Below are 265,165 nucleotides of genomic sequence, written 5' to 3'. Positions count from 1 at the left end.
GTGGATCCGTCATCATCTTCCTCGGCCAATCTGCTCTCCAGTCCACCGACCAATTCAGACGAGAACTTTGCTTCGTTGTGGCGGGAATGAAATTTAGAAGTGCCGTAGCTCCTAATAGTCGAGCGCACAGAGAAAAGCCTCCTCCCTATCCTCCCTGTCTCCGTCCTCGGGGATACTTGGGGCCTCGCCTCCATTTAAACTGGGACTACGAAGGCACACCTCAGTATTTGGTGGGGGTGCTTTGATAGAGAGGAGCCGCCTTGCCTTTCTTAAGGAAATACAAAAATGAGGGGGAGGGGTTGTACTTCAAGAGGCTGATGGAGGCTACTAGCGTCCAGTAAACTCATGCCATAATTTGTAAAATTGTAAAATGCCACGAGATTTTTGTGTGGCTTTCCCATGGACTGAGAGCTAATTTGGTTAGTAGTTTAAGACATTAGGTTAGAAACTGGGAAACTGAGGTCTCAGTCTTGCCTTGGGCTTAAAACTTAAAAGCTATTCAAGCAGCTTTGAGCTAGTCACTCACTCAGCCCTAGGAAGAAAGAAGTTCATGGCAAACCACTTCCGAAAATACTGCCAAGAAAACTAGACTGGTCTGGTCAGTTGCCAAAAGTCAAGACTGACTTGAAGATACATGCATACATTTACTTTAATATAGTTTATAAGAGGGTGAGGTACACAGAAATTAAATATGTGCATATATGTTAAGAGAAATGACACAACTGGAGTTAGTCATCGATAGACATGGGACATGTTTAGACCAAACAATGGTCGTATTATGACCGTATTCTTTAAAGTTATATTTCCATTAAAATGTTTTAACAATTTTCAAGGATACAGATAGCATGGCAGAGATCATTTCCTGACCAGTAACTGATTCTACCTTATATTGCCTTCCCGATACCTTAGCTGAAGTGCTCGTCACTTTTTTTTAGATAGCATAATAATATACAAGCATGAAATTTGTTGATCTCTATTCTGTCTCTTTCTTCTGACTTGGTGCCTCATGATGTGGTTCTCATCTAGGAAAGCAGTTGGGCAGTGATCCCACATAAAAAATGAAAGGGTTGTTCAAGGAAGATATGGAAATTGCATATCAACAAATAATTCTTTGCATCGGTCTCTGCTACAGAAGATATAGGACAGACACTTGAGCCTAATGACATAGAGAGGGAATTGGAACCAGTAAAACACACTAAGGAAACAATAGAAGATATTGTAGGACATCATTACAAGCTCAGGTATCTATTATATAACAGGTGGCATTCACTTGAGAATTGTTAACAATGGGAAATGGGTGATTTAATGCGTGTGTGTACCTTAAACTAATAAAAATATACAGAAATATACAAAAATATAAAAGATGAATAAAGCCCATTAATCTCCAGATTAAAAGAGGAAATATAGGTAATCCTTGATTTATGATCACAATTGAACCCAAAATTTTTGTTGCTAAGCAAAAAATATTTAGTAAAACTTAAGCTTTGCCCCATTTTACGACCTTACTTGCCACAGTTGTTAAGTGAATCTTTGCAGTTGTTAGTACAATAATACAGTTATTATAATAACATAGTTGTTGAATCAGGCTTCCCCATTGACTTTGCTTGTCAGAAGATCGAAAAAAGTGATCATATGACCCTGGCACACTACAACTGTCATAAATATGAATTAGTTGTCAAGCATCTGAATTCTGGTCATGTGACCATGGAGATGCTGCAAGAGTCGTGTGAAAAACTGTCAAAAGTTACTTTTTTCAGTGTTGTAACTTCGAACAATCACTAAATGAAGGGTAAATTGAGGACTACCTGGTTTTCACAACATCCCCATCAGGGGTGGTATTCACTTACTTTCCCTACCGGTTCGCAAATGTGAGCACACACGTTCTTGGGAGCCAACTGGTAACTGGTTTGTTCCCAAAATAGCACAACAGTGTCATATGAAGCATTCATGACTATTTCAACCACTGCATTCTACCCAACTGTAGCTTCAAAGTGGTTTTCAAATATAGCCCTATGTACAGTGCCTCATGTAGAATACATTGCAATAGTCTAAACACAATATGACTAAGACATGAGTGATCGAGCCTGCTGTTCTAGGAAAGGTCATGACTGTCACAGAAAACTGAGTTGTGCCATCGGAGGCTTTGCTAAGTGTCAAGCAGGAAATGAGACTCAAGAAAGATCCCCAGATTATGAACCAGATCAATGTGGATAGGTCTAATCCCATCCAGGAAATATTCCTAGAACCAGATGACTTCTTCACCCAAAGCCATGCCATGTTCCAGGGATTTAACCAAAACCTTTTCTTTCTTTTTTATTCAAGTTCTAAGTGCATCCAGACACCAATCACAACAGTGCCAGTTCACCAAGAAGTCCCTTTGGATCAGCAAGTAGGGAGAGACTGATAACTGCAAATATATCCAAGGCTGCAGCTTCATTTTTGTTCCAGAAAGCAACTAAAGTTTCAGAAGGACTGCCCATCAGTGTCTCATAAAGTTCCCCAAGTAATTTCTTTAAGAAGTCATATTTTTAAAAATAGTTTTATTGATTCTTTAAAAAAATAATGACAACATAAACTCTGAAAGAAAAAGGAAGAAAAGCATGTGCAAAGAAAGAGAAGAAGAAAAGAAAAAAATATTTAAAGAAATGATTTCCAATCTTCATCACAAGTACAAGCAAACTTAGTAATTCTTTACTCCCCTTCCTTTTATTTCTTACAGTCTAATTCATTCAGATGTTGTCATAGAATTTGATCTCTCTTAAATTTCCTTTTTTCCGTTTCAAAGGCTTCTTCAAGTCTTCAGTAAACCTCTTTTATAAATTCAATGTCAATTATACAGGTTGTTCTCTTGGTTTTAATTGGCATTTTCAGTTAAATTGTCATCTCTTTTATAATTTACATTAGTTTTTATTTTCCAGTATTTCAGTATTTTTTTTATATATTCTAATAGTTCTGCATCAAGAGAAATTTGTTTCAGCTTTTTATCCCGTAGACCAGGGCTGTCAAACTCAAGGCCTGCAGGGCTGGATACATCATGCACTGGCCATGCCCACACCCGTGTTAGCGAAGGGGAGAAAAGTCCTGATATGTCACGTGGCGCCAATATGTAGAGTTTGATTGGCATGAAAACAACATTGAATTATTGAACAAGATAATAATGAAAGATTATAATTCAACAAAACATATATTATTATTAGAATTATATAACTTGTCAAACATAACTAAGATGAACATTGTTTTATTTCTTTTAAAATGTGATTAGAAAGGGGATATCTTTTAAATATAACAGTGGCATAATTAAAAATTAGAAAGGGGAACAATGGGAGATTATAATTCAAAACAAAGCTGTATATTACTATTAGAATTATATAAGTCTTAGACACAACAAATATGATTATTGGTATTTTATTTGTAGTAAAAGTGATATTAATATGGAGATTGGCATAAAAATAATATATTGAAATGTTGAATAATTAAGGAAAGATTATAACTCAGCAAAATATGTGTATTATTATTAAAAGTTTATAAGATTGTTAACTGTATTAAATATGAAGAATATTGTTTTATTTGCACTAAAATTTAAGATACTCTGGTCCCATACTGTTCACACAATGATGTTTGTAGAAAAATAAAAAAACCTTTTTTAAAAAAAGTCACGGCCCCGGGGCTGGATGCGTCACATGCTGGCCCTGGCCACACCCAGTTTAGTGAAGGGGAGAAAAGTCCCGATATGTCATGTGACGCTGTGATGACGTGAATTTGACACCCCTGTTGTAGACCTTATAAAGGTATATAAAGGTTATAAAGGTATTATTTCACATTGTCTTTCACATTGTCATTTCTTCTTGAACAACTTTGGGAAATTATCTATCCATAGAAGCAGACATGTTACATTGCAGCTCCTATTTTCTGACCCTATTCTTCAAAGATCTGAAGTATTTAACATGTAATCCTATTTTATGTTATTTTGTCTGTAATGCTTACCAAACATAAAAGGCAAATCTTTTCCCCTTTTCTGCCTGAAATCCTTAGTCCCCTCTAGTGTCCTATTTCTGAAATCACAAAAGCTCAAATTTCTCTTATAACTGAAGACAGACTAAACAATTTAGTTTCCACAAAGATACTATTTATTTATATACCAAGCCCTAATATTCCAATTTTTTCTGATCGTTTAATTTGTTTATAACTGTAACTCTTATATAGTTTTTTACTTCTGTTCTGTTTCAAAGTTGTTGACACAAACATACAAACAATACTTTAAAAGCAAGAATATTTACCACAATTTAGGCATATAACAGAAAACAGAAATAGTAAATAATGCTTGCCTGAAAGGAGCCAAATACAGTTCAGGAAGCAATGCGTAGTCCAGAGATGTTCCAAAAGTCACAAGATGCCAAACTGGGTAATCAGCCTGTTCAAGGGTCAAGAGTTAAAAACAAGAAGCAGGAACACAATTGAAGAGCTGAACAGTTGTCTCCAACAAGCACAGGAGATACCTAAATCTGCCTGTAGTCAACTGGCTGCAATTATTCATGCTTTGGCTTTGCTTTTGAGAACCCTCTTTGAAGAACATTGGTCTGCTCACTTCTGTATGCTCCTAGACCTGAGGCTTGGGAATTGTGCCTTGTCATCTGATTGCTCCAGATGAACAGGAGATGCTTATGGCTGATCAGCCTCAATTGAATCTTGGCTTACTGATTCCTGAAGCTGACAATTCTGAAGCACAGGCTCAGCTGGAGCAACATTGTAAGATTCAAGATCAGGCTTTGAATTGTAGTTCACACCAATTTCAAATTCTACAAATTCTTAAGCTTGTAGGTTTTCTTTTATTCTGCAATGAAGATAAACTCACCATTTGGTTTTGCAACTTTGTGATTCTGAAGATCTCTATTCACCTTCAGATAATTCAAAAATTTCCAAAAGTGATTAGAAAGTGGGATTAATGGACCCAATATCCTTAAAAGGGCTCTGCTGTCCTTGAGAGATTGATGGTTTATCTTTTACTACCAGTTCTCCGAACTACTCAAAATTTCCACTACCGGTTCTCCAGAACTGGTCAAAACCTGCTGAAACCCACCTCTGTTGATCTTCCATCTTTTCCTCTTCTGGAAAGATTTCAAAGAAATTATTTATTCACTGGTCTTTTGATCATGACTGTGACATCATCTCTGCTCATTTGGAGATGTGTTAGTTCAGCGGTCTCCAACCTTTCCAGCTTTGAGGACCAACGGGATAGGGGATGATTCTGCATGAGTGGTTGGTGAATGCACAGGGGCAGCTCCATTTACACAAGTGGCAGGCAGATGTGCCCACCACTTTTTTTTTTAAATTTGATTTATATGCTGCCCTTCTCCGGAGACTCAGGGCGGCTTACAATGTGTTAAGCAATAGCCTTCATACTTTTGTATATTTATTCAAAGTCAGCTTATTGCCCCCACAAACTGGGTCCTTAATTTACCTACCTTAGAAAGGATGGAAGGCTGAATCAACCTTGAGCCTGGGGAGATTCAAACTTGCAGTAATTGCAGACAGCTGAAAGTTAATAACAGGCTATTAGTCTGCTGTGCCACCAAATGGAGCTATGCGTGCACTCTCACTCACCTGCTGCACATTTAAGTGGAACTGCATGTGTGCGGATGCTCTCCTGCTGCTACCATATCCTGGTTCTGAATTGACCACAGCCCAGTAGTGGGCTGGAGCCTGGGGGTATATGGATGGAAGTAAGGATTGGATCCTCTCCCAAGGATCTATATGGGGAATGGTGCTTTTTAACTTGCTTCATAAATGATCTTGACTTAAAAAGTAGCAGTAAGTTGGCTACATTTGTGAAAGATGCTACATAGGTGGGCAGCCATACAATTCCTTTAAATAAATAAACTGCGAGATGTGGCTCCATGTGCAGAAGTTCTATATGGTTTAAAGAGGGGTGGGGGTCTCCATCAGTATTTAGCTGATATATACAGAGGTTTCCCCATTGTATTATCAAAGTTCCAAATGTAAAGGTAGAAATTGACTCTGATGTGATCAGTGCCACATTAGGAATAAATTTGTTCTGACCTAGGCTTCCTGAGTAAACACCTCACAGACATTATTGTAGTTATTAGTAATAATGCCTGATTGAGGAACAAAAGAAAAAAAAAGATCTGTCATATCTGCAATTGGCTCATTGTAGCAACTGCTCAAACCCTTTTGCAAACAGTTGCCGAAATATATGCACATTTTAGTGTGTGTGTGTGTGTATTCAGAGTATTTATTTATTGGTGAGATGAGCTTTTGCATGCAATGTGAAGCAATTGAGAGAATTTTAATTGCTTCAGAGCCTACAGTAGCTTTTCCAAGCATTGAGGACAGGATGGTTTTCACACTGTTGGTCAGCTGGCAGGAAAGCACTGACTGTCTCATGACATTCACTTTTATTCTCTGCATTTCAAGGTTATCTTATTTGCTAATAATTGCCATAGGTAGATAGGGAGGTAAGTAGGTGGATAGATTCAGAAGTGCCTTACCATTGCCTTCTCCTTCCTAAGGCTGAGAAAGAGTAACTGACAAGGTCACTTAGCTGATTTTTTTCCCAAGGCAGGACTAAAATTCACAATCTCTCAGTCCACTATATCATCAATTGGTATTTACCCCCAATAACTGCTGAAGGGAATACTTCAAATCTAACCAGAGCAAATGCTCGGTGATATCTATTGTTAATTAAGGATCAGCAACAATCAGTTGGCTTGGGGGTAAAGACAGCCTCCAAATTTTTTGTTACTGAGCTAATACCTTGTTGATATCTTGTGTGAAGGAGCCTCTCATTCAATGTTCATTTTGCCTGATCATATCACATCCTTTTTATTGCTTTATTAGAGAAGCCGTAGGCTGCCAGTTTTTCTCTGATGGATATTTTCCAGGTAGATTGGAAGTTACACTTGTAAACCAGGAATGTCAGACCTATTGGGTTAAATAGTAGTTTTAGCCAGTAATTGAAGATAACCATCTAGATACTGGCTTCTACCTTTGTAATTCCTAGTTCTAATCTTAAAGCTGCATTAAATATGCATCTCGGGACCTGCATGATCATTCTTAGATACTTGGATTATACCCTCTGGACTGCAGTTCGGTTAACATAACAACCCAGTAGAATTCTATGTAGTTGTGCCATAACTTTTGCCTCAAATAGTTTTAGTTCAGCTGTAACATAATGTCAACCTCTAGTCTAGAGAAACCAAAGGATAATGGCTCTTCTTTGGGCATCCTATGATTTGTGGGTGAATGTGAGTCCCTGCATTCCATCCTGAGGAATGAAAGATAATTCCCAAGAAGCTAAAACATTTAACTCGCTCAGTATTATTGCCGTTAATATACTGATTATAAATTTTAGGTCTTTTGTTAAAGGTCAGAAGTTATGCTTTTTGGTAATTTATCATCAATTTTTCTTTTTCAGAATATTAAGCAAGCCGTCTAGGGGTTCTTTACATCCCTATCATAGGCACAGGCAGAATAAGCACGTTGTCATCATACAGGAGAACTGAAAGTCGTCTTTTGGTTAGTTCTGATGGGTGAAAATTGCTTTATTGAAGTTTGGGTAACTGAATTTATATACAAATTAAAACGTAATGGAGCAAGAATACAACCTTGTTTTATTATTATTTTTTGAATTTTTTTTAGTTTTTATTTCTTATACACATAATGTTAATGTACATTCTCTTATACATAATTGATCATACATATACATATTTTTCTTAAAGCATAAAAATAAGGCATTTCAATTACATTCGGGGTTGCTCTTCTACCCTTTCTTTTCCCTTATTTCACAACAAACCTTCTTCTCCTTCTTCTTCCTTTCCCTTCTTTCCCTCCTCTCCTCTCCTACTTTCTCCCTCTTCCTCTCCTTCCTCTTTCCTACTTTCCCTTCCTTTCCCCCACTCCTACCCTCTTTTCCCCCTTTCTTACCTTCTCTCCTAGACCTGTCCCCTGTCCTTTCTTCCTCTTTCCCCTTTCTTAAATTCCTTTCTCTCCCTCTCCTCTTCTTACCCTCTACTTCTCTCTCCTTTCTTTCTCCTTTGTTGTGGAATATTTTCCTTGTTTGGTATTCGAGCAATTCCAATATTCTATTAATATATACTTTCTTTTCGATTTCTTTTCAATTTTACTCAATCTGTCACTTTTATCATCCTAATTGTACATTTATCCTTATAATCTTCTTTCTTCCCCCCCCCCAGCTTTATTATTTCTGTTGTTATAATTAACTGCCCTTGGGGACTATATTTTACTTCAGATTGGTATTGCCGTAAAGTTTATATATTAATGAAAGTAATAATTTATCTATGTTGGTAGATATCAGCTGCTTCCACAATAGTTCTCTTGATATGGAGCCAAATGCAGATTTGAAATTTACAAAACTGCATAAAGATAACTTTTGGATTCTTATATGTATTTCTCTGCTAGGTGTTATAGATTATTGCTTGGTCGATTTCAAATCTTCCTGATCTAAAACCAGCCTTTTCTTCAGCTAGGATATTATCTTCAATCCAGTCATAGAACTTCTATTTAGGTGTTTAGCATAGATTTTGTTAATTATATTTTAAAAACTGCTTGAATGGTAGTTGACCAGAATTTTCTTTTGACCTTTTTTATAGATTGGAATTATAATGGCTATACCCCAGTCTTCTAGGATATGAGTGGTGTTGCCAATAAAAGTGAAAAATGCGATAAGAATGGAGGTCCCACCAGTCGGTGTTATTTCTGAGAACTTCACTGGGAATAAAGTCATTATCTAAGGCTTTATTAGGCTTCAATTGCTCAATTAGTTATTTTATATATCTGTTGGATACAAATGGCCGGCATTGTAGCACTTCAAGAGTTATTATGCACTCCTGGGCAGGGTTAGCATCTATGCCAGCTTGTGTAGAGTATAGACACAGGAAAAGGCCTCCTGGGTAGAGATTGGAATTAGCATTCAATCCTTATGCTTGAGGTTGTGAACTATTATGCCACAATGTATGTGAATCACTCAACCTCATGGCTTCACAGAGCTGAGACAACCTTGCTGTGTTCACTGTTCTTTTTTATCTATGATTAAATGCTTCTACTGGCATTTGTTTTGCAAGAGAATCTGGAGGTTCATACCTAATTTTATTCCTGAATTAGTTGTAACTGTAGACAAGATCTATTTTTTACTTTAAGCAGTCTTTATAAAATCATAGTTTTGAGCTATGTATCCTAAGGGGTCTACTTTTGCTACTTGGTTAATTAGAACTCCCTTCAGTTTGATGGTATGCTTTTCAAGGTCCAGCAATTTATTACTCTCATTGCCATTGGTCTCATCAGTCATCATTTTACATGTAATTTATTGCATCACTTTGTTATCATGAAGGTAATAATTGGATAACAGCATAGTTTATCTTATCAGCCTATTTTAGTTTCCTGTTACATCTGTCACCTTCTAAGTCAGCTTGGTGGAATGTGTCAGTGTGTATGTAAAATACAAATAGTTTTAAGTGTAAAATTACTGGGGGGTAGTCACTTTCTAGCCTGCCCATTGTGACCTGCAATGAAATTAACAAATCAACCATATTATTTGAGATGATGATATAATCTAGCCCACCCCTTAGATATGAAAATCAACTGGGTGACCTTGGGCCATTCACTCTCTCTCAGCCCTATTCACCTTATAGGGTTACTGTTGTGGGGAAAATAGGAGGAGGAAGGTGTGTTGGATATATACGCTGCCTTGGGTTATTTGTAAGAATAATAAAAGTGGGATACAAAAACAAACAATAAAATAAAATAATCTGTAGTGCTCATTTCACTCCCCCCCACCCATATGTATATTTTCCTAGACAGTCATTCAACATTGCCATATTTAGGATATTCAGATTTAAACAGTAAGTTAAATGAACTAGACAGTAGCCAATATATTGACTTTAAATAGATGCTGCAGCAGGTATCATCACAGGGGTCAGGATAGCATCAACAGTAATGTATATATGGCATTAAAATCCCATCTAATTAGTACATAAGCAGTAAAGAAAATTAACATTACATCTCCAAGGCAGTTTTTCAATTTGTCATTGTTACCTTTATATGAACATTTGGACAATTGAGGTTGATGATAAATGTAAATTACTAAGACTCTGTGATGCCCAGTGTGATACCGATGACCATTCCCAGGGGTTGGATGGCAACAAATAAAGAGATGGATACTGTGATATCTAAACCATCTCTGGCTCTCCCTCCCTTTTGACTCATTAGTTCACTCAAGATGCAAAAAGTTAAGTTTCAAAATCTATGAAATCAGAATCAGTTCTCTTATTAGGCCAACTTGTTGTGTTTCAGGAAACAAGGGAGAGAACATGCATTCAGGCAGAATGTCATTCTAATGGCTGTGAGAAGGCCTGGGAACTTTCTTGATCATCCTGGTCATTGGTTATTATTTGTGTTCCTGGAAGTGACATAATTGGGGCACCACAGGTTAGCTTTAAATTGCTAAACGAGGCACTTCGAAGTAGAGAAAAATTCCATGTGGAGGTTAAATTACTCTTCACCGTAGCTTATTACTCAGGAATTAGAGAAACACAAAGTCAGCATTTAACTTCATTCTAAATTAAATCTTTACATTGTTAATCTTTTAATCCAAATATTAACCTTTGTGATTCAGGTGCTGACTTCTGGTGCTTTTCCAAGAGGAACAGCTTGCCTTCAGAAGTTGTAGGTACTTCATCATTGGTGGTTTTTAAGAAGAGACTGGCAGAGACTTGTCTCAAATGAAGCTACGGCACGTGTGCCTCAGGTGGCACGTGGAACCATATCTGTGGGCACGCGAGCTTTGCCCTAGCTCAGCTCCAGTGCGCTTGCGCGCGCCAGCCAGCTGATTTTCTAGCCTTCCGGGCCCACTGGAAGTCAGGAAATGGGCTGTTTTCAGCCTCCGGAGGGCCTCCGGCGGGGTGGGGAAGGCTGTTTCACCCTTCCCAGGATCCAAGAAAGCCTGGGGAGCTTGGGGAGGGTGAAAAACAGGCCTACTGGGCCCACTATGCCATTGTGCGCCAAAAGTGGGGGGAGTGCAGGGGGGGTCGTGCGTGCATTGTGTGCCAAAAGTGGGGGGAGTGCAGGGGGGGTCATGCATGCATGCACGGGGGGTGCATTGAATTATGGGTGTGGGCCCATGCGTGCGTGACCCCTGCACTTCCCTCACTTTTGGCATGCGACGGTCAAAAGTTTAGTCATCACTGATATAAGGTGTCCTGCTTGAGCAGGGGGTTGGAGTGGAAGACCTCCAAGATCCCTTCCAGCTCTATTCTGATTGAAGTTGAAGCTTTGTGTTTCAGAACTTAGTTTTAGGACTTCTCTCATTCCACCATCTCCATCATATTCCCCTACTGAATATTAATCCTGTAAACTTCAAATGTCCAGCATTCCTTTACATGGTCAAAACTGTTTCACTGGTGCTAAAATAATAGTTTTATATCTGCTTATCGTTTCCTGTAAACTTATGCATTCTTTTTCCCTGTGTGTAAATATTTTGCCTTGGGAAATGCTTTTTGTTGTCTTGGATATAACATACCTCTGGAGTGATGGCAAAATATAAGTAGCAGGATGTTTCCTCTCTGATGAATATCAGTGCTTCAGGCTGAGGAGATTCACGAGAGGTAAACATTTAAGGCAAGGTTGTTTTATTATCTTTCTACAAAGGATGAATGCAATTGAATGTTTGCCACTATTTTTCTTTGCTGGAGAAGCTAACAGCCCACTCCAGCTTTCTTACTTTTTTCATTATTAAAGGAAATAATAAATCTTAGGCATCACTCCAGTGGTGAAAGCCAAAACTCCTGCCAATTTTTTTCACTACCTTTGACAAGAACCATATACTTTCATCACAAAAGATGGCTGAGACATCTTCCCAATTCACAACCTTCATGACTAACAATAGAAAAATAATAAAATTTGCTTGACAGTGCAATTTGATACGCAGTGCAACAACTACCAAATGCTCTGTGCAAGAGTTTCATTTTGACCAGTCTTCTAAAAACTATCAGGGCAGGATCTGTCTGCCTTTCTGGGGATAAGGACAGAGAAATAGAGCATTGATTAAAAGAAACTTGTTTTGTTGCTCCCTTCTTCACTGTATTTCAGCAGGGCTGGGGATGATGAATGAAGAACACATTGGATGGATTGATTCTTCTTGAGGTAGGCAATCCTGCTGATATCTGGATGTCAAGCCTTGCATGGCACGGAATTGAAGTTGTTCAGCATCAACAGCTGAACACCAAATCCAGCTCTCAATCAAGTCTGGAAGGCATCTGCTTTTTAACAAAGTAAGCAGTGTAAGAACAGGATCTCTAAACTGGTCTGACCTTTTAGACTCAAATTCATAGCCTATTGCAACAAAAAAGTAGCTCCCTGGTAACTATTGTGGGGCTTGAAGGCTCAGCAGTTAAAAACACTGAATTTGTCAGGTGGAGAGCTTACAGTCCAGGTTACAGACCTGGGCTCTGTACAACTTTGATACCCATGGTGTAGAATAGATGCCCAGTTCTATCAAGTTTAACCAAATTTTTGCCTTTTAGTAGTATTTCACAACTACTAAATGTTGTGAAACACTACTAAATATAGTAGATATCTCAATGCACATTGTTAGGTTCAATCAGCAGTTCTTTTAGTCAAGCGTCTATTTTCAATCTTCAAATGTTGAACATTTCTATGTCCAAAGTCCAAAGTCAGCCTGATTTAGCCCAGTGATTCTTAGCACCCTCTGCCTTTCAGCAGGTCTTCCCGCTGCTGTGGCTAGTTGCCTTAGGACCTCGGGGGAATGAGGGCCATTTTTGGGTTGTATTGACATGTTGAAAGAATAGACTATAATCTGTCACATTAGTCCATTGCAGGTTGGCAGATACGATCGATGTTAGTCTGGTCTATTCATCATGGCCTGTTTGATTTGGGTGACCCTTCTGGACCTGTACATGTCCAACAACCTAATCCACAAATTCATTTAACCACATAACCCCCTTCACCTCATTAAGACCCTGATCATAGAAGGAGATTCAGGAGCGTATTTGATAGAGAATATTCATGATACAGGTGGTCATCATGTTAGGACTGTCAGGGTTCCAAGTAACACCCCCAACGAAAGAAGACTCCAAGGCTAGAAATTCCAGGCCAGACACCCTGTTGGCATTCCGCTTCGGCAGCCTCCGCTGCCTTCATCACAGATTCAGAAGGGGAGTAGATGGTTTTGACGTGAACCATTGAACCAGTCTCAGTGGTTCCCTCTGTGGTCGCCATTCTCTCCTCCATCTTCCCTGAGTCTTTATGCTGCCCGGTGTCAGATTGGTGCTAAGGGCTCTCCCGGAGGTCAGGGAGCTGTTTGAGGTTTTAATGGAGATTTGGGTTAATGTCAGGGTTCCAAGTAACCCCCCAATGAAAGAAGACTCCGAGGCTAGAAATTCCTCAAAGTTCCACTTTATTAGAGATGTCATATTGGCACATCTGGGAAAACCTGAATCTGAAAGCTTCCGGGCTTTCCCCGCCCAAAAGAAAGTCAAAGTCCTTTCCCCTGCACCCACATGTCTATCACATGGTCCAATCAATCCACCATCCCAACTGGAGATACCTCTCAGTCACGCAACTCCAATTGCAGGCTGAACGTCCTTGATGTCCAGGGAAAAGAATGTTGTTATGGCTAGATTCCATTCAATTCCCCCTCCCAATTTCCCACAGCACCAAGTGTGGCAGCCCTGAAGATCCAAAGAAAACTTCTCCAGGGCTGACAATGACATCAATTGGGACCAAATTGGGTCTGATTGTCATTGATATTGTTAAGTGAAGAGGTATAATGTGCAATGTCACATGACTGCATTTCTTAGCCACAGCAATCCAGCCAGTTCTGGTTGTCTCTGATTGGGTAAAGCAAGAAGTGGACGGAGTCCAAAAAAAGGATTGCAGGTATTTTGGAAGTTGAAATATTCACTGAAATATATTAAAAACAAGTAGGTTAGAACAGAATCATATTAATTCAATCCTATATTTGAAGACTCTATTTGAAGAGAAACTATATGTTATTTTTTTTAAAAAAAAAAACTAACACATTAAATTATTTATCAAATAGCATTTTTGTCCAATCAAAACTAGCCACATTGAAATGGACAATATTTGAAGCTGATGAATAACATTTTGGCGGAATCTAGCAGTTAGACAAGTTTTAAATTAGACAAGTTTTAAATTATGGGCCAAATTTATAAATTATTTTAACTTTATTTTTAACTGTGATGTTTTGTATAGATGTTTTTATCTTGGCTGTTCACCGCCCTGAGTCCGAAAGGAGAAGGGCGGTATAGAAATTTGAATAAAGTAAAGTAAAGTAAAGTAGAATATTAGTAAGATTTTTCATCACATTTGCTTTTGGAACAATTCAGCCAAGCATATCAAGACAAGCAATCTAAATTCTATTTCTAATACATGAGAGAATGCATTTTGTCTAAAATCTCTTATTTCATGGCTGAATGATATAGCTTAATTATGGGACATCTGTGGCTCTTCTGGTATGGGATTCTGCAAAATTTGAAAATCTCAGATTTTCTTGAAAAATTTATAATTTTTTTCTTTTTTTTCATGACATTTATATGAATTTCCTATGAAACAATGTCCTCTCAGTATGATAATTTCACTTTTTATATGTGAAATTATATTTTACATAATTTTACATTTGTCCAAGAAACATGGCATTTCATCTTTGACAATATCATATTCGGTTAAATGTTTTTGAAAAGGTATACCTGGGAAGTCCTGGGAATAACCTTGGAATTGGTTCAAAAAGTATCTTCACGCTGTGTTGCATTTTGATGATGGATGATTTCACTGTGGTAGCAAAAATATATATAACAAAATGTAAGCTAACCATGAATTGCTCTCACTATCTGGATTTAGATCTCTTTTGCAAAGGCCATTATCTTTGTTTTCTTATAATTTATGTCCAGTTTATTGTAATTACAGTACTGGAGAAGGGCTCGCAAGGCTCTTTTAAGACCTACTGGTGTCCTGGAGAGGATCAGAGTGTCATCTGCATAAGAGCAGGAGGGCGATGCTTTGGTTACCTACTTGGGTGTGTGTGTGTGATTTGGTTTGTTTAGCCATTTTACCATGTCATTTATATAAAATTGATGAAGATATTGAGGAGCCTAAGACAGAACCTTGAGGTACCTCACTGCATGCTTCCATCCAGATAGATGTAGTTTCACTGAGGCCTTACCTGCTGAGTGTGGTTGGTCGGCCAAGTTCAAAGCCATCTGGTGGTGGTACTGTGTATCCCACACTATTCTAGCTTAGGAAGACTTAGGCTGAGGTCTACTTTGTCAAATGCCTTACTGAATTCTACATATGCTACATCCACAGCATTTCCACTAATTATTCCACTAATTAAGTTACTAATACAATCCCATGTCCTTATTTATATAACATACTTCTATTTTCCTTGGTCTTTTTCCAGTTGGCTGTTTCTCACTTGGAAGGTCTTCTTCCTCTTAGGCAGGCCCTGGCAAAAAATAACAAAATAACTAGTACTTGTAAAGCTAAACTGAAGAAGAAATACATCACTTTCATTTTTAAAGTGAAAATAATTAAAATGTTCTTAAGTTAAAATTATACACACTTCCTTTACTTTGAAGGAGTTTTTCATTCAAGTACTTGTTTTGGTGCAAGGCTTGCAACTTCACTTGCCAATAACTCATTTTCTTCTTCCAGCTAAAATGCAGAAATTACAAGAAACATTCAGCAATCATAGAATACAAATAATCAAACAAAAAGAGAAAATTAAAACAGGATTGTAAGGGAAGTGAATTATTTACATCTATCATGGCATTTTTCTTAGCCATCTTCTCCTGGTGTTTTCTTCTTGTTTCTTTTGTGTCCTTTTGTTCTGTATTTTATAGAAAAAAACTTCTGCTATTAAACAATATTCATAAAAGACATTACATATTAAGGCACGAATGACACACCAAATTAAGACTGGTCATTACAAATGGCCCTGTCCATTTAAAATGCAATTTTGAGGTGTGTTATTAGTGCAAAGAAACAGATCTTTTTGCACCTGTTTCGCATTAGCTCAAAAAGAGTTCAGAGCATCTACCAAAAACAGTAGTTTTGAAAGAAGGTTTTTTTCCCTCTGGGGTGCAGAGGAAGGACTGCCCTTCTATCCCCACTCCTACTACAGGTACCCACACAAACAATATGTTTCATTGCTCACCTTTGTCTCTGATGTTTCTTGTAGCTCTGGAGACAGTACTGCCAAAAAAAGACATTATGAACATTGAGGGCAAACCAACTGGATGAAGGTAATCTAATTATCATAGTTTTCAAAATGATTTATATACTGTAGGCCTTCTCAAACCAAAATATTGATATTTGTAGTTGGGACAAAGTATGATAAATTTAGATTTTTAGCATTTTAGCATTTTAGATTAGATTTTAGATTTTAGCAGCAATCCTCAAACAGGCTGATCACAAATGAAGCTGCTGACAATTATTATTTTGCTCTATTTGTAAAAGTCTGTCAGGAATAAACATTTTATCCTTTAACTCTAAATAAATTTTTAAAACAATATTAATCTTGCATATAATCCATATAATCCTTCTAAGAAATTATTTTATCTCAAAACTGGGATCTGGAAGGAACTATATTAAAATTTGATTTGAATTCTTAATACATATTAGAAATATTTCTGCTTTAAAATAATCATAGTTTTTTGGGCAGAGGAGGCCTTTGTGCACAAATGATGATGTAAACAAATGGATTGTTTGTCATGGGTGCAGGTGTATGGTGGAGGGGACAGCATACCCTCCACAATATTGTTTTTACCTCTACAGCCAAAAACAGTAGGAAGGGGGGCTCTTTCCCCTCTCTCACTAATTTGAGCCATCCACCTGGTGAATTGAAAAAAGGGTGAACCTTCTCCAGTGCTATCTGTCACGTTACGTCTTTGAATCCTAAATCCTAGATTCAGACATGTAAATTGACAAGTAAATGAATAAAACCGAAGATCTCTTACCTCAAAGAGAGCTTTCCCTGCATAATAGAGGAAAGTCTCCATGATGGAGCTAAACTAAACCCTAACAAATTCACATGCATGGCAGGTGCTAGCATGGCCAGTGATTTTTGTTCCTTCCCAATTGCACTGAACAACATGAATGAACAACACCAGTTCAATTGGGAAGGAACAAAAATCATTGGCCATGCTAACACCCACCATGAATTTATACACTGCAAAAAGATTTGGACCTCTCAACTCAACCAGATTAAAGCAATAGATGCAATCTACATACACTTCTGCAAAGCTTTGATTCAGTGGTACATGACAAACTTCTGTTAAAACTAAGTTCTTATGGCATTTCTGGATCTTTGCACAAGTGGATAGCTACATTCCTATCAAACAGGCAACAAGTAGTTAAAATTGGAAACACTATATCAAACCCTGCACCAGTTAACAGTGGTGTTCCCCAAGGCAGCGTTCTAGGACCAACACTCTTTCTGCTCTATATAAATGACCTTTGTGATCATATTACAAGCAGCTACATCCTCTTTGCCGATGATGTAAAACTATTTTACAACACAGATAATTCTACTACCCTATAAAATGATCTAGATTATGTATCTGAATGGTCAAAAAATTGGCAACTCCAAATTTCTGCTAACAAATGCTCAGTCCTGCACATTGACAATAAAAATCAACATCAAGTACAAGCTGGGCAGAAACGATCTAAAACATGACCCACATTCTGTCAAGGACCTAGGAGTACTCATTTCAAAAGATCTAAGCCCCAGAGCTCACTGTAACATTGCTAAAAAGGCACTAAGAGTTGTCAACCTTATTTTATGAAGTTTTCTCTCTGGTAATGCTATACTTCTAACTAGGGCATACAAAACCTTTGCCAGACCTATCCTTGAATACTACTCACCTGCCTAGAACCCACACTGTATTTCAGACATTAATACATTAGAGAGGGTCCAGAGGTATTTTACAAGAAAAGTACTCCACTCCTCTGCTCGCAATAAAATTCCTTATACCACCAGGCTTGAAATTTTAGGCCTGGATAACCTTGAACTACACCATCTACATTCCGACCTAAACTTAGTACACAAGATTATCTACCATAATGTCCTACCTGTTAATGACTACTTTAACTTCAACTGCAATAATATAAGGGCTATCAATAGATACAAATTAAATGTAATCTGCTCTAATCTTGATTGCCGAAAATATGACTTCAGCAATAGAGTAGTAAATGTCTGGAACACTCTACCTGATCCTGTTGTTAGTTTCTCTAACCCACATACCTTTTGCCTTAAACTGTCTACCATGGACTTTACACGTTTTTTAAGAGGTTCCTAAGGGGGCATGCATAAGTGCACCAGTGTGCCTATCATCCCTGTCCTACTGTCCCCATTTACAGTATATGTACTCATTTTATGTGTTTATGGTTATGTTTTGCCTATTTATATCCATTTATTTGTGCCAATTTTCATGTGTCCATGTCTATGTCTATACTGATACTTGTTCCCTTGTACTTGTTGACAAATAAATAAATAAATAAATAAATAAATAAATAAATAAATAAATAAATAAATAAATAAATAAATACATAAATTTGTTAAGGCCTAGTATTCTACAAAAGGAGCAATTAACAAACATATTGACCTACATCCAGCATGTGACTATATAAGAAACCAGACCATTCGAACTACCAATCAACAAAAGAACCAATCAGCTGCTCAGAATTTAAATATAGTTCCAAACGAACAACCAACCGAACGACCAACTGATCCAACTGCCACACAAGGCATTTATAAGCTAAGGAGAATAGGACAAGACAATCCTGCTGCTGATGTTACCTAGTCTGGTAACAAAACATTCAGAAACTAAATTGAAATGAGCTTGGAGAGCAAACCACTGACAAAATCCTTTGATTCCTATTTTACTTCATTATCAAATGTTAATATAGTTCCTTCCAGATCCCATTACTTATGTCACAATATCTGTTGTGTTACCTCTTTGAATCCTAAATCCTAGAGTCAGACATGTAAGTTGACAAGTAAATAAATAAAACTGAAGATATTTTACATCAAAGAAGGCTTTCCCTGCATAATAAAGGGAAGTCTCCATGATGGCACTAAACTGAACCCTAACTAAACTAAACTAAACCCTAACAAATTAACATGGATGGCAGGTGCTAGCATGGCCAGTGATTTTTGTTCCTTCCTAATTGAACATGAACGAACACCACCAGATTGATTGGGAAGGAACAAAAATCATTGGCCATACTAGCACCTGCCATGAATTTGTTGAGGCCTAGTATTCTACCAAAGGAGCAATTAACAAACATATTGACTTACATAAAGGCATATAAATATATAAGAAACCAGACCATTCGAACTACCAATCAACAAAAGAACCAATCAGCTGCTCAGAATTTAAATATAGTTCTAAACGAACAACCAACCAAACGACCAACTGATCCAACTGCCACACATGGTATTTATAAGCTAAGAAGAATAGGACAAGACAGTCCTGCTGCTGATGTTACCTAGTCTAGTAACGAAACATTCAGAAACTAAACTGAAATGAGCTTGGAGAGCAAACCACTGACAAAATCCTTTGATTTCTATTTTACTTCATTATCAAATGTTAATATAGTTCCTTCCAGATCTCATTACTTATGTCATATTAACTGTTGTTTTACCTCTTTGAATCCTAAATCCTAGAGTCAGACATGCAAGCTGACAAGTAAATAAATAAAACTAAAGATCCTTTACCTCAAAGAGGACTTTTCGTGCATAATAAAGGAAAGTTTCCATGATGGAGTTAAACTAAACCCTAAGTGAGCTAAACTACACTAATCCTAACTAAATAAACAAATATATTAAATATGATATGATAAATACATAAATAGTGTGATAAATAAACAAACAGGTATGATATTAAGCAAACAAATGAATAAACAAACTAATACTGTAAAGTAAAGTAAACCTAAGGTATGTAAAAACAAAAGCAAATTAATCAGCCAATTCTGACTAAGTAAACCACCCACACAGAGATAAAAGTTCTGGTGAATAGCTTTCATTCAGCTGATCAAAAAGTTGTATTTACTTCACCTTTGTAAGCTCATCTACCTGTCAGCAGTATTATGAGGCTTGACCTCAGAAAGGAAAAGCAAAGTCAACTGATGGCTGAATGAATGCTACTCAGGAATTCATTTATTTTTCAATATTTGCAGAAATGTAAATACAAAATCCTGCTGATGCGTTTGGTGGAATTAGAGGATGAACTAACAAGAAAAAAGCCATAGAAAAGTAGTGCCACTGAAGAAAGCAGGGAGATCTCTGGAGAAATATGTACAATTTAGGGTGGAAAAATGGTGCAGAGTTGAATGAGCAGAATTGGAGAGATGTCTGTGTAAATTACAGTATGGCTCTTGCTCCATCACACTGTACTTGCCCATTCCTCTTGAATGAGCTTCAGGGAGGCTATGGATTTACATTTGGTGGGTCTCGAGACACATGTCTTCTCAATTGTGATGCCCTCCGTACTGAATATTCTTCCCTAGATTAAGTCAATCCCATCTCTTTCGATTTTTGAAAAAGGCTTAAGAATACAGTGATATACAATATATATATACAGTGGGCAGAGTCAGAAAGGTAAGGAGGAGTCAGGGGGGAGGAATGTGGCACACTTCATATTTTGACATATATATATATATATATATATACAAGTTTAATTACACAAATGTATATAGTTAGGTATTGTTCTTTGTAACATTATTGGGCCAGGACTGAGTGTGATGGCATATGCACCTGAAGGAGCAGTGAGGGAGAGTTTGGGCAGCACAGAGTTTTCCCAGAAAGAGACCTAGATCAAGAGACTTCACAGCCCTGAGCTAGATGGGGAAGCAGGGAAGAGGTTCAGAGTAAGGTAGCTTCACTCTTAGACTTTCCCAGGGTTTATTTCATAATTAGAAGGTAAAGCTCAGCTTTGGCAGGATGCTATCCATTAGTTGTAGCAAATAAAAGATTGAATCCAATTGGATTTCCCTGTGTCCTTTGAGGGTTTAGGCCTGATACTGGGGTTTTCTTGGAACCAAAGACCTATCTAGATGGTTTCATTATTGGAAACATTTTTATTTCCTTCAACGACAAGATTTCCAGTTTTATCTGTATTTGCTATTTTTATATTCTTATTTTTTTTTAATCTTTTGCATGTTGCCTAGCATCACTTTGGGCAATATAGACAGCTATATAAATTTGTTAAATAAGCAAATAGGTAAATAAATAAAGTGTTTATATGGGACTATATAAAACTTATAATAGCTTACATAGGACTTCACTTGAAGTCCATATAAGTTAGGATTTTTTCCTTTCCTTTTCCTTTTCCACGTCATTCTTTTTTTATCTCATTATAGTATATTGTGAGCCCTGCTTTTTGGGTTGATTTTGTTCTTTGCTTATTTTTGCTATTGACCTTGAATAGCTCAGGAACAGTTACTCTGAATATTAAGGCTTCTACTTACAACTGATTACACATGCACATGATGCCAGTAGATGACCATATATGTTGCTCAAAGATGATCTGTCGAGTCCTTGGTGCTCTCTGAACATGGTTCCTTACATGACCAGCTAACATCTTCCTTGCTAGAAGGGAGTGGAGTTGGCTCCCTGTTTATATACAGTAGCTTACCCTGCCAGTGTTGGTGGAGCTGTAGTTTTGTCTTCAATAGTTCCTTGATTAGGGCATTGTTTTCCACTTGGATATTGGTCAACTGAGGTTGCATGGCTAATAAACACTACTAATTGGAAACTCTGTTCTCCCATAAAAAGCATTTCTTTTAGGGGATAAAAAAACACTACGAAATAATTCCTCTCTTTTACAAATCCTGTCAGGGAATCAATAGGACAGTTTCAAAAAAGGACAATATAAATCCTCTTTTGATGTCACAGATCAGTAAAGAATTGGGGTGTGGGTCATGATGCGTAACCACATGACATCCTTCAAGTCCAGCAGTCCCACTGACCTCTGCCAATGGCCCAGTGGAGATCAGTTTGGATGCTTTCCCCCAAAATATATCATAGAAGTCTGTCATGCAAGTGTGCATGTGCAAAATTTCCCAGGCCTAACAAATATAATCCTCAGGCACCAGCTAGCTGTGGTTATTACAGGCAACAGATGGCTGTGTCCATTGAGGGGCATTCCTGGGCTCTCAACTTCATCCCAAATTTCTGCCATGTTTTACCAGGGACTTCAGTGATTTACCCGTCCTTCACCTACACTCGGATGTTGTGCTTCGATCATGGCTGGTGCTGCCTCGTGATACTAGCAATCATTGGGGTGCAGTTGCAGCCTGTGTGGAACAGCGGGAGTGTGGGGATACTGTTAGAGTTTGCAGCAATCCAACCAGCACACAAGTAAACAATTCAGCACGATTCATTTATATAAGAAACTTCTTTATATACAATACCATACATACAGCAGAAGCCAGAACCAGAACTCAGAATCCAGAAGTACAGAATAAATAATCACAGAAGCTATATTCACAGAAGCAATATAATACAGGGCAGGGGTGAAATCCAGCAGGTTCTATCAGGTTCTGGAGAACCGGTAGCGGAAATTTTGTGTAGTTCTGAGAACTGGCAAATACCACCTCTGGCTAGCCCCAGATTAGGGTGGGAATGGAGATTTTGCAGTATCCGTCCCATGGAGTGGGGTGGGAATGGAGATTTTGCAATATCCTTCCCCTGTCACACCCAGCAAGCCATGCCCACAGAACCGGTAGGGAAAAATTTTGGATTTCACCCGCTACAGGGGCAATAATGCAAGGACAAACCAAGTCTTACATAACAGTCAAGCTAAGCCATGCCCACGCTCCAAACTGAGTCACCAAACAGTCCCCATTGGCTGACCTGTTATCATGTCTATTCCAGTTCATGATACATCTTATACACTGACAGATATGAAGTTTGGCACTTTGAAATATGATGCCATTGTCATCAGTGGCAGGTGAAGTTAACACAACAGACTATTCTCCCATGCTTAAAGTGGACATTTATAAATATATACCATACATTTTATATGAAACATGTATTTCCTGAAAACAGTTTGGTGTCCATATTACTAGTTGTATTCTATTATAAGCTGAGTCATGATGATGCCATTATTTAATTCATACCACACACTGATGGGTTTATGCAACAATCTAAAATTGAGTTTTTAGCTGGTTTGTTGTATCTAGTACACAATGTTCATTGTGGCGAGACCTCACAATAAAAATGCTGCCCAACCTATACCAAATTAGGGAAGTCTGGATAAACAATGATAGCCTGAATAGATTTTTAAAAACTAACTGAATGCAAAAACAAACAAAAATTAAAGGGAGAAAAAAGTAAAAGAGGAGAAACAAAAACCTACAAGACGCACATTTACAGGCATATATATTTCAATAAATGGATGACATAATTCATAGCAGACATCCATAGCTGATCTATAATAATCAATTCTATGAATGGTTTGGAGCCATATGTTTGACTTTCTGGTGCTTAATAGTAAGTCTTTTGACCTGAAGTCTATTTTTTTGTGTGCAAAAGGCTGTAATCCAACATCTCTTGATTTTCTAAAATATATATATATTATTGATTAAGACATGCGAGCAAAGGAAAAACAAAAAAGAATTGTATATACATACTTAAAGAACTTTTTAAAAAATAGTAAAAAGTAAAAGAAACAAATTTAAAAAAAATCATAAAAAGTGCAGTCAATAAGCAATTCTCTCCCCCCCCCCCCCCAACTGCTTCAGCTACTGATTTAGCTCAGTGATTCTTAGCACCTCTGCCTTTGGGTAGATTTTCCCGCTGCTGTGGCTAGTTGCACTAAGGCCACTGGGAAATGTTTTTGATATTGTATTTGATGATGCTTTTGATGATGTATTGACATGTTGAAAGAATAGACTATAATCTGCTGCACTAGTCCAATGTGGGTTGGTGGATGGAATAAGTGTTAGTCTGGGCTAACGCATGGCCTATTTGACTTAGGTGACCCTTCTGGAGATATACATATCCAACAACATAGTCCATGATTTAATTTACCCTCATGAGCCCCTTCAACTCATCAAGGCTCCGATCATAGACTGCATTTGTTAGCCACAGCAATCCAGCCCGTTCTGGTTGTCCCTGATTGGGTAAAGTAAGGAGCAGAGGGAGTCCCAAAAAACGACTGCAGGTGTCTTTGAAGTTGAAATATTCACTGAACTAGATTAAAAACAAGTAGGTTAAAAGAGAATCACATTAGTTCAATCCTGTATTTAAAGACTGCATTTGAAGACAAACAACATGTTCCTTTTTTGAACAAAAATAAGCATTTCAATAAAAAAACTAACACATTAAATTATTTATGAAATAGCATTTTTGTCCAATCAAAACTAGCCACATTAAAATAAACAATAATTGAAGCTGGTGAATAATTTTTTGGTGGAAATTAGCAGGCAGAAAATTAGCAAGATTTTTCATCACATTTGCTTTTGGAATCATTCAGCCCAGCATATCAAGTCAAGCCATCTAAATTCTATTTCTAATGCACGAGAGACTGCATGATGTCTAAAATCTCGTATTTCATGGCTGAATGACGTACCCCAATTATTGGTCATCTGTGGCTCTTTTTTGATCTTGGTATAGAATTCTGCAGAATTTGAAAATCTCAGAAAAACACCTTGAAAAATTTACAGAGAATTTTTTTTCATTTTTTTTTCATGACACCTATGTGAATTTTCTATGAAATAATGTCCTCTCAGTAATTTCAATTTTTATATGTGAAATTATATTTTACGTAATTTCACATTTGTCCAAGAAACATGGCATTTCATCTTTGACAATATCATATTTGGTTAAATGTTTTTGAATAGGTATACCTGGGAAGTCCTGGGAATAATCTTGGAATTGGTTCAAGGGTATCTTCTTGCTGTGTTGCGTTTTGATGATGGATGATTTCACTGTGGTAGCAAAAATGCAGATATGTAACAAAATGTAAGCTAACCATGAAATACTCAAACATGATAAATTTATTAAAAAGAGTGAAACAAAAAACTATCCTAATACTTATCTTCTATTTCTATCCTTTGGCGGGATTGCTCATCTCTTTCATCAGTGATGTAATAGGCCACTTTGTGGCTCCTGATCCCAAGGTGCTGTAAAACAGTAAACATTGTGTTACAAAATTGATTTTATTTTAACTACTGAATTTTGTATGATATCTTTTCTACTGAATAAAAATACACAATATCTTAAAATGTATTATTTACCTTTTCAAAACATTCATAAGTCTTATATGAGGATCCAGCAGAATCTGAAAAGAGTTAAACAAATATTTTAGAACAGAATTATCTGGATTTTTCATGGTTTTTATGCTATGTCACCTTAGGAAAAATGCATTTTATTAACCTTGCATTTACTTACAACTGCTTATTTTGCCATGAAAAATATTATTGTATCGAATAATACAAAGGAGCTGGATTTTTATAAGAACTATTTTTGATCTATTCAAAGAAAGCATGCTGCTAAAATGTTATAAAATTCTAGTGAGGGAGGATGAAGAGATGACATTCCCAATTGTGACTTTCCAAAGTAGAGAGTCATCAAATGAAACATGTTTATTTCTCTCCCACAAACGGAAGGACAAATCTTACCATTGTCTTTGGGTTTTCTATTTCTTCTGAGGCATATGGAATTGAATATTTTACACATTTTTTAATATATTTTTCTCAATAGCCTCTTGGAGTATTTTATGTTTTTGGGTCTCCTTTGCTATTTCCTGTAAAATAAAATTGATGAAGCACGATCAGAATTTAACTTTTAATCCATTTTATAATTTTACTTAGTGAGATTGTTCTAATTTCTTACTACTATGTAAAATACTTACAATTTTCAGTTGATCCATTTCTTGATGGAAACACTGAATTTCCGCTTTTAGTTTTTCACACTACTCTTAATCACTGCCAGCTCCTTCTTCATTTGCAGCCTGGGGGAAAGGAGTGTAAAAGAAGAATAATTGGCTATAAAGGTGTACTGCTGATGTTACTAAGTTGCGCAATGAAACATCTGCAAAAAAACCACCAAGCTCAGAGAGCACCAAGGACCCCACAGTGTAGCTTCTCTGTCTGATTAAAACTGAATGCATTTCCTTCACCTAGAATCATATGGCTGGAAAGGACCTTGGAGGTCTTTTAGTTAAATCTCCTGCCTAAAGCAGGAATTGTTATACCATCCTGAATAAATGGACTTTTCTTAAAAACCTCCGGTAATGGAGAACCCACCACTCCGGCAGGCAAGCTATTCCATTGATTAATTGCTCTCACTATCTGGAAATTTCTTAGTTCCAGATAGGAATTCACTTTAAAGAGCTTCCACACATTGCTTCTTGTCGAGCTCTTAGGTGCTTTTGAGAATATGTCAACCCCCTCATATGTATGACTGCCCCTCAAATATTGGAAGACAGCTATCATGCCACTCCTAACCTTTTCTTTGATAGGCTCCCTTAACCGATCACCGTAGAATTTAGCCTCCAGACCTCTTATCATCTTAGTTGCTCTTTTCTGCACTCTTTCTAGACTCTCAGCATCTTTTTTGTATTGTGGTGACCAGAACTGGATGCAGCATTCCAGGTGTGGCCTCACTAGTGTGGTATAGAGCGGTACTATCACTTGTGAATTTGATGCAATCCTTTTCTTGAGGTGGCCTAGAACTGCATTGGCTTTTTTTGGCAGCTGCAGCACATTGCTGGCTCATAGTTAAGTGTTAGTCCATTAGGACACCTAGATCCCTCCCATAGTTGCTACTATTGAGCCAGTAACTGCCTATAGTGTGCATTTGTTTTTTTCCTGCAAATGTGATCAGGTCCCCTTCTATCCCTTCATTTAGCTCATTGATGAAGATATTGAGGAGCCCAAGACAGAACCTTGAGGTACCTCACTGCATGCTTCCCTCCAGGGAGATGTAGTTTCACTGAGGCCTTACATGCTGAGTGTGGTTGGTCGGCCAAGTGCAAAGCCATCTGGTGGTGGCACTGTCTATCCCACACTATTATCCCACTATCTTAGGAAGACATAGGCTGTGGTCTACTTTGTCAAATGCCTTACTGAATTCTACATATGCTACATTCACAGCATTTCCACTTATTTATTCCACTAATTAAGTTACTAATACAATTCCATGTCCTTATTTATATATCATACATGTATTTTCCTTGGTCTTTTTCCAGTCGGTTGTTTCTCACTTGGAAGGTCTTCTTCCTCTTAGGCAGGCCCTGGCAAAAAATAACAAAATAACTAGTACTTGTAAAGCTAAACTTAATAAGAAATAAATCACTTTCTTTTTAAAAGGAAAGTAATTAAAATGTTGTTAAGTTGAAATTATACTCACTTCCTTGACTTTGAAGGAGTTTCTCCTTCAAGTATTTGTTTTGTTTCACAAGGCTTTCAATTTCGCTTGTCAAGAACTTGTTCTTCTCCTCCAGCTAAGATGCAGAAATTATAAGAAACATTCAGTAAGCATAGAATACAAATAAACAAACAAAAAGAGAAAGCTAAAACAGGATTGTAAGGGAAGTGAATTACTTACATCTCTTATCATAGCATTTTTTTTTAGCCAACTAATATATTTTTTCTAAGTTGGTCTTTAACAGTACTTAACAGTACTGTACTTAAAATGGTGTAGCTCAGGGTATACTTTTTACAGGAATAATCCATATTTCTCTCACCTCTTGTTCTGTATTTTATGGAAAAACACTTGTACTATTACACAATATTCATGAAAGACATTGCATATTAAATCACCAATGACACACCAAATTAAAACTGGTCATTACAAATGGCACAGTCCATTTAAAATGCAATGCAGGGAAACAGATTTTTTGCATCTTTCCTCCCAATAACTTAAAGGGAGTTCAGAGCCTCTCCCTAAAATAGTACTTCTGAAAGAAGGGTCCCCCCCCCTGTGGTTTAGAGGAAGGAGTGCCCTTCTATCCCCACTCCTGCTACAGGTACCCATACAAACAACATAGTTGGTTATTCACCTTTGTCTCTCTGATTTTTCCTGTATTTCTGGAGACAGGACTGCCAAAGGAAGACAAAGGGGTGAATTAAGCTCATTCTTTATCAAAGTGCTATTAAAGAAAGAACTACAAGACCCAGAAAGCTGTCCTGTCTTCCCTCTATCCTTTTCCAAGCTACGCTTCCCCGACTTTTAATGCTTCTTCATTCAACTTTCCAGAGCTTGATAATGATGGAGAGAGCTTTATTTCTGGCTGGAGTCATATCCAGTTGCAATGCGGTTTGGCTGCTTTCTTACTGTTCATCCTAAAGCACTTTGCAGTAGGCAAATTGCTTGGGCTATAAAGCAGTAGTGGGTTGCAAATCCCGTTGCTACCAGTTTGCTCATGGCCACTTGTACACTCGTGCGCATGATGCTTCTGCGCATGCACAGAAGCGTTCAGGTGGGTAGGTGGAGCCTCCCACCACCACCGCTACCTGTTTTCCCGATCCGGGGTGAACCGGTAGCAACCCACCACTGCTATAAAGCCACATTTTGAAAAGGAAGGTAACTACATCGATCTATTGTCAATCTTACATTGTAGCATCTTCATATCCTAGTTTTCAAAGTAATTTATATATGCTTTGTCTAAGCAAAATGTTGATTTTTGTAATTGGGACAAAATATGGTGAATTTGGATTTTTAGCAGCAAACAGGCTTACAACAAATGCAGCTGCTGAAAATAATTATTTTGCTGTCCTTCCCTCTGTTTGTAAGTCTGTAAGAATAAAAATGCAATTCTCTAGTTTCAAATAGATTTTTGAAAACAATATTATTCTTGCAAATAATCCATATAATTCTTCTAAGAAACTATTATATTTTTCAAAACTAGGATCTGAAAGGAACTATATTAAAATTTGATTTGAGTTCATATATATATATGTGTGTGTGTACAGTTAATATCTCGGGTTTCTTCCCGTGTAATTGTAAACATATCCTTAAAAGGGTAGTAGCGACGTTTCGACGAAATCGCATTCATCATCTTCTGGCTGATGTTCTCGGTTTGGTGCTTATGGGCAAACTGTGTGATCGTAACTGACGTTTTTCTATGAAAAGAGGCAAAGGTGTATTCTGATTGGTCGACAGTGTTGTTGTATTCTGATTGGCTGATGACGTAGCTGTATTTTGATTGGGTGGAAGCGCTGTTGTTTGGTTGTGGGTCAATGGATAAATTATGCTGGAACTGGTGGCAACACAGGCATTTTGATGAACCTTTGATCTATGTTTTATATTTTCTGTTAAGATTTGTCTGTCTATGAGAGCAGGTTTCCAAATAGTAGGCAGTCGGGAAGTGTCATCACATTTATTCATACAATATGGCATTTTCTCTATTTCAATGTCCTCTCTGATTATTCTGCCATTGAGATGTTCTATTTTTGCAACTGTTTTTGTGTTATTAAAATTAATATTATGTCCTGTGGCATTTATGTGTTGTACTAATGATGATGTGTGTTCTTTCTTTTGTACTGAGTTTTTAAGTTCCTCAATGCGCACACTCATTCTTCTGTTGGTCTGTCCAATATATGTTGAGGGCAGGAAGCACACGGGATTTCGTATATTCCTTGATCTTCTAATTCTATTTTGTCTTTAGGGTTTCTCAGAATAGACGATATCTTTCTATCTGTGCAAAATATGGTTTTGATGTTGTGTCTATGCAATATTTTGCTAATTTTATCCATTGTTCCTTTTATATAGGGCAAGATGGCTTTCCCATTGTTTTGTTCCTCTTGTTGATTTCTCTTCTGTCTGGGTGTTGCATGCTGGATCATACTGATATTATTTATATATATATATATATATATATATATATAGGTCTTTGGTTATTCGGGTCTTCTCCCACGTAAAATTGGAAGTGTCTTGGCGACGTTTCGACGAAGTCTCATTCATCATCTTCAGGCTGGTGTTCTCGGCTTCGTGCTTCCAGCCTGAAGATGACGAATGAGACTTCGTCGAAACGTCGCCAAGACACTTCCAATTTTACGTGGGAGAAGACCCGAATAACCAAAGACCTACATACAAACACCCGCGAAAACCTGAGAAAACAAATATATATATATATATATATATATATATATATATATATATATATATATATAACTTATACATTCATACATTTCTGGAAATGTTAGCAGCACATAATAGATAGTTTTCTGTAAAGTTAGATTAGGATGATGTGATATCAGCTAAAACCAAATTTGCTTGGGAATTTATTTGTTTATTTGTTCATTTGGGGAGGGGATGTCTTTGTGAAAGTTGGTGTGATTTTCATAGGCTACAAAATTTGCCAGATTGTATCGTAACTGTTCTCTGCTTCTTGATTATTCTTCCAATGTTAATCTTGGTGTTTATGCTCATCTGAGTGTTGATTCTCGTGGGGAGGTATTTTGGTCTTGGCTGGCTGGGCATGGCCATGGTGGATGTGGCCAGGGGTGTGACAGGCAGCACTCGGCCTCCTGTGCCCTCCTGGGAGCAAAAACAGATCACGGGGGGCCCCCCCTGCACCAGTTTTGGGCCTAGTAGACCTCCCTCCAGCCTCCTGGGAGCAAAAACGGGTCGCAGGGGGCCACACCGCATCCCCCTACACCCCATTTTGGGCCTAGTAGGCCTCCTTGCACTTACCTGGCAGTCAAAATGAGGCACGTGGGGACTTCTGGAAGGGGTGGGGCGGGGCCAGCCAGCAATTTAACAACTGGTTCGGCCAAAGTGGTGTGAACCGGTTGAATCCCACCACTGGTCTTTTCATTCTTTTTTGTTTGTTGATTGTCTCTTTTGTTCAGTGTGTAGATGTTTATGTTTGTGTGTCTATTGATCGCCAATTTGTTAGTGTGCCCGGCTTCCAGGAATTCTGTAACATTTTTGGGCTTGGTCTAAGATGGCCAATGAGATAAATGCATAATATGCCCGATAAGATTGTACAATGCACAGATTGCAAATTGCATAGATATTCTCCACTATTGCAAAGATTGCACAATGTTTTTAGGGCAGAAAACCAAGCATTGCCGCATAATCTTTCTTTTTCTTATAAAAACCTATCTCAGTGGCCAACTTTAGTGCCATTAGTTCAGTATTTCTCAGCCTTGTTCATCTGAAGAGATGTGGAGTTCAACTCTCAGAATTCATGCTGAGAGAGAATTCTGGGATTTGAAATTCACATATATTCAAGTGGCCAAGGTTGAGAAACACTATCCTTGTTAATGGAGAGAGAGAGAGAGAGAGAGAGAGAGAGAGAGAGAGAGAGAGAGAGAGAGAGAGAGAGAGATGGACGGAGACATCCCACCCCCCTGACTTCTGAGAGGGAAATGGGCAGTTCTTAAATATGAAAACAAACAAATAGCCTGTGTTCTATTCTCATGACACACTAAGCTGCATTGGCCATTAGTCGTGGTTACGGGCCATAAGGATGAAGCACCCAGCAGACAACAGTTGGTGAATATTGTCACTCCACTATCCTATACCCCTTTTTAGCACTAGAGAAGGTTCAGCTTGTTCCTAGATTCCTTTGATTCCTATTTTACTTCATTATCCAATTTTAATATAGTTCGTTCCAGATCCCATTACTTATGTCATGTTATCTGTCGTGTTACCTTTTTGAACTCTAAATCCTAGAGTCAGACATGGAAGTTGAGAAGTAAACATATAAATAAAACTGAAGATCTCTTACCTCAAAGAGGGCTTCCCCTGCATAATAGAGGAAAGTGTCCATGAAATAAGGTAAATCCTAAGTAAGCTAAAATAAACTACTACTAAATAAACAAATTTATTAAATATGATATTTATTAAATAAATAAATAAATAGTATATGTAAATAAGTGTGATATAAGTAAATAGATGAATAAATAAACAAATATTATAAAATAAAACAAACCTAAACTATGTAAATAAAGTTAAATAAAACAAAAGCAAATTAACCAACCAATCCTCAGTATGTCAGGTTTCGGTTCTGTCTTAAATAAGTTCCATTATCAAGCGCAGAGTCTCTAATAAATCACTTTTTATTAAGAACAGAAATAGCCGACATTCCTGATTCTAATTGCAGCCCAACTGGCCCCTCCTTCCAACCCCCTCCTCTTCTGCTCTCCAACCCCAATGTCCCATTGGCCATCATGCAGATCCATCTCTACCTCCCGGCACGTTCTTTTCACAGGAATGTAACCCCCACCCTCGTCTCCCAGGAAACACTATCTGTGCATACAAAACTAGGTAAAAGTTCATCTTGTTATGTCAGCACTGGAAGAGAGCCTAATTTGGAACGCTGACACAGTAACTAAGTAAAGCATCCACACAGACATAAAAGATCAGGTGAATAGCTATCATTCAGCCCACCAAAAAGTTGTAAGTTTACTTCTCCTTTATGGGCTCATGCACTTGTAAGCAGTGTTATGAGGTGTGACCTCAGAAAGGAAAAGCAAAGCAAGCTGATTAGCTGAATGAAAGCTACTCAGAGTTTTATCTATTTTTCAATACTGGTAGAAAAGTAAATACAAAATCCTGCTGATGCGTTTGGTGGAATCAGAGGATGAAGTAACAAGAAAAATTGAAAAATTAGTGTCCCTGAAGAAAGCAAGGAGATGTCTGGAGAAATACGCACAATTGAGAGTGAAAAAGTGGTGCAGTGGTGAATGAGCAGAACTGGAGAGATTTCTGTGTTTGGAAAGTAAATTACACTGTGGGTGTTGCTCCACCAAACTTCAACAAATACTTCTTACTGGAACTTGGTAGAACAATAAGGAGAGCTGAAGATTTAGAGATGAGTTTATAGAAAACTGGGTGAGGTGTGAAATGAAGATGTTTTGGGTTGCAATTTAAGTAGACAGTGATAAATCGTTAACGTTGAATATGTTTGCTGGAGATGAAGTGGAAGGTTTCCTTTGGACAGATCTTTGGACATCTTCTTTGGACAGATTGTTTTTCCTTTTTTCTCATTTGTCTTTATACATATATTGTGATATTAGGTAATTCTTAGTAAAATTATGAAAACAGGACATTATGTTCCTCTCAGTCCTGCCCTTAATAGCCACTAATCTGAAAGTCTCCCAATTTGTAGACCAACGAAGGAGACCTCATGTGATGATAAAGTGTTAGACTGGCACCAAGGGATCTTTTCTACTATCTTTTCCTATTAGTATCTTATGGTTATATACTTTGTTGTTTGTATGTACACTGAGAGCTTATGCATTGGAGACTAATTCCTTGTGTTTCCAATCACACTTAGCCAATAAATAATCTTCTCCCCTCCCCTCTCCTCTTCTCCCCTCTCCTCTCCTCTCCTCTCCTCTCCTCTCCTCCACTCCATTCCATTTCATTTCACTTCTCTGGTTGGAGAAAGCTGCTTATACTTTCCTAAAGCAGATATCACATTTTCTAAGTGCATAGCCTAATTCATTCACATTAGAAAGCACTCTATTGAGTGGATTATATTTTTTTCATTCTCCCCTTCCTTGTTTATGGTAAAAACTCTCCAAAAAGTTAAAATGAACACAAAAAGTAGTAACAGCTTTAGCTTTTCTACCCTGCAATGCTAGCTTTCTATTTACTGGAAGGTTTTTTTAAAAAAACATAAGAAAGTAGTAAAATGCTTTCTCTGGTATTTTGGACCCCTTATTCCAATCCAATATATTTGGTAGCTCTTATTGTAGAATGACACTACTTCAGTCATAGAATTTTATATCAGGTTCAAATGCCATTGACCTCCATTATTGTAACACTTCCGTCTTTTTGTCTTTTTCTTTTCTTATTTGCACTCACATTGCATGCTTCTTACATTCTAGTAGATATTTCATTCTGGGCTGATGGGCTGCTACATTTAAAAAATAATAATCCTGCATTTTCTGAATTTTTGACACGGTGAGCTCAAAAAATTCACAACATTGGTCTAGTGAGAAGAAACAATCCCTGAAGGAAAGGCAGCTGCTGGTAGACTGGCCCACCCAGGAGCCGGAAAGGAAGAATTCCCTTCCCTGGATGGAGAGGAAAGACAAGAGGCAGAGGAATTGCCCATCAAGTCTTGCAATGGCCGAGCTCAAGATTTTGAGTAAATTATAATACTTTCACAAGACACTGTCTCTACTAGCACTGATGATGTTACCTACATTGGCAATGAAACGTCTGGAAGAAAACCATCAAACTCAGAGAGCACCAAAGATCCTCACATACACTGTGTAGTTATGACATTTTTCTGTCTTTGATTGGTTTTCTCTGGAAAGAAAAATTATAAAAATGGGAAAAGACTGGAGTGTTACAGCAATGAAGGTGAATGGCATTTGGACCCGCCATAAAATCCAATGAATAAATTGGTGTCATTGTATAATACCTATCTGGTATATAATTGGGATGGAAACAAGGGTCCAGAATACCAGTGAAGAAACAAATTTTCAGACATAAATGGATGACTAGGAGCTGAACTAGAAGACAGGAAAATAAGTCAGGGAGTGTACTACTGTTGCATTTGCATTTTCTCACTATCTGTCTTGCTGTACTGATTCTTCAGAAGAATACATTAGGATATTACAGGACTCTCCAATTTCCCTCAAATAATTGCTTTCAGATTTGTCTGCTTCTAACATTCATGTGAAAGAGGCCCATAGCAAAACAAATGCACCTGGTCCTAAATTCATGGCAGAGGCATCCACAGGAAGGATGTAAAAAATCAAAGTTGTACACAAGCTGATGCAATTGAAACCACTCATTTTGTATATGTGTCAAGCTCACCATCATGTCAAAAGGTATGGGACTTTGACTGTATGCTCATGACTGCCCCTTTGATTGCACCCCTCTGCTGTTATTGCTTTTTCAACTTTTTTATTCTTATCCAGCTCTTTTAACCAAGCTGTGTCCTTGTTGTGTTTCGTTGGTTCATCCCATATCTATGTCCAGAATTGTACTGTTTCTGTTTCTACCATCCTGACTGTTTTCTTATCAACAATTCTTAAATCTGGGGTCTTATGTAGTAGGTGTAACTAGTGATTGTTCATGAGATAGAGTTACATGATCTCATTTTAATGAACTCATTTATTTCTGCTTTAGCAATCTGTAAAATAAAGATAAACAGCTGCAGAGATGGTTACAACTCAAGCATGAAAACTTTTTAAGAGTAGTTCCTAATGCTAAAAGTAGCACAGCATTTCATTTACAAAGAAACAGGGAAATAGAGGGAAATTATTTTAACATTAGAAATATATTGTCAGAATTCATAGACTATCTTTCTTTTGCAAGAGGCCTCACAGACAACAACTATTGTTATATTTTAAAAGAATTATCAGGGATCTAATCATAGATGCTTTATTTGTCATCTAGTTTGACTCTCTCCTCTAGCAACTAATACATGCTAGGAATATCTGTCCTTATATGCATCTAAAGTGCATAACTAAATATATATGGCAGATGCAGATAGTAGAGTGCTTCAGTTTGGCAAGAGTCTGTCTCCAGGTGTGGAACAATGAACTCTGTGTGGAAGAATCACCATGTGTCTTTCTTGTTTTGTTGGGCCTGACATGGAACTAATTATTGTTCATGGGCTAGAATGACATGATCTCATTTTAATGAATTCATTGAATGTTTAATTTCATGTAGATTGGATATTTATTTAATCACTCCCAAATGATTCATATTTTAGCAATTTGGAGTTGAGTTAATTAAAAACCAGTTCAACTGAAAAATTATTGTCAACCAAACTAAAGAAATCACAGACACATTTTGAAAGGAAGTGAGGAAAGGAATATGGAAAGTCAGTGAAAGAAGCATCAAGAATGAACTGGAGTTGGAATTGAAAAAAAGAATTGAGGAATTGAAAAAAATAAATCAACTAGGAATTTACAAGAAAGAACAGGGTCACACACAGAACTACTTCTCAAATGCCCAGTCAGTTTGGGTCAAAAGCTCATGTTAATTAAATTCCTGCCCTTTGTACACCCCAGTCATCACTACTACTACTACCAATTGTATAGTGAGATTTTTCTGATCAGCTTTACTGGCATTGGCTTTGGCAGAGTGCTAAGAAGATGATTGAACTTGACTATCTGGAGGAAATAAACATCAAACTACTTCAATTAGGGCAACTACTTGTGAGGATTATTCAGATTTCAGGGCAGATTGTTGGTTTCCAGAAGTCCTACCTCTCCTTTTTGTCATTTTTTAAAAATCAGCTTTTTTCTTTTAAAGAAGTTCTTTCTACCACACTGCCAAGCATATTAAATCCTCAAATGACCTGTAGGAAGTAAAGCTCTTTGCCCTATGTATTTATGTATGTATTTAGACATCCTTCCCTTCCTTTAAAAATGCCCTGAAATTTATTATGAGCCCTTCTGCATGGCATTTAGAATAACAATACTGAAGCATAAAAAAATGGCTTCATTTCCAAATTAAAACTATTATTAATTGCCATCTGAGATACGTAGAAGAGATAAAAGTATGTTGCAAAACCAGGACCTGTATTTTCTTCTTAGAAATGCATAGATAGCAATGTTGTAATTTATAGAGGGAAAATATCCGATTTCAAAGCGATAGTATTTTTCTGTACAGCAAAATGGTGGTTGTTTGAAGTTTTACTTCAAGTACACGGATGAAGTATGCAGAAGATACAACAGTAGTGGGCCTTATTCAAGATGATGATTAAGGTTCTTATCACAAGGAAGTAGAGGGTTTGGTGAACTGGTGTAACACCAGTCTCGTTTTAAACATAGGAAAACCTAAAACAGAGGTGTCAAACTCGCGATGACATATTGTTGTCATGTGATGTATCACAACTTTTTCCCCCTTTGCTAAAACAGGGGTGGGTGTGACCATCGCATGGTGCATCTGGTCTGTGGACCATGAGTTTGACACCCTGGAACTAAAGAGATCATTGTTGATTTCAGAAAAGGCAGCCACGGCCACACACCTCTGTATAGTAATGATTAATGTGGAGGTAGTTAGCAGAATCAAGTGTCTGGGTGTGCAGCTAACGAGTAGGTTAGCTTGGTCGCTCAACAGTGAGACACTGATGAAGTGGGCACAGCAGCACCTGCATTTCCTGTGTCGCATGTGAAAAGTACATCTTTCTTTGTCCTTATCACTTTCTATAGAGGGATGATTGAGAGATGATCCTGTCATATGGCATTACTGTCTGGTTTGGAAGCATTATTGCTTCAGACAGGAAGGCAGTGCAGAAAGTGGTGAGGATGGCAGAAAAGATTATTGGTCGTTCACTTCCTTCTATTCAGGACATAGCATATAAAAGATGCTTGAGGGGGGTCCGCAGTATTGTCTGGGATGCTATGCATCCTCTTCATGACCTGTTTTCCTTGTTACCTTCTGAGAGGAGGCTTCATGGTATCCAAATTCAGTCACAGTTTTGTTCCATACAATAGCAAACTCTCAAGTTTCCTCTTTCCACCATGTATTCAAAATGGACAGTGATTAATATTTATATGTATATATAAAATGTATGTGTGTGAATTTGTATATTATATTCACACTTTCTTTTGAGAAGAGGTAACAGAATTTCATTTTTAATGTGAGTCAGTGTGCTCACAGTAAAAAAATGACAAACATTTATCTTATATTCATATACATATACATATATATGTATATGTATATATACACACACTGTATACACACACACGTGTGTGTGTGTGTGTGTGTGTGTGTGTGTGTGTGTGTGTGTGTGTGTGTGTGACAAACTCAGGACAATTCAGTTTCTGATTACTTTTATAATCCCCGATGCGGTCTGCAATGAAAATAGGACTTTGTCAGAACCCTGCCATTCTGACAAGAGTGGTGGGGGAGGCATCACGGGCCTCATAATTTGCATGCTTTCACTTTTGCTGTAGCTGTAACTGCTTGGGAGCTTAAGGGAGGGAGAGATCTCACCATCTGCATCAACTCCTTCTTGATTGGTCTGGGCCGAGTATCCAAGATCGCAGTGTCCTGAGGACAACTCTTCTCACCATCTATCCTTGAAGATTTCCTAAACATCTTTGCAGCACATTATTGGTTGATGATGGACATAGGGTATCCGGGTGCGGGGTGAAAGGGAAAAATAGCCTAGCGCTTTGTGTCTGAATTTCAGATTCCTCCTGACTTCTCTGCAATCACTATCTCTCAGTAAAAGTTCCTTTTGAAATGTAAATTGTTTCAAGAGTTTTACTTTCTTGGGAAGATCATTGAAGTAGGTCCTTACAGATTCTCAGAGCTGAGATTTAAATAAATATGAATATTGCCAAAGCTTTAATGCAGGAGCCCTTCTGGGATTCTGAATGAGTTACAAATTTAATGAGTAAAAACCACTTCTCATTGTTAGAAGAAAAGACAACTTAGTTATTTCTCTTTAAAAGATTTCTTATATCTGCGGGAAAGCAGAAAGAATAGGTTACAAAATAAAATACTTATTAAAGTAATAAACTGTAGCACATGGGATTAGCACAAAATGATAAAATCTTATCATTTTTATCAATATCTGACACAGAGTTTTTGCTTTTGGGTAGAAGATGCTTGGTCTAAAAAATAGAATTCACATGGAATATTGAGAACCTTGAAAGTATCATTCAGTGTAATTTGCCAAAAGCCAACAATTGTAGTTAAAATTGGCGTGCTCTTTAGAGTCATGATGCTTTCACCCCTTCCTGAAAATCTTTACAGCTGGTAAATCATCCTCTTATCTTCCAGCTACAGATTCAACTATAAATTCTCTGCTCCAAATTGCTTTCTTTTGGGGAGGGTGGGTTGGAGGGTTTCATCCTGGGTGATATTCCATTTTTTAACTTGTGTTAAGATATATAATTTAAAGCAAAGGTTCTTGCGCTGCTTTTCCTGAAAGACAAACATAAATAGCAACACCACTAGTAATTACTAAGCCTGTAAACAAGAAATACACTCCAAGAATGGAGTGTCAGCTCACAAATATTTTGCCTAGTGAACTTTTGTAACGAAGACATCTGCTAGCCAAAGTCAATGTCCAATACACAGTATCTATGCTAATATACATTTTGCATCTATACACACACACACACACAAAACCCTTAAATTCTATGTTTTAACTCTCAAGATGTGCTGAAAGTAATCCTTGTCTTTTGGGAAGATTATTAGCAGAGCTAAAAAAAAAAAAGTGTGGAAAATGGTTCTATTGAATCTAGTCACTTGTCATTTTTATTTTTCCAATTATATGATAATACACACATAATGAAGTTTATCAGAATTGGGGAGCCCATGGTCTAGAGGTTACTACAGCTGCCTAATATGCAAGCGGCCTGGGTTTGAATTCCACAAGGGTATGGCTAGCTGATGAGAGCTAAACTGCTTGAAATAGCTATTCTAGTCTCCCTTTATTTCTTTGTCCGTAAATTTAAATTTAACACAAAAATAGTTTGTCGCAGAATCGACTGCCTGCAAAGGCTCCTGGATTGGGGCTGAAAGATGAAAGCGGAAACAGTATGCTCCGTCCCATATTTGGGTAGACCAGGTTGTCCTGATAAACAAGTCTCACCGGAAAAATCATTTTAGCAGAAAAGCTACTTTTATGACAACAGAGGATTTTAACATGTGATAGCATTCTAAAGTTACATGAAAACATATAATAGTATTTAAAGTTTGATTTCCCCCCCCCCCTTGTCTCAGGACAAACTGCTTCACAGATAATTCAAATGATTCCAATAGAATTTTAGAAGAGTGTACATATCCAGTTTTTCAATCTTTGTTATACATAAGAAATATTATCTATCTGGTAAACAACCTCAGTCTCTAGTTACAATGAAGTATCCAATTAAACAATGCTTATACAGCATTTATGCAAAAAACATAGATGGTCCCAATTTTTAAGACAAAGTCTTAAAATATTTCCAAAATATTATTTTGTGGCAGAAGTTTCACTTCTTCCATAATTATATTTTTTATTAAAAGCAAAAATCTTCAGCACAGAATGCTTGGAAAAGTTCTATGTAGGTTTCCCAGCCTGCCTTGTGCAAAGTAACTTTATACTGATTTGCTATTATGCAATTAATAATTTTGGTTCAAGGATTTGCTTTCTGAACGAAAAAAAACCACTCTTATATTATTTCTGCCAGTATAGCATGAGTGACATCTACTTAACTTCCCAACCAGTTTGGAAGTGCACACATGCACTTGGACCCTCTGCGCATGCGCAAATCTGTCTGTGCATGCACAGAGGGTAAAAAACAGGTTACATCCTGGTTAAAACCAGGAAGTAACAACGAACGGATGGGTGGGTGGAGCCTCATGCCACCATCACCATCAGTTCTCCGAACCACCGGCCGCCATGCTACCGGTTCTCTGAATCACCGGCTGCCATCGCTACCAGTTTGGCCAAACCTGGAGCATTTCACCCTTGCAGCATAGTCAATTGGTTCCAAAGGTCTAGAAATATGTCAAGACTTCTTCTTGTCAGGCACGGAAAACCAAAAATGATACAATGAATTGCTCAAAGTAGAATTGTATTGCTCTCTGCCTGTAGACAGGAATCTTCCCAAACTAAAGCACACTCTGCATAACTATCACATAAATGCTGTAAAGATTTAAGGAGACTTTTAAAAGTCTCCTTAAGGGACTTTTAAGGGACTCTTCCTTCATACCAACAGCTAAATGCTGATTTCTCTCTTCATTCCTCTCCCCTGCAACTCAGCACCAGTTTCTATCCCATTTCTTTCCAAAACCCCTTTCTGTTGTCGGTCGTGTGTTCCCCCATCGTGTCATGCAGCTGCTCTAGTTGCACTTATTTTTGTATCTGCAATAACTGCTAGCCTTTCTATGGGGTCAAACATCTTGTCCAAAAGGAAATGGAAAAGGAACCTCTCCAATTCTAGAAACAAAGCTGACATATTACATTGCACTGGAGCTAGTGAAGGATCCCAAGATCCAGGATGCCCTTTAACTGGGCAATCTACTCTCTGCTGCAAAACAACGAATGATGATAAAATGTGTAGTGCTGTGATGTATTCTATCACTTTGCCTGCCATAATAGCCACATTAGAATTCCGGCTGCAGAAAAGCTGGGGAAAAATACTAGATGCGGAAAACATGTTGGAGTAATATAGTGTTTCATCAAAAGGCTCTAACCATTTATGAGAGCATAAATTTGAGTGTATTTGTATTTGGGTTTACAAATTTTAACACTATGCCCCACAACCTCTTTTCTTGCACTGGTTCAGCATCTAATTTTGTGAATTTGCTTTATGCAAGGTTTTGAAGGAATGTAATTGTAGCATGAAATAAGGGAAGTCAATACTTCAATAAACTAACACCAATCCAAGATGCTAATAGCTGTGCATGCTTGTAACAAAAGTAATCAAAGAAGCAATAATGGGTGTTATATTACCAGATCTATGGTTAAGATATCAAGTTCCAACCAATGGAACAAATGGCTGACTAGCTAAAAGTAGGAGCAAAGACATATGGAGAGATAAAACATAGAAATAGTTCAACTTGGTATTGCAGGTAAGAGGGGGAGAGGGAAGGAAGGAAGGGAAAGAAAGAAGAAAGAGAGAGGGGGTGGGAGAGAGAAAGAAAGAGAAAGAAAGAAAAAAGGAAGGAAGGAAGGAAAGAAAGAAAGAAAACATAGTTTGATGTTTTTAGCTTTCAAAAATGTAGTTGTTTTCTATCCCCTATTGTCAAGAGTAAAGAATTCTGAGCTGATCGGAGTTGCTTCTTTATTGTTGCTCACCTATTTACAAGAATCTTGCCAAACTGATTGCAGTGTCTTGGGGACAGCCAAATAAGAGTTTCAGGGACTCCAGTGAAAGTCAAGCCTTCATCACTTCCTGCTACGCAAGGACTATAAGCTAGCTAGTCTCTTTACAACTCCTTTTACACTCTAGCTGGAGATTCCACCACACCTGTACCCCATTCATTAATGTAACCAACATAGCTATGGTTAACCCAACATAGGTTAGCATCAAAGCACAAAAAACATAAAGCACAAAGCACAAAAAACATAAAGGTGCCCATAAAAAGAATAAGTAGGGAATATTCAGTGAAAAAAACAAATAGTATAAAATCAGATGGGGGATGGGCAAGAAACATACCAACAGCAAGGTAACGAAAGAGAAATGAGAGAGATTTCCTCAAAACCACCAGTAGTGCATCTTGTTATATGAATCTAAATGAGAAGCCAAATGATCAACTAGGTCAGTGATGGCGAACCTTTTAGGCACAGAGTGCCCAAACTGGAAGGCGCTCACGCCAGAGCGCCAGAAACCCGACAACCAGCTGTCCGGCATGCATGGCCCTCGGAAACCTGACAACCAGCTGGGTGAGCTGGGGCGATGGTGCATGTGCCCACAGAGAGGGCTCTGGGTACCAGCTCTGGCATGCATTCCATGGGTTCGCCATCACAGAACTACGTCATTTTGTTATTTTCAAAACCTTGCACAAAATTTACTGGAAAAGGACTACTTCTACATGAGGACTAGAGAACTCATTATTCCTTTAGCTAAAAGTATAGTTTATAATGCAGAGAGACATCATCTTTGAGTAAATATATTTTCTGTTTTGATTATAATTTTGTAGACACTTGAAATGTGCTACATATCACTTTGTGGATCAATTCAATATAATTAACACAACTGAGTTGTTTTTCTTTTTTTTTAACCTTTGTGGTCTAGATCCCTATTCCATAGTTTACTGAATCTTGGTGAATGTTTGTTCTACTGATTAGCACCAGCTTTTCAATACCTAAGTTCATTTCCAAAGTGAAACAAAAAACATCAATAACACTTTACACTAAGTAGTTTGTTACTAATTAGCTTTTTACACATTCAGAAATATTTTGTGGGGGGATAAAGTTACTTGAGAAGAGAATAACTAACTAGAACACATAAAGTATAACAACTTAATGTTGTTAATTCTGAATTTATTTAGTCCACGGTCAGCCATTTTAAAGAGAAGACAATACTTTTCATAAAACACCATACAGCATTTTGATTTTAGATAGAATGACACTCACTGTGTGTATGTGTTCCTTCTAATATTTATCTGAGAATCCAGGAATAAGATAGTATCATTAACTCTGAAATAATTAAGGGCCTTTAACTAAATACCCTGGAAAGGTATCACTTGTCACTGATGAAAATAACACTAGCTATAAATAACTGATGAAAATTAATAAATTATTAGGATACCTGAAGTCATAATTTTCAACAAGGAAAACCATTCTTGGAACATGGCTCTGGTTCCCTTAGTGTATTTGTTGTTGATGGTTACTTCATTAAGTTTGATTTTTTCCCCCTCCCACACCCACCTACACCTTGCAGCTTATTGCTTTGCTCTGTCAACTATTTCAATGCATAGTTTATACTTAAATGTATGGAAAATTTTGTTTTTCCTTTCTTCAGAAGTCGAATCCTATAGGTCAGAGGTCCCCAATTCCCCCGGGCCATGGATGAATACCAGTCCATAGGCCATTGGGAACTGGGTGAACAGCAAGTAGCGGGTGAGCACATAAAGCTCACTTTGTCAAGAAGTGTTGTGGCCAGCCAGTTACCAGTGGAGCTGGAGGTAGAATTGGACAATGAGGAGGTTGGGGAGGAATTTGGGCCAGTTCTGGAGTCTGGGGAAGGCTCTGATGGATGCTCTGGGTCAGATGCAAAGATAGAGCCAGGGCCGTCTGACATTTCTCAGCCACCGGAGAGGCAGCTGCCTTTGGAGGTTGATATGAGTGAGGAGGAAGAACAGCTGGGGCCTGTTCCAGACGCACGTATGTGCAGAGCTGTTAGGAGAGGGGAACAATGGAGGACAAAGAGTCGACTCGGGAAGCAAAGCACACATGGACTTTGAATGGCCCCTCCCTGGCTGCGGAATAAATAGAAGGAAAGGGGAGTGGTTGTCATAGGAGACAACAGTTCATATTTCTGAAGATTTTGCTCATCATGTTTCGTGCCACAGAGACTGTTTGCCAGAACTTAATTTGCAGCCTTTTGGCTGGGAGCTCACGGCCTTGCAACTATCGCAAGGAAATGATAAGTTCTGTTGCTGCCGTTAACTCTTTGAAGGACTATTGCCTGGACTTTTTGGTGGGTGAATGCAATTAATTAACAAGTGGTAAATAAAGAGGGGTTTTTTTGTGACAAGGAGTCTGTTTCTTGCTTCTGCTAAGGCTGGGTCAGAACAAGAGGCATGTGTGCACCAGGGGTGGGTTCTATTTATCTTTACTACCGGCTCACAGCGGAGCCACGTCCTTGATTCCCAGGAGAAAGAATTTTATTTTGGCTACAAGTCCCCAGCTATCTCTATCTCCCCTCTCCCATTCCCACAGCTCTAGCCAGCCCTACTGTGGCAGCCCTGAAGATGCTCCAAAATGGCTTCAGAGTTGACACTAAGACTTGGCCCATTCAAAAAAATGGTTATTTAAAAGAAGAGATTCAAGTGGATTTCACCACTTTAATGAAATGTCATAAGTATTTTGGCAGCTGCGAACATGGATGTACATTGCCCTGATGTTACACTTGTAGCGTGCTAATGAAGGTTGCAAAATTCGCAGACATAAGCTACCTGCACCAAGTTCAGCCCACTGTGTTCCTGAAATACATGACTCTGATTTTATTTTCAATGGAAATCCTGGTCCTGGGGCAGGATAAAAGGAAGTAGTCCATTATAGTTCAGCACTGAATCCCCTATTCATTTAAACCTTTCTAAAAGTTTGGACATTTTAAAATAAAGCATTTCCTGCATTTTTAAAATAAAAGCCTTTACTGGCAGGATGAGCTGCAATCTGCTTGGCTAATATTGGAAGAAATTGGAAATTGGCTAATATTGGAGGAAGTTTGTTTTAGTTTAGTTTTTTAATTAAACAAAGTTCTGCTTGAATTTGAATCATTTCCTTCTTTATAATGGAGAGTAGTCCTGGTGAGCTTCTTATATATGTTTGATTTTAAAGGGCTTCTCTTGTTTTAGTATAATTGCACTGAACAGAGTGGTTGTTTTTTTCAGTCCATTCCAGCTCCGCAAAACTATACTGAACAAAAGGAAATGTTCTGATGTTTTCCTTGACTTTGATATCATGGCCTGGAGATCTCACGAGGTTCCTAGATTGCACAGCAAATTAACTGCATCAAAAAAAACAGCAGACAACATGGTCTCTGTATTAAGCATTTGTTTTTATATAATCAGCTCTCATACAGTATGTATTATTGGGAACACAAAGCACTGTGAACAAAACAAAATTTCTGCAGAATTATTGGATGACCTCAGAACAAAATAGCTATGTATCTCTTTATTACAAAAAAATTAATTCATCTCATCAAGTCTTCAAAGTCTTAGTGAGATAACCTTGAGGAATTTCCTATTGATCCTATTGATGTATATTGAAACAGTTAAGTATCACATTTAAGACAAAAGTTTTACTTTGCATTGGTATATTTATTAATTTATTAAATTTATATGTGGCCCATCTCACTGTCAAGTGACACTGGATGGCTTACAAGATCATAAAAACAAAAATACAAAAACATCAAACATTAAATCAGTTGGCGCCATCACTGACTATTGGGGGCGAGTCATTGGCCCCCACGGAGAGGGTTCGCAACTTGGGTGTCCTCCTGGACTCACGGCTGTCTTTAGAAGAGCACATGACGGCCGTGGCCAGGGGGACTTTTTATCAGGTCCGCCTGATTCGCCAGTTGCGTCCCTTTCTGGATCGGGACTCGTTAAATACGGTCACTCATGCTCTTGTTACTTCCCGCTTGGACTACTGCAATGCTCTCTACATGGGGCTCCCCTTGAGGAGCATCCGAAGGCTCCAGCTGGTCCAGAATGCGGCCGCGTGGGTGGTTATGGGAGCGACGTGGCGCTCCCATGTGACCCCCCTCCTGCGTGAGCTGCACTGGCTCCCGGTGGTCTTCCGGGTGCGCTTCAAGGTTTTGGTTACCACCTTTAGAGCGCTCCATGGCATCGGACCGGGGTATCTACAAGACCGCCTTCTGCTACCAATAGCCTCCCACCGACCAGTACGCTCCCATAGAGAGGGGCTCCTCAGGGTGCCGTCGGCCAAACAGTGTCGACTGGCGGCCCCCAGGGGGAGAGCCTTCTCTGTGGGGGCACCTACCATCTGGAACGAGCTCCCCCCAGAGATACGGAAGATCCCGGACCTGCGCACGTTTCGCTGTGCTCTCAAAACTTTTCTATTTCAGCAAGCTGGCCTGGCCTAACTCCCCTCTTTTAAATTCTTAAATTTTAAATTTTTTAATTCGTGATTTATAAATTGGGTGTTTTAATCTGTGTTTCGGCCGAAATATTTAATAATTTTAAGGGATTTTTAATATTTGTATTGTCTGTATTTTATCTTGGCTGTTCACCGCCCTGAGTCCTTCGGGAGTAGGGCGGTATAGAAATCTGATTAATAAATAAATAAATAAATAAATAAATCTGAACAAGGAACCAATATACAAGTAGAGTGGCTACTCTACTCTACTCTACTCTACTCTACTCTACTCTACTCTACTCTACCCTACCCTACCCTACCCTACCCTACCCCACTCCACTCCCCATTCTAATTCCATTGCCCATTCCAATATTGATTCTTATGCTTGATCTTTCTCCCCTTAATCTTAATACTCAGAAAAAAGACTGAATGGGTAAAATAGAGTTGAAGATTAGCAAGGTTTGAGAAGGGCTGGATGGGGCTGCTGAAGAAACTCATGCTAACTCACTTAAGGAGTGACAACAATTTATAATTATTATAAAAGAATTATTACAAACGTTTAGACACAATCAGAGACATAGCTTACAAAGAAGTACCTCATCCTCCTTTTCGATGCACCATACTTGAATCCTAACAAAGAAAATAGTTGTTTTCTACTTAAAATTTACAGCCTGATTTCTAAGGGAACAAACAACTGTTGGGAAAATTGCTTGATACCTTCATCCAATGAGTTGCCCATTCCTGATGCATGAAGTGATGTAAACAAAAATGTCTTAAGAGTTCTTAATTGCAAATATTACTTTTATGCATTTCCACTGGTTTCATATATTGTTTTGAAATGTCTTCTTACCAACTGTTTTCCTAATAGAAAGAAAGAAGGTAATTCATTTTAAATGAATGTGATGGTATGGGATAAAAATAGACCCTCCATTTGTGCCACATGCAGAGCATCCTTTTTATTTTCACACAAAAATATGAGTGCTTTAATGTCTGCCAGTGAAGAAAGTTAAAAAAAAACACACACTTCTGGTGAAGAAATGGTGAATTGATGATGAAGAAATGGTATAGCTTTTAGCAGAGATGACAACTGTAGTGGAATAAAGAGGTGCTGAGTAGCTCTTCATAATTTCTCTCCAAACTAGGAGAAAACTTGAGATTACCCACAAATGCTCCAGACAGTTGCTCCTTGAGAGGAGACTGCAAGACAGTGGTCTCTTTATTTATTTATTTATATTTATAATTAGACTTCTATACCGCCCTTCTCCCGAAGGACTCAGGGCGGTGTACAGCCATATTAAAACACATAGATTTACAAAATTTAAAACCAATTAAAATCAAATATATAAAATTTGGCTCAAAAATTAAAACATACATACACCCCTTATAAAATTCGTATTAGGCCAATCCGGCTTGCTGGAACAGAAGGGTCTTCAGGGCGCGGCGAAAGGTACACAGGTCAGGGCTAAGATGAAGCTCTAGGGGGAGCTCATTCCAGAGGGCTGGTGCCCCTGCAGAGAAGGCTCTCCCCCTGGGTGTCGCCAGTCGACATTGTTTAGCTGACGGCACCCTGAGGAGCCCCTCTCTGTGGGAGCATATTGGGCGGTGGGAGGCTGTTGGTGGCAGAAGGCAGTCTCGTATATATACTCCGGTCCTAAGCCATAGAGCGCTTTAAAGGTGGTCACCAACTACTCACCAGATAGTCTCTGGTGGGTTTAGAACTCTGGGAGATGAGGGTCTTGCTCAAACCATAATTGGTATCTTCAAAAGGACAATGGGTTCTCCTCATTCCTTTTCTAAACATTTTCTGAAATTCCTTGCTAACTGCTTTTCAGCTATTACTAATCTTTGGATTGACAAGTCTAAAACCACCTGGTGAGTTTATAGAATCATAGGGCTGGAAGGATCTAGATGGTCTTCCTGTCCAACCCCATGCTCAAGGCAGGAGACTTATATCATCATAGTCAAATTGTTGTCTAGTCTATTCTTGAAAATCTCCAATGATGGAGCACCCACAACCCTGGAGGCAAGCTATTACATTGATAACTGCTCTCAGTGTCAGAAAATTTCTCCTTACTTCTAGGTTGGATCTCTCTTTGACAAGCTTTCACTCATTACTTCTTGTCCTGCCCTCTAGTCCCCTAGAGAATAAGTCAATACCCTCTTCTTTGTGACAGCCCCTCAAGTATGTCATATGATTTAACCCCCAGACCCTTACTTCAATCCTTATGAAAGAAGTTTTAAGTAAATGTTTAAGGACTTAATTTTTTTAAAAAAAATCTCTTCTTCCCATAACCCATCCCTTATTCATATGCAAGTCCATGAATCATTAACCTTTCAGAACCAGCCCTAATTCTAATAAAAAGCTAGAATAAAAACTAACTACAGATACAAGGATTTTTGATGGTCACAAATAACGAGATGAAGAAGGTCTGTATATTCAGAAGCACAGGAATCAGCTAAATACATCCATACTCTTTTGAATGGGGCAGGTAGCACAGAACTTCACGTAACAGGAGAATGTAGGATAAATGATTGATGGCGATTTCAATCTCCTTTCAGGATAATGCATGATAGAGTCCAACTGTTTGTGTAGATGTCAGCTATTAAACAAATTGGTTGACTTCAGGAAAATACATTGCAGTATTTTCATGTGTCTATTTGTGTGTTTATCGAATAAAGCAAAAATGAAGAGGAATTGTTGCAAAATTGAAATTCTCAAGATAATTATGCTTATTTTTAACTACTGAGTTTCACAATATAATCACATGGTTTAGCACATAGCATTCAATTATTTGAATGATGTTTAATAATATAATTACACTATAAAGTGCAAGGTACATATCACTCTGTTATTTCTGCCAGCACCTTCTGATAAATCTCTGCAGCAATTTACTAAAGGAGGGAAAGGAAGGGCTGCTGGGCGAGCTAGTTTGTTCTCATTCTCATAAAGCTACTGCTTATTCTAAGTGAAATTCTGTAATAAAATCTGTCTTACTGCTGATGTACAGCATGCATTTATGGCAATTATTATTATTATTTAACATATGGTAACATGACAGAAGGGAAGTAAACATATACACACAATCCATGTAATTATATATAAAACTTCTACAGGGGAATGGCATTGACCTCATAGAAGAATACGATAAAATAATTGAAAAATCAGTACATTTAAAAAATACTTTTGTGAGTCACTATTATTATCCTCTTTGGAAAATATATGAATGTGTTAATCAACAGACTGAGATTAAGGACAAATAACCCAACTGTAGCCTAGAATGGATATAATTGCAAACTACTTCCATACTTGTTCCAAGAAAATTGAATGGATTTAACCAAGAAATTGCCAACGCTGAGCAAGTGCTTCTTCTCCTTTCTCCTTTCCGCTTTCTCCTTCCCCTTCCCTTTTCTCCTCCTGCTCCTGCTCCTCCTAAATCTTACGATATTAAATATGCCACTGACTGTTTTGTTGCGTGATGATCATCAATTATCATCCCATACTCTGCTATTCATTGGCTGTGGAGTCCAGTACTGCTACAGGGCAGCCTAAGCTGGTAAAGATTGATTTAGACCTTCTTGTCTGCCTGAGAAATTTTTTTCAAGAGGACACTAGGTTAGGAAATGCAGAATTGATACAGTGACATTTAAACATGGCCTAACTAACTCTGAGAGTATGATCCAAGGAGAAATGACTGCTTTTTTCTAAACCCTATAAACATTATTCTAATCTGTTTTGATTTTCTAATTATTTTCTTCTCTTTCTATGAATCCAGTACAAGTGATTTCATATTTCCAAACAAGTGGCACACCAGATCTCCGGTATTATGACTATTTTATAATGCACATATTACTTCAACATAAATTCATTGCAAGAACTGTTATGCACAGCATTATTATTAAGCAACCTCAATTGCTGGTTCGGGGGAATAATAGGATTGGACACACATTTTATTGCCTTGGGAGCAAAATGTCTTAGTCTGACTTTTTCATGAAATCATGAAATCACAATGAGAAGGCCAAATCCTCCTCTTCCTCTTCCTCCTCCTCCTCCCCCATTCCTTACTACTAGAATCCTTCTAATCCTTCCTTATCACTAAAGTTATTATGAATCAAGGTGAAATTGTTCAGTAAAAATAAAGTATAATCAGTAAATATACTGGAGCTGGATTAAGGATTTTACGAGTGGAAAAGCAGGTATGCTGAAATTAACCTAGGACAATTTAGCAAAAACACTTTTGACAAGTTCTAATGTTTTCCCATACAGGTAGTTGTTTAGCCATTTATTTAGTGACTGTTCAGAGTTACCACAGAACTGAAAAAAACGACTTATGACCATTTTTCACACTCATGACCGTTGCAGCATCTCCATGGTCATGTGATCAAAATTTGGACACTTGGTAACTGGCATGTATTTCTGATAGTTGCAGTGTCCCAGGGTCATGTGATCACCTTTTGCGATCTTCTGACAAGCAGAGTCAATGGGCAAGCCAGATTCACTTAACAACCACATTGCTAACTTAACAGCTGCAATGATTCACTTAACAACAGTGGCAAGAAAAGTTGTAGGCAAAACTCGCTTAACAATGGTCTTGCTTAGCAATGGAAATTTTGGGCATAATTGTGCTTGTAAATCAAGGACTACCTCTACAAGTGAGGGTAGTCATTCATCAGATCAAAGGGTTTAGAAATCACCGAACAAAAATGACTGAAACAAAGCTGTTCCTGCCAATTCTGTGTGGCTTCCTTCCACTGAGGCAACCATAGAAGGCAAACAGTGGAAGGTGTGACCGAAACGTAACAAGCAAGTCACATATGATGCATAAAGAAACAAAATTGCTGCTAAATTTGAGTTTGAAAAATTCCTCCATATTCCTCTGCTATGGTGACTATTTGATCTATGAGCACAATCCAAATTTCCCAAGGGGCATTTAATGCAGGGGTGGGGAAACTATGGCCCTTTTATGACTTGTGGACTTCAACTCCCAGAATTCCCATGGGTGGCTCAGGAATTCTGGGAGTTGAAGTCCACAAGTCATAAAGGGGCCATAATTCCCCACTTCTGATTTAATGGAACGAATCACCTTTTTTTGAAAGAAGAAACCAAGCAGCCCCAAACTTTATGTGCTGGTTTCCTTTCTGTGTAAGGCTTGCTTTTTCTCTCAGCTGCTGTAAAATTACATGGGAAAGAATTCACTGGGCAAAAGTCCTGCCTTTCATTTGCTGCTGCAGCTTCTGACAATCAACACAAATGCAGAATGTGATTCATAACAAAATCTGCTATCTACAGAACAATGAAAATCTGAGCAGGTTGCCAAGGATATGCTTACATACTTTTAACATTTTGGCTGAACTAGTTTAGAAATATAAATTCACTCCACTCAAATTTATACAGATTTAAACCTGCTCATTTTGTGGGGGTCAGACCTTACAAGTAAGTAAATGTTTCATAAGTAGAATGAAGTAGAGTTGGAAGGGACCTTGGAGGTCTTTTAGTCCAAACCGCTGCTTAGGCAGGAAATCCTACACTACTTCAGACAAATGGTTATCTAATCTCTTCTTAAAAACTTCCAGTGCTGGAGCATTTACAACTTCTGGTGGCAAGTTGTTCCACTGATTAATTGTTCTAACTGTCAGGAAATTTCTTCTTAGCTCTAAGTTGCTTCTCTCCTTGATTAGTTCCCACCCATTGCTTCTTGTTCTACCCTCAGGTGCTTTGGAGAATAGTTTGACTCCCTCTTCTTTGTGGCAACCCCTGAGATATTGGAACACTGCTATCATGTCACCCCTAGTCCTTCTTTTCATAAGACTAGACATATCCAGTTCCAGCATGTTATAACGTTCTTTATATGTTCCTCGAGTCCCCTAATCATCTTTGTTGCTCTTCTCTGAACTCTTTCTAGAATCTCAACATCTTTTTTATATCATGGTGACCAAAATTGGATGCAGTATTCCAAGTGTGGCCTTACCAAAGCATTATAAAGTGGTATTAACACTTCACGTGATCTTGATTCTATTCCTCTGTTTATCCAGCCTAGAACTGTGTTGGCTTTTTTGGCAGCTGCTGCACACTGCTGGCTCATATTTAAGTGATTGTCCACTAGGACTCCAAGATTCCTCTCACAGTCACCACTATTGAGCAAGGTACCACATATACTGTATCTGTGCATTTTGTTTTTCTTGCCTAAATGTTGAACCTTACTTTTTTCACCATTGAATTTAATTTTGTTAGATAGTGCCCAATGTTCAAGTCTCTCAAGATCCTTCTGTATCTTAAGCCTATCTTCTGGAGTGTTGGCTATTGATGAGTTCCCCATCATCCAAATCATTGATGAATATGTTGAAGAGTACTGGGCCTAAAACAGAGCCCTGGAGTACCTCACTGCAATACCTCCCTCCATGTAGATGCAGTTCCATTGAGGACTACATGTTGAGTGCCGTTGGTCAGCCAATTACGAATCCATCTCGTGGTGATTCTGTCTAACCCACCTTTTTCTATTTTCTCAAGTAGTAGGTTATGGTCTACTTTGTCAAATGCCTTACTGAAGTCCAAGTAAATTATATCTACAGCATTCCTCTGGTCCACTAGTTTTGTCACTTTGTCAAATAATGCAATAAAATTAATCTGACATAATCTGTTTTTGACAAACCCATATTGGCTTTTGATTATTACTTTGCTTCTAGGTGTTCGCTAATTCGTTGCTTGATTATCTTTTCCAGAATATTCCCTGATATTGAGGTCAGGCTGATAGATCTGTAGTTTTCTGGCTCTATTTTTTTTCCCTTTTTTGAAGATGGGAACTACATCAGTTCTTTTCCAGTCCTCTGGCAGTTCCCCAGTGCTCCAGGATCTTTGAAAGAATTCAGTGGTTCTGAGATCATGTCTGCCAGTTCCTTCAGAACCTTGGGGTGTAATCCATCTGGTCCTGGTCTCACTGAGAAATAGATAGTGTTTTCTTCTCTCTGATACAGTATTTCTATCTCCACGTTGAGAGGATGTAAAACTTGGCATGCATCTGAAAAAAAATTCCTTTAATGGTTTAAGTGTCCGTATTCTTTGTTATACAGTCTGCTTTGCAAAGTCCAAGAATTTTTTTATATAAAAGTTTTTTTTTATTTTTTTAAAACAAACAAACACATAATACATCAATCCTTCTGTGTGTTTTCTCGGTGTTTCTTCCATGACTTCTTTTTATTATTCCTTCTATCTTCATTTCTCCTTGATAATTTCCATTTCTCTCTTGCAATATTTCCTCCAAATTACAGTACATTTAATATAACATTCTCTTTGTTTAATTATCACAATCTTTATCTATATCTCTTTTTTAACCAATCATAAAATTTCCCCCATATCTTATAATAGTCCATATCAGGGGTGAAATGTAAAATCTGTTACTACTGGTTCTGTGGGCATGGATTGGTGGTGGGGGGTAATGAGACTGGGTGGGCGTGGCCAACTTTTTTAAAAAAAAAACTTTTCAAAGCATTTTTTCTAATGCTTTGAAAAGCCTGTCTGCCGATCAGGAACTCAGCTGGGATCGTCAGAGACTTTTCAAAGCATTTTTTTTTACCACCTCTTCAGCCAAGAGGTTGCAGAAAAAAATGCTTTGAAAAGCCTCTGATGATTCCAGCTGAGCCCGCGATCATCAGAGGCTTTTTTTTTTTTTACTTTTAAAAGCATTTTTTCATCGGAAGAGGTTGTAGAAAAAATGCTTTTAAAAGAAAAAAAAAGCCTCTGATGATCGTGCGGCTCAGCTGGCCATGGGTGGGGGTGTGGGCACAGGGATTTTTACTACCGATTCTCCGAACCACCCACTGCCATTGCTACCAGATCGGGCGATCCGGTCCGAACCGGGAACATTTCACCCCTGGTCCATATCCTCTCTAATCATCAAAATTAATCTGTTCATTTCTGCACAATCTAAGATTTTTTTAATTACTTCCCCTTCCAAAGGGATTTTCTCTGCTTTCCATCTTTGCACAAATACTGTCCTCGCTGCAGTTATTTTATATATATAATCAAGTATATATTTTCTTTACTAATTTTCTCTGGTAGTATACCCAATAGGAACAGCTCAGGTTTTAAATCAATGTATTGTTGGATCATTTCTTCTAACCATGTCTTAATTCTGCTCCAATAGTCCCTAGCTTCTGGGCATGTCCACCACATATGATAATAAGATCTTGGTATTTGATGGCATTTCCAACATTTAGCTGATTTGTCTTTAAACATTTTTGCCAATTTTTCCAGAGGCATATGCCATCTATAAAACATTTTATATTGATTCTCTTTATATGCAGTGGACATTGTTAGTTTATAGTTCCTTTCCCATAACTGTTGCCATCTATCGAGCTCAATTGAATATCCACAATTTTTTGCCCAAGCAATCATTGTTTCCTTTACTTGTTCTTCCCCTAATTCTAAACTAAGCAGAAAGCTATAGATTTTTAAAATTATTTTATCCTCTGTTTCCATGAGTATTTTATCCAAATCTGTCATTTCTAAATAAAACCATATAATTTTGCATCTTTTTCGTACCTTGCTTGTATTTGCATATGTGCACAGCCCAAGAATTTATGGTTCTTCTTTTTTTTTTCATCTTTCAAGGATACTCACTGTTCATTTATTTATGTAGTATAGCATCCCTATTATTGGACGAGAAAGTAGATTTGGGTGCAGAATTTTTGGCCTTTTATTGGGTTACATTTCTATTAATGTTGATAGTTATATATTTAATTCACCATTTGTCCCTCTCTGTGCCTAGTTCAGTAGCAAAATGAAACACACACATACACACACACTAATTCTCTCTGAATAATTTTAGATCTTTATTGTGGGGTCTACAGTAGAACTTCAGCTGAGGGGAAAACCTTGAAACATTCTCTGCGCTTTATCTGAAAATCAGCAAGAGCTGAAGCCTTCTGGTGCTTTGGAAAAGAGGGGGTCAACCTAGCTTCCAAAGCACCAGAAGGCAAAGCAAGAAACAATGGATGGAAACTAATCAAGGAGAGAAGCAACCTGGAACTAAGCAGAAATTTCCTTACAGTGAGAACAATTAACTAGTGGAATAGGTTGCCTTCCGAAATTGTGGGTGCCCTATCACTGGAGGCTTTTAAGAAGAGATTGGACAACCATTTGTCCGAAATTGTATACGGACTGTGACACCAGTGAACAAAGGTTAATGGACCAATGACGTGTAATCCTAAACCACAAATTTTTCAATAATAATAATAATAATAATAATAATAATAATAATAATAATAATAATAATAATAATAATAATAATAATAATATTTATATACCGCCTTCCTCCCAAAGGACTCGGGGCGGTGTACAGCCAAAATTAAAAACATAAATATACAATATCATAGTTAAAATTAATTAAAATCATTAAATAGTTTTGGCCGAATTTTAAAACCCAAAGAGCTTGAGCAGGTGGTTGGACTAGAAGACCTCCAAGGTTCCTTCCAACTCTATTATTCTGTTACTTCTTCTGTTACAACTCTATTAATCTGTTACTTCTTCTCTGTTGCTACCTTCTTTTTAGAAGAACAGCGTTTTCAGAATAAAAGCAAGAGGGGAAGGCTAGCTACCTGCTTGTCTTCTCCAAATGATTTCACCCTGCCTGCCAGTCCCAAAAGTGTAGAAAATTCCCTTTCTCACTTTCATGATCCACAAACGATTGTGCAGAAAGTGGAAGGATATTTTCTGCAAAGAACTAAATTAAACTTCATACATTTTCTGTGTTTTGCTTTGAAACGTAATGGGTATCTCTAAATACAGCATAGACAATTTAATTCTGAAGCCAACTTTAGCTCCAGCATATGGAGCATAACTGTAAGATTTAAAAAGGGAAGGGAAAAAGATTATTTTAGAAGATCTGCTCATACCAGCTTGACATTTCCTAAGAATCAAAACAGAGACATATCTGCACTTTCAATAAATGTATTGATTGAGTGACAGGTTTACCAGATGCTAAATCATCTGCTAAGTTATGAATATTGTAAAGAACTCCAAAAACAACTTCCAAAACTTCTACTGTTGCTGTTCAATCATTTAGTCATTTCCAATTCTACCTGGCACAATGCTTAGCATTTTGCTAGAACTGTGTGTCAAAAATTGCTTCTCTGTGTTCTTACGTGCATGCTTGTATCATTCACTAACCACCTTGCCTTACGGTATATGAAATTGCCTTTAATCAGGGCATCAGGCATCAGAGTTTTTCTCCAATGATTCTTGTTTGTGTACAAGAAATTTAACCTTAGCTTCATTATTAGTACTTCCAGTGAGCAATCTACATTTGTTTCCTTGCTTATGTATGGTTTTGTTTCATTTATGAATTGGATTATTTGTTCTTCTTATGTTCTGGGGTATTTTCCACAGTTTTATCCAAGACTACAAATCAGGTTGTCTTCACTCATCCTTCCCTATGGGCCACAAAAATAAAATAGAATTTATGACATGAAAACATATTTCACTTTTATTGTTTGGTAGACTAGCAGCAGTTGAAATGATGGTTCAACCCAAAACACAAACAGTTCAAATTTCATTGCTGTTATTTGATTTCATATAGGACAAAAATATATATTTTTTAATTTTTAAATTTCAGAAAGTATTCAGAAATTGTGCACTGTATGGCAAAATCAACTATATCACAGTGTAAGAATCTATTAATTTTCTTTTGCTTTTTTATTGATTCCTATGAAATTTTATTTCAGTGATAGATTATTCAGGAACTTCTATGTGAATCACCATCCATTTTCCTTCTGTGAAGAATTCCTTTGTGATTGTGTAATTGCCTGTAGGAGACAACCAGGCTGAGCCCGAGGGAGCTTCAAACATGTCATAAATCACGAGTCCCTTCGCGCCCACGAGAGATCTAAGTCCAGCCCACCTTGAATTCCTTTCTATTCTTAACTCCCACTAATTTCCATTGATCATTAGTAGTTCAGATTCTTGTAGAGAACTTAAACTTGCAATAAATCTTTATAGTCATTTGAACTGCCTGAATCACCTGATTTGCCTGGTGCTTGACATAGCCTATTTTAATTAATTCAACAGAAAAATCCTTGCAGGTCAGGAAATCCTGGAATGTTTATGGTAACGATAAGGAACTAATGGAGTCAGGATCCAAGGTGCCAAGTAGGGTCAAGACTTCTTGTTTATCTATTTTGCATCCTGCCCTGAGATTTGGAACAGGATTTTGAATTATTTATTTACTTAACTATGATGCTAAATTGCATGCTTCTTATTTTTCTTATTAATCAGACTCCTAGAAATGAATCATATAGGAACACCCAAATGTAATGTTGGCAAAAACCCATTGCATAGAAAGAGGAGAAAATAAATGCAAGAGGCATTTCTTTTATACGAAGGCCAAGCTTATCTGCTGCATATGTGTGGATGTTTTAAAAGGGAATCTCATGAGAGGTAATGGGAAGCAAATTAAAATTATTGTTTGTTCAGAAGCAATACCATCAATGTTCTGAGTAACATCAGCTTCTTTTCTTCCAGGAAAAAGAGACACTGCTTGTATTGTAAAATAATGAGTATTTTGCTACTTGTTTTATCTAGTGCTTATGTTGGAGTTCTCTACTTCAAAATAAAGCATCAGGTGCACCGATTATGGCTTCCTGGAAACTTTATGCAAGGAAGTGTCTCTAATTCCTCTGTTTAGAATAGCTCATCTCCATAAAAATGAGCACCTTAGTAACTTAGACAGGATGTATGAAATTCCATTGAGTAGGTGGTATCTTTGAATCATTCATGAACTTTGGTTTGTAGCACAGAGACCTTTTCAAAAATAAGGAGACTCCAGAATGACTGTGAACTACCATCATCAGAAACTGGATAGCAAATAAAGAGATTTGTAAGGGCAGTAATATAATTTCGATGGAAAAAAAATCATTATAAGATTGGTTCTTAAAATAGAATTTATACCAGGGATGGGATCCTACTGGTTTAACAACTGGTTCGCTGAGCGTGCGCTTCGTGTGCGTGCACAGTTTGCAGAAAATTGAACTTCCTCATTGCTGAGAGCAAGGAAAACATCTGAGGAGCGGCAATCCACTCTGCCGCCCCGATTAGCTGGGCTTCAGAAGCAGAAATATAGGTGAGTTTAATGCGGGGCGGGCAAGCCCAGGCGGGCCGACTTCAAAGACAGAGAGAAATGGTTCACTCAAGTCTGAAAGTCGGAGCTAATGGTTCTCCCGAACCGGTCTGAACCAGTAGAATCCCACCACTGAATATACCCTCCTGAATAAGATTCATACAAATATAATATGTGTACTTTTTATATTAATGATCCTATAGGCTAGACAAATGCAAGATCCATGTCATTAGAAATGAATGTCCTGTATTCTTTGTTATTTTAATTTTTGCTATATCTATATAAATAGTATTTCTAAACTTTCTAAAAGAGGAGCTTTGGGTAGTGTACAATATAATATAACAGATAAATTAAAAAATGTATAAATTTAACATTAGAATTAGAAATTAAATTAGGGCTTAATTTTTTTAAAATTATAGAATAATGTTAATTAAACATCAAAAGCAAAGGGAAGTCCTAATATGGACATTTATTTATCAGATGTATAAAAGGTAAAGATTCTCCCGCACATGTGTGTTAGTCGTTTGCGGTGTCCGAAGATGTCTCCCTGGTCATGTGGCCGGCATGATTAAATGCCAAAGGCGCATAGAGTGCTTTACCTTCTCACCAAAGTGGTCCCTATTTTTCTACTTGCATTTTTTATGTGCTTTCGAACTGGCAGAAGCTGGGACAAGTAACAGGAGCTAACTCTGTTACATGGCACTAGGGATTCGAACTACTGAACCGCCGACTATCTGAATGACAAGCCCAGCATCTTAGCCACTGAGCCACCACATCCCTCATATATCAAATGTATATAGCTGCCCATCTCACCTGTGTCATTCTGGGCCATGTACAGTAAACAACCTGTTAAAACATTTAAAACAACAGTTAACTGTAGCTTAACACAAATGCAAATGCAAACAAAGCCCAGGAGAATGGACCAGTATCTTACATACAATATAACCATTTTGGGAGCTTCCCATTTCTCTGGGCTCCTTTTCTAAACACTTGTGATTCTCTCCTTCCCCCATGGGCAATGCAGTGATAATTAGGAGAAGCACCAAGGAATGTGTTCCAATTTCCTGGTACCAACATTAATGCGGCAACTGATGAGCTGATGGCTCCCTGTTTCACTTTGGTTGGTTTGAATTCCTGAACTTAATAGAAAGGTATCAGTTAGCATTTACTGTATGTGATGGAGTGGGTATCTTGGACCTAGTGGCTTTATATTTCTTCAAAGGTAATTCAATTGATGGTCCTTCAAAAGAGGTTAGAACCATTCTTCTTCAATGAGGCTTTTTTTCCCCATCTTGGATCCAACTAACAATTACCCTTTCTGGTCCAGGTTTCTGTATGTGTTTAGAATCACCTAAAAATGAGCAATCTCAGCTACTTGGGTAACTAAAAACTGAATTAATAAAACCTCACCTGTCTTTTTTTAAAAAAAAATTAATAGTATTTTATTATGACACAATATGACAATCACATAACATACAACATATAAATATCTCCTCTTTTTTCATCAGTATTTCTTTGTGGTCTTCTTTCCATTTTGTATCTATCCTCCCATATCTCTACTACTATTTCATTTTCTACATTGTTCCTTTTTCTTTGGTTACATTGTATTTTCTAACACTAATAATCTTAATTTTTAACATTTCTATACATTTGTTATATATATATTTTATACTTTTAAATTCTTCCCTGTATTTATTATTCTTTATTTCTAGACTCAAGCCATTCATACCATTTGTTCCAAATTATATAGTAATCTGTTTCTTCTTTTTCTTTAATTTCTTTTGTTAATTTGTCCATCTCGGCACATTCTAAAACTTTTTCTATCACTTCTTTGTCTGTTGGTATCTTTTCCTGTTTCCAGTTTTGTACATATGATATTCGTGCAGCAGTTATGATATGTAAAATCAGATATTTTATTTCTTTGGTGTATGTTCTTGTGAATATTCCTAACAAGAATATTTCCAGCTTTCTTTCAATTGGTTGATGTATTTTTTTTTTAGCCATTTCTTTATATTTGTCCAAAATTTTTTTGCTGCCGGGCACATCCACCATAAATGGTAATATGTTCCATGAGTTTTCTTACATTTCCAACAGGTTGAGGTATTCTTTGGGAACATCTTTGCAAGTCTTGCCGGTGGAAGGTGCCATCTTTAAAACATCTTCATCTAGTTTTCCTTGTATGCCGCGGATAATGTTAATTTTGAATTTACTTGCCACATTTAAACCTCACCTGTCTTTTGATTTGAATGCTTTCACTAATGTTGATGCTATAATTGAAATGTTCAAGTCTTATTATAGATAAATAATTTTGTTCTTGTCGTGACAAATGTGTCACTTCTAATTCCATTCAGTTTTTGGCTGGTACACCAAACACCTTGATAACTTGGTACAGTTTCACTAGACAATAAAGGGGGAAGGAGGGAAAAACCCATCACTGTCTTCATAATAAAGAAAACTCACTTCACGATTTATTTTCTCCTTCCTAGCTGTCAGGGATGGACACTTACTTCACTGACTTTAGTTCAAGAGAATACTAAAGAATCACATAAATTATAGGTTACAGAGAGAGTACAGTGGGAATGGTGATGGCTGCATGAGTAATTTGCCCACACTAAACTATAACTTTGACTTGAGTAACATTCATACAAATCAAAATCCATTTATACCTGAGTACAAACTATTTCAATAAAAGGAAATGGAATAAGGTTCACTATTATCTGATTGTCATCCTCTTATGGATGAAAAAATCCCATTAACAGTATAATACATGAGAAATTATGGCTGATGCATAATCATCATAAGAATTAGATACCAGATTGTATGATCTCAATTTAGATGCTGACATTTCCCAGGAAAAGTACCCAGGGTCCTTAACATTGGCTCAAAGACTATCTCTATCAGGGGCACAGTAGTTAGAATACAGTATTGCAAGCTAACTCTGTCCACAGCCAGGAGTTCGATCCTGATCGGCTCAAGGTTGACTCAGGCTTCCATCTTTCCGAGATTGGTACAATGAGGACCCAGATTGTTGGGGGCAATAGGCTGACACCGTAAATCACTGGGAGAGTACTGTAAGCACTATGGAGTGGTATATAAGTAAGTGCTATTGCTATTAAGTAGCTCAGATTGGTCTGGGTTTTTTGTTGTTATTAACCACATACAATGGCAGAATAATTCTGGCTTGCATCTTTGTGTGAATATAATCAGAGTCAGCAGTCTATTTCACATGACCTATAAAGCCAAAACATAATTTGTTTGATTTGCATATTGTATGAATCTGGTTATTATGAACTGCAAAATACAAAATCAGCTATGCCTTATTTGTTATAACAAGGTTAAACAAGTTGATCCATCACGTGTGAAACAAAGGTCTAAAATTAGGCAACATCTTTGCTTCTTTAAATATTGTTTTTGGTCTTATTTTTTTTCCTAGAAAACTGAATTTGAAGGAAGGCAGGGCTAATCCTTGCACCTGATTTCTGCTTGGACGGCTACCATAAAAATAATGACTATAGCAGATAAAACTAATTAAAGCTAGAAATTATGACCTCTATCAAAATTGAAAGAAAGTACTTGCCAGTAATTGTAGACAAATCAGACCAATTTAGACTGATCATCTAATTTTACTGTAAGACCAGCTTCCTAAGAAGAATGACTGAATTGGGTTCTAGCTTTGCTTATTCTTCAGTCCCATGCAACTGAAGGAAAGATATGGAATAGTAATAAAATATGAGATTCTTGATTCTTTCTTAAGAGTACAGTAATGTTAGCCCTTTATTATAAAATGTGTTTGAAAACATGAATATATCTTGGAATCTTATAAGCCTGGGGGATTTCTAGATTTATTTATTTTTAGTAAAGAGGGACTGTCTTCAAGAAAAAAAAACAATGCTGCAGAGGACTGTATGTTGATGTTGCAGCATCAATTTTATGAAAGGAAAATAATTATGCATTTGCTTCTCATATATAAACTACAGCATTTCTACTTTGCTTAACACAAAATCTTCAGTTATTGTAGCCCAAAACTGCATTTCCTGATTTGCTTGCTTTTTAGCATAATAAAAATAAATCTGCTTCTTTACCAGATTTGGGATTACAACATTTATTTATTTATTTATTTATTTATTTATTTATTTATTTATTTATTTGTCATATTTCTATGCTGCCCACTCTCCGAAGACTCTGGGCGGCTTACACCAAAGACAGTATACTAAATAGCATATTGCCCCCAACAATCTGGGTCCTCATTTTACCCACCTTGGAAGGATGGAAGGCTGAGTCAACCTTGAGCCGGTGACATTTGATCCGCTGATCTGCTGAACTAGCAGTCAGCTGAAGTAGCTGCAGTACTGCACTCTAACCACTGTGCCACCTCGGCTCAGTCTAACTCCCAGACAATATGCCAATGATTTTAGAAGTCAGGATCCTTTTTCGCAATGTCTGCCACAAGTCTGCTGAATTAGAGTCAAATGTCTCTGAGTATTATTGGATTAAAAGTCAATTTTTTTAAAAAAGGAGGGGAAAATCTCTTGGGAAAGACCAAAGACCAAGGTAATGTTTTTAATTAATGAGTAAATTAAAAAAGCAAAGAATCTGTGCTTGTTCAATGAGAGGTATTTTTGGAGAAATATCTGCTGCAGCTCCAATAAGGAAACAAAAGGGCCTTTTGTTTGGACTGGCACCAGACTAGGATTACAATTGTGACAGTCTTCTTCTCACCTCTTCATTAGCCATCACCTTTAATATGAGGGCCAAATGCTCTTGAGTCTTGACCTTGGATTGAGCAAGCTTGCCTTCTTTGTTCGAATTGATAACCCTAACTTGAACCTGGTAGTATGTAGCTGCTTTTAGCACTAATGCCCAATGGATTATCTCTGCATTATTCCCCTAAGGAGGTCTAATTGTCCCTATTCCTGTCACTGCTTTCATTTGAATAAGCAGACATCCAGCTGCAACCCTGTATCTCACAATCTACCAGAACAATATATATTCCTCCCCCTATTTCATACAATTGCTCTAGTTTTGACATCTGTGTTGAATGTGAGTCAGAAGCAAAGATTCAGCTGTGTGTTCAAATTGCATGAGATAATACAGCATTCACCTTTGAAGGAGGAAGCACATGTTCAAGTACAAACAGTTGTGAGGAATGCATAGGGAATGCCAAGTGTTAAAATTTGTTTAAACCACTACTATAGGTCATTCCAAATTCCCCTTTTGGGTCCATCTTCCTCTAATTGTGTGTGCCATAAACACAGAGAGATTGATATCACATCATACCATTGATAAATTTAATGAATACATAGAAATTTATTTTATTTATTTATTTATTTATTTTTATATGCCGCCCTTCTCCAGAGACTCAGGGCGGCTTACAATGCGTTAAGCAATAGCCTTCATACTTTTGTATATTTTATACAAAGTCAGCTTATTGCCCCCACAAACCGGGTCCTCATTTTACCCCCCTTAGAAAGGATGGAAGGCTGAGTCGGCCTTGAGCCTGGTGAGAATTGAACTCGCAGTAATTGCAGGCAGCTGGATGTTAAATGCTGCCTTAGTAGGAGGCATTAGCCTCCTACGCCACTCAGGCTCCTCAGGACATGGGGGAAAATCTAAAGAATATGAACAGGTTTGTAAGGTAGATATTCATTATTGAACAGCCTAACTAACTTATTTGGCCTGCAAAATGCAATACACTGAAGCAGAGTTAATTCAGGGTTTTGTGATTTAAACATGGTAGCTCTATTATAGAAAGATTTTTAAAAAGTATTGTCAGTTCAAAGTATTCAGACCAGTGTGGGTTGATTGGTACTACTTTGAAGTATAATTAATTTTGATGAGGCTGTCAAATGTTTTTTCTGTTTTCCTTTTCCTTTTTTATTGTTATTCAAATTAAAATCAATTCAGTATAGCTGAACCAGATGAATGAAACTAATAAAATAGGAAATTCTGTTCAAATTATAAAATAATACATTTGGGAAATTTCTTTAGATGTAAGATTGAAATAAGTTGTGATTACATAATTGATATACAGTTTAGTTGGTAGAGTTCTCCATCTGTGCTAAGTTGTAGTATTCTATTTCTCTGTAACTTTTTAAATTAATAATTTAAATCAATATTGTTTCTGAAAGTCTAATATTTTTTACTATTTTTATTTTGCTCTGCTTTTATCATTTATTGTTTTGACAGCATTATTGCTCTAAGTTACACAGTTTTTCCTGTTTTTAAGAAAAATAAGATATTAATTCTTCAAAATAAACTAAATATAAATATAAATCCACACAAATATAAAAACCACATGACAATCATAAAAAAAACCTTTTTGGGGGTGGGGAGAGATGCTCTGTCTTATAATAATACAGGCAGTCTTCCAAAGTCTATATAATTTTGGCTTCTTTGTGGTACCAGTAAGATGCTTGTAACAATCCCATTGAGGGATTAGATAACACACATTCTATTAATTCTGAAGCAATTACAGCCAGGTGCCAAGTCTTAAAAAGGAAATCAGTAGAACAACTTGTGCCAATCCTAATTAAAATCCTGTTCCTTTTTAGGATGTCCAATTAAACACTCATCCTAAGGTTACCAGATTTCAGCTGCAAAATTCCTCTTGATTGTCATCTGGCAGCAAGGAAGGGCAGGACTACTGTATCAAAATCAAATTCTATCTTAGAAGTTGCAGTAAATATTTGTAGACTTTTTTTTCTGGTGGTTAGAATATGAGTCTTGTTAAAATGTCATTTGATTAAGCTAAATTTTAGCTTGCTTTGGTGGGTGATTCCATTTTCTGAGCGATATTTATGAGAAGAAGAGAAAGGCATACTCTTTTTCTTTATTTTTAAAACTATTGTTTTGTTTCTTCTTTCTATTCTGCTCCTTAGCTTGTCACCCCTCAGTCCATAAAATTAGAAAATGGTGCAGATTCACAATAGGAAACAAAGAGCTATAAAAACCTTCGACTCCTAAAAGGTAAAGTATTTCAATAATTGGATGGAAGCAATAAACCTAAGGCAGTCCAAAGGACAATGCAAATGAAATTTTCACAAGTCATACTCTGATTCTTCAATGGTGATGCGAAACATCTTAAGCTTCGAAGATAATATTTTCCTAAAGCAGAGGTTCTCAATCAGTCATTTCAGAGACCGTGCAAGAAAGTTGGAAAAGAGCGATGCCAGCAAAATGCAGCCTGTTCCAGAGGTTATGAATTATGAGAGCATTTACAACAGTAACATTCATTCCCAGTGACTAATAAATATCAGCCTTTCAGTCTTTTCTAACCTCAATACAACACAACTTCAACACAGCTTCAGATCATTTGCAGGGTCATGTTCTTTGTCACGAGAGAGAATGCACCATGCATATAAATCATAGAATTTATCAAAAGGGAGATTATTATGCCCCTATTATATATTCTACCAAATTGTTCCCATTTTAGGTTAAACTATCTGATTAAATAAAGAACCTCTAATCTTCCATTCAAGTAAATGCAATATTTGGCTTTTTGGACAATCAAGAAATAAATGTACCGGCCATTTGCTCTATACATTACCACTGTAAAACAATTTGTCCTGAACTCAGCAGAGCTTTCTATGGAAGTGACAAAGCCCTGGAACAGAGCTGCCTCTAGACGAGATGGGCAGCACACAAATAAATAAATAAATCTCCTGTACTAGAACGCCAATAAATGTGCAAACTTTGTGCCCATCTAAATATATCTCTGGGAAATATCAACATGTTCAGTTAATTGTTTCAAACCTCCCAAGCATGGAGCAGCAAGACTTGTACTTTGTGTTAAATTATTGATGCTTTGCCAAGGTTATGTAAGCTAAATAACATAAGTTAAAAGGAAGAGGGTATATCAAGTAGTTCTAGCTCAAATTAGACCAGAAGTAAAACACAGAGACCTTCCCATTAAATTTAATTATGTATTTAACAAATTTATACAGCCATCTATCTTACTGGATGGGACTCTAGATGGTGTACAACCAACAATTAAAAATAATGTCCCAACTATTAAAATACAAAAAAAAAAAAAAAGCAGAATTGCTGGAGAAAAGCATTCATAAACACAGTATAATCATATCGTAGGCTCCTCATGGGATTCTCCAATGTTACTGGAAGAACCACGTTCTCAGGGCCTTCCGAAGGCTAACCTCAACTTAAGGGGGAATGATGTTCCAGAGAGTGAGAGGCAAAGCAGAAGAAACATGTAATTTGGGTCCTATCAGATGGAACTCCTTAGCAGATGGGACCTACAAGATGGTTAGATGTGATCAGGTAGTCCATCCAATTTAGAGAGATTTAGGTTTCATTTCTAAAGATCTTAGGTAATATTGTAATCCTCTATGTGAGCAATGTGCTGGCACGATGGTTAGAATAAAGTATTGCAGGCTACTTCAGCCTAATTCAGCTCACTGCCAGGAGTTTGATCCTCACTGGCTCAAGGTTGACTCCGCCTTCAATTCTTCTGAGATTGGTAAAATGAGGACCCAGATTGTTGGAGGTAATAGGCTGTAAACTGCTTAGTGAGGGCTGTAAAAACACTATGAAGCAGTTTATAAGTCTGAGTGTCATTGTTATTGTTAACTGCCCCATGTGGTGAAAACTGTATGTGCACAGAATGGAATCAGCAAACTGGGGATAACGAGGCACATTTATTGGGCAGTGGGAGTAAATGCAGTTACCCATCTGCTCATTTACTGTTACAACATTGGGTAAAATACATTTATTCTAATCAGGAGACTAAAGTCTATGTGCATAGGGTGACACTATGGAAATCACGCTGTTTGGAACTGAAACATCCTCTATCATTCTGCTTATTTGGCGCAGTGGCTAGAATGCAGTATTACAGGCTAATTCTGCCCACAGCCTGGTGTTCGATCCTGACAGATTCAAGGTTGACTTAGCCTTCCATCCTTCTGAGGTTGGTAAATGAGAACCCAGATTGTTGGGGGCAATATGCTGTCTCTGTAAATCGCTTAGAGAGGGCTGTAAAGCACTGTGAAGCAGTATATAAGTTTAAGTGTTATTGCTAAGTGGAGCTCGGAGGCAAAGGTTTCATCCTGGCCCACATCCACAAGGCATATCCTTTGCTTGCATGGGATTGTCCCATATCTGTTCTTCATTCCATGACTTGTTCTTTATGGGCAGTAGAAGTAGTCCTCATTTAGCGACTGACCATTTGCTTTGTGACAATGATGAGAAGGTAACTTTGCAACCAGTCCTCACATTTATGAACTTCACAGGTCAGTAAAGCAAAGGACACCTAAGTAAGAGCATAAGTGCCATTGTGGTTTCACTTAGCAGCTGCTTCACTTAAAGACCAAGTTGCCAGTCCTAATTATGATTACTAAACAAGGTTATGGTATAAAGTACAGTATAAGAGCCCATGTTTGGAGAAATATGCATACAGTTGCTGTCATGTCAGAGCAGTTTTTCTCCACCTTGGTAGCTTGAAGATGTGTGGACTTCAACTCCCATGATGGCTGGCTGGGGAATTCTGGGAGTTGAAGTCCACACATCTTCAAGATGCCAAGGTTGAAAAACAGTGTTAGAGCATTTAGATCTGGGCCTAACTGGGCTGATTTTGAGGATACAAATTGTGCTTCCATCTCTGTACGTCCCTTGCCAGAATCAGAATAATTTTAAAGCTATAATCATAAACAATGTTGTTAATCAGTATCCTTAGCACATTTAATTATTCACCTTTCATGCTGCAGTCAAAATATCAGACCTATTTTGTAATTAGAAACTTTCTCCCAAAGGATTAGAACTTTAACAAAGTGAAACAAATGCACATTCACACAAGTCAACCTGCCGTGTGATGAAATATTGCTTTTATTGCCTCTGAGGCTTGGAAGCAGATGAAGTGCAGGATCTGCTTCACCTACAGAAAATGTGTCTCTCTTCTAAATAAGAAATTACATTTCATGACTTTTTCAATCTTCACTTTTGCACCACTAAAATAAGCCCCAACACAAGGTAAGATCTGATCATCCTAATGCCAGGATGCAGGAGACAAAGTAAGGAATTCAAATTATAATAGTTATATAAGTTACAAAAGAAGGGAGATCCTGCTTGAATTTTAGCAAAAATCTCCTAACAAAATTCCATAGTAGAGCCAATGACCCAGAGAAATTATGGATTTCAATGGAGGTGTTCAAATGGAAACCAAAAAGCTGTTTGTCGGAAATGCTTGCATTTGGATTCCGGCACTAAATAGGGGCTGGACATTGGCCTAAATGACCTCTGAAATTCTGAATCCAATCCAAAAACAGTGTACATTTGTTTAAGGAATAATAACAATCTGTCTCATATAACAAGATGTATTATTTTCCATTGTAAAGCATTCCAATATCGCCAGAGGATTCATTTAAAGTTTGCTAACTTCCCTGAGAATGAAGAATGAATAAAGGATTATTTGGCAAGGAATTAAACATGATAAAATGTGGGCTTGGGTGGGGAATTAAATTTAATGCATTAGATAATTTTCTTGAGAAGAATCTCTTAAAAACCAATTTTCTAATTTCTCTAACTCCTCACAATTGTTCTCAAACGTGGCGGAAAAAAATACAGCAGGTTGTAATGTCAAATCTATTTATGATTTATAATAATGCATTAGGCAATTCTGTTTTTTTTTTTAAAGAAAGACAGAGGTGTACAATGACCCACAGTGGTTAAACATAAATACTGTTTACAAAGGAAATGATTTGTACCATTAACAAAGAAAGTACAACAATGATGAGTACAAAAAAAATCATGTTTTTTTTTTAAAAAATTTACAATGAACCAATCTTTGCACAGGGTATCTGGTTGCTATCCTGCTTTGTTTCATATTGTAGTAAATGGGATGCATAGAAAGAGCTACTCAGTTTCTCATTGATACAAGATTCAAGATTCATTGACCATAACATAACCGGAGGTATGTTATGACCATAACATTGACCATAACATTGACTGAAGGTTGGGTCTGCAGATTACCTCAAAGTGATAGTTATCCATCTAATATGTTGCTCTCCTTCTTCTAAAGTAGTAACCTGAAACTAAATCATCATACAACTTTCAGTTACAGTTATCCCCAAATAAATTCAGTCTCATCTTCCACATATCTGTTTGTGTCCATGGAAGACCGTTTTTGTAGGGTAACAGGCTGGATGGTCACCTGTTAGAGATACACTCATGGATCCTGAAGACATGATGGGCTGTGAGAATAACCTTGGGGGACAGGAGGAAGAGCCACAGCCTAGACAGCAATCTGATAAGAGAAATCTCAGTCCAAAGGAGGAATGGGCATGAAGAAAGCATCTCAGAAGGGACTCTCCCTAGTTCTCTAGAAAGTAAAAGCAGGGGAGGAAGAAGTACTTTCAGAATTGCAAGGTTTACAAAAGACTTATAATAAAGGTAGTGCTATTACAAAACCAAGTATTTTGATTTCCTGTCTGTATAAGTTCAAAGGGTAACAGAAGAGGGTGGACTAGATCAGGGGTCCCCAAACCCAGGTCCATAGACCAGCACCGTCCGCGGCATGCCAGAAACCGGGCCACTCAAACAAGCGAAGCCCCATCCACTGCATGCAGGCAACACATGAAACCACGCCCCCTCCGATCCACAGAAAAACCTCTCTCCACGGAACCAGTCTCTGGTGCCCAAAAGGTTGGGGGCCCCTGGACTAGATGACTTCTAAGGCTTGGTCAACCCTATGATTTCAGCTGTCACAAAATGATGTAGCACTGGACTTTGTGTCTGAGAACTATTATCTATATGACTACAGAACAGAGAGGTTGTCAAAAGCACTAAGCACTAACTTATATCCCTGCCATACATGCCCAAAACACAGCACAGAACCAACCATCCATTTGCATAGAACTGCCTGTTAATATATGGTTTATCTTTTGCACAGAGTGTTACACATGCATCCACCCATTTCACTTTCCTCTGGCATTTGAGGTCCAGGCATTCAGCTGAGATGGTGGTGCCAAATCATGGCAATCAGTTCGTGTGCGAAGGGGAAGGGGAAAGGCATTCTTATTTTTCTTCAGACTTTCAGTTGCTCCCCTTTTGTCCTGTTAATCTTTCTGCCCAAAATGATTTGGTAGGATAATAACAAAGCAGTTCTACTTGGCAATCTGTCTGTCTGCTCTAGCTCAGATTTTAACTGATCTGTGTATATACAGATATCTTTCTGCGTGTATTAAGCTCAGCAAAAAGAAATCCATCACTTGTCCTGGGGAATCCATCTTGCCATAAAATGCAATGCTTCCCTCCCTCCTTCTTCTAGCTCTTCTTCTTTTGTTAGTTTGTTTTCCGGAGGGGGGAGATAATTGAGGTTCTTCTTCCACCTTTCAAGAAATATTGCGGAATACAAATTGAGAGGATTTGTATTCACAGCAGAGGATGACACTCTCTGCACACCTTTCTGCCAGTGGAGTTATCTCTGAAAGTGACAGTGAAAATCAATGGGTGCTGCTCAGGCTTAGCTCTTTGGCTTGAGATCCAAAATCTGATTAAAAATCCACAGGTTTCCTCTTCTTCTGAGCCAGCTGCATTAAGCTGTAGGTAGAGATGCTGGTCCCAAACAAACCCAAGAACAGGGCCGCCTGATGGATCAGTGTATCCATGGGGTTGATGGCTAACTTCCCAGCTGCTTGGGTCTGCAAGAAGGCAAAGCAAATTCCCCGTTGAAGCATTCAGATGTGAGAAGATGAAGCTAACAGATTAGTATCTGGAATACCAAAGAGCCCTTGTGTGAAAACAATCCAGCTGCCTAGTCTTGGTGTTCCCTGAGGTTAGTTGTTTTCTTGTAGACATTTCACTACCACTGATGATGTTACCTAGCTTGGGTAATGAGACGTCTACAAGAAAACAACCAAGCTCAGAGAGCACAAAGGACCCCTCATTTCCATCCTGAGCTATACATATTCTCCTTTATTGGAGTCTCCTAACCATCTGCATGGGAATTCCTGCCACAAAGCCTTGCAATATCCACTTTTTCCCTTTGGTTTTCCATTTATCTTTTCTAATTAAGATGGCATATTCTCTGGCTACTGAGCATGCTCAGTCCTACCTCAGTTCCCAGTTGAGAGGCTTTGCTTCACCGGTTTTCTCAAACCCCATCTTCCCAAATTGTTCCCTTTTTGGTTTTCAGAGGTCCTGGTCTATTTACTATATAATCCTTTGTTTTGGGATCTGATTATTTCTACATATACCGCATCCGATCTGTCTTCAGTGGTTGGAGCAGAATGGCTGCCTTGCGTCTTGAGTCTAATTTAAAGTGTGGCCTTAGAGCACTGAACAAGAGTGCCCTGCCACAGATTAGGGTCAGCATCCTTTTTTTTAAAGAAAAAAAGAAAATCCCAATCCCATATGTGGTAGTCATGTAAATGTTATGGAATATGGGCTTTATTCTGATTTTCCAAATGAGAAGCTGGAATGAATTGCTAGTGTCACCAAGAGTTATTGCTGTATTTACTTATTAGATTTTTATCCTCCTTTTATTATTTTATAAGTAACTCAAGGCGACAAACACACCTAATACTCCTTCCTCCTCCTATTTTCCCCACAATAATAACCCTGTGAGGTAGGTGGACCGAGACAGAAAGATTGGCCTAAAGTCCCCCAGCCAGCTTTCATGCGAGTAGATCTCCCAGTCTCCTGATCTCTAGGCCAGCACCTTCACCACTGGACCAAACTAGATGTCCCCATTTCTGATGGGAAAGGTTTTTTATAAAGAGTTTTTACTCCAGTTCATTCTGACTATTGTGAGTAAGCATAAGGGAGTGGAGTTTATGGCTGTAGCCTTGGTGAATGTCACTGATGCTTTAATGTATTATGAACAGAAATTCATACAGACATGCAGAACAGAGACTACAATGTGAGAATTCCAGTTAATAAGAGGTGGAGGCGTGCAAGGTGACCAGAAAGTCATTCTATATTAAATTGCCATAGAAACCAGCGCACTGCCATTTTGAGCATATGATCCCCTCTCCCACTGGCACCTCTGGGACTTCCTGATTAAGAAGATGGTAGGTGCTCTAAAGGCCATGAAATGTGATGAATCACAGTAAAAGCTGCTTCATTCAAATTGTCCTTGCATCTATTGTATTCTTTTGCATTGTTGTAGAATCCTATCTGTGGGAAAGCTAGAAAAATTAAAGGTTTTCCACAAGTCTGATTTCTGCATTGATATTTTAAATATTCAAATCATACTCCATTAAGGCAGAAATATTTTACTACTCAACTGTGTTAATGTTTTAGGAACCTCACTATAATTAGAATTATTTACATTTCCTTCACTTTCTAATAGTGTGGCATTGTGTTCCAGAATGTCTGCGAATAGATAATTTTAAAAGTTCTTGTACTCAGAAGTAATTCCTGTTAAATATAATGGGGGTTTATTTGGGGCTAAGTAGGTATTGAATTCAGCCTAAATAAATGTTTGTAATTAAAAACCTAGAAGAAAGAAGAAAATTCTGAAAACACAATAACAAAATACACACATTTTGCTCTGGGCAATGTAGAATAATGCCAGTTATCCAGATTGATAACCAAGGCATCCCCCTAGAAATTTAATTAGATGCCCATTGATGGCTGGAAAATCGGCTGTACCAAATTTAATATTCTTTTGCTATGTGACCCAAAACAGTAGCCCTGAAGAAGTGTAAGTAAAAAGTGAAAGATGGTATGGAGAGAAAGAAAAAATATCTTACCTGCAATAATCTTATATAACCCGGTGTGATTTTCCGCAGGTAGATAAACATTTTTATCCAAGTTTTTCAGAGACTTTCAATTTCCAATTTCCTTTTTTAAAAAAGAGGAGCTGGTGGACAGCCACGACTTAATGAAAATAAGAACTTGCCATAGAGGCTTATATGAACTCACTTTGCCTAGACTGTTCTATAAAAGAAATTTGTTCAGATTGGAGCATGTTGTTCCCATTAAGATTTTTACATGCCACTGTCCTACAGATACAGTATATAAAGCCCAAGCCTATTATATAAGCTGCCACGTGTGATTTATCGGCAGAGCTTAAGTGTTGGCAGAAGTCCCTAACTCTTCTGCCGAGAGCAAGTTATGTCTCCAATATCCGAAAACTCTTTTGGTATGTTCGAATCTTATTAAGAAAGCAAATCAAAAGCAGCTTGCTTTACAACAAAGCAATCTAAATCTTGGCTACTCTGGACACAGAAAAAAAACACATGGATTCTACTGAAAAAATACAGACCATTCAATGGGTCAATGAAATCAGATTATTGGGAGGCTGGGATCACATTTTACTTCCATAAAATAAAATCACAATCTGTTTTATTGATTTCATGTGAGGACATTTGAAGAGAAGGAGCTAAGATTGGCAATAGAAATAAGAACATCAAATATTTGCTGGCTGGAAAAGATCTAAAAGTTGACCCACACTCTGTCAAGGACCTAGGAGTACTCATTTCAAAAGATCTAAGTCCCAGAGCTCACTATAACATCATTGCAAAAAAGGCATTAAGACTTGTCAATCTTATTTTGTGAAGTTTTCTCTCTGGTAATGCTATACTTCAAACTAGGGCATATAAAACCTTTGCCAGACCTATACTTGAATACTGCTCACCTGCTTGGAACTCTCACTGTATTTCAGACATCAATACATTAGAGAGGTCCAAAGATAGTGTACCAGAAGAGTACTCAAATCTTCTGCTCGAAATAAAATTCCCTATCCCACCAGGCTTGAAATTTTAGGTTTGGATAGCCTCGAAGTACGCCGTCTACGTTTCGACTTATGCTTAGTTCATAAGATTATTTACCAAAACGTTCTACCTGTAAATGAATACTTTAATTTCAACTGTAATAACACAAGGGTTATCAATAGATTCAAACTCAATGTAATTTGCTCTAATCTTGATTGTAGGAAATATGACTTCTGCAATAGAGTAGTAAATGTCTGGGACACTCTACCTGAATCCTGTTATTAGTCTCTCTAATCCCCATATCTTTCACCGTAAACTGTCTACCATGGACTTTACATATTTCTTAAGAGGGAGCGCGCATAAGCGCACCAGCGTGCCTACCGTCCCTGTCCTACTGTAGCTAAAAACTAATTGCCTATGCGCTCTTATCAGAAGTAACAAAACAAGGAAAAAGCCATAAATCAACCGTCCTCGTGCTATCAGTATACTGTTACTTGTTTCCTTATACTTGTTGACAAATAAATAAAATAAAATAAAATAAAATAAAATAAAATAAAATTAAATTAAATTAAATTAAATAAAAAGATAAATAAATAAATAAATAAATAAATAAATAAATAAATAAATAAATAAATAAATAAATAAATAAGAGTGCTGGACACGCATGGCTCGGTCTAGAAAGTTAAATGTTTTCTTTTTTTCTTTTTTCTTTTGATTGGCTACACATATAGAAGATGTCAGTTGTCCTGAAGTGTTAATGTCCTCTTGTAGGCAGAGTGCTCCCTTGTGTTATCATTTCACCATCTCTTTTTCTGAAAAGGGAAGTAGAGTAATAGCAATAGAATTTAGACTTATATACTGGTCCATAGTGCTTTACAGAACACTCTGAATGATTTACAATGTCAGCGCATTAGTGACTCCTTCTCCCTTGAATAACAGCAGGATTAATAATAAATAAACAAAATAAAGAAATAAATTGAGAATAATAATAATAAAGGCAGGATTAAATTAATAAATTAAATACATAAATAAATTGAGAAGTTCCCTGAGGATGGGCTTCAGCAAGAGTCCAAAAGCTTGGAAGAATAAACCTGTGGTCCTGATGACTGACTCAGATTGGACCTTCAAATATTCTTGTATCTCATGGACAACTCAGGGAGATATAGGATTCTGGTAGGAACAGAGCCAAGAGTTTTGTTCTTTTGATGCTTCAGTAGCATTTTCTGATAGATATAAGCCTAAAATTATGTTTGGCTTCCAGAAGGGAGAATAGAGCTCATCAGAATGGAAATAACAAGAGCCAGCCTCACCAAGGATCAATAGGGGAAGTCATGTCTGCATGTTCAGACAGGCTAGAGAACAAATGTTGTACAAAAAGTAACAGGATTTATTTTAGATGGACCAATGATCTGGATTTCTTCCTATACTGAACTCCTGCATTGTGATAAGATCCCTTCTCTTGGGCTACAAGGAAAATCAGCGGTGAGTTCCAATTACCAACTCTTGTTCAGCAAGCTGAGGTTTGTTTGTTTTTTGAATAAATGCAATCTCTGCAATTCAGACATCAATTTATTAGATTTCTATTCCTATGTATGTATGTACATATACAAATTCAAGGTGGTGTTTCCCCTTATTTTCTTCATAATACCTACCCTGTGAGGTAAATCGGATTGTGAATGGCTGGCCCAAGGCAAATCCAGTTAAATTGTTTTTCCTCTGGAATCTTAACCACTTCACCAAACTAGTCCTCCCTCATAAAACATATATGCTAAATTAAACCATGCTGGTTAGTTTCATTTTACTAAAAAAAAAATTTAAAAAAAATCTGTCAAGCCAAATTTTGAATGTTGACTTAGTCAGAAAGCATCACAACAATGACCCGTGTATGGAAGACATTTTTGTTGGAACGTTACAGAAATAAAATAGAATATGCATTTAATTCTAAGTGATGAGATTTTTTAAGACGGTGTTCATTTTTTATTCATTCATTCTGTTTTTAAACCTTCCCCTTCAAAAAAAAAAAAAAAAAGACACTGTCATACTTAAATGCTAACTATGCAAACTACAAATTGTTTCTACATAAAGAAATGATGCACATAAACGAAAACAATAATACCTGGAAGGCATTGCCTAGTCTGATACTTGGCAGGGTCATAGGCAGCATATTTATTTGTTTATGCATACATATGTAGAAATATTTATGTCACCGCCACCCTTTATCCTACAAGGACTCTGGGCGGCATATAGGAAATGCACATTTATTTTGGAAGCAAGCGCCCCAGATTTTAATGGGAACGATTCCAAGATATTATTTCATCATCCATGGGGAGACTACATTATTTCCCTTCAAGGTAGATGACAGCAAGGCTTTCATTTTCTAATTCCAAAAGTAATATAACAGTCAAGTTCTCTGAATTAACTATTAATTTAGCAGTACTGTGCCTGTGGCAGGCAGAACACAAAGCTGTGATGCATGGCTGTTTATCATCAGAGGGTAGAGTGGCACAACACAGAGCCGGCATAATTCAGCACCATCCGGTAAAAACAGGAGGACTTAGAAATATTTACAGATTATGCCCTTGTTACAGAACTCTTTTTTTTTTCCTTTTCAAAAGATGGTAGAAAGAACATTTTGTTCTCTTAGCTTCAGGGCGACAACTTCACTTTCTTTGCTTTTTTTTTTCTGAGACAACTTTCCTGATGCGTTTTTAAAGATTTACAGCACAAAAAGGTAGCCTAGGTGATTCATTTTCCTTAAATGTTCAGTGATATAATGGATACCTGGCTGAAGTCCAAATACCATCCCAGGTAGGGACACCAGCTTAATGTAGGTCATTTGTTAAGTGCCTTCTGGAACCTGAGTTTAAAGACATCATGTGAATAGCAATCAAAATTGCCGGCGACTGTGGTGGGATGGCTAAAAATTAATAAGTTGATAGATTTTCTTTTGGCTGACTTACCTGAGCTATTCTGAAGACCATGATGAAACAGGCATGGGGCCTATGATGATAGTATTGGGTCTTTATTTTAAAGTGCCTTGACAACTTCAAGACATCATCCAGAAAAGAGAGAACATTTTTAAAAATAATATTGATTTGGAAGAAACATGTTTTTCAATTTATGAGACCAAAATTAATTGGACTGTAAGGTACTTAACTTCATCAAATAAAGTATTCTATATTGATATCATCATCATCATCATCATCCAAGTTATTTCCTTGGCAACACTAGAGCAACAGCTTGCCATTGCCTTCTACTTGGATTTGTTCCCCCAAATTCTCAGTCTGGCCTACCTGTAATGGAATGTGTGGATGATCTTGGGGGACAAGAGGAAGTGATGCTGCCTAGGAAACAATCAGAGAAGAGAGGCAGGAGCCCCCATTGGCTTAATGGTCAAAGAAAGAAACTTGGGAAAGACCCACCCTAATGGATCAAGCACTAAAAAGTGGCCATGGGAAGCTTGTTCCTTCAAGTTAATGTAGCCATACAGTAAAGTAGAGTTAGATCAACTAGTTGTCTGTTGAGATTCTGAGTCATCCAGGTCATGGTTGTCCCACAGGTGCTTTTCCAGGAGGCAACTGGACTTTCTTGTTTTGTCTTTTGCAGATGTTTCACTTCTCATCCAAGAAGCTTCTTCAGCTCTGTCAGGATAGTGGGGAATGGAAGGATTGATATTGCTTGCTACCCTCTAAAAGGATGCAAATGACCAGCTGTCTGCAAGGAATATAAATCCTTCCATTCCCCACTATCCTGTCAGAGCTGAAGAAGCTTCTTGGATGAGAAGCGAAACATCTGCAAAAGAAAAAACAAGAAAGTCCAGTTGCCTCCTGGAAAAGCACCTTTGGGACATCAACTAGTCGTGTTTCCTGTCTGGTTTACCCAGGAGGGCTAACACCCCAGTTCTGTGATTTCTTGTCTCTCATCTAGAGAGGCTCCAAACTGTTCAGCTTTTCAGTATCAGTCAAGATCAGTTTGCCACCCCACCCCTCCACCCCAAGATAGGGTTGAATAAGGTAACAAGCAATGCAGACCACTAGAAATAAAAAGAATACTTGTATTATTTTTATTATTATTGTTTTTTTTAAATGAGCCTACAGTATATCCAGCCTAAAGGCCAATTACTGATAATGGGGAAAGAAAAGTCAAGTGAGAATGATCTTGTCTGCCTTTTCCTGTTTTGAACTTTTCCAGGATCTCTTTCATAAAACAATTAGTAGTAATGGCTGGAAGGTTGGGAAGGTGGTGGGAGGGGGGGAGCAGGAGGGGGGGAGGCGAGGAAATAACATCCATTTTATTTCTGTTCAGTTTTGTAGCCTTATCCATTAGCATGTTTCATGATATTCATCTTGGAGATGACAGGCTACATATCCTGGCCTATTCTCAGTTGAGAATCATTCTGTTTCAAAGGAATGATTGTTCTAAGTGCCTTACCTCACGCAAGTTCCTTTTGTGTGTGTGTGTGTATATCACCTCTGAAAGTGATAGTTTTGCAAGATGCAGTTGGTGCTTAATAAGTACATGAAAAAAAGAATCTGAGGCAAAGTCCATTAATTGTAAAGTGTGAGCATTTTGCAGCTGCAGGAGAAATAGGAGTGGCTAGAAGGCTCTAATTGCAGCTGGGTTTATTTTAGTCAGTTTTCCGACTAAAGCATATGTTTAGCATAGATTGTAGCATAGATTGCATTGTAGTTGGTTTTTGTACAATTGTTCTTTTCTCATCTACCCGGTTCTTTGGGGAAACAGAGTTTATAAGTGACCCTTCATGTCATCATCCCTTGGTACCTGGTCTATTCTTGTGTCAATATTTATGTGAAGCTGCTGGGCGAGATTATCCGTGGCTTTGGGGTGAGATACCACCAGTACGCTGATGACACCCAGCTGTACATCTCCACCCCAGGCCACCCCAACAATGCCCTTGAAGTGATGTCCCAGTGCCTGGAGGCTGTGCGGATCTGGATGGGGAGGAACAGGCTCAGGCTCAACCCTTCCAAGACTGAGTGGCTGTGGCTCCCGGCATCCCGATATAGTCAGTTGACTCCATCGCTGACTATTGGGGGCGAGTCTTTGGCCCCCACTGAAAGGGCTCGCAATCTGGGAGTCCTCCTGGATAGGCAGCTGTCTTTGGAGGAACATCTGACGGCTGCTACCAGGGGGACCTTTTATCAGGTTCGCCTGATTCGCCAGTTGCGGCCCTTTCTTGATCGGGATTCCTTGTGCACAGTCACTCACGCCCTCGTCACCTCTCGCCTTGACTCCTGCAACGCTCTCTACATGGGGCTCCCCTTGAAGAGCACCTGGAGGCTCCAGCTGGTCCAGAATGCAGCAGCGCGGGTAGTGATGGGAGCAACATGGCGCTCCCATGTAACACCGCTCCTGCATGAGCTGCACTGGCTCCCGGTGGTCTTCCGGGTGCGCTTCAAGGTGTTGGTTATCACCTTTAAAGCGCTCCATGGCATAGGGCCTAGCTATCTCCGAGACCGCCTGCTGCTACCGACGACCTCCCATCGACCCGTGCGCTCCCACAGAGAGGGCCTCCTCAGGGTGCCATCAGCCAAACAATGTAGGCTGGTGGCCCCCAGGGGGAGGGCCTTCTCTGTGGGGGCTCCCACCCTCTGGAATCAGTTGCCCCCGGAGATAAGAAGAATCCATGACCTCAATGCCTTCCGTCGTTCCCTGAAAACCTATCTTTTTCAGCAAGCGGGTTGGCTTAGAAGAAATTTTTAAATTCTTTTAATTAGTTTGTGATTCTTAACTTTCGGGCCAAAATTTATATATATTTTTAAATGTTTTAATATTTGTATTCTATGTTTTTTATCTTGGCTGTACACCGCCCTGAGTCCTCAGGGAGAAGGGCGGTATATAAATTGGAAATTAAATTAAATTAAATTAAATTTCAGAATTTATAGTCTATATTTTATATAGAATATAGAATATTTTATTACAGAGTCAACTCTCGTTTCTCAGGATTTTTCATTCTTCTGGATCTGTGATGGCGAACCTATGGCACACGTGCCAGAGGTGGCACGCAGAGCCCTCTCTGTGGGCACATGTACCATCACCAGCTGCTCTTCTGGTCCAGCCTGTGAATGTATGCCGGTCAGCTGGTCTCCAGGCGGAAACCCAAAGACCAGCTGGCTGGCACGCATGCGCATGCTGGAAACCCGAAGACCAAGTGGCTGGCATGAGCATGCACACCAGCCAGCTGGTTTTTGGGTTTCCTGCACTCTGGCACACGCACATGCACACTCGCATGCATGTTCCGGTTTGGGCACTCGGTGCCGAAAAAGTTGGCCATCACTGTTATAGATGAAACTTGTATTTTCCCTGAAGAGCATCCCTGTGTGAAATTTATAGAACTATACCTTGTATTTAATTGAGGATTAAAACCATGGCTGTCAAAAATATTATTCTAAATGCATTTAGAAAAACAGAATTAGACAACCCCCTGCCGCATTGGGGCATCATTTCAAGTTATTTCCTTACTGAAATAGAGAAACAGAATGGCCACAGGTGTGCAAAAAAGCAGTGGGAGTAGGTGTGACTTTTTGCTGGCTTCCCATTGAGATTGCCTGTGGCAAGGGCCGGGAAGGGTGTGCGGGGGTTCCTCCCTCCTTTCCTTTCCTTCCTTCCCTCCCTCCCTTCCTTCCCCTTCCCTTTTCTTTCCAGCAGGCAGGTTACTGACTGCTGCTGGGTCAGGGAGGAAGAAAGGGATTGTGAGACTGGCTGGGAAACTGTCACAGAACGTTGAAAAGGAAGATCTCATGAGTGCAGCAGCAAACAGAAACATAACATTTCCAAATCTCATTCCCTTGGGAATAACGAGTCTTGGATTTTGGACACATTCTGTAACTTAGTACATTTGAGGAACCTTGGGTTCAAAATTGTTGCCCTATTATGCACTGTTTTATCCAGTTAAAGATTGTGAAAAGAGAATTTCAATAGTATATAGATAGAGTCAGGAAAACAGACTAGGGCATGTGTCATATGTTCTGTGATTTAGGTACATTCACAATAAGAAGATATTGCTGTGAGAATTTAATGCTTGAAAATGGAATATTATGTATGGACTTTTCAACATGCATCCAAGATTAAAAATACTTTTAATGGGTAGAAATGACTTTCATTAGATTTTTTATTTCCAAAGAACGTCAGCCATCTGTATTCAAAGTATGCTACCACTGAGTCACTAAATGAGGGGCAAGACCCTGCAAAGTTGCTGACCAGTTCATGGGCCAGGCAATGCCCCTTTCCACATTTCTGACAGTCAAAAACCAGCCTCTCATTTCTGCTGCACAGTAAGGAAAAGAACATTGTATTTCTGTAGTTCTCTTTCTTCTAGCTCCTCCCAACTGCCATTGTTTAGCTCTTATTTATCATACAACAGGAAAGTAGTGGAGGGGGGGGCAGCTCTTAAATGATACAACAATTGGGCTGAGGTACAATTAGGCTGTCCTGCTATTTGGCCATCCTCTCCCTGAATGCCACTAATGCTATGAATCCCAAGTTTCCGAATTTTTTAAAATTTATTTTATTTTTCTAAATCTCTCTCTCTGTGTCTGTGCGTGTGTGTATGTGTATTTACAATTAACAAAACAAGATTTAAACTTAGGGTTGCCAGGTGTCCACTATTTGAGCAGACAGTCCACTTTTTCACATTATGTTCACTATTTTTTTTCACAAAATAGTGGACATTTTTTTTATTCAAAAGCTTTATGATGAAACGGTACATACTCTAAAGCTGTACAGTCTAAGAGAATAAGGATAGGAGAATCGCGTTTTGTCTTTTTTTTCATAAGTTAGAATGAGACAAAGATCGAATGCTCATTGCAATAATCACATTTTACATAACAGCGCAAAAAATGCATTAAAGCAGTTATCTTTTGATATCGAAAATGTAGTGCTGAAGGTTTTTGCCGAATTTTCGAATTCTGCGAAGAAATGAGAAGAGTTGAAATCATTTTTTGAGTTTTGCGAGTCAGAATTCCATGAAGTTTTGCGCCATGTTCCAACACGTTGGTTAAGTTTGTTTAAAGCGGTCGAAAGACTTCTTTTAAACTGGATACCTCTAAAATCGTATTTTATTTCTCTTGGATCTGATGAGTGCCATAAGGTTATCTGGAACCTTATTTCGGATCAGGAAAATGAACTCGCAAAGGACGATGATCCAACAATTTCAGAATTGTATTTATATTTCACGCACTTCTTCATGTCAATAATGCAAGACACCCTACTGAAGCTGGAAAGCAAGAAAATTCTTGCATGTGATCTTCACATTATCATGTGTAAGCTGCGTGATTCTTTGTAAAAAAAATACAATGAGCAGTTTTTTGGAATGAAAGTTTTATTTGCCTTACGTAAAAAACATTTTCCTGAGAGTGCCATGCAAAAGTTCAAGAAAGAAGCCATCAACGTGTATCAAAGAGCCATTGTGTACCTAGAAAAGTGGTATAATTTCACCAATTCAGTACATGAGATGCTAAATTGTTTCAATCTAATTGATCGCAATAATTCTCCAACTTTAGAAGAAATGACGAACATCTGGTTATTATCACCATGGCGAGAAGAACTTCCACCCAACTCTCTCTTCGATGAAATTTCTGCCTTAGAAGAAGTTTATGTTCATCTGCAGGGCGATTCATCCCTTGATAAGTGGACGTACTTTTTCAAGAAAGAGCCAGCTCCGAGTTTACTGAAACTGTTCCAGTATTGTGCATCAATTCCGGTATCAAATGCAAACGTTGAACGAATTTTCAGCATCATGGGAAATTTGTGGACTGATGAATATAACCGACTGCTTGTATCAGTTCGAAGTGAACTTTGTATATTTTTTAATATTTCTCAACGTTGTACTGAAATTAAAGAATTATTCCTTAAACACAAAGAATTGATCAAAGCTGCGCAGTCAAATAAAAAATACACACGACAGCAAAGTAAAATGTAATTTAATATTTTACATATTATTATAATATATTTGATGTTTTGAATTTTAAATAAAGTTTTGAAGTGATTATTTTAATACGTGTTAAAATGTTTGTAAGAAAATATATAATTTAATTGTAATTTTTTTTTATTTTTTTACTACTTAACCCCCCCCCCCCGCTTGTCCGCTATTTTTGGGAAGCAGACCTGGCAACCCTATTTAAACTTTGAAAACGTCTTAAAACAATGAGAAAAAGGATAATTCCAAACGAATTAAAAATACAAACTAATCATGAAAAGAAAATGAGAGGGGAAAAAAAATCAACCTTATAGTTTATACTTATGAACCTAAGTCTCTTGATGCAGCAACCATCAACAATCCCATCTTCACTGATTTATTTTTGAAAGCATCCAAACATGGTTTACTCATTTCTAAACCATGTTGAAGCAAATTCCAGAAGTTACATATGAGCAGAATTAAGGACTGGCCTCTTTTAGAGGATTTTCTTCCATTCTTGCCCTGCAAGAACCTTACAACATCATTATTTGCTTGCTTGCTTGCAGGTTGTTCTTGACTTACAAAAGTTCGTTTAGTGACTGTTCAAAGTTACGTCCCTGAAAAAAGTGACTTATGATCGTTTTTCACACTTACGACTGTTGCAGCATCCCCGTGGTCACGTGATCAAAATTGAGCTGCTTGGGCAACTGACTCATGACGGTTGCAGTGTCCCGGAGAATCATGCGATCTATTTTTGCAACCTTCTGACAAGCGAAGTCAATGGGGAATCCAGATTCACTTAATTAACTGAACAAATGCAATGATTCACTTAACAACGGTGGCAAGAAAAGTTGTAGAATGGGGCAAACTCACTTAACAAATGTTTCGCTTAGAAACATAAATTTTGGGCCCAATTGTGGTCGTAACTCAAGGACTACATGTACTTATGTATATTTTTTTCATTTTTGAACCATTAATCTCCTTCAAAGAGAGAATCTGGGCGGTGTACAGTAAAATGTCAAAATACAAAACTAGTATATATAAAAGTTAAACATTTAGAAAGAGGCAAGAATGATTTAAACACTATTAAAATCAGTTCAACATTGTAGGGAGGGCTCTCAGGGCACTAGACAGCCCCACTGTTCCTTGGGGCTCCTGATGCGAGGCTGCAAAGCCATGTTGTCACACCTTTCCAGAAGGCCAGGAGAGTAGGGGCTGCCTCATTTCTGGGGGGCAAAATATTCCTCAGGGTGGGGGCAATTGCAGAGCAGGGTCTCTCCCTGGTACCTGCCACTTAGAGTTCCTTAACCGACGGGATCTGCAACATGCCTCTCCTGCCTGATTGAGTGGGATGGTCTGATGTAATGGAATTTATGTACAGTATAGTGCCATGATGGTGAACCTATGGCACGCGTGCCACAGGTGGCACGCAGAGCCCTCTCTGTGGGTATGTCAGCCGTCGTCCCAGGCCAGCTCCATTGTGCATGAGCGCGCATCTCCTGCCAGCCAGCTGGTCTTCAGGTCCGAATGCATGGAGGGCGGGGTGCATGAGGGGACGTGCATGCACATGCACAGGCGACGTGGCAATGCACGGAGGGGGTGCAGGTTGGTGCAGGAGGCTTTCCAGGCCCAAAACAAGGCATGGGGAGGCCTCACGTTGCGCCCCCGCACCCCGTTTTGGCTTCCAGGTTGGTGCAGGTGGCTTTCCAGGCCCAAAATGTGGCGCAGGGGGTCTAGGGTGCTCACATTGCATTTTGGGAGTTCGGGCACACGTGTGTGCATTTGCGTATGCACGTGCACGCTTTGGGAACCTGGGACCAAAAGGTTAACCATATAGTGTAATATGGTGCTGAGCAAAAGGCCCTGCCTAGTTATTACATAATATTTCTATCTTTTAAATGACCAGGGGCTTTCAAATGAGAACACTCCCACCTCTCTTCCCCGAGCTAAACGCAACTATCTGCTCAAAACCATACCCAAGAAAAATTTCCCATATGGAGCAAAGGGCAGGCATTTCCAAGGCTGCAGCATTCAGAGTAAGATCTTCAGCTTTCAAAAGCTTTTGAAGTCTAACTTGAATCTGTAGGCTAAGGCTGGAAAGGATGGGAGGCTGATAGTCATCCTTTATTAACTTGGCCGGAACCTGACTTGCCAGAGAATACCTTTCAAGCTGTTTTCGTTCTTTAGTCCTTTCAGGAGATTTGTGTACTTATCTATTCATTTCTAACTGCAAAGGCCCTTCCTGTACAGATTCTACTCAATTTGCTGAGCAGAAGGCAAAACAATTTACAACGCACTTATCTAAACATTTAAGAGTTTGCTTTGCTGTGCTGCAGAATGAAACACTGCAGCCTGGAAAACTGCAATTAATTGGAAAGATGGTTTTCTGCGTTTGCCGGTTTAAAAAAAATACACAAAAAAGGAAACCTTAAACAAGCATACATGTGAGCAATACAGTAGGTTCTTTTCTTACTACGTGTTACCCAGTTGTTAGAAAGAGAAACAGGCCAGAGAAGAGAATCCAAATGCTGTTAAGAGCAGTACAATGGATATGTCGTAAGAAGATGTTATGATGCCAGAGCTGTTTTATGGAACAGAGTTGAAATGAAGAAAGTAAGTGACAGCTTGTGTTTATGTTTGCTGGTTTAACCATCCCACGGTTCTGATAAACTAATATGAAGAACCTTCTGAAAAGCTCATAAGGATAGCCTGGCTGGACCAGACCAAGGCCATATTTGCACTTAGCATTTAAGCTACACCTGACTCTATACTGATTTGGGAGAATCCTGTTTGGGAACACTGCTTGCAAGTAATTCAGTCCAAGCGACTGAGTCGTGGTGGTGCAGTGGTTAAAGTGTAGTATTGCAGGCTAATTCTGCCAACTGCCAGCAGTTTGATCCTGACCAACTCAAAGTTGACTCAGCCTTCCGAGGTCAGTAAAATGAGGACCCAAATTGTTGGCGTCAATATGCTGACTCTGTAAACTGCTTAGAGAGGGCTGTGAAGCACAGTGAAGCAGTACATAAATCTAAGTGCTAGTGCTATCTATCATTGGATGGTTCCTACTGGCTTTTAAAACTTTTGTTTTCACAAAAATATATCTGGGTACTCTTTTGTAGTATTTCCTTGATTCTTCTGCAACCTATTTTGTGCCCCTTAAATATACTTTGGGAAATGGCTGTTTTTGAGCAAGAGTAAGGACATGCATTAGGAAAAGTTAGCTCAGGTAATAGTGGTTGGAACTCCTGAAGCAGCATTGATTTTGTTTGACCTGCAAAAAAATTTTTCCCGTTCTTCTCATCAGAAAGGAATGAGCAGATATGGCAAATAGTTTAATCTTCATCTGAATATTGGATGGGATTCCTAGTGTTGAGAGCGAGTGCTGGATCATCCAACTAGCTTTGTGACTATTAGACATCTAAAGGATAATACTATGTGCTTAATTTATTAATATTAAATGAGTCTTTATTTAATAGTGATTTAAAGAAAATGTATTCTGTTGTTTTGCATTATTGAATGTTTGGGCTATTTCATTCATGTAAATGGAAGAGGCTTTTTAAAAATCTGAATAATATTTTGAAAAGCTGTTCATGCCTCTACCCTCTAAAATTAAAAGTTCTGGATATAGGCGTGTGACTCAAAAATACATAATTTCTATTGACCTGTGTTTTTATTTGAAAAATAGTAAAAAAAAAAAAGTCTTTAAAGCCAACCTCAACTTCTAGTGAATTTATTTTGATGTAGCTTTCTTGGCAGTAATAGAAAAATGGTTCCTCTTTCTGTTTCTCTGAAAATTCTTCCATTGTTTAGTCTAGCCAACTAGATTTCCTGGTGTTATCCCATCCAAATACTAAGGAGACCCTATCTGGCTCAACTTCTTGATATCAGTCAGAATCAGCTAGCTCACAGTTTCTGTTAAGGATATTCTTGGCTCACAATCGATGTTGTGGGTTATTGAGCAGAGTACCCTTTGAGGTTACGCACGAAAGCAACTGAGAATGATTGTGGATAATAACAGTTAACATACAAACAAACTGGGTTTTGATAATATTTTACTTTTAGGGAAAAAGCAAAATCATAGTCCAAAACCATTCCAAGTCATACACATATAAAGTGACATAAAGATCAGTCCAGGGATATTTTCCAATATAAAGTCTTCTTATAGTTGTAGAAAAATACAATAAAACAGATCTTCTTCAGTTTCATTCAGGAACAAAGTTCAATATAAAGACAGTCAATAAATAATAGAAAAGCAATAAATAGCCATGATCAAGCAATGATCATGCAGAGAGATCAAATATAGTGTTACAGCATATCAGCAGGTAAAATGGTGTTGTGTCCACACAAACCATAATTCAGCTTTCCTTAAATACATTGGCTACAGAGCTCAGCCAATCAGGATGCATGATGATGCAACACTGTTTTTAAAGCTACATAATACTTTTAGCTACAAACACACAATGTTGGTTTATATATTTCCTGATCAACCAGGTGGGCAATAACAATTTCCTAACAGTTTCTCAATTTCAGCAACTTTTAAGATACATTCAAACTTCAATTCTCAGAATTGCTGGCTGGGGAATTCTGAGAGTTGATGTCCACATTAGTTCAAGTTGCCAATATTTAAAAACTGAGTTTGATGATGACATGTAGTTCCAAGGAAGAATTTGTGCTTTTACTTGGTTAGAATAATTTAGGTAATCAAATATTACAATTGTTGTTATGAATATAACTTTATTTCTTTTGTTAGCAAAATATGAAAGGGCTAAGCAGCAAAATTAGTGGACCAGAGGAATGCTGTCAATATAATTTACTTGGACTTCAGTAAAGCATTTGATAAAGTAGACCATAACCTACTACTAGATAAAGTAGAAAAATGTGGGTTAGACAGCATCACCACCAGATGGATTTGTAACTGGCTGACCAACCACACTCAACGGAACTGCATCTACATGAAGGGAAGTATGCAGTGGAGTACCTCAAGGCTCTGTTTTAGGCCCCAGTACTCTTCAACATCTTCATCAATGACCTGGACGAAGAGATAGATGGGGAACTCATCAAATTTGCAGATGACACCAAGCTGGCAGGAATAGCCAACACTCCAGAAGATAGGCTCAAGATACAGAAGAATTTTGACAGACTTGAACATTGGGTGCTATCTAACAAAATGAAATTCAACAGTGAAAAAATGTGGTACTTTGCTCAATAGTGGTAACTGTGAGAGGGATCTTGGAGTCCTAGTGGACAACCATTTGGATATGAGCCAGCAATGTGCAGCAGCTGCCAAAAAAGCCAACACAGTTCTGGGCTGCATAAACAGAGGGATAGAATCAAGATCACGTGAAGTGTTAATACCACTTTATAATGCCTTGGTAAGGCCACACTTGGAATATTGCATTCAGTTTTGGTCTCCATGATGTAAAAAAGATGTTGAGACTCTAGAAAGAGTGCAGAGAAGAGCAACAAAGATGATTAGGGGACTCAAGGCTAAAACATATGAAGAACGGTTGCAGGAACTGGGTATGTCTAGTTTAATGAAAAGAAGGATTAGGGGAGACATGATAGCAGTGTTCCAATAACTCAGGGGTTGCCACAAAGAAGAGGGAGTCAAACTATTCTCCAAAGCACCTGAGGGTAGAACAAGAAGCAATGGATGGAAACTAATCAAGGACAGAAGCAACTTAGAACTAAGAAGAAATTTCCTGACAGTTAGAACAATTAATAAGTGGAATAACTTGCCTGCAGAAGTGGTAAATGCTCCAACACTGGAAATTTTTAAGATGATGTTGGATAACCATTTGTCTGAAGTGGTGTAGGGTTTCCTGCCTGGGCAGGGGGTTGGACTAGAAGACCTCCAAGGTCCCTTCCATTCTATTCTATTCTAAAATAAATGAAAACTCTTGCAACATGCTTAGCTTAATGCAATTGAAAAAAAAATTAATATATAGCTGTCAATTTGCAATCTTGCATTTAATTGAATAGCGTCCCAAATTTTTAAAAGCTATTTACTAGTAAAATGGAATAATGGTTTTCCTTATAATGTGTAGGATTCAGATATGAACCTGGTTTCAGTTTTCTACCGTATATTAAAACAAAACAACTACAATCTGTATGTCTGTCAGCCAACCTTGTGTGGCTTTTGTCTTATTATTTAGTAAGCTATCAAAGTATTTTTATAGAATTTATCTAGGTTTCCATATTCCCACTCATATCAATGCTATTTTTGTATTTTACTATGGATATCAGTAAATATATTTATCAATCTGTAATCTAAAGCACATTTACAATTTAATCCATATCACTGGATCTATAAAAAAACCTGGCTGAGGTTTTAAAATTTAAAAGGGAAACAAACACAAATGACAAACCAAAAGAGAGACCTAAATATTTTACTCCTATTGATTTTACAAAAGAGGCTTATTGGGGCCTTGAAGAACTTTGTGCAATGGGCTGAAGAAAAAATGATCAGAAATCAAATCCTACAACAATATTTGAATGAACTAAAAATTAAGACTGTTAGAAGTAAAAGGAAGTAAAGTTGGTTTATTTGATCAAGGCTAAAACAGGAGGTGTTGTTATTTCTGACAACCCTTCATGGAATTTCTGGTGACACAAGGACTAAAAAGATGCTTTCTTATGGATTTGTTTATAGATAAGAGACATTATATGAAATGAAGAGATAAATGTTGGTAATCTTAGAAGGGGTGAAGTCACTAAATTTGCTTATACTTGTGAAGGTTGGAAGTCTCTTAAACACACACACATACACACACACATATCTTTATTGTATTGCATTTCCCTCTTCTTTTTTCTTGCACTTCTTTCTCTTCTCTTTTTCTTGGTTTGTATTAAATTTTACTACTATAATCACAATTCTTTTATACTCACATACATAAACATCTTTCTGCATGTCTCTTCCATGTACTGGATGTCTCCTTCATGTACTTTATCCTTTATCCTTCAGGTACTGCAGCCTAACATTGCTGCTTATACTCCAGTTAACTCTGCATTTCTTTAATTTTCTTCCTTTCAAAAACTGCCCTATTTTTAAAGCCAAACACAAACCAGTTGGCATTTTTATTCCGCAGAGTGTTTTCATTTCTTCTTGTCTAGAGGCGCCCAACTTTGATTGGTGAACAAGTTTATTTCATGTTACAGGTAATTTATAAAGCTATCAGGCAACACTGACCTCAACTGGCTTCTCTTTCTCATTTTTTCCAATATGTTGGTTGATTAAAAGTCTGTGATAAACAAAATTCAAATACTTAAACGAGCCGATTGCACAATCATGTTTTTTTCATAGTATTTTTTTTTGCTAGGAATGCTGCAAAGATTTATTTTGTTCATTTTTCAAATTAACCTATTTCACTTCTCTGACAACTTTGTGGAATGGAGTAATATCTTCTGGATAACACACTTCTTAAATTTAGTAAAGCAGTTCTCAGTTAAAAGAAATACATAAATACGGCTCATTTTAAAGGAATGTTTAAAGGAAAGTCTATCTTTTGGGGTAAATGCATATAGCATAAAGGTATGTTTAAAAATAATACAAAACAGAATGATTTAATCTGCCCATCCCTAATTTTATTATGTGATATGAAAAAATAGATTAGAGAAAAGAGTCCAGCTTTTCCCACATAAAGAATCCTGTTTATGGAAGACCCTTCTGTTGCCAGGTATGGAGAGATAACCAATAGCAATAGTAGTTAAGCTTATATACCACCCCATAGCATTTTTCAGCAGTTTCAAGGTAATTTACAATGCAGAAGCATTATTTGCCTATTGCCCCCAACAATCTGAGTCCTCGTTTTACCAAACCTGGAAGATTGGAAGGCTGAGAAAACCTTGAGCGCCATCAGGAATAAATTCCAGGCGGTGGGCAGAGTTAGCCTGCAAAACTGAACTTTAACCGCTGTACCAAAGATAAACGGCTCCTGAAGATGTGAGTTCTCATGAGCTCTTATGGCCAGGAGCAAGATTTCAGGTGAACATCAAGAAGAATTTCCCAATGGTCAGAGCTGGCAACAGTGGAACAGGCTGACTTGGGAAGTAATTAAACTAAGAGGCTGGATGCTTTAGCAGTCTAGTACTATGCTGGAGAAGAGGTTGGAATAATCCATCTCTAAATTTCGCTTCAATCCTTAGTTCCTATGATAACTTTACTCATAATTTTTTTAAAATCATGCCTTTATTATTGTTATAAATAACTCAAGGCGGCAAACATATATAATCCTCCTATTTACCCCACAATAACAATAACCCTGTGAGTTGGCTGGGAGCGAGTGACTGCCTCAAGGTGATCCAGCGAGTGACTGCCTCAAGGTGATCCATGCTTAAAACAGGACTAGAACTCACGGTCTCCCAGTTTCTAGCCTGGTGCTTAACTGCCAGATCAAAGTAGTTTTGTTTTTTTTATTGCTCATCTTTTAAAGACTGGAAATATAAAATGGTACAGAAGTCTATAACAATAGAGCATTGATTGCATTATAGGACAGAATAGTATAGTTCCTGTGCAGTTTTACAAACCAACCCCTTTATATCTGTATGAGAACTAGACTTCCTGGGGATGACGCTAACTGAATAGTCAGCAAATGAGACTGAGCAAGTGGATTAAGCATATTTGCAAGTTTGTTGAAGTAGATCATCTAGTTTAACCTGCGGCTCAATATTTATTTATTAAATTTATTTATGGGTGGTGTATAAATATATTAAATTGATATACCACCCATCTCATCTCATATATATAAATTTATATACCACCCATCTTACATCAGAGGAAAAATAGAAAAATAAAGCTTTAAAATGTTACGATCGTAAATATTAAAACGAATGAAGATGGCAAGGAAGGGAGCAAAGTACAAGCAGCCCATTATCCACCTCCAGAATGATATGCCCCCCCCCCATAGGGGTCCCAGGCCAATTGGCAGAGCCAGGTTTAGAGGCTCTTATGGAAGGTCAAGAGGGTGGGAACCAGTGGTTGGTTCATCCCGGTTCCTCCCAGTTCCGCTGAGCCGGTAGCGGTGATGATATGACGTCACCGAACCGGTTCTACCCCCCCGCATTATTCTTACCTTTTATTTGGCCCCACCCTCAATCTATTGCTGCCTCCTGAGTCCCAGCTGATGGCTAGAGGGAAAAAAACTGTTTAAACTCTTGCTGCAGGGCTTCAAAGGGCTGCCTACAGCTGATCAGTGTTAAAAGAAAACAAATGAGTAGACTGATGCCTGCAAAAATAAATAGATAGACTAGTGCCTGCAAAAATACATGAGTAGACCAGTGCCTGAAAAAATAATGGGTAGACCAATGCCTGCAAAAATACATGAGTAGATCAGTGCCTGCAAAAATACATGAGTAGACCGGTGCCTGAAAAAATAATGGGTAGACCAATGCCTGCAAAAATACACTAGTAGATCAGTGCCTGCAAAAATACATGTGTAGACTGGTGCCTGAAAAAATAAATGGGTAGATAGGTACAGCTCTGCAAGCAGTTAAAAGCCTGGTAGATCAGTACCTCTGCTAAATCCTAAAGAATTGTCACATGACCATCAAGCCACACCCACAAAATAAGCCACCCCCACAGAACCGGTAGTAAAAAAATTTAGAACCCACCCCTGGTGGGAATGGATCTTATCTTCAGTGGCACCACATTCCAGAGGATGGGTGCATAAATAAGAGTGAGTTTTTCTTTTCTTTTTCATCCCATTAGGATTCTTTTAGGACATGAAAATGAGCAAAGGTACTGGAGTGAATGACATAATTGTGCATGGTTCATGGGAGTAACATCCATTGCATCTGCATATTCAGCTGAAGATACATTATGCAAGGAGACTGGTTAACAAGCCTAAATTCCTTTCATAAATATAGTCTGGGTAATGTTGGTTTGATGGAAGTCTTAAGCTGGCTACACTACAGAAGTGGCTTTTCTCGCTTTCGCTTGCTGACTGAAGTGCATGCAGCAATGGCTTATTTTAGGCAGGGAGAATTCTCTCAGTATTCTTCATCTAATACACGGCTGTCAAACTCGCCATGTCACATTGATGCCCCGTGATATATCACGACATCTTTTGCCTTCGCGGAGCTGGGGTGGGCGTGGCCTGCACGTGATGCATCCGGCCTGCGGGCCGCCAGTTTGACACCCCTGATCTAATATGTATCTCGCGGTCTTGACAATGATCAAGGCCAAATCCTGTCACTTTTCCTCCATGACCTCCTTTCCTTTGTAGCGCAATATGCTTCCACTCTGACGCTGTCACTAATACTCAACTAAACTAAATATTCCCAATCCACACTCTGCATTCCTTATTCCTCTGGTTTCAGAAAATCTTCCTGCAAAAAAACAAAACAAAACCAGAATGCTAAAATCAGGGGCAACATTGCTTTACTTACCAGGAATCTCAAATCTCACTTGATTTCTTTTAAATAAGATTATTCTTTATTAAATGACATTTGTTGCTAATGCCAATGATGCAAAATGAAGATGTTATGATCCTTCCAAAAAAGAAAAGAAAAGAAAAGAAAAGAAAAGAAAAGAAAAGAAAAGAAAAGAAAAGAAAAATCTATCCTCACAAGCACAAAAGAGTTTCCTGTTTTCTAATGGTTGCCTTATTTTGAAATTTTAGTACAATGAAATAGAGCTGATAACCACTTCTACTTATGAATATAATCATCTGAGAATCTTTTGCATTAGGTATCATGGAACATGACAGACATGCCATGTACGTAGTCTGTTTTTCTGTTCTTCATCAACTCATTTTCAAAGTTGGTTGAATGGAAATATAATATCCTGACTGCCATTATCTGTTACCTGAATCTTTGAATGTGTCAATGTCTGAATAAGACAACTGCAAAGAGAGACAATTATTGAGTTTTGTCCTACTTTACAACCTTTGTTGCCACAGTTGTTAAGTGAATCACTTCAGTGGTTAAGTTAGTAACACTAACTTGTTGTTAAGTGAATCTGGCTTCCCCATTGACTTTGCTTGTCAGAAGATCGGAAAAGATGATCACATGACTCTGGGACACTGCAACCGTCATAAATATGAGTCAGTTGTCAAATGTCTGCATTTTGATCATATGACCATGTGGATCCTACAACGGCTGTTAAGTGTGAAAAATGGTCATAATCCACTTTTTTTTCCAGTTTCGTTGTACCTTTGAATAGTCACTAAATGAATGGTTGTAAATGGAGGACTTCCTGTATTAACAAAACAGTTTCAGAGAATGAATTGCATTCTTAAAAAAAGAAGAGGAGCTGATCATAACAAGCTAGGTTATACTGAAGATGCAGAAGAGAAAGGAGAAATAGCATACATTTTGCAGGCGTAATGTGAATGCATAATAAAAACATACAACTTACAGAAGCCACTGTATTTAGAGTATTAAGAGATAGGTGGGTATTTCTGAGGATAGTAGAATTAAATAGTAAACAGTCAGATACGCAGTGTCAAAGATAAGAGTTCCTCTGCAGTCCTTCAGAAACTATTGAAATAAGCATTATGTATGCTTCTTAGGGGGCCGAGACTCAGCAACTTTGGGAGAACATTCTCCATTTTTGCTACGCAGGCAAGCCAAATAGAAGACAGGCGTGCTAGTATGGGATTTATTATATGTTAAAAATACATATTTTGGTCAAAAATTAATGACCTCACACTGTACTCAGGAGCAGATTTTCTTCTGTACAGACTGCAGAGGCAGAAACACAAGGAAGCTGGGTTTGGAGTCTATGCTTACAAATGGAGCTTAAGGAATAATATTTATTCTGCATAGTTTCTCTGAATAATTTATTTTGATGTCCCTTAGGGATCCTGTTCTCTCTAGTATCTTTAAAATTTATATAAAGGGCACATTTTGGCAAGAGAAGCTGCTCTTGTGCAGGTATTAGAAAAGCTGTTCCCTCTAGATTTCTCTCTTGGAAACCATAATAAACATTTGAGTTAATAATTTGAGTTGTTCGGTGAAGGCTGCAGTTCTAAGAACTAATGGAGATACCCATCTAGAATACCCCAAATATTTCCATGACATAAAAAAAAAACGTCTGCCAAAAACTGACTATGCCGTAACTCAAAACGAAGCCTATACAGTTTATCATCCCATCATCCCAACTCAAATAAAGAATACAAGAAAAAAGATTCACCTTTTATTCTGCTCCTACAGTGAGTATTTTAAAAAACAACAGCAGAGATATGATGAGGAAAGCCAATCTTCTCAAGTTTTCCTGTCTTTGCACACCAGACAGTATGTTTCTCTCTGCTGCCTGTAAATTGGTCTCCGAAGTTTCTCAGCTTGCCCGTGGACCGATCAATCAAAAGAGTTTCTGAGCTTTGTTCAAAGTGAATTAAGCTGAGAAAAAGAACATCAGGCTTCTCTAGTCCAAGTCACAGCTCTTGCGGTCCATGTTGTTAGCCAACATCTTAAATCAATGCTGGAACTTGCTGGCTTGTAAGGTGGCCACTCCAAATTTCTTGAAAGAAAAAGTGAGATGGACTTCCCTGAGGCCATTGTCTGAGATCTCTGGGTGCACTAAACATGAAAGGCCCTTGCAGATTCAGCCAGTCACAAACAAACAAACAAACAAACAAACAAACAAAACCCCAGCCAAAAAATAAAATAAAAGAATTAATAGTGTCTCTGTGAACCTGTATTCTGTTCAAAGACATATTTCTCCCCAAATATTTTCAGATTTAATTCAGAGGTTTAGATTTTAGCTCTGTACAGATGGAGATTCTCATTCAGCTCATTTCCTGTCCTCCTTTCCAGGAAGGATATCTGTAATCCAGTAGCGAAACAAAGAAGAGATTGCCGTGACTTGATCTGCGAAAGAGAAAACAAATTCTTCACAAAACGTCACACAGTTTTTAGCAAACCTGTATCTTACAATAGGACTGAAAGCCTTTGCAATTCCTTGAATGAAGCATTTCAAGAAACTTGATAGCTGTTCTTAGAACTGTTCTTATATATAAATTATAAATGCCTGTTCTTCCTTTTTTTTTTTTGCACTGAATTACAGAGTTTAAAAAAAAACCACAAGCTTGATCATAAAAAGAAGTGGTGTCCTGCTTGCTCCTAGTCCTCATGAGGTGCTAGGTTTGAAAAGCAGATCTCTTGCCAAAGCTTTCTGCTTTGCAGTCAGTTGCGACGGCCCCGTTCCTTCCTAGATAGCACCCATATTTTGGGTGGGAAGGGTGGGAAGAAAGCCACGAAAAGAAACACTGGGAAGAACTCGTAAACTCAGGAGAAGTGGCACCCATTTTAAACCCAGCCCAGGTCAATTTGTTGCCCGCCAAACATCTGCAGCAATTGCTACCAGCTGCAGATTCCATGGCCAAAGGCAGAGGATAGCAGGCATCCTACCTCCAAACAGCTACAGCAGCAGGCAGGAATTCAACCAGAAAAGTGCAGGGTTGTGTCTGGCCTGGCACAAACACAGCGAATGAGGTCTCCATCCCAGGGTTTTAAATGTTTGTTTGTTTGTTTGTTTGTTTGTTTGTTTATTTATTTTTTATTTTATTCAATTTGTATACCGCCCTTCTCCTAGTGGACTCAGGGCGGTGCACAGCCAGAACTAAAACACATACCAATACAAAATTTAAAATTATTAAAAGAATTAAATAACTTTGGCCCAAATTTAAAACAATTCGAATTAAAACCCATTGACAATTTAAAAGCTAAAAAACTAAAAAAGACTAAAAAAAAGGGGGGGGGGATTTCACGCCAGCCCTGCTTGATGGAAAAGAAAAGTTTTCAGGGCACGGCGAAAGACCCGGAGATCCGATATCCTTTGTATCTCCGGGGGCAAATCGTTCCAGAGGGCAGGAGCTGCCACAGAGAAGGCCCTCCCCCTGGGGGTCGCCAGCCGACATTGCCTGGCTGACGGCACCCTGAGGAGTCCCTCTCTGTGGGAGCGTACTGGTCGGTGGGAGGCTATTGGCGGCAGAAGGCGGTCCCGCAAATATTTCCTTTTAAAGATCTCAATAAAGATTGCAAAGATGGGGGGGGGGGGAGAAAGAAACTTGATAACTGTTTTACAAAAACTTCAGTCAGTTGATCTCCAATACAAATTCTTTCCAGCAAAGAGCTTTCCAAATTTATACCATGAAGTCCTGGACTTTTCCTTATTACCACTTTGATCTAGTAGTTAAGGTACTGGAACCTGAAAGGGGGACCTGGATTCTGATCCTGTCTTAAGCACAGAAAGCAACTGGGTGGTTTGTGGCCACTTATTTTCTTTCAGTCCTTATTTCCTTTCAGTTAGCAATCCTCCTCCAAAAATGCTGCCTAGATGGATAGATAAAAATTAAAATCCCACACCATTCTTTCCAATGCATTGCTTTCCATTTTCAATATACTTGTCTATCCCCTATGCTACTGATTGTACTGGTTTACCAGTACCATTTTCTTCCTTTTTCATTCAGTCTTCAGTTTTACTGCCAGTCTTGCCCCCCCTTCTCCTTTTGGGGGAGGGGGGGGTTAAACATTTCCTCTGTACATTTCCCCACCTTTGTCTGCCAGTATACATTATATTTTATTCTCTTTTCTCTCTCTCTCTGCCTCTGCTTCTTCATTTCTCCCTAAAGGCTTTCTCATTCTTTTATACCTTGGAGGCAGCCCTTGCTCTGATTTCAAAAGCTTTCTGGAAGAGCTGACCCTTTCCAGTTTTAGCTGCGCTCCCGCTGCCAGCAGGAAGGTCCTTAAACCATTATTCCGGAGGGACTCAAGTTTTTGAAAAGACGCCACCAATAACAACCCCATCCCTCCTTTAAACTTTGCTTAGACTGATCTTCTAGTTAGGACTCCTAGTTCCTTAATACTTATCCAGCTTCAGTTCTTTGATTTGGATTTCTTACTTAGAAATCTCTCTTAATATCTGTTTTTCCTGTTCTCTCTCACTTGCTACATCCCTTTGAATCATTAGCGTAAAATCCCCTCTGTTTTTGCATATCATTAGGTTCTCCCCTTCCCCACCCATTCCTGCCTTTCCCATCTACTCCTTTATTCTTTAAAATAGGAATCAGTACGTAGGCAAAGTCTTGTTTGGTTTTAAACTTTAGAATGGTTATTAATTTACACATTTTATCAATGAAATATGATTAGGCACAACTATGATCTGCCCCAAGTTTGTTTACTTAAAGTCATGTTGTTTCCAGGTATGCAAATATATGCAAACCTTAATGTTTTATTTTTGCTAACATACAACACAAGAATAAATTAAGGACATTAATATTTTCAAAGCAAAAACCCAATTCCTGTCTCAAATGTAACTTTCCACCTGTAAATGTTGCTAGCAACTTTTAGCAGATTGGTCCACTTGTTTCCTTAAGTACACTAATGTCATTTCCCAAATGTACAGTGCTTGAGGTCCATCTGATACTACACATATTCACATGGAATTAAATTGGAATATTACCACTGCAGGCACAAAGGAAGGGTTATAATAAGGTATAATATTGATAGCTAACACCCACTCTGGCAACCATGCAATTGGTGCAATTTAAATTCTTAAGACAAGTGGCAGTAGCTGGCAAATCTTGGGTTTGTTCAGATTAGTACCTGTTTGAATACAGGAACTGTACGACAAAAGTGAGAAAAATACACACTATCACAATATCCTGGAAGAGGATAAAACCAAACTACTTCCATATGTATTACGGATCAGGATATTTAAAAATACAGCACTAGAAGTTTATTTCATGCTATCTATTCAGAAGAATCTGAACTACTAACAGTCAAGGAAACTTGGTGCCAGATAAGAGTCAACGGACTTAAAGGGGGCTGGACTTACGTTTCTTATGGGAGCGTAGAGACTCCAAACTGATGATGCACTTGACCCCACCCTCGAATTCAGCCTGGCCGCTTCTTACATACAGGCATAAAGAAAAATGATGCGGACATGTCTACAAAGTCATCAGGAATCAAATCTGATCTGAGGTCACCTTTACTTTTCAAGACTGGAGTCTAACTTTAATAAAGGCAGCCCTTGTTATTCATAGTCTTGTGATACCTAGTTTTGCATATCCAGATTTGGTACCTGCATAAACATTTTGCCTATTCATAGATTGGGGTGTGGGTTTTTTTGTTATTCTTTGTACCAAACTTCATATGCAAATTTATTTATTTATTCCTAAGGATTAAGACTAGGTTTCTTACACCTGTATTTGTTCCTCCTTTTCTGTTGGTCAAGACAGATTATGCTAGCCTAATTATGAGCTAAGTAGTCTGTGGGCAGCACGAGCATCCTAAAGAGTGATCAAGAGCCCCCTTCAAGATCATGAAAAAATCATGTGGAGGTGAGAAGCCTTATGAGCCAATTAAGATGAAGAAGGCCAGTAGCTACAACAAAGTCATGCAGAGCCCCAGTGAGATCCATTGTAAGCATAAAGGAGATGATACCTTGCAGACAACAGCTACAAGAAGGCCTAAACTCCCAAATCAAAAAAGACACAAAATCTTATTATGTTAAATAATCTTCTTATTATTTACTTAAAATGTTAAGTGAATCTGGCTTCCCCATTTTGCTTGTCAGAAGGTTGCAAAAAGTGATCACATGACCCCGGGACACTGCAACTGTCATGGGTCAGTTGCCAAGGGTCCAAATTTGGATCACGTCCACCATGGAGATCCTGCAATAGTCATAAGTGTGAAAAAGGGTCATAAGTCATTTTTGTCAGTTCTGACTTTGAATGGTCACTAAATGAATTGTTGTAAATCAAGGACCACTTATAGTCACAGGTTTGTTATTGATAGCAGCAGCCCCCAATCTTTCCAGCTTGGTGGACGACCTGGTATTGGGGGGGGGGGGGTTGAGTGGCAGATGCATGCACATGTGCACAGCTCCATTTGTGTGAATGGCATGCGTGTGCGCACCCTCCACTTGCCGAAATATACTTTTGCGCATGACAGGATGCTTCCACTCATCCACAAAACTCCACTCGTGCGAGCAGCAGGCACTTCCACATGAAGTTTCACTCACACGAGTGGAGGGCGCTTGAGTGGAGGGTGCTTGCATGTGAAGCTCCACTCGTGCAAGCTTAGGGCACTCCTGTGGAAAAAGCTCCATTCAAATGAATGGAGCTTCACACACTTGTGCAAGTGCTCTCCGCTCATGTAAGCGCTCTCTGCTGACATGACTGGAGCTTCATGCATGGACGCTTGCCCGCCACTCACAAGTGGGGAGATTCAACTGTGCACGCTTGCCCATCTCTCCCACAGTCTTGTTTCAAACAGGCCCGGGTCTGATAATGGGCCCCGACCCAGGGGTTGGGGACCCCTGATCTATAATTTTATGCTGGGCTGAATAAGAATATAACTGCAGCCATCTATCTATCTTGTGCAATGTTTATTAAATGCTAAGCATCATCTGCATGATTCAATTTTTAAGGTAACACCCATTTGATTTCTCTTTCTTTGGATAGGATTTCTACTACATGGAAGGCAACAAAAAGTCCAAATTGTTCACGGGTTATAGGATATAAACATTACTACTGTAGAGAATTCACAGAATTATTAGAAGACGGTTCCATAGTTTCTTTTTGTTAAGTGCTTAGAAGACATTTTTAGCTCTTTAGTGGGTGATAATTTCCAAGGCAACACCCGAGAAGACTATTTTTGACTTGATGCTTGCTGACAAAAAAGAAAGAAAGCGTTAACAGTCTGCCTTAAAAGAAGAGGGGATCTTAAGGCCAAAGAAATGGTTCAGTTATCTGAGTGAAAGGAGGAGAACTTCTTAATATACTCCTTGAGATCATGATATTCCAAACTTAAAAAGACCTTTGGCTATGCTTCTTCTAGGATTTGGCTAAGCATATCTCAAATTTACATGTGAAATGCTGCTCTTGGCAGCAGCCTCATATTTCCTGGTTTCCAGATGCGCGAAATCCATGAAGGGCCCGCCAGAAGGTGCTCCTTTGCATTTAGCTCATTACGCTCCTATTCCAAGCAATCTGCTTTATTTGGTCAAGAGTATGATTGGAAGCAGCTGGCTGAACAATGAATTTATACAACAACAAAACCTTTATCGCTGAGAAGAAAGAAACTCACGTTTACACCTGGGAAGCAATATATTTTCCATACTTTTATTTATTACAAAAGGGTCTGATTGGTGATTCAGTGCCTGCCTTAATAACCAGAGGGTGGGTGCTTCCCACTCGCACAGCACCTAAGATCTTCAGATGGATTCAGATTAAGTGATAGTCATGACTCTTTCCAATTTTGATGGTTCAAAAAATGCCATCAATTTCCCATGATTTCAGCAGTAGGGAAATATTACATCTCTTTGGGTGCATAACATGGCAGCTGCCTTTCAACCTGTTGTTCGGCTGTCAACTGCTTCCTGCTACCGGTACTAAAATAAATTTAGTAAACAAACCATAAAAAAGCATTTAAAGATCTCTTTCACCTTCTGAAGTTGCTGAGCGCTAGAAACAAATACTTATTCCAACTGTACCAACAATCCTACCATACTTCTGTTGTAAGAAATGTCCATCTGGGTTCAATTCCAAGTGGGGAGAAAGACACTGGAAGTATGGAGACTGCTTGAAAAGATGGTTTAATGGTGGGCAGGACCACATGGTTTGAGGTCCTGGGCAAAAAGAGCACATGGGTGTGTGTGTGTGTGTGTGTGTGTGTGTGAGAGAGAGAGAGAGAGAGAGAGAGAGAGAGAGAGAGAGAGAGAGAGAGAGAGAGAGATTGAGATTTATACCCTCTCTTGGGCTCTGCCTTGGAGCTTTCTGTTCCTGTGTAAGAAATGTTTTCTGATTGGTTGTCAGACTGCCATGTGGTCATGCAGGGATAACTTTGTAGTGTCTTGAGTCCCAACCTTGGTTGAATCTTGCTGGGTGATGTAATATCCCCAGGTGCCATGTGGCGAGTTTCTGTTGCTAGATTGGTAGAGGGCTAATCCTATCATGTCCTGAGGGCCATGACTTTTATGTTGTAGATAAGCTGGCCCAGCCTTTCTGGGGTTATTAGCTGTTTTCCAAAAGCATGTTTCTTCTTTTCTCATCCAGGGAGGTATAATATTCTGCTTTTTTAATATTTCCTAGAATATTTCATTTTTCTAGGACAAGGGTGGGTTCTAACTTCCTACACTTCCAAGACTAACATGCTGAAAATTTCACGAGGAACAATCTACTAACATTAGACACACATAGACTGCAATTGGATCAATAGTATGGAGGTTGTCAAAATCCTCAGAATAGATCCAAATAATGTGAGCAAGTAGAACTCCAACAGAAACCTTGCCTAGAAAACAATCAACCATTATACACACACAACCCCTTTATTTTTTAATCTCCAAGGAACCTGACAGTCCATAAGGTGCAGGTCATCAATCATGAACATGGGTGCCACGTACAGCAGAGGGAATTAAAGTTTGCTGACTGTGTAGGCAATAGAAAATGAATCTTGTGACTCAGGACCATGCCTGCACTTTTAAATGTGTCAAGCAGCAGTCTGGTCTTTGTCTCAGGAGACCAAAAGTAATAAAGAAACAGGGAAAAGAGGCATGACACATTGATGTGCACTTGTTTTACAGGAAAAACAGGACCCATGCTACCCTAATCTAATTTATATCATAGCTTTTTAGGAATGCCGATGTACGCCTGGGTTTGTTTTACAGCGTTCAAGATAGCTTGATGTGTTTTTTTTAACAGCTTGTTTCATAAAGTTAAAAAAGGAACCGAGTTCCTGTGGCTTTATGTTCAATAAAACAAAGACACAAAATAAAAGCAGGACAATTACATTCATCATCCAAATAGGACATGTGGTTAAGATCACTGTAGAAAATACATTCCAAGCAGTCATTCCATATGGAACAGCTGGAGATTCAGGAGCAATAAACTTGGAGAACAGTTATGTTGTACAAAAGGCTGCAACTTTAGCAACTCTTTGTTGTCAGATAAGATTAGGGCTGCTTAGAAGGATTAAAAATAAAAATCCTATACAAGTTGTCCTCGAGTTACGGATGTAATGGAGCCTGCCAATTACATTCATAACCCAAGACGTGTTAATTTTATTTATTTATTTATTTTATTTATTTTTATATGCCATCCTTCTACGGAGACTCAGGGCGGCTTACAATGCGTTAAGCAATAGCCTTCATACTTTTGTATATTTATACAAAGTCAGCTTATTGCCCCCACAAACCGGGTCCTCATTTTACCCACCTTAGAAAGGATGGAAGGCTGAGTCAACCTTGAGCCTGGTGAGAATTGAACTCGTAGTAATTGCAGGCAGCTGGATGTTAAATGCTGCCTTAGTAGGAGGCATTAGCCTCCTACGCCACTCAGGCTCAGGTGTTAGAGTGAATCACGTAAAATGAACGTGAAAACTCCCTGCTTTTGCCCTCACATTCGCTAATCGAATGTGCAGGTCATTAAGTGCACATGAGGTATCTCAGGGTGGGGAAGGCCATGCCGGGGGGGGGGGGGGGCGGCTAATGATGGAACAGGCTACTTGCTTCAGACCATCCAAGGCTTTCCCGACCCACTGAGATATCTCATGCTCCCCACAATTGCTTGCCCTCCCCATCCTGCCGTGCTGGGTCACTTATCTTGCGAAGATCTAGCAAGCCTCTCTGCCGTACAAGATCACGGCCCCAAAAGTTTCCAGTCTCAGTGCGCAAAAAGTTTGCATGCTGATGGGAGGCTTTGGGGCAGTGAAATCGTGCTGCCTCAAAGCGTCTCATTGGCTTGCAAACACTTTGGCAAGTCTTTGCAAAATGACTTTGCCAGCAAGAACGGAGCCCAGGAGGGACACGCCAGTCCCTCCTGGGCTCCATTCTTGCTGGCAAAGTTTTTTTGCAAAGTTGACCGCAGCCTACAGGGATGCAATGTCCCTTTAGGCTTCGAGAAGGAAACAGCAAATGGAGGGTAGACTTGAAGCACTGAAACCTTCCTTCTGTTTGCAAAGCATTTTGCTGCAGATCTCGTATTGAGCGATCAGTACCACGAAATCTCGCGCTACTGATATCACGTGATCTAGCACTACTTTAGGCCTCAGCGAATGTACCGAAAGCCTGAAACAACAAAGCAAGCAAAGAAACTGCGGCAGAGAGGAGACAGCTCGCTAGATCTTCACAAGGTGAGCCTCCACAGGCCCAGTGCTTATGGAGATCTGGGGGGGGGGGCAGCAGCAGAGGGGGAGAGAATGGGCAGAGTGAATGTTGCAGTGCCTTTGCTGTCATTCCTAAGAGCGAAAGACTGCCATGGTGCTGCAACATTTGTAACCTCAGGACTGTATCGTAAGTACTATGTTGCAACTTCAAACAGTCGCTAAGTGAACTGTCATAACTCGAGGATTACCTGTACACCAAAAAAAAAAAAAAAAGGGAATTTATAAGCTCATTCCACAAGCAATTTCTTAGACTATACTTCTATACTCCCTTTTTGGTAAAACTACCATACCTGAGCCACAAAACTCCAGGTGACCATTAGATACCAGCAAATAATGCAGAAAACTCTCTCTGTTGCCAACTTCTGGTCATCTAGATTTCTGCAGCCTACATGTAATTATTAATGAGTAAGATGCCCTCTGATTTTACTCAAGTACAAGTCCCAAGGCTGCAGCGTGTATGCATATTGGCATTCTGTACTGTGGTATTTTCTCTCTCACCATACCGGTGTTTCTATTCTACCGAAGTAACTAAGACAGCTTTATATGGTCATGTCCATTCATGTGATTTACAAGAAGAAGATTCGAATATGAAGGAAAAATAAATACCGTAGAATATCAGTGATGCTTGGTTCTGAATAAATATGTTTAGCTTCACCAAATAAAACATAGGCACAGAACTTTTTTTTTTTTTAAGCACACCCAACTTCAATTGCAAGCTTATAGGTGAGGACTAATGTATTTTGGCCTTTCTCCAATGAACTTAGTGCTGTATATCTCAATGAAATCCTACCAGGGATTAAGCTAATAGACTTGGGTAAGGCATATACTATCAACCCTGCAACTTGGAAACCAAAGACATGAAAGCTAATCCCACTTTTATTATCAGATTATGGTAAGAGAATCTTGCAAGTCTGAATCCTTTTATTGTCCTAAGAATTATGGGGGATCATGTCTGAGATGCTTTCCCTAATTATATTTGTTCTCTGGACCCAGATTTCTTTTATCTGACTGTGTCTTGGCTATGGCTCTTCTTCCTGTTCGCAAGGTTAATCCTTTGGCCCGTTACATACAGATAATCCTCGATTTACCATCGCAATTCAGCCCAAAATTTCCGTTGCTAAGCAAGGTTGCGTAACTTTTGCCCCATTTTATGACCTTTCTACCCCAGTTATTAAGCAAACTACCGCAGTTGTTAAGTGACTCATGCAGTTGTTAAGCAAATCTGGATTCCCCCATTGTCGTTGCTTGTCGGAAGCTGGCTGAGAAGGTTACAAATGGTGATCAAATGACTCTGGGAGGGTGTAAGTGCCATAAATATATGCCAGTTGCCAAGCACTTGAATTTTGATCAGATGACGAAGGGGATACTGGTTGTTAAGTGGTTGTTAAGTGTGAAAAACGGTCATAAGCCAATTTTTTTAAAAGGGTGATTGTAATTTTGAACGGTCACTAAATGAATGGTTATAAGTCAAGCACTACTTGTTTACTCTGCACTCCCAAATACTTGCCTTCTTCACCCCTGGCCTCTTGGAGCAGATCGGTCTGAATTAAAGCTGTATGATTATACTACAACCAGTATAGTTACTGGGGCAGATGGGCCAATTATCTTACAGTAGGGTTTTGTTTCTAAATATATATTTTAATTCCTTAAGTACATGAGAATAGCCCTGCTGGATCTGGCTTCAGTTAATCTTAGTTAGTTCAGCATTTTGTTTCTCACAGATTCCTTTAATTGCAACTTTCTGAACCAAAGTATGAAAAACTTCGATGCACGAAAAGTATATAAAATAAAAGCCACAAAGTAACTTTTACATTAAATCCCTTTTTTTTTTGAAATCTTTCCTTTCACCATCGAAAAACTGAATGCCTTTTATCTAGTTCTTTTTATTTCAGTCCACTTATAAGAGGAAGGTATGTGAGATTTGATATAATTACAATATGATTGATTAAATGCTTTAAAAATGCAGGAATGGTACATTTTTGGGCAGGCCGTTAAGTCTATCCATATGATCTATTTTGCATATTTTCTCTGATATGGCTGGTCCTAAAGGAAGCTTGCATTTGGCGGTGCTTTTAGATGATAGAACCTTTGAAAGAATTGTTTAATTATGAAATATCTACAACATATAGAAAGACCTTCCAGTTATTTTGGTCTTTTTTTGGAAATCTATGTCAGAAGGATTCTTACAATCTTATTGGTTGTCAAGTGCAATGGAATCTGAGACTCAAAATGGTATTTTATCAAAAAAGAAAGAATATTTTGCAATATAGCGGTACTACATGACTCATCAGAATACTCTGGATGAGTAATACTATTATAATCTTTGCTTGAGATGTTATGTACACCTGAGCATACTTCCTTTTGGTGCCTTTTAAGAGCTTTGCTCTTTGGTACGTACGCATGTTTTAGATGCTTTGAATTAAAAAACCAATTCAATAGGAACCTGCCACAAAAACAGAAGCATTCAGCCTGACCTTTGTTTCCCCAAATACCTCTGGAATGGATCTCACACGGATCACACAAGTAACCATATATACTTCTCTATCAAATTTTGTCAGGTTACACTGGTACCTATGTTGTCCTAATACATAAGCAAGACTTTCACATAGGCATCACGAGAAAGGTTTAAAAAAAACTTCTAAAAAGTTTGAATTAGAAAACATATTTCCACAAGGCTAATGGATGAGTTGGAGCAGGGATATCAAACTCAAGGCCCGGGGAGCAGATCCGGCCCGGGGGGTGCTTAGATCTGGCTCACAGGCCCGCCCTGGAAACAGTGAAGGACCGGCCTGCAGTACCTCTGCCAGAAAAATTGGGACTCTTCCTGAGCTCCGTTTTCACTGGCAGAGGTTTGCAGGAGACCATCCCAGCCGAAAATGGAGGTCGCAAGGGTTGCACACAGCCTCCCCGAGCACGATTTTTGCTAGCAGAGGGTTGCAGGAGGCTGTCCTGGCCGAAAACGGAGCTCAGGAGCCCGTTTTCGCTGGCAGAGCACTTGGGCCACCACAGGTGACATGAGTGACATCATGCTGGCCACACTCACCCTGGTCATGTCCCCCCTGCCCCCCTGAGGTCAAATATAACTCTGATGCAGCCCTACATGAAATTGAGTTTGACACCCCTGGATTGGAGTATAAAATTCAATACAAAATCATAACATGCAGATGAAATAAAAGGAAGGCATGTATCATCCCTCTGATCAGATCCAAACACAAGGATCTGCTTTGCCAGAATGATGAAACAAACATGGCAATGTCGTGTCTTTATGTGCATGTGATATCACATTGCACATACAAAAGTATGGAATTTACATCGTAATGTTCATATTGTCACTTTCCTCCTTCTTATTCCCATGGATGACAAGGACTCCAAAGTATAATCCCCCCCCCCTTGGATGCAATAATCCATACTCTAGCTATTCTGAGGTGAAGTCTATGTTTGACTTCTACATTTCCAAAATTGCCATACTAAGCACGAAAGAAAGTTATGAATTCCTAATCCACTGGCAACAGCTATCACCATCAAAGATAAAAGGACAAAGCTGTATTTAGAGAAAGTAATATACTTCCTATAATCCCTGAAGTAAACTGTAAAACTATTGATCACACATCTTTGCTCACAGGAACGAATAGCCAAATATGGAATAAAGTCCCTTGTGCACCAGATTTCTTTCAGTATCCATTGTATTTCAGATGGCAATAAACATTAAATAAATTGAACTGAAATCTGTGCGCAGCTTAAACTGTGGGACTGATCCACAGGTAACCCTTTCCCCAAATGTTCGTTAATCTCGGAGATAACCACATATTTTATTGCTAACATCACAGGATGCATTGGGTCAATGTATTTCTAGCTGGCTGACTAGCTGGCTCAGAAGTACAATGGTTCTAGATCATTCTTTCTTACAAATTAATCTTGGAACAAACTTTTGTTTTTGCTGAATTGAACCCATGAGAGCTTCACTGTATCTAAAATGGCTTTTAATTTACTATCATCAAGGGAAGTTCTATCAAGAAATAAATCTCTGAATTTAAAGCCTTTCTGCTACTATTAATTGCATGAATTTATCTCAGTGGTACTGTAAAAGCTGGCATAAAAGAGGACAACTAGTGGATAACTCAGTGTCAGAAATTGTCCCCGTTTTTTCTAAGTAAGCAAATTATTCTAAAAAATTGATTCAAAATAGATTCAGTAACTTGGCAACAGACTGCAAGGATAATGCTCCTTCCAAAAACTGGAAAAGAAACAACACCAGTTTCAATCGTTGGCTTAGAAATTGTTAGCTGTTACCGTAGAAAAAGTTTTAAGTATACAGGTAATCCTCTAGTTACGAATGTAATAGAGCATGCCAATTACATTTGCAACCTGAGGATTCGTTAATTGGATCACATTAAATGAATTTGATCCCTCCCTGCTTTACCCAATGCATTTGCTAATTGAATGTGCAGGTCATTGAGTGCACATGAAGTATCTTAGGGTGGGGAAGACCATGGGGGGCTTAGTGCATCTGACTGCCCAAGGCTTCCCCCAATCTATTGAGATATCTAATACTTCCCCCCCACTTTCTGTCCCACTGGGTCTCCACAGGCACTGCAAAAGCTTTTGGTGCAGAGGACAGAGGCCTGAAGCAGCGCAAGATCACTCCCCCGAAGCCTTTCATCCTTTTACAAAAGTTTTTGGAGAGGAGCACAGAAGCCTTTGGGGGGTACGATCTTGCACTTCTCCAGGCCTCTGTCCTCTGCACCAAAAGCTTTTGCAAAGGGGCAGAGCTCTTCGGGGGCGCAATCTTATGCTCCTTCAGACTCACTAAGGCTGTCCGGTGCTGCAAAAGCAGATCTAGTATCCTGCACAGGCAGCTTCAGTGAGTCAGCCAAGCTGAGCAGGGCACACTCGTTCCTTCTCTGCCTCTGTTCTCACAACTCTGCTTTTGGAGTGCTCGGAGCAGGCAAAGAAAGCACGATGCACCGCAGTCCCGCAACAGAAAGTCTGGAGAGGAGATCACTTGCTTGAGGAGAGAGAAGCGGTCAGCTTGTTCTGGAACTCTGGATCTTTGAAAGGTAAGTGAGCAATCAGTAACAGGGTGGGGAGGAGCTGGTGGGCTATTATAGCAGGGCCAGTGCCTGTTAGATCCCTAGGGAGGAAATAAGCAGAGGGGAAGAATGCAGTGTCTCTACGGTCGGTCGTAAGAGTGAATGACTGCTGTGAAGCTGCAACATTTGTAACTTCGGGATTGTCATAAATACTCTTGGGGGTGGTATCATAACTTTGAACCATCACTAAGTGAACTGTCATAATTGGAGAACTACTTGTAACTATATATTGGGAAATGATCCATTTACTTCAAGTAGAACAGCTGATTGGAAAATCCTAGATTCTTCCCTCCACATCAAAATATTGTCTCCGGTTTTTTTTAACTTTAGTGGAGATAAACATTAAAAAAAGAGTTTAACAATACATCTTGTTTGCAAAGCTAATTTTCATAACAAAGCAAAAAAGCAATTATTGTGAATTTTGTAATGACTTTTTTAAGCTGTTTTAATTATTGCATTATAATTTTAAGCAGCAACTGGCTTATACCTTTAGTCATTTGTAATTCCAAGGACAAACTCGTGAAATGACTTAAAGATGTAACTGAAATAACTGGAAATATATGCCAACAAAAGAGTTTCAACTTTTTACATTTTATTATTAAATCCAGATAAGCTTGAAGTTAAAAAAGCAACTAACATGCATGTACCTTAAATAACTCTGTTCTTAACTTTCAACAGATTAGATTAAAATACATATATCATATACAAACATTAATAACAAGAAATATATATTTATTTGTGTCCCACCTTTATTATTTTTACAAATAATTCAAAGCAGTAAATGTATCTAACACAGCTTCCTCTTCCTATTTTCCCTAGAACAACAACCCTGTGAGGTGGGTTGGGCTCAGAGACAGTAACTGGCCCAAGATCAGCCTGCTAGCTTTCATGGATAAGGTGGAATTTGAACTCACTGTTTCCTGCTTTCTAGCTTGATGCCTTAACCACTACAAAAAACTGGCTTTGATTAACTAGTATTCCCTTAAGGAAATGGAAATTGTAGCAAACAAAGAGAAGTAAATTCGTAACTATCAAATCAACAATCAAAACAATTAACCTTTCAAAGACCTTCATTCCATCTCGATAAATGACAATAAACAGCTAACACAATAATATATTATATTAGATACACAAATTATGGAATGTTATCTTCCATTGAAGCTCCCTGGATCAGTTCAAATAACATGGTCTATGTATCTTTTGATCAATTTTTCCATTATAGAAGCTAGGATATTTTTATTTCAATTTAACAATGCAATTTTTATTTTACTTTATTTTCCTGCCTTCAAGTCAGTCTAGACTCCTGGTGAAAAATTCAGACAGTTTTTCTTAGCAACATTTTAGAAGTGGTTTGTCCATGCCTTGTTGGACTGAGAGAGAAGGGACCAGCTGACTTTAGGCCTAAAGGGGAACTAGAACTCACCATCTCCTAGTTTTTAAATGCTTAAAAAAACAAACAGGCTCTCATAATTCTATTGATCAGTTTTGCAATTGTAGAGGGTAGGATATTTTTATTCTTGATTTAGCATAGAGATTAAGAATACATGAATTTACTGAAAGAAGAATCTATTACTCTTCTCATTTCTTCATCACATGTAGTTGTTTACTGGATGCAATGAATGAATTGTCCCACAAAATGAAAGTATGAATATATTAACTAGAACCAAAGGTGCAGACATACCTCTAATGTTTAACTATGACAGTTAGGGTTCTTTGTGATCATATAGCAGATTATTTCCTTCCTCTCTGCTATGGGATGTAGTACCTACTTGATATGCATGTTCTACACTTCTAAGACAAATGTACTAAGAAATTAACTACAACGGCTTCCTTTTCCTTTTCTTCTCTTTAAACTTTAATCTCTTATTGTCATTGTATAAAACAAAGCTTTTTCATTCCTGTTGGGATTTTCTTTTTTTCTCAATGCTAAGAATCAAGCATTCCATGAATTGAAACTTGATATATGCCAGCCAAAGGAATTCTGGCAATGATGCTCTTCCATATAGGGGATACATTATATAGTAATAAGCAAAACCTTGCCTGTCCATATGTTTAAGACCCATGTGCACATTTTATTTCTGGGCTAAGGGCTTTTCCATAAAGTAAGGGGGAGGGCTAGGATTAAATTTGATTTCATATCATTAAACTACATTAAATATACTTAAGATGATTATTCTCCTGTCGTTTATTTAATAAATACCTCCCATCTGTCAGAATATAAATTACATTTGAGAACCACTTTTAGGGGTATCTAGCAGCTGCACAGATACAGTGCAAAAAGATCATGGAAAGCCATGACTGACCAGAAAGCAATTTCAAGATTTAAATTATCTTTTCCCATACAAAGAACTTATTTGAAGTTTGGGGGGGGGGGAGGGGGGAAGAATTTACATTTTGTCCTGCAAAGACACACTGAATAAAAACCCTTTATATTTAAACAAACATAAATTATTTTTTTTAAAAAAAGAAATTAAAATGCTTGAGAAGAATAGTTTTATAGGAAATCTGCATGCTAGAAGGAATCTCATAACAAACTTGGATGCATTCAACCTACCATGAGGCATCTCTGAATGTGTGCTGAGATCTTTTAGGGCAATATTAAGTTCCTCCACATTCTGCAGAAGGACGAATGATTTCATTTGACGAAGACGTGTAATATCTGATGATGACAACATGCCAGATTCAAGACTCTTTAAAACCTCATGGATGCTTCCGGAGCTCTCAGCTGACTCTGCACTGTTTGATAGCTCTTAAGGGAAAGAAAAAGTATCAGCGTACAAATATTCCTCGACTTACAACAATTCATTTAATGGTGGTTCGAAGTTACGATTTATGACCATTATTCACACTTGATGACCGTTGCAGAATCCCCGTGGTCAGGTGATCAAGATTTGGGCACTTGCAAACTGGCATATATTTCTGACGATTGCAGTGTCGTGGCTTCATGTGACCACTTTTTGCAAAGTTAATGGGAAAGCCAGGTTTATTTAACAACCATATTACTAAATTAATCCCTGCAGTGATTCATTTACCAACTGTGGCAAGAACAGCCGGGAAAAAAAATCAGGCAAATCTCAACTGTCTTTTTTAGCAACAGAAATTTTGGGCTGAATTGTGCTGGTAAATTGAGGGCTACCTGTATGTAAAAAAGCATCTTATTTGCCTTTTGACTCTGTGGTTTTGCTTTTGACAGACTTATTTTTTTAAAAAAATGATATTGAGAAACATTTAGCTCTAGCTTTAGCTTTTATTAGATTTCTATATCGCCCTTCTCCCGAAGGACTCAGGGCGGTGTACAGCCATATTAACATATAATTTACAAAATTTAAAAAACCATTAAAATTGGATATACAAAAATTTGGCCCGCAAATTAAAACCAACATACACCCATTTAAAATTCATATTCATGTTAGGCCAGCCCGGCTTGTTGAAATAAAAGGGTCTTCAGGGCGCGGCGAAAGGTGCGCAGGTCGGGGATCATACATACATCTAGGGGCAGCTCATTCCAGAGGGCTGGTGCCCCCATAGAGAAAGCTTTCCCCCTGGGTGTCGCCAGTCGACATTGTTTGGTTGACGGCACCCTGAGGAGCCCCTCTCTGTGGGAGCGAGTTGGCCGGTGGGAGGCTGTCGATGGCAGAAGGCGGTCCTGTAAATACCCCGGTCCTAAGGCATGGAGCGCTTTGAAGGTGGTAACCAACACCTTGAATCGCACCCGGAAGACCACTGGGAACCACTGTAGCTTGCGCAGGAGAGGTGTCACGTGGGTGCGACAAGTCGCCCCCATAATCACCCACGCGGCCACATTCTGGACCAGTTGGAACCTCTGAATGCTCTTCAAGGGGAGCCCCATGTAGAGAGCATTGCAGTAGTCCAGACGGGACGTGACGAGGACATGAGTGACTGTGTGCAGGGCATCCCGGTCCAGAAAGGGACGCAACTGGTGTATCAGGCGAACCTGATAAAAAACTCCCCTGGCCACAGCCGTCATATGCTCTTCCAAAGACAGCCGTGCATCCAGGAGAACACCCAAGTTGCGAGCCCTCTCTGAAGGGGCCAAGATCTCACCCCCAATAGTCAGTGATGGCGTCAGCTGACTATACCGGGACGCCGGGAACCACAGCCACTTGATCTTGGAAGGGTTGAGTCTGAGCCTGTTCCTTCCCATCCAGATCCGCACGGCCTCCAGGCACCGGGAGATCACGTCAAGGGCACCATTGGGATGGTCCGGGGTGGAGATGTACAGCTGAGTGTCGTCAGCGTACTGATGGAACCTCACCCCGAAACCACGGATGATCTCACCCAGTGGCTTCACATAAATGTTGAACAGAAGGGGTGAGAGGACCGACCCTTGCGGCACCCCACAAACAAGGCGCCTCGAGGTCGACCTCTGTCCCCCTGCCAACACAAACTGCATACGGTCAGAGAGGAAGGAGGAAAACCACTGCAACACGGTGCCCCCCACTCCCAACCCCTCCAATGGTCGCAGCATGATACCATGGTCGATGGTATCAAAAACCGCTGAGAGGTCTAATAGGACCAGGACAGAGGAACAACGCCTGTCCCGAGCCCTCCAGAGATCATCAACCAATGCGACCAATGCCGTTTCCGTGCTGTACCCTGGCCTGAAGCCCGACTGGAACGGGTCTAGATAGTCAGCTTCATCCAGGTACTGGGAAGTTGTCGCGCCACCACACTCTCAACAACCTTTGCAACAAAGCGAAGGTGGGAGACTGGACGATCGTTCGCTAATATAGCCGGGTCCAGGGAAGGCTTGAGGAGGGGCTTCACCACCGCCTCTTTCAAAGAGGGAGGGAAGAAACCGTCACTCAAAAAAGCATTAATAATCCCCTGGAGCCAGCCTCGTGTAACCGCCTGGGAGGCCAGCACCAACCAGGAGGGACACGGTCCAATAAACATGTGGCAGCGCTAAGCCTACCCAGAATCCTGTCCACATCCTTGGGAGTCACAGGGTCAAACCCCTCCCAGATAACAATCTCAAGACCCACCTCTGTCACCCCATCTGAATCTACCCAATCAGAGTCCAAGTCTTCCCGAATCTGAGTGACTTTGTCATGCAGGAATTGCACAAAATCCTCAGCCCTGCCCTGTAAGGGGTCTTCCCTCACTCCCAGTTGAAGGAGGAAGTGGGTCACCCTAAACAGGGCTGCTGGGCGGTTCTCTGCAGACCCGGTAAGACCGGAAAAATAATTAGATTTTGCCGCTTTTATCGCCACTAGGTAGATCTTAATATGAGACCTCACCAGTGTTCGGTCAGATTCGGAGCGGCTGGCCCTCCAATCGCTCTCCAAGTGTCTTTTCCAGCGCTTCATCTCTCTCAGCTCCTCGGAGAACCAGGGAGCCAGCTGAGATCGGCACCGGGTCAGAGGCTGCAAAGGCCTGACAAGGTCCAAAGCTCCAGCGGCCGCCCTATCCCAGGCGGCCACCAGTTCTTCAGTCGCGCCGTGAGCCAGTGCCTCAGGGAATGGCGCAAGCTCTGTCAGGAACCTATCAGGGTCCATCAGGTACCTGGGATCGGAACCATCTAGTTGGCTCCATCTCCCTGTGGCGAGGGGTAGCGGTTTGAAAGTCCATGCAAAGGAGAGAGTGATCAGACCATGACAAGGGCTTAATGACTAAATCCCCTATTTCCAAATCACTCTGCCACTGACCAGAGACAAAAATCAGATCCAGAGTGTGTCCCCCCCATGTGAGTAGGGTCATGAACTAACTGGGTCAGGTCCAAAGCCGTCATGGAAGCCATGAATTCCCAAGCCGCCATAGACATTTCACTGACAGATGGCAGGTTGAAATCCCCCATAACCATAAGCCTGGGGGTATCCACCGCCACCCCGGCTATCACGTCAGGCAGTTCGGGCAGGGCCGCTGCCACGCAGCAGGGAGCCAAGTACGTAATCAGCAGGCCCATCTGCACCCTACGGCCCCACTTCACGAGGAGGGACTCACACCCGGCTATCTGAGGTACAGTGGTCTCCCTCGGACATAGACTTTCTTTAATGATAACCGCCACCCCCCCGCCCCTACCCTGGGCTCTCGGCTGATGGAATGCCCGGAAACCTGGTGGGCACATTTCAACAAGGGGCACCCCACCTTCCGGACCCAACCAGGTCTCCGTGATACCCGCCAGGTCCGCTCCCCCCTCTTGAGTAAGATCATGAATGAGGGGGGCTTTATTTACCACGGACCTGGCATTGCACAACATCAGCCGGTAGCCCAGGCCCTGAGGCTCTGTGCTACCTGGGGAACGAGAAAAGCATTGGGGACCTGAGTGCGCAATCGCTTGAAGATAGCAAGTGCGCACTCCCGAAACATTATATGGTCCCCTGGTTCCACCATACCTGCCCCTCCCACCCACAGTACTAATTAAACAGCCCTCACTAGATCGAGTTTTAGCCCCCTCCCTAGTATCCGACCCTGCATCCCGAATGCCACAGCCCCCGCCGGACCTGGCCTTGACCCTGGTGGGTTACCCCTCAGACCCACTCTGGTCATCCCTGAACCCTTAAATTTACCAAATTTGATATGAAAAAAAGACTATGAGAGATTCATAGAACCGTGTTTCTGAATCTGGGCCTCTTAAATTTGCCAGGTCCATCCTGCTCTGATGGGTCTGTATAAAACCATACATACACCTCGAGTCCAGTCCTGATGAACATCAAGTGAGCTTATGCTGAGAAGCTATAGGCATTACACATGACTTTTACATCACATTACACATTACACATTACACATGAATATGACTTCAACCTGATGATATTGATATGAAGAGAGCTTCATATAAATATCAATTTTTAAAGGCTGAGGTCCATGCATAATCAATAACTAGACCCAAAATTATGAACTCCCTCCATTTAAAAGGATTATGGGATGAGATGGCAACTTTGTCTCATGGATCTTCCGTATATGTCAATGATCCCTTGGTGCCACAGCCAAGGGATCATTGACATATATGTCATTTTTCAAGAGCCAAGGGATCAATGATCATATATGTCATGTTTCAAGAGCAACATGCCTTTGAAAAACAACTCATCCTAGAACAGTACTTCTATTCCCTAATCTGTGATTTCAAAAAAAAATCATTACTAAAATAACATCAAGCATACATAGAAAGAGGCTGAAAGGGTGAGAGAAGTCATCCAACTGTTTATGAGACACTATGGAAGAAAAGTGAATAAAAAGCATTAAGAAAAAGCCTGTAGTACAGTGGACTAAAGCACTGTTATTAACAGATTAACATCTGCTGCTTACAATTACTGCAAGTTCAAATCTCACCAGGCTCAAGGTTGACTCAGCCTTCCATCCTTTCAAAGGTAGGTGAAATGAGGACCCAGATTGTGGGGGCAATAAGCTGACTTTGTATAAATATACAAAAGTATGAAGGCTATTGCTTAACGCATTGTAAGCCGCCCTGAGTCTCCAGAAAAGGGTGGCATATAAATTAAAGCCAAAAAAAAAAAGATGCTAGTTATGCTAATGTTTTTAGTAATGCAAATAGACTATTCCCAGTGACAATGTAAATCAAAGCAGAAGAAAAACTTTCTTTCACAAACATAGCTAATTATCATATTCTTGTCATAGATAGATAGATAGATAGATAGATAGATAGATAGATAGATAGATAGATAGATAGATAGATAGATAGAGGATTTTTTCCATGTTTTTCAAATATGAAAATGAACTTTTTTCACTTATGTCCTTTCCCGTCCCATCCCTTTCTTTCTGCCCAGTTATCATCTCTGGTAGTAAAGCTTCAAGTTTATATTCCAACAAGGGTTTGCAGATGTGTTTGAAATTCAATCTGAACAAAATAAAGGAATCTGTATTCAGTACAGCTACTTCCTAAATCTGAAAAATGCAGGATCATTTTCTTTGAAATCTTTGCCTGTGGGTGTATGATGCCTGCTCATGAATAATTTACTGGACCTTTGTGCCACTGCATCTTCTGGAAAGTATAGCATGAAATCATACTATATACCATTGTCCCCTGTACTTTAGGAATTAAACGGGAGACACAGAAAACAGGTTCTGTAGTTTACATGAAAAAGGGAAGTTTCAGTGCATGCGCTTAGAAATGCATCTCATTAGAATAAACAATGATTATTCATATATTCAAGTACATCTAAAAGCATAGTTCCTTACATCTGCTATTGTATCAGAGCTATCCTGGAAATAGGCATCAAACAAAAAACAAGAGCAGGCTTGAATCAATAGAAGTAGTCTTTGACTTATGACCACAACTGAGCCCAAAATTTCTGTTGCTAAGCGAGACAGGTGTTAAGTGCCCCATTTTACAACCCTTCTTGTTACGGTTATTAAGTGGCTCACTGAAGCTGTTAAGTTAGTAACACAGTTCAGTGAATCTGGCTTCCCCATTAACTTTGTCAGAAGATGTTGTGGCCCATCAGCGGCCTGTGCAGCTAGTAGCTGATTCCAACAGCGAGGAGGCTGGTGTGGTGCTGCGCCAGCAGCCTGTGCAGCTGGCACTCGAGGCAGACAATGAGGAGGCTGGAGAAGATGTGGTGCCAGAGGTGGGGATTCAGCCAGGGCCTTCAGAACCTCCAGAAGCTCCTATAAGTGAAGAGGAAGAAGAGCTGCCAAAAGGCAGGAGTGGCTCCTCAGGAGGAGGTCTCCTCGAGAGTAAGGCTTGGGGCTAATTGGCCACTCCCTTAGGCTATTTAAGGAAGGACGACGACTGAGACAATTTGCAGGGAACAACTTCGTTCACTCTCCTTCGTCTTGATCTTAGTTCTCTTATGAGCTTCCTGCTTCTGGGCTTTCTGCCAACCATAGTAAGATTACGATTATTTATTCTTTGGATTCTTGTAGGCTGTTAAGAAAGTTAATTAACAGCCTTTGTTTGAAAAAGACTGATTTAATTTAGTAAACTAAGGTTTGTTCAGACTTCGTGTGTGCTGCGTTCTATGGGGTCCGTAGCTGGGGCAGAACAGAAAATGGCAAAAGATGGATCACATGACTCTGGGACGCTGTAGTCCTGGGGACTAAATGTGAACCAGTTGCCAAGTGTGAAGTTTGATCATCTGACTGTGAGGATGCTGCAACAGTGATAAAGTGTGAAAGCGGTCACAATCCCTTTTTTCAGTGTTGTTTGAACAGTCACTAAATAAATGGTTGTAAGTTGAGGACTACCTGCACTGTCCACAGCCAGACACACTTACGATCCATGTCTTCTGAATCAGCTACAGCTTGCAATATAGAACACCTATGAGCAGTGGTGGGATTCAAGTAATTTAACAACCGGTTCTCTGCCCTAATGATTTCTTCCAACAACCAGTTTGCCAAACTGCTCAGAAAGTTAACAACCGGTTCTCCCTAAGTGGTGCGAACTGGCTGAATCCCACCACTGCATATGAGGTGGCTGAGGGTTGGGTGATTTTATTTCCTCCGCTTCTTCATTCTTTTTTTTTTTTCATCTTTATCATTGTAAACTTTAATAAAAACTATTATTTATAAAAAAGAACAGCCCCATCTGCATCCAATGGGCCTTAATAAAGCATGCAACGTTGGCCATTCTTCCAGAATAAGTTCATAGATGAGAGAAGCTCTATTATAGACCAATCGTGGTATTCAGAAGCAACAGCGAGAGGTCAAAGCTTCTGAGGATAGAGATTTGGCACTGGAGCTGAAAGCTGGAAGTGATTTTAAGAATTGATTGCTTTCCCGTGAATAGCCCACTTCCAGATTCCATCTTCTGCTGCACGAGTGGCACAGATTGAGTGGCTACTGCTGCATGAGTGGCAATATGAAGTCCTTTATGGCATCACGCCTGGCTATCTTCATGGCCTGAAGCCTGGCTATCCAAGTATCCTTGTTTCTCCACCTTTCTCATCCAAAAAGATATGACACAAACCTGGTCCCAAGTTTAAGTATCATCCAACAGGATATAGAACTATACTTTCCCTGTCACAACACACGTTCTCTATAGAGAACAGTGTTTTTCAATCCTGGCCACTTTAAGATGTCTGGACTTCAACTCCCAGAATTAAAGTTGCCAAGGTTGAGAAGCACTTCTCTAGAAGGATATCATCCTGGAAGTTTGAGTGATCCTATCCTCACTGGGACAAGCCTTGACAGACAAGGTCTTTTCTTAGACAGCCAGCTCAGGAAGTACGTGCCTTCTGAAGGAATTGCATAAATAGGTTAGCTGTGTTGGTTCCCAGTTGACTATCTTCTTTTTCTCTTTTATTATATTGGGCATGTTTTTAGCTGATATGCTTCCCAGAATCATTATAGGTTGGGTGAGCTTATAAATTTGATAAATAAATGAAGACCTTATTATCAGGGGCAGTGGAAAAGTCTTCTTGGTTCCTGAGTATAGGAACTAGGGCTGATCGTATCTTCAAATGATGGGGTGGGGGGGAAGTTTAGCTTCAAAATAGTTTTGAGCAAACTTCCTTTCCAAGCAATGCAGTGCAGTCTCTTTCTTTTTAAGAGGAAAGCACTGTGGAAGGAGACTGAAGGGGAAAATCTTCTCCTGCTGTCCTGGCTGACATGGTTCCAGGTTGAGTGGCTTTGCCAAACAGGGCAGAAATTAGACTGGTACGATGCAACTGAGAGTCTTCAGTTGACATTTAAGAAAGAAGGCTGACAGGGCTTCCGCTTGGCTCCGCGAGCCTCGAAAGACGTTCTTTTGAGAGCGTCCACTCCCTGGCTCCGTTAAAACCCCAGAGCAGCTGACAAACGCTGTCTGGAGGCTTGAAATTCTCTCCCCGGGCAAAGGGGAGAGAGAAGAGCAGGCAGGTGGAGGTAGAACCCCCCCCGAACGCCCTAGGAAAACTCCTGGGGCGTGAAGGGTGCGCGTTCCCTAAAAGCCTGTCAAGCCGCTCCAGACCAGGGACGTCTCCGCTAATTAGCGGAATTAGAAGCCGCGACCAATCTTGCTGAATGGAAATGAGGGAATTAACATCTTGAACTAACAGCAGGCGGAACGAGCAAGGAGAAATCAGACTGCAAGTATTTTTTACCTAACTCCAATGCCTAGAGCCTCCTTCGGAAGTAATCACTTAGTACTTTGCAACAATATGGCGATTGAAGCTTGAAAGGGCGGGGGAAACGGAAAGTTACAGGAAAAGTTTCGTTTTGCTGGCAGCCCTTCACTTGGGAAAAAAAAAAAAGCTTTTGTGCTGACAGAAGAAGGACTTTAAACGTTAATTAATATTGGGAAATCTTTTGAGGAACTCTTCTTTTTGACTCTGATTAAATATAAAGACTAATTTCAAACTGGAAATGGCCTCAAAGTCTGTAAAAACGGTTCCTACTAAAGAAACTGGGAGTGCTGGTAGCTCCCCAGCTCATATTCCTAGATTACAAGTTTCTGCTCCTCCAGCGGATCCACAGACCCTAACGTTGGAAATGTTGCAACAAGCTCTCCAAATCACCCAAAATAAAATTGTTGATGTGATTGATGAAAAAATTAAGGAAACTAATGAAAAAATTAAGGAAACTAACGAAAAGATACAGGCTGTGTCAGATGAGATTGCAATTCGCAATCAGGGGATTAGGGATGATATATTAATGGCATTTAAGTGTCTGGCAGGCAATATTGAGATGGTGGATGATAGAGTTGAGGAAATTAAACAATCTTCTGAAATTTTGGATAGTAAAATGGGAGAGGCTCAAAACAGAATTCGAAGGGCTGAAGACGACGTAATAATGATACAATACAGGGACATGGAATTTGCTTTAAGATTCAGAGGGGTGAAGGAGAATCAACAAGAGAATTTGAGAGAAATGATGTCTGAGGCATTGGCACCGCTGGTGGGGGAGTCAAAAAATGATCTGGGCTGGCAGATGGACAAGCTGTACCGCATTAATTCTTGGATTGCTAGACAGAAACATCTACCAAGAGACATTGTGATATATTTTACTACAAGGAGAGTACGTAATGAAATTTTACAGGCTACTTTTAAAAACAAGCTTCGGGTGGGAGGCCAGGAAGTAATGACAATGAAAGAAATCCCCCCTAAGATCTTGAGAGCTAGAAGGGAGTATGCCTTTCTGGTGGATGAGCTGAGAAAACGTCAGATACAGTACAGATGGGAGGTGCCAACTGGACTAGTGGTGACTTACTCAGGAGAGAGATATCGGCTTAATACAATTTGGAAAGCAAGAGATTTTTACACTAATGTATTAAAGGCTGGCACACCCAAACTAACTAAATCACCAGAAGGCAAAAGAAAGAAAGAAGTAATGGAAGCTGAGACAGAAGAGCTCTTGACAGTAGTTCAGGGGGGAGCTTTGGCTGATCAAGAAGAAACATTACAAATCCAAATGGCTACTCAAGAGTTGGCGCTGATTGATTTCTCGCAGTTACCAAAGGACCAAAGACAGACCAGATCGGTGACAGCTAGACTCAAGGAAGAATTAAGACAGCAACAATCCCAGATGGCAACTCAAGAAATGATTCAAGATACTACTAAAACAGGAGCAGTGGGGGGCGCAAGACCTAAAACTCAAATGAGATCAGAGCATCAGGACTTGCTTCAGAGGCTCCAAAGGCCCAGAGATAGGAACTAGATTTTTGACCTGGAATGTTAATGGCTTGAATTCTCCACAGAAAAGAAGAAAAATATTTCACTATCTTAAGCAATTTAAGAATGAAGTAATTTGCTTACAAGAGACTCATATAAGAATACAAGATCAAAAATATTTGATTAATGCAAGACTTGGTACATCTTACGTAGCAGCAGCATCAGAAAAGAAAAATGGTATAGTTATATATTTGAAAAGAGACTTAGTTGCTAAATTAATTGAAGCAGACGATCAAGGAAGATTTTTAGCGATAGAACTTTTAGTAAAAGGAGAAAAAATACTTGTAATCGGAGTTTATGCCCCGAATCAACAACAAGAAAACTTTTATAATTTACTACATTCAAAATTGACACAGTGGGCATATAAAACTTGTATCCTGTTAGGCGACTGGAACGGTGTTTTGGACGTTAAAAAAGACAAGAAGGGACCTAAACAAAATGTGTTAACAAGAGCAAAATTGCCCAAAGCGTTTTGGGAAATGATGGACGACTGGGAGTTGAGAGATATCTGGCGTGAAAGAAACCCGGAAGAAAAAGATTTTACTTTTTTTTCAGATAGACATCAATCCTTTTCAAGGATTGATTTTATACTAATTACTAACGATCTTTTATCTAGGGTGAAAAATACGAAGATTTGCTCAAGAACATTGACAGACCATAGTCCAGTTTGGCTAGAATTGGAGTATGAGAAGGGGCCTAGGAGGTCCTGGAGGTTAAATGATAATTTGTTTAGGTATGAAGAAAATGTAAAAGAGTGTAAAAAATTTATGAAAGAATTTTTTGTTATGAATATGCAAAAGGGCACATCGATGGAAATGGTATGGGATGCAAGTAAGGCATATATGCGAGGAATTTTGATATATTTGAATAATAAATATAGAAAGAAACAGGGGACAAAAAGAAAAGAATTAGAAGATGAGATTAGTAAACAGGAACGGGCTTTAGTAGCTAATCCAACGGATAAGAAAATTAAAGAGGCAATCAATTTATTGAAAGGTCAATTTAATATGTTAATAGCAGATCAAGTGGCAACTAATTTAAGATATGCAAAACATAATACTTTTTACAATGCCAATAAACCAGGTAGGTGGTTAGCATATTTGTTAAGGAAAAAGCAAAAATCAAGGACAATAGAGAGAATAAAATATAAGGGTAAAGAGGTTTATGAGCAACAATTGATTAAAAAATCTTTTTTAGAGTTTTATTCGAGGCTGTATACTGGTGATAAAATTAAAGATATAGATATAGAGAGATTTTTGCAGAAAGAGAATATTTATACAATTTCAAATGAGCAGAGGGATAGTTTAAATCAATCGATAACGTCTGAGGAAATTGCGTTAGCAATTAAGCAGTTGAAAGTGGGTAAAGCTCCTGGGACGGATGGTTTGACGGCTATTTACTATAAAACCCTACAGGAGGAAATGATAGAACCGTTGAAAGAATTATTTAATAATATACAACAGGGAGGAAAGGTACCTCCAACTTGGAAGACAGCATTTATCTCGTTGATCCCAAAAGAAGGGCATGACGATACAGATCCTAAAAATTATAGGCCAATTTCATTATTAAATACAGACTATAAGATATTTGCTAAAATTTTGGCAAATAGATTAATGACAGTCATGCAGCAAATGATTCACCATGATCAAACTGGTTTTATAAATGGTAGACAAATGAAGAGTAATGTAAGGCAAATTGTTAACCTACTAGAGTATTTGGGAAGGAACAACCAGGTCCCCGCAGTGCTTGTGTTCTTGGATGCTGAGAAAGCCTTTGATAGATTGAATTGGCAATTTTTACTAAAACTAATAGAAAGGATGCAATTTGGAGAACAATTTGTACAATCTATTAAGGCAATATATCAAAAACAAACAGCGCAAATAATAGTTAATGGTGGTTTAACAGATGCTTTTAACATAGAAAAAGGAACAAGGCAAGGCTGACCTTTGTCCCCGTTATTGTTTATTTTGACGCTGGAAATTTTATTAAACAAGATACGCGAGATGAATACAATTAAGGGAATTAAAATTAGACAGCATGAATACAAGGTACGAGCATTTGCGGATGACCTGGTTGTTACCTTAACCCAACCGGTACAATCGATTACAGCCTTGATGGATATAACCTGCTTATATGGACAAGTATCTGGCTTTAAAATAAATGCAGCTAAAACAAAAATAATAGCTAAAAATATGGTTAGGAGCCAAAAAGAAGAGATAGAAAGGTTAACAGGATTTGAAGTAGTTAAGAAGGTTAAATATTTGGGGGTTTATATTATGACTGCAAATACGAAATTATATCAGTATAATATGAACCATTATGGCATAAAATACAGAAAGAGTTGGACAACTGGAAAAAACTACAACTGTCTTTGCTGGGAAGGATAGCCGCTGTAAAAATGAATATTTTACCAAAATTTCTATTTCTTTTTCAAATGATACCTATACTTAAAAAAGATGAGAACTTGAAGGAATGGCAGAAGGGCATAAACAAATTTGTGTGGGCAGGGAAGAAACCACGAGTTAAACAAAAGATATTGCAAGATACTAGAGAAAGAGGTGGTCTTAAGATGCCCAATTTAAGATTGTACTATGAAGCTGCTGCCCTCTCAGCAATCACAGATTGGATAAATTTAACAGAAGAAAAGATATTGAATATTGAAGGATATGGTTTGGTTTATGGCTGGCATGCTTACTTAGTGTATGATAAGAAAGTAGATAAGACTTTTAAAAGTCATATATTAAGAAATGCTCTATTGCGTGTCTGGAAAAAGTATAAATATAAACTAAATGATAGGTTACCAATATGGACAGTACCCAGACACGCGATAGAGAACATAAATTTAGAGCAAAAGCAAGATAAGATTACATATAAGGAACTCCTTTATAAGGAAGGAGTCAGACTACAGTTAAAATCCATGGAACAACTAAAAGAAGAAGGGATTATTAAGACTTGGTTTCAATATGGACAGCTGCTGGCCAGATGGAGAGAAGATCAAAAAATTGGTATTTTGCAGCAGGATGAGAATTTGATAAAGCAAATAAGAGATGAAGGTCAAATGCACATAAAAAGGTTGTACAATGCATTACTGGAAATAGATTCAGAAACAGAGTTAGTCAAGGATTGTATGATAAAATGGGCACAAAATGTAGGTGAACCAATAATGATGGAAACATGGGAAAAGATATGGGTTAGAAATGTAAGATTTACACAAGCACAAAATTTAAGGGAGAATTTTTACAAAATGTTTTATAGATGGCATTTAGACCCAAAAAAACTGGCTTGTATGTATCCGAATTTACAACCCAAGTGTTGGCGATATGAGTGTGAAGATGCTACATATTTCCATATATGGTGGACATGCAAAAAGATTAAGGCTTTTTGGATAAAAATATGGTGGATTATTCAAAATATTTTGAAGAAAAAAATTAAATTTACACCACGTTTTTTTCTGTTGGGAATAGTTACGGATTGTACTGTAATAGAGACTAAGCTGGTTTTGAACTTAATAACGGCTGCCAGGTTACTGGTGGCACAGTACTGGAAGAAGGAAGATCCACCTACTATTGAGGAATGGACATTAAAAGTTGTGCATTTGGCGGAAATGGCAAAAATTTCATCATACCTTAAAGACCATTCAAATGAGAGAGATATATCGGAATGGAAAAAATGGATTGATTACATACAGAAGAAGTATCCGAATAAGAAGATTCATATAGCTTATGAATGAAATAATATTAAGTAGTTTATGTTTGTTTTTTCTGAGTTATAAGGAGTTAAGGACCTAGGGAGAACATGAAATGTAATAATTTGTTAGCACATTTTAGTTTTTGGTTTGTGAATGCTATACCCTGTGCTCGTTCTGGGAAGTCTAGGGAGGGGGGTGGGGGGGAGGGAGGGGAAGAAGGGGAGGGGGGGGTTAAGGGGGAAAGGGGGGGTGAAAATGTTTGTACTTTTCATAAAACTTTTCAATAAAAAAAAAAGAAAGAAAGAAGGCTGACAGGACTCTCCTCCAACAGTTCTGGACCCAGTCAGTTCAAGGTGACCTTTTCAGGGTTTGTTTTGTTAAGGCCTTCTCTTCAGAGGAGAGGAGAGGTAGTTTGTTTAGGGACCGTTCAAAGTTACAACGGCTCTAAAAAAAGTGACTTATGACTGCTTTTCACACTTATGACCGTTGCAGCATCCCCATGGTCATGTCACCAAGATTCAGACGCTTGGCAACTGGCTCATATTTATGACAGTTGCAGTCTCCCAGGGTCATGTGATCCCCTTTTGCGACCTTCTGACAAGCAAAATCAATGGGTTTTGCTGAGCACATTGTAAGCCGCCCTAAGTCTTCGGAGAAGGGCGGCATATAAATCAAATTAAAAAAAAAATGGGGACGCCAGATTCACTTAACAACTACGGCACAAATGGGGGCAAAACTCACTCCACAAACGTCTCATTGAGTAACAGAAATGTTGGGCTCAATTGTGGTCCCAAGTCAAGGACTACCTGTATCCTGTTGCCTTAACCTGCAAGGTGAATCTAAAATAGCTTGCATAGGCCCAATTGGAGTTATGTATGTATTTTCTTTCTTTCTCAAATTGAGAGCACAAAGCCATCATCAGTCTTTCTCCCTCCCTATATCTGACAGTGGAAAAATAATTTGTTTCCCCTCCTTCAAGTCACTGTCATGTGTGATGAAATATACCTACTGTCAGAAAAATAGATTTCCTGTGTTGCTTGCAAAAAATCCAGTATGTCATCTACTTTATCCGCAACTTCAAACTCTCTCTCTCTCTTTTCTTCAGGCATATATGTGAATTCGGTAGCAACGGGTTTTCCTAGTAAGCCAGCTACTCTCATTTTTTCTTTCCGCCGCTTCTTTTTCATTTTCCTCTTTTGGTTTTGAGTCAAGTTTGGACCGTCCCTGTGTTGCAGCTGCAAGTTATCTCCAGTCGGGTTTTCACGCCCTCCACATCTTGCTGGACTTCCATGTCCATCAGCAGGAGTTTGACAAACATTCTTCCATTTTTTCCTCCGCCGCTTTCTTGGAAGTTGTCCTTTATCATTCTCCTCTGTGCATTGAAAGAAAAACACAAGGGACTGTAAATATAATAGGGGGGTATGGAGCAATTTGGCTATCTGGATAAAAATATCCCTTTTCTCTAAGACGGTGATGCTTAATAATCTCAGATGGGGGAGAGAGAGAAAATTCATTTTGATTACAAGTACAGGTAGTCCTCGACTTACAACAGTTCATTTAGTGACCATTCAAAGTTACAACGGCACTGAAAAAAGTGAGTTATGGTCGTTTTTCATACTTAGGACTGTTGCAGCATCCCCACGGTCACATGATAAAAAATTCATATGCTTGGCAACCGATTTATAACGGTTGCCGTCTCCTGGGATTATGGGATCACCTTTTGTAACCTTCTGACAGGCAAAGTCAATGGAGGGGCCAGATTCCCTTAACACCTACAGCGATTCACTTAACAACTGTGGCAAGAAATGTTGTCAAATAGGTCAAAATTCACTTAACAAATGTCTCACTTAGCAACAGAAATGTTGGCTTCAATTGTGGCCATAAGTTGAGGACTACCTGTACTTTTATTCTTCATTTACCATAAGTATATTCCTCATTAATGAGTGGCATGAACTCTCTCTCTCTCTCTCTCTCTCTCTCTCTCTCTCTCTCTCTCTCTCTCACACACACACACACACACACACACACACACACACACGCGCGAAGACAAATTAGTATTACAGTATAAGGAGTCTTACGTTTTGATGAGCGGGGGCTGGCCAACACAAAGGAGAGAATGAAGTGAGATAAGCACAAATGCTGAGTATTACTATTTGATTTGAATAGGAATGAGGGCCTCTTCATTTGTGTCATATAATTATAAACACATAACATTCACTGAGCAAATAAAATAGACATAAAATAGGTCATAGAAATTTAGCACATGTAAAAATATGTAAGTATTTAACACTTAAATAAATATTTAAAACTAAGTGTCATTTAGTTTTAATCCTATTAAATTATTAGAATTGAAAGTAAATGATATTCACTCAGGATTGGGCCATGTGGACAGTGTTCTCTCTTGCCAGCATGAGGTCTTCCTCCATACATGTTGAAGGACATTGTAGCATGTGTGAAATGGATTATTCTTCTCCCCACATACTCTATACACAGAGTCTTGTCATGTATCTGCATGTCTTCTATAGGGAACCCTCATGTGAAGATGAGAACTAAAGGGCTAAGACGCAACTTTACGAAATTAGAAGAACTGGAAGAAACGATTGCAGTAACACCAATTTATGTTCCTTTAATTAAGCAAATTACAGCTTAGAAGAATGTATGCAAGAAGCTTCAAGGTCAACTTAAATAATTTCCAATTAAATAGTGGGTAACATGGGAGATCCCTCCCTCAAAAATGATTGTTTATAAGGTGGCTAGCTATGTTCTCAAATAAAAATATATAAGGAATTATATCCCATGTTCTCTGACACACCCATATCTCTGCAGATACATGACAAGACTCTGTTTTCAGCTAATGCCAACAAGAATGACAATACTGTTTTAAATACTCATCTACGTCTACTGCTGAGTTGTTTATTAATATTGTTCTATCAGCTGGCACTAGCTTCGTCTCAACTTTATTATATATTATCTTTGCTACTGTACCATGTTTCACATTTTTAATTCACCTCTGCAGTGTCCAGAAGATGCCCTTCACTGAGAGGTCTACAAGCAGAATTAATATGCACATACACCTGAGAAACCAGTGATAAAAAAACATACGAGAAAAATCTATGTTTTGGGTTTCTAAATGTTTTATTTTTGCTAGTTTGGCTTCTGGCACCCAATATTCATCCGGTGCCCCAGCTACAATTCATCCCCAGCCTTTATACTAATAAATTTGCTCTAAAGATGAGAAATGCAATTTCATTTTTGTAACCTCTCGGTTCTCGGGCTTTGTTATCTCTGAAACACTTCCTCTCTCTTTTCATAATATCAGCTCCAGAGTTGCAAGTTCTTTAACTGACAGATGAGTGACTCACTGCAGAGCAGTTCTGATCCCTTCAAAGGAGGAGGAATAAAAAACCCATTTGCAATTCAACGCTGCAGCACAAAAAAGACTGAAATAATTTGCACCACAAACCTACACCGAACAGTGTTTTACCTGTATGACAATTGAAACAAACATCTCCTGGGAGAATACAGACAGATGAGAGGAAGAACAAATGACAAATACATTCCAGCCCTGCATAAGCTGGTACAGATGTTAAGGTATCATTGCTTAAGCTCCCTTTTTAAAGAAAAAAAAATGTAACGAGATCTGTGGCTTGAGCAAAGAGGGGTTATACGTTTTTTCTATGCTGACAGAAAACCATAATCCTACATACACTTATCTGGGAGGAAGTCCAAGAGAAACTCATCCATTAGTTATAGAAACATTGCAACCTTTGTTCAAAAACCGAAAACAATGTTTGTGTGTGACCATGAAGAATATATGAATCACTTTGAATTGGTTGTATAAAGCACCTCATGGAAGTTCTCTTTGTCTAGCAATCTCAATAACAATAATAGAAATATTTGATAAAGAGGAATACATGAAGGGTTTCTGTAGGAAACATATCTGACCTCTTATTTATTTATAGCTCTTTCTTTCTATTATAGAATTTTTAGTAATGCACTGTAAGAAGAATTCTCCAGTATTTTCTCATCCAATTTAGGGGGTCAAACTAGGTGTTCATTTTAGCGAACAATTATAACCATGTGTCCTCTCGCTAGGTCCTGCATAGGAGTAGTAAGTAACAGCTATTCTATTCTTTGGTTTATTCACCTTCATGGGTATATAGAGTAGAAGTTTAATCTTAAAGGAAACAGTATACCAGAGCTCTAGCTTTAGCTGTTTACCAATGTTAGATATTCTGTATCTTTAATATATGGTTGCAAAGGAGTGGATTGCTAAAAAGAGACAGTTCTTAGACTAAACAAAGAGTTCTTTATGAACACCTGTGGTGTTATGAATTATCACTATGCAATTACGCTTGCTCATAGGTCTTCAGCTACTGAAAATAATTAGTCCAGTGTTCATATCTGTGTGATGGAAAACTTACAATTATTTCCAAGTATCCATGAACACAGAAGGTGGCTGCTTAAAGACCATTAGCTGCAATTCTTCTCACCAAGCTGCCATCCTGGGACAAGAATGTATGTCACTTTGCGCATTTTGGAGGGATGGAGGAAAGTGGCAGTTGTGCTGAAATATAGCAATAATGACAATTCTTTTACTGGGATTATTAGCATTGCAACTGATTTTCAGGAAGCTATTGATAAGTCTGCTCTAACACCAAGATGGAGGAATTTCAGCTGTGACCTAACATGAAGGAATTTCAGCTGTAAGCTAATATTAGGGAAGCTGGGGGGAAAAAAACATACTCATATGTATACTTGTTATTAGCACTACGTTTCTGAATCACCTGTTACTTAAATATATCATTAGCAACTTTCCCCAACAAATAAAACAACTTAAAATAAGAAAAAAAAAACTTTCAATAAATTAAATAATTTTAAAAATCTACCAAAACCAATATTAACTAAAAGCCTGACTACTGATATCTACTTTTAAAGCTTCCTCCAACCATCCAAAGATTCAACAATTATTCTAAATCTAAGGGGTCATTACAGAGAAGGGCTAACTTTGAATTTCTGCTAGGAGAATCAGCACCTGTTGCAAGATTTCTTCGATAGACTAGGCTTGAAGTGTCCAGGTTTTAAATAACCATCGGCAATTATTTGGCAAGTGCTTATTTCCTGTATTTTGCCAGGAAACTAACTGGCAACCTTTGAATCAATCAGGCTGCCAAATTTTGAATCCACAGATTTTTTTTTCTATAACCTCTCTAGTCAAATTCAAGCACAACAGGTTGAGTCTGCCAGTAGCAATAGCAATAGCACTTAGACTTACGTACCACTTCATGGTGCTTTACAGTCCTCTCTAAGCAGTTTATAGAGTCAGCATACTGCCCCCAACAATCCGGGTTCCCATTTTACCAAGTTTGGAAGAATGGAAAGCTGAGTCAACCTTGAGCCGGTCAGGATTGAACTGCTGGCAGTCACAGAAATTAGCCTGCAATACTGCATTCTAACCACTGCACCACCATGGCTCCAACCTTCAAGTTACTGGCAGATGTACCAGTGTAATTTTCTTTTAAAATGAACAAACGTGGTTGATTGGCTAAGCCTGGTTTAAAATACCATATTTTTCAGAGTATAAGACACACCTACCTTTTTTGGTTGTTGTTTTTTTTTAAGTTTTTTTTAATTTTTTAGATAAACACACATACAAACATACAATGTATTTTCTTGAACAGAGTATTTGGCCGGTTCACAAATTTAAACAGCGTTTAGTCATTTCAATTAAATTTACAATTTCTATATTTCCTTTTTGCCATACTTATTCCTCATCTATTTTTTTTTAAAAAAACAATATTACCCTTCATTCTCATCTCTAATGTTAATCAAATTCAATTTTTCCCTTCTATTCTATATTATACCCCTTCCCATTGTCATCTATTTTTATATTCATCCTCACATTGGTTAATTATGTAATATAACAATTGTTTAATACAAATTCAACATTTTTATATAAATCAATTAGTTATATAACTATCTTTTTTGTATATTAATCAATATGAACATGAATATTCCAATTATTTCCATGCAATCCAATTTCTTACAAATCAATTAATTATATTTACCAATAATAAACCAAATAATTTCCCTCATATATTCCTCCAAACCACAACTTAACCATTTCTGCTTTCAACACAATATACAATTAATTAATAGTATCTCAATTATTACAATTCCCTAGTTAAATAGAGCTTTCCCCTTATGTTACTCATTTTCACATCTTAAACTCTCCCAATAACCCAAAGCTTTGCCCATATAGAAAAATATTCCAATTATTATTCATTTCATTTTTACAATCATGATTTCCCATTAATTTCTTACTACTATTCATATTTCAATTCTAAATATGTATAACATCTTTCTCTTTCATTTCTTTTTCTTTTTCTCCCTTCCCATTTTTATTTTTGCCTTTTTTCTTTTGTGTTTTAAAATCTTGAACTCTCCTCTTTTGCCCTAAATTTCCCATTGTTTGCACCTACCTTTTTTGGTGAAGAAAAAGAAATCTCCCTCTGCCTCATTTTGCCACGTTGCAGTAAACAGCCTGCTTTACTTTCAGTTTCGCTTTTCAGCATAGCTTGATTAGCACAAGGGGAAAAAAAAATCTGTTCCAGCACTCTTTACAGCAAGCAGCAGAGCCCTGCGCAAAACAGCTGAGAGCAAATCAGCTGAGAGTTGGGAGGCCGATCTAATCAACTTGTGGTAATTAGCCTATGCTGAAGCTGAAAGGAGCTGTTTTTTCTTGCTGTTTGCTTGCAAGGAGGTAACTGCTGCGAGGCACAGGCCAAAGGGTTGGGGCCAGTGGGTGGGCAGGGCTACATTCGGTGCATAAGACGCACCTAAATTTTCACCCCCTTTTGGGGGGTAAAAAGGTGTGTCTTATACTCCAAAAAATACGGTAAATGTTCCTGCTATTGCCTCAGTTTGAGGTATAGACATCGTTCTGAAGATGTATATAACCCTATCAATTGTAAGTGCTATCATGGTGCTCCAATCTTGTTTGGAGCCAGCTTCCTTTTTTTTCCTCTTTAAGCCAGCCCATGGCCACCAGAAAAGTTGGTCATCTCAGAAAACTCTTCAAAAAAGCCATCGTGGCACACTGTATTTCATCAGATGAAGAGTCAGGAAGGACTCCCTCAACAATTTCATGCAGATGTAAAAAGTGATGAAGGCAAAAGAGCCCTAGTACTGAAAGCAAACTCTACCCAGAGCCTGGAGTTCAATCCTGACAGGCTCAAGGTTGATTCAGCCGTCCATCCTTCCGAGGTTGGTAACACGAGGACCCAGATTTTGGAAGGCAATATGGTGACATTTTAAACCACCCAGTGAGTGATGTAAAGCACTATGAGCACTATGTAAGTGCTATTGCTATTCCTAGAAGGGAGACACAGGATCTCTATATAAATTATCTGAAATAATTGTGTAGAAAATCAGCCTAAGAGATCAGAATGGAACAGCTACAAAGCAAGTGCAGATCCATCCCTTTCCCTCCCACCGAGATAATACAGAATAATATGGTAGATGGCTGATAAAAACAATTGTCACACTCCCTCTGTGTGACAAAAAAATCATCAAGCCATCTAAGGCAATTTTAATGCCACAGCCCTCTTCCTAAAAATACGTTGTGAAATATGCCATGTGGCATAATACCATCATACTGAGTTTTCCCATTACCTTTTCTTATCCCAGGCAGTAGTGGTTGCTGCCAGAACACACAGCAGGGAGGCAGATTTTGGCAGCCACCCATGTTTTCGTTAACTTCTATTTTCACCCTCATTCTGCCGAACTGAAACACAATGTTCAAGATGTCTTGTTTCAAAGATCACATTGGAATGTATTTTACATCTTTTCCAGCTTATTCAAGCTGGTGTTGTGAACATGCCCAAACAATTCAACCTTTCATAGATATGAATCCAGATCTCTACACAACTGAGATTTCCCTCCTGTTAAGGACAAAATGTTGAAGGTAACTTGTACCATATATATCTGCTCTTAATCTTGGCAACAGGTTGCCTCCATTTTCCATTTCAGATATATTGGAAGGAACCAGCACTGTGTCTCACCTAGCAAGCAACATGATGAATTCAAGGAGCTTACAAACATGGAAATAACCCATCTTTCATTGTTGTCCCTTACAGCTGCTAAATTAAGGTAGTTATTTATAGCCCAATTCTCCATGACACTGTCTTGGCCCTTTTCAAAATTGTCAATTAGTGTCCATCATGTAGTAAATCCCAAGTTTAACTATCTCCAATTTGCTTCCTCATCATTTCTAGCTCAAATAATAGCCTGTGGATCGTTGCCAATCAAGCTTGATGAAACATACAAAGCGTTTCCCTGTATGTTCTGCAGCAGAATCAGGATTGCAAGATTATTAGAGACCTTGTTCTCAGTCTTTGAGAAGAACATTTCAGGAGCTACATAATTTATGACACTTAAAAGAACTGGTCTGAGATGTAGTAATAATTCTGAGAAATATGGAACCATGTTAGAAAACCCTAAACATTTATCTCCCCTTTATTTATTTTATTTTATTTTATTTGCAATTTTGTTTTTCCTAATCTGGCATGCCAAAATTTGGTTTATGAATGAGACATTCAAAGAGCCTCAAACGTTTTCCCTTCCATTTTTTTTTTATGCAGTGTATTCGGCTTGATGTAGTAACTATATTTATATACAGTTAGAGCTGTGGCGGAGCAGTGATTAGAGTGCAGTATTGCAGGCTAACTCACCCCTCATTGCCAGCAATTCGATCCCAACCGGCTCAAGGTTGACTCAACTTTCCATCCTTCTGAGGTAGGTAAAATGAGGAGCCAGATAGTTGGGGGCAATATGCTACTCTGTAAACCACTTAGAGAGGGCTGCAAAATGGTATATAAGTCTAAGTGATATTGCTATATGAATGTAGTTAGATCTTCTACCTCTTTAATGGCATTGATAAAAGTGGGGGAGGGGTGTTTCTCTCCAAATTTAACCATTATGTTATTTTATCCAATGGACTACTGTGGAATAGACTCCAGGAGCTGTTTTTTTAGAGATAAAAGCCATTCCACTGTGTATTCATAAACTTAGTGATCTGTATCTTAAAGTTATAATACCAATATCTATTATTAATACAATTTATTACATTTGTTTCCCACTGTTCACCCATGATCTTAAGAAAATTGACACAGTGCTCCCTCCTTTATTATTCTCTAATGGGAAGCTACTACTATATTGACTTTGCCTGCTGTGAACCTGGCTCCAATCATAGCTGACTTTTTGCAAAGGCAGAAGAAAAACTGCAATGCTAGATTTTTCCCCCCTCCCTTATAGCAGAATGTTTCCTTTAATGCATCATTTCACACACGGATAGTCTGCGAATGGGAGTGCTCTGAAACCTGAGATGCAACTTGGCAAAGAGCAGCTTGGGTCAAAGCGGATCTTGCTGTCCTGTGCTATTCAATATCGGCTTTGTGAAAATTTAACATTGGTTAAAGAATAAATAAAAGAGTTTGCGAAGGGAGGAAAGGAAGAAAAGAGTACCACATTTCTGATTTGTTTTTACTTTACTTCAGGAGAGGGCTTAAAAGGAGAAAATGGAAGGGACAGCTTTGAATATGTGTAATTGAATGATGACTATCTTGATGCATTAAGACAGCAGAGTAGAGTGTTTTTTCAAGCAATTATATCCATCAGTCCTTTCAGATTACAGTGGTGGATTGGAAAGTCACTGGCCAGCTACATGATTGCCAAAGTCCATTATTTTCAAGAAATAAAGCTTTTGCTTTCGGTATCTAATGGGGACACCAAGGGTATTTTCAATACAAAGGAAGACAGAAAGCAAAGTCACAGAGTGTTTTCAGAAATATTCACTAATCTAACCACGCATTATCCCTTCTCCATATATTCATTTAAATATTCCATATATTTTCTTTTACCCGGAAGACTAATACTGGTGATGTATTTTATCACTGCAGTGTTTTTTTAAAAAAAATTATTTTCAACAATCTTACTGGTGCTTAAAGACTTCTGAAATCACCTTAATTTGACATCCTCAAATTTATTTAGTTAATAGAATTCAGTGTTTAGGCTGCAGCTTTGGGGATAGATGTTTCATACCAGTCAGGTAGCAACATAAGTATTCTGATTTCACCTTATTGAAAACCTTGTGCCTCATTAAAGAATTATTATCACAATTTCTCTGGCAATTGATCTAATAATTATCATTATTACAAACTATCATAAATAGTGACAGCATTTATTTAATCCTAAAGACCTCATTAATTTAAATCTCCCCAAATGCTGATATCTAATTGCCCCAATTTTCTATTTCACATGCAAACACACAGAGACAGCATTTTTTTTTCCTCTTCTTCCTTTAATTACGAACCGGATTTAAATTTGTATATTTGGTTACATCCATTTCACATTCATTAAAATATAATCAAACATCTGAATGTTAGTGACACTATGGAAACAAATCTATGCTTTAGGAAACCAAAGACACTTCCATTTTGCCCAATGAATCTAAAATCCTTACATCCTATAAGACTGTACTGTTATTTAGTATTACAGAGTTTTAATAACTTTGATAATGGTAGCAAGACTGACTTCTTCTCAGTTATTCAACACTATTGATACAAAAATCAGGGTAAATTCTCCTAGTCAAGAGAAGGAGTCAGAAACTTTTCAAATCCAAAAAATGGATTTTGTAGGGAAAACGACGAAAAAGCAAAATCAAAGAGGGAGAAATTCTCCCTGTTCCTTCTTTCCCAGGTGTTCTATAAAATTCTATAAATCTGACATTCCGTTTAGTATTTTGTGATAACTCAGTTAGGGTGACTATCAATAATCAAACAGGTTGATTATTGGGATGCTGTCCTTCAGCTAACTCTAAACACAGGTAGTCCAAAATTCTAGGTCCCTTCTTTGATAGAAAGTCCCTGACATTTAATGTCTAAATTGTATCTACATTTTAATCCCTTTTGCATTTCTTTTAAAGTAACAGACGAACGCGCCTAAAAGACTGCCGCTTCAGCAATGGAGAAGAAGAAAGAAGGAGAAAATGAGCTTTTCTTTTCATTTCTTTACAACAGCATCTCTACCCTCCAGGGAAAGTGTGTCACTGGAAAGAAATGTCAAGGTTTCATTATGTTTCGTGCAAAGCATCTCTCTAATTTAATTTTCAGTGAAGCTGTCCATGTTCTGAATGGGGGTAGATTTATAAATTGCATTAACGGATGTATTATACTATTGTGGATGACTGCCGCACTATTAATCCAAAAGCCTTCAAAGATTTGCAAGGTCACTTCAGTCAGTTGGGTCTCAGCCTCACCCTTGTAACAGGTCCCATGGAAGTGACACCTGGATTTTGAGGCCACGTTCATTCAAATGGCCTTTAGACATGGGCCAGCTGATAAAACCTTCAATAACAGGAACAGCATGCTACTGAATAAAAGTAGCAAACAATTAAATTTATCTAAAGTTCTCCTTCTCAATTTGAATTCAGTGAGCATCTGCATTTGATAGGTTCAGTCTTTTGTCATTCTAACCTGACTGGCTTCATGGCCCCAGAGACAGCAACTCCAGCAATATTTTGTAGCAGCCCTTTTGTGCTGTATCAGAATGACACTTGGATGCAAGCACTTGGATTTATGGTCTCCTTGGTGGAGGAACCTTAATGTAATTCACTTGTTTTTAAAACAAAATAACCAATATTAGACAAGCGTGGTATCCAGTGTTATCTATTCAATTTGGATCTAGGTACGCAAAATTGGGTAAAAGCTTTAACACATTTCATTTATTCAGATGCACAGAAATGAGGAATCTGAACAAATAAGGGTAACAGATTTGAGCTATTAAGTTTTGAGTTTAAGTAAAGAATACCTGATGAATTCAGATGAGATTGTTTAGATGAACAGTGTTTAGAATTAAAATTTTACTTTATATGTAATAAGGAAAGAGCAGGAGTTTAATGCAAGACGTATAACTGGATGAAACTGTACAATATTCGTTAGTTTCTATCAGACATTTGTTTTAAGTGAGAAACATTTTCATGGCGGTACAATATATATAAAAACAGTTTTGAGAGAAAAAGCAGTTGTATAAGATAACCCAGATACGATATGGACTAATGTGTAAATGTCAACTGGTATATTTTTGAATATTTCCTGATCATCAAAATATTATAGATTATATAGACACAGATACTACTTTTATACTTGAATCAAACGTATTCTTAAAAAAATATATATCAAAATTTCAGAATTGCTAACGCTTTTCCTTAAAATTTCTGAAAATCGCACTATATTGCATTTTGGTATTAGACGGCATTACCATCTACAATTGGAAGAAACTTCCCTACCGGCTTCAAAGGAGTTTTTGTTCTGTATTACTAAGGTCACACAGACAATTGGCTTGTGCAAAGCTGTCAGCCTAAATCAGTGCATTCCGTTGACCGCCAATCTGATCCATGTCACCCTTGAGAAAATAATCCATTCATAACACAAGGCAGGTTAATATCAGAGTTAAGTATGTGACCGTTACATGCAAGGAATCAACAGGGCAGTCAGATATTGCCCTTGCTTCATCCTGCCCTCTGTAGGAACAACATTGAGGATGTGTGCCACCTTGCGGCTGTGGAAAAGAGATACACTTAAAATCCCTCCATTTTTTTAATACATTAGGAAGAAAGGGGAATTATTCATATTCCTTGCTTGCTGAAGAAAGGGGCCATTTGCGGCATTGCGTAGATGACTTGCATTCTCTTTTGCTTATGTGCTCAGAAGGAAATAGAAATAAATATGAATTTTTGTCTGGGAAGAAAGCAAAATTAAAATAAGAGTGTTCGGTGAGAATTAAACAATATCTTATTCAAACTATGTGAGTGAGACTTTAAGTTTCCGTATATGGAAATGATAGTATAGCAATATATGAAAAAAAAAAAACAATCACTTGGGGAAAATCTGTTCAGGCAAAATCATGCTCCAGTTCAGAAGTGGGCAATTTTTTGGTCACTGAAGACCAGTCTTCTGTTGTTTGGGGATGGGACAGGACTGCAATGGAATGGACCATGGATGGAGATAACATTTTTCCCTTCTCTTAATTTTTTAAGGTTAATTTAAAAAGGAGTATGCCAAGATTAGTTTATTTTTCACATTACAATTTTTATGTTTCCAAGTTTAAATGGCGATAAATCATCCTTTCTGTTTTTGTTTTCCACTTGTGCTTGGAGAAAATCTGAGGATTAAAAAGAATGGGATTGTTAAGGCAACAGGGAGACATAGGCTACTCCTGGAAGAAAATTAGTATAAAGGGCATTTTCATATCAGTTTGCATTGCACAGGTCAATATGAAAATTTAAAACAAACAATTTCAAATAATTTTTGAGCACAGCTCTGCCTAAACTGTATTCTTACAGAGTTGCTACAGTAAAATATAACTGCTTAGATGTTTGCTGTACAAATGTCCCAGCAACATTGGAAGGGTCTATTCCTTAAAATGTGCAAAACGGGGGGTGGAAAATCGAGACAACTTTTTCTGTCTTTTCTTTTTCTGACAGCTTTTTCCACTGGATTATAAGGGTTTTTTTTCCCCATTAGCAGATCAAGAATGAACAAAAAAAATATTCATAACTTGCTTCTCCTTGATTTATTGAGTAATGTTTGACCATCCAAAGCCAAATTGTGAAAAAGTAACAACAAATGGAGTGAAATGGTTAAAGTTGAAATTGTTAGCACATGATAAGATGGCATCAACTTGAAATTGAATCCAGGAAGTAATTGAGGAAAACATAGATTTGGCACCTGAAACCTTTCTTCTGGGAGTACTAAAGAGGACATACGAGAAAAGAAAGAGATACTTAATTATACATATTATTACGGCAGCCAGATTAACATACGCACAGCATTGGAAGAAAAGGGAATACCATCAGAAGATCATTTAATTTGGAAAATCCTAGAATGCGCCGAGATGAGCAAACTAACGTATGAGATTAATGAGAAAGAGGAATTGGAATACTACGGTGTAGGGACTATGGTATAAATGAATGGAAGATAGAATAAAGAAAGGAAAAGAGATACTTAAAATAGCCAAATAAGGAGGTAAATTAGGAGATATTATAAGTTAAGAATGTATTCAATCATTATTTATATCACCACTGTCTAACCGATATTCTGTGTATTGTATTACAACGTAATCCAATAAAAATTTTAAAAAAAAATGGCATCAACTTATTACGAAAAAGAGGCATCATCCATCATATCATAGGTCATATAACGCATAGGGAATCGCATACACATCCATGTACTCTTCATGAAATGGGGACAGAAGTTTATAACCCTCTTCCTGGTCAGTAATCTAAACTGGGATAATTGTCTTCTCCATACTTGACATTATATAGAATGAAGAAGAAAAATGGTGCTCATTTGATTAAACCCTGTCTATTTTACCTGGAATACCATCCATTTTCTCCCTACATTTTCACGTGGCTCTCTGAAAATGCAGAGTAGAGAATGAGCAGTGTGCTTGCCGGCCTTTTCTTCCTTTGGCTATTAAGCAGAAACTACAGATCACCAAGACCAACGATTCCTCCCGCTGCTAATTTGCTTAGCAACCTAAAATGGTTCTTCATCAATTATGTTTTAAAACTGGTTGCTCATTTTTAAAAAGATTGTTTTCAAAACACAAGCACGCAAGCAGAACATAATGTGTGAAACACAAGGGCAGAGAGATACAAAGATTTTAAATGGATAAATGAAAATCTGTGTGGTGTAGCGGGTAAAATGCCGAGTCTGAGGAGACCAAGATCCAAGTTCCTGCTGAGCTATGGAAGCTTCTTGGATGACTTAGGGCTGGTCACCTACATCTCTTTCAGATGAAACCACTTCACAGAATTATTGTTGTTGTGGAGATAAATGGATGTTGCCTTGAACTTCAGGAGAGAAAAACAGCATGCAAAAGCTAACAAGCAAATTTACAGCTCAGGATAGAGCCGTGCTCTACTCATTGAAGAATAAATGTCAGATCAGGTCAATATATGTGCTCTGGAACAACAAACTACCTGGAGTAATCTAAGCTTCCCTACGACATGTTAAATAATGCTGATAAATGTTGCATAAAATATTGCTAACAGATACATTGTATTAAGCTTTTAAATGGGCATTTTTAGAACTTTTAGCATAAACACATATACAAAATATAAAAAGGCTTAATGTACTAAAAAAAATCACACTTTTTAAACACATCCTGGTGATTTTAATTAATACAACAATGTGGTTACCTCTTGTTTTATAAAGCCTTGGAGAGGCAAGTTGCTGCGTTTCAGTTTTTTTGGATTAAAATTCTCATAATGTTCAGCCACCAGAGTGGTAGCTAAGACTAACACACCAGGAAGACACCAGATTGTCTGTTCCCAATGCACTTTTAAACGTGCTCTAAAAGTTAGATTAATACATTAATGCATTCTCAACCTATCTTGATTTAAATACATGATTTTGCCCAAATAGATTTGTAGAGTCAATGAGGAGAAAAACACTTGAATCTTTGATTTTATGGATTCTGTGATAATCATAATGCAGTACTTGAAAATAGACCATATTGATTTCTGAAGTGAACAATTTCTTGGAGGGTTTGTCGCTCTTCTACCCCAATACTAATGATTCTTAAGATCTCATTTCACAAGTCATTTTCACAGCGTAAACAAATGAATTCCTCTGACATCAATGCACTGCAAATAGAAGCAAATAAATTACTGTTAAGCAGTATGCAATTTCAGCTGTCTTTGGCACATTTGATAAAAATGAATAGTGTCATTTTGTTCAGTCCATTGGGTAGTGGGGCAGTTAATCAAATTGTTTACCAACTAGAAATGGAAGAGAAAAAAATATAAATATTCATTTTTATTTGTAATTATGCTTTGGTGATCCTTAAGAGTGTCATTAAGTTTGCTTGGGCAAAAACAGACCATTATACAAATTAGTATTATCCAAATTAAGTTATTGCAAAAGCACATGTACAAATGCTAGCTGCATGAAAAAACAATTGAAGCACAACAATTGAAAAGATCAAAGCGTAATATTGTATTTTTAAATATAACCCAGGGGTGTCAAACTCAAGGCTGGGGGGCCGGATCTGGCCCATGGGGTGCTTAGATCTGGCCCACAGGGCCGTCCTGGAAACAGCAAAGGACTGGCCCAAGGGGCCTCTGCCAGCAAAAACGGAGCTCGGGAGGGCCACAGGTGGCACTCCCAAGCTCCGTTTTTGCTGGCAGAGGGTTGGAGGAGGCCGTCACAGTCGAAAACGGTGCTTGGGAGCCCTTTTTTGCTGACAGAGTGCTCGGGCCACCACAGGCACCCCAGGCCCAAGTGACATTGAGCTGGCCATGCCCACCCTGGCCATGCCCACTCTGGCCCCCTGAGGTCAAACACAACCTTGATGCGGCCCTCAATGAAATAGTTTGGGTTTTGGCAAATTTGCACCCATAGCAAACCACTGATTCACTTAACAGCCACTGCTGCAAAAAAAGGTTATAAAATCAGGTTGGCCATATGACCAACCCATTTAATGACTGTCATGATGTTTGACCATATGACCAAAACGTTTGACTGCTTTATCAGATTGAAATCCATAACTAAAATCTTTCATTCAGTCAGTTATGATTTAAGATGCAAAATGCTTGCAAAATTGGAATAGTCAATCTTCTATTTGAGCAGTATTTTGGTTATAACCTTCCCCTCTGAAATGTAAAAATGTAGAAGTTATGAATTTAAGGTATAACATGTACTCAGTAATTTTGCTAAGTATCTCTAGCAGCCTGATGGATTTGTGGCTTTCCTGTCAAGATTCTTGTATCATCAGTCATTGTGTTACTTGAAATAAGCTGATCTTTGAGTTTTCTAATTTGTAAGTTCTAAATTTATGTTATGCATGTAAGTGTTAAATTTATGAACAGGGCAGCTGAAAGTAGTACAAAAGTTCAAGCAGGAGCTTGAAAAAAGAAACGGAGCTGTAAAAACTTCATACAGAAATAGGAATAATTTAAAGCAAAAACCCCTGGCAATTGTAGGTTTTTAGTTTCCATAAATGTAGATATTTATTTCACACTACAGATAGTCCTTGTTGAATGAACACTCATTCAGCAACTGTTTAGAGTTACAACAGTGCTGAATGAAGAGAAGTTAATGTTGTTCTTCATAATTGCGACCATCACAGCATCCCTGCAGTCATGTAATCATGATCTGGCGCTTGGTGACAGGCTTATAATTATGATAGTTGCAGTGTCACAGAGACATCTTTGTGATCCTCATTTCCAACCTTCACTGCCAGTTTCTGACAAGCAAAGTCAATGGGGAAGCTGGCAGGAAGTTGCAAATGGTGATCACGTGATTTTGGCATGCTGACCATGGGGAGTGGCTTAATGACACCAATTGGAATGGGTGTAAGTCATAAGTCAGCAGGATCATGTGATATCACGCTTTATGATTGCATCACTTAGCGACAGAGTTGCTGGTCCCAATTACAATAAGACTACCTGAATTAAAATTTCCATAAATTCATGTATCTATCAGATACAGGTCAAAAGGATCATTATACAAAAATGAAAGGCAAATATACACTTACTGTACATGCTCATGTATAAACTGGGAATTTTAGGTGCCAAAATATAACACCCCCCCAAATTAGTTTATCCGTAGTTGAGCTTATCTGGAAGAATGTATAATAAAACTTTTTAAAAGGTACCCATATACCCTGTATGACTCATGGAAAAGCCCATTCATGGACAGAAGATCCTCAAATTTTTAATCCAAATACTATGAAAAACCTGGCTACGGGTGGCACACTTTTCATAGCATTTTAGTAAAAACAAAAATGTAAATGTCAGCCTATCCATGGATAGGCTTATACATACACAAGTACAGATAGTTCTCGACAGTTTGTTTAGTGACCATTCAAAGTTACAAAGGCTGAAAAAAGGGACTTGAGACTTTTTTTACATTTACAACTGTTGCACCAACCGCTGCAAGTGATTCTGGTCATGTGATCAGAATTCAGATGCCTGGCAATTGATTCATATTTATGATAGTTGCAATGTCCCGGGGTCATGTGATCACCTTTTGCGACCTTCAGACTAGTAAAGTCAATGGGGAAGCCAGATTCATTTAAAAACCATCTTAGTGACTTAACAACCTTAGTGATTCACTTACCAACTGTGGCAAGAAAGGTCGTAAAATGGAGCAAAACTCACTTAACAACTGTCTTGCTTAGCAACAGAAATTTTGGGCTCAATTGTGGTCATATGTCGAGGACTACCTACATTGTAGTAATAGATTATTGATATAATGTTTACTGTTTTAATTAGTCATTTTCAGTAAGATGGTCAGAAACAACTTTTGTTCAATTTAGTTAACTTTTTAAAAAAGTAATTTTGTTTATGATACAGATTTCCAGGCGTTTTCTTCCTTTAATTTTACTATTATATTGCAATGTTAACCAAGTTATATGTATGCTTTTTTTCTGTTATTTTGCTATAATTTGAAAAAAAACCCTCAACTGTACAAACAGCTATTGTTTGGGGAGCATTTAATGAAGAAACGTCAGAAATTATAGAATATGATTATTAGCAAACCAACTGCTGGAAGTGATACAAATTAAGACACTAAAATTTAAGCACTATTATTTTATTTATGTATTTATTAATAACACTTATATGGCCTCACATTTCACAGAAAGTAACCCTGCCTGATATACAATAATCCTTATTATCATACTAATTTAATCTCTGTATTTTCTACATTTTTGCAAATGCTAAATTGAAATTACTTTTACTTCATCTTGCTTACCCTCAGCCAATTTCGAACCAACAAATTCCTCAGAATCCAGAGAACAACTATAACTCTAGAGCAGAGATCTCTGACCTGGGCAACTTTAAGACTTGCGGACTTCAATTCCCAGAATCACCAGCCAGCATGGGGAATAATCATACTGGTCTCAAATCCCTCCTCAACCACATTGGGATCCTGAATTATTAACATCCATTGGCAATCTACTTCACAGGGGTTATTAGGAGTTAACGAAGGTAGCAACATGCTTTCTTTCTTCAGTTCCTTCCAAGGAAGACAAGATACAGATAGCAGTAGCACTTAGACCCACATATTGCTTAATATTGTATTACAGCACCCTCTAAGCCAGGGGTGTCAAACTGGCGGCCCACGGGCCAGATGCGTCACACACAGACCACACCCATCCCAGTTCCACAAAGGCAAAAAATGTCGTGATATGTCACGTGACACCATCGAATTTTACACCCGTGCTCCAAGCAGTTTACAGAGTCAGCATATTGCTCCCAACTATCTAGGTCCTCATTTTACTGACCTTGGAAGGATGGAAGACAGAGATCAAACTCCTGGCTGTTGGGCAGAGTCTGCATGCAATACTGCATTCTAACCACTGCACTGCCATGGCTCCTGTTGTAATCAATGTGGAAGAAAAGATCATTACTTCAGTTTTGGAAGAGGGAAGGAAAACCAAATGGTTGTACAGTACTGGCCTATGACCATTCTAGAGAACTAAGAAATGTTGCTTTTGTTTTTGTTTTTTTAGGAACAATCCTCAGTTCAGATTTGCTCAAGAAACTGAAAAATACGGTATCCGACATAAATAGAATTTATAAGAATATTAATCATGATTTGTCAAACTAGTCAATGTTAAGACATGGCGATAGGGGAGAAGTGACACTTCATGCTAAATCAAATGTCTTAGCATGATGACTAACCAGACACAAGAGCCCAACAAAATCTTTATGGATTAACCAAGTGGCAAAGCTTTCCTAAATGGCTCTCTACCAATGGGCTGGGGGGGGGGCGGTATCCTAAATTGCCAAGTTCCAGAGATGCCACAGCAGGATCCAAGATTGTGGACTAGATGGAGAAGAGAGTACTGAGATTAGAGAACACCTACTCTTGTGAAGTCTTTTAGCAAAGAAACCAATTATCTCCAACTTTATTAGATACTTCTTTTTACTATTCATCTAATCCAGTGGTTCTCAACCTTCCTAATGCCGTGACCCTTTAATACAGTTCCTCATGTTGTGGTGACCCCCAACCATAAAATTATTCCTAAAACCATTGCAAATACGTGTTTTCCGATGGTCTTAGGCGACCCCTGTGAAAGGGTCGTTCGACCCCCAAAGGGGTCGGGACCCACAGGTTGAGAACCACTGATCTAATCCTTTCCTTCCCCATGTTATCAAACAGTCTCAAAATTAACACACATTCTTTATCTCTGAAAAAGGTGAAGATTCCTGCTTTAAGGCATCTGCCCAAAGGTATAAACTAAAGCAATGCTTATCTAAATATAAGAAGCAATGGGTGGAAAATCATTAAAGAGAGATCTTACTCAGAATTAAAGGAGAAATGTCCTGATAGTGAAAAAAAAAATTAAGCTTGTCTCCAGAAGTTGTGGGTGCTCCATTACTGGAGGTTTTCAAATGCACAACCATTTGTCTGGAAGGGTCTCTCCTGCTTAAGCAAGGGGTTGGACTAGAAGACCTTCAAGATCCCTTCCAACCCTATTGTTTTATCTGATGGAGTCAAAATGTTCAATATAAAAAGCTATCCAATCAACATGAGGGATCAGGCTGTGGATAAGGCACGATGTGAGTAAAAGAACATGTGCATCTTCACAAGCTTTTAGGAGGTCCTTTGGAAAACTAACAAGATTACGCCTGCAACCCCTCATTTCTCCTTTTTGCAAATGGTCTGCTGTTACGTTGCTACGACAACAGGAAGCTTACAGCATATCTGAAGGGGGAGAAAGGAATAAGAGACAGAAAAGAGGAGGGTGGTGGAGACTGTTGGATAAGAAGGGCAGGGAGAAGAGAAAAATGAGGCAAGAATTGAAATAATGTAACACTGCACATACTGCATTTCTTGCAGTGATCTCACGAACTTGGAAAAACTAAGTGAGACAATGGTTGCATAAATACAAGCAGGTTTTAAACTCTGAAAATAGAATGAAAAACTGGCTCTATCCTCACCAAAATGGAGGGAAGGGAAAACTTAGTCAGGCCTTCAACATTGTTTATTTATTTAATTAAATTTATATAGCCACCCATCGCACGAGGAGTGACTATTATATACAGATATATGTAATTATACTCAGATTAAACTATTATAGTCATTATTAATAAAGTTCTACTCAAACGTGTGGATTCTGTTTTCTGGTCTAACCGAAACAAAGCCATTATTGAATATAATCGCAGGTACAAATTTTGTTTGTATGGTCATATCGTTAGACTTTTGTTTCCAAGTGGCACCCACTATGCAGCATTAAGCAACTCTTGTTGATCAAGAGGAAAATAAATCTTCTCAAAATCTCTCTGGTTATGAAAAAGAACATTCAAGTTATTGTAAGTTTCGGTTTCTAAGCAGTACACAAAAAGCTTTCCTCCACTGTGAAACTCAAAGCAACGCTTTCCGAGAGGCTATGGTGTGCTGTGGTTCTATCTCCACATCCTGGTCTGCTTAACTCAGGTCTAAAATGGCTGCGTTATGGACTCTTGCACTATATCCCATGGCTAAGTTATGAACTGCAGTGGATAGGACACCATAAAGTCAACACAGGCAGAAAAAGATTAAAAAAAACAAGGAAGCTTTTATTATTGGCTTATACCACCACAGCGATCACTCAATTATTAGTCTAAAAACTGAATACTATTTTGATCATAATTAATCACCTGGATTAGTAGACTAACACATTATACAAAATAAGCAATCCCTTGATTGTAAGTGTACAGCACACAAACATGATTAATGCTAATTCCTTTGTCATTTTTTTTACTTATTTCATAAACCAGAGACTATACCTTTATGCTATAAAAAGTCTGCTTAAATGAACAGAGCACCAAAATATATTGGAACAGCAGAATCAAGAATTGAAACAGCTTGAAGTGATTAAGTTATTGATTTAACTACATTCATTAGATGGCTGATTCATTAAATCTTGCCCTGATACTGAATCCCAGAGGGGGGAAAAAAACATTAGCAGACTCACTAAAAGGTCAAATTAAGCAAGTCATTCTAATGTTTCATGCAACCCTTGTATTATTTCTTTTGCTATCTAGGACATGTCTTAAAGCAGCCTTTGCAACATGGTGCCCTTCATATCTGCTGCACTATAGCAACATAGCAATAAAATACAAATTATATGTCAGGCAAACAAGACTTGATGCCAAAGTTAAAGAAATAAACTATCTCCTCATAATTATGTTAATTATAATCTTCTCTACTAGCACTATAATAAAACTGGGGGGGGAAGGGAAAATCCTAAGAAAGTGTGCAATCAGATAATAGTCTATACTGAAATTAATTCCTCTTGATGTTCCTTGCCTTCTTAGCTCCCACTTAGGCAATCTGACATCCATCAAATCTTTCATTCTGTCAGAATGATAAAAAACTGTCCATTTAAACTGGTAACCAAATGGGTGCAGAGATGTGAAACATCTAGATTTGTCACATTTTCCTACAGTATTTTTTCCTCTCTCAGCCTAATTAAGGAACTAACAAGAGAAAACAACACTCCCACAAACATTGACAGGACAAGCCAGTGTATAAGAGCAGAGTAACCCCACCCCCTTCTAGCACTGATGATGTTACCTAGTTGGGTTACAAAACATCTGCAAGTAAACAGCCAAGCTCAGAGAATACCAAGGACTCCACAGTATTAGCTATATTGTTACCTGCATGCCATGAAGTTGGTCCCTATTTACTTAAGTATCTGGTGCTTTCTGTAATATTACCAACTCAGAGGCAGTCATTGTGTGATGGGTGTCTACTTAATACAAGAAATCTCCTCCTTACAGGATCACATGGTACACAAATGGACATGGCTGAACTGAACCCCAGGTAGTCACTATTCAAAAGGACAGTCTTCTTCCACAAACCAACTGCTTCCTTCATAAAAATCATCCGGGAAGACATTTATTTGCCCAGAAGCAGTCCTTAAATGAAGAAAGGTAACTGCTACATATGCCTAAAGTTTATTCAATTTCTACTAGAATTGACAGGTAATTTACATATCAATTGGCCTGAAACTGCTCTTAAAGGAATATTTGACCTCTTGATAAGGTTAATACGTATCTTTCTATACAGATAAGGCTGTTAACAATGGGAAAAACATAAATATTTTTTCTGCTGTTTAATCAGTCTCCTCTTAATACAAATAGGAAATATATCACATTAAGTTGGGCTATGAAATGTAAAGAAATGTTACACCTATCTGAAATTTTACATACAGAATTAAGCTACATACCAAATCCAAATTATTTAACATCCACTCTTTCCATTTTTATGTGAATTTTTTTTTAGTTCAGGGTATCACTTGATGTATTTGAAATGCTTGCAGCAAGTAGACTCATCCTTTGTTAACATTTACAGTAGTATGAAGAACAAAATGAGTAGTGCCTAAAAGAAGGACTAGGGTGTGACATGATAGCAGTATTCCAGTATTGGGGGGGGATGTATTGGGGGGGATGCCCAAAGAAGAGAGAAGTCAACTTATTTTCCAAAACATCAGAAGGCAATGGATGGAATCTAATCAAGGAAAGTAGCAACCTGGAATTAAGGAGAAACTTCAGTGAGACCAATTAACCAGTGGAACAGCTTGCCTTCAGAAGTTGTAGGTGCTTCATCATTGAAGGTTTTAAAGAAGAGACTGGACAGCCACTTGTCTGGAATGGTAGAGGGTCTCTTTAAGCAGGGGGTTGGACTAGAAGACCTCCAAGATCCCTTCCAGCTCTATTCTGATTACCGTTAAAGCACTGTAACAAAATTCCTGCCTGTACAAAGTTAACATAACATGAAAGGCATTTTACCATTGAAACAATTACTCAGAGAGCTGAGCATCTGTCTGGAATGTTTCAATCTGGATTCTGTACTGATTTTAGGATGATTGTCTCTTTATATAATTGTATATTCTAGCAGACACACTTTACTTCATACATGGTTGTACATGCCCGTAAACTGATGCAACTTTCCATTTATCTGCAGCGCATATATTTAAGCACTAGCTGCTTTAGAGAAAGATGAAGCATTTTCTCTTACCTGGAGCACCAGTATTACTGTCCTCAGCACCACTTCCAGAAGATCCTTTACTGTTTTCATTAGTAGCAACTGGTACATAACCTTCAGGAGGCAGAGTCACAGTGTATATTTTTCTTGAAGGTAGAATCACACTTGTCTTGTCTAGAAGAGAATAAATAGGAAACTGAGGTACAAAAGACTTACCAGAGCTTCTACTAGGGCTATGCAGTGAACTGGATTCTAAGAACAAAGTGCCAGTAGCCACACTTACTATGTTACTCAACAACTTTCTCCCTCCATGTTTACTCCTTCTAATTAGCCTAGTCTGCCAGGAAATAGACTCCACAAGGACTACTGGACCTCCTTCTTATTATTGCAGAGTATAACAACAGAATCGTAAAAGCCTGACATTCTTGCTTTCCCCTCTTATGCCAAATAGAATCAAGGGAAGGCAATCTTGAGTTTCTTACTCAACCCCTTGTCTTTGTTGGGCCTAAATGATGTTGATGCAACCAATCCTGCATTCTTCCTTCAAGGTTATTATGTCTGTTCTCCTCATGTGGCTGCCACTGTACCCTAACAGAAAAAGATCTCTTTGATGTAAAGAGAAGATGGCAGGTCACACATATACATATGCCATACATGTTCTAAATCTCCTTCTCCTCTTTGAGTCTAAATTGCACTCTATATGCAACTCCCACATAGCCTTAATATGCATGCCCATGCATGCAGAGACATCTGTGGATAATTTATGAAGCATCTTCACAAATCTGGAAATATATGTGGCTGTTTTTATGTTCAAACAACAGCACTTTGTATGCACTGTTGAACATTAGGAGACATCTGTAAGGATTTGTAGACACAACCCTACAAATACAGTCATTATAGCTGTTTTGGTGTGTAAGTATAACCATATGTATGTATATATATATGCATGCATACAGATATATATACTGCTCAAAAAAATAAAGGGAACACAAGCAGAAGACATCCGAGATCTGAATGAATGAAATAGCCTTATTAAATACTTTGTTCATTACATACAGTAGTTTATACACTGCTCAAACAACTAAAGGGAACACAAAACACAACACAAAACACAACGTTGACTCAGTCTTCCATCCTTCTGAGCTAGGTAAACTGAGGACCCGGATTGTGGAGGCAATAAGCTGACTTTGTATATATATAAAAAAAGAACACTGCTTAGGGGGGGCCGAAAGCCCTACTAAGCAGGTATATACAAAACTATGAAGGCTATTGCTTAATGCATTGTAAGCCACCCTGAGTCTCCAGAGAAGGGCGGCATATAAATCGAACCGTATATATCTATATATATCTGTGTATGTATATATCTATATATATCTATTTATCCAACACATATTTCATACACAGAGGACAGAGATATAAACAAATAGAAGGTGCACCAATGGGATCACCATTATCACCGGTTATCGCTAATCTTTTCACGGAAGATTTCGAAACCAATGCTTTAGAAAAAACTGTTAACAAGCCAAAATTGTGGCTTAGATATGTTGATGACACTTTTGTGATCTGGCCGCATGGAAGAGATAAACTGGAAAACTTCTTAGTATATTTGAACAGCCTCCATCCCAAAATAAAGTTCACCATGGAGATAGAATCAGAAAATCAGTTGCCTTTCCTCGATGTATTAATTTATAAAAAATATGATGGCACGTTAGGACATACCATCTATCAAAAGAAGACACATACGAACCGCTATCTCAACGCTAAATCACATCACCATCCAGCACAAATAAACTCTGTTGCCAAAACATTAACCACAAGAACTAAATGTCTGGCTGATGAAGCACATTTACAAACAGAATTATATACATTAATTAACGTACTGACATCAAATGGGTTCTGTAGAAATAAAATCATCAGTATGATCCAGCATGCAACACCCAGACGGAAATCAACAAGAGGAACAAAACAATGGGAAAGCCATCTTGCCCTATTTAAAAGGAACAACGGATAAAATTAGCAAAGTTCTGCATAGACACAACATCAAAACCATATTTTGCACAGATAGAAAGATATCGTCTATTCTGAGAAACCCTAAAGAAAAATAGAATTAGAAGATCAAGGCATATACGAAATCCCGTGTGCTTCCTGCCCTCAACATATATTGGACAGACCAACAGAAGAATGAGTGTGCACATCGAGGAACATAAAAACTCAGTACAAAAGAAAGAACACACATCATCATTAGTACAACACATAAATGCCACAGGACATAATATTAATTTTAATAACACAAAAACAGTTGCAGAAATAGAACATCTCAATGGCAGAATAATCAGAGAGGCCATTGAAATAGAGAAAAGACCATATTGTATGAATAAACGTGATGACACTTCCCATCTGCCTACTATTTGGAAACCTGCTCTCATAGACAGACGAATCTTAACACAAAATATAAACCATAGATCAAAGGTTCATCCAAAATGCCTGTGTTGCCACCAGTTCCAGCATAACTTATCCATTGACCCACAACCAAGCAACAGCGCTTCCACCCAATCAAAATACAGCTACGTCATCAGCCAATCAGAATACAACACTTCGACCAATCAGAATACACCTTTGCCTCTTTTCATAGAAAAATGTCAGTTATGATCACACAGTTTGCCCATAAGCACCAAACCGAGAACATCAGCCAGAAGATGATGAATGCGATTTCGTCGAAACGTCGCTATTACTCTTTTAAGGATATGTTTACAATTACACGGGAAGAAACCCGAGATACTAACTGTACACATATATCTGTGTCTAGAGAGAGAGAGAGAGAGAGAGAGAGAGAGAGAGAGAGAGAGAGAGAGAGAGAGAGATACTTTTATTGATCACATTACCTGACCTTCAGCCAATTTGCATTGGATTAATGATTTCCCTGATATCTAACAATGCTAGAGTTTATACTGAAAGCCACCAGGGTCTAGGGATTAAGGTGCTACTTTAGAAGCAGGGAATCCTGGGTAGTAGTCCTGCCTTAAGCAAAAAAGCCAGCTTGGCAATCTTAAACCATTCCTTTATTAGCCCTAGGCAATGACAAATGAATTTTGAAAATGTGTAGGGATCTGCAAAGAGTTGTCCATGCGACTGTCAGGATTTAAGAATGACTCAATTCCACCCTGTCGAATTTTAAACTGCTACCCCACTATGATCTGTAGAATAAATTCATTAAAAAGCAGAATCATTCTCACAGAGTAGAACAGGAAACAGAAGAAATATTGTTCATAAGCAACTATATGGCATTGCTGAAAAACCTTTGGAAAAACCTTAATAGAACTTGATTACACTTGCAAGAATGCTATTACCTTGATTTTCAATATGAGAAATGTTACACAGATTAATGAACTATTCTCAGATGTATTATTATAACACAGGGCTACTGTCCACTGATTTTTAAAAAAGTAAAATACGGATGTTCCTGGACATGGATTCCATTTCTAAGATTTCTAAGTGAACTCTATTATTTCAGCCCATTTTCTTGCACACATGAAAAGAAATTAGAACATACCGTGAGAAACAGAGGCTCTTCTCAGTTTTTAAAAAAGAGCTCCAACAAATTTTCTCCAAATACCTTTAATTACTTATGGAAAATATTCCCTTGTTAGAGGTCAAAGAGAACAGAGAAAAATAATGCAATAAGATGAAACTGATTAATCATGCAATCTGAAAAGACAGGCATCAAGGTAAAAATTAATTGAAACTATTCAGGAAATTCATTTTCCCTAAATTCAGGCTCAAACTATCTCAAACTGTCAAGTCCTGAGGTTGATTTCTCCTTCCACACTTGATTAATAATGAGGTGTTAATCAGTGTTGGAATTAATGAGAATAAATGTGAAAGATTTTTAGGCTGTTAAAAGCTCTTGGACAATACTGGTTTGCTTTTTTAAAAATGCAATTCTTAGATGTGCTATCTTAATTTCCTCTAAAATTTCTTATTTATTAATGTAAATGCAAAAATTTTGCAGGAGACATCCTGCAAACTTCCGATAGCTTTAGCATAGTTTTCCAAATTAGAATTGGGTGTTCGTGCACAGGGGTAAATAGCTTGATGCCTGAGGGCTTCATGCAGTCTTCAAAACCTTGCATAAACTGGAATCAATATGGCTACTAAATAGTTAACTTTATTTTTAAATATATTTATACATCAATTACACTAAATTTAGTTTCTGCTTGGTTCCGCTTTCTTCAGCTTCCAAAATGTTGAGCTTGCTTGCTGTTGCATTTGAAGAGGTTTATAAACCTAGTTTATAGACTTCATTCTTGAAGGCGTTATGTCCCAAGTTTCCAATGTGCCACTGCGGGGGGCAGATCATCCTGCTGCGTCATTTGTACCAGGACTAACTGACCAAGACCCTGCAGTAATACAGCCATGTTCCTGATTCAGGAAGCATTTCCATGTATCCTGCTTCAAAGAATGCAACATTCTCTGTGAAAGGATGTCACTCAATGTCTCGCTTCCAAGACTAAGAGCCATGATGAGAAAGGACAGACCCTTGAAGGTACTCATCCATGGTACCTACAGGAGGACCTCGATTTACAACTGGCTCACAAAAAGAAAAACGGTCAAGAAAAACGGCTGCAGTCACATGACTACATTATGTGTGCTCAGCAATTGGGCAGCATTAGCAAATGTTTGCAGCAAGCATCCCATGATCATGTGACCACGCTTTATGATGTTTTTGCTTGAAACCAAATTTAGTTTGGTTTTTTTCCAGCAAAAACAGCCCCATAGCAGGGGTTGGCTTAACAACCATGGCATTTGTTTAAGACCGCCACGAAAACCAGTCTTGAGAGTAAGCGCAGTCATGCGGTAATTCGCTTTACAACCATCATGGTTTACAATCAAAATTTGGGGCTCAATTATGGTCCTACCGTGTTTCTCTGAAAATAAGATAGGGTCTTATTTTCTTTTGACCCCCGAAATATGGCCTTGGCCTTATTATCGGGGCGGGGGGGTGTCTTATCCCTAAACCTCGGCAGGCCAGATTCCGTGAGCCGGACTCGGGAGAAGAAAAGAGAGAGGGGGCCTGCGAGAGAGCCCATTTCTCATGTTCTTCTCTTCCCAGCCGGTGGCAGCACATTCAGCTCCCTGAATCTGGCTTGAGGATCTTGGCTAGCGAGGGGAAGTGGCAGGTGGGGAGGGGTGGGATGGCGGAGAAGCGAGACACATGGAGCGAGATGCTTCCTCCTCTTCCTCCTTTCCTTCTCCAGCTTTTGCTCATTGGGGATTGCCTGGCTAAGTCGGACGCTGGAGCAGCCGCCCCAGGGTCTCTTGCATCCCGGCATCATCAGCGTGGCTGCCTTCTCCCTCCCTTTCCTCTGCCCGAGTGTTTAACCCAGCTGGTGAGATCGCCATAGCAGCCCCCTCCCGCCCCCTCCCCCTAAGCCGCTCTGTTTCCCACTAGCAGTTTATAAAGAGAAAAAAGAGAGAGCTGGAACAGGAAGGGACCTCGGCTGTCAGCACCCATGCTGATTAACCTTTCAATTAGCTCCTCTTATCAAGTCCCGTCTCGGAGCTATGGTCCTCGTGGCCATTGAGGATGTTTTTAGCATCCGACCCACACACACACAAAAAGGTTTGCCGAGGGTGAGGTTGGGTTGGGGATGTGGGCAGCAGACAGAAGAGGAAGGCGACCCCCCACCTCTCCCCTGGCAACCCCAGGGGAGACCCCCTCCCGCTTTTCCTCCTCCGCCACAGGGCTTTTGGCATCTACAGGAGCCAATTACCAGCCACCCACGGGGAGCTCCTTTCCATGTGGGGAAGCGGTGGGAAGTCTCTGTGCCCTCCCATTGTGTGGAGCCGGCCAGGCAGGGAAGCAAAGCTGGAGCCCCTGGTGCTGACTTTCAGTCGGGATAGGGAGGGAGGCTGCTTGCAAAATTTGCTCGTTGGGGCTGGTCAGCCGGGCTCCTCTCCGGCCTCCCCTCCTCATGATGTGTTGTTTGCACAGCAGCTGTGCATACATCTAAATATTTGGGGGGCTTATATTCAGGGGAGCTTATATTCGGGGGGGGGCTTATTTTACCGCATGCACTCGAAAGGCCAATTGGGCTTATTATTGGGACAGGTCCTAGTTTCAGGGAAACATGGTAAGTCGAGACCCACCTGTATTAGGATAGTGGTTTCTCAACGTTGGTAACTTTGAAAGGTGGATTTCAACTCCCAGCATGGTGGCTGGAGAATTCAGAGCATTACAGTCCATACCTCTTAAAGTTGCCAAGATTCAGAAAGATTGCAGGAGACTGGAATGCATATTGCTCATTAAATTCTCTATTATAGTATATATGTACTAAATGTCTATTGGCTTTTTTTTTTTTAATTTGCAGCAACATATAAACCAGCAAGTGCAATTCTGACATGAGGATTTCTCTTGATTATTCTTTTTTTGTTTGTTTGTTTCTTTTTGAGCATTTGGCAACTCAGCCCAGCTTTGATTAAGAGTTCCATTTGCACGTCTACTAGGGTAACAGCAGGAATAGAAGTTCAAAAGCAGTTTATCAGCAGACCCAGCTCCATCTAGCAAATAATTTCTTGCTGGACCAGACTAAAATAAGAGCCTGCTGCCTGAATTCTCAGTTTATTGATCATGAGGCCCTATAGTGCCTTTTAAACTTGGTATCCGCTGTGCACAATTGAATTTTGCTACATACCAGATCTGGCAAAACATCTGGAAGAATGAGTAGGAAGGCAAACAAAGCCCTTCTTCTGAATGCTTTGCCGAGTCCTATAATCACAAGCAAAGCTTTATTATGGCCTTGAAGCCAGGAAAATACTATACAGAAGTCCAATATATAGATATGAATAAAATGTAGGCATAGAATGTAATAACATTATCGATATATAAAAATAATGCAAATACTAGTGGAAATCAGAGGGATTAGCACTAGGTTTCAGTTGTGGGTAGAAACTCGCCGTGTCACATTACTGTCACCTGAAGTTTTGCGAAGTCTTTCCCCTTTGCGGAGCGGGGTGGGCATGGCCTGCGCATGACGCATCCGGCCCGTGGACCGCCAATTTGTCACCCCTGGGATAGAACAAATAAAACAAATAGAGGCACAGAATTGGACAACCTGGAAAAAATACATCAGAATCCTGGTCTGATAGAAGAAGCAACAAAGAAGCATTGTTCATTCTTGCCAAGGTAACGGAAAGGAATAGATGGCTGTCATCTGAGATTTCCTCTAAAGTTGGGATGTCAAACCATGTCCACTTTAAGACTTGGGGACTTCAACTCCCAGAATTCCCCACCCAGCATGGCTCAGGTCCACAGGTCCTAAAGTAGACAAAGTTGGACACCCCTGATCTAAATAGGAAGCAACAGAGGATCATGGGGCTCAGGGACTCCTCAGGTTCATCCCCCCATATGGGCATATGCACCTCTATAGGGCTGTTTTATATGGGCCCCACAGGAATGTGGAGGATAAAACACCCAACAAGATAAAGACTCGGCGAAATTTCAGAGTTAGGATGGAAGAGAGATAGGATGATGGCACATGCCCATTTGAGGGGGAAAAAAATCAGATTATGGCATTGGATATTAGGCTTAGACTGGTTTGGAAGTCAATAGTCTAGACCAGGGGTGGGCAAATATGGCCCCTTTATGACCTGTGGACTTCAACTCCCAGAATTCCTGGGCCAGCTTGGCTGTCTCAGGAATTCTGGGAGTTGAAGTCCACAGGTTGTAAAAGGGCCACATTTGCCCACCCCTGGTCTAGACATTGCTTAAGATGTTTCTTGGCATTTCCAAACCTTAATGGACAAAGGCTATCCAAGCAGAGACCTAAAGACTGGAAGTTTGCTATTAGCTCTTGTTAACCAAGTTGATTTAAAAATGATCTCTTAGAACCACTGGAGCCAGACACCCACAGAAAAAAAAATTCAATCAGAAATTAATGAGATAGCACCAGACTCTGGAATCCATCAAAACTAAACATTTCTCTAACCAGAAGACAGTGTTCTTCATGCATTTCAGAAATGCAAAGACAACTCTTATAAGCTTGGACTGGACGGCTTCCAGGGGATTAAACTTTGTAAAAAGCCAATTCTTGAATGAGCACCCAAATCAGATGATGTATCAGGAGTGCAACAACATAGTCATTCCCCCCCACCCCAAAGTCCCAAATCAAATTTAGCATGTGATGTGAAGGCAGCAGGTTGGTCTTTTCCCCCACCATGTGTGAACATAACTAGTTGATCTATGACTCGAATCATCTTGTGACACCTCTGTTAAAGCTTAGAGGGATCAAGTAAATCACTGAGCTGCCTCTCAATTCCCCATCTTCCCTTCCTCTGTTCTCCACTCAAGTTCCTCAATAAAGGGATAGGAAGCCAGTTAAGCATCCCTTCCATTGATTTTTCTCTTTCTTAATTCATTCACTCTCTCTCCCCTCCCCTTTCTCTCTCTCCCTCTCTCCCCTGCCCCCCATTCATTTAGCACTTCAAGGGCATTCTCTGTGCTCAGTTCTCATTGGAAGATTTGAGGTCTTCCCTGAATCTTTCCCCTTCCATTTTTTCCTCCTTTTATTCAACAGACTTTGTCTGAGACATGTGAGACCTCAGGGTCTCTTTTTTAAAAGCTTACAACCTTTCATATTCAAAGCTACACACTTCCTCTGAGGTATATGGGGGTGCACACCTATGATTCCTTGTGCTGTTATTTGACTGTGCTATACAGGATCATCCAACAGGGGATATCTCTGAGTGTGAAGGAGCACACAGTTAAGATGCTGGCTTGACAAGCAGCAAGCTTGCTTTCGAGATCTGAGTGCTGCCATGGGGCGGGGTGAGCTCCCATTCTGTGCTCTAGCTCCTGCCAGGGACATGAAAGGAGCCCTCATCAGCTAATCCTTTCAATCCAGAGGCACCTTGGTAAATCCGACATGAGCGCTATGCGCTCTCTGAGTGTACAGGTGAAACTCGAAAAATTAGAATATCGTGCAAAAGTTCATTTATTTCAGTAACGCAACTTAAAAGGTGAAACTAATATATGAGATAGACTCATTACATGCAAAGCGAGATAGTTCAAGCCTTGATTTGTCATAATTTTGATGATTATGGCTTACAGTCATGAAAACCCCAAATTCACAATCTCAGAAAATTAGAATATTGTGAAAAGGTTCAATATTCTAGGCTCAAAGTGTCCCACTCTAATCAGTTAATTAAGCCATAACACCTGCAAAGGGTTCCTGAGCCTTTAAATGGTCTCTCAGTCTGGTTCAGTAGGAATCACAATCATGGGAAAGACTGCTGACCTGACAGTTGTGCAGAAAACCATCATTAACACCCTCCACAAGGAGGGAAAGCCTCAAAAGGTAATTGCAAAAGAAGTTGGATGTTCCCAAAGTGCTGTATCAAAGCACATTAATAGAAAGTTATGTGGAAGGGAAAAGTGTGGAAGAAAAAGGTGCACAAGCACAAAGGATGACTGCAGCCTGGAGAGGATTGTCAGGAAAAGGCCATTCAAAAGTGTTGGGGACTTTCACAAGGAGAGGACTGAGGCTGAAGTCAGTGCATCAAGAGCCACCACAAACAGACGGATCCTGGACATGGGCTTCAAATGTCATATTCCTCTTGTCAAGCCGCTCCTGAACAACAAACAATGTCAGAAGCGTCTTACCTGGGCTAAAGAAAAAAAGAATTGGTCTGTTGCTCAGTGATCCAAAGTCCTCTTTTCTGATGAGAGCAACTTTTGCATCTCATTTGGAAACCAAGGACCCAGAGTCTGGAAGAAGAATGGAGAGGCAACACTGCAAGATGCTTGAAGTCCAGTGTGAAGTTTCCACAGTCTGTGTTGATTTGGGAAGCCATGTCATCTGCTGGTGTTGGTCCACTGTGCTTCATTAAGTCCAGGGTCAACGCAGCCGTCTACCAGGAGATTTTGGAGCACTTCATGCTTCCTTCCACAGACGAGTTTAATGGGGATGCTGACTTCATTTTCCAGCAGAACCTGGCACCTGCCCACACTGCCAAAAGTACCAAAACCTGGTTCAATGACCATGGGATTACAAGCAAACTCGCCTGACCTGAACCCCATAGAGAATCTATGGGGCATTGCCAAGAGAAAGATGAGAGACATGAGACCAAACAATGCAGAAGAGCTGAAGGCCGCTATTGAAGCATCCTGGTCTTCCATAACACCTCAGCAGTGCCATAGGTTGATATCATCCATGCCACGCTGCATTGAGGCAGTAATTGATGCAAAAGGGGCCCAAACCAAGTACTGAACACATATGCATGCTTATACTTTTCAGAGGTCCGATATTGTTCTATGTACAATCCTTGTTTTATTGATTTCATGTAATATTCTAATTTTCTGAGATTGTGAATTTGGGGTTTTCATGAGCTGTAAGCCATAATCATCAAAATTATGACTAATCAAGGCTTGAAGTATCTCGCTTTGCATGTAATGAATCTATCTCATATATTAGTTTCACCTCTTAAATTGCATTACTGAAATAAATGAACTTTTGCACGATATTCTAATTTTTCAAGTTTCACCTGTATGCCCAGCTTTTCAAGCAAAGGCATCACATTGGCAGCTTCGTCCTTGTTGAAGATGCTGAGGATCCTGGTAAGATTTGAAATGATGACCCAGCAGGTTGCACTTTGACTCCTAGGAAATGATGCCTCCTAAATTAAGGAAATGATGTCTCCTTAATTTAAAATTAAGTTTAACAACAGCAGAGATCTAACAAGTTTATTTGCTCAGAATGTTTTCTCCTATACCTGTGATGGCGAACCTATGGCATGCATGCCACAGGTGGCACGCGGAGTCATATCTGTGGGCACGCGAGCATTGCCCTAGTTCAGCTTCAGCGTGCATGCGTGCACCGGCCAGCTGATTTTCAGGCCTTCCAGGCACACCGGAAATTGGGAAATGGGCCATTTCTGGCCTCCGGAGGGCCTCCGGGGGGGGGGAGGCCGTTTTTGCCCTCCCCAGGCTCCTAGAAAGCCTCTGGAGCCTGGGGAGGGCAAAAAACGGGCTTACCGGGCCCACCGTGCCATCGCGTGCCAAAAGTGGGGAGAGTACAGGGAGCCGTGCGCGCATGTGCAGGGGGATGGGGAGCACTGAATTATGGGTGTGGGCACGCACGCATGAGGACCCCCCCCTGCTTTTGGCACGCAACAGCAAAAAAGTTAGCCATCACTGTCCTATTCCATCAATCCTTTGCCTTCTTGATGGGGAAGAAGGAGGGCAGCAGGAATCTCACCTCCAGATAAAGAACTGTGATGTCATCACCTACCTTGTATTCTGCTCCTGTACGCCATTGAAGCATTCATGGAAATAAAGGTGACAGAGACTGGCATTTTGCTTTGCAGCTCACCAGGTTTATATTACATTTTTGCTTTCTGTATTTATTTTTGGCATCCAAATCGGGTTGCAGACAGCTTGGTGGATGTCTGGAAAACTCTGGTTGCCAATTCCTATCTTAAAGTCGATCCTTTAAAGATAAAGGATCGATGTAGAATATTAAGAAGACCTCTGTTCTGATAAAACTTGGGGGGAAAGAGCTGGGAGTATCAATAGTTGAGTTTCTTTTTTTTATATGAAGCCTCTCATTATATTTGCAAATTTTATTAATACAGTTGTGATCTCAAGGTACACAAACAAGGTACTGCCTAAACTGTGAGAAAACAACTTGTTGGACTACCTTTATAGTTTGGCATTTGGGAACAAAGTGAGAATGACCTTTCACAGGGAATATTTATGGTTTTATATATATATATATATACACATACTGGGACTCCCAACCAATCAGAATGAAAAGGTGGAGCCATCCCAGAATACCAGCACCAGATTTGAAATACCAACGGCAGTTAGTGCAAAATGACTGCTGACATAAGCCTGATGATGGCAGATGGGATTCTGTCGAAACGTTGCTTCTACCCTTTTAGGGATATATCCACAATTACATGGGAAGAAACCCGAAATATTAACTATACACACATATATACCCGTGAAAACTTACATAAACAAATATCAAACCTCTACGGGGAGGAGATGTATAAACTTACCAGAACTTATGAGAAGTTAGAGATAAAAAGATCTCGAATACTGTGTGATTTAACATTTTTATGTCAATGTCGTGACCAAAATATAATACCATCTTGCTTTAAATTGAAATTCCATACCCACACAACATCTATCCAACATATTCTTAAAAGAACTGAAATGGCATTACTTAGAAATGAAATCCATAGCAAAAGATTCCTATTGGATCAAGTAAACAAGGATCTATTAGCTTCATACTTAAAGATAAGCAATATTATTCACCCCATATTATGGGACAAAATAAAACAGCTTGCCACCTGGAGATCTGAAATAGAAACCACTCATAAAACTTACAGACATTCAAAGAAACTTAAGAAATTAGAACATAAAAAACCTCCAACCACAACACAACATCATTTAAAACAAGTAGTATACAATGCTTCCGATAGAAAACTAACAACAGCAGAAACAAATGTCTTAGCAAAGGGCTTTAATTTTGCAGTGGCACCCAATAAAATTCCAATAGAAACCATCATATGCGAAGTTGAAACCAGCTTAAAGAAACTCAGTGCTGATGATGCTGATAAAGTCAGACATGACGTCACCAACATTCTATGTATTAGTAAACCACCTAAAAGCAACTTATCAAAAGAAGAACAAAAAGCACTGCAAGTTTTAAAAAACGATAATAGCATAATGATATTACCAGCAGATAAAGGCAATGCAACAGTAGTAATGAACACAGTGGACTATAAAAAGAAACTGTCTGACTTACTTCAAGACACCACATATAAACCCATAAACACAGACCCAACAACATATCTAGAAAAAACCACGAAGATAAAGATAAAATCAAGTACTATAAGTAAAGAAATCCAACAAAAAATTATTCCCAGAGAAAAATCATCAAAATGCCCAAAACATCGCTAATCTTTTCATGGAAGAATTTGAATCCAATGCCTTAGAAAAAAACTGTTAACAAACCAAAATTATGGCTCAGATATGTTGATGACACCTTTGTGATCTGGCCACATGGAAGAGATAAATTGGAAAACTTCTTAGTATATTTGAACAGCCTCCATCCCAAAATAAAGTTCACCATGGAGATAGAATCAGAAAACCAGTTACCTTTCCTCGATGTATTAATTTATAAAAAATCTGATGGCACCTCAGGACATACTATCTATCAAAAGAAGACACATACGAACCGCTATCTCAACGCCAAATCACACCACCATCCAGCACAAATAAACTCTGTTGCCAAAACATTAACCACAAGAACTAAACGTCTGGCTGATGAAGCACATTTACAAACAGAATTATATACACTAACTAATGTACTGACATCAAATGGGTTCTGTAGAAATAAAGTCATCAATATGATCAAACATACAACACCAAAACAGAATAAAAAACAAGAGGAAAAAAACAATGGGAAAGCCATCTTGCCCTGTATAAGGGGAACAACAGATAAAATTAGCAAAGTACTACATAAACACAACATCAAAACCATATTTTGCACAGATAGAAAGATATCGTCCATTCTGAGAAACCCCAAAGACAAAATAGAATTAGAAGATCAAGGCATATACGAAATCCCGTGTGCTTCCTGCCCATCAACATACATTGGACAGACCAACAGAAGAATGAGTGTGCGCATCGAGGAACACAAAAACTCAATACAAAAGCAAGAACACACATCATCATTAGTTCAACATATAAATACAACAGGACACAACATTAATTTTAATAAAACAAAAACAGTTGCAAAAATAGAACATCTCAATGGCAGGATAATCAGAGAAGCAATAGAAATAGAAAAAAGACCATATTGCATGAATAAACGGGATGACACTTCACGTCTGCCTACTATTTGGAAACCTACTCTCATAGATAGACGAATCTTAACACCATATATAAAACATAGACCAAACATTAATCAAAAAAATCCCAACCAAATCATATTCAAACCAGCCACAAAAATGAAGCCCTGCCACCTAGTGGAGAAAAACTGACCATACACCTGAAGCCAAGCCAATAAACACATACTGGGACTCCCAACCATTCAGAATGAAAAGGTGGAGCCATCCCAGAATACCAACACCAGATTTGAAATACCAACGGCAGTTAGTGCAAAATGACTGCTGACATAAGCCTGATGATGGCAGATGGGATTCTGTCGAAACGTTGCTTCTACCCTTTTAGGGATATATCCACAATTACACGGGAAGAAACCCGAAATATTAACTATACACACATACATACCCGTGAAAACTTACATAAACATATATATATTGTTATAGATAGTTCAAGAGATCCATTCTTAGTAGGATTTATATTTTAAAAATAATTTTAGGGTTAATATTTATTGTTTTAATATGCTAATGTTTTATTTTGTTTTTGTTGATTGTAAGCTATCCAACAGTTGCCTCTGGGTGAGATGGGTGACATGTAAGTTAAACAAACAAATAAGCTGACTTCTGTAGGATTCAAATACACTTTTGTTGCAATGGGAAGTATAGGTTGTAGCTTCTAGAGACAACTTAATTGGTGGAAATCACACGGGGAAACAAGAATGTCTCCCTGAGGGTGAATTTGGCTCACCCATCTGCTTTCATGAAAAGAATCATACATTTCCCCTGTCACTTACAAGATATTGAAAAACTTAGGACTCCCGGGATCCTATCAATTGGAAAACAAATACTAAATATTTAGTTAAAACAAAAAAGGAAAGTGAAAACTCCTGGATAGGGTCGGGCAGCCTAGTGCTGTCCAGAAAGATTGAGCTATATCTCTCTTGGGCATTAAGGAAGGCAAATGGGAATTGCCTTTTTAAGCACTTAGAGCCTGACTACCTAAGGGAATTTGTTTCAGCAAGACGTTGAAATCTGCAGGCGAAACCCAGAAGCTGCACTGCTTTTTGAAACTGATGTATTAGGCAGACAGAAGGTGGCCTTTTCCTGCATCATTCCCAGAGTTTGGAAGGCATCATTAAGCGATTGCAGTTGGCTACCATTCTGCCTTTATAAGATATATTTAAAAAACACTTACTTTTAGTCCAGTCTTTAGAGGCCAGAAGTTTTATTGTTTGTATTTTAATTTACCAATCACATTTTTCATTATTCTAAAGATTCCTCTAGTTCCTTTGGGACAGGAACATTATTTATTTGCTAATCTTTTTATGCTGCTTTGAATTATCAATTACCCTGGTTGTTCAACGGTTATCCTAAATATTCAGATTAGAGAAACTAGATGGCAAATACATTTAGAATATTATATGCTGTTCTGGACACGGTCTTTCAAAACCTGTATTCTGATTTTCCCCCCCCAAAAAAAGTGTTAATGCTATTCCACATTCTCACTGATTACTTTTATCTTCTAGCTGCCAATTGTCATTATTTGGTGATGGAAGGCAGTTTCAAGAGAAGAATGAAAACCGCCATGAAGGGTGTCACAGAAGAGGTAAAAGAAAACTTTTGTTCATGGACCACATATAAATTCCACCTTATGAATATTTAGGAAAAAAATTACAATGGGTGTTTTAGGACAATGTAACTTATTATTGTAGCTGAATCTTACCTATAACATTCTTCAGTAATTGGCCAAATAGTGAAACTTAATATCCCCCTCCAGTACCAAAAACAAGAGAAAGAAATTAATGAACTATGGCTCATTACACTTAATCTTACATATACAAATCTAAGAGCAAGTGTAGGAGGTGACCAGGCTGAGCCCAGGGGAGGGGTCAAAGTGTTATCAGTTCACAATTGCTATGCTCCCACTATGCTATGCTATGACCTAAGGCCACTCCAGGCCCCTATGAATTCTGTTGCTCTTACCTAGCACCAATTTGCCTTGACAGATTTTTGTGGATAGGCAGCATGAAATAAACTCACAGTACTTTTGAACACTATGCTGGCTCCTGATTTCTTGCACCTGACATTAATCTCATCGACTCCCCCAAAATTTCACAGATTACAATAAAACCACAGCATGGCATCGGATCCACAAGCTGCAGTGATGGCAGACAGAATTGGATGGACACCATCTGCAGGCACCAAGACAGTTTGGAAACCCGAGGTGTGGAATTTAGCAGCTAATATGTATCAGATGCTCCAGCAGATGAAAAATTTAGCTCAAGAATTGGCTTTTCCACTGCCTCCACCACCTGCTGCATTAACAGTGACTTCAAGGATCCTTAGAAAGCCTCTCATCTTCTACTAAATTCTGTAAAAATGGCTTCGAGATTAACTGAAAAACCCGGACAAGGAAAGTGAAACAAGCTTCTGTTGCTAGGAACAACTTAAGCATCTGGCTTCATTAGACCATGACTTTTGCTTGGAATCCAGTTATTGACAACCATGGCTCTCATTCACTAAGATTTCATCCCTCCCTTGGTTTGGCATCATAAATCTTCAGCTTGACTTTGGACCACTTGACCTGGAATTCTCCTTTGCTCAGCTAAATTCTTAACTGCAATGATTTGCTGCACCCCTGCTTTTGCCTTGGACTCTGCCATCTTCTGCTGCCTTGCTGTGAAACCTTGCAGAAAAAAAGCCTTCTCCTTAACACCATGTATGATCAGGGCTGTGCGTAGCTCTTGAAAAGGTATCGGTGCTAAGGAAGCCAAGATGCAAAATTGTTGCTCTCTGAGCTTGGCTGATTAGTTGCAGAAGTTTCATTATCCAGCTAGATAACATCAGTGCTAGGTTTTAGCGTCACCTAAGACAGTGGTTCTCAATCTTTTCTTCACCACAGATCCCCCTCTAAAAATACCTTTTGTGGCCATGGACTATAGCCACAGACTCCCAAGACTTAAGACTTAAATCATGACATTTCTTCAAGACTTCGCGGACCCCCTGTGATGATGACATTGTGGCCCCTTAGTGGTCCGCGGCTGAAAACCATAAGACTAGGACCGTGATGGTGAACCTATGGCACGCGTGCCAGAGGTGGCACGCAGCACCCTCTCTGATGGCACGTGAGCTGTCGCCCCAGTTTGGCTCTGCTGCGCATGTGCGTGTGCCTCCTGCCGGCCAGCTGGTCTTTGGCTCTCTGCCATGCATGCACAGGGGGGCGAGGCGCATGCAGGGAGCTGCGTATGCATCACAGGGGTCACACGCACATTACATTTTGGGGGTTCAGGCGCGCGCTTTGGGTACTTGGTCTGGAAAAGGTTAGCTGTCACTGGTCTAGGATGCTCACAGTTCCCCCATGAAACTATATTAAATTCATATATTTTCATTGTGTCTTCTGACTGCTACTTGGTGTTCATGAATAAGCTCTGCTTATAAAGAGAAATCTTTGTAGTTCTCAGGGTTGAAATGAGGGGTCCTTGGTGTTCTCTGAGCTTGATTCTTTTCTTGCAGATGTTTCATTACCCAAACTATGTAACATCATCAGTGCTAGTAAGGAGTGGGAGATGTTCTCAGTTTATATTCTAGTGGCTTGCCCTGTCTGTGTGTGGGGGGAGGGGGTGTCTAAGAGGTTCTTTGGTTGGGCTGCTTACAGTTGGCTTGTTTGACAGTTTCTTGACTGGGGTATTGTTTACTTGATTGTTGGTCTGATGCTTATTTGGGAGTTAATCTATGCTTCTCTGGGTGCTGATTGCTGGTAGGGAAGGTGTCTCTCTTGCATAGTATACAGATACTGTTTATGTCTATAGGTATCTCTGCAAGAAAACAACCAAGCTCAGTGAGTCCTAAGGATCCCTCATAGTGGCTGTTCCTCATGTTGGATGCATGTTGTGGGTGATTCAGTAGAATCTTAACTTCAGGTAGACCTTAACTTATGACCACAATTGAGACCAGGATCTCAGTTGTTGAACAAAATGATCACTGATTGAGACCTCATATGATTGCTTTGCTCAACCACCACAATCCTGGCACTATGGGTGATGAGTGATGGGATATGAGATATGGGTCCCTGCATGATGGAAAATAGGCCCTGAGCTTGCAGGAACCCAATGTGTGTGTGGGGAGTTCTCCAGGGATTCAGTGGGGCAAAAGCATGTCAAGACCAGTAGGAATCTGAGAGGCAGGAGGCAGATCATGGGATGAGGCCTAGAACAGGCAGGCCTCAGTCTGGAATAAGCTTCACACAGCCCTGAAACACCCCATGTTCTCCTTTACATTCCTCATGCTCTTTATCAACTGCATCATGGAAAGCAGGAGTGGGAATTAAGCAAAGTGATCACATGATCACCTCACTTACAACTGTCATGACTTGTGACCATAATGGTCATGCTCCATTATGGTCATAGGTCAAGGACTTTTTGTAGGTTCGTGTGCAACTTTTGGCAATGGTCAGAAGTGCTTTACTGGCCATAAAGCACCTTTTCTGAAGCTGTCATTATTTTTGAACTGTTGTTAAGCAAATCCCAAAGGTGTTTTTTCAAAAGGCAACTGGACTTTCTCGTTTTCTTTTCCTTGAAAACATTTTGCTTCTAAGAAGCTTCTTCAGAATGTTTTCAAGGAAAAAAAAAATAAGACAGTCCACTTGCCTTTTGAAAAAGTATCTTTGGGACAATCCTGACCTGGATGATTCAGAATCTCCACAGACAGTTGTTAAAGGAAGTCATTGAGTGTCCATGGAGATTCTGAATCATCCAGGTCATAGTTGCCCCAAAGGTGCTTTTCAAAAGATAGCTGGACTTTTCTTTTTTACTTTATTCCTTGAAAACATTTCAGTTCTAAAGAAATTTCTTGAATGAGATGCAAAACGTTTTTAAGGAAAAAAGTGAGAAAGTCCAGTTGCCTTTTGAAAATCATCTTTGGGTCATTAAGTCAAGGACTAGCTGTACTTATGATGTGTTGGAGTTCTTTAGTTGGTTTCTGCACTATGGTGATGCTGTGTGGTTATAGTAAGTAGTGTGTTGATTGTTTCAGATATGGTTTTTTTATGTAAGATCAGGTTATCCTTTCTGTAGCTTGTTTTGGTTGTATTATAGTGGGCTGAGTTGCCAGGCACTTTTTGATCAACTTGTGTGTGGGTACCTATTTTGTTGGAGAATGTTGTATAGACAGTCTATTCGCTTTTACATAATAAGAAGTTCTGAACTTTTTGGAGGTCAGGGTAATGTGATGGCTCCAATCCTTGTAGAGATGTAATCAGGACTCACCACAGCCAAGCAGGCAAGTCAGCCCTACAGAAGGAGATTCTGATCCATGGTTCCCAGCATAACTCACTTGTCCTGTCCACAGTCTCCTTGTCCTACCTCAGTATGGAAAAAGGGCAGCTTCTCATATGATGAGAAGCCCATTTTCTCTGCCCGGCACCAAGTTCTTCTCACCTCGCTGTACCACATTAGAGAAAAGCCACTAAGAGATGCCTATCTCCCATCTGATGCAGCTCTAAGTCTGATGCTTTCCCCCTTCCCCTCCTCTGAGAGACGCTCCTGAATATAATTGTCATGTTCCTCATGACATCAACATGCCAGTGATACTGTTTAGCCAGCCTGGTGAAGTGATTAAAGCTAGAAAGTGGGAGACAGTGAGTTCAAATCCCACCTTAGCCATGAAAGACTGAGCTCAGACAAGTCATTCTCTCTCAGGACACCCCACCTCACAGGGTTATTGCTGTGGGGAAGAAGGAGGAGGAGGAGGAGGAAGATGATGTATAGATATATTCATCACCTCGAGTTATTTGTCAAATAATAAAGGCAGGATACAAATAAAAAAAGAAATCTTTAGATACGACTTCCGGTTGGTGAATCCCAGCGAAATGGCGCTGTGACAGCGATCGCTGCTTGCAGTGCCACTTTTTTGTTGCGTTTTGGGGTCCCTTCGAGGCGTGGGAGCTTGGAGAGCTCCGCGGACGATAGCGGGGTGTCAGCAGGCAGAGCGGTGAGGAGCAAGCACTCTCTGCTGGACCGACTACCGCTGTCAAACTAACGCGGCGCGTCTTCTTTAAATGGCAGACTTGAAGCTGTGATAGCCAACAAAAGACAGGAAGCAAGAAGATTTCGGTGAAGTTGGTGCCTATGATCATTCGTACTACTCTCCCTTAAACACGCTCGGAGTGAGTTCAATTGGATTGTGCTGGCTGCGTCTGATAAGAAGGATCCTGGAAGGAATTGGCGGCGATTGTGAGGTTGGAGGAGATTGGTGGGAGATGAAATCGCAGACGTGCTGGTGAGACTGAGGATACTTTTAGAAAGGGAGACGGAGCCTTCAGTGGATTGGATTGATACTTTGTTTCGAGCAAACAAACTTTGGAAAGTTAAGAGTGTGGAATAGACTAATTGAATAAAGGAACTGGATTTTGGAAGTGCGGTAGCTGTCAGGACTAACAATAAGATTGTCTCGAGCTGAGAGACTGAGGAGCACTTGGGGAAGATAACGTGGCTGATGAAATCTGAATGACAATGCAAATGGAGAGTGATTGAACTTAAGAGCAACGCGAAGCAGATCATACAGCAAAGCGTGCCTGCTGCATCATTGTAAAAGAATTTTTTTATATTTTTTGGTTGCTTTTCCCTTCTGCTCTTTTATGACTGAGAGAAGTTATTGAGCAATTAATCAACTAATCAATTAATTAATCAACGAGTTGGGCAAATAACAACAACAAGAAAAAAACATTAGAAAATTTATATATCTATAAGTATATATCTATATTAATATTATATATATTACATATTCCATTTTAGATAATCTAAATTAATTGTGAACTTATTTAAAATTTATTAAGTACTTTTTAGATTTTTTATTAAGGAATTTATATACGCTATAATCTTTTATATTCTATAATTGGATTTTTCCCTTTCTTCTCCTCCTTTCTTCTTTCAATTATTGATTCTTAATTTTGATTAGCTTTTTATAACTTAAAATATTGAATATTGAGATTGCATAATTAATTATTTATATGTGTACTTAGATTGCTCAAGATATATTAGAAAGTCATCAGTGCTTAAGTGTTAAATAAGAGTAGGTAAAGATAATTTGCTTAAGTAGTGGTAGCAGGTGAGAGGGTTATCTTAGTTCAAATTAGTTTAACTATTAATTGATCAATAAGTGACTTATTACAAGATAGGTTTGTGCAATAGATAAAAATTTGAATTATTGATTTATTGTATTACTAAACAATATTGAATAGTGGAACGGAAGGGAACGATTTAATATAAATTCATTTGATAGAGGCAGTTAAATATTGGTGGATGACAATTTGGAAAAACATTGAAAATATAACAAGAAAACAGAAAAAGGTATTAAAAGAGATGATGAGCTTCTCATCCACGGTGACAAAAACAGGAAAGAAAACATCCTCAAATCCCACGATCACAACGACATCACCTGCTACACAGAAATTGACTGAAGGTTTCTCTAAAATGGAGAAATCAGGAATGCTACCCACAATGCAAGCAATGCAATCAACATTGACAGCAATACAGGACACGATGATTATGTTACAAGAAAAAATGTCTAGTAATCATACTGAATTGAAGACAGATATTAGGGCATTAGATCAAAAAATGATTGGTATACAGGAATCGATACAAACTAATACACAGAAGATTAAAAAGATGGAAGTTAAAATGGAACAACAGGAAAAAAATTTAGATACGGTTGACCAAAAACTGATGGAACAGAACAGGGAATTGGCAGACTCAATTACCCAATTGGAAATGGATCGAGCCTCCTTCTATCTCCGTTTCCAAAACATTGCGGAAGATAAGGAAGAAGATCTGTGCCAGGTGATGGCAGAATTAATTGCTGGGGTGTTGCAACAAGATAAATTGGATATTATAAAGGAAATTGACGAGGCGTACAGGGTCCAGACAAATTATGCACGAAGAAATAAATTGCCGAGGGAGGTGCATATAAGATTCGCAAGGAAGAAGGTAAAGGATATCCTCTATAGTATGGCAAGAGATGAGCCAATCATGTATAAGGGAAAGGAGGTGATCATACTGAAACAAATCCCAAGGAGGGTAAGGGAGATAAGGAGAGATTATAGGTTTTTGGCTACTCAATTAAACAAAAGGAATATTCTCTTCAGGTGGATCTTACCAGAAGGCATGTGGATCACATGGCAAGGGAATAAAGTTAAGATAGATAGCTTAGTAGCAGCTCAAGAGTTCCTGGATCAATTACGAGCGTCTGAAGAGGATCAAAGTAGTAAAGAGGAGTTAGAGGCGGAAACATCGAAAGAAGAAGTAACCCAGCAGATAAGAGAGAAAGAAGGGATATCGAAGGAAAAGGAGGAGGAAGATAAGGATAGTAAGGAGACAAAGAAAGACCAAAGTCCACAAAGAGTCACACGTGCCAAGAAGTATTAGGATAGTATACAAAAATTAAGAGATGGATGATTGGAAATTGATATCGGTTAACGTAAATGGCCTAAACGATAACAAAAAGAGGAAATTTTTTTTTACAAAATTAGCTAAACAAAATATGGATATAGTGTGCCTTCAAGAGGTCCATATTAAAAAGGAAAATCAAAAATATTTGGAATATAAGAAATTGGGGAATCTTTATGCATCCCTAGCTGATAAAAAGAAAAGGGGAGTAGCATTGTACATCAAGAAGGAAATAAAAGCCGAACTAAAATATGCAGACCTGAAGGGAAGGGTATTAATGGTGGAAGTTAAAAGAGGCAACTGTCCAATCTTATTAACAGCAATTTATGCCCCGAATGAAAACCTAGGAGACTTTTATAAAAAATTAGGAGAGAGATTAAGCATGATGGATAAGAGCAAGATTTGCATAATTGGCGACATCTCGAGGTATCATATGGGATACAATGAAAGCGTACGTAAGAGGACTAGCAATATCATATAGTGCACACAGGAATAAGGAAAGAAGAGAGAGGCAGAAGGCACTGATAGAAGAATTAGGAAAAGCCGAGAGGGAACTACAACATAAACCAGATAATAAGGATGTTAAAGAAAATTGGATGGTTATACGGCACAAATTAAACGTAATAGATCAAGAGGAATTGGCGTACAAAATGAAACGAACCAAACAATATTACTTTGAAAATGCAAACAAACCGGGCAGGTGGCTGTCCTATAGGTTAAAAAAAGAAAAAGAGAAAGGCATAATTCATCAATTGGAAGACCCGGAAGGCCACCTCAACAATAAACAGGAAGATAAATTGGAGATTGCCCGAGAGTATTATGCGGCTCTGTATGCGGAAGAACAAATTCCTAATGAAAAGGTGGTCCAATACTTGTCAAAAGAAAGTCTTCCAAAAATCGGGGAAGAGGATAAAGAAATACTTAATAAAGAAATAACGATGACAGAATTAAGAATGGTAATATCAAAACTTAAAAAGAACAAATCCCCAGGCCCAGATGGACTTCCAGGGGAATTTTATAAAAATTCGGATTTGGGAGAAATTTTGTTACCAAAGTTGTTAGAAATTTATAATGAGGCCCTAACAGAATCCAAAATTCCAGAATCATGGAGAGAGGCGTATATTACTCTCCTCCAAAAAGAAGGAGAAGACCCAAAATTAATTAAAAATTACAGACCGATATCCCTCCTGAATATGGACTACAAAATCTATATGGGTATTTTAGCAGGAAGGCTAAAAATAATTTTGAATAAATTAATACACAGTGACCAAAATGGATTCCTCCCTGGGAGGCAAATCAGGAATAATACAAGGATGATAATAGACATATTGGAATACTATGAGGAACACCCGAACAAAGAAATGGCATTGGTCTTTGTCGACGCCCAAAAGGCATTTGACAATCTTAATTGGCAATTTATGAAACAACAAATTATCCAAATGGAATTCGGATCAAATTTTGTCAATACGATATCCACAATCTATCAAAAACAAAAGGCTAATATATTACTGAATGGAGAACTAACTAAGGCTTTTCAAATTAGAAAAGGGGTCCGACAAGGGTGCCCTCTATCCCCACTTCTATTTATCTTAGCACTAGAAGTATTCTTGAGAAAGATTAGGAACAATAATGAAATAAAGGGTCTGACAATCAGAAAAGAGATATATAAGACACAGGCATTTGCAGATGATGTGGTATTAATCATGGAAGAACCATTAGAATCAGGCACTAAAATTCTGGAAGAATTGGGCAATTACGGGGAGGTAGCAGGCCTTAAATTAAATAAATCCAAAACTAAATTATTAACAAAAAATATGACGGAGGCAAGGAAAAAAGTACTGGAAGAATCAATGGAGATCCAAATCGCCAAGAAGGTAAAATACCTGGGGGTCTGGATTTCATCAAGGTGCTCGGCCCTCAGAGAGGATAATTATTTACCATTGATTAGAAATATTAAACAGGATCTGGAAAAGTGGGGAAGACTACAGATATCATTATTAGGCAGAATCGCGGCAATAAAAATGAGCATATTACCCAAGTTATTGTATCTATTCCGAACGGTCCCTGTTAAATTAGATAAAAAATTCTTTCTGGAGCTCAATAGCATCATCAGGAAATTTATTTGGGAGGGAAAGAAACCAAGGATAGCATTTAGGAATTTACAGGACAAGAAGGAAAGAGGGGGTTTCGGATTACCTAAATGGGAGTTATATCAAAAAGCTGCAAACCTAGTATGGCTGAAAGAATGGGCAACCCTAAGAAATAAAAGACTGTTAACTCTAGAAGGGTATGATCTCCAGAAGGGTTGGCATGCATATCTCTGGGATACTGGGAAGAAGATAAAAACTTACTTCCATAGACATAAAATAAGGGAGATCTTGATACAAATATGGGGAGAGATGAGACAGAAGCACTATAGGAAAATTCCGAGATGGCTTTCCACCATGGAGGCTATAATATATCCAAATGTATTAGAAATGGGTAAAACGTTCAGATACAATGAATTATTAGATGGGGGAGGGAACCTTAAAACAAGGGAAGAATTGATGGAACAAGGTATTTCTATAGACTGGTGGCCATATAACCAAATTAAATCCAGATATAAAAAAGATAAGGAGGAATTTGGCATTGAAATGAGCATAAATGGATTTGATAAGATATGGATGGGTACGGACGACAAAATTTTAGCTAAATTATATAATTACTTATTGGAGTACGATATGGCAGAGGAAGTAGTTAAAGAACCGATGTTAGCATGGGCCAAAAATATAGGACAGAATATAAATTTGAACGAATGGGATTCAATATGGAATAATAACCTTAAAATGACAAAGGCGACGGCTTATAAGGAAAACCAATACAAGCTGTTTTATAGATGGCATATGGCCCCAGCCAGGATAGCGAAGATCTACCCCAATTCGAGCCCTAAATGTTGGAAATGTGACCATCAGCAGGGTACTTTTTATCATTGCTGGTGGACATGTAATCAGGCACAAAAATTCTGGAGGATGATATGGGTGTGGATTAGAGAAATAATAAAAGAAAATTTTGATTTTGACCCAAAAGCTTTTCTCCTGGGAATTTTGAAAACTGAATATGCAAAAAAGAAAAAGTATTTAATTATACATATTCTGACAGCCGCTAGAATTTCCTTTGCCCAGTATTGGAAAGAAAAACAAATACCACCTCAAGAACATGTTATTGGAAAAATATTGGAGTGCGCCGAAATGAACAAATTGACTTCAGAAATTAATGACAGAGAAGATTCAGAATTTTATAGCGTGTGGGACATGTGGTACGAATGGATGGGGGAAAGAAATAAAGAAGGTAATAGAGATTAAATTTTAACTAATTAACAAAATCTATATGAATAGTATTAGATTTAGTCTTAGGGAGTTGAGCACTATTATTTTTAAGTGTTTGAAATTAAATCTAGCTTCAAGAAACAATATCAACAAAAGACAAGCAATAATGTATGTAGATGTATATATGTATATAACTGCACCAATGAACCGAAAATGTACCGATTGTATCACTATATGTTATAATAAAATCAAATTTAAAAAAAAAAAAAAAAAAAGAAATCTTTCTCCAGTCAAGCAAATCTTTGGCGCCTAGATTTCTATGTAATACAAATAATACAGCTAGTCCTTTACTTACAACTGTAATAGCTCTTTTAGGCAAAAGAAAGTCAATGCCTTCTCATTCCCATCTGGGGGGCAGACAAAATTACTATTAATCAGAGTGACAGCCTGATTTATTGAAGTGATATAAGTAAGGGGCTAGAAGCCACCCTTGCTTAACTGCTCTTTGCGTGATAACAGCTCCAGAAAGATATCCCGGGGAGAAACATCGAACTCTCAATAAGACATTAGAATAAAAAATATGAATAAAAAGAAGCCACACTTATCTATTGAGGATCCTTGAAATTTTCCCCATAGCCTCTCCTTTGGAATCAAATCAAGAGCTGATTTTAAATTCAAAATACAGTAGCTATCAAAAGAGTCCCTTTCGATATAGTAAAGTATATTTTTCAGCTAAATACTGCAGGATGAAACCCATGATCTAAGGATGAGTGGTCCCTTCTAAATCCTGCTTGCTCCTCAGCAAGGACAATTTCACTTTGGATCCAACCCAATATTTTTAAATAAATGTATTTTGCATACAGCTTGCTTATTAAGCAAGCTAATAGGTCTTTAATTAGCAAGGTCAGGTCTATTTCCATTATCCTTGCAGAATGGGGTGACAATGGTCGCATTCCACTCAGAGAGAAAACATGTTGTGTTGTGAATGACATAATTTCCAAGAGGTTTTCCAGATTTCAGTTGTGTAGTAAGATCCTTCGTTATGGCTACTTGGGAGGTACTTAACAATGGGGATTTCCAGGGGGTTATTTAGTAGTTCTAAGTAGAAAGTTATTTGAAATTAATTCTCCAAATATCTGCAGATATTTGACAGACAGGACATGTGCCTCTACTCATAGGAAAGCAGTTAACCAGGCACCAGAACACCAAGCTTCTAGTCCTTTTGGCTAAAAACAGGTGTGCTACTTGTTGCTAAGAGGATTTGTATCAGAGCTATGATTTTTATCCACTTTTGGGTGACTATATAGATACTATGTTTTTCTAGTCTTTCTATTTTACACTTTTTCATTAGCTTTTTTTTTTTTTTGGTCACCACTGCTTGCTATAATGTCTCGTATTACAGAAGTCCAAAGCTATGGGTTTACTGACCCTGATCCATTAAGGAGATGATGTGACAACCATATTCTTGATGTATAATATCAATTTGTGGTATCTGTGAACTATGAGACACATCCTCCTTTATGAGACACAAATTGGCCATCAATAGACAGATAGATATAAACAACATATACATACTGTGTAAAAGAGGGAATCAACAAGCCAAAAAGAGAACAAAACGACCAAAACACCTCACTACCAGCAATCAAAACTTAGATGAGTATAGATAAACATCAAGATTAATATCAGACCAATGATCACGAAGTAAACAATACCGCAATCAAGGAGTTGCAAAAGAAGGGCAAGCCACTAGACTAGAATATAAACTGAGAGCAAACCCCACTCCCTATTAGCATGTTACCTAGTTTGGTAATGAAATGTCTGCAAGAAAACAACCAAGTTCGGAGTGCACCAAAGACTCCTCACACATCTTCCCATTTGCCATTTGTTGCCAGCAACTAGATTGTTGTCTTCATATGTTGATGCTATAGGTTGATCCTTGTTAGAGCTGTAATAAGAGTCGCCTGAACCATGAGATGGGAAGCAAATTTGATAAATAAATAAAAAAATAAAGTAACCAAAATGTTACTTATAAAGAGAAGAATTAGCGAGACACCAGAAATGCATAGTTTGATAAAACAAAAGACTTGGGCTATAAACTGCACACACACACACACACATATAAATGAGAATCAAGTAACTTAACTCCATCATCCCTTTCTGATTCAAGGAATTTTGCCTAGATTATTATCTGACAATGCTTGGGAAGATCTATGCAACAGAAACTGAGAGTTAAAAGCAGCAGTTCATTGATCCAAACCATAAAATTATGGCTTTAGAAGATTATGAATAATCAGCAGCCATATTGATAGTTATGTCATGTTAACATAATCACCCAACAGAAGACAAATTCTTGATGGAAAGGCATTTAAAATGTCATATTCTACTGTGCAAAGTAATAATTACAGTCTGTTGCTCCTTCTTGCAATAGTAATTAACTGCTAAAATGAATTGTTTAATCAGTCTGCAGAAGTTGTTTATTCCAATATTGCAGTGCCAAAGAGTCTCTCATGAATATGTATAGACAATATTTGCTTTGCTTGCCAGTCTATCTCCAGTCCTCAGTCCTCCAAATCACAGACATTTTTAATATAAGACAAGCAACATTTTGTTAAGGCAGCGTGTGCAAAGTATGCTTTGAGCTGCTAGCATTCCAGAACTGGCAAAGAAATACATCTGTTCTTGTAAATCAACACAAGTGCAGCAAAGGAATTTAGAAAGAACTCACATTACATTTAAAATACCACATTAAAAACAAACAAGGGTTTATTGCAACCCTGGATTATTGATTCTAGCAATATATTTGCCACTCAAGAGAAATATTATCAATATAAAGAATGTGAAAAGAAGATATTACTCTTTCTCAATAATTCTGAATTATTATCTAGTAATATATTATGATTCTTCTATCTATTCATGGGGGGCACATTTCACATTTAATAGCAAATATGCTCCTTTTCTATGATGAATATGCATGATTACTAGCTCCCAACAGTGTTCTCAAACCCATTCCTGAAGTAATGATTATGTAATTGTAGGGCTACAGGCTATTCATTTCTTGCGCTCCAATCCACTTAAATTCTGCTAGGTCCTTTTCAATAAACTGTTTGCTATAGGCCTTGCAGCTTTAGGAATCAAGGAAAGACTTCATTTTATATAACCTTAAAGAAGATCCTACTTCTTTGATACTGTCAAAAAAACCTCGCAGATATGTCCATAAAGTCATCAGGATTAAGCAAAACTCAAGCTTTCATGGTTAAAAAGAATTAAAGAACTTGATCAAGATGGATCAGCTTGGGGATAAAATAATAACCAATGAATAAAACATACAACAGCCTCTTTAAATCAATGGACTTAATTTTACTTAATTTTGATCAGTCTTTCCCAATGAAATTAATTCTATTTGGAGTTAGAAATCCTCAGATTCCAAAGGCAGCGTAGCTGAACTCATTTTGAAGTTGAAGAAAGCTGTATTAGACTGATAAATCAAGCAGGGCAATGAAACACTTCATCTTCTAAGGCAAAAACATATTTTGGAACACACAGAGAAATACCTATCTGCAACTCCTTAAACTAAATGCATATTTTGTGGGACCACAGTGAATTTTAAAACCAGAGACATGCGCCCCTAATATCAAATGATATATATGCATGCATGCATGCATGCATGCAAAATAGTTCAACTATGAATATATTTTTTTAGAAAAGCATTTTTATTACTTAGGAGGGCCATGTAGCATAAAATAACATTCCTGTTATTTATTCTTTGGGTCCATGTCAAGAATTGTGCTATTTTCTCTTTTGAAAATGCTTCCTGGAGTATATAGGTAGTCTTCATTTAGCAACTACAACTGGGATTATAAATTGGTCATTAAGCAAAGAGGTTGCTATGTGGAACCATCACTATGCTTATATTTATACTTCAGCTTTTCTTTGTTTTACAGACCTGTGAAAGTTATAAATGTAGTCATAAAATTACTTTTTCATAACTGTGAATGGTGCCTGGTACAATAACTGCAAAGAGTCAATAAACAAGGACTACTTACATAAGATGTGGACACCATTCATATAAATTTGAGTCAACTTGATTAGAATGCTTGATTGCATCATAGCAATAGCACTTAGACCTATATACCGCTTCAGTGCTTTACAGCCCTCTCTATATGGTTTACAGAATCAGCCTATTGCCCCCAACAATCTGGATCCTCATTTTACCAACCTTGGAAGGATGGAAGGCTGAGTCAACCTTGAGCCAGTGAGAATCGAACTGGCAAACTGCTGGCAATTGGCAGTCAGCAAAATTAGCTTGCAATACTGCATTCTAACCACTGCACCACCATGGCTCTCAGGTTGTAATATCAAGCACTGTGTCCAATTTGAAAACACCAGATGATACTTCAGGGCCAAAGGATGCATTATTTTAACAAGTGAAGGGATTTTTTAAGGGAGTATGTACCGGGAAAAATCATAATTCAATGCATGGCTGTTTTGAATGTGAATGTTGAATGTGAAATGGACGTTGTCTTACCTGAACGTCCCTTTTCTGGGTGCTGCGTACACTATCCAGGAATGGGTTAATGCTTCAGCCTTTGGCAAACAACTGAGTGTTAAAAGTATTAAAAACAAAGGACTTCCCCTTTCCCCTCTGCCTAGCCACACCCCCACTCCCATGATACCCCAGTCTGAGCGAAGGTGTGGCGAAAGGAACAATCCGTGACAAGATCATAATGAAAAAATAACCATAACTTTATTAATAACAAGATTCAACGTGTTCAAACTGAGAAACGGTAAAAATTTCCACCGGGCAGGAAGCCCAACATATACGGGCGGGACTGGATAGTGTACGCAGCGCCCAGAAAAGGGACGTTCAGGTAAGACAACGTCCATTTTCCTGAGCGCTACTCCCACTATCCAGGAATGGGATATACCCAAGCTTAAATCTCCTGGGCGGGAGGCTGACTGCCCGTTGGGTCCACTCCCGTCGCGACCTGCTGGAGCACCCGGCGACTGAACGCCGCCTCGGCTGACTCATAAGTGTCAATCTTGTAGTGCCGGATGAAGGGCGACACGGAGGACCAGGTCGCTGCTCTGCAGATATCGGCAACAGAGGCCTGGGTAGCCCAGGCTGCCGACGTGGCCGCGCTCCTAGTGGAGTGAGGGAGGATGTTGCCCGGTAGCGGTCTGGAGTTCAAGTCATAAGCTAACTCAATGCAGGCTCTGATCCATCTGCTGACCGTGGGAGCCGAGATCTTCAGGCCCATGGATGCCGGGTTGAAAGAGACCAGGAGGGCTTCTGTGGACGCTGTTCTGTGTATGTACGTCTGAATCGCCCGACGGACATCCAGGGTGTGCCAGCGTTTTTCCCTGTGGTCCTTTGGTGACGGGCAGAAGTCCGGCAGAATGAGTTCCTGGGCTCGGTGGAACCAGGAATTCACTTTTGGGATGAAGGTCGGGTCCAGCCGGAGGACCACCGAGGAGGCTTTGAAAATGCAGAGGTCTTTACGTACGGAAAGAGCTGCTAATTCTGAAACTCGCCTTGCTGAGGTGATCGCTAGGAGGAAAGTCACCTTGAGAGTCAGGTGCTTGAGACTGGCTAGGTCTAGTGGTTCGAAAGGAGGGCCTGTCAGGGCCTGTAAGACTAGAGGCAGATCCCAAGATGGGTAGCGGTGCACCGTTGGTGGATGTAAATTTGTTGCCCCGTGAAGGAACTCTCTGATACGCGGGTGATGTGATAGGGTCCGGTATGGTGCGTAGGAGACGACCGTCGATAGGGCTGCGGTCTGACGCCTTAGGGTTGCTGGGGCCAGCCCCTTGTCTAACCCTGACTGCAGGAACAATAAGATGTCTTGGATCGTAGCCATGGTGGGATCCACATGGTGCCCGGCACTCCAACTGCAGAAGGCCCTCCAGGAAGCCTCGTAGATACGAGTTGTTGATGGGCGTCTGGCCGCCTGGATCGTGCTGACGACGCTATCCGGCAGATTGTCCTTCTTTAAGATGACCCGCTCAAGTGCCAGACGGCTAATTGGAGCCACTGAGGCTCTGGGTGGTTGACCTCGCCCTGGCGTAGTACAAGCTGATGTGGTGGGATCACCCATGGTTGTTCTACCGACAGGGCCACCAGGTCGGCGAACCACGGCCTTCGAGGCCAGTTTGGAGCCACCAGGAGCAGGTCGGCCTTCTCTGCCAGTAACTTTCGAACCAGGCGAGGGATCAACGGGACTGGTGGGAAGGCATACAGGAGGCCTGCCGGCCACTTGCAGTGGAGGGCATCATGATCCTCTGCTTGTGGTGTCGGGTAACACGTCACGAACCGAGGGAGTTGGGCGTTGATTGGAGACGCAAACAGGTCCACCACTGGTCTCCCGAACCTGGAGGTGAGTTTCCTGAAGAGGCGGGGGTGGAGCTGCCATTCCGCCTGGTCTATCGTTGTTCGGCTTAGCCAATCTGCTCTCACATTGGCTGACCCTGAAATGTGGTCTGCCTTGATCGAGCGTAGATGCCTTTCCGCCCAGTGGAAAAGCGCCTCGGATTCTAGCATCAGGCTGCGAGATCTCGTGCCTCCCTCTCTGTTTACGTGGGCCTTGGCCGAGATATTGTCTGTCAGGACCAGTACGTGCTGGTCCTGAACCGTGGTCTGGAAGTGGCGCAGGGCTAATCTGATCGCCCGTAGCTCCAGCAGGTTGATGCTGCTGTGTTGCTCGCCCATGGACCACTGACCTTGTGCCACCCCGTTGAGCAGGTGGGCTCCCCACCCCCGAAGACTTGCGTCCGTGGTGAGGACCAGTCTGTCCGGTTCCAGGAACTCTGAGCCCTTGAGGAGTGCGGTGGATGTCCACCATCTGAGGGAGAGGCGCACCCTGGGGGAGAGGCGAACCCTGCCTTTGGAGTTGGACCTCCCCGAGCGTTGGAAGGGGAGGAGAAACCATTGGAGGGGCCTCGAGTGTTTGCGTGCCCACGGAACGATGCCGAAGCAGGAGACCATCTTCCCCAGTAGGCACGATAGTTGCAGAAGGGAGGCCTTCCTTCCTGACAGAATCTGGAGGACCAGGTTCTGGAGACTCTGGACCCTGTCCGGGGATAGGAAGACCTGACCCCTGGCGGAGTCTATCACTGCGCCTAGGTGGAGAATCCGCGTGGACGGTTGAAGGTGACTCTTCTCAAGGTTGATTGTAAAACCGTGGTTTCGAAAGGCTTCGAGGACTAGGCGAGCGTCTCTGGCCGCTTGGTCGTGAGTCGATGAGAGAATCAAGATGTCGTCTAAATAGCAGAGGATTTGGACCGGAATGGCTCGAAGCTTGGCTGCCACCACCGCCACCAGTTTGGTGAAGGTGCGGGGTGCTGACGACAGACCGAAGGGCATGGCTCAGTACTGGAGATGCTGGCCCCCATATTCGAACCTCAGGAACTGTCTGTGGTCCTGGTGAATGGGGACGTGGAGGTAGGCCTCCCGAAGGTCGACTGACTGGAGAAGGTCCCCCTTTCTCACTCCCGCTAGAATCGATTGAAGTGAGTGCATTTTGAACCTGTGATAACGCACAGATAGGTTCAGCTTCTTTAGGTTCAGAATGGCCCTCCAGCCCCCCGAGTTCTTGGGGACTAGGAACAGGCTTGAGTAGAACCCGGAGCCCTGTTGGCCTGGTGGTACTGTCTCTATGGCTCTGATCTCTCGAAGGTGGATCAGTTCCTGGGTCATTAGGGCCTGTAGTTCGGAGGACTGTGGGACCGGGCACCTCACGAAGCGCTGAGGTGGCTGCCCTGCAAATTCTATTGATAGTCCAAATGAGATGGTGCGCCTTACCCACGAGTCCGATGTCGACCGGGCCCATTGCTGGTGAAAGAGGCGCAGTCTTCCCCCTATGGGCCCCTCGGTCTTGGAGTCACTTCCCTCTTCTGGCGTGTTTGGCGCCTGCCCCCCGGAAGGGCCTTCTGGATTGTTGGTTTCTGCCCCGGTCTCGAAACTGATGCCGGTCGTGTGGTCTGTCGCCTCCCATGTAATTGGAGCGGTGTGGGAAGGACCCCCTGGGCCCTGGGCCCGGCCGAAAGGGCTGTTGAACTGGGTATGGGGAATACCTCCGTTCTTGGCGGCGGTAGGCCGATGGCAGCACCTTCCTCTTATCCTTGTCCTCCACAAGGACTGGGTCCAGGGCTGCTCCGAACAGATTCGGTGCTTTGTAGGGAGCTGCGGCCAGCTTCCATTTAGCCTTTAGGTCCGCTTTCCAGGGACGGAGCCAGAACAGCCTCCTAGTCGTGACCGTGGAGGCTAGGGCCTTTGACGCGAACTTTGCCGAGTTCAAGGAGGCATCAGAGGCGTACTCGGTGGCTGCAATGATCTTGTTGATATCTTGTTGCAGCCTGGTGTCCTCCGGAGGGAGTCTCTCTTGCATCTGGCGTAGCCAAATGAGGGCCACTCTATTGAAAAAGGATGTAGCTGTGGATGTCCTGATCGCCCAGGCCACTGCTTGGTGTGTTTTACGAAAAGCCAGCTCCGTTCTCTTCTCCTCGGCGTTGAGGCCATCCAGAGCCTCTGTGGAGACTAACGATGGAGATGAGAGCGCTGCGACCGGCTGGTCCACAGTCGGGAGGAGTAGCAGGTCCTCCAGTTCCGGAGCCGAACAGTAGAGTTTCTTGTCCAGGCTGCTCGGTGTGGTTTGTGATGCTGGTTGCCCCCAGGCGTTTCGAATGACATCGGAGAACAGTTGTGGGCAGGGGATGCTGTCCTTTTCCTGTTTAGTCGATTTGAAGAGGGCATCGTGTGGCCCCGCTGTGGAAGGTGGGGCTGGGTTTACGTCACCCGGAACACCCAGGTTAGTTGTGAGTCGCGCCTTGTGAAGGAGCGACCTAAAGAGCGCTGGTCGGAAAAGTCCAGTAAAGGCAGGTGTGTCCGGGTTTAGCCCTTCATCCTCTGAGAATTCGATGTCTTCTGGGGCGTCCTCTGCTTGTTCTGACTCCTCGGAGGAGGATTCTTGTGCTAAGGGGGCCGTTGTCTTGTTCCGGACTTGTTGGTGAGACCCCTGGACCTGTGCTGGCTGAGGTGGTAGTGCCTGCTGCCAGCTGGCGGCCAAGTAGGATGATAGAGCCGTTGAGAACATGGCTTGAAAATCCAATTGTGATGGTGGTAGGGGGCCCCCCTGCGCTCCTGCGGCTGGGCCTGGGCTGTGTGATGAGCCCGCAGGTGGGAGGGGTGCCGTCTCACTCTGGGCCGGGGCGGGAGTTCCGTCCCTCTGAGGGCCCCTCTCTGTCAGGACTGGAGTCGCCGGGGTCTGTGTTAATTCTGTCGGGCTAGCCATTGCTGAGACTGACCCCCTAGGCGTGGGCGGAGCAGCTCCTTCTGGCCTTAGCCCCCTGGTGGGTGACATAGCCAGCGCCATTTGGGCCTTGGCGCACTGCCTCTCTAGCGCCTGATGGCGTCTTTGAGCGTCCTTGTCTTGAAAGATCAGCCCCGTCCCCGATTTGGACCTGTGGCCAGATGCATCAGACCTCTTCCTGGTACTCTTTTTGGACGCTGTAGCCCCCTTGCGAGGTGGGCTCAATTCCAGTTCAGGGTCTGATGAGAAGGGAGAGTCAGACATGGTGGCTGTTGTGAGTAAGGCCACCCCTCTCCTCTTGAATGCTTCTGCGGAGACTTGCCCAATCCGCTCCGCAGGATGAGATAAGGGCCGCTGGGAGCCCGAAGGTCTCACCAGGTAACCCCTATCACAAAAGGCACCGCACTAGGGGGATGGCTCCGCTGAGCGTCTGGGGGCTGGTAGTAAATTTTGGCCCAAGATGGCGGCCCACGTGGTCGGCAAGATGGTGGGCGCCACGTGGTGCGGGGCCGGGTGCCTTTTGTTGGCTACGGTCTTATGCTGGAGGCCCGAGGGTCCAGCCAGCTGCCGTGCCTAATCGCTGCTTGGGGGAATCGTTTTCTGTAGTGCAGCGGCTGTTGGCAGGGCTAGCCGGGCGAACCACGGCTGCACGCTGCTTCCCGGCGCGATCGGCGCAATTCCAGGCCGATCGCACTCCTCTTCGCCCCACGCGGCAGCTGCTGCTTCTTCCTGGGGCTTGGAGCAAGTTTGAAATTGGCGCCGCTGCTGGGGACGAAAACAAAGCGCTGCGTGGGCGGCTCGGCTTTCTGAATCCGACGCCCAGCTGATCAGCGCTGCCGCTGCTAGCGGCGGTAAAAAGAAAAGGCAGAGACTTAAAGAAAACCCCGGGAAAGGAAATATTCAAAAATAAAATAAAGTCCTAAGCGTCCCTGAGCAGGGAAAAGGAAAAAGAGACAGAAAAAACAAGGATCAGGAGAACAAAATACCTTAGAACCAGGAGCTCCTGAGAAACACTTCAGCGTTTGCCAAACAACTGAGCGAAGACTGGGGTATCATGGGAGTGGGGGTGTGGCTAGGCAGAGGGGAAAGGGGAAGTCCTTTGTTTTTAATACTTTTAACACTCAGTTGTTTGCCAAAGGCTGAAGCATTAACCCATTCCTGGATAGTGGGAGCAGCGCTCAGGAAAATAAGTTTAACCAATCTGCATCCACTCTTCTTTTCAACCGAATACTAAAGAGTAATTCCCGAGCGCCCACCTGTCAGTATTTCAAAGATGATAGTTTACAATTCACAGGTGTGTTGCTTTTTTAGTGGCAAATTATCAAAGGTGACTTTTGTTTTGCACCTGCTAACTGAATACTTATACGTTTTTAGTTTCTGAAGTTAATTTTTGCCTTGCTAATATTTTATGTTTAAAAAATGCTAGTTGTTGATAGCTGTTGTTCCCTTGGTGAAGTACTATTACTGTTTTAGAACTGTAACTTGTAATACAGCAATTCAATACTCAAATCCAACCTAAAAGGCAAAAATAATCAACCACAGTCCTCACACTGATGCAGTTGAAGCCAAGAGCTTTAGTAAAAATGGTCTTGTGTGTAGCTCTGCAGCAAAGAAGCAATTAAACCCCAAATATATCATTTTGAGTTCATCCAAAATCCTTTTTAGATTATAAAGATACAGGCCTTATTCAGACACCCTGCTTGCTGTGGCATAGATGGCCCACCAACTATTTGTTAAGGACATGAATGCATGATGTTCTTAGTATGACTCTGGCCCAGCAGGATGGTGCCTCAATCTGCTCCACTTTTAAAGTGGCTTTCCTGTTTCTGCCAGCACAAACTGTGCCAAGTGATCAGTCTGCAGTTCAATCTGGAGGAAGTTTAGAGGAAAATGCTGGCCCAGCTGTGAGATGCAAGCTAAGGCTATCACAGATATGTCCGACACCATCCTTGGCTACTTATTGCCAGGAGTATTTAATCCTAGTTATCTCTTATCAGCAAATACTGGTATGTCTTCCTGTCCCTTCCCCTTAGTTTTAGTGCTTGATCCAGACTACTGGACATGTGTGTAAAACAGTGCCAAAGTTGTGGGAGATTGGGCAGATGTACCATGGTTTGGCTGGCAGAACATCTGAGGCTGACAGCCAGCAGCCCAGCAGAGAAGCTGCCAGCATCCCCAGAGTCAAAACAGATTGGAGTGACCTATACTTTTCACAGATCCAAATACTGTTGCATCAAATTAAACTTGCTGTCATTGATTGACTAGGTTTGGATATCATAGCAAAGCAAAATGGAACCGGTTGGGTATTACAGGTAATTCTTGTTTAATTAACATGTACTTGTACACCCACACGCCAATGCACACATACAAATATTACCTTGGATCCTAGAATCTTTTTCCAAAGCTGCCACATTTTTTGGCTCTTCCTGAGTTGCAACTGCATCTTTCAAAACAGCAGTGCTTTCTACACTTGAAGAAATTACATCCGGAAGTACAGGAGCAGGGAATAGTTTTTCCAGGACTTTCTTCTGGAACACTAAAAAGGTAATAATAGAATAAAGAAGTTAAAGTCTTGATAAAGCAAAAAAAAAAAAGCTTAAGGCATTCCAGCTTCCTATGTCAAAAGCCTTCTTTAAGCAAGGAGCATACATTCTTATGCAGGAGAACTCAAAAGTGGAAAATATAACATAGCAAGACATAGGAATTAGGACAGCAGTGGCTTTATTTACCCTGTTTTCCCCAAAATAAGACATCCCCTGATAATAAGCCCAATAGGGCTTTTGAGTGCATGGCAATAAAGCCAAGCGCTTATTTCAGGGTTCAAAAAAATATAAGACAGGGACTTATTTTTGGGGAAACACGGTATTTGTTTGTTTAATTCCACCCTTGTTTTATAAGTAACTCAAGGTGACAAACATACCTAATCCTCCTTCTATCTCCTATTTCCACCATGACGAAAGCCATGTGAGGTAGGTTGGGCTGAGGGAGATCGACTGGTCCAAGGTCACCCAGCAGGCTTTCATGCTTAAGATGGAACTACAATGCACAGTCTCCTGGTTTTTAGACTGGCACCTTAAAACCACGCTAGCTCCCTGGTTCCCGAACTGTGGACTACAGATCTTGGAGGATGAGGGTGATGGTGACAACTATTACAAAGTATGCACTGAAACCTCTTCTCAACCAAACAAAAACATAAATACCCTGGGGAAGATGATCATGTAATAAAATAAGTCTTTCTCGTTTTCAATTATTTTACATTTTTTTTTAAATTAAGGGTGTGGCTAGGAAAAAAATGAACAGAAGGAAAAGTCTTGCCACCATCCTTTTGAACAATTTTAGCAGGTTGTCAGAGGGATTCCTCCCTAAACATTTGTTATGTAAATAGATATATATCTGATCCTTAAGCTGCATATGCATGCTGTTGTGATTAATAAAATACAAACCCATTTAAAAGCATTACTCACAACTATTAACTTTTTGTCACATTATATTTTGTCAACGTAGAACTACTGTCATGTTGGATCTGCCAAATTTCTTAATATATAAAGGGGTCTTTGTGTCCCTTGGGTACCGAATCCTGGAATACAGGATCTCTGTTAAATGGAACAGGCCCCAAGACACCTTTCCCTAATCTCCTAGATCTATAGGTCCCAGTTTCAGCAAACCTGGAGGACCACAACTGGGGAAGGTTACGTTACAGGCCATAAAATTATTGGACTAAGACCAAGAAAGGTCCAATTTCAAATTCACCTGAGCTATGGAAGTTCATTAGAGGACCTGGGGCCAATCAATCTCTATCTTTTGGACAAGAAGAATTGGAAGAAGAACTACATACGTCACTTGAAGCTCTTGGAAGAAATGCAATCTAACAAACTTTACTTATAGTTTCATTAAAAGTATCTTAAAAGTATCTTAATTTGTGCTGGAGGGTGAGCTGTGTATTTTTTTCCCTACATATGTCAATTAAAGAGCCAGCCAATCTTTCTATGACTTGGTTCTGTGAACTAAAGTATCCAGTGTCACTCCAAAGAAAACTATGATCGATCTGTTCCTGAGAAGAAGCACCTTTCCCATTTTCAATTACAATACATTTTGTTTGCTCTGAGACAAAAAACAGATCAACATGGCCTTCTGTGGATAGGACCATGGTTGTTATAGCAACCATGAACTTCTGGGCAGCTCCAACCCCAGCCCCAAGGGCAAATAAGTTGAAGTCTCCTAACACTAGCGGTCCTGGAAATTCCACCCCTAGCCCTAAGTTAAGCAGCCCTTGCAAGGATGTCACTGTGAAGCAGAGGAAGACATATATAATATGAGCTAAGAGCCACAGTTGGTTGGAGATATCAACCCTTCTTTCCCCAAATGTAGCCTATTGTCAATCTCCCACCAAATTAACGCTCAATGTAATTAATATGTTGTTAATTACATTCTAAAAATATGGAATTTGCCAAGTTATAAGGAGCTCTGGATATACTGCATCTGGAACTTTTAAAAAATGGTGATCTCATATTCTTGGAATGGTGCGATCACTACAGCTTGGATAATGGTCTGTATTCATAAGGTCTAGATTTAACTGGTGATTTAAAAATTATACTGCAGTGATTTAGAGTATATGTTATTACTTTGATACTGTAAAAATTAATGTTTTTTTAAAAAAACATTAACCTTTAGACTAATTTTTTTTTTAAAAAAAATTAATACAATTACTTCCCTTTTTAATTGTCCCCCTAATATTTTTCTTCTCCTTTTCAATAATGAATTAAATGAAATTTATTGTTTTCTTCTTCACCATTATTGCTGGAATTGGTTCAAAATTAAAAATAGTTCCCCCCCCCCAAAAAAACAACAACAATCCATAAGCAGTGATCAATACAGTGATTTAAGTTGTGATCATTTTAAGTGTCTCTTTTTTGATACAAAGATTCATCCCAGAGGAAGCACAAGCTGTTTTAGACCAGGCTGATTCACTACTGATCACTGATTTTATTGATTTCAAGGCAGCTATTCATTCAGTATCACACAGTTTATTATGGCCCAAGTTGAGTAACTCAATGATCGACAAACTCTTGCTCCTATAGCAGCTAAACTGCATGACAGATCATTCCTACAGAGGAAATACCATCAAGTAGATCTCCTTTCCTTTAGACATGTCCCTCTGAACTACATAGTAGCCTCAACTCTGTTTCACATCTATTAATTATTTAATCCACCAATTAAAAACCATGTACATCCATGGCTCTAAATGGGCAAACAAGCATTTCCCACGTATTCTATCGGGAGATAATGTCATTATTCTACCTCTGACATGGCAGGCTCTAAAGAACCATTAGTAGTCTGATTCAACAGTGTCAAGATGAACAACTGATAATTTGTTATTAAAAAACCCAAGACAACTAAAAGACAACATCCCACAGGTGCATTACTGTATGAAGATTTGTCCTCATGAACACATTCAAATAAACACTTTGCCGTTGTATTTAAACAGTTTGTGGTTGGGTCTCATATCGTGACCACATCACTAATTAAAGACACTAGAAAGATCAAATTTAGAACACCTATCAAGAACTGTGAATGAACATCAAATGCATATTGTTGGCCATACCTTATGTATGCCTGAAGACCGGCATCCAAAAATTGTGGTGCGGTACGGTAAAAATTGCACTATGGTATGCTAAAAATTGCACTATGCACTAATATCTCTTGGAGGAAAGAGAAAACAAGGCCGGCCTCAGAAAACTTGGCATCAAACACTTAAGAAAGATTTTAAGATTATTTGGCAATGCCAAAGATGCTGCGAATGGTCAAAACTGCTGGAAACAAATGTAGCTTTACAATCTTTCTATCTACTTCTCCAATGGCGTTCAGAATCTACCTATAGTGCTTAGTCTTCTCAACTAGAAACTTCCCTTTGGAGACCAACTGGGGCCTTACAGGTCATTTCTTCCCCTTGAAAGAGTTCAGTCTAAGTATTTGAGATCTATCTTCCCAGTATCCTGCTGCATTCCAAATGTTGTACACTGCCATGAAGCTGGCTTACCCAAAATAGAAACTTCCACTTGGATTCACATCCTTTCATATTGGCCTAAGCTTCTTCTTTCTCCAGCTGATTTGGCCCTTTAATTATGACTGACAATTTTCAGTCTCTCTGGTGTAGGGAAATATATGAAAACTTAAAATCTAATAGTTTCTCAGGGGCAGTCATCACACCCTGCTGAGCTATGAATCTGTGCTAGCTGATCTTAAACAACATGCCATCGACTCAAAGCCATAATCAGTCTTACCTAGAAACAACTTTTTGAGACACTCTGCTTTTTTACTTCCCCCAGCCAGATATCACAGTTGCATAATGACCCCCAAATTCAGAAAGAATTTGTCCTTGGCTGGATTCAATGCTCTCGCAATAGGTACTGGGGGGAAAAAATGAGATCCCGAAACTTCTCATCCAAGAAGCTTCTTGGATAAGAAGAGAAACATCTTCAAGAAAAAACAGCAAAAGTCCAGTTGCCTCTTGAAAAAACATCTTTGGGACAACCATAACCTAGATGGCTGAGAATCTCCATAGAAACCACAAATTACTATCTTTGTTCATCACCAAATATTCCGGCCTCAAGTTGTTGGTTACTATCATGCTAATCTGATTCTACTTCAATGATTACAGCTAAACACTGTTCCATAGTTTGTACAATTTGCCATCATTTATTTTCAAGCATCTCCTAGGTATTCTGTTTGGAAACATTTCAAATGCAGCTATTTGGTTTCTACTGTTTATTAATGTTTTATGTTCTTACTGTCAATTGAATCTTATTTCTGTCTTAATTTAATTAGCTGCCAGAATTGTTTTAACAATATAAATAGTCACTATAATTGGACTCTTAACTTTTAGTTTTTAAACCATAATCACTCTTTATGCATTATTCTTCTGCATATATTAATCACTACATTTTTTTCAAGAAATGTTAATTACGACTTTTCCATAGCTTTTAGTGTAATTAAAATCTAAATAGATCAAATTGGTAATTTTACTGTTTTGTTATTTGTTGTCATACATAAATTGTATCATACTACTGTATTATGTTTTACAGTTCCAAACTCTTAAACATTTAACTTACAATTTTACTTCTACTGTGATATGATTTTAAAGTTTATTTTACTCTAATCCATTATCGTTCTTTTGTTTGGTTTTACTGGCCATTGACCTTTAAAATAAAACTACAATCTAGGTTTTCCAGAACTGTATTTGCCACTGCCAGGTGTATTGCTAACATTGGCCTTAGAATCCAGGATAGAAAACAGAATTTAGATAGCAGAAACTTAACTAGATTCTATATATGCTGTCCCATCTCATTTGAACAGTAATCTCCAATCCAGCTGGAAAAAGACCTGCTCTAGAAACTAACATCTTGTAACTATTCCCAACTGTGCATTAAATAGGGATCAGGTCAAAGATCACACAATGGTTCCTGAATTTAGAGCTGCAGTCCAATCTACACTAGCTATCTATTTTCTCCTGATTATATTTGATGGGAGAGTTATAGGCCTTTATAAAGGCAGATTACAATATTCTTTCTTCTCCACTGCTGCAGGGCAAGTACCTCAAAACGTTTAGTTTGTGTCCTTGTGGTACGGAATAAGTTTAAAGTTTATACATACATTTTTACTTTATAGGTTTTATTTGGCCTTATGCAAAATTCGATTTATTATTGTTTTAATAACAATGGCAGGGCAGGCATATGATTATCAGGTAGCCTTCCTATTAGCCAACAAGACTCTTCAGGTCATTTAAGTTTTGCAAAGTTTTCATAGCTTCAAGAATTTGTCAGGTCATTTGTGCTGAAACTTATACAACTGTACAAATAAATGAAGAAAGAGAAAGAGAGAGAATGGATATCAGAATTACTGTTCACCAACAACTGAAGGGGAACATTTTCCCAGTTCCGATGCACATTAAAGGCAGGAAAAATATGCTTCTTAGAAGCGTAGGCCTAACCTGGATAAAATTCTGCTTTTTTTTTTTTTTGATTTATATGCCGCCCTTCTCCGGAGACTCAGGGCGGCTTACAATGCGCTAAGCAATAGCCTTCATCCTTTTGTATATTTTTATACAAAGTCAGCTTATTGCCCCCACAAACTGGGTCCTCAATTTACCTACCTTAGAAAGAATGGAAGGCTGAGTCAACCTTCAGCCTGGCGAGATTCGAACCTGCAGTAATTGCAGGCAGCTGGTCTTAATAACAGGGTGCTTTAAACAACTGTACTACCAAGGCTTGTTTCCAACATTATTTGGAGGCACAGCCAGCAGTTATATAGAACCTTATAATTTTTGTTATCAAATCATACTTGCTTGAAGATCTACACAAGTCATTTTGAAATAATAGGTTTTATAAACTGTCAAATGTATCTGAGCAATTTTTTTTAGCCCCTTCTATGGGAAAGCTTTCCTTCATATGCTTTGTTTTTCTTGGCCTTGGCCAAAAAAAGGCCTACAAATTAAATCTTAATTAAATTAAATCTTTTAATGTTAAATGGTTAATGGTACCCAAAGTTGTCATTTGTTCATGGATACCCCGGGCAGATTCATACACACAATTCACAACATTAAGAAAACTTCAATAATGCCATTGTTATCAGAAAAAAGCTGAGAAGAAAATGACATCTGTTCAGTAAGGATGACTATTATAATTGCCAAGAAAATAATAATTATATTCCTCAAACAAAATCTTTTCAGATTTTTTTTTTGTTTGTTTGTTTTAATTTCAGGCAAAAGAAAAGCAGGGAATGCAGCTTGGCTCTCTTTTAAATCATGGACTGTTTGTATTCTAAATAGGGTACCTGAAACAATCATTCTGTTCACAGGAATGACTGTGAACAGAAACCATATTCAAAGCTGCTTTTGTGGGGGGAAATTATATTCAACGTGTCTGGGGAGATTTTTTCCCCTAATACTATTAATTTAGATATGCCTGTAGGCAAGCTTCTGCACATCCCAGTGAAAAGAAGAAATATCACAAGGAAAGGAAGGGGGGAAGCAGCTTGTATAACTTTTCAAAAGAAAAACAAATACCTGGGCATATAGTTGCACAGTATGAAAAAGCATCTGTTGCATACACAAGCACATACGCAGAAGAACACAGCAGCAAGAATATAGTTTTGCAACCGAAGGCAAGGATCGTATTTTCTAAACTTAAAAGAGGCTCCACTGTCCATGGCCCAAAATGCAGTCTCTAAATCCCTAGTTTTCCTATCAATTACCTGCAGCAGATATACACCACCGCACTCACAAATGAACAAACCCTGCGCTAACAAATCAATCTCTTGGACTGACAGAATACATTCAAGGTTCTCTATGACACGATTCCAAGTTTCAAAACAACATTGGCCAAGTACAAACCCGTTTTCACAGACAAGAATCAGATGTTAACGGTATTTGCCACAAGACCACGTTTAATGCAGCCTACAACAGGGATGGACAACCTCATTCCTTGGGGTCTCTTGCAGCTTGCCAGTTCAGCTTTTGCAACATCTAGAACCCTCTGCCTCTATTGAAAATAACTGGGCATAGTTTTTGTTATTTTTAAGGCAGGAAACATACATGAGCATTGGTGTGAAATCTAGAACAGGTTTAATATAGTTTGGAAAAGCTAAGAAGCAGCCCCTTCAAATCCAGCAATCAATCCAAAAATGTGCCTCAACCAATATGTACCATTAAGCTATCCACTGCAGCCGCTGCCTTCCAAACACTGTAGTCTTTCACTATTCCTGTCTTATAGTGATCTCTGAGAGTATTCAAATCTATTACCATACTGTCTTGGAATCCATCTGGTGTTTTACATTTCATTACTCCCCATCAGTTTGAAAAAAAAATTAAAAAAGGACTATGGAAACATGAATTAGCCTACTTCAGGCCTTTGAGAAGTTGAGTGTTGCCTTACCAATTCCCCTTTTATTGTTTCCAATCCAATGCTATGTCAGAAAGAAATTAGGTAATAAGTATTTATGACCATTGCACTGTCCCGGGGTCATGTGAACACCTCTTGTGACCTTCTGATAAAGAGTCAATGGGGAAGTCAGATTCACTTAACAACCTAAACAAGTGCAGTGATTCATTTAACAAATGCAGTAAGGAAGCTCATAAAATAGAGCAAAATTTATTTAACAACTGTTTTGGTTAGCAACAGATTTTTCTGTCTCAATTGTGGTCATAAATTGAGGATTACCTGTGCTCCATTTCATCTTTACCCCTACAGATTCTATTCTGAAGATTATATTAGCAGTTCAAAAATTTAAAGAACGAAGTTGGGGAAAGAGAATACAATAGCAATATCTAATGGTATACTTAAGAGATGAAATTGCACTGGAAACTGCCCTAGGATGCATCCAGAAATTGATTACAAAAAATGTGACATCATCATAGGAGGTACAGAACGCATGAAGAGAAAATTAGCCCTCTGTTTTGCGCTTTCACTAGCACCAATTACACAGTACACCAAATTGCCAAGTGGAAAACCAGTAACATCTGTTTGTTTCTTTTCTTTCTCTATTCAAAAAAAGCTCTTTCTGAAGAGAACCTTGTCAATGGGCAGTGCTTTATTACTATATTTATATAAGTACAGTTATTCATAAAGATGAATTGTTTGGCAGCTCATAAATGTGCTAGTAAAATGAAACAGTATTAGCATAAAAACACATCGTTCAAACGTCGTTCAGAATTTTATACATAAAATCTTCCAAACAAAAAGAAATGTAATGTAAATATAAATACGTGACTGACAATGGCGGAATGAAAATGTCTTCGCTGGGAATTTAAAAGTCCACAAGGATATCACTTGGCAAATGTCTTCACAGATGCCATTTTGATGTCACTGTGAAAAGAAAACAGCTTTGGCTCACTAGTGATCAGCCCCATCATGTCATTTGGAATACTTTAAGTACTTGCAATAGATGCATATGAGACAAGGCAGATCCTAAACTATTTAGGAACTGGCTGGGTGACTTTGAGCCAGTCACTTTCTTACAACTCAACCCACTTCACAGTGTTGTCGTTGTGGAGAAAATAGGAATAGGAAGAAGTGTTGTGTATATCTGCCGCTTTGAGTTACTTATAATGTAATAAGGGATAAAAAGAAATCTAATAAATAAATATTGAAAAACAGCTCTGTGAATTACAGGTACAAAAAAGCTACAGCTATTTTCAGATTTGTGCAATTCACTATTATAGTTTCACAGGGCATTCTATATGAGACTCACAATCTCGAATCACCAGTTCACAATGATTTTTATTGTGTCTATTTTCTCCCTTAATAAGAACAATACTTTTAATAAATAGATCCGGGTGAACAGTGCATCTACAAATGTGGACCTCCTGTAACATTTCATGCCCATACATTTCAGTAACTTCAACATCAATAAAACTCGTTTCTCAACCACTTTCCCTGAACACCTGAGAGAGATTGTGAGCATTTTCACATGCATACCTGCAAATGAATCTTTTTAAAAACTATTCTTAAATAACAAGATATTTAAGCTTCATTTCAAAAATAGCTCTGTATCTCATCTTTGTTATTTCTATATTATGAATAAGAAATATTTTCCTATATATGGTCAGTGCATATGAGAGCACCTCCATATTTCCCCCTTTTTTAAATGGATCTACAAGTATGCAAAATTCTGGGCTATAGAATTTTGCATAAACAAAATTATGCAATGTTTAGTTGTTTCTGGCAGAAACAACTAAACATGTACATGTACACTTATTAATACAAATTTCAGACAGCTATGTTTTTCACAAATAAGCTACCATGTTTCCCAGAAATTAAGACCCTGGGTTATATTTTCTTGAACCCTGAAATAAGCGCTTGGCCTTATTGCCATGCACTCAAAAGCCCGATTCGGCTTATTATCAGGGGATGTCTTATTTTGGGGGAAACAGGGTATGTAAAAACAAATGTGATTTTAATGATTTCAGTTTAATAATAAATGAAAAGAATCTTTTCCTTGTCATTCTTGGATTACTACTTATTAAGAAAGCTGACCCTGGAAATTGGTAAAAATTCAAAGCTAGTATAAGATATCTAATTTGTTTTATTGTTGAAGGGACTGTACAACATAATAGAAAAATGAAGCCATCATCTGTATCATATGATATCTAAGAAAAATATCCTAGATTATTATTGAAACCTTCCATTAAGCAACATCTGTTTTATAACCAAAGATATAACTATACTTCATCCAAGGAACAGGATACAAAATAAACTACCGTACTTTTCGGAGTATAAGACACACTTTCCCCCCCCCTAAAAGGCGATGGAAATGTTGGTGCATCTTATACACCGAATGCAGCCATTTTTGGCCTTCCGAAGCCCCACCCCGTACAGCCTGTTTTTCACAAAAACAGGGCACACAGAGGCTTTGAGAAGCCTGCAGAGTGCTCCTATGGGCTGGGGAGGGCAAAAACACCCCCTTTTTGCGAAAAACAGGCCCTTTTGGCCTTCCAACCCCCCCCACACACACACACATCGCGTTTTTGCCCTCTCCAGCCACCAGGAACACTCTGCAGGCCTCCCAAAGCCTCTGTGCGCCCCATTTTTGTGAAAAACAGGACACACAGAGGGTTTGGGAGGCCTGCAGAGTGATCCAAGGGGCCAGGATGGGCAAAAACGGTTTTTTTCTTGCTTACCTCTTCAAAATCTTGGTGCGTCTTATACACCAATGCATTTTATAATCTGAAAAATACAGTATCTATTTTGAGGAAGTTTAAAGGAATATGTGATGGCAAGAAAGTAGTTTTAATTTTCTGTTACCTTAGATTCTGTTCTAAGTTATGCTTTACTAATGCTTAATAGATGATTGTCCTTTCAAATAAGAAGCAAATAAAATTCTACAATGAAGAAAAGAAAGGGCATAACCAACATACATTGTGTAAAAATTCTATGATCTGTATAGACTTCTGATGAGCTGATTTTGTACAAATGAAAGTTGAATGTGTTCCAGTCTCCCTAGAGAAAGGAGCCAAGAATTATAATGCTACAGGAATTATTTTTAATTTGGAAAATGAATTAAAAGGGCAATTGAGAAGAGAAACGTGAAGCATGCAGAAAAGACAGATGACATAAAATGTACAGAAGTAACAAGATAAAATACTTGAAGTTTAAACAGACTCCAATATATTCCAGCAATCCATATTGTTCCTTTACATTACTAGACCTATCTAGTTTCCAGGCCAATATTAAACCGGTCTGTACTCACTTTGTTTAAGGTGAACATACCTGTTCTAATGGGTCCCTGCTTAAGGTGACAGGGACCCATTAGAACAGGTATGCAAATCAAATCCATTTTGAGCGCCATTTTCACTGGCAGAGAGTTGCAGGAGGCCCTGGCAGTCAAAAACGGAGCCCGGGAGCCTGTTTTCACTGGCAAAAGCACCATGGGCCGGTCCTTCGCTGTTCCCAGGGCGGCCCCTTGGGCCAGATCTAAGTACCCCGTGGGCTGGATCTGTCCCCTGTGCTTTGAGTTTGACACCTCTGAGCTAGGACAAGAAGAGAGCCAGTTTGTATATTGTTAAGGCATCAGGCTTCAAAACCAAGAGATTGTGAGTTCTAATCCCATATGGCTGGTGACCTTAGACAAATTCTTAACCCTAAAAATCAGGGAAGGGCAAATTATTTCTGGGGGGAAAAAAAGTGTTGCCAAGAAAACTGCAGCCAATGTCCAGGCAATTGCCAGATGTCTGAAGGTCATAAACAAACAAGGAACAGCAAAGCACCTGTCTGTGGTTGTTGTGCCAGATGTGTATGGTTTTATCTAAAACCAGATCTTTTCTTTGTTCCCCATTTCCTTTTCAAATGTACCTGTAAAGATATCTATATATAAACCTACTTGCTTCTTCCAGCCCATCCCTTTCTCTTGTTCTCCTCAACCTTTTATCCATTACACATAAGCATAATATTACACTACCACTTATGCTATTGAAAAGAGATGATTTTGCAGAAGAATTCAAGGAATGGAGAGATAAATATCTCCAAATTCCAAACACTTCTTGTCAGTTTCCTTAATGTGGTCAAGTCAATCTTCTCTTCCAGCTTCAAATGATATATAAGATATTCTTACAAACAAAACTTAAGAGAAGGGGAATTGAGGGCAGAGGCGGGATTTGTGCAAACCCGAACTGGTGTGATGGTGAACTTCTATGAGATGAAATGCTGCAATGGGCAAAAATGACACAGAATCAATAAATAAAACAGCTTGGCTTTTCCAAGCTACAGATGACATTTACCAAGGGGGAAGAATTGCACTCTCTAGAGAGACGAGCAGAAGGGTATATTAGCAAACCCATCAGTTTGAATCACATAATTTGGCCAGAACAGCTATAAAGAAAGAGTGGAACTGACAATAATTATATTGTTTATCTTTTTTGCTGACCCAAAGGATAGCTGTTCCTTTACGTCAATAGTAGAGAAAAGTTCCAATGGTAACTGGCTGTACTGTTTTACAACCACTTCAAGAACCCTTATCTGCATTTTACAATAGTGACAAATCTAGCTCTCTTTGTCATTCCACTAATTTCACTGGAGTAACTAAATGATATAGTAAACCTAGTAATAGATTTAAAGATAAGCAAAACTAATATTTTGGCTGCACTCACACCCATTGTAAATGCACATTTATGCTCTTTCCTTCTATCCAACTGCTACTCTTCAGATTTTCCAACTATCTGAACAGGTTGAACAAATCATATCTTAGAACTCATTATCCTAGCATTATTTACAAACTGAGATTTATTCCTCTGACAAGCAGCCCATCATTGTTTACGTTCTCTAGCTGGGGATCATACATACAAAGTTGAAGTATTTAAAACCATGGATTTTAAAGACATTATATTAGACATCCTCACATATAACAATGCATATCTTCATTGACCTTCTTTGGAAATAATATGAAGAGATTCACTACTGCCTTTTTCCAGGATATTTTCACCCTCTAAATCAAGGGTGTCAAACTCAAGGCCCACGGGGTGCTTAAATCTGGCCTGTGGGGTTAGCCTGGAAATAGCAAAGGATCTGCCCACGGTGCCTCAGGCAGCCAAAACACCCCCCCCCCATACCCCATTTTCAACCTGGATGGCCTCCTGCAGCATTCTGCCAGCCAAAATGGGGCGTGAAGGGATGCTGCAGGAGGTGTCTGTCCCATCTCCCCACCCACCCCCCAGCTGGTGGAGAACTACCCGGCCCTCGAAGAAATCCAGTTTGACATCCCTGCTCTAAATCTAGCCTAAAATCTTTGTATCTACCATATAAACACTAACCAGGTCCAACCCTGATTACTTTTTAAAGATCAACCAAGGTCAGTTCGGTGCTGCCATCTTGCACTACACTTCTTATACTGAGGTTTACAGTGCTCAATAGTTGGAATCATAGGAACATACTGAGACAAGATTTGGCGAGGCATTTTATAGCATACTGTGGGGTATGAATCTAGCCATTCCTATTTTCCCTCAATGCAAGAAACTTTTTCATGGCATACAAAAGTTTGGCACCAGACATTCCATGTTCTGGATTGCTCTGGGGCAAGTATCTTGATTGTGATTTGGTAATGACTGGTCAGGTGATGCTTCCGATTCATTTTAATGAATATGCTTACAGAAAAAAAAAAAACCCAAAATCATCATGGAGTTGCCCCTGCCTCCTACATATATCATTTCAGAACACATTCTGAATACCAATAGAGTAAGGTCCTAAAAAGCAAACTGGGGAAGAACACTAGAGTTTTAACAGCCCTAATTTGTGACTTGCTGTCTTTTGATTTGAGAGTCAATGGAAATAATTTATAATTTTCATCAAAATGCTGTCCCACTCACTGCACTATGTTCCTGCCATAACACTGTTTCTGTAAACCTCTCACTTGTAGAGGAATAATGACCTAGAGATTAATTAAGGCACCAGGCTAAAAACAGGGAGATTGTGCTGTGACCGCGCAGTGGTTAGATTCAGTACTGCACTATTGCAGACTAATTCTGCCAACTGCTAAGAGTTTGATTCTGACCGGTTCAAGGTTGACTCAGCCTTCTATCCTTCAGAGGTCGATAAAATGAGGACCCAGATTGTTGGGGGCAATATGCTGACTCTGTAAACCACTTAGAGAGGGCTGTAAAGGACTACGAAATGTTATATAAGCCTAAGCGCTATTGCTATTGTGAGTTCTAGTCCTGCTTTAGGCATTAAAGCCAGCTGAATAACTTTGGGCCAGTCCCTTTTTCTCAGCCCAACCTAACTCACAGGGTGGCTGTTGTGGGGAAGACAGGAGGAGGAAATAAAATAGGTACGCCCCTTCGGAGAGGGCAGCATACAAATTGAATTAATAATACATTTACTGCCTTGAGTAATTTATAAAATAAAGGCTGGATATAAACACTAAATAAACATTTTTGTATCTTCCGCACTAGGATTTCATTATGACAGCAGATATGATGAATGCCACCCCACCATATCATGGTAAAAATTAGAGGGATAGTAGACAAGAATGCCTATACTAGACTAATGGCTGTTCATTGATATTTCCCTCTAAATCAAGCCAGAAGGATTTGAAACTTCCAAGATTTACAAAAGTCTTCCCAATGTAATTACAAGTGCAATTTGCATATTGTCAACTCCATTAGTAGGTAGTCCACTAGTCATTCTAATTTGTCTTCCAAGATCTACCGTAGTTGCAGGGCTGGTGCAAGTTATTTGCAGCCTGAATAAGTTGTCAACTTTTCCAGTTTACAAATTCCACTGTTGTCTTATTTTAACATTGACAACAGGACATACTATTTTACTATATCTGAACATTACAAGCTAATTTAGGGGGGGACTGGGAGACCACTTTATCCTTGGTAATCTTGTCCTTGTCATTACCCACTCCCTGCTACTCACTCTGGATGAACCTGCCTCACTCTCTGTAATAGTAGGTCCATCTCTGTAAATAGGGTTTCAAAATTGTGGTTTGCTGCATTCCTGGCAAATTGGCTTTATCTGTTATATAGATCAATTCCTCTCAAGGTCCTAGGCACACTCTTAAAAACATTAAAAATTTTATCAGTATGATGTAATATTAGAGAAATAAAAACTAGTAATATATAATGTCATAAATCACTCACTGAAATACATTTTTCAGCACTTGGTTAACTCTCTTGACAAACACACTTTCTTTAGCAATTGCAGTATCTAAGTTGACATTCAGCAATCCCCAATTTTGGGACCTTAGGATGTGACTTAATAACAGAGTCCATCCTTTCCTGGTATGGCATTTCTCAGATTTTCTGGACTGCACATTGATCATGCTTCCTGGCAACTCTGTGAATTACCTGGAGGTGGAACCGAAACAGATAAACCTGTGTTACCTGTCAGCTTCACTACTATAGAACCTTACTTTGCCCACCAACCCAGGTGACAGGCAAACCTAATTTCTCTCTCTCTCTCTCTCCCTCCCACCCTATTTGATGACCTCTTTCCAAAGCTTCTTCAAATCTTCTCACCCCTTAACAGCAGAAAAGTGTTAAGACTCTTCTTGTTACCAATTAGTACCTTGTCTATGCCCAAAACATAAACAAAGCTTACAGTCTGTCCAGATTCTGAGTCATCCAGGTCATGATTGTCCCACAGGTACTTTTCCAGGAGGCAACTGGACTTTGTTTTTTTTTTTGAAAATGTTTCGCTTCTCATCCAAGAAGCTTCTTCAGCTCTGTCAGGATAGTGGGGAATGGAAGTGGGTATTGCTTGCTACCCTCTAAAAGGATGCAGACCAGCTGTCTGCAAGGAATATAAATCCTTCCATTCCCCATTATCCTGACACAGCTGAAGAAGCTTCTTGGATGAGAAGCGAAACGTCTTCAAAAGAAAAAACAAGAAAGTCCAGTTGCCTCCTGAAAAAGCACCTGTGGGATAAACAAAGCTTTCTTCTCTACCGATCGCAGCAAGTTCTACTACAGTACTGCACCTCGGAATGGAAGGGGGGGGGAGAGAGATCTGTCCATCCCACCTCCGCTTGATCTCTATGCTTCCTGCACAGCGACGTTCTTGTTTGCCTGCTTCCCCAGCTCGCCCCGCCGCCTCACCTTCACTCCTCCTGTTCAAGGCCATGTGTCCCAGAGAGGTGCACAAAAACAGCAAAGGCTCACAACCCTCGCAGAGGGGGAATCATAGCGCCCGGTTGAAATACAGCCCTCCACCTTCTCCTCCTGCTGCTGCTGCTGCTCCGACCCACTCCCACCTTCCTCTTTCCATCCGGGTGTATCTAATCTGCAGAGGCCCTGGCTTCTCATTGGCTCTTGCTGTGAAGGGGGCGGTCCTTACGCTAGCGTTCCAAGGGGCGGGGAAGCCCTCCCTTCTAGGGCTGCCTGGCCGGGGACTGAACCGAGCCCCGCCTGCCGAGCTCTGGAGGGGAGGGTAAAGGGAGGCCGTGCGCGGCTGCGCAGAACGGTGAGAATTCCGCCTCGAGAGCGGTTCGGACAGCGGCAGCAGCGAGCGAAGCCGCTTTGCTCACAGCGCGCCAAGCCGCTTTTTACGGAGCAGCCGGACAGCGCCTGGATCGCGACAAGGGAACTTATCCAGCGGCGCCGTTTTCCCGAATGTGTGGCGGCCGCGCGCGAGTCTATGAGACAAATACACCCGGGGGATAATGTTCATTATGCATACTTCTCTGCCTCTTTTCTTCTTCTTCTTCTTCTTCTTCACCTTCACTATTGCCACCACTGTTATTGCCACTACAATCCTTCACCTGACTCGTTGAACGCAGCATGCAACTCACTATACGCTAAATGAATAATGCACTAGAATGTCCGCGCTGAAAAAGGTAAGCGGGCAGCCAATGAGCAAGACCGCCCAGGACCCTCGTGTGGTGGTGCTGGTTTGGGGCGGGGGCAGGAGGGGGCATCTAAGCTTACCCCTCCACACACAAACACACACACAAATACACACCTTCAGTATACCTTTTGCCGAAGATTTAAAACCTGCCAAGCTGAGCAAAGATGTTTGGCCGGCTGTGAATTAGCGCTGCAAACTCTCGGAGTGTGTGGATTTCGGGGAAGAGGGTGGTGGTGTCCGAGGTGGACATGGAAAGAGCTGGTAGGATTAAGTCAATTGGGGGGGGGATTATTAAGAGGGAAGCGATGCCATTGATGGTGCTGCGGTTGGGGTTTGCCTCGGCGTGGTGGTTCTGAGCGGGGTTTGTAATAGTTATTGGGGGACAGAGGGGGTTCACCTTGGACCACTGGAGTCAAAAGCCTGGAGGCTTGGGGGGGGGGTTGTGTCTTTCGGCTCGATTTTTTTTTTCTCCGAGTCTTTCGACGTGGGGAGACGATGCTCGTGGGCTGGGGTAGCATCTGTTGCGGAGGCTGTTTTTTTCGGGAAGGGGACGATGGTAGGGGAGACGGAGTTGAGGAGAACGGGAGTTTTCTGTGACAGCTGCGGTTATTTCGGTCACGGAGGGGAGGGGGACTACTGCGTGGGAACAGAGCCACTATCGGCGTCGATGGTGTTGAGAAGCGGGGTTACAGTGGCCGTCCCTCGCTTACTCGACGACATCGATACACTCGTACGAACTGGCGAACGGGGTGGGGGGATGGGGTGGGGAGAGGTAGGCTTAAAGCACCTAGAATCGATACTAAGGATGGCAGAGAACTATTGGGGTGACAGAATGAGAGTTTTAAGTCCCCCGTCTCTTCCTTGTGGGGACCGAAATCCCGATCCTGGAGATGCTTGTAGAAGGGTGAGACAGAAACCAAGGATGAATTGGGGGGACTGATGGGGAGAGCGACGGCATGTGGAAGCGCTGTCAGAAAGCGCGAGGGAGGAAATTCGGGGCGGGGGGGGGGAAGGCTCTTTACAAAAGGGAAGGATCGGAGGACCAGACGCGACGGCGTCTTCCCAAAAGCCGGGCTCAATTTGGGCAAACGAAGTGTCGAAACGACGGCGGCGTCTCTTTGGGGGCGAGGGAGCACTTTCTCAGAAATAACCGGGAAGGTCCTGAGGATGCCCTCCCCCCGTTTCTGAGGTGGCCTCCACCGTCCAGATGTAACCCTCGGAAACGACTGAGACTGCGGCGAGCGTCTTCCGATCTAAGATGGGAGAAAGACCGAGGACGCGCCTGGGGAGCGGGAACAAGCGCGTAAAAAACGGCGCTTCTGGAGAGGCTAGAGGAAAAGGAGAGGATCCCGCTTCCGCGGAAAGTGCCGGGACGAAAGGGACGTGTCCGCCGGCGCGATCTCTTGTTCTTTTGGCTGGGGCGACCGCCGTCCAAGTATCCCTTTGGTGGAGCTCCGCGCCTGTAGTGCGGCGCCATCCGCTGCTGCGGAGGGCTGCGGACTGGCGCTCGCTTCACCTGCTCGTTCCCGAGCGCTGGAGGCAGCGAGGCTCTCTAAGCCGCCAAGAAGCGCGCGGGGTTTCCCTCATGAGGCTCTGTCGGAGACCTTACAAACACTCCGCGAGGACTGGGGGGGGGGTGTCTTTGAAACCCCGTTTGGCAAACTCTGGCGGGTTCAGATAAGGGGGCGGCGAATTAACATTGTGCGCTTGGACCCAAGCGGACTGCTCCCCACCGCCGCTGCCCCCGCAGATGCCCTCTCGATTTCTAGAGTCCTGGAAGTGTGAGGAGACCGCGGACCCATTTCGTTGTTTCCTTAGAGAAGTAAAGAGCGAGCGCTCATTCCGCCCGTTAAATCTGCGAGCAGGCGGGTTACTTTTAGAGAGAGAGGGGGAAAAAAAAAAAACGACCCGGAGAAGAACAGAGGCTACTGGGGTACAGCGACGAACCGCCTCGTCTTTCTCCTCCGCTCCCTCCAATACGACTCCTACTAGTCCCGAGGCGAGGCCAGCGAGCGGCAGAGGAGTTTGAGGGAGGTGGAAGGAGAAGCGAGGACGGCTGTAAATAGGGACCCGTCGTGGGCTGCTTTCCCTTGGAAGAGTCTCGCGTGGAAGGCAAATACCCCACGTTCCTTAGGTAGAGATTGGTGCCCGGTGCAGAAAGGCCGACCGCGAACGCGAGTCGCGCTGCCTCTGAGGTGAAGTGAGGCGAGGCGAGGCTCCCACCCGCCTGCCTTGTGCAATGGCCCATTTCGTGCCAAACGAACTTCCAAAGCTATTTTTCCCCCCTCCGGAGTTTAAGACACTGAGCAAAAGCTATAGATCTGTTCCTTGTTAAATTCTGCACCAGGTTGGATGACACACAAAATCAGGATTTGAGAGTATATTTGCTTATTTGTGCCCTATGACTATCATTAAGTGTTGTACCTTACTATTCTTGATGAATGTATCTTTTATGTACATATGCACCAAGACAAATTCCTTGTGTGTCCAATCACACTTGGCCAATAAAAAATTCTATTCTAGTCTATTCTATATTCCCCAGTGCAGGTAGTCTTCCATTTAGGACCACAATTGAGCCCAAAATTTCCATTGCTAAACAAGATGGGCTATTAAGTGAGTTTGGCCCCATTTTATAACCTTTCTTGCCACGGCTGTTAAGTGAATCATTGCAGTTGTTAAGTTAGTAGCACAGTTAAATGAACCTGGCAAAAGGTGATCACATGACTCCTGGACACTGCAACCGTCATAAATATATGCCAATAAAGGAGAATATTTGTAGCCCAGGGTTGAAATGAGGGGCCCTTGATGGTGTCTGAACTTGTTTTGTTTTCTTGCAGACATTTCATTACCCAAACTAGGTAATATCATCATTGCTAGTAAGGAGACTATTAGCACTGATGACGTTACCTAGTTTGGGTAATGAAATGTCTGCAAGAAAATAACCAAGCTCAGAGAGCACCAAGGACCTCTCAAATATATGCCAGTTGCCAAGCATCCAAATTTTGATCATGTAATTGTGGGGTTGCTGCAACTGTTGTAAGTGTGAAAAATGATCACTTTTTTCAGTGCTGCTGTAACTTCGAGGAGTCGAATAGTTGTAAATCGAGGACTACCTGTACTTGCCCTTTATGTAAAAAAAAGTGAAATGTAAACTGCTGGGAGCAAGAATGGAGAGGGTGAGCCACTGCACTCTTCCCCCCCCCTCCTGAATTAGATGGCTGCTTTTGGATTCCATCCCATGAAATAGGTACTTCTTTCTCCTACAAGTGACAGGACATGGAATTGTTGCACTGAATAGTTCATCAAGCTCTGTTTGTAGAGGTTCTTGGGAAGAAGGGCTTGCCTATAGTTGGATGGATTAGTTAAAAATGGAAGAATCAACAGTGTGAGTAGTCCTGGAAAAAGTCACTAAATTCATATTGTGGCTGTCATATTATTTTGTGGTGATATCAGTGACTTGACATCAAATACTAGGCCACTTATATGCATTGGCTTTTCCAATGTGGTGGATCACATTTAAGAGATCCTGAAAAGTTGGCTTAATGAACAAACCACTGGCTCGTTTTCTTTATTCAAATTCTCAAGTGTATTCTCATAAAGATGAGTTGAATAATGCCATTTTGTTGTGCTTAGTTGGTGTTGATTTTCTTCCAGTTCTAAACTGATAAGATCTTCTTTAGGACTTAAAACATTTATATAATCCTGGTGGACTATCATATTCACCTGGTGGGTTGTCTGACACCTTGGATATTGACATTTAATATCAAATAAAAACTTATTTCAGACCCTGAACAATAGCATCAAACATTGTCAGTCATCAATATTCTGTCTGAATACAAACCATTCACTTCAGACTATTCATATGATTATTAGTTCCTTTCTGAAAATTATGGATGCAGCCTTGATCTCATTTGAATCTGGAGGTAATCTGCTATAAAGGGAATTGGTATTTTATCATTTAGGTAAACTCTATTTGCCCTGAAAAAGAAATCAGGACAAAATAGCACTGATTGATATGCAGCTCTTGCTAAGCATTTTCTCACATGAAAATAAAAAAATATATAAAGTGATATGCAGATGCATCTGTATAGTTTCCTTTTCCGCCAGTGGGTTTAATATATTTAGGCTATAAAGAGTAGATATGAGAGCCAGTGTGGCATAATGGTTAAGGCACCAGGCTAGAATGCAGGAGACCATGTGTTCTACTGTAGTAATGCCTTAGTCATGAGATCAGCTGGGTGATCTTGGGCCAATCAGTCTCTATCAGCCCCAGGAAATAAGCAATGACAGGCCTCTTCTGAAAAACTTTGCCAAAAAACTGCAGATGTCTTCCTGACTTGAAGGCACAAATACTATATAAGAGTATCAAAGGAAAAAGTAGGCTCTCAAGGAGTATAGATCTATGGTAAACAGTATGACCAGCTGAAGCTATAATATGAAAACATCCCTTGTGAGTTCTGCAATAGCAATGCCTACTGTGTTATATCCATAGTTTACTAAGTAACAATACACACTTTTGAAAAGAAAACTATGTATCTGCAACTTTGAAAGTGAAAGAAAGGAATGCTCCAATTCTGATAATCACAGCCTGTCACTGATTGCAAGGAATATTCCTGTCCTGGTCCAGCATCAAAAACTAGAGACGTATACTGGAGATATCAGTCTGAGTCATCTTTCCATTTTAATGCTACATGGCCCTAGTTTGGTGAAGCATATGCATTCTTTAGTCATCCTTACCATCTATGGCATTTCTCAATCATCCAGGTCATGGTTATCCCAAAAGGCAACTGGACTCATCAAGAAGCTTCTGTTTTACAATACTCTTGCACGGCATGTGAAGCGATTTCAAACAAAAGGAAAAAAAAGCCAAGAAAGTCCAGTTGCCTTTTGGAAAAAGCACTTTGGGTCAGTCATATTTATCCACCACAGATAGCTGATAGAGGGGAAAGCCACAATGTTTTGCTTTCTTTTTTTTAAAAAAAAAGTTTTTGTTTTTATATGTGTGTGTGTGTGTGTACACACACACACACACACACAATGATTTTATGCACTGTTTAAATCACTGAAAATGTGTATAATTAACAAAAATACAATACTCACACTATTAGTAGGCTCTTGAATAACCAGCACAACAGTTTTGTAATTTTGTAGATTTTAATGTGAAGGATAAATTAAATTTTGCATTTATTTGGTTGTAAGAACAATTAAAATGCAGTTGCATCAAGTCCAATAAACGTTTACCATTCTCCTACAATCTAAGTAACAGAACGCTTAAGTCACCTTTTTTTCCTTCTTGAGCATCTCACTGGAGGGTTTTCAAACTACGTGAGTTGAAGGAGAACAGCTGCTGCAGTTTTATTAACTGATGCAATATTGCTAGATGTCCAGTGTTCAGCATAAATATATATCCATTATACTATTCCCTATAGAGATAACCAATATTATGTAAAGCACAGAAAAGGAATAAGAAATAACAAGTCAAATACAGAGGTAAGAAAAGGAAATCTAAATATGGTTTTACATGAATACCCTTCACTATACATCTCCCTGTCTTTATGTCCTTGCAAACCAAAGAGCCTTGGTAGTACAGGGCTTTAAGGCACCCTGTTATTAAGCTGGTTATTAAGACCAGCTGTCTGCAATTACTGCAGGGTTCGAATCTCACCAAGGCTCAAGGTTGACTCAGCCTTCCATCCTTTCTAAGGTAGGTAAATTGAGGACCCAGTTGTGGGGGCAATAAGCTGACTTTGTATAAATATACAAAAGGATGAAGGCTATTGCTGAGCACATTGTAAGCCGCCCTGAGTCTTCGGAAAAGGGCGGCATATAAATCAAATTAAAAAAAACAAAACAAAACCATCCTTGTTTTCAGCATATCCATGTACCGCTTTGCATTTTTGCTTTTTAAACCTTATTTTTCTCTCTTAAAGGATCTCAGTAACTTAATGCAACTTAACATATTCAGTGTTGTCCTCTTTCTCTCAAAATTATATTTTGCTATTGGATTCTCATTGACCAGCCCACTTATTTCCCACTTGCTTTTAATTGCAGACTACATTAATTCAGCATCCATTCATACTTCATCCTATTTTTTTTAAACCACACATACATCAAGGTACTATTTCCACTGCATCCAACTCATCTTTATGTTTCTTCTGATCTACCTAATTATCACTTTAGTATAACTAAATGTGCAGAAACGTATTCTTAAACACAGCTATTTTGAATGAGCCATAATGAAAGTTCAGAGTTCATTTTTGCAACAGACCATTGTACCAGCATCTGCACCTCTTTAAATGCTTCCATTCATTTTCCTATTGTCTGTAAACATTTCTTCCAAGGTACACAAATTCATGTATTTTAGTGTTTACCATATATGTACACTGTATAACATGGAATAATTCACTGCTTTTTCCTTGTCAAATATAAAATATCTCGGTTTTGAAACATACATTTTCAGATTTATGTTCCTTATTGCATCAAATAGTACCTCAGCCAATAATATGGCATCATCTCTAATGAAAAGTGCATACACATTCATGTTTCCAAGCAATACACTTATAACTTCATCATGAGCATTTCTTCCACATTTATCCATGAATACATTAAACAACCAAAGGGACATTGTACATCCTTCTTACATTCTGCACAATGTTGAAAGATCTGCTAAGTATTCCTTAAACTGGAACAGCATGTGACCAAAATTTTGGACTCCAGTCTGGTCATAAATTGAGGACCATCTGTAATCTGAATGAATTTAATTTGAATTTTTCTCCACCATGAGATCAGTTCATTCTGATTATAGGAGGATTTAAAAAATCCTTCCAGTTTTGGAACAATTGAGTTTGATACTATTAAAGTTATTGGGTACATGTTGTATATTTTTACTACTAAGATTATTAGAATGTATTGGGAGACAACATAATCGGTATTGTTTATACTCCCTATCATCTTCTCTTTCATTGTATCAAGTCCTGGGACACCAGTGGGAATACCTCAGGATGCTTTTGTGCCCATGGACATCTTTTAAGATGCCTGGTAGGTTTCTCCTGAATTTTTAAAAGTTTTTAAAAATTCAGAGTCTAGCTTCCTGCAAAGCAAAGCACCAGTCTTTTATTTAAGAAAATATTTCTGATTTCTACATATAACCCAGAGATATTTTTTTAAAAAGAAAAACTATATGGGTCTACAGTATAGTTTGCTGTCTTACCCGAAAAAAGCACAAATAAGACTTGAAGTGATGGAAAGCATTTGAAGATGGTGCCGGTAGGGTGGGGAATTGAAAGGATGGAGAGCAATATCTCCTTTAGTAAAATGGTCTCTTTGTGATTCTTCCTGTCAATCATTGAATCATGGGAATCATTAACTCTATAATATGCCCTCAAAATTCCAAATATTCTCACTTGTCGAAAAGGAATGCCCACACTGATCGCAAAAATAGATCCTTCTTCATATATTATAAAGTGAACCTGTATCTGGGTTTCATAGGGTTATACATGTAGTCCTTGACTTACAACTATTCATTTAGTGACTATTCCAAGTTACAACAGCACTAAAAAAAGTGACTTATGATTGTTTTTCACATTTACATCAATTGCAGCATTCCCATTGTCATGTGATCAAAATTCAGACACTTGGCAACTGGCATGTCTTTATGATGGTTGCAGTGTCCCAGGTCATGTGATCACCTTTTGCAACCTTTTGACAAGCAAAGTCAATGGGGAAGCCAGATTCATTTAACAACCATTTAATTAACATAACAATTTCAGTGATTCACTTAACAACTGTAGCAAAAAAAGTCATTTTATTTTTATTTTTATTTTTTAAGACAAACAAACATTTAGTACATCATTCATTTCTTCCATGTGACATTTTGGTCATTCATTAAATGGGGCAAAACGTACTTAACAACTGTCTTGCTTAACAGTGGAAATGTGGGGCACAATTGTAGTTGTAAGTTGAGGACTGCGTGTAGTGCATGCTCATGTGTGGACTCACACAAAGAAGCAATAGAATATATAGTGTAATACAAAAATAACACCTAAGTGCTATCAAGCATAGATAATTCAGGCTGACTGAAGTTTTATAAAACTTCAAATATTTTAAAAAGTTCATATTATACAATCTAGTGGAAGCCAATATATATTATTTTAATTTGCCCAGTGTCAGCATAGTTTGCCAAAACTACAGAATATATGAGAGTTATGATTCGCTGTACTTTAATTTAATGCTCTGTATATTTATTTAATACATATGCTGCCTAATTAGCAAATGTATTTGTAGTGACTTTGTACAGTATATGCTTATATGCTTTGCAGCTTTGCAGGCAAGGTGGTTAACAATGAAGCACAAATAAAAGTGAATATAAATCTTAAGATACCAAAACCAGTGTATAAAGGCAGATAACCTAATCTATCATCCACACAAAAAGGATTTTTTTGGAAAAAGATAATTTTTAATTGTCTTGTGAAAAGTGAATACCCGAACAGCAGAGGCAAAATGTTCCATTTAATAAATAAACAAACAAACATAATAAATACAAGGGCTAGTAATTACAGTATAATTTTTCTTTAGGTATTTTTTCCCAGTTGGAATAACCAGTGCTGAATTATAGCTAACTGAAATTAATTAATGAATTATGATGAAATTCTATCAGGTGCAAAAGACCAGGTCCACTCATGAAAGTTCAATTAACAGATTTATTGCTAAAAGCCAATGCACAGGAATCTTCTCAATTAATGAGAAGTTACCATGAGAGTTACATGGCACTCCCATGTAACCAGTGGTGGGATTCTGCCGGTTCTAGGGGGTTCGGCCGAACCCTTTGTTAAATTGCTGGCTCACCCCGCCCCTTGCCCCGCCCCTCCGCACTACTATTTATTCCAATAAATGGGGCGAGCGAGCCAGCAATTTAACAAACGGTGTTTTTTTGTAATTTATTGGCCCCCGCAGCACACCGAACTGTTTGTTAAATTGCTGGCTCACCCGCCCCTCGCCCCACCCCGCCTCCCACCCGCGCGGCGCCAGCCTACCCTAGCCAGGGGTAGGCAATTGTGGCTCTTTTACAACCTGTGGACTTCAACTTCCAGAATTCCTGATACAGCTTGGCTGTCTCAGGAATTCTGGGAGTTGAAGGCCACAGGTTGTAAAAGAGCCACAATTGCCCACCCCTTCCCTAGCCTGAGTTCTGCTGCCTGGGATCCACGTGGGCTGCCATGTGGTTCCCCACTGGCTCCGGACGCAAGAGAGCAGGATGGAGAAAGCAACTTCTACGCCTTCACTCACCCTCACTCTCTGCTCTGTTGGATCCCCGGCTGTTCGCTTACCCCGCCCACTCCCAATCTATTGCTGCCTCCAGAGTCCCAGCTGATGGCTAGAGGAAAAAAAACTGTTCAAATTCTTGCTGCGGGGCTTCAAAGGGCCGTCCTATAGCCAGTGGTGCAGCCGAACTGTTTGTTAAATTGCTGGCTTGCCCCGCCCCTCTGCACCACTATTTATTGGTTCGGTGTTTTTTTGTAATTTTATTGGCCCGCGGAGCTTCAGCATAGGCTAATTAGCCCTTGCTTAGATCAGCTCCCGAGTCTCAGCTGATTTGCTCTCAGCTGATTTGCTCAGGGCTCTGCTGCTTGCTGGAGCAGATTTTTTTTCCCCTAGCTATACTGAAAAACAAAACTGAAAGTAAAGAGGCTGTTGGCTTTGCTGTTGCTGCAAGTTGGAAAATTAGGCAGGCAGATTTCTTTTCTTTTTCCTCACCAAAAAAGGTAGGTGCAAACAATGGGAAATTTAGGGAAAAAGAGGAGAGTTCAAGATTTTAAAACACACACACACAAAAAGCTCTATTTAATTAGGGAATTGTAATAATTGAGATACTATTAATTGTATATTTCTGAAAGCAGAAATGATTAAGTTGTTGTTTGGAGGAATATATGGGGGAAATTATTTGGTTTATTATTATTGGTAAATATAATTAATTGATTTGTAAGAAATTGGATTGCATGGAAATAATTGGAATATTCATGTTCATATTGATTAATATACAAAAAAGGTAGTTATATAACTAATTGATTTATATTAAAGTGTTGAATTGATATTAAACAACTAATATTACATAATTAACCAATGTGAGGATGGATATAAAAATAGATGACAATGGGAAGGGGTATAATATAGAATAGAAGGGAAAAATTGAATTTGATTAAGATTAGAGATGAGGATGAAGGGTAATATTGGTTTTTTACAAAAATAGATGAGGAATAAATATGGCAAAAAGGAAATATAGAAATTGTAAATTTAATTGAAATGACTAAACACTGTTTAAATTTGTGAACCGACCAAATACTCTGTTCAAAGAAAATACATTGTATGTTTGTATGTGTGTTTCTAATTATTGTTATTTATTCATATTTGTTCTCTTTTATTCTTTAAAGTTTAACAATTCATTCTTTATCTTAATATCTTTATATTTGTTTGGGGTTGGCTTTCTTCCCTTTCATCTTTTTTATTGTACAGCAATCTTTCTCCTCAAACCTACCACCTCTCTCTTTTCTTTCCTTCTTACTTTCTCTTCCTCCCCCTCTTCTTCTCCTCCCTACTTCTTCTTCCTTTCTCCTTCTCCTCCTCTCTTCCTCCCTCTTTTACCCTCCCTCCTACTCTAATTTCCCTTCCCTTCCTTCATCCCTCTTTATTGCTGTATCCTTTTATGCATATGGACTACTCAGAGGGCTGAAAAAGTTATTTTTGACTGGTCCTCGCACTTTTGACCAGTCCTCGAACTTATGACTGTCCTCACATTTTACGTTTTTGCCCTATCTTGTCACCATGGTGAAGAGAAGCAGTTGTGAAATGAGTGACAGGGTTGTTAAGAAAGCTGCACAGGCATAAATGTGAGGATGGTCATAAGTGTGAGGACCGGTCAAAAGTGCGAGGCCCAGTCAGAAATAACTTTTTTCAGCCCTCTGAGTAGTCCCTATGCACATAGCCACGCCCACCCGGTCACATGACCAGCTAGCCATGCCTACACAGTCACATGACCAGCTAGCCACGCCTACACAGTCACATGATCAGCTAGCCATGCCTACACAGTCACGTGACCAGCTAGCCACGCCCACCCAGTCACATGATTGCCAAGCCACACCCACCACTTTGAAATTGAATCCCACCATTGCATGTAACACCCCTCCTGCGTGAGCTGCACTGGCTCCCGGTGGTCTTCCGGATGCGCTTCAAGGTTTTGGTTACCACCTTTAAAGCGCTCCATGGCTCAGGATCTGGGTACTTGCGGGACCGCCTACTACCACCAATAGCCTCCCACCGGCCGGTACGCTCTCATAGAGAGGGGCTCTTCCGGGTGCCGTCCGCCAAACAATGTCGACTGGCGGCCCCCATGGGGAGAGCCTTCTCTGTGGGGGCACCTACTGTCTGGAACGAGCTCCCCCCGGAGATACGGAGGATCCCAGATCTGCACACCTTCTGCCGCGCTCTAAAGACCTTTTTATTTCACCAGGCAGGCCTGGCCTAACTTTCTCCCTCTTTTTAAACAATTTTAATATTTTAATATTTTTAATATTTTTTTAATTTTCAAAGTTTAAATCTGTTTTAAATTGATTGGGGTTTTAATCTGTCTGGGCCAAACTATTTAATTCGATTTTATTTCTATTTTTTAAATTTTGTATGTATGTATTTTATTGTTGGCTGTTCACCGCCCTGAGTCCTTCGGGAGTAGGGCGGTATACAAATCAAATAAAAGTAAAAGTAAAGTAAAGTAATGGTTAGGTTAAGTTGGTTAGACTTAGATAAAGGTCAATAGTATTCAAAGGGGGTTGGATTCAGTTCATTTATGGCTACATGGCGATTCTAGGTTGACCCCTCTTTTCACTTCTCCCCCTGGCTCTGCCAGTCTTTCTATAAATTCATCTCCTAAGTTGAACTTCTTGAAGGAGCTAAAGGTTTGGTAAATGCAGGGGTGAAATGCTCCCAGTTCGGACTGGATCGCCCGATCTGGTAGTGATGGAGGCAGGTGGTTTGGAGAACCGGTAGCAAAAATCCCTGCCTGCCCCCCCCCCCATGCCCAGCTGAGCCGCACAATCATCAGAGGCTTTTTTTAACTTTTAGAAGCATTTTTTCTACAACCTCTTTGGCCGAAAAAATGCTTTTAAAAGTAAAAAAAAAAAAAGCCTCTGATGATCGCGCGGCTCAGCTGGGATCTTCAAAGGCTTTTAAAAGCATTTCTTCTACAACCTCTTCAGAGGTTGTAGAAAAAATGCTTTTAAAAGCCTCTGACAATCCAAGATGAGTTGCCTGATTGGCAGAGGCTTTTTAAAAAATTAATTGTTCTGTCAGGAAATTTCTCCTTAGTTCTCGGTTGCTTCTCTCCTTGATTAGTTTCCACTGATTGCTTCTTGTCCTGTCCTCAAGTGGTTTGGAGAATAGCTTGACTCCCTCTTCTTTGTGGCAGCCCCTGAGATATTGGAACACTGCTATCATGTCTCCCCTAGTTCTTCTTTTCATTAAACTAGATATACCCTGCAGCTGTTCTTCATATGTTTTAGCCTTCAGTCCCCTAATCATCTTTGTTGCTCTTCTCTGCACTCTTTCTAGAGTCTTCACATCTTTTTTACATCATGGCATGTGGATGCAGTATTCTGGATGCAGTATTCCACATGTGGCCTTACCAAGACATTATAAAATGGTATTAAACTTCACGTGATCTTGATTCTATCCCTCTGTTTATCCAACCTAGAACTGTGTTGGCTTTTTTGGCAGCTGCTGCACACTGCTAGCTCATACTTAAATGGTTGTCCACTAGGACTCCAAGATTCCTCTCACAGTTACTAGTATTGAGTGAGGTACCACATATACTGTATCTGTGCATTTTGTTTTTCTTGCCTAAATGTAGAACCTTTTGTCACCATTGAATTTATTTTTGTTAGATAGCACCCAATGTTCAAGTCTGTCAAGATCCTTCTGTATCTTAAGCCTATCTTCTGGAGTGTTGGCTATTCCTGCTAGCTTGGTGTCATCTGCAAATTTGATGAGTTCCCCATTTATCCCCTCGTCCAAATCATTGATGAAGATGTTGAAGAGTACTGGGCCTAAAACGAGCCTTGGGATGCCCCACTACATACCTCCCTCCATATAGATACAGTTCCATTGAGGACTACACATTGAATGCGGTTGGTCAACCAGTTACAAATCTACCTGGTGGTGATGCTGTCTAACCCACCTTTTTCTATTTTAGCAAGTAGTAGGTTATGGTCTACTTTATCAAATGCCTTACTGAAGTCCAAGTAAATTATATCGACAGCATTCCTCTGGTCCACTAATTTTGTCACCATGTCAAAGAATACAATATGATTAGTCTGGCATGATCTGTTTTTGAAAAACCCATGTTGGCTTTTGGTTATTATTTTGTTTGCTTCTAGGTGTTCACTGATTCGTTGCTTGATTATCTTTTCCAGAATCTTCCCTGGTATTGAGGTCAGGCTGATAGGTCTGTAGTTTCCTGGATCTATTTATATTTCCTTTTTTGAAGATGGGAACTACATCAGCTCTTTTCCAGTCATCTGGCAGTTCCCCATTGCTCCAGGATCTTTGAAAGATATAATTTAGTGGTTCTGAGATCTTGTCTGCCAGTTCCTTCAGAACCTTGGGTTGTAGTCCATCTGGTCCTGGTGATTTGAACTTGTCTAGGGTAAACAGGTGCTCACTTATCATTTTCATCCCTATTTTAACTTGTGTTCCATTAAATGACTTGTGTGATATGTTGTTGCTGGGGTGTGGGGGGCTATTATATTATTTTATTATTTTATTATTAGATTATTTTCTTCTATTAGTTATATTTTTTATATATGATGTTTTTATATTCATGTAAGCTGCCATGTGTGAATAGGCAGCAATATAAATTTTCTAAATAAATAAATAAAAAATTAAAAGGTTCCTGTCACATGTTACATACAATGATGACACCTCTTGTTAATGGAGCAGTACAGGTGGGTTGAATATTTAGAGAGTCCTCACTTACCAACTACTTGTTCACCATTTAAAGGTATAATTGTATAATTGGAAAAAAGTGACTTACAAGCTGATTTTGAAGTAGCCATTGCAGTGTCCTGTAGCCATGTGATTGTCATTTGTGACAGCCAACTTCCAACAAGCAAAGTCAGTGGGGAAGCCAGCAGAAAATTGCAAGCTGGGGTTACTTGATTGCTTAACAACCTATGATGATTCACTTAATAACCTCAGCTGGAATTAATCAGCTGACATCTTAAATTAAGTGTATTTGTGTGATCTTTCACTTTATGACCATATCACTTGATGGTAGAGTTGCTGGTCCCAGTTGTGATTGGTAAATGTGGACCACCTGTATCACAGAGTTTTGGTCCTCCTTGTAGCATCCATTTTTGCAATAACTTAGAAAGAGGCAGTCTAGGAGAACTGAAATGAACATTTTTTTCTATCTTTGACAAAGAAGTTTAAAGAATAATGAGATTTAACCTTGAAAGATTTAAGGCTCCTATTACACCTTTAAAAAACCAAATTCCCCTCCTCCTAAGATTGAAGCAATTTCTCCTGTTTAGGATAGATAAGGGAAAAAATGGAAACCTTAATCTTAGACACAGAATATCACCCAACTTTAGTAATGTGATTATTTTCATGGTAATCTACCTCCTCCCCCAGCCTGCAGTAAGACAAAATGAAAAAAGGCAGCTTCCAAGTCACAAATATTTATATATCTTTATTACAACTGTCTTCTTTTTCATTCATGTTCCCCTTGATAGTAGAGACAGATTTAGACCAGGTAAAATACATTTCTGTCTCACTTCCTTCATCCAGTGTCTTTCTTAGTAAGGGATTCAAAGCAAAATGTCCTGATCACAGGAGATTTTGAATCAGCAACTTCTTGACCCTCTTTCTGCAAATTCACCAGAGGAGTTTCTCCTTGTCCCTGCTATCAGCTAGCTATCTAAATTTATCTTGGCACAGCAATGAATCAGCACAATCCTAAGGACATTTGTACTCATTTTGGCATGTAGCAAAATTTTGGCTTGGAGTTCATTAGTTGTGTTTGGGGTTGTTGCCATAATTGGCTTTAGAATATCATGTTTTTATTTTTGATTGATTTTATTTAGATGATGCCAAGATCACTCTGAGTGGCTGGCCATGTGAAACAAACAAGATGCAAAATATATAACATGAAAGGTACAATAAAAAAATTAACTTCTGTTCAGACAGTACATCCAAAATCCCAAAACCCATCTAACAAGGGGACCACAGCCATTTTACCCCAGACCCTGGGAGAGTAGCCAGCTTTTTAAGGCTTCTGGAAAGTCATTGGGACAGGACGGACACAAATCTGTGGGAAAATATTATTTTTGTCCTTTGCTTAATTTTGTTATAGCATGTTGTGTGATTCTAGCCAATGCAGCCTTTGCTGATTACTCATTGTTAACTACAAATTCAACTGTTGAGGCTTACTTTAGAAATCATGCTTAAAACAACTCATTACCTATATTGATTCATTGTTTGTTTTTTGATTGGTTGGTTGGTTGGTTGGTTTAATATGCTGCGATCTCACTATTATGGAACTCTGGGCAGCTAATATCTTATATTGAACCTTCAATTTTTGAATGTTGGGTGGGATAGCAAAACAATCACATCTCTACTTGTGTATGCCTGTTCTCCCCTCCCCCTTTCCTTATAATACATGGATGCTACCGTACCTTGTGCTAGGGCTATAGATTTTGGGCTGGAAAAATCCAGACCGTCACTAGATGGCAGCAGTTTTGCAGTTCTATCCTATTGAAATGTGGAGATGCATCTGCTATTCTTACATTGTTTTTGAAACATATCGCAAAAATTTCAGTCTTCTGGGATGAGCCTGGGTCACACTGGGATCCTATTATACCAGTTTGATACATTCATATAATTGGCTCCCAGGTTGCTGAACTGCTGCTGAATAGTTTTTCCCCATTTAAATCACTGGAGATACTCCAAGCTTTGATTAGATCATGTCCAACAGCTTTACTTTTTAGATTCAATACCTGGTAAAAGCTTATCCTTAAAAGTTCTTGGAAATACTGACAATTTTAAAGACTACATCATGCCTATTCACATATTCAATAATATTTAAGCTCAATCCAGTGTTATTTTCTCTGGTTTTGAGATTAGTATCAGAAACAACTAATTTATAGCTATTTTATAGGCTGGATTTACATATTGCCAGAATTATAATGTGATTTGTTTGATTTTATCTTGATATGTTCTTTGAACCCCACTTCTGTGATTTAATGAACAAATCATAGTTAAATCATGATTAATGCAATGCACGAACCCAATCGCAGAATGAGCAACTTTTTGTGTTTTCTCTATGAAATAATTGTTATTGAGCAGAATAGATTTTAACTGAATTTGATGTCATTTATAGTTTGTCATATTTTCAGTGCTTTGATACTATTAGCACTTGGTTTCAATGCACTGTCTGTGGTCCATCTTGAACCTTATTGATAAGATGGGGGGAATCTAAATATTTGCATTATTTGTGGAATATTTAAAACAGGGAGGGTATAAAAGAGATTAGAAAATACTTGTAACCTGTAGAAGAGAACCCACAAATTTTCTAACTGGTGTTGGAACACTGAGTTCTAATTAACAATGGAAGTATATGTCAAGCTTAAAGTCTACAGAGGGATCTGACTTTCTAGGGTGAATAATTGGTGTTTACTTTAGACCAGCAATCTTGCATATTGGAGTCTGCTGTACAGTAATGTTTCAAACTAATTCCCTTTGCAATTTACAATATTCAATTTAAGTTACAATATTCCATTAAAGTATTTATTTGTAAGTGATTCTGCAATAAGAGATACTGTACATACTCTATTCTCCCTGCTTTCTTTTTAAAGGCAGAATTGAGATTTTCTACACTCATGTGATTCAAAGTAATAAAACAACTACCAGTACTTAAATTTTAAGACATAATCAGTCTTAAAATTTTCCCATTCAAGTTGCCTACCAAGATGAGAGGAAAAATACTGTGACATTATTTTAGGGCTTTTTACATGTATAGCCTTTAGCAAGAGATCTTAGGCATTCAGATAAGATTTATATATAATCACGCTTCATCACGCTTGATACTTGAGCAAAAAAACACAACTGAGACATTTGTATGTTGTACTAGAGACAAGTGTAGCTCCTAAAGTGGTTGTTATTGAATATATTAAAATTATATAACTTTTAATATATTGTTGGAATCTTAGCAGATGACCTATTTTTTAAAGATCTTTTCTAACGTAAAGACTTGTCCTCTCAGTTTTTTAGTAGAATGAAGTTACAGCAAAACATTTCTGGGTAGTCATGGGACCTAGTGGAATCTACAGAAAGTTGGCTTTTATCTACATTCATTGGATGTATGTGGAATGCAAGATAGTAATAGCACTTAGACTTATATACCACTTTACAGTACTTTAAAGCCCTCTCTAAGCGGTTTACAGAGTCAGCCTCCAACAACCTGGGTCCTCATTTTACCCACCTCGGAAGGATGGAAGGCTGAGTCAACCTTGAGCCTGGTGAGATTTGAACTGCCAAATTGCAGTCAACAGGCAGTCAGCAGAAGTAGCCTGCAGTATTGCACCCTAACCACTGTGCACCCTTGGCTCATAAGATCCAGGCAGCATTCTTATTTTCTGCTGAAATTGCTAGAAAGAAAAAGTTGGACTCCCTCACTCTCTCTACACTTATATGTTCCTCTTAACTTGCTAGTGCTACCTTCTGCTGATTTGATGAAAGACCCGTTTTGCAGAAAGCTCAGTAATTATCAAGTCTTATTACCGCAAAATTGGGGAATATTTCTAGTAGTTTGTTTTAGGAATCTGTGAAGTTAATGGGCCTTCAATCAGTGGGGCCTTGGAAGAAGCCAATTATTTTTCTTTTTTAACAATTGTTCTTTGCTAGGCCCAATTAAGATCAATCAGGAAAAGTTAGGAGGGCCATTTGAATTGGGTTTCACTCTCAAATGGGCCTCAACTTTAGAGGAGAGTGTGTGTGTGTGTGTGCAATAGACAGGCCTTGGTAGATTCTAAGACTTGCAGAAATGAGGATCCGAGAGTATTCTGTGTGTTTGTGTCTGTAACAGTGTTTATGTTGGTTGCAACACCGATAAGCAGAAAAACATCAGATTGTATATGCATGAATCTTGAACTTGGTTGAAATCTGTGATAGTCCATAAACTGAGAGGTTGAATAATGAAGGAAATGCTTTTACATTGGACTAAATCTAAACAAGACCTAAGCCAACCTTAATAGATTGATAATATCAAAAATTATTGAAAGTTCCAGAAAAACAAAAAAATGATGTATTTTCTGGTTCCATTATCAAGCAGACTACATGTATCAGTTCCAAAACCATTTCTGAGACAGATCCCTCAATATTTGGAATTGAGCCATCATACATAATATGTCCAAAAATTAACATTGGTGACATATTTGTGATTTATGATCTATGACCTATCACTTTGTTGCTTGTATGTACACTGAGAGCTTATGTACCAGAGACAAATTCCTTGTGTGTCCAATCACACTTAGCCAATAAAGAATTCTGTTATGTTCTGTTCTATGATGTCTAAAATCATGGACCTTAAAGAGTGTATCCTCAGGAGAGGATTCTCTTTAGTTTATTAAAAATGTTACTATTTTACCCTTCCTCACAGAAACAATGACAGCATAATAGTCAGGTAGGCACCCCAGCAGTGCTGCTTTAAGCAGGTAAGAGTGGAGAAATGGAAGCTGTTCAGTTTGCCCTTCTTGTATTCAATTTATGTTCTTAGGTTGAGGAAGCTAAAAAGTATCCATAACAACTGGGCAAGCAGAAACACATTGGAGTGGATGTCACAGAATTCTATAGATAAGCATCCCTTTGATTCCAATGGGCACAAAACAAGGATGTTAGATAAGTTGGTATAAGGAAATAACGGTGACTCAGAAAATGTTGGTGCATGTACACAAGGTGGGTTGTGTAAGCTTTTAATGTTTGGATCTTATAATATCCATAACTTTCATCTCCTTTTAGCTGTTATTATGTAAGGATGAAAGCAACTATCTTTTTAGCTGCACTGAAGCATTGTATTACAGTATATTTCCTGAGAGAGTTATCTGTGCTTAAATTAATGTGTTATATACAAGAGGGCATGTTAGGGTTGTATATTTTATTAGTGCTTGCAGCAAAGTATTTTTAATACAACAGCTGATTTTCCAGATTTCCTGAATGTAAAATCCATAAACCATAAATAGCCTTTGAATATTTTGCGTAGAGAATTATGGCAATTGGTCAGACTCCTCTGGAGGACATAAGGTTTCAAAAAAACAGCCTGGAAATATGTTTTCTAATGTAATATTAGTTTAAAAACATAACACTTCTCAAATTTCAGCCACCTTATATTTGTCTTAAAGAAATAAATCTGACCACGAGAGTTTCAGGAAAAATACAGATTTCTTTTTACTTGTTCAGCTAACCAAAAAGCTTAACAAAGATGTCAAAAACATCATTTTCTCCCTGGGAGAGGATAATGTGGGAATGTTCAACTTAAAAGGCAATCATTTGCAAGAATTATTGGAAGTGGTTCTCAAATAAGATTTTGCATCTTCATGTTATTTATTACTAGACAGGCAGCATACATTTGTACTAGCTAAAGAGAATGGGGAAAAGGACTGACAGCTCTTTTGTATTGGGGGTGGGGGGAATGCAGTAAAGAGAAAATATTCCATTTCTCATCTTGTCGACAAAAACTCTAAATGCAGGAATTTTACTTCAGCAAAGACTATCAGTAGATGGCTGACGACATCATCATCTTTCTGGGATAGATGCATGTGAATGGATATTTTAAAGCCTCTGCTGGACTTAATTTTATAACCACAAAAGACTTGTGAAAACTCAGTCATTGTGTCAGAGAAGAGTAGAGGCCTAAATTATCATCGTACTACTTTATCCTTCAAGATACTCGGAGATGATTTGCTACCATAATGTTCTTCTATCACTACTGTATGTTCTTACTATGTTCTACTTAGAGGACCCTAGCCTTATAAATAATTTATCCTATCTTCTCTACTTCTAAACAGGGACTGTCTCTTCTCCAACTATACTTCTGAAATTCTTAAAATATTATGTATTAATAACTATGTATTAATAAATAATATGATTACTTTTTGGGATTCTGAGGCAATTCAGACTATCATCTCATTTACTTTGAAGTTTGCACAGTAGATACTTAAATTATTCCTGAATATTTTCAGGTTCTTATCCTTTTTACATATTTGTGGATATATTTAGTGCTATAATCATGGGCATCTCTGTAATTTTCACAAGTGTAAAATTGAAAGTGTACATCAACCATTAACACTGCCCTTGGTATCTTTAAGCTGGCTAATAGCTAAAGTCTCTTTGACCTACCTGTAATTCTTCCCACCAGTTCATTGGGAAGTTAATTAACTTCCATCCACATAAAATTAACTTCTGTACCATACCTCAGGCACTGTGGAACCAAAGCTCTTCTTGAGATGACAAATTCCATGTTTTATGAATATAATTCAACATCACGTTCAGATCTTCAGTGTTTGTTTCCAAAATTGTATTAATTTATGTAGTGATTCAAAACTATAGCTAGACAAAATCAGATTATGTGAGCTAATGATGAGCCAGCCCCCCAAAATATAAGGCCCAAATATTTTTGAAAGATTTAATAAATATATTAAAATTCTTGATGAATTAATTTCCCCCTTAAATTATAAAGACACATATTTACCATTTCTTAATACTGCTACCTATTGATTTCCAAACTGAGTATTCCAGATCTTCAGATATGTAACACATTTCTGTTTTCATTTTAATTCCTTATAAAATTGAATTCTTGGTTTCTGTTCATATGCTCATCTCTTAAGAATCCTAAAACTGCAGTTGCCTCAGAGGCTGCTAAAACATTTGAGCCATTTTGTTTAGTTAATATATGTTTCAGCCAAATATATATTTGCAAGTGAACATTTTAAGTAATTTATATTCAAGATGCAATTTATCTAAGTCTTTGAAACAACCATTAGTAATTAACTGATTTGAGATATTGATCTTTTGTTTGGCCAAAGCATTTTAATAAGGCAATTTCTCATATAATTTGTGATCAAAGGTACTCACTTACCTATTACTGATCAGCTATAATTGGCAGCTTTCTAAAGTAGAAATAAAGATCCCTGTTAAATATACCTAGACCTGAAAAGTTGACAAGATTTTAGAAGTAGTACACATTTACTCTCCAAGTAGGCCCAAAGAAGGAAATATTCATACAAGTTTTTGTTCCCAAAGAATATACAGTAAGTGTTGGAATAAAACTTGTAGGTTAAAGCTATTGTCATCACAAACTAATCTCACTTTGGTTTCATCCTGCCATAAACATTTTCTCATTAACTTATCTTTTTAACTACAGTATCTAATAGGGATTAACACCAGAATCCTTCTTAAAATATACATTAGTCTCAATGTAATATTTATTTGGATAACATTAATCTTACCTTAGAGAATTTAGCCTTCACTTTTAGCCATTCAGTTTTGCCTACTGAAATGCCACTTATATATGTAGACAGACTTAATTCATTATATTGTGATGTATTTCAAGAAATATATAAACCCAAATACTTTATAGAGGTCATACAAATTTTAAACATAAAATTATCCTCCTGAGATTATTTTTGAAAAGTCTTTATGTTTGAAAAATGAGAAGGAGAAATAATATGATTCTATATGTTCTAGAGTTAATAATAAACCTAAGAACATAATTAATTTTGTATTGATATTGAGGAATAACTCTCTTCCCCTTTTATTAATTAGTTGTTTTTTCTCTTTTTGTCACTCTTAGTTTATTTTAATCACTAATTATATTTAGGTATCTTTTTTACTGTATAAATTATTAAGTAATCTTTTGGGGTGGTTGATTGTAATGGAAAGATGGAATCTAAAACATTCTGAAGATTAGTTGGTTCATTCATATACATACACCTGTATACCCACTCACAAATATATACATACAAGTAGTCCTCAACTTATAACTATTCATTTGGTGACTGTCTGAAGTTACTACGGCACTGAAAAAAGTAATTTATGACCGTTTTTCACACTGAAAAACATTGCAGCATCCCCATGGCGATGTGATCAAAATTCGGATGCTTGGCAACTAGCTCATATTTATGATGGTTGCAGTGTCCCAGGGTCATATGATCTTCTGACAAGCAAAGTCAATGAGGGAGCCAGATTCACTTAACAACAGGGTTACTAATTCTACAACCGCACTGATTCACTTAAACTATGGCAAGAAAAGTCATAATATGTACTCATGTAACAAATATCTCGCTTAGCAACAGAAATGTTGGGCTCAATTGTGTTCCTAAATCAAATACTATTTGTATGTTCTCTCAAATGGGAACTATATAGAGAGAATTGAGTAACAGTAAGATAGGGAGGCTGAGAATTAGTTTTTGCATTAATTTTTAGTCCATGCCACATTTTAAGAGTTTTAAGGGGATTTACCTGTTTTAAATTTGATTTCTGCAAGATAAAATGAAGGGATTTCAACACTGAGTCCAGATAGACATTAAACGTGTAACAAATTTAAAAGGTTGGCTTACCTAAGACCTCCAGTATGAGAAGGCTTGCACGTGGATAACATTTCAATCCTATGTACAGTTTTTGGTTTAAGGCCTTTTGAATAAGGATATCTACAGTGAGGCAATGACAAAATACATGTTTGGATACAATTATTACAACCAATTGTATTTAAGATTTAAGAGTGACATTTAAAAATGACACATAGGTCATTTTTGCATTTTGGCTTGCTATGGCTGGTGCCATTGCTACTTAATCCAGCAAACTTTCTTTGCAAGCATACATTAATACAACTACATTGCATATGTAAAGATATTGTTCAAAACTGAACTCCATGGGTATTTTGAATATGCAAATGTGAAATTTTAAATGTGCAAATGAAAGCAGAAGCCTCCCTTCCCACAGTGTTCTCACATAGGGAGATTATTTATGGATATATTTTTTTCTTGCTTGCTTTATAATCTGCCTATTCTCCAGAAGAGATGGAGATCTGATCAATAGTAACTGGCCCAATTCTTAGTTGACAAGAGTTTATTTTTTTCTGTTTCTGAAATTATAAAGTGTTCTGGATTATTATTATTATTGTTTCTGAAAATTTGAAATATAATAAATTTCAAACCAATAGGCTTTGGATCCTCCCAAACTATATATGTTTCCTTCTCCTATTTTTCTATAATGACAGTTCTGTGTGGTATGCTGGTCTGTCACTCACTGTACATTTTTCTTGCTTAAAAGTGAATTAGAACTTGGAGTGTCCAAGATTTTGGTCCAGTACCTTAACCATGTATTATATTGTAACTTACTTTATTTATTTGTTCATTTATTTGTTTATATTCCATCTTTATTATTTTTATAAATACTGTAACTCAGGATGGAAGACATACCTAATATTCCTTCCTTCTCCTCTTATTTTCCCAACAACCTTGTGAGATAGGTTGGGTTGAGAGTGGGTCAAAGTCTTCCAACTGGCTTTCATGCCTAAAATAAGACTAGAACTCACAGCCTCTTGACGATTGGCCCAGTCACCCAGCCAACTTTCATGCCTAGAATGGGACTGAAACTCACAATCTCCTTCCTTCTAGCCTGGTGCATTCACCACTAGACCAAATTGGTTCACTCACTAACTAACTAAACTAACTAAACTAACTAAACTAACTAAACTAACTAAACTAACTAAACTAACTAAACTAACTAAACTAACTAAACTAACTAACCAACTTACTTACTTACTTGCCAGTTTTTAAAATTTCCTTGCTAAATGAATGACATTTACAGGGAAACTTGATTTTTCTCTATAGTGGTAGAGACAACAGCCAGGAATGAGTTGTACTCGTCTGTTCAGTTGGACTCAGAAGGACTGAGTCTGTCAAAGTTGCAAGTCCCATCCTTGTTGCTAGGGTCTCCAGCTTTTGACTCAGTCCTTCAGACTGGATGGAGGTGTCGGATTGTTTCTCTCCAATTCTTCGCTTCATCTTATAGAGACCTTTTCTGGATTTCTTCAGATTACTTAGGTTTGTGAGTAAAAGGGCTGACTCTCCATTTGGTTGAGTGGTGTTCTTTCCCCAGTGTCTGGGCTTTGGCTCTGCCTGTTGTCAAGGGGATCCCAGCTCCCTGACAGGTATTTTCCCTTTGGGTATTACCTGGTGCCTCTGTTGAACTGCAGGTGTTCCGGAGTAGCGATGGAGCTCCATGCTTCCATTGGTGCTGGGATTACTGACTGGTGGAGTTTTCACGCTCCCTTCTGTTGGGATGGATTTGGTGGAGCTTCGTGCTCCCGAACAGGCTGATCAGGCAGCCATTTGCTTTTACAACTTGGAAGGAGCCGCCCAACATTTAGAGCTGTCAGAGGAGCTTCGTGCTCCCATTTCACCTTCCTGCACTTCAGGCGATGGCCCGGTATTTCCCCAACTTGGCGGCGGCAGCATATTTGATCTTCAAGCCACACTTTTTTTTTGGAGCTAGGGTAGCGGGAGCCCCACACTTTACAATTTAGGTAATCTGACCCTGGCTGCTGGTTCTTCTATTTAAGGACAATTTCAGCCTTCAGCGCCTTGACTTTCAGGCTTGTGCCTTTTAAGTGGTTAGAGGAAAGGGCCTTGCACCCTCAATTGACTGTGTAGTCCCCACACAGGAGCAGCCTGCTGATGGCGCGGCCCCTGTCCGGAACCTTATTCTAGACCCTCATTCTACAGACATCCCAGCGGATGCCGGGGCCTATTCTAAGCAGGATCGGGGATTTATCCTTCCGACCAATATCCAGGACATTATTTCCAGAGCTATACAGCAATCTCTCTCGGCTGGGTTTCAGCAGCCCAGCAGAGGGTACTCTGAGATGTCACTCGCATCTGATTCACCTGTCAATCATTGTCCGGAGGATCTTCAATCCTTTCGGGATCTGGGTTCCCCGGCTCCTTCCCACAGGAGCCATCCATCGCTCCTCGAGGAGGTAGACCACCGGGACCCAGATCTTTCAGATGATGATGGTTTGCTACCCAAGCAGCTGGCACTTACCGGTTTATTTCCACCTACCATTTTTAAATCATTGCTCTTCAAAGCAACCAATGTGGCACGCCTCAGCTCCCCTCCTGCAGGGGATATACCTCCACCTTCCCATGAGGTGTCGGCTCCCCTATTCTCGGAACCGAGCAAAGCTGTGGACGCCATTCCTGTGCCTTGTCTGTTCCTCGATGTCATTCAATGACAGTGGACAACTCCTGGGTCGGCCCCGATCCCTTCTTCCACAGACAGGCAGTTCTTCAATATAGCCCCGGAGTTGGCAGTGTTGCTCCAGGTTCCATCGGTGGACGCCCCAATAGCAGCCTTATTATCTAACACCTCTATTCCGGGTGAACCGGATGAGGGGTTATGCCCGGAAGAACAGTGGATGGACAAGTCCCTTCAATGGGCAAACCAGGGGGCAGCCTGGGCAATTCGATCAGCCACCACAGTGTCATTCTTTAATAGGGCAACGTTACTTTGGCTGCAACAGCTATAAGACAAATTGCCAGCTGATGACACCAGACTGCAGCAGGATCTTAATAAGATCATTGCTGCAGTTCAATTCTCGGCCAATGCTATGCTAAATTCTGCCTGTTTTGCCTCCAAGTCCATGGCTTCTGTGGTGGTGGCACGTCGTCTGCTTTGGCTCAGGCAATGGCAGGCGGATGCCCATCACAAGTGGCACCTCGGGTATTTACGGGATATGCAAAGCGACATAATTTGCCTCAAGAAATTCATATTCGATTTTGTAAGAAGGATATACGGGAGGAAGTTTATAGGAAGGCAAGGGACCAGGTGATATCATATAAAGGACAACAAATTATGATTTTAAAGCAAATCCCTAGGAAAGTTAGAGAGCAGCGGCGAAGATACCAATTTTTGACGATGCAATTAAGGAAAAATGCAATTCTATATAGATGGTTGATACCGGAAGGTTTACTGATAACTTTGCGAGATAAGAGGATTAAAATTGAGAACTTGAGAGATGCACGAGATTTCTATGAACTAAACTTTAAGGTGAATGAATTGGAGACTGAGGGGGAAGCGGAAAATGGAAGCTTAGAAGACCTACAGGAGGATGAAGAATTTAAGGAACGAACAGATGGGAAGGAGAGAAAGATAGAGAGGGAAGGAGTTGGTGGAAGGAAAGAACCCCTTTCCCCAAGGAGAACCCGACAGACTAAAAACAAAACAGAGAGCAAGTAATAAGTAAGTAGTAAGGAGGAAGATAAAGGGAAAGGTGGGGGTATCTTTATTTTCAGCTAATATTAATGGTTTAAATAATCCATGTAAGAGAAAGAGAGTGTTTAACCGGTTGGTAAAAGGAAATTATGATATGATATGCCTGCAGGAGGTTCATATAAAAGGAGACCAGAAAGTGATACTGGAGAATAAAAGACTGGGAAATTTGTATGCCTCCCTGGCAGATCAAAAAAAGAAGGGAGTAGTGATATATGTAAAAGGACACTTAGAATCTAAATTAATTTATGCCGGGAAAAAAGGTAGAGTCCTGATGGTAGAGGTAACAATGGACCAAAGGAAATGTTTGTTGGTTGGAATTTATGCCCCAAATGGATGCCAAGTAAACTTCTACAGGAAATTATATCAGAAGCTATTAGAGGTTAACTATGCCAATATTTGTTTGCTCGGGGATTTTAATGCGGTTATAGACCCAAACTTGGATTATATACCAGAGAGAGGTAAAGCCGGGAAAAAGAGGAGGAAACTTCTGCCAAAAATTTGTAAACAGATTAGAGAGGTAACAGGGTTGAGAGATATATGGAGGGATAGAAATCCGGGAAAGAAACGGTACTTATTTCTCCCCCAGACATCATTCCTGGTCTAGATTAGATATGGCCTGGATGACTGTAGGATTATGTGACCAGGTGTTAGATGTGGCAATTGAGGTTAATGACTGGGCAGACCATAACCCGTTGAAAATAGTATGGAGAGGAGCCCGCAGAATAAAGAGATGGAAGATGGATGTAGGAGTATTAAAAGACAAAGATTTACTCCAAAAGCTAAAAGAGGAGATGGTTTTTTTCTTTAGGGTCAATAGGAAAGAGGATACTAGTCCACAGATTATCTGGGATACGGCGAAGGCGGTGATCAGGGGAGTAGTATCATCTCATATAATTGGAAAGAGGAAGACCCAAAGACTGAAATGGAGTAAATTGAGGTGTGAATTGGAGAAAGTGGAAGCGAGGTTGCAGACAGACCCAGGGAACTTAAAACTAGTTGAGAAGAAGAAAATAACCCGACACCAGTTAAACCTATTAGATCAGGAAGAATTGGCTACTAAAATTAGATGGGCAAAACAAAGGCATTTTGAGCATGCAAATAAAGCAGGAAAATGGCTTACTTATAGACTGAAGAAGCAACAGGAGAGAAATAGGATAGTTTGTTTGAAGGACCAAAGGGGAAGATGTGTTTCGGATAAGGAAGGGAAAGGAAAAATAATACAAGAATATTTTACTGCTTTGTATTCAGCTGGAGATGAACAGGACCAGGAGATTAGAGAGTATTTGGCTAGAGCAGATCCCCGGAAGGTCCCACCCCCAATGAGAGAAATATTGAATGCAGAGATTACCTTGAAGGAAGTAGAGTTAGTATTAAGGGAACAAAAGGAGGGAAAGACCCCAGGTACGGATGGTCTGCCAGTAGAAATTTATAAGGCCCTCCTTGAGACTTTGGGGGAATTTTTGACTCAAGTATTTAATGAGGTTTTGGTCTTTGGTCAAATGCCACCCTCCTGGTCTGAAGCATATATCACACTAATTCCGAAGGAAGGCACTGATCCACTTCTGATTAAAAATTACAGACCGATTTCCCTGCTTAATTCCGATTATAAATTATTCTCTGCGATTTTAGCGAAGAGACTAAAAATTTTCCTGAATGAGTACATCCACGGAGACCAGAATGGCTTCCTACCTCATAGACAATTGAAAGATAACGTGAGAACTATAATGAATATATTAGAATATTATGAGTATAATTCTGATAAACAGGTGGCCCTGGTCTCCGTGGATGCACAAAAAGCCTTTGACAGAGTGAGCTGGAAATTTCTCTTTGCACAGTTGAGCGAAATGGAATTCGGGGAAAGATTTACCAGGGCAATCCGGACAGTATACGCAAAACAGACAGCGAAAATACTTATTAATGGGGAGGAGTCTGAAAAAATTGATATAAGTAAAGGTACTAGACAGGGATGTCCATTATCTCCACTTTTATTTATTTTAACCCTAGAGTTATTATTGAATGAGGTCAGAAGAAATCAAGGAATTAGAGGGCTAAGAAACAGAGGGGAAGAGTTTAAGCTCCAAGCCTTTGCGGACGACTTGATATTTGTCTTGGAAGAACCTTTGGAATCGGGACCAATCCTGCTACAGGAATTGGAGGCTTACGGGAAAGTAGCGGGATTTAAATTAAATAAAGATAAAACCAAGATCCTAATTAAAAATATGACGAAGAATCAAAAAGCGCAGTTAGAGGAAGAACTAGGGATCCAGATAGTCAAAAAACTAAAATACTTAGGAATTTGGCTTTCATCTAAATGCTCGACCATTAAAGAAGATAACTACCAAAAACTACTTAGTCAAACTAAAGAAATGTTGGAAGGATGGAAAAGTTTACAGCTATCATTATTAGGTAGAATTGCAGTAGTTAAGACGTATATCCTGCCTAAATGGATTTTTCTCTTTCAGACAGCCCCAGTTTTAGTAGATACAAATTTTTTTCATTCTTTAGATCAGTGTATACATAGATTTGTATGGCAGAATAAAAAACCAAGGATTAAATTGAAAATGCTTCAAGAATCCCCTTCCAGGGGAGGATTTGGCCTACCTAAATGGGAGCTTTATCATCAGGCAGCTGTCTTAACTTGGATCAGAGACTGGATTGCCTTGAGGAGGAGGAGAATCCTTAGCTTGGAAGGCCACAATTTGCAACAGGGGTGGCACTATTATCTGAGTCAGGAAAGGCCCAAAAAACATAAATATTTTATGGACCACTTTATTTGAAAGGTTTTGATGACCATATGGGATCGAATAAGAAATAAATTTTACCTGATGACTCCGATTTGGCTTTCCCCTTTAGAGGCAATGACACACCCGACTCTTTACAACAGAAATAAACCACTAATCTACCAAGCTCTGATGGATCCTTCAGGCAAAGTAAAATCTCGAAATATGCTGGGGGAATTAGGCTATGAGCTAGATTGGTGGTCATACAATCAGATCCAATCTAGGACAGCTCAGGATAAAAATAAAGGAGGAATTTATAATTCTCTACAGGAACTTGATAAGATCTTGTTGGGGAAGGATGAGAAGGTATTATCCAAACTCTATCAATTCCTCTTAATGGACTGGATTGGAGAGGAGGTCATCAAAGACTCAATGATTGCCTGGGGGAGAAATTTGGGATACTCGATTGAACTTGAAAAATGGGAAGAAATCTGGGGGACAACCTTAAAATTAACAATGTCAGTTTCCTATAAGGAAAATATATACAAAATGCTATATAGATGGCACCTGCCCCCGGCTAGATTATCGAAGATGTTCCCGGGGACCTCTCCGGTTTGCTGGAAATGCAACGCCGCTATGGGAACTTACTTTCATAGTTGGTGGACCTGTCCCCGAGCAAAAGAATATTGGGTTAGAATTCAAAAATGGATTTTAGAAATCATAGGATGTAGAATAGATTTGAACCCAGAAACATTTTTACTAGGCATGAAACCAGAGAATTTAAACAAATCTAATTGGTATCTCGCTCTCCACATCATCATTGCAGCCAGGATCTCGTTCGCGCAAGAATGGAAATCTAAAAATATCCCATCGGAAGCTACGTTAATTGCAAAGATCATGGACTGTGCAGAAGCAGACAAGCTTACTGGACTTTTGCGAGATAGACAAGAATCGGGGTTATATAGGAGCTGGGACAGATGGTATGCTTGGCTGCAAAAAAAGAAATCTTAAGAAGAACGAAAATATTAACCTTAATGTGAACGTGGGTAAATACTTCCAGGAGTACTGCATGACGATTGAGAATTTTTTTTCTGATTAAACCTTCCTTTCTTTTGATGAGTTAGCTTAATGGAAGTTTGTACTTTCTCCAGGCGAAAATTGATACTTTAAAACTCTATATGTATTATATTACTCTCTGCAATTCTATCCATATTATTATATTTTTTTTCTGTATTTTTTAATAATTTTCAATAAAAAATAAAAAAAAATAAAAAAAAAAACAAGTGGCACCTCGCTTCTCCTCCCTTTATGGGGGACAAGTTATTCGGGTTGGCATTGGACCCATTGCTGGTGGAGACGAAGAACAAGCGTAAGATGTTACCTATATCTCAGCGAAGGGGCGATTTCTGCTACTCTCCTTTTTTCTGCAGGGCTCTTTTTCGGGGCTCCGATTGGAGTGCTGGAACATCCTGTTCCCAAGGGTCTTTTGGGCCTAGACAGAGGGGACACCAGGACAGGCCGCCTCGAGGTAGAACCTTCCCAGGCAAATGGCCCTTTCGAGGGGGAGGAAGTTGTTTGTTCCGGTGCCACAGATAACTGCATGTCCAACCCTCCCATCAGGGGCAGACTAGCTTTCTTTGCTGACTGATGGGATGAACTTATGTCGGACACCTAGGTCAGGGATACTGTAAGATTTATCCCTTTAATTCCTTTCCATCTCCCCAAGGTTCTTTATCCGCTGCTCTGTATCTAAAGATAGAAACAAAAAGGTCCTCATGGATTTGGCCGTGCAACACCTTCTGGACATTAGAGCTATCCAGAAGGTACCAAAGGATCAGGCAGGGCAGGGGTTCTACTCTCTCTTATTTCTTGTTCCTAAGTCTTTGGATGGGTGGAGACCTATTCTGGACCTTAAGAGACTGAACAGATACCTTGTATATAAATGGTTCAAAATGCAGTCTCTTCAATCTATTCTTGCTGGCATTAGGAAGGGTGACTTCCTCACCTCTATTGACCTCACTGAGACATATTTGTACATTCTAATTTTTTTCTCCGCATCGGAGATTTCTTAGATTTTATTATGCCGGTACTCAGTATCAGTATTGAGGGTTACCCTTTGGGCTTTCTTCTGTGCCCCATACCTTTACTAAGGTATTAGCCACTTTGGCGGTCCACCTTAGGGCCATACCCATCTGTGTCCAATGTTACTTGGATGATATTTTTATTCAGTCCTCTTCTAGGCAATTTTCCATCGAGGATCTCCAAGTAACTATTCATTGTCTCAAACATCACGGTTTCTTTATTAACATGGAGAAAAGCAACTTGACCTCTTAAACCTGCTTGCTCCATCTTGGGGCAGTGATAGATTTGCTAGAGAAAGGTATACTTGTCTCAGGAGTGGCAGGCCAGCCTCAAAGATCTAGCTGGTAGGGTTCAAAAAGACTGTAGAGTACCCTTGGCACTGCTGTCAAAGCTCCTAGGCAAAATGGTGTCGGCCATTCACATCATCCCATGGGCACACCTTCATGCAAGAGACCTTCAATGGTTTCTTTTGCCTTTTCAGAAGGCGGGCAGAGGCAATTCGCCAGCCAGGGTCCAGGTTCCCCTTAGCGTCAACAGATCTCTCAACTGGTGGAGGTCACCGGCCATCTCACAGAGGCGGCTGTTCCACAAGCCTCACCATCTGGTGCTGACAACGGATGCCAGCCACTTCGGTTGTGGGGGGTGCATCTCCAGTCACAGGTGGCTCAGGGCAGATAATCGGGCCACGATCTGCAGTGAAACATCAATTGGCTGGAACTGCGAGCAGTTTATTTAGCCCTCCTGCCCTTTCGGCAGTTGGTCACCAACAAACACATTAGTACTTACTGACAATGTGACCACGAAGGTGCACATAAACTGCCAGGGGGCACCAGATCCACTGGTCTGATGATGGAGGCCAAGAGACTAGGCCTCTGGGCGGAGCATCATCTGCGCTTCTTGACAGTGGAGCACATCTCTGGGGTGTCCAATGTTCAGGTGGACTGGCTCAGCCGGACAGTCACCGACCACACAGAGTGGCACCTGCACTCGTTCCTCTTCTGGGAACTGACGGACCATTTTGGTGTCCCAGAGGTGGACTTGTTTGCTATCCCAGAGAATGCTCAGCTCCCACGATTTTATTCAAGATTTCCAGCTCCAAGGGTGGAGGGAGTAGATGCTCTCCACAGCCCATGGCCACAGGGACTCCTTTACGGGTTTCCTCCTCATCCCCTCCTTCTGAGGATGGTGCGGAAAATTCTGGAGGAGCAGGCAGAGATCCTGCTGCTCACACCTCATTGGCTCAGGAGGCCTTGGTTTGCCGACCTCAAGACATTGTCAGTGGCTCCACCCTGGAGGATCCCTCAGGGCGTAGCTTTGTTCAGCCAGGAGATGTTGGTCCACCCGGACCCACAGTGGCTCCAACTGACCACCTGGCACTTGAGCGGCATGCTCTGAGTGGGGACAACTTCTCCAGGGTCATCAGAACTATTCAGGTTTCTCAGAGGCCTTCCATGGAGCGTATTTATTCTGCCACTTGGTGGGCCTTTTGTACTTGGTGTGACTGTGCAGGTATCTCTCCCCTCCAGGCCTCGATAGCCCAGATACTGGAATTTCTCCAGGATGGACTAGATAGTGGGCTATCGCCTAGCACCATTCGGAGGCAAGTGGTGGCTCTGTCATCTGTCCTGACTTGTGGATCCCTAACTTCTCTATCTCAGCATCCCACCATATGGAGATTCCTGAAAGGTGCCACTAATTTATGTCCCCCTGTGGTATACAGCTATCCTACCTGGGACCTATCTATTGTTCTGAGATCACTCACGGGGGCCCCATACGAGCCCTTATGGACTGCTACCCTCCGCCTTTTGTCCTGAAAGTCACCTTTTTGGTGGCAATTACCTCTGCCATGCAAATTTCTGAAATTGCCGCTCTCTCAGTGCAAAGTTACGTCTGCATGTTTCACATTGATCGCATGGTGCTTCAGCTGGATCCCTCCTTTATTCTAAAGGTCAACACACCATTTCATGGAATGCAGGAACTGATCCTATCCAATTTCTGTCCTCACCCTGCCCACCCCTTAGAACGGCGTTGGCATACTTTGGATCAGTGTTTCCCAAACTTGGCCCTTTGAAGATGTATGGACTTCAACTCCCAGAATTCCTCAACCAGGCATACTGGTTGGGGAATTCTGGGAATTGAAGTCCATGCATCTTAAAATAGCCAAGTTTGGAAACACTGCTTTAGACGTTCAGAGGGCCCTCCATATATACCTTAAGAGAACTGCTGATTTGAGAAAGACAGAGTCGTTGTTTATATCTTTTATCCTAGCTTCTTTAGATTGCAGAGTAACATCTTCTACCATTGGCAGATGGATTCGTCAAACTATCGCCAATGTGTATGAACTGTGTTCCCTACTGAAGCCCGCACATGTGACGGCACATTCGATCTGCAGTGCGGCCATGTCAGCAGCATGGGCAACACAGGTATGTCTCACGGAAATCTGCAGAGCTGCTACTTGGATTTCCCCTTTGCCATTTATTAAACATTGTAAGTTAAACAGATTCACCTCAGCTGAGGCAGCATTTGGCTGAAGGGTCTTACAGTGGGTTCATACCGAAGGGGAGTCCTCTGACCAGATGGGGCCCGCTTGTAGTTTCAGGGACAGTCAGCTTTGGTATGTCTCATTCCTGGCTGTTGTCTCCACCACTATGGAGAAGGGGTGTTGGTCTTACCTGAGATGCACCTTCTCGTTGGGTGGAGACAGCAACCAGCCCCACCCTTGGCTCAGTCTGGTCTTCTTTAGGCAGGACAACTTTTTCTTCCAACATGTCAAGTCTGTTTCTTCGTCTTCGCCAAAAGCTGGAGACCCTAGCAACAAGGGAGGGGCTTACAAATTTGACAGACTCAGTCCTTCAACTAAAAAGATGAGTACAACCAATTCTTGTCTGCTGTCTCAACCCAACGAGAAGGTTCGTCTCAGGTAAGACCAACACCCCTTCTATATTATTTATGCTTTCTGAATAGATTCTGATGATGGGCAGGAAATTTTACATAGAGTTCAAACTTTTATGATTGGGTTACACTATTCAATAATAAAAGGAATTTGGTGCCCTCTGCTGCCAGCATTTGATTCTTTTGCAAATAGATACTGCTGTTGGCTACTGTAGTTGCTTTTTATTAATGTCCTGTCATTTGTTAAAGATTTTTATTTTGGTTTGGGAAAACTAAGAATAGCAGAATCTTCTGCTGACCATGCTATTTTTATTTTAGTGCCAAAGCAAATAACTTAATTGCAAGAGTGCATGGAAAGTTATTCTGTTCTATTGTTTTAGTGGTATCCATTGCAGAAGATAATCCATTTTCTCTTCCTTTAACATATCAGTTGCTTCCCTCTCCCACGCACATACACTGGTGCCAAAAAATACCCAAATAGTCCTATTACCTGTCTTTTTTCCCCCTGATCTTCATTGTACGTACCCATTTGTTTGTTCTTTTTCTAATCTAGATCTGTAAAATTCCACATAAAAGTAGCAATTATTTCACAATATAAAATTCTTTAGTAGTTTTAAACTATATACGAGCATTAGATTCAATGGAAGTAATGGATGTGTCATTTTCTATAGAAGTCTATATGGCTCTGATTGTATAAGTTTTTAAAAGCAGCAATTCTGTTATGCTGAATAAAATGCAATATTTACAATGGATATTTTGAATGGTATTTCAAACAAAGCTTCTGATAAATTCCAAGACCATTTCCTCCATCCTGATTTCTTCCTTTATCTTACTCCATTTGTACTAAATATTACTTTCCTGCTTTTCTCTGAGATGTCTATGATAATAATCCAAATGCATACACAGTGCATATCTAGATAATGCATATTGCATACTGTCCATATAAGAAATTCCAAGGCCAAAATTTGGAACAGCTTCACTATTCTCAGTGCTATCTTTAACCATTACCCTTCGGCAGAGACATCTTGTTTATTGTTGTATCCTCAACTGAAGTAATCATCAGAATAATGCATTATACAATCCCACATTTTTGTAATAACCCCTGCTAAGGTTTCCCCAATATTTTGTCTGCTTTCCATTCTGCATGCCAGATATGCTGGGAAGGAGGAAAATAAATTTTCTGTATTCTTTTAGCTACTCATAGGAGAAGGTGGCTCGATAAAATAGCTCTCTCCAATTTCCAGTGTATATAAAACTCAATTTAGATTACCTTATATAGATTAGTAATAAATTAAGAAGTCAGCTTCTATTTATATGAGAGGGGAGGGAACATGTGTCTGCCTTTGAGCTTTCTTCTAAAAATAAAGGCTTTCTTGTAAAAAAACGAATAACAAAATCTTTGTCATAGAAAAGAATAGCTAGATGGCTGTGCAGTAAAATATTACAAGATGGACAGAGATGCAACTTGAGGCTGAAATTCTTGGAAGGTTTAAAGAACTTTTGGGGTTTAGAAAAGTCTCGGTCAATTTCTTCAATAAGCTTTATTTATTTATTAAGGCCAGAATTCTTCTCCAGCTTTCTTTATAAATTGAATTTAAGGCTGCTTGGAAGGATCATCTGAGCTTGTTTCTGTTTTGAAGAGAAAGCCATGGACAGCTTGGAGTTGTGAGGGGAGAGCTTGTCCAACACTTATTAACACTGAAAGTCTTTAAAGAATTTCACCAAAAGCCTCTAAATTTAGACATATTATTTATTCTAGACTGTGCACAAAGGAATGGGATCTAGACTGAGATGATAGCTTGTCCAAGGCCAATTGGTGAATTAAACCAGAGATATTTATCGGTATGATGTATTTAGTTTATTATTTCGTGTTTTTTTTAAAAAAAGAACCAATCTTTAAAAAGAGGGTATAGCTTCTTAAAAAACAGTGTTTGAATAACATTTCTACATTTTAATTGCAAAAGCAACTATAAAGGATGAGAATTAGCTAACAAGACATGTCCCATTGAGATTGCTAACCAACATGTGATTGCAGTGTGTGTGTGTGTGTGTGTGTGTGTGTATGAACACTACTGGCATGTCTATGGAAGTAAATTACATTCACTTTGGATTTGGATGGATGACCTATAGCTCTAGGCTCTTATAATGTCAAAAAGAAATACAGGGGAAAGAACATTCAAAAGGGATTTTCAGTCTGGTATTGTAATAAAGGTTGTTTGCACATGAGAAGATGATCCAGAATATTACTTGTTCATAGTAGTCTCAAAGCGCAGACCTTGAGACATGGTAGAATAAACTTGTAATAAATGGAAATAATCATTTGCATATTGTTTAATAAAATTGTATGTGAAAGGTGTTAGGGAGATAAACGGCCAAGGTGATGATGATGATAGAAGATAAAGCAGATGATAAATGATAGATGGTTTATAACAGTGATGGTTAACCTTTTTGCCGTCGTGTGGCAAAAGTGGGGGGAGCCCAGGGGGGTCATGCATGCGCATGCCCACACCTATCATTCAATACACCCCACCCACCCCCTGCGCATGCGCACGCGACCCCCCCGCACTCCCCTCAGTTTTGGCATGTGATGGCATGGTGGGCCCAGTAGGCTTGTTTTTTGCCCTCCCCAGGCTCCAGAGGTTTCTAGGAGCCTGAGGAGGGTGAAAACAGCTTTTCCCATCTCCCTGGAGCCCCTCCGGAGGCCAGAAATGGCCTGTTTCTCGATTTCTGGTGGGCCCGGAAGACCCAAAAATCAGGTGGCTGGCACACGCATGCGTGCTGGAGCTGAGCTAGGACAATGCTCGAGTGCCCACAGATATGGGTCCACGTTCCACATGTGGCACGCATGCCATAGGTTCGCCATCATGGGTTTATAATGTGTACCACAGATGATTCATTATTTTACTATCAAAATAATAATAGTAGTAGTAATTTTAAATTATCCCAAATATGAGATTCGGAGTTTTCATTTTAAATGTCAGCATCTGCATATGAAATCTGTAGAGATCTCTACTAAAAATACTGAAATTCTTCATGATAATCTTGCAGACTGTTGGTCATTTTTAATATATGTTTGAATTGGATTCCATAGACACAAAACTGGAGAGAAGATCATGCATGCCTTCTCTCATTGTTTTATGTGATGATCTGAAGCATCTTTAAACAATGATAGAGAATTTCCTAAGGGACTTCTAGATATTTTATAGGCAAATTTGAAAAAAATATATTTCATACGTTCTATCTATATTATTTCAGAGAATGTCCAATGTAGTTTTCAAAGTTCTCCTCTGCCCTGAAATAGGCATCTGGGAGTTAGAAATGAAATATCACTGCATTGTGCTTTTATATTAATTTAATTGGAGAATTCTAGTATGATTTCACACTAGGACTTAAGTTAAGGTCTGCATCTAATCAAATATGATTAGAGATGACACTTACTTCACTATTAATCCTGTTCCTTAGGATATCTAAATTGTTAAAAATATAATCCTTTGGCCGGGTTCAATAAAGCTCAAGCTCTGGCAGGCTCTTTAATTTGCCCCATTTCATTCCACTCCATATAGGAAGCTGCCAATTATTTTCCAGATTGGAATTCTCTGCTGACTGGCAGATGAAGATGCAGAAAAACCTTCAGAGTTCATCACTGTCACTGCTAGGAGAGTTCCCAAAAATGAGCTTTATCCTGAACCAGAATGCCTAGAAAATGATCCATCCCTGTCCTTATTTTTAAAGCTGCTTTTGTTTTGTTTTGTTTTGTTTTGTTTTTCGAGATGACAACATGGCAGTCTTTAGACATTTCTAGAGAATAATGAGTTTGGAAAAGAAATTTCTAAAAATGTAAAGAAAAGGCCAGAGGAAAAAAAATGCCCAAAATGGAACTACAAAAAGGTGACAGCAAAGTGCTCTGACAGGTCTTGAGGTACCAGAACAAATACTAATCGTTAGAATTACAGATTCAGTTCTGGGCAAATATCCCTTCCTTGTTTGTAAGTGGGAGGCTATTGAAAAGAATTTAAGTACTATACTCCAAAAAACATAAAAAAAAAGAAACCTTGCATTTGCCCTGAAGCATTGAACATCATGCTGTGGCATTTGAGAACTAGGTGAGAATTTGAAAATTGCCGCTTGCAAGCCACATCCTGATTCCTCTGCAGGGCATTTTCAATCTATCTAGATTTTAAGGGGTTCCTCTAATTGATTGATCCTATGTATAAATTCTCCAGGCCTTGCATTTCTCTGCTTGTTCCGGATCTTAGATGAGTTGAGCTGGTAAAAAATTAGGCAGAGTTCATGAGGAAAGAAAGCAGGATAGCACAGTTAAATCCAACTTCTATCTTGTGTGTTTTCCAATTAGCTGAACATTTGCTCTGAAAGCAAGACACATCTTAAAGACTGAAAAGTCTGAATATCAAACAAATATATTTCTGATATGATTTGACCTTTAAGCAGATATGCCAAAGGGAGGAAGAAACTTGAATTATAAGGAACGGTCTGTATCTAACAAGATTTTTTCTTCTTTTTCTGTAATAGATTTCTTCAAAATCTAACTGAAATGAGTCATGAGGACTTCCGTTTTCTGGGATCAGCTTTGCAATTTGCTCTAAGTAATATTTTTTTGGATAGTCTGCCTTCCTTCAACAGTTAAGATTTTAACCAGCAAAGCCCCAGCTTTCTACAGGAGATAGATCCCAAGTAGCTTGTGTATTTTCAGTCCTGAAATCCACCATGCCTCTTTTTTCAATCTAGTTGCCAGTTCTCTTTGCAAAGAGCAAAAATTACCTTTAAATTACTTCCTTTGATGCTATAAATTTCATGAGGGTGGAAAAAAACCTAGGTACTTTTGCTACAACAGGTATCCTAAGCCACCTTCCATTTCCCCCATGTTTTATTGTAACAACCCAAAAATGACAAATTAGGGTCTGCTGTTGCTGTTCAGTCAATATGTCCAGACACATTGGACACCATTGAAATGGTACAGAATGATAGCAATAGCAGTTAGACTTATATACTGCTTTACAGTGCTTTATAGCCATCTCTAAGCAGTTTACAAAGTCAGCATATTGCCCCCAACAATCTGGCTCCTCATATTACCCACCTCGGATGGATGGAAGGCTGAGGCAACCTTGAGATAGTGAGGATTGAACTGCCAAATTGCAGGCAGCCGGCAGTCAGCAGAAGTAGCCTGCAGTACTGCACTCTAACCACTGCACCTCCGTGACTCAGTGCATTCTGGGAAATAGTTTTCTAGGTCCATGGAGCTGGAGTAAGTTTTTTTTTACTTTTGTTTCAGTGTATGTTTTGATGGAAAAGACCAAAAGAACATTTCCTTGCTAGGATTGTTATTGTGTTCCTATATATCAAGGTCCAGCACATAAGTTTGAAAAAGCAGTAAATTTATTTAATTTTTGAATTAATGTTTTGCCCATGCCTAATTAATAGAGTTACTTTTTGTTATTATCTTTCTGGCTATTCTTCAGTCATGTTTTACTTATCCTGCTCTGAATGTGTTTTTTTTTAATTCAGGACAGATGCATTTGCTATTTGTTTCTGCTTGCTTTTACCCATGTGTTCTTGCTGAATGTTGCTATTTCTGTTTAGTTGTGGAACCTTTATCTTCTACTTCAAATCAATTCTGCAATTTGCAGTACATATTCATTTCCTTGCTGAGTTTCCTGGTGTATTTTTGATCAAACATTATTTTGAGCCTTTATGAAATTTACCCCTGGGTCATGTATCCCTTTTATAGAGCGTATAGCTTGTTATAATAATACGGGTGAAATTGCATTTTAATCCTTCATATAGGGCATGACTCATTTGTATTTAGAAACCCCGTGCCCTCTTTTAAGTAAGATATCTGAAAGATCTGAATTACATGCAAAAGTGTAAGTGTTCCTATTAAAAAAATGAGAATGATTTTGCTAAATGAATCACTAGCAGCTTCCAATGTTGTATATAGTTGTCTTCTGAGAAGAACAGTTTCTGACACCTCATGGTTTTCAAGTCAGCAAATAATGTATATTTGACTGCCGCAAATAATTTGTATTGGTTGTTTATTTTATTTCATTTATTTGTATCTTAACCTTGTTTTTTTACAAATAATTCAAGGTCGCAAAGGTCTCCAATACATCTTCCTCCTCCTATTTTCCCCACAACAAGCCTGTGAGGTGGGTTGAGCTGAGGGAAAGTGGCTGGCCCAGCTGCCTGGGGCAGCTGATTCTCATAGCTATGTCTTTTGGCCTCTAGCCTGATACCTTAAACACTAAACCAAACTGGCTCTATGTGTTTCTGTGTTGTATTTTCTAATTTATTTCCTATCCAAGTTCATTTCTTGTGTTTGTATTTTGCTTTCTAATATGTATTTACAGATTAGCTGAATTTGCTGTAGATTACTCCCACATCTTTTCAGAACAGATTGTCATTAGCAATCAGTGCTTAAATACAGGATTGTGGTTTATAGTTAAAAACTGAAAAAACTTGAAAAAATGTATTTCCTCCTCAGGGGCCTCTCTGGACCCAACAGTCTCTGATATTAATCATGCAGTCTCCAATCTTCCATTTCTGGTTGTTAAAAAAAGTACTTGGTCTGCAGCTGATGAGAACCCTGGCAAACCTAGACCTATTTTAGTCATGTTTCTGGCCAGAATTTAGTTTTGAGGCAGTTTTGGTTAAACTTGTTGACCTATGGTGGAGCTGGGTCAGCAATGGTGAATCCATCTTTATATTCTTTGATCTCTTGGTGTCTTTCGATACTGTTGATCATGGTTTCTACACTGGGTCCTTGGGTTGGGGATTGGACACATATTAAAATGGTTCTCCTTCTTTCTACAGAATTGGTTCTAGTTGGTGTTGGTTGGTAGGGAAAGATCATTTTCTAGGTCCATATTTTGTGGGGTGCTGTAGGTTTCTAATCTCTCTCCCCTACTTTTCAGTATCTACATGTAACTGCTAGGTGAAGTCATCTGGCCTACATGGCTCAGGGCCAGGTTATCTTCGAGACTGCCTTCTATCGCATAGCTCCCAGCGACAGGTAAGATCCCACAGAGTTGGTCTCCTCCGGGTCCTGTCAGCTAAACAGTGCCAACTGGCGGGCCCACAAGGGAGGGCCTTCTCTGTGGCTGCCCCAGCTCTCTGGAACCAGTTACCTCCTGAGATCCGGACCATCCCCAACGAAAAGTGGTGAAGACCTGGCTTTTCCGGCAGGCCTGGGGCCGTTGATCTCGCTGTTGCGATTTGGCGAGATCTGGCCATGAATGGTGTGAATGGGTTTTAATTATTTTTAATATTTTAATTTTTAATGTTTTTATATATGGTTTTTAATGCATTGTAAGCCGCCTTGAGTCTTCGGAGAAAGGTGGCATACAAGTTGAACAAATAAATAAATAAAATCTGCCAATTTGGAGTTTGATATTATCAGAGTGCTGATGATATCTAATTATATTTTTTGACTCTAGGTTTTCCAAGTGATTCCATAACTTATCTCTTAACTACAGGCAAATCCAATAAGTAACTTTTTCTTCAATCCAGGTATCAGCAAAAAAAAAAAAAAAAATCCAGTCTAAAATAATAACATTAATTAACATTTATAAAACTGAACATTCCACATCACAATTCTTAGCTATAAACAAAACCATGTTTAAAAGGCACAAAGTTTATCCTAGTATAAACAAAAAAACTAAAATTTAACATGACAAAGAGTGACCATTTCTCCTTTTCTTTTTTTTAAAGCAAGCTCATAAATATCTCTAGCTTCTAGAATAACTGTAGGGGAAAAGTTTAAACGCCATGTTAACTGTAAACAAACCAAATAAATATTTTTTTTATTCTAAATGACAATAATTACAAAAAGAACCACCCAAAATAGCAACATATCCAATTCAGACAAACTTGATATATCTTGAAGAAAACCACATTTGGCAAATATCAATATTCTACAATAAACAAAAGACTAAAATTAACATAACAAAGAGGGAGAATTTTAAAAAGAGCATATTCACAAAATCTCTGTATGTTAACTAAAAAAAACAATTCCAGTTTTAAAGAGTGTTCAATTAGGATACATTTAACACCATATTAAATGCAAGCAAATCCAATATACATTTTTCCTGTCCAGATCAGAAATCCCAAAAAGAACCGTCTAAAATAGGACATGTCCCATTTTAACCCTGGTCAAATAAACTGACTTGTGGTCCTTCTTTTTACACAAAACAATCTGGCTCTTAATTCGTTCCTATGGTTATTGATTCTTGTCTTCAATGTTTTAAACAGCTTCTTTTGTAAATCCATCAAAAACAAATTGTTCCAACTGCTCTCTGGAATTGTCAGGGTTTTTTATTATTATTATTTCCTTCTTAATTTTTAAAGTGTCATCCATTTTTTTTCTTTATAGCTGATGACAAATTTGTATTGACATTCTCATTCATGTTGATTTTGTTGCATATTTTTCTTTAACTTCTTCTGGGAACAGACTGTTCCCAAGAAGACACAACATAGCTGACATAATTGATCCAGTCCAGTTCCTGAAACACTTCTCTGAACATAATTATAAGTTACTTGTCTTGTTAGGTCTCCAATATCAAAAGCAACATTTCAAAGCCTTAACACTCGAAATCCAATAGTCCAACTTCTCTGAGCCTCTAACCAATTTAAAACTTTCTTTAGCCAAAACCTTGTCTTGTTTTTTTTCTGTTTATTTTAAATCCTTAAAAATTATAAGCATACGCCTTCAGTTTCTTATGTTAAGAATTGAAGGCAATTGGCAGGTGTTTACAGTTTTGTCACTTTGAAGCAGTTAATAAGCAATTTCCAAAAGTGGTTAGGGAATGAAGTGTGACTTTAGTGTCCTTGAAAAAGGCCTGTTCGAGGCTGAAGCATGTGGTGAATTTCCTTATCTCTCACCCTCTGAAGACTACTGTCTTCAGGCCTCATCATAAGGAGAAGCTGTAAGGAGAACTGCTTGGCCAATCTTGTCCTGTTTATTCAGAAAAGGTTGAAGGAGCTGATATTTATGGCCGCAAATGGTGACTGCCTTTTGTGGAGCCATCTTCAGTCTGCCATATTCCCTAGAAGTTCCTCCAAGTTTAAGTTCTCAGTCAGATATTGTTAGGATTGTGTTTTTCTTCCAATATTGAACAAAGTTTATTCTTGCTTATATATGCAACAACTCATTAAATTATGATATTTCTTGTTAGCTTTCTGAGATTATACCTTATATAAACAATTCTGTTTAATTTCAAATTTAAATTCCAAAATTTACTGCATTATATTATGTATATTTTATCAATACTGTCAAGTTTTAACATGTCCATCTTATGTGATAAGATGGACTTCTGTAAAATGGCATTTCCAACATTTATTACTGAACGATTTGTCTATCTTATGTTTTATTGATGGAGTTCTATATCATCTATAAAACCATTTTTCCTTTTAAGTTATAACTTGATGTAAAGTGTATATATTTAGCCTACAATTCTTCCCATTATTGTATAGTAATTGCTTTTTTGAAATTCTGCATCCATTTTATCGTATAGTTTTGTTTGTTCTGTCTCTGTATCTAAGAGTTTATACAGTATGTCCTAATATACATCCTAAGTGCTGTTGATTTTGTATGAGTTACAAATTCTGTTTTTTTCCTTAATATCCCTCCTTCCTTTTTGAGATCTGATTTTATCCTTCTTACTTTTTGTACATATTCCCTCCTTCCTTTTTGAGATCTGATTTTATCCTTCTTACTTTTTGTACATATACCAACCATGGCATATTTTAACTTTTATTAAATAGTAGTTGTCGTTGTAATTTACTCATAGAATTGAAAAAACATTACTCATATTTACATATTGTGTATAATTACATTTTTTTTGCTATAATAATAATAATAATAATAATAATAATAATAATAATAATAATAATAATTTAATTTAATTTGTATACCGCCCTACTCCCGAAGGACTCAGGGCGGTGAACAGCCAGATAAAATACATATAATACAAATGTTAAAAAGCATTAAAATACAATTAAATAATTTGGCCCGGAAAACAAAATTTAAAACACCCCAAATTCTTAAGACAAATTGAAAATTTAAAGAATTTTAAAAGTTTAAAAGTTTAAAAGAGAGGTTAGGCCAGGCCGGCCTGCTGGAAAAGAAATGTTTTGATGGCACAGCGAAAAGCGCGCAGGACCGGGATCCTCCGTATCTCCGGGGGGAGCTCGTTCCAGATGGCAGGTGCCCCCACAAAGAAGGCTCTTCCTCCTGGGGGCCGCCAGTTGACATTGTTTGGCTGATGGCACCCTGAGGAGGCCCTCTCTATGGGAGCGTACTGGTCGGTGAGAGGCTACTGGTGGCAGAAGGCGGTCTCGTAAATACCCTGGTCCTAAGCCATGGAGCGCTCTAAAGGTGGTAACCAAAACCTTGAAGCGCACCCGGAAGACCACCGGGAGCCAGTGCAGCTCGCGCAGGAGGGGGGGTCACAATTATCTTCAGCATGAAAAATATTTGAAGGACAAGCTAAGGGGGAAATTGTTGGATTTATTATTCCATTTGTGGCATTCTATACTTTAATCAAACTTTGTCCAATATGTCCTTCTAAGATTTTTTTCCCCTCCTTTGGGACTTTTTACCATAAGTAACTATGAAATCCAATATATTTGTTTCTTTTGAGTTTAAACTGCCTAGAGTTGCTAAGAGTTAGGCAGTATATAAATTTAATTGGTGGTGGTGATGATGATGATGATTAGTCAGCAACCTCACTGACATAAAACTAGAATACAGTCTAATACTTAAGAGAAAACAAGATCAGTTTCTTGTTCAAGGAAACATTAGTTACTTATATTATCCTTAATTGATAAAATTACAGCATCACCACTGAGACCAAAGTCAGCTCTTTTAATGCTAAAACAAGGAGACAAACTAACATTTCCAATAATCTGGACTAATGATTTCCTGTGTCATTATAGTGGCTCCCAGGGACTGAGCAATGATAGGAGAGGAAAAAAAATAAGCACTATTCAACTCTTCTGTTTCTAGGACCAAACACCTGATTTTATCCTGTTATTACAGCTGGGACATGTTTTGAAGTAATAATACAACCTCTGAGAACTTGGGGAATTGCAGTTGTTGTAATAGACTCTGATTTAAGATATAAAGGCAGTACCTAGTGTTCAGGTTTACTGTATATATAGAAGGAATTATAGACAGATTAAGCCAAAAGTTTGATACAGCTGTTCCAAAGGCACATTAATCTGGTAATAGGAGCCAACTGTGAAACCATATCACATAAATCCACAACAGGTATTGTGTAATGGGCTTCAGCAGGCAAGAAACAGACCATAATAGATACAACAACATTTATTGACTAAAAACTGGAACTGAGGAACTGCAGGTGAATCCCTATAATTTATACTCTGGGCCCACAGGGCCTTAACCAATCAAAATACTTGAAAAAGCCCACCCAAATATGAATGTTCTAAGTTTCCCTCCAAAACAGTTGGAGTTAACAGTTAGAGTCATCTAAAGGTTAGTTTCACTTTAGCAGGTCTTAACACAACTATATGTATTCAATAAATAACAACAGGGTTACTGAGAAATTGAATGGGTATCATTACATAAGAAGAAGCTGCAGTTAAGGAAAAAAACACAGCTATGCTCATCAGAAAGTGAAATTTACAGAACACCTATAAGGCGTAAAGGTTTCTGGAGACATTTTAAAGAGTATTACACCCAAGCATGCATTTGAACCCAGGTCTCCCCTCATAAATCCAACTCTCTTAAGTTACACCAGATGCACTACATCTACAAGAAATTCTTATTGATATAATTCTATTCTTGGTTCGGGTGGTTTTGGCATACCCGGTTTTTTTTTCTAAAAAAAGAGCTATGAATAATTCATTGTGACCAATACAATCAAAAGCCTTTGCATTATCAAGAAAGTAAAAACAGACATCTTTTTGGAATTCCCTTGGCTTTTTCACTGTTAATCAGATGAGAGCAATGCAATTTTGGTGCAGTGGTCCTGGCTGCATCTGGCTTATACATATGGTTGTTATTCCATATATTGTTGAAATCTAGACTAGAAAAATATTGAGCATTGTCTTATTAGGCATATTTTTAGGTGCACACACACACACATAGCTATTTGGTACATTGATCACTGAGTTAAATGTTTTGAGATAAACTGTTGACATGTTTGTTAAAAACATGGCTACGTTCTCACCATATTATTTGCATTATCACAACAAGGTCACTATTACACAGTTGCTCAATACTGTATGCACTTTGGCTGGGTCAGTTAATTCATAAATATTTATAGCTATAATCCTGCAGCAAAATTCTCGAAGTGCTTAAATTAAAATGATGCTACTGTTGTAAATCTAATATTTAGATTTACAGCCTCCTCAATAATTGTGCTATGTTTTGCTTAATTCTGTCCTTACTCTGTTCGGGGGGTTATATTTGCTAAATTATTAGTAACTGATTGATCCTCAGATAACAGGAATATATAGAAAACTATTTCAGTCATTCTCTGTACAGTTTTCCAAGATTTCTGATCTGGTTTTTTTTTTTGGTAAGGAGAAAATGTATTTTAATTATATGCTGGGTGTTTGTCTATGTCAGTGCGTATGCTTACAGATAGTTCTCAATTTATAACCACAATTTGTATCAGAATTTCTATTGTTAAGCAAGGCAGTTGTTAAGTGAGTTGCACCAAATATTTTTTCCATGGTTGTTAAGTGAATCATATATCATTAAGCAAAACCAGATTTCTCCATTCACTTTGCTTGTTGGAAGCCAGCTGAGAAGGTTGCAAATGATGATTACATAACTCTGAGATGCTGCCACTGTCATAAATACATGCTGGTTGCCAAGTGCTCAAATTTTGATCACTGTGTAGAAATTACTCTGGTTGTAAGTGCAAAGAGCAGTAATAAGTCACTTGTAACTTCGGTCACTAAATGAATGGTTGCAAACCAAGGACTATCTGTACAGTTCAACTAAAATAATGGAAGATAGATTATAGTATTAGGGCTACGTTCATACTTGTTGGCTGAGTATTCAAATATTAAACCTTAAGCTATGGCTTGTTTAATCATGGCTTGTTAACAATATCACTGATACTGGATACACAAAGTAGTAAACCAAAGCCACAATAAATCTATCCATATTATACAAACCCGATAATTCTTGTGTGTTTGTGTGTATATGCAAATTGTGGCAGTGGATGTTAAACAGCGAAGCCTATTACATTCAGTTTTAAATGTTAAAAAATAAATTTAAAATCTATAATTACAAATAGAAGATGTGCCCAATGACTTATTTGTGATTTATTTATGTATTATAAATAATCCATTAACTCATTTTCAAAAATAATATCCTACTTTTTTAAAAAGATAAGGTGGTACTAGGTCACAGCATATCGTATTTATTATTTCCTTTGAGAAAAACCATTACATACATGTTTAGGTGGGTTTTTTTCCCCTATAGGCAAGCATGATCCCATCACAATACAAGTTGTTTTTATTGAGTACTTCTGTCAAAAGCTGATATTTTATGTGCAGGGAATGGCTATGCTATTAGCATTTTATTAGAATAACTGATATTTTGATCTGTGAAAAATTACAGTGTCTTCAGTCAGATGCCACTTGAGAGCTATGCATAAATATGTGAGCCATTTGTGTAGCTGAGAACACATTGCCTTCCCCAAGGAAAAGATCTTGTTAGACACATAAACATACAGTGCATAACACATATTTTAAATGTTGCCTTTTCCATATTAAAAGGGTTTTGTGTTGATCTAATTGCTCTACGTGGAGACAATACTAGCATAGCTGTTAAACTATGCAAAGCAAAAGGATAGCCATCTCTCAGCCTTCTCTCCATTTTTTAAAAATAGCTTGGTAAGGCAAGTTATTTGCTTAAGGAGAATTGATATTCTTGGAACCTGGAATGCAAACCTGATCCAGTGGTAGGATTCAGCCAGTTCGCACCACTTCAGGAGAACCGGTTGTTAACTTTCTGAGCAGCTTGGTGAACTGGTTCTTGGAAGAAATCATTAGGGCAGAGAACCAGTTGTTAAATTATTTGAATCCCACCACTGACCTGATCTCATTTGATTAACAGGGCAAGAATTACAGGAAGTCCAGCATGGAAAGCTATGCATTCTGTTTGACCAGAGATGAGGAAGTAGAGTTTGTGGAGTTGAATGGCAATATAGTTATCTTTTCATGTCTCTCATTTATTTTCTCAGCTCTTTTCTTTGAAGGGAAAAAAATGGATTGATTCCCCATTAAGAATAACATCTTGAGCCCGATCCTTTTTCATCTCTCCTTGCTGATGAAATAGCAGGGGCTGTGGCTGAAGGGAGTAGGGAAATATGAGCGGTAGAATGCCATTTCAGAACAACTCTGGGACTTTGGTTTATATAAGTAGTCCTTAATTCCTGACTTCTCAGTCAGCGACTGTTGAACTTACAATAGCACTGAAAAGCAAGACTTATGTGGGTCCCAAAAGAAGCATCCCCATAGTCATGTGATTGGAATTTTGGCAACCAATTCTCAATTACAACAGTCAGACTTCCCTATGATCACATGATTGCCATTTGCAAGCTCCACAGGTGGCTTCCAACAAGAAAAGTCAATGGGTAAAGTTGATGGGAAGTTGAAAATGCTAATCACATGATATCACACTTATCAATCTGCAGCCATTTACTTAATGGCCACAATCAGAATTGATGGAACTGACATTGTAAGTTAGCATAATCATGTGACATGCATGTTGCTTAGCAAAGGAGTCGCTGGTCCGTGTTGTGGTTGATAAATAAGAACTACCTATATTAAGAGGTATCTCAATATATTGGTTTAAAATCCCCCAAATTCCCAGACAAACAGGGATGCTATTCAAAAGACTTGGTTAGCTGGTAATGCCAGGAACTGTTATCCAGTACCTTTATAGAGAGACTAATTAGGAGAACCTGTTTTAAAACATATGTGCATATGTTTTGCATATGTCGTACATAGGTTGTTATTCCTGAAATAGTGGAATTCTTTTTCCCCATATCCAGGAAATAAGCAAGCAACATTTCAGGAGTAAGCAAACAACTTGGGTATGTGGGTGTGTGTGAAAATATAGTACTTTTAGACATACTGTGAACCATGACAGGCTTCGAACTATCTGTGGATGTCACAGTGGGCAAAGACAATCACAAAATGCATTCTAATTGGAAGAAAAGCAGTGACTTGCTCCCTTCCAAGTGTTCCCTAGTGCTTCATCTTCCACCCTTCATTTAAATATTCTGTGATGGCCTATAAAGCCTACTACTTTCCTGTTAAATTATTTCAATTAATTTTTAAATATAGAAATGAAAATGGGGTAGGAAGTTTGCAGGTACTAAATAGGCATCCATGGGCATGGAATATCAATAGGTAGTGTATTGTCCATCCATTTTCAAACCTTTAAATGAGCGTCAATGAATCCTCTCTCCAGAGAGAGGGATGACCAATTTCTGACATTACTGTTTTTTAGCCTCCAGCAACGACAACACTATTCTCTTAAGACATTTTATTCAGTCAATATGCTAATTTTAAAAAGATATACTCTTTACTTTTAAACTAATCTAGTTGCTTTTATTGTCTTGCTACTACTTATGATCTAACTTTTAGGTACCTCTCTCCATTATTCTTTGGTGATTTTAACGGATTGCAAACGACCTTGGGAGACCCTGCTTTTAAAAGGCAGCATGCATCTTTTAAATAAATATATAAACAAACAAAAGGACCCAGTTTGTGGGGGCAATAAGCTGACTTTGTATAAATATACAAAAGTATGAAGGCTATTGCTTAACGCATTGTAAGCCGCCCTGAGTCTCCGGAGAAGGGTGGCATATAAATCAAATTTAAAAAAAATTTTTTTTTTCCAGACACTTTATTGAGCACACCATTTGTAACTCTCCGTTCACTGACTTGCTTGTCCAAGGATGTCCTTGGTTGTAATAAATGTGGTGCAAGGCCATGCTTTTTTTTTTTTAAAGAAATGTTTGGTTTGTTTTTAAAAATTAATTCCACATGCATTTAGGCTTATTTTTTTTTTTTTGCAGAGGGGTGTGGGTGTGGGGGCTTCTAACATTTTGCTATTATTTTTTTCCCCATTTCTGTTCATTCCTCATCATAGGGTTTCACAGCCTCTGAAGGGCGAATGTAACCAGCACAAGTTCTCCCATTGCTGCCTCTTGTGAATACCTGCAACGCAAACAAAGCTCAGACATTATGGGGACAACTCAGGTACTGTTAACTTCCCAGGACCAATGCCTCTTTTTTTGCACAGAAGAAATAATATGTGCGTTGCCCCGCCAAAAAACCAGAGTAATTGACACTTGAAAAGTGGTACTATAACTTGTCCTGGATTAACTCTTTTATTAGATAGTCTAAAATTTGCTGCACTCTGGTAAATGAAGGGTTAACAAACATGCAACCAAGCTAATATGTTTATTGGTTAATAAGAGTGAAACTAATGTTTCAATATATATTCAATATATATTTATATTTCCCTAGTTAATAAATAACTGGTTTACTCAGTACGGTATCATGAATCTATCACATAATAAATTAAATGATGCGTGCCTTTTTTCCTCAAAGCATTCAGTCTTCAGAGACTTCCCTGAAATATTTTCCCGAGCAGGAAGTTGAAAGGAAGGCAGGCAGGCGAGCTGGCCTTACAGGAATTTCAGCATATTTGCTTTTAAAGAACTCCCAATAAATAGATGGGAAGTGGAAACTCCTGGTTAACTTCGTTTCTTCAAACACTTCATGCGTTTATTCTCTTACAAAGGTACCATTTTTTAATAAAGCAACTCTAATGCATCCCAGACTAAACTTTAGTTTCTTTTTAAAAAAAATCAAAATAAATTAGTGTCCTGATTTAAGAGATAGAGATAAGATGCCCTTTCCTGAAACTTTTGATGTTGTTGGGAATAGGGGACAAAAATCAGAATGGAAGCAAATGGTCTGGATGTTATGTTAAAAGATGTAATATAAAGGATACTGCAGGAGCACCCTCTAGTGTATATTTAGCCAAAAATAGTAGAGCTGCTAGTAATAAATTCCATATCTGCGTGAACAATATATTTTTCTTCATATTAGCATTTATATAAGCAAAGTGCAATAAATGTTGATGAAACCCTTGGCATACAAAGGCCTGCATTTGTTTTAAGCTTTTCATTTAATGATATTCTCAAATCGGCTTGCTTTTGTGTGCTGAGTTTACCTTCATAAATCTATAGAAAATCAGATTTGTACAAAGCTTTTCAACGTTATATATTACTAGGACCAATTAGCAGATTTTTTTATTCTCGTTATGGTGGAATTGAATTAGTTTTATTCCATTTTGAAATTTACATCTAATAGGGAGCTATCAAGGGAATATCGTAGATCAAATCTTTGCCCTGAACACAGAGTACAATCATCATTTTGTGTCAGAGTCATAAGCGTAACGTAACCTATGCGATCTCATCCTGGAGGGGAAAAAAATTGTGTGCCAATTGTTACATCTGAAACCAAGTTTACTTCACTAGAAATACATTAGCCAAAAAACCTGCACTTTGATATTATTAACAATAAATATTATATTGCAAGTGGGGTATTTTACAGATAGTCCTTGGTTTATGACCGGTCACTTAACGACTGGATTTGAAATTCTGACAGTTGGGGGACCCTCTGCAGTCACATATCCAAACTGCAACACAGTTGCGTTTGAGGCCGTTTGCAGTGTCCAATGAACATGTGATCACGTTTTATGATGGTTTTGGAGAAAAATAGCACTTCCAATTTTTGGCAAAACCATGCCCATCGCAAACCTTTAGTTTGCTTAACATTTATGGTGATTAATTTAACTACTACTGCATAAAAACATAAACAATATGTTTGTCACAACATACAATCATAACGGGCAGGCTCCACTGCCTTTGTATGTTGAGGACTACCTTTATATGCTATTGTAGATGTTCTTGATTTAAAGGCAAAAAAGCAAAGGAAGAGAGGTTACATAATTATCTTTCTTTCTTTCATTTGCTTAGGTTTTTTACCTTTTTTATCCTCAAGGTAATTTTGTGCAATATTAACTTTGACAGAGAAAAAGAGAGTGCAGTGATTCAAACTGATCCAGAGAGAGTTAGGTCATTCTTCAGGACTGATAAGACAGAGGTCTTGCCTCCAGATAGTCCTTGACTTATGACTGCAGTTGGAACCAGAATTTCAATTGCTAAGCTATGGATTGTAAAGTGTGACCATGTCACTAAGTAACAGCAATCCCAGCAGTCCTTGTTGCCATTGTTAACTAAATCCCATAGTGGTTAGGCGAGGTGACTTCCTGATGGCTTCCCACAGTGAAAGTCAGTGGGGAAGCCAGCAGGAAGTTGCAAGTCCCAGACTAGCAGATAGGAAAATGCTGCTGGATAGAAAAAGGAATGAGGTTGTGGGGTGCATGGGCATCTTGGGGAGGGTGAGGGTGTGCAGGAGGGTCAATAAGGGTGTAAGGGGATTGCAAGACGTGTGTGGGTCAAGGAGGTTGCACAAGGGTGCGGCACAAATTGGGGAGGGTGTGCAGGGATTTAGGAGAGGTGTGGTGAGATAAGGGGAATGTGCACAGATATGGGACATTTTCCCCTACCAACTTGCAACCTTCCCTGACAGCTTCCCATTGACTTTCCAGAGAAGTCAGGGAAATTTCATATAGCGATCTTGTGATTACAGGGCACTCCAACCAGTTGTCAGTGTGAACCAGATACGAAGCACCCTGGTCACAATCATATGACCACAGGGATGCTGTGACCAGTGATAACCATTATTTATTTAGCACCATCATAACTTCGAACAGTTGCTGAACAGATGACTATAGGTTGTCCAATGTCCTATACTCACAAAATAGTTGCCATGGTGACCATTGCCAGTCACAAACAAATATTTACCAGAAGACAAATTAGACAACTTCTTGCATTCTCCTCTGGTTCCTCAGGATTCTGACTACCACTCAGATTTTTTTGGTGTGTGGGGCGAGGGTGGGGGGGGGACCAGGAGTGAAATCCAGCAGGTTCTGACAGGTTCTGGAAAACCGGTAGAGGACATTTTGAGCAGTTCGGAGAACCGGCAAATACCACCTCTGGCTGGCCCCAGAGTGGGGTGGGAATGGAGATTTTGCAATATCCTTCCCCCAGGAGTGGGGTGGGAATGGCGATTTTGCAATATCCTTCCCCTGCCACACCCACCAAGCCACACCATGCCCACCACACCCATAGAACCGGTAGTAAAAAAATTTGGATTTCACCATGGGGGGTGGGGGCCATGATCACATTGCCATTTGATCAGTGTTGACACCTGGTGGAACTGCTTGGCTAAGTCCCTGCAGTTTTAGTAAGATTTCAGAAGTGGTTTGCCATTGCCTGCTTCCTAGGCCTGAAAGAGAGCGGTTGCCTCAAAGTTACCCAATTGGCTTTGTGCCTAAAACAGGCCTACAACTCATGGTCTCTGAATTTGTAGCCTGGTGCTTTAACTACCACACCAAACTGGCTCTCACCATTTAGCTTACCTTGGTCTTTTTTTTCCTAGGGCATCAGGCAGATTTATAAATAAAGCACTTAATTGCAGCTGCCCACTATTTTGATTTTATATGAATGGAGCTGAGATGTGAGATCCAGAGTCATTCTAAATGAAGATGATTCAAGAGGATTTGCAGCCTGTCAGCTAACCATTCTATTATTATATTTTCAGGTATCTGAAAAAAATGTTAATTGGGGTAGGGACCCTGATTCACAGGAGGCTGTCAGTTATTTGTAAGAGTTCTCATGCAGCGAGAAGCAAAATTCTGAATCTGTCCATTAGCAAAATAAAAGACAGAAGGAAACTTGGCTTCCTGTCCAAAAACAGGAGACATTTACCCTGTTGTATCACTCAGACAAGAGGTGCAAGAATGAATTTTTGTTTTACTATAAATAGGGCTCATATCTGAGACACAGCAGTTTGGAATGCTTTCACAGTGTCTTTTCTTTTACTGATTTATATCTTTGGAAATCTGTTCTTCCAGCCTTTGCCTTGTCAGCAAAAGGAAGCTCAGATCAATTTTAATTCAGATAATGCTGTGGGGATTTCTACAGATCAATCACATTGACCCAAAGGATATCCCTCAAAAAGTTCCTTGGGGGCATGGGCCTCAGATCTGAAGAAATTATTTTGTGATGAAAACAAATCAGTCTGTCAACCCTCTTTTCAATCTCATTCGTAAATCAATGCAAGGGATGAGTGGCGAGTGGGCAGGAGGGGCGAGCAGCGAATGGGCGGGCCCGGGAGGGGCCAACCAGAAGTTGTATTTACTGGTTCGGCGAACCAATTCAAATTGTCGCTGAACCGGTCCGAACCGGCTAAATACCACCTCTGGCTCCATATTTTCCAAGGCAACTGGATTCCTGGAAGTGGTTTTATTGGACCTGCATGATCAGTTTGGTTATGGTAATTAAAGGTCACCCATTTTAATTTTAATAACTCAATTGTTAGATAAAACCAAAGACCTACATAGATCCTGCCTAGTCTATATTTCATATGTTTGAAGCATGCTTAAGGGCAGCCTAACAGCTTGACAAAAGGAAAGTAATTGTTTTATTTTCCCTTAGTAATTAAAAGATGGGTTTTCTATACTGAATTATTAGTTGTCACTCATGACTTTGCCCTCCCAATCAACTTTTAAAGCTATCCTGGTTGGTGGTCATCACACCAGTATGCTATCCCATAATTTTCATAGCTGCAGCATCAGAGACAAATTCCTTGTGTGTCTACTCACACTTGGCCAATGAAGTATTCTGTTCCTATCCTATCCTATCCTATCCTATCCTATCCTATCCTATCCTATCCTATCCTGCCCTGCCCTACCCTACCCTACCCTACCCTACCCTACCCTACCCTGCCTTGCCCTATCCTATCTATCCTATCCTATCCTATCCTGTCCTGTCCTGTCCTGTCCTGTCCTGTCCTGTCCTGTCCTGTCCTGTCCTGTCCTGTCCTATCCTATCCTATCCTATCCTATCCTATCCTATCCTATCCTATCCTATCCTATCCTTCTTCATTGAACCAGTCCTCACTTTTATTGAATGATCATCACTTCAAGTATTGTGAAACAGGAAGACTTAAGCCCCACTAATTCAGAAACTTTGCTTCTGAGTAGGTACATGATACTACAGTTTTAAGCACGAATTCAGTGCATCTTATATCCAGCTAAGTACACTATAAATGGTTTAAGTGTATCTAGAGAGGTGCATCAGGGTCCATCTAGGTAAATAATGGTACAAGTAACATTGCAGTTAAGAAAGGGAATATTCATTGCATTAAGAATTTTGTTGATGATGCAAACTGAAATTAAACCATGATCGTCTTTAAAGTGTATCTGAATAAATGTGCATGAAACAGATTAACAATAACAATAATTAAAATTACCGGCCGAGATGCAAGTGTTTTCTGATGGAACTTTAATAATTAATTTCCCTAAGATCTTATCTTAATGAAATCATGTTGTGCTTTTAAACAAACACATTTTTGTTCCCTTTATTTCTTTAGTTTTTATGATTCATACATTTTAAAAAGAATTTTATGTTGCTATGCATTTCTCTCTGTTTGGGGACTAACCAATATCTAGATCTATCATAGAGATTGCAATCAGTAGTAAATGAGGCTATATATCACATTCATCTTCCAGAATAGATTAAGCATCCTTTGAAATGTTTTGTAAATAGCCTGTAGTATAGTAGAAAGGAGATGGGGGAATTTTTTTTCTTTTACAGTGAATTTTTTTCTTTTATGGGCAGTGAAAACACATCCATTGCTGAAGAGAGAATCACAGTTAGGGAATATGTGGATGGATGTGTAGTGTAGTTTTGCTTCAGGGAGATGGTATATTTATTCTTACAATGAAACCATTGTCAGTATCTGCAGTTCCAAGAATCTTAGAACTGAATAAGAATAATGATAACCATAAAAAGTAACTATATCTGCCCACTCTTGTACTAATTCCTGCCATTCTGTCACTGAAAAGCAGAAAAAGATCCCTTTAAAGATATTTTACTTCTTTCTCACACAGCTCCAGTTCTGCCCTTTTCACAACCTAGTCAGGAGAAGGTGGAGTTACCTTAGCTGGGGTGCAATCCTCTGGAGAGCCATTGAATGGTAGCAATGAGACAGACAGCACTCTGAACTCTTGGCTGCTAAATAAGCATCATCTGGATGTATTCATCTTAAATCTGGTAGATGTGTAGGAAATACTCCTAATCCTGTTCTTACAGTTTGTCAGGATAGTTTGCTTAAATAAAAAGAGAACCATGAGATGCACTCATCTCCTTTGAAGTAATGTGGGAAATGTAGATAGAACAGAATCTGTTCCATTAATAGTTTATACTGATTCTGTAATACTGGGTAGTATTACAGAACCTATTGAGACCTGCCAACTTCTCCATAATAAAATGCAAAGGAGAAAGGAAAGGGAGAGCTATTTAGTTTAATGTTCACTAAAGTTTTTGACTTTTCTTTTGAGTCTTTTTAAATTGCAGAATTATCTGCTCACAATACATTCTTCTTCCAGCTATAGAAATTCGTCAAGGGATTTGACTACCAATTGATTGATGGCTGCCTTCAAAATATTGTCTTAGGCTTTACTGAAGAATAATTAGATCTACCATACCTGGACCTCAAAAAATTAGATAATTATACTGTAAAATGTAAACAGAGAAATGCTGTTTTGCCTTTGCTTGTCCTGAATTGTTCTTCTTTTTGGCTCAGATATGATAGAATAAGTATTGTCTAGTTGTAGATGTATGTGTATGTCTGTGAAGATTGTATCTTGGTCCAGTGCACATTGATAAATAATGTCTAACTTCCCAATCTAGGATTGAGAGAAGTGACTGGCCCAAATTCACCCAGCAGCATCCAGGCAAGGAAGGTCTAGAACTGTGATGACGAACCTAAGTCAGCAGAATACTTGTAATACTGCATTCTAACCACTGAGCCACCATAGCTCCATTTCCTTCATTCCCCAATTTTTAATAAGTAGGGAAAAAAACACAGAGGGGCAAGGTCAAAGATTTATGAAGGTCTCCTGCAGAATCATATGGACATTATTTATTTTATTTATTTTTTATTTATTTTATTAGATTTCTATACCGCCCTACTCCCGAAGGACTCAGGGCGGTGCACAGCCAAACAATAAAAAACACATACATACAAAATTTAAAAATAGAATAAAATCAAATTAAATAATTTTGGCCCCGACAAATTTAAAACCCCAAACTTTTAAAACCAATTTAAAATTGAATATATAAAATACTAAAAGATATTTAAAATTTTAAGAATCTTTTATAAAAGAGGGGGAAAATTAGGCCAGGCCGGCCTGGTGAAATAGTATGGTCTTTAAGGCGCGGCGGAAGGTGCGCAGATCCGGGATCCTCCGTATCTCTGGGGGGAGCTCATTCCAGATAGTAGGTGCCCCCACAGAGAAGGCTCTCCCCCTGGGGGCCGCCAGTCGGCGTTGTTTGGCTGACAGCACCTGGAGGAGCCCCTCTCTATGGGAGCGTACCAGCCGGTGGGAGGCTATTGGTGGTAGTAGGCGGTCCCGCAAGTACCCAGGTCCTAAGCCATGGAGCGCTTTAAAGGTGGTGACCAGAACCTTGAAGCGCACCCGGAAGACCACCAGGAGCCAGTGCAGCTCGCGCAGGAGGGGTGTTACATGGGAACGCCATGTCGCTCCCATTACCATCCGCGCGGCCGCACTCTGCACCAGTTGGAGCCTCCGGGTGCTCCTCAAGGGGAGCCCCATGTAGAGAGCGTTGCAATAGTCCAGGTGGGAGGTGACAAGGGCATGAGTGACTGTGTGTAACGAGTCCCGATCCAGAAAGGATTATTATTGCCTTTCCAGTAGTCTCACCTAATATATTCAGATAACTATGGATTTAAACCTAGAAGAGAATTGATGCTAAGAAAGATGGTTACTTTTTAGGCATATGACTGGTTATGTGGTAACACATATTTTATTGTCATTTCTTGCTTTGCAACAAATCATTTTGAATTGTTATCCAGTCGAGCCAAAGAAAAGGGTGTTTCTGCTGTGCTGAGTTCAATCCACAAAATGGCTGGAAGATTTTAAATTGTAGTAACATTATAAAAGGTAAACTCCTATGTCTGTGAGACATGGGGGCCTGACTTTTCACTCTGAATCAAAGGATCCGGGGTTAGCCTGCTGACTGAATGCCTTGATTGTTGCCTCCCTTTGAAATCATTTTGTTCATTTGATTCGTGCTTCACTTTGCTGGGACTTTGTCATTCATTTTCATTCACACTCCATAGCATGCATGCTAAAAGAATATGGCCTCATGAATACAGCTTGAGATATGACTCAGTCTGTCATCAGTGTGCATGATCAGGTTTCAATAAATTGCTTTGAAGTAGAATGTCATTACCATAAAAGAGTCACAGAGGAAACACTTTGTATATGCTTTATTAAGCTTTCTAATTCCATGTATTTCTTTTGTCTCAATGCTAATTTAGAAGGAAGGAGTGCTAGTGCCAGACTTCATGCAGGCAATGGCTTGATTCTTCAGATGCTCAACCCCCCCCCTCCCCACTGAGTAATGATTTAGAAGCAACACTTTCAAGGACTCCATACAGTTAGGTAGAAACTTTATTGCAAATTAGGAGATGATATATAATATAAATGATGAAATAGATATGGATGATGAGATATAGATGATATAGAACAGTGATGTTTGGTGCAGAGTGCCCAAAGTGCATGCATGCGTGAATGCACGTGTACACACGCAACCCCCCAAAATGCAGTGTGAGTGCCCACGCACATGTACCCCAGCTCCCCTGCGCCCCGTTTTGGCTTACAGGTTGGTGCAGGAGGCTTTCCGGGCCCAAAACAGGACATGGGGGCCCTCGCACGCCCCCCCTGTGCCCTGTTTTGACTTCCAGGTTGGTGCAGGAGGGTTTCCAGGCCCAAAACGGGGTGTGTGGGGTCATGCGCTGTGTCCCCAGGCCTGTTTTGGCTTTCAGGTTGGTGCAGGAGGCCTTCCAGGCCCAAAATGGGGTGCGGGGACACATGCGTACCCCCAAAATGCATTGTGAGCACCCCCCACGTATGTCCCCCACCCCCATTAGCAGGGGTGAAATGCTCCTGGTTCAGACTGGATTGGCCAATCCGGTAGCGATGATGGCCGGTGGTTCGGCGAACCAGAAGTGATGGCGGCGCAAGACTCTGCCCACCCGCCCAGTCGTCATTACTTCCTGCTTTTACTTCCAGAGAACCGGTAGTAAAAAAATGCTTAAAAAGTTTTTTAAAAATGTTCCGACGATCAACTGAGCAATGCCCGATCGTCGGAACTTTTTTTTTTTTTTTACTTTTTAAGCATTTTTTTCTACCGGTTCTGGAGAAACAAAGCGCTCGGCTGCTCTCCCTTTTCACTCATCCCGAGCTTCCTGCTGTGGATTTTCATGCCTTGCTTCACATGCCCAGGATTGTCGCCTTCGTCTTTTTCTTCCTCCTCCTCCTCTCCAAGTGGAAAAATGCCAGGAGCAAGTGCAAAAAGAAGCACTTGCTTGCTCCTGACGTTTTTCCATTTGTAAGGAAGCTTTCATACCTGTGAAGGTAAGTCTGGCTTCCTGTGCTGCTTGCTAAAAACCTTACCAGTACTGCTGTGCACGTAGCTTGTGTGTGTGTGTTTTTTTTTTGCTCCTGGTCTTCGCAGCAGCCCATGCCTGACATCCACACACACACACAAGCCGTGCGCACAGCGGTACTGGTGAGATTTTTAGCTCAGGGAGCCAGACTTGCCTTCACAGGTACGAAAACTTCCTTACAAATGGAAAAAGGGCAGGAGCAAGCAAGCACTTTTTTTTTTAAATTTGATTTATATGCCGCCCTTCTCTGGAGACTCAGGGCGGCTTACAATGCATTAAGCAATAGCCTTCATACTTTTGTATATTTATACAAAGTCAGCTTATTGCCCCCACAAACTGGGTCCGCATTTAACCTACCTTAGAAAGGATGGAAGGCTGAGTCAACCTTGAGCCTGGTAAGATTCGAACCTGCAATAATTGCAGGCAGCTGTGTTAATAACAGGGTGCTTTAGACCACTGTACTACCAAGGCCCCTTGCACTTGCTCCTGGCATTTTTCCACTTGGAGAGGAGGAGGAAGAAGACGAGGGTGACAATCCCAGGCGCGTGAAGCAAGGTGTGAAAATCCACAACAGGAAGCTCAGGGTGAGTGAAAAGGGGGAGCAGCCGAGCACTTTGTTTCTCTCTCTCCACCCCCCGTCATCTCCCAGACTGGTTGGCCGAGGTAGAAAGGCTTGCAATCTTTGGGGCTAGGAGGCATTGGATCTGGCTTGGCGAAGAGAGGCCAGGCTGGTCAGGTGCTGATCATCGGAATTTTTTTTTTTTTACTTTTTAAAGCATTTTTTACTGGTTAAAAATGCTTTAAAAAGTAAAAAAAAAAAAATGGCCACACCGACCCAGTCACATGACCACCGCCAAGCCACACCCACCAAGCCACGCCCACAGAACCAGTGGCAAAAAAAATTAGATTTCATCCCTGCCCATTAGAATAAAGAACTAGATGCTCAGAAAAGGGAAGAGCTAACAGAAGGAATGGAGGAAAAGATAGAACCGAAGAACCAGCGAACAAAAGAAGACAAGGAGGAGATAACTTTAGTTGCTATGCTTTTTTTTGACTTGCCTCCCATATTCCTCTTGGATCTTTATCTTTATCTGCATCTACTTGTTGGCTGTTCAATTTAAGTATTTCTCCCATCTCTACCCTCTTCCGCTGCCTAGCTTCCAAAGTATATGTCCAAACCCCTATCTCCCATTCAAAGGTATCTTCCTGTATCTCCAATTCTCTTTTCAACTCTCTTAAAATATTTCCCCTCTGGTTTAATTCATCAATCGCTGTTATTTTTATTATTATTTCCTCCTTGTCTTCTTTTGTTCGCTGGTTCTTCGGTTTTATCTTTTCCTCCATTCCTTCTGTTAACTCCTCCCTTTTCTGAGAGTCTAGATCTTTACTCATTATCCTTCGTATAGTATTTTCCATTTTTTCCATAATCTCCTTAAATCCTTTCTCCATGATGTCCTTTGTGCTTTGGAAAATCAACGCCATCTCCTTCGAAGTTCCACTCATTTCTTCCTTATGAAGCATCTTATTTTGTTTTTTTTAAAATCCCACTTTTGTCCAGTAGTCCAAGAACCATTTATTCAGTCCTAAAATTGCCCTTCAAGAAGTATGCTAATCACAGTTCTTTGTATCCCATAGGTAATCGATCAGTTCCGTTTAAATAGTCCCAGAAATTATCAGAAGCCTCTTTACGTCCCCTTTTCAGGTTCAATCTTCTAGCATAACATTCAGGGGTCACTTTAATTAAATAACTTCCTTGTTCTCATATTTGAGTCTCCGGTAGTCATGGGATAGTTATATATAACTCAGTAAATATTTTCACAATCCTTCCAATTTGTTACTACTGGTTCTGTGGGAGTGGCTTGGTGGTGGTGGGGGTAATGTGACTCGGTGGGCATGGCCAACTTTTTTTTAAAAAAAATTAAAAGCATTTTTTCTACAACCTTAAGAGGTTGCAGAAAAAAATGTTTTTAGAAGCCTATGATGATGAGGCAAGTCAGCTGGGATCGCCAGAGGCTTTTAAAGGCATTTTTTTTCCTACAACCTCTTCGGCTGAAGAGGTTGTAGAAAAAAAATGCTTTTAGCATTTTTTTAGAAGCCTCTGATGATCCCAGCTTAGCCGCGTGATCATCAGAGGCCTTTTTTTTACTTTTAAAAGCACTTTTTCAGCTGAAGAGGTTGTAGAAAAAATGCTTTTAAAAGTAAAAAAAACAGCTTCTGATGATTGCGCGGC

At 39.2% G+C, this 265,165-nt stretch overlaps 1 protein-coding gene across 1 annotated transcript; it reads right to left on the bottom strand.

Annotated features, from left to right (window-relative positions):
- Positions 1 to 95,049: 95,049 nt before the first annotated feature.
- Positions 95,050 to 202,580, bottom strand: ERICH1 (glutamate rich 1). The gene is made up of 6 exons (XM_070954979.1): positions 202,435 to 202,580; positions 186,727 to 186,885; positions 149,442 to 149,582; positions 126,371 to 126,733; positions 111,662 to 111,856; positions 95,050 to 95,719 (listed from the first exon to the last, which is right to left on the bottom strand). The coding sequence occupies exons 1-6, from the start codon at positions 202,457 to 202,459 to the stop codon at positions 95,643 to 95,645; spliced, it is 960 nt and encodes a 319-aa protein (XP_070811080.1). The 5' UTR covers positions 202,460 to 202,580; the 3' UTR covers positions 95,050 to 95,642.
- Positions 202,581 to 265,165: the final 62,585 nt, after the last annotated feature.

This window comes from Pituophis catenifer, unplaced genomic scaffold, assembly GCF_029215685.1.
Source record: "Pituophis catenifer annectens isolate HBS135680 unplaced genomic scaffold, rPitCat1.0.hap2 SCAF_1, whole genome shotgun sequence".
Classification (NCBI taxonomy): domain Eukaryota; kingdom Metazoa; phylum Chordata; class Lepidosauria; order Squamata; family Colubridae; genus Pituophis; species Pituophis catenifer.
The sequence above is the reverse complement of the archived record's forward strand: the minus strand, read 5'-3'. Positions and strand labels throughout refer to the sequence as shown.

What these genes read in the sequence shown, in the direction of transcription:
- ERICH1 (XM_070954979.1), bottom strand. Translation starts at nt 202,459, where the DNA reads ATGGCCTTGAACAGGAGGAGTGAAG. An exon ending in CTTGAACAGGAGGAGTGAAG is followed by an intron (nt 186,886 to 202,434) that starts GTGAGGCGGCGG and finishes TTACCTTTTTAG; the next exon opens with TGTTCCAGAAGAAAGTCCTG. An exon ending in GGAAATCTATTTTTCTGACA is followed by an intron (nt 111,857 to 126,370) that starts GTAGGTATATTT and finishes CTTTCCCTTAAG; the next exon opens with AGCTATCAAACAGTGCAGAG.